General features: G+C 46.3%; 6 protein-coding genes across 6 annotated transcripts; 4 read left to right on the forward strand and 2 right to left on the reverse strand.

The window, feature by feature from the left end:
• Positions 1 to 19,117: 19,117 nt before the first annotated feature.
• ABRAXAS2 (abraxas 2, BRISC complex subunit) lies at positions 19,118 to 38,311 on the reverse strand. The gene is made up of 9 exons (XM_050898740.1): positions 38,237 to 38,311; positions 36,933 to 37,023; positions 33,857 to 33,893; positions 31,202 to 31,268; positions 28,408 to 28,598; positions 27,752 to 27,871; positions 26,999 to 27,083; positions 24,795 to 24,909; positions 19,118 to 19,907 (listed from the first exon to the last, which is right to left on the reverse strand). The coding sequence occupies exons 1-9, from the start codon at positions 38,306 to 38,308 to the stop codon at positions 19,441 to 19,443; spliced, it is 1,245 nt and encodes a 414-aa protein (XP_050754697.1). The 5' UTR covers positions 38,309 to 38,311; the 3' UTR covers positions 19,118 to 19,440.
• Positions 38,312 to 39,437: 1,126 nt separating this feature from the next.
• EEF1AKMT2 (EEF1A lysine methyltransferase 2) lies at positions 39,438 to 48,544 on the forward strand. Its single transcript, XM_050898742.1, has 6 exons — positions 39,438 to 39,448; positions 39,918 to 39,983; positions 40,528 to 40,642; positions 44,601 to 44,708; positions 45,610 to 45,826; positions 46,605 to 48,544. The coding sequence occupies exons 1-6, from the start codon at positions 39,438 to 39,440 to the stop codon at positions 46,730 to 46,732; spliced, it is 645 nt and encodes a 214-aa protein (XP_050754699.1). The 3' UTR covers positions 46,733 to 48,544.
• An 8,447-nt stretch (positions 48,545 to 56,991) lies between these two features.
• On the forward strand, positions 56,992 to 109,596 carry FAM53B (family with sequence similarity 53 member B). The gene is made up of 5 exons (XM_050898738.1): positions 56,992 to 57,006; positions 76,041 to 76,265; positions 79,259 to 79,310; positions 88,283 to 89,007; positions 109,267 to 109,596. Exons 2-5 carry the CDS (start codon positions 76,197 to 76,199, stop codon positions 109,594 to 109,596), a joined length of 1,176 nt encoding a protein of 391 aa, XP_050754695.1. The 5' UTR covers positions 56,992 to 57,006; positions 76,041 to 76,196.
• Positions 109,597 to 115,703: 6,107 nt separating this feature from the next.
• Positions 115,704 to 204,459, reverse strand: LHPP (phospholysine phosphohistidine inorganic pyrophosphate phosphatase). Its single transcript, XM_050898739.1, has 7 exons — positions 204,344 to 204,459; positions 191,197 to 191,384; positions 190,304 to 190,457; positions 185,969 to 186,032; positions 184,679 to 184,771; positions 175,879 to 175,970; positions 115,704 to 116,614 (listed from the first exon to the last, which is right to left on the reverse strand). The coding sequence occupies exons 1-7, from the start codon at positions 204,457 to 204,459 to the stop codon at positions 116,524 to 116,526; spliced, it is 798 nt and encodes a 265-aa protein (XP_050754696.1). The 3' UTR covers positions 115,704 to 116,523.
• A 3,690-nt stretch (positions 204,460 to 208,149) lies between these two features.
• On the forward strand, positions 208,150 to 210,037 carry NKX1-2 (NK1 homeobox 2). The gene is made up of 2 exons (XM_050899082.1): positions 208,150 to 208,381; positions 209,436 to 210,037. The coding sequence occupies exons 1-2, from the start codon at positions 208,150 to 208,152 to the stop codon at positions 210,035 to 210,037; spliced, it is 834 nt and encodes a 277-aa protein (XP_050755039.1).
• Positions 210,038 to 222,549: 12,512 nt separating this feature from the next.
• Positions 222,550 to 237,296, forward strand: OAT (ornithine aminotransferase). The gene is made up of 10 exons (XM_050898807.1): positions 222,550 to 222,606; positions 225,856 to 226,082; positions 227,073 to 227,297; positions 227,425 to 227,520; positions 230,314 to 230,441; positions 232,090 to 232,212; positions 233,813 to 233,941; positions 234,950 to 235,063; positions 235,872 to 236,016; positions 236,903 to 237,296. Exons 2-10 carry the CDS (start codon positions 225,884 to 225,886, stop codon positions 237,061 to 237,063), a joined length of 1,320 nt encoding a protein of 439 aa, XP_050754764.1. The 5' UTR covers positions 222,550 to 222,606; positions 225,856 to 225,883; the 3' UTR covers positions 237,064 to 237,296.
• The last annotated feature ends 50,474 nt before the right edge of the window (positions 237,297 to 287,770 follow it).

Below are 287,770 nucleotides of genomic sequence, written 5' to 3' on the forward strand. Positions count from 1 at the left end.
AAAATTTATGATCAATAGCCAGTTTAGATTCTACAATGAGCTCAACTGAAAATGGGTGGTAGCTGCCTTCACATCCTACGGTAGCGGTAGATGGATGAAGCAATATCCTCCCTAACTTCCCACGTCTTATCAAATGCTGTGCAATCAAGAGATGTTGCCAGTAGCAACGATGAGCGTTTCACCTGTTTGCAGCTCTCTCTCTCCTTTGCTTTCGCTGCTTCCTGGGCCCTGATCCTGCTGCACGTGGCCTATCGCCAAAGGCTCTGCACTTCACGGTCTGTCCTTGCTTTTCTACCAGGCATACGACTGGAGCTCCCTGGAGCTCACGGGGGCTGGTACAGACCTTTACAAGACGCCTGGGCACTGCATTTCATGCTATGCTCATTTGGCATCCCAGTAAAGCCAAGTCCCTGATGTCAGGATAGAATAGAATAGTTGGAAGGGACCTGCAACGATCATCTAGTCCAACTGTCATGGGATGGCATGGATCAGTCCCTTAAAAATGAGGAGCTCCAAGAAGAGACTGAGTGAAGCTGCCCAAGGACTTGGTAGCTCATCCATCCTCCTAGTTATGAAATCAGAAACTGCCAGGTCACATTCTGAAAACAAATGTGCATATATCTTTCATCAGTCATAAGCCAAGCGACATAGGGACCTTACCTTCTCCCAGCTATGGCCAGCAGATGACCTTCAGTCTTCGTGTCTTCAAACAGATCGCGTTCCTTGGCGTTCAAAATACTTATCTACTCACCCCAGTTGGTTTCACCAAGTGAAAAATTTTCTGAAGATTTTATTAAAAAGTAGAAAACAAAATTAAAACTGCAGCTGGGATTTTTAGTGAATAAATGATGTTTATAGTTTTAAACCTTTTTCAAAACTTAAGCTGTTCTGTTTTAAAAAACCCTTATCCATTTTTACCAGTGGATCTTCTCTACGAATACGCTTCGCACTCCTCTAGCCTCCCCCCCCAAGGGAAGACAGCCAAAGCCTTGCTGCAGACAGCAGTTGTCAAGACAGTCTCTGATTTAAATAGGGGCTAGGTCATTTAATGCTTTACAGATGGTAAACAGCACATTACATTTCACCCGGAGATAAGCTGGCAGATGCTGCCGACAGGCCGGCAGCAGCGGGCAGGCTGCCACGTCACGCCGCGGCCCTGCTCGGCTCTGTGCACCCTCCAGAGTCAGCACCCAGCGAGGACCCAACCTGCTCCTCCTCGGGGACCTCTCCCGCGCATCCCGGCTCTCCGTCTTTGCATTATTGATCAACTGCACCGTTCATCTGGCCGGACTGCAGTATAGGCTGTCAACACCAGCTCTTCCTAAACACTGCTTGGTTTTCTTCAAGGTCTTATCTACGCATAGAACATCCTGAAAGACGGAGACTAAAGGGATGATAAATGTGCTGATCTGCTCTTCCAGCACCTGCTGAAAAGTTGTGCTCAACTTTATTCTATTTAGTACTTTTTGGGTTCTCTCGCCTTCCCCTGAAAAACATTTTTTTTTGGTTGTTATTCTGAATCCATTTTCGAAATGACAACTCTGAAAGACTTGAGTCAGTGCCTTTTGTAACTGTAACTAAAAGAAGAGTAGATGAAATATCTGCAGAGAAGTTTGATGGAGCAAAAAGAGCATCAGCACAATAGCAGGTGTCAGTCTGTGAAAGTATTTCTGGAAAAGGGAAAAGCACAGAGCGTTCGTATCAGAGACGTTTTGATTATAATTCCCCCCCACAATGACTGTGCAGTTACACTTAAGAATTATTCAACAGTATTAAAAATGATCATTGCAAAAAAAATAGAAAAAAAGAAAATGTAAGGCAGACCAGCGCCTTCTGTCAGGTCAGGTACTGAGCCACCAGTTATCCACCTCCGTAAGACAATCAAGTTGTATTCATGAAATGCTATATTTAACGAGCCTACGAATGTGGCTGGAGATTGCCACTGTTGGGCATTCACTTTAAAGCATTTATATGCTTTTTTCCAGATGACATGCAAGGGTTCTCCGTCTTTGGGCTCCTCTTTCAGAAACTAAATCCCCTTTTTTGCTTGGCAATGCTCTGCCAAAATGCAGTCTTCTGATTGCTGCTGGTCAGTGCGTCACGGAAAAGGTCCCCCTTTCTTTAGAATAAAATATTTTCAGTTGGAAGGGACCTACAATTATCATCTAGTCCAATCCTCTGCATAGGATTTCTTTTAAAAGTGAAATTTCCTATTTTAAAGGAAAAAGAAAAAGGCGCAATTATGACCTGAAGCCAGTGGAATAAAAATGGGGTTACATATGCAGAGAATACCCTCAAAGATCTGCTCGGTCCATCCCTCCTGAGACAGTCTGATGATGAATGGGACTTCGAGAGCGGCTGCTCTGGTCAGCTCGCAGGACCACCTTTCTCTGATTCCAACCCTGCGTTGCAAAGCCAGACTTTGGATGCTCACTCCGGTACGACTGGAGTCTGTTTCCAATGTGACCTATGCCTGTTGTGAGAGCGACCAAGGTCCGTGAACACAACTCACGCTCACTCCTGCACGCTCCAAAGGTCTCCCATGAAGAACCACGCAAATCGTTTGACTTGCCGTGCCAAACGCCGTAGCTCTGTGCGCCTGCCCCCTCAGCAGGGCTTGCTTCTCCCTCGCTACCCGCTGTCTGAAGGCGATTCCTGCAAAGCCTTTCAGCTCTGCCTGGATGTCTTCAAACCACCCCCGGGTGCTCTTCAAATTTGGGAATACTTCGGAGGAACAGTTTGCGTGGAACAAGCCGCATGAGGTTTGCCCTGTGTCCTGGGTGAGCGAAGCCCAGCTGGTCCAGAGGGTTAGCTCAGATTAGCAGAGCCCATTTGTGCCTGCTTCCCCGCGCTGGAATTGAATCATCACTCAGTGGAGAAAATGAGAAAAGAGCCAGCTGCATCCTGCTCTCCGCCTGGCTCGCAAGCCGTGGCTAACTTAATTTCGCCCAGCCGTGCTCGGAGCCACAGGTCGGCTTCCCGGCTCCAGATCTGCACCTTCACCCCCAGCCCGCACCGGCGTAACCCATCACTGCCGTGCAGGAGATGGGGCTTCCTAGCAGGCTCCGAAGGATGCTACTGCATCTCTGCGTCCCGCACGAGGACCTAAACCTGCAGATGTATGAGGCTGCACGGTCCGTGTTGCTCTGAAAAACTGGGAAGTTTATGTTCCTTTGCCCATTGGATAGGCTTCAAGGCCTCCAAGTGAAGCCGTTTTAGCTGCTCCCCAGCTCTCTCCTGAGTCTTCCAGCCAACGCAGGCTCAAGCTGTGATCCAGGCAGTAGAAAAAGAAAAGAAACCTGAGCATTGATTTAAAAAGTAACGAAAATCAAAAAAACGCCAAAACAACAACAAAAAATATTAGCCATTTCAGGCTTTTTACTAAATCAAGAGAAATAAGTATAAAGAGGATAAATACTCCCTGTGCTCTTTAACAGATGCGTGAAATCTCTCTGAAGTACCTTTGCTACCCCACACAGCTTCATTGAATGCCTTCACTACCCCGTGGGTCCAGTGAAGTCATCTGCAACGCAGTCTCTTCTATTGCCTCCAAAACCATCGAGGAGTTTCTCCTGAACGCTACCAGTCCACCACTGATAATCCTCAGACCTGCCAGAAACTTTGGGCAAGTTATCAAACACCAGAACAAACCTCTCATCTCTTGCTTTGCAGCTAGCAAATGCAACTTCAAAACAGTATTCATAAAGAAAATCAATTTTTCAGTGTCCCTGTTCTCAGCTAGAGCTAAACTGGCACTTTGGACCCGAGCAGATCATTTTAACACTTGAGTCTTTCACTCACATCATATTAAAATCACAACACCCTGCAGCCATAATGTATGCTGTAACCCATTCTGGAGACAGATAAAAAACTAAATGCTATTCTCAGAGATCAGTTCCATCTACAAAAGTTATCCATCAAAGTAATTGCATGGACCCAAAGTCCTACAAATGCATTGCATCATCAGCTGGTGACATGCACAATTCCACCTCCACGCTAGAAACTGGTTTGAATGCAGTTCAGCAGCTCTGACACATCACTCAGTCCAAAAAACCTCCAAATCGTGAGGGTCATGCAACTTGTTGGATGTAAAACTTCACCAAAAAGCAGTCCAAGAGCTGCCAGTGAGTCCTGAATTGGCTTTAAAGCTTATTTGCTACCACAGTCTCATACCCAGGAGCCCTGTCGATACCATCGTAGTGATCCGTAAGTAGAAATAAATGAAAAATCCCCAAACTGTTCCTATTTAGAAAGAAAATTTGTGGCGCTACTTTCAGTGGGATGCTGGAAGAAAAAAGGTGAAGTCCCGTCCGTTTGGAAATTCAGGTTTTGAATGCATTGGTTCACCGGATTATGTTGGTTACCAAACCCAACTGGAGCCTGCAGCTGAAAGGCATGACTGGGGTAGGCTGCTCTTCACGAATTAACTCGCTTTCTCTCTCAAAAACATGCTGGGAACAAACATCCGCTGCCCTGCAACATTTCTTCCCGCTCCATGAGCACGTTGGTCCGCTGTTGTAGTGGAGGCTGGCACGGATTTTGTTTTGGAAAAAGAGATCTTCCTTGAACGTCTACCAGCAGACACGAGGTGCGAGACAGATCAACGTTGGGGTCACCCAAGGCGATGAGCGCCTTATCCCAAGTCCACGTTTAAAGCGTGCAAGTTATTTGCAGCCTCTTGTGGTTGATCTCCAAATATAGGCCCTGATTCAGCGAGACACTCCGGCACGTGCCTCCCCTCAAGTACACAAACTGTCCCATCGCGGCACACAGTGTAAGGCGAAGCTCATGTTTCAGTGTTGGCCTAGAGATGCCAGCCCTGCTTCTGCTCTCCTTTTGGCCAGGGAAAAATCAGGAAGAAAATAAATATGCAGAAGGGGGATGGAACTGACCTGGGATTTTTGCAAGCCTCCCTTGCTCAGGCAGCCTTGGTGGGACGTGTGAGAGCAGAGGGTAAAGCTCCGCTTGCTGCGGTTCCCTGGGAGGGAAGGTCACGTTTGCCAGCGGGATTATTTTCCTCCCATCCCAGACACACACACACCGTTCAATTTGCCATTGCTGCTTCGGATGCGCATACCAGCCCGAGGAGTAACTGGGATAGGACAGCTGATGCTGGGAAGGCAAAACTAAACACAGCCCCACCAGTAAAGATACACTGCATGGATGGCCTGAGGCCATCTCAGACTCAGAAGCGGAGAGCTTCCTTATTTTTTGGAGCATTTTACGCAAATGGCACTCTGGCTTGGAGGAGCAATGGTGGAGAGGCTTGGGTGGAGGAGCTGGGCTCCATCACGGCGGCAGCCCTGACCCCTGCCTCGCTGGGAGCACTGGTTTACCAGACAGGCAAGTTGAGAAAAACATTTCTTACTTTATATCCCAACCACCATTTCCCCTTCTCTGGGGGCGAGTACCCCGCCATAGGGGCATTTCCCCCGGGATGCGGCTGAGTCACTGCCAGGATGGCCCTGGAAAACCAGGGGCCATCCCGGCAGAAGTGCCTGGGGGCCTCCAAGTGCCCTCGGGGAGCTCTTTCAGGGGCTGAATAAGCGTGAGCACATCCTGTTGTTGGTTGTTTTTTTTTTATTACTTTAGTGGAGGTGAGTACTGCTGTGTGCACTCAAAAAGGATTTTTAAAAATCACCTTCTGGCAAACGCACCCATCACCCATCAGCAGGAGCTGGCCGTTCGGAGAACAGGTTTCTTGGAAAATCAGGGTCTGCTCCACTTTCACACAGCTGCTTTCACAAATCCTGCAGGAGGAATTTTAAAGAAAGGGATTTTTTTTTTTTCTTTTAAATGACTGAGTTCTGGTGTTTTAGGCTGACTCTGTAAGTCCATGCCATCAGGAACATCCCACTCCTCCCGAGGTATTGCAACAATCCTCGCTTAAGTCTCCTGCTTCAGTAAAAGGGAAATACCAATATTTGCAATGCACTAAAGCATTGTAGAAAAACAAAACAAAACAAAACCACACCCAAACCCCCCAAACCAACCCTACTCAGGATCCTCACAGCATCCCTGGTAAGCAGGTCAGAGCTGTTAGCAGACGAACGGAAACAAACCGAGATTCAGCCATGCCCTCAGCCTGCCGGGGTGAGCTTGAAATGCAAACTCCTGGCTGTCATTTCTGCGCTTGCAGAAAAAGCAGCGGAGTGCGCATTGGGATGGAGCTTGACTTCGGTCTGCTTCATGATTTATCTCATTTGGAAAGCAGGCACAGGGCTGTCCTGCAAGGAGAAATATGCCTAGCAATACACAGCTGTCACGCAGAAGAGAGCGAGGCATCTTTTAAACCAACAGCAGAGCACTTGCACCGCTGCCCGCCCATGTATGATGGCGTTCAAGCATCCAGGGCCGGGCAGGCAAAAGCGAGGCCAGAGGATGCCAGCAGTGCCATGGTAACAACGGCGGGATGCTCCCTCAGGGCTCGGCATCACCCCTGCCACCGCAGGGAATCGCTGTTTCACGGCTTCGCTCCCCAAACCTGCCTCTTGCTGCTGTGGCAGGAACGTAAGATCGTGGCAAGGCTGTGTGCGGCCAGGAGAGACCCAGGTGGGATGACGGTGCTTGGAAGCAGGAGGTGAGACGCGATTTGCAGGACAGCGTGCACAGGAGATGCTAATCCCACAGTAATAAGCCGTGCCACGCAGCCGGGGCACTGCTCCTGCCCAGCAGTAGCAGCATGGCCAAAGACAGAGTCGATGGCCAAGTCCTCAGCAGACCTGGCATGACCCCTCTCAAGCTTCTACAGGATGGAGGTGGAAGGCTAAATTGCTCTGTGCTCAACGCTGGAAAAGGGGACACTTTTTGCCTTGGAGCCTCTTACGCTAAATATCACACATGCCCCCCCGAGACGTGGCACATGCATTCAGGTTAAGTGCTCAGGAAGAAGTAGTCTGATGCAAGCCCACTGCTGCTGCAAGCAGTGCTCCCTCCTTCCCTCGTTGCACGGGACAGCAAGGCTGTTCATGGGGGGTTTCTTGTGCAGAAAACTGGCTTGAGAACAGCTGTTGGTGGCCTCAGCCAGCCCCACGGTGGGAGAAGGCTCCAAAAACCTCGGTCACCAGGAAGGTATCCCACTGCATCCCCTTGGGCATCTCCCTGGCACCTCCCAGGATTAGGAAGTGTCCTGGTTTCGGCTGGGACAGAGTTAATTTTCTTCTCAGTAGCTGGTACAGTGCTGGGTTTTGGATTTAGTGTGAGAATGATGTTGATAACACGCTGATGGTTTAGTTGTTGCTAAGTAGCGCTTATCTTAAGCCAAGGACTTTTCAGTTCCCCATGCTCTGCCAGCAAGCGGGTGTGCAAGGAGCTGGGAGGGAGCACGGCCGGGGCAGCTGACCCCAACTAGCCAAAGGGGTATTCCATACCATGGAACGTCATGCCCAGTATATAAACTGGGGGGAGTTGGCCGGGAGGGGTGGATCGCTGCTCAGGCATCGGTCAGCGGGCGGTGAGCAATTGCATTGTGCATCACTTGTCTTTTCTTGGGTGTTATTTCCTTTTTTTGGTTATATTCCTTTTCATTACAATTATTATTATTATATTATTATTATTATGAGTTAGTAGTGTATTTTATTTTACTTTAGTTATTAAACTGTTCTTATCTCAACCCACGAGTTTTACTTTTTTTTTTTCCCCCTCCTCCTCCCCACCCCACTAGTTGCTGGCTGGGGTTAAACCACGACAGGAAGCAATTCGCTAAAACTGAAGTTAGAAACACACAGCGTACAAGGACACGGGATTTTCAGAGCTTGCCTGGCTCAGGGCACAGAAGCAGGGCTCCTAGGTTAAAAAGAAAAACCTCTGTCTTTTCAGCTCCCGCACACCGGGTGGATGTCAGCACTGCCAGGCTCCTGGCCAACAGCTCCCCTCTGTCACCTGTGCTGAAAGCAGGAGAAAATCTGCGTGTACAGCCTGGCGCCTGTAGCCGGTCGGCTCATCCTTGAGGAGCAGCAGGGCCGAGAAGCGAAGGTTGCTCTGGGGAGATCTGGGGGACTTCGTTACCCACAGAGCAGCATCTGTCTCCTGCAAAAATAGCAGGCACCCTCCCATTCTCTGCAAGCGTGACAAAACATTTTTAAAAAAAAAAGTTTTGGAGCAGATACAAGTCAGACTGTGCGAGGCTAGAAAAGATTGCAGGAGTGAGAGTTTTCAGAAGAAAGCTAAAAGGAAAGCCCTTCTTGCTGCCACTAAAAGCTCAGGCTGTTGCCATCAGATGCCAGGCATTTCAATTCATGAGCGAGGTGCTTTGGCACCAGCATCCTACTGAGCTCCTGCTTGGTCCACCTCAGTGGTGGATAAAGCCGCGTCTTTATATCCCTGAAGGCTCAGCTGCCGCTCCAACGGCCGCTTCATAAAAGTGCATATACGTGCAAAACACCATAGTCTTAAAGCTGTCTGGTAGAGGTGCACCTGACAGCAGCAAAAACATCACTTTGCAAGCAGCAGTCTCCCTCTGAATTACACACAACATATTACTTTCCATCTGGAAATGCTGCTGGGTTTTGTTACCTAAAATTTAAAATTAAATTGTGAAAGTATTTTAAATGAAAAGGGAAGACTCATGGTTTTGCAGGCGATTCAAAAAACTAGATTGCAAAACTCTTGAGATTTGCTCCTTTCTAAAAGGGAACCAAGGTATCAACGAGTCCTAAAAGACTCGCTCTCTCAAACAAATAAGGAATCAAGCCTAAGAGGAAAAAACCAAACAGATAGGCTTGAATTTAACTCGGCATTAATAAAGCTTCAGAAAGGATTAGGTTAAGCTTGAAAAAGACATTTAGTTTGATTCAGCAGCTTGTTTGGGTTTTCCTTCAAACAGCTCTCTGTTTGCAGTGCCAACAGGCTGGTCCAGCGGGCAGGGCGAGAGCCGGCGGCTCCCAAAAAGCAGCCGGGAAAGAGGCACCGTAGGGCTGCAGGCGGGGCGGGCGCTCGCTTGTACAGGGTGGACGGAGCTCTGTTCCCGTGTGCTTTGGGTTGTGTCACTGACTGTGATGAACATACATGAGCCTGAAACCAAAAGTAATTCTGCATCTTGAAGGAAGCTGCAGTCAGTCGTTGCACAAGTGCGATCGTTCTGGCTTCGTTTGCGTTTACTTAATTAAAACAGCTTCAGAGTGCTGCTGCTCTGCTTCTTCACAGCCACTGTACTCTACTGGGGATAAAATCTTCCCCATTTCCATGGCCTCGTGTTACAACCAAGAGAAGCCCTCATTCTTACTGCTGCGATCCCATTACAGTTTGCATTAGCATCGAAAATGAAAGCCTAACGTGTATTATATGCATTACAATAGAGAGTAAGGGCCTGCCCAATTCAAGGTCTCATAAAGACAGAGAGATTTTAAGCTCTTCAAAGCAAGGACCAGTCAAACAAAACAGGGATGAAGGGACAGCAGAGAAAGTCTCTCGCACATAGAGCAGGGCAGGGGTGGAGGGAGGAAGAGTGCTTGTCCTGCAGATCCATTCGGCATCCCATCCCTCTAACTTCGTACTGCCCTCAAATCAAACCCAACCACGAAATGGAAAAATAAAATCAAAACAGTTGTACTTAATGACAAAGACATGAACAGTAAAACAGAGAAAATAACATTTGAGCCAAGCAGAAAAGCCACGTGCTGTGAAATCATGGTTACGAGGGACTCGATACCGACCCGTTTCTCTTGTTGAGGAGGGACTTCTCAGACGTGATTCCCAAGAGCAAAGGATGAAACAAGCTACGGTGGAGTTTCTAGGACAACTAGATAAAGGGAATCACTTGGATTTCCATGCGATGCTGGGTATTACAAACGTGAATTTCCGCTGATACAGGCTATAACCTGTATCAGCTTAAGCTGAAGATCAAAGCAATCCTACTGCTCTGCCTCCTCCGCCGTGGTTGCTCCGGTGTTACAAAGGGACTTTTGTGCACCGTTGGGTCTGGCACGGGGAGCTCCTGGTGTCTGGAAATCATTGATTCGAAGGGGGCAAGCCCGTCGAAAGCCTGGGGGTTAATTCAACACCGGGTGTTTTTCAAATGACCCTTCTCACAACACTGAAAGCCAAGGCCATTTTTTAAACCTCGCCAAATCAATTGCCTTCCTCGGGAACGTCAGCACAGAAGTAATGACCGAGATAAGTCCCATCCCCTGTCCCCATCGATTGTACACAAAGCATCTGCACGCACCGTAGAAATGATCTCTCACTGCTCGATATTTTTTTAGTGCTTCACCTGCTTTGAATTGCAAGCGCTTTGATAAATGAACTGAGAAGTTCCCTGGCTCCTCTGCTGCATGGGTAAGTAGCTCGGTATGAACTACTAAAATTACAGAGAGATTTTTCACAGCAATGCTCACTGAATCACTGCTAAAGTGTCTATGCCTTCTCCTGCACCGCAGCGCAGGAGAACCCGCTCCTTTATTCTTGCAAACTTATCAGCAATTCCAGCACCAAGGCACGGGTACTTTTTTGGAGATGGACTCAACAGGCAGAGTTTGAATTTGGGGATAAAAGCTTGATTTAAGGATTTTAGTCCAAAATCATCAGCTCAGCAGAATGCAAGCAAACATTTCCCTGCTAGCAACCTGTGGGAGAGCAGTTAAAAACGGGAACAGCAGTGCTAGGCTTCATGCATCCATCATAACGTGCCCGTTTTTATTTCCTAGGCAAAGGCACCGTGGTTGGTCTCGCTGGGCTAAGATCCCTTAAACGTACCGAAGCCAACAACTCCTCTGGATTTGGACAATCAGCAACCACATATAAATGGCAGAGCGAGAGCCGCCCCCCTCCTCAGCCACCTCCACCGAGCGGCCAAGGGATCGACCAGGAGTAGGAGCTGGTGACAAACCCACTGCTAAAATAACAGCCTTAATCCCACCGAAGCGCCTGGATTAGGCATTTATAAGGACAACCGGCACATCCCTCGCCCCACTCTACCGGCGCTTCTCCAACGGGATGAGGAATGCGAGGGCTGTGCAGGTCCAGGAGGTGGGCATCCCGCAGGAGCTCGGTCCTCCAGTCTCTCTGGTCAGACCAGCTCCTCATTTTCTGTTCAGGGATTTATTGCATGGCACTTTGGAATTTGAGGCAGGATCTAGGATTAAAAGAGCCAGAGGTCTTCCTTGCTGAAGTGAGTTGGAGTACTATTGTCCATCCTCTCTCTAAATTCTGATAATCCTCTTTGCATGGAGGAGACAGTTCCCATTTTGCTGCTGTGACACTGTGTTGGTGCAACTGTCTTCTACTTCTATACTGCGTTCTTTGTTAAAATAACTCCCTGTGGTTTCCCTGGGCTCCTTGCATTACCCAGTTGTCCTCGGCAGCCAGGATATTGCATTTCTCCTGCTTTCTGAGAGCGTACGAGGTCCATCACGGATGCAACGTGCAACCGAGCATTTCCAATATTAAAGGGAAATGAGTGACCTGCACAGCGGCGCTTACTGAAACAAAGGCCTGAGGAGTGCAGTGTTATAGACAGGAAAAATTTCTTAAATTCAGGCAACAATTATAGTTCTTACCTAAATGAGAGGTACAGGTGGTTTAGTTGGGAGGTGCGGGCAGGTTCATCACCATCCTGCCGCGTAGGGGTCGGCAAGAGACAACCACCAGCTCCTGCGCCGCAGCAATAACGCAGCTTCTCCACCACGGGCAGACATCAAAACTTCGTCTGATTGCTTGTACGGTGTTTGAGACCCTTATGTGGAAGGGCAATTTTGGAAACTATGCCCCCAGCGCGTTAGGAAGTACAATGCAAGAGACAGACTGTCAGGAGAGACTGTGGGAGGACTCACCCGGCTTTCAATTAGCGGCTCGGGAATCAAGACTCCCACCTTCAGCTCCGCGGCTGATGCACACCAGTACTCATCGCAAGTTCAGCTTTCCATTCTTTCAACTGTTCAGGCTGTATTAAATTTAACATCACTACGTTAAGAGTTATTGTTAGCAAGTGACAGCTAGTTTAATATACTCAAAGTCAGCAAAGCATTAATCTTTCTGCACACCAAAGCCTTGTATTATTTCGCTGGCGTGACAGCCAGCAAATGAATGGTCCAGACCTGCAAGGGCTCAGAGAAACGAAGGGGTGAGAGGTTGGATTGCCAGCTGGAATCTGGTCCAAAAGAAAAGCTTATCATGTCAGTTTACTGCTGGTTGAAGTTGGGGGGTCATGGTCCTGCTCACGCTCCCCTTTCTGGATGTTCAACAAGCAGTTGGGTTTGGGTTCCCATCTTACATTCCCACTTCTCTGAGGTCTCCCCAAGATTGGGCTGCCTTGTCCCTGAACCGCCCATCTCCCATACAGTTCCTAGATGACTCTTTACACTTCTGCTACACTTCCGAAGAAGAATCACAGCAAAACCTTAACAGCGTTCAGTAAATCAGTGTATACAATTTATCCTCTCCATCTTCACCAACTCCTGGGAACTTTTTTTGGGTCCAACTGGTGCTCTAAGCAACCAGAATCCTTTCTCCTCCACACCTGCATAGTCTCACCTTCGCGCTTTGGCAGCCCCTTCAAACTGATAGTAAGGGGGAAAAAAAAAAATATTTCCTAATCTAGCCTTCCAGCCTACTCTAGACAGATCTCCCTGGTAGGTGAGGAAAGATCTCAAAATTATCCACTGCTTGCTTAATCCACAGCATACTTAGGGAAATACATTTGGGCTGGAAGCTTTCTGTCCAAAGATAGTCAATTCGATCATCAAAATTGAATAACTTTATATTCTGTGCAGGAACCTTGCCTTTCAGTTGAGAGGCTATATAGCATCCAAGGGCCACGACAACCACGCTCCGGGATACAGACGACAGTAATAACTAACCTGCCAAAATCCCACGGTAAATGAGAAAATGGTGCTCATAGAAGACAAATCCACAACAGATACTTGTTTTCTAATTCACGGCCAGCACCAAGGCAAAGCTGTGCTCGGGAAGTTACCTGTCTTCATACCTCGAGGTGTCGCAGGCAGAGGACACTGGTTTTGCCTTTCCCTGGTAGTAGATCGGAGTCCGGCAAGAGTCACTCCGGTGTTGGTTTGCCCAGCACCAGGAGAAGATACCACGGCTGCCCAGGGGCAAGTCCAACACCAACATCACCAGTCCCAATGCTTTCACCAGCCATTTATATGGATTTTAACAAAATAAAAGAGTCCTAAAGAAAACCAAACACAACGATAGCTAACACCAAACATCAGAGCTATCCTCAGATCTGACAGATTTACGGAGCAATTGCTTAGGAGATAAACGTACATTTTCTCTAAGCAAGTGTTTGTGCTTCACATGAGTACGAGGCGTCCACACCACCTCACAGCGATGTACCACGTTGGAGGAGTAAATTCAAACCTCTCTACAAGCTTACTTAAGACAAAAACTAGCTGAATAGCAAGCAGTGCCTTCAGTGCTGCCTTTCAACCAGGAACTCTTGCTGCTCCGACTAGAAAGTTACAGCCACAGCATTTGAGTGACACAATTCTGTTTAATGAACTTTTTCCATGAGTCTTGAAAAAGAACATTTTATTTAAGAAGGCTCCATTTATGGCTAAAATTAGCTATTCCTTATTGGTACTACAGACCACCAAGGATCTCTGCTCGCAGCTTCGAGATGGCAGCTATAGCAGCCTCTCGCTCTTCAAAATGTGTTAGAAATCACAAACTGGCACAAAAAAATTGTTGGAACAATCCCTGTGGTGGAAACAGGCCTTCTGAAGGGAAAACCCTTAGCAGTAGTATTTTTCCTCCTTTGGAAAAAAACATTTGCCCAAAGAAAAATGCTGAGCAGGAAAATAACTCTGGTAAAAGTTTAAAAAAAAAAAAAAAAATTGCTTGTAATGGAAGAATTTCAAAACACCTGGATGTTTATTCTGTTACTGACTTGTCTCTTGAGGATTTTCAGATTTTTCCTTCCTAACACCTTCTCCAATAAAGTCAGAGGAAATCAATACACGGTACACAAATCCACACGAGGGAAATGAGCAACTATTCTCTTTGGTAAGAGGTGAATACCGAGAGCCCTGGTGCCGGCAGAGCCACCCAGCACGCCTTGTGCACCGCGGGGCCTCAGGAGAGCTGGAGATAATCAATGCAAAACCCCGCAGCGACCTGCGAGTGCCGCAGAAGCAGCGGCTTTCCCGGCCTCGAGCTCCTTCTGCAGAGCTCGGCAGGCATCCTTTCCCTAATAAGCCTAGAAAAGGCAGTGAGGTATTTTCTTTTCGCTGGACAACGCCTAGGGAAAAGACAAGGAGCTGCAAGTTATCTTGTTTAAAGGTCAGAAAGAGGAAAAAACCTACCTTCCTAGATTTTCACTGGCACACAGCCTACTGCAAGATTTAATCCTGACCCACCCGGATCTGGTATTAGATGCCGAGAGATGCCGATGTGATTGTGACGAGTCCCTTCTTTCACGAAGGTAACTCTTACTGATTCGGCTGACCTGCTTTAATATCCATCTTCATTTGCAGGACTTGCCCCGGGAAGTTGAACCTGAAATTCTCTCAAATAAGGAGAAGGTTGAGCTCCTAATGCACACCTTACCGAGGCTGAAGCAGCTGGAGCTCTTGTAAAGCGAGTTCTCCCAAACCTCTGCTCTCTCTGCCTTGCAAGCCTGCGGAGGGCAGGATTTGCTCCCTTTGGCAGCGTAACGGAGCAGCAGGCTTATCCCCACCGACCGACGGCACAAACTCTTGATCTGCCTTGAGGGTCCCTTGCTCTCCAAGGGGATTGGTAAGTGCTCCTGCCATTCCAGAAAGGCAATCTGTGTTCAGAAGGATTCAGAGGCTTTGGACATCATTAAGGTAAAATTACCATCAGATTTATGGGAAAGAGTAGAAGCTTAGCTTTAAAAAAAAAAAAAAAAAAAAAAAAAGCCCAGAAAGCAATTTAATCTGAAATCGATTGTAAGAGCAGTGAGAGAGCTTGCAGATTTAGCAAGGCAACTGTATACCCCCCCGCTATGGTATGCCTGAAGTATGAGGATTAGCAGCTGCTCCTGGTATGAAGGTGCAAGGACCATCCTTTAGTTCTAGATCTAGGTAGGAAACAAAGGTCTTCATTGAGAGTCTATGAAAAAGCATGGTCATCTTAAAGCACTGGCCTAGACTGGCAGACTTTAGGCACGAGCTACACACCCAACCAGGCTGTTGGGCTGGGCAGGACACACGTACCCATTGCTAGTTTATCATAGGGAAAGGAGTAAAACCAACGCGGCCGAGTCTCCAGGGCTGATCCATCATTTCCCCCGGACTCTCGGCTGCCATTCTCAACTCAGTAAAATCTGAGCGTCGCAGATTTCCTAATCAGTCAAAACAACATCGAGATTTTTCCCCCGTTCTAGCCCCTCTGTCCCCCATGAACAGTGATCAACCCTCCCCAAATTTTGTTTGAAGCCGGTAAGTACAAGAGACAGCCCCCTCTGCTTCCACCACCAGGAATGACACGAGCCGTTCCCAGTGAGGAATCCGCAGGCATGTTTGTTCACAGCACGGGAACCTCTCCTTTTTTCTCCTATTCGCAACTTCAGCTGAGATGCTGCTATGCAACAGAAGGTTATTTACAGGTCAGCAAGAGTAAAGAGTAAGAAAACACAGGAGTCAACAATTTCAAGAAACATTCTTACACTTTGTTAGATGAGGTGTGAAACGCGAAGCAGGTGAGAGCTTTGCGGGAGTCCTCCGAAGGTGACAAATGCAAATTTGAGCAATGCGATGTCAGGGTCACTCTTTTCTAACTGCAGGCTGGGACAGGTCTCCAAGTGTTTAGCAATTTACTAATGAAACCCTGTAATTAAGCTTCTGTTTTCTTCCTAGATCTGTAAGCTATACAAGTGAGCAGTATAAAGGCATATGTACATGCGAATACACACACAAGTGTAAGTCCATATGACAGAGAAATGTGTATGTGAAACCACCATAATTTTGTATGCCAAGAGAAAGCCGGGGGAAGATTCGTCTCAGAGGAAGCCAGAGAGATCAACGCCTTTCAAGCTGATCTACGGACTGCTCGTAGGCAGCCACGGAAGAACCAAGCAAAGCAGGTCTATTATCAAAAAGCTTCAAATAAACCTTGCCGTTGTCTGCAGCACTGAAAAAAGCAAAGTTTTTCGTAAGACCATAAGACCAACAAATCAAAGAGACAGGCAAGCGCTGACCAAGCACAAAGGCATACCCTTTCACGTAAGGCCACCCATAGAAACAGTAAGAAAAGCACCAACTGGCCCAGCAGACGTATTCATTTGCAGAGGTTCACCTGCAACCAAAAATTCCACGACCGTGCACCCTCTACGCCTAGAGGACTTCTCTCCCACAGGAATTATAAGCAGGGGCAGTGGATATGACAGAAGATGCTGCTGTCAATTTGATCTGAAGGAATATCGATTTCTTTAAATGCTGCCTACTGCTATAATCAAAAGGTATTAAGTCTAAATAAAAGGAGCTAAACAACAGACTATGAAGTGTACTGATCTGATACTAGTTACCTTAAGTATGGTCTGAAGCATCCTTCCACTTAACAGGAAATCTAATCAGTCTTCGCTTGCTTATCTGATTTTGCTGCTACACGAAACAGTAACGGCTTCCCTTTAAATTTTAACTCGGTACAGGTCAGAGCCAGTGAAGTGTCCCCGAGCGGTTAGGAGACGCCAGACAAGAACTCAAAACCTGCAGTTATGAATATGCCAAAAATTAAAGATGCTCACACTTCTTTCTGCCAACATGTGCCATTCCATAAGCAAATAGACGACTTGGAGACTCCCACAGTGTCAATCCTAGCTAATTTCAGAAATATTTGGTGATGCTTTCTTTTGTAAGCATATGTGATAGTTCTAACTTATTGAGACTTTCCATATGGTACATTCCTGTTCTAGCTATAAACAATCGGGGGGGGGTGGGGTGTGTGTCAAAGTAAGTCTGGAAATAAAGGAAACAGCAATTCTAAGTTTCTCACAACAGTAAAACAGAAGAAAATATTTCATTGTACCAGAGAAACTATAGGATTTTGAACTAAAAGGCACAGATGCCAGTTTTTAGCAGCTTTTCTTCGATGCTGCCTACCTGCCGGTGAGCGGACATTGCTACCCAGGTCTTGCTGCTGGGCTTTGCGCTCCTGAGAATCACCAAAAGAAACTCTTCATGAGTCAGACGTGGCAACCTGGTACTTCATGGGTATGAAGCTCCGGTTTTCTTTATGATTAAAGCTGCTCCCTATTGCCGTCAGATGGATCACGACCCAATACCATCATTTTTAACAGGACTGTAATGACAACTGCAAAGTCTGTTCACATGTATTTTTACCAGAATATTATCTGAATTTAAAAAAAATTAAATAAAAACACACTCTTTGTTCTTACAAATAAGCAGTTACAGTAAATGAAAGTACCTGCAGATAGGCACTGGCTAGAGGGCATGATTACATACTCGTTCCACCTCCAATCACCTACATGTTGTATGTAAAATGAAGTAGAACTTAAAGACATTTTTTGTTATTAAAAGATTCCAGAACTCAAGTACCTTTGTATCAACATAATCATAAGAATGTGTGGCAGGTATGTAACACGCATGGGACAGTGCGACCCTCTCCCCCTTCTGTCAAATCCCCCTCTTAGTCCTACAAACAGACTAGCTTTAACAAAGCATCAATTTCGAGCTGCGTTTCTGCATTCCGGTGAGTTATTTCACTGACATGGAACCTGACAAATATTAAAATATAAGTTACAGGATTAAATAAGATTTTATTGTCACATTTAACTGCTTTGTCAGAGATGTACATTTTGCAGGTTTCTGTGCGGAATAAAAATAAAAACGGTAGTTGCCATCTTGTCAATTCTGAGTTCGACACAGACACATCGATACCACCTGAACCACAGGCGCTTGCAGATAGCCAGCGATAACACCAGAGCCAGTTCTCTGTTAAATGGATTGCAACACTCGGAGACAAAATGCCTCAAGTTAAGGCTAATGAGAGTAATGTAAAAGAGTTAAAACAGACCACTAGATGTTTAAAGGTGGAAACACTCGCTAGAAGAGTGGCAATATTAACATCTCATTTTTTCCAAAGTCATTTTGCTCAATTTAGTACAGGTAAGGAGAGGCTAATGAACAGACTTTTGCCTACACATACAATACATACTGAAATTTTAGTCTTTTGTAAATCCGATCTATTGAAACTTTTAAGCGACTGCTTTGTTCTTTTGGGTGTAAACCAAAGAAGTGGTTATTCACACCTCAAAGTGATAAATGCTTAAGATAACCTCATCTTAAAATGTGTATTTTCTCATGTACAGATCAGGGATAAAGTCCAATAATACAAACTTCTTAGTGGCACAATTTCACATATTTTGGGCAACGTTAGCATACAAGCGGTATTTAAATAAAAATAAGTGCATCCAAACATGAAATTCTCTAAATATACCACACTTCATTTATCCCAAACGGCAATTTTCTGACAAGAGCTGTAATTCAAATTAAAATAATCATTTACACATTTCACCCAGAGGAAAAGAGGTAATAAACCCAGGGGACTCTCCAAACAATCTTCTCCTACCCTATCCCCTATTTATTACATAAAATAACTCATCTAGAAGCGTAAATCCAATATTCAGATGCAAATAAAATGCAAGAAGCAGTCTCTGATGTTTGTAATTTGCAGACTCCGAAGTCCAATCATGATGGAATTTACTACTTCTGTCAGTCATTTACTCCTGTATGTGCACTTCATATTTATGCTAAAATAACAAATGAGACAATAAATGAGGCTAGTGTGGCATAAAGTCATTGTAAACCCAGCGAAACCAGAACAATTATATTTATGACATTCATTTGGATGATTTACCAGTCATCCCACCCACCCCCCCCCCTTTACAGAAAAAAAGGCAACCATCAGTTTAAGTGATACACACATTCTGCTAGTAAAAAAAGTTGAAACAAACCCCTTCTCTGTTAAAAGAGCATGCCGATAGAAGAAGGTAGACCTCATCTGTTCCAATCAGGCTTCTCAGAATTATCAAAATTTCTTTGCTTGCAAAGGCCAATTTGGCTTACCATAGAAAGCTATTCTGAAGGCGGCTGATATATTTATTCCCTTTCAAAAATTAAAATTCAAGGCATGATAGTGCAAGAGGTAAGTTTTGATTTGAGAACATTATTTGTAGACTAACTGTGCTTAGTTACTACACCCCAATTTATTGTCTTAAAGAAAATACGGCAACAAAAGCTACAAGATCTCTATAAATTTCATTTTGCCTAAATTTACCAGTACATCCATGAACCTCATCAGTATTAGTACAACTTGATTATCCTAATGATTCCATTATAAAACTTGCAAAATGTATCACAAGGTGAATAAACCATCTAGTGCAAGTCTTCTACATTTTCTGTGCACAGTAATCCTGTGTAGTTCATTTCCTCCAGGTTAAATCCCCAAAATCTCTCTGTAACAATTATGAAAAAACAGTGTCATGTGGATTTCCCCCTCCCCCCATCAAATCTGAGAAGTTTGAGTGTTCCTGGAATCACCATCAGGATGTGCTGAAGGTCGTGAATCCCTTGTCTGTGAGTATTCACTGTCAGATGACTCCGTAGGTTCAAGCAAATTTTCATAATCACTGTCTTCTGATTCGTCAACATTGTCACCAACCGCTCTTTGGGAAGATGGCATGGATGCTCCATTACCAGAATACTTCAATCCTGCATTTGTGGAAACATAACTGGAAGAACCTACTGCTTGAGGTCGAGGCATAAAAACATTGCTTTCTAGGAGACCGTGACCAACAGTACTTTCTTGATTGGTTGCATTGAAATCGGAATACGGAGGGGGAGGATCAGAGACATCTGAATCTTCAAGTGTGCAGCCTTCCACAGCAAATCCAGTGTACGACATTCGTGGAACAAACATAGGTTCCAAGTTATCTGTTGGCATTTGCCTGCTTAAAATTGCTTGCTGCATTCCTACAAAAGCAAAGAACACTGGTGTACTTAATGCTTACTTTGCCATATGCTTTACATAACCTAGCTGTAACATACCACGCCCACCCAGCCCTTAGCTGTTCTCTCTTCTTTCTTTCTGGTTGTTATTATTAAATGTTCATCCCTGGCATCGCTTTCAAACTCCAACACTGGATCTTCGCCTCTCAGTCTCCACTACTCATCTTTGGCAATTCTGATTTTTGTATTGATGACTACGTGAGGCACTATCCCTAACCATCATGTCAAATCTTGCTTATTGCTACGTCCTACTCTTTGAGCTTGACAAAGAATATCTACCCTAAATTTAGCAGTGCATCCATGAAACTCATCAGTATTAGCACAGCTTGATTATCCTAGTGATCCCATTTAAAAAACAACGTGTCAGAAAACAAATAAACTAAGTGCAAGTGTGCTACATTTTTATGTGTACAGTCATCCTGTACTGTTCATTTCCTCCAGTTTAAGTCCCCTAAAAACACAGCTACAGGAAGTTTCCATAACCTGTTGCTCTTTCCACCTCATCTTCTTTTTGCATTCCTCTGTTCTTTCTCACATCAAAAAGTAGCTATGCTAGGGCTCATCGTGCCTGCTCCTCTCCACCTATGTCTTATTCAGTACTGAAAGCTTGACTCACTTTTGATCAGACCATAATCAGCTTCTACTGTTGATATTACATCTTAAAATCACACTTCTGTACTTTCTCTTACAGTGCCCCTTGAGCTAGGGGACAACCTCACGAACACCAGCAAAGAAGTTACCTTGTCTTCTTCCCTCAAATTATTATTTTAAAAACTTTCCCTCCCAATGTCTGTGATTAGCCCAGCGTGCGGGCTGCTGAGACCACCGTGTATCATGCTCACCTTCTGCGAGCCAAAACGTCTGTACTCACATGATATCTCATATTTAGATTGCTAACTAGATAGCTGAGCAAGAATCACCTTTTGAACCTGTGTGCCTATATCCCTAGCACAGCGATCCACAATCAGGGCTCTCGCACTAGTGTAACACTGGTAAGGTCTGTTGTTCACTGTAGCTGGAAGAGTCGGACACAATCATTGAAATCTGTTCCCTATGAAAAGCCATACACAATGGGTAAAACCACCACTTCCGTGTTTTGACTTCTAGTTAAGTAATTGTACAGTTCGACAGTTGCTATAAATAAATTTGTCCACTAAGGACAGGGTCTCTTTCCAATCCATGTGGTTTTAACAATCAAACCAAGACCAAAAGCCACAGATATGTCTCGCTTTTAAGCATTTCACAGCGTCTCCGTGTTTCACAATGAATAGACAGTAACATAAGCACTATGAGGATTAAAAAAAAAAAAAGCTGAAGAACTGGTTAAAGAACAATTGCAATGGTTAACAGTCACATTGGAAAGACTCATCAAGATGAATATCCCACAGCTCTGCACCGGAACTATACTCGCATTAACAACCTAAATGATGGAATTTAATCAGCGCATGCTTATTAAAATTACAGATAATACTATGCTAGTAAGTATCATAGCTGCAAGTATAACGGAGTATCAGAACAGGAATTTGAAAGTGATCTTAAATGAGATGACTTGGAAAATAATTTAAGGAAGACATGCACAGGAATAATGAACTGCACAAACTGCAAAATGGGGAACAGTTACATCCTTCTGCACAAATACAGGTTTACCGTTGGTTTATGTAAACCATAAATACCAACATGCATCAAGAGTGCTCAGTTGTTGAGAAACAGGTTAAGTATTATTTCAGTATGTGCTGTAATGGTTAAGACTACAACTGGAATACTATATCTAATTTTGAACACCACAGTTTAAGAAATAGGGAAAAACTGGAGAAACTCTACAAAAGAAAAGGATTCATTAGAGGTCTAGATATCATGACCTAAGAGAAAAGACTGCAATAACTGGGATAATTAGAGAAGACTGAGGAAACAGTTTCGGTCTTCAAATGTACGTAAGAGGCTGCTGTGGAAAGGTAAGCAGAAAGCAGTTTAAATTACAGTAGCATACATTAGACACGAGGAAAAACTTCCTTGCAGGAAGGTTTGTTAAGCACTGGGAGACACTTAAGTTTTCGACTCGTTTCTAACTGGTTATTAAGCTCCAAACATCTGTCAGAATTGACACCGGTATATGTAAAGCTGCCTTGCAGCCAGGTGATAGACAAAATGGTATCAGCTCTACTTACTGTACCACCATACTTCTGGAAAAAGCAAAAAATCAAAGGTGAAGAGTTTCTTTAATCAAGTCAATGAGATATCTCTTCAGTAATAAAACCAGCATATTCCCTCAAGTGGCTACATAACAGAACTCCATTTTTGGTCCACAACACGAGAACTGTGGTGGGAAATTTCCTGGCATCTGGGAAGTGCAAAGCACTCACTACACCCTAGAACATGCTACTACATGTACAAAATCATTTCAGTGATCTGGCAAGTCTCGTCTCAACTGACTTTTATGCTAGAGTGTTAAAGTCATAACCTGTTAACCAAAAATTTGTAAGAATAACAAGCTTTCACATAATGCTACCGCAGGAATTTGAATCAAATGCTCCCTTTTCCTCCAGCTCAGAGGATGATTAACTGGAACACTTAACTCACTAGAGACAAGGAAACTCTCCCGATATTGAGAAAGTGAGAGAACAGAAGGCCAGCTTCAGTATTTAGCTACTCACATCTAAAAATATTGCAGAGATACAAGCTGCATGTTTTCTTGTTTCAGCCCTCTCACATGATTATCTGCTCTGGCATAAATTTTCCGTCCAGCATTTGCATCCCACTGGTAGTATCTAGAGGCTAGCGCCGACTGCTCTTCCCCCTCCTCCCCCATCTTTTGCCATATGGGCTGGGATCAGCTCCAGTCACACTAAATACCCATCCCTATTTCTCGCTAGCTCGCGTAGTAGCAGTTCCCTGGCTGTTTCATCTACAGCCAAGCAGGAAACAGCAGTGACTCATGCCACTTCCATCTTTCAAATGGTCTGTGGCTGATGCTGGCTCTCTACCTTATCTTTCAGGTTCAGAGAAGGAAGAACCTGGGCTGACAGATCAAACTTTGCTCTCAAAGGCTCATGTGATAACATTACATTGCTGCCTGGAGAAAATAAGAATATCCAGTTGTAGCAGCAGAGGGGCCTATTGCACAGTTTAAGCTGTTAACCCATCTAAGCCATCTTTTAGTCTCAGATACAGCTTTAGATAGTAAGATACACAAATAATAAAAAACATCTTGTAGCTAAAATTACAGAACTTGATTATTTGCTTATCATTTCAAAACATGGGAAAAAAGAGGCAGTGTTTGCCAAAATACATAATTTGCTTATGAATTTTTTTTTTTAAATATTACTTCCCATTCGCCTATTCTCTGCTCCTACTCTCTACCTTCAGTCTTCCCTTACACTCACAAATTAAATTAGATCAGCAGCGTCTCCTTGGAAAAGTCCAGGCTCTTCACAAAGCTTATCTACTGCTAAGTAAAAGTCTCCTGAAGCCACATCCAATTTTTAGGAAGGAGGGACTGTGTGGCAACCAGCCAAGTATGCTCACACAGTAGGCCTCACTGATTCACAAAATTATGGAGCAGCGAAAAAAGATGAACATACACCTATTACTGGCTTTCCCTACCAGTCCTAAATACATCCTATGAAAACTTGTACTATTAATACAGAATGCAGAACCAACCCTAATAAAAACATGGATTTTTAATGGGACTTATTTGCACCATGGAAACTTAAACCCAATCAACTCGACACTAATATAGGTCTTCAAAACACAGCAGAAGTATAATTTCTGCATTCAGAGCTTCACTAGAAAGACTGTCATGCTTGTATTGCCTTGAATAAATCAAAGAATTACCTGATTCGGCTTCCCCCCAAAATGAATCCCCCCAACACACTGCAAGAAGGACAATATTTCAGTAGCTTCATGGAATTAAAACTAATACAGATTGAAACTCGTATCAGTGATGATATGGTACTTGAAATAGGTAGGCAAATTCCAACAGTATTCTGCATTTAAATAGCTTCTTCCACTTTCTAGCAGGTACTCCTGAAGATAGGAATGACTTCAAAATGGACTTTTGGGAAGATTTAGTTCAACATTGAAAAGTGGTATTTCAATGCTAATCATGCTCAACACTAAGTCAGCAAATAATGCAAAAAATGCTGACTAAGTTAGGATTCAGTAACTATGAAGTGGAAGAGGATAAAAATGTAGATGGTCTCCTCTAAATCAGTGGTGAAAAACCCGATACATCCACTAAAAGCTACAAGGTCAAAAACCATCTAGACAACACTTCCGATGATCTACATCAATGTTCATCACTTAAGCACCCACTTTCTTTCACCCAGTTTGTCTGGTGTCCAGTAATATAACTGAACTCTAACTTAACTGGTGCTGGGCTTGTATTTGGGGATTGGGTTGGGGAGTGGGAAAGGGAATAAAGATTTCAAAAAACCATTGATAGCTACTGGCCTGTAAACACAGTACCCCGTTTCTATGTAATACTTCAAAAGGAATCTCTCCAGTGTTTAGATTTGCTTTTTCCATTCCTGGCTTTGCTCCACTTTTCCTTTCCTACAACTGATCTTTTCCTGTGTTATTTCCAGAACTGACTTTCTCATTCTTTCTCTACAGCTTTGTCTCTCTCCTATGTTTTAAGTTTGCTAACGTTAGATGACTCCTACAGAAATATCTGCAGTACACATACTTTCACAGTTCAGGTATCATTCAATGTAAATCCATCATATACTCTTCCCAATGTGATTTTTTTTCTTTTGCTATGAGCTGTCAGGAATACAACTCAAAATAATTCCACAAAACGTTCTGTCCTTACAGCATCTACTTCTGAAACAAAAAAATTAAAAGGCAACTTACTTATTTCTTGTTCTTTTTCATTCTTCTTTTGTGCAATTTGCCTTTTTAACTTGTTTACATCAGCTTGAAAAGATTCAACAACACGTTCACTTTTTTCTACATCTATACATACTGCCTAGGAGAAAAACATAACATATGCTAAGATTTTGCAAAAATACATGAAAGACTTTCATGACAAGATTAATAAAGCTACTACCAGACAAGAAGCCATTAAAAGCACAAAACTAAAAGCAGGAATTAACTGTATCAGAGCATAATATCGTTTTCTTTCTGAAGATCGTTTTCTTTAGTGGCTGTTGCCAATTCCCAACTGCTGCACGATAGAAAAAGCATTTCCAAATAATTCATCATTACAGGAAGATTTGTAATAAGATCCAAAGTTAGTTCTTCCTACGTGGTGGAAGAAATTACTTTTTTTTTTTTTTTTTTTAAATACACTGTTGTTAGCATAATAATGATACTATAGTAGCATGATTTTAAAATGTAGCATAAAGGTGCATACTTTTTGTACTAGACCAAATTCGAATTGGGGTATGAAACAGTTGACTCAAGAGACAACTGTCCCAAGCTGATCTCCTCACCGATACCTCTATTAAACAAACAAGACCCATGGATTTTTCAACAAGATTTCCCTATACTGGTTAGGAAATGAATGTGAAATTTTCATCAAAGGATCTAAGTTTAAAGCCAGTTCTGGATAATATTGATTTCTTTTTTAATCTAAACATGTTATACTGGATATTGTTTACTTCTTCAGAAATTAAGCGTTGGTCATTATCATTAAACATGATCAGTTTTGAAGACTACACAACTCCAAAAGCACTGATGAGTCTTAAACAGTAAGTCAACAGCCATTTACTGTTTCTTCTCCAAAAGGTTACTATTAGTGATCTTACCTACAGAGTTGAAAAACATTAACTGTGCTTTCAGTTCTATATCTAATTTTTAGAAGTTTATAAAGTTTAAACCCTCCCCTCCCAACTAATTGGTGAATAATGCAAATACATGTGTCTCGGCTGCTTTACCAGAAAACTTATTTCCAGTCCTGCAACATTCTCTGTGAAACAGTCACTTTAAAGATAAAAGTTCCTCAAGTTAGCTAACACCTAAGTTACTTTTAAGCTCTGTAAACAGTGTACAGCAGCATGATTTACATGGTGAAATACAGCAAAGTCATACTTTTAACAGGTAGGAAGACAACTCCCTGATGATGTTACATTTTCCATTTTTCCAGACGCTAATCCAAACAACAGCAAGAGCACAAAAGGATATATGCGCTCTTGGCAAAAACAGCGTTACAGAATAATACCATTAGCTAATGGGACAGACCTCTGAAAATAAATTTTCATGTCTCCTGAAGCCAGCATGAAAGCTGTCTGCCTTCTCCTTGCGAGTTACCCACCTTACAAGGCATGTTAGAAAGTAGCAACTTCCACCAAGAGATAGTAGTTCTGTGCAAGCAGGGTCAGGGGATGGTTGGAGCAATTACTGCCTTGTTCTCTGCTGTATGTGCCAACTGGCAAAGCTAAGCTGGAGCAGAGACACAAATCCCTCCAGGGCAGATATAAGGGCAAAGCCTGGAAATAAGCTGTGACTACAGCACAATTAGCAGATGTGCGTGCTCCTGAGGCAGCACAGCTACGCTGCTCTTCACATAGGCCAAGCTGTGAATTGACAAGCTTACATTTAGTAGATTTGACACTCAAGGCACTTTCAGATGCTTTGCCACATTTGGAGCAGGATTCACTCATGCTCTACACAAAACATTCACAAGTTTTAACTAACAGATGGAGGTCTTTGCTGCATGCTACATACCAAGAGCCAGGAATCATTTTTAAACTCACACAGGCAAGCCTTTAAACCTGTGCAAATCCCTACAGCCTTCAGCAAGGCTTTTCTTCAACGCATACTCTTAAAAATAGCTAACGTCTCCCAGAAATCTCTAAGCATTAAATCATTCTTACTTGCAAAACAGAAAGAATTGATGATATTCATATCAACCTCTTTTACAGCATCTACTGCAAATGCACACATTAAATAGAAACTGACACGTTTCATTATTAAAGTCAGACTTATTTTCCTACAGTTCATGATAAATTGTTTATGAGCTCTAAAAATCTCCATCTCCTCCAGTCCTGGTTTAACCAAAGGACAAACAAAAGATGCTACATACATATTGACCAATATTAAGTAAAGGAAGTTACCTGTACTTTTTCCTGAAGTGCATTATAAACCTGATATATAGCCCTGATGTCCTTCATCACTCCATCTTTGTCAAAAAAATCAGTACTAAAACAAAAAAAAAGCAGAAATCATTAGTTAGAAAAGACAACACAAGTTTCTAGCTCATGCTGTCTTTGAATTGCTGTTAAGCAGTCTATCACTATATTTCTAAAATGTATTTTATTTTATATTGCTAAAAACGTACCATACTCTCAAGAATCAAAATTTGGACAGCAACATATTCAATACCAAAATTCCTTCTGGAACAATAAAGTCCCATTTGAATGAGATTAAACTTGTGCAAGAAATCTTTAAGCTTGTATAATTTCATTGTTAACAGTCAGAAGAGCTACTTTGCATTTACAGCATCTAATTAAAATTACTTAATAAAAACAACAAGACTTCAACACTTCCAATTCAGAGTTAAAGTTTTAAATCAAGCTTGCACACAGAATTCCTTGGGGGGGTGGTGGAAATCAAGTAAGAAACTTCCAGCCAGAAGGCCCACAGCACCGACCGGCCATACCAACTCTGCTTTTCTGATTAGTGCAGCAAGTCCCCTTTGTTCCTCTCAAAGATTCAATTCTAAGCAGGAAAAAAGTACGCTAGGAACTGACCATTCTCCTCCAGAACTAGTTTCTTCCTGCTTGAAATGCATATTTGTAGTATTCTTTGAAAGTTACAGGATGTAGAGCTCGATGACTGTACTTCATTTGCAAAGGAAAAATCCTTACCCGTGTTCCTTAATAACTTTGGCATAATTCTGAGAAGTATTTGGCACTGAGGAAACTTTGTATTCCTGTTGACTAGTGTTGCCTAGATTAGGAATAGTAAGTGACACCCTTTGATTATACCTGTAAAGAAAGTTTAGAAAGACTTCTTAATTCATATTCAAAAGACTATTTACAACAGCCTTGATATTATCCCACCTCTCTGATGATCACAACTCATCTAATTTTAAAGCTTCTGCATTAGGTTTATTATAAAAGCTGCTAAATATTAGAAGTTGTGTTCAAAATAAACGCATGATCAAAAACTCCCTTGAGATGGACCTACCTCCATACCTCTTAGAACCTTTTAATTGTGCATTCAAACTATCACAGATACAAGAAGGGTGAAGCTACGTGCAGGTCTATTATAAGAAACATGGTACTGCCATCTGATTTCTCTGAAAATATTCTGCTCACCCCAAAAATTCAATTTACAAATTACTTGCACAGAAAAAAAAAAAACAAGCTGTCATCACTAACAATTGTACACCAAGATGTCATTTGACAAACATAAAGCCTTCTTTATGTGTAATTGTACAAACTTCAAAATAGAGTATAAAGAACAGCAATAAGAAGCAGAACAAAAAATGAGGATTGGTTCATACACAGAGATTGCTTACCTTCGGTTTGGTCTAAAAAGCACATATTCTAAAGCATGTGTTGAGTTATTTGCAGTGGAAATGAAGCTGAAGAGAAGGAAGACAAGATCAGGCACTCCAAGAATGTGTGTCAGCTGTTTATGAATGATGTGCTCTCTATATGACATTTGCTGCTGAGTGTTTCTCCTAAATCTGTACCATCCAATAACGTTCTGTAATCAAAGTACATCAGAAAAAACAAAGTATTAACTGAGAGATACAGATTTAGCTTCTGATAAGAAGGTTGCTAAAACTGTGGTATCACGTGAATTAGCCAATAGCTTCATTACAACAAAATCAGACTGAATTACTAGAGGCTTGCACCTATTAAATAACCCGAAACAAGTGACATCCTGTTACAACACGACTATTAATTGCTCAACCTTATTGTGCTACAAACACCTGCGTGTCCTCAGTGAAGATCCCACTTCCAATATACTTCAATTGTTTAATTTCAGCAACAAACCTTGGAGCTTCTTCAAATTATTAGACTTGAGCTGTTTTCAAACACAGCAGATGTGGGTTTTCTTTAGCCTAAATAGTTCAACTGCCTATTCACTTGTATTGATTTGTAAGACACTTCCAGTGCTTCACAAACATATTTGCAAACTCCTGTCTGTTCATGAGACATATGGGACTAATCTGCTGTGTACAACAATAAAATTACCTCATTGTGTATTGAATTGTGAAAGATTCGTATGCACATCAGATAAGACCCATTCTAATTCAATGACTATTTTGAATACAACATGCATTAAACTCCTTTACTTCATGTAAACTAACATTTAATTCAAGGGATTAATGAAAAAGGACACATCACTAACAATTTGGTTTAGGAAGAGTCCCAGGAATAGGCACTATCATGTACTGGTGCATTAAGGCTGCATGTATATACTCAGTGGAATAGAGCAGATTCTACATATTAAACAAGATGACTCCTGTGTTAAATAAAAGAATTGGAAGCATTAACTTTTTATAGTAAACCTGTACAATTACGTAGTCTGAATGTAATAAAATGTGCTTAGTTTGCTAACAAGAGAGAATAGACTGTCTTGGTTCCCAGACAGCCGTATCTCTTTCTTTTTTGACATTATAACAATTAATGTCATTACATCTGTAGTGCTTTAGTCACATGACATTTGCAAGTTTTAATTTCTCCAGTTTTGCCTGCTTTCTCACCACAGATAACGCATTTTGCCAGAGTCTCCCTGCAAGGTAGGTCCTAACAAAATAAAGTTCAACTGAAAACTAGTGGGAGACAAATGTTTTTTAATTCTGTTTTTTGCCTTGTCTCCTGAAGGGGAACTTAATATGCTCTGTAGTGTTCTAGAGTAGAGTTACAGGGTTACAGAATTCAGGATCTGAGACTGGAAACTCACTCCATCATCAGCATAAAGGTGTACATGTCTGTATGTACAAATATACAAACAAAGCACCCATGTACCCAGCATAAATACGTTAGTATGCACAAAGGAGTTTACTCTGAGAGCATTTGCTGGAAGAAACAGACAAGAAAAAAACATTACAACCATCAGTGTTGCAGAAGTTGCACAGATTTAGGACTCGCTTCCCTAAAGATCCCTCCTCTGTGTAAGCCTTGTCTGTAAGCAAAAGTCCACAGTTCAGGTGGGTAAGGTGAACAGAAAGTAAAGACTGCAAATTCAATTAGCAATCGAGCAACTGTCATCACACGCTTTGCGTAATGATGATCAATTCACACAGTAGGCATTCTTACTCAGAGTAGTTAAAGTTACACTTGAGTCACCTGCAGAGGACAGAAATCCCAAAAGCCCAATAGGCCATGCCTTGACAGTTAGCTCTGCTACTAATGAAATGCAACCAGCAGTGCTACAAGCAGCTGGAACGACATTGGTTTGCTGCTGCTTTGTAAAAATAAGTCGAACAAGAAAAAAGGTCTTGTTTTAACCACCCCTACCTCATACTAGCGCTGGCACTAACCAGACCTCGTGAGCCAAATTCATGTACTAGCGATGCTTCCCTGCTAGGTCTAACAAGGTCCACAGTTGCCACAAATTGAACCGTGGAAGTCAGTCATCCGTCTTTTTGCCAGAGCAAGCTGACTGGTGGATTCACTTCACTACATAAGGAACCACACCTTCAGCTCTGCTCTTTGATATATCAGTTCATGAAAACTTCCGAATCAATTATTCGATAATTAGAAAGACAGTGCACTACAAGTATGGAAAGAGATGAAACATTGAAAAAAGGTTTGACTTCTCCAAATAACTACTAAAATTTAATCTTCTTAATACTAGTTGTGCTACTAACAACATATGTGTGATGTAAAGCTATGACAACATCTGACACAACTGATAGAATAGTTTTTCCAGTTTAAAACTGACAGTGCAAAAATTGCAATTAAAGGCTATATGATTACAACTCTTCTAAATGAACTCTTTAGAACAGATTTTCAGATCAGCTACATTTTTGCTGGTTTCAGCAGCAGAGTACACAATCATTAGGCCACATGTTTAGCTCAGAAATTTGAGTGGGCTAATACTAGCCCTTCACTTTTGGAGACCTAAACTTAAATCCTTTGCATTTCTTCAGGGAATTTAGACATTTCCCCTAATTTAACCTAAGTACCACAAATCCACCAACTTCTGTACAGGATAAGCCTTGGGTCAAAACAAACCATCAGATTTGTGAACGAAAATATTTCTTGTAGTTAACTTTTTTTTTGTTTGTTTTTCAAAACTGCTTTCTAATTATAGGCTCTAATGACTAGAACAGGAGGAAAAGATTGAAAACTTACTTTTCTTCGGTCTTTAAGAATTCTGTCCAAACTCTCCTCATTAACCTTGCCTGCATAGTCATAAAAGCTTGAACCAAAAAGGAAGAGAGAAAGGTAGGTACACAGTTTACACACACACATTATACATAAAGTAAATCATTTATACTTTGAGTGTTCTTCAAATAGATGGCATTCTATACATTACAAAGCAACTTCTATAGTTTTACCTTTATCAACATAGGTCAATATTCACACCACCTACTTGGGATATCCAACTCAGGTGCCATATAAAGCACAGTTAGAAGCCTAGGTTTGACCGCACAGCTAATAGACAGAGGCAGTTACTTACAGAGGAAGGTGCAGAGCATTTAAATTAGATGCATAAGACTAACTGGTGCGAAAACTCTAACCACTTTTGAACCACTAGTAATGAAATACAAGATGCCTGTAATTATTAGTTTTAAAATGCTTTCATTGCACACATTAGTTTGATGCCTAGTATTTCACTGGCAGCCCCTACAACAAGGGGTATGTACATAAATGGACTGTGTAATTTTATTTTGACCAGCATTCTGTAAAACCCTGCTTTGATAATAAGAGGCCTACCTGCCAAAGAAAGGAAAGCAGGGCCATTTTACATGCAACTACAAATCAATTTCTTGAGCTCCAGTCCTGCAATTAGACTCACATGATTGGACCCTTGAAGCCAAAACAGTTATAATGAGGTTAGCAAGAATCCAAAGTATCATGGTCTTTCCATATGGACTCTGCTTACAGAACTGAGGCCCAAACCCTGACATGTTGTTATTTTGAGGACACAACAGATTTAAGAATTTATAAATCTATCTACACAGACAGGTTTATAAATTCAAGTAGATCACACTTCATGATAAAAGGAAAAACATTTGAAAATAGATTCCTCCTTGACTTACCTGCCAAGTCCTTAGTCACTTTCAAGAGCTGATATCACTAACACCTAAAGCAGTGCAGGAAAACACTCTGTTTCAGAGGTTTATGATCTCAACTCTTGTGTGGGGGGGTAAAAAAAACACAACAGAAAATCCTGAGCTCAGTACTTGGCTGGTAAATAAGGGTGGAAATAAAATTTGTTCCAAGATGCAAGTTATTGCGAATATTAAGACTACAGCTAATTACTAATTTGAGCTACTACATAATATTTGCCTAATCTTTTCAATTCACGTGCACAATATTTATACATTCTTGTAAGTAGCGGATATCCAATTCTTTCTCTTTCTATGCTTTATAGGAATAATTTTCTTACGGGATGTGCAACTCGTATGTAATGAAACACCATCATTTGAAAACTGCACAGACAGAGAAATCAGTCCTTTTAAAATCCTTGCTTATTATTCAGTTCCCACGTGCTGGTAAAAGCACTGGAACCAAGCCTGTTATACTCAACATCAGCAGTGCCAGCTTACAAGAATACTGAGTGGATAAGTGATAGGCCTCCTCAGACTGGCTACACTTAAGTCAAAAGGATAAGGCAGAACGCCCCCAAATCAGCATCTGCTACAACTAGCAGAACAGAGAAACCAACAGCACGCTCTGGTACTGATAAAAGCTATATGAGCTGTAAGAGTTTCCCCCGTGCTCTGAAATAAATAAATTCATCAGTTTTCTTGTGCAGAAAGCAGGCAGTGAAATACAGACTTCTTCCCCTTCCTCCATCAGCTCAGTCACTAACAACCAATTTCTTGACTGGGGAGAAGCAGTAAACGTGATCAGTTTTGATATGCGCTGCACAAAGCATCACTAGGAATCAGAAAGAGTCTACTAGACACTGGGATATTATCTTGATGTGTAGAGTCTCTAGCATTTAAATCACTGGGTTAAGAGCACCCTCTCTGTAATTATCAGATAGCAAATGATAGACTGCAGCTTTTCTCTCTAATGTAACCAATGTCAATCATAGTATCTGAGGTACCGTGTCTTCTTAATTGGCCGGAAATCTCTAAATAAAGACAAGAGGAGATTAATTGGGAATTCCTTCTAAAAAGAATTTCTAGACAGCAATTTAAAAGCCATCACTGTATAACAAGTGAAGACTATAGAGAAAAGCTACACATAAGTAGATGGAAGCTGCTATATAGAATATATTAGATCTATATTTAATTTAAATTCTGGAGTACAGGAGATCAGAAGGCAAAAATAAATAGTCAGCTGAGTTTCAGAAGAATTAGTTGGTGCAAGTCAGTACAACAAACTAGAAAACAACTTGTTAACCCAGCAAGTTACTAAGGTTAGGGCAGACAAAGTATTCTGTGACCCTCCAGGCCCAAGCAGAGCTTGTGTACAGACTACAATAATTCAAATTGGTTTTGACATTCATCCTAATTATCAGAGTGATATGATTTGATCTGACTGCTATCCTACCTCCACTAACTACACGAGGTGGAAATTCAACACGATAAGAGAAATAAGCCTGTACTAGCTACCTCAGCACCCCTTCTAAGCTAAGGTAAGTGCTACTAAAACTGTAAACTCATACTTTCATTGTCATGGTTTATGCCATTTACATGTATTTCTGTAATATCATCAGATGAGCAAACAATGCAAACATTAGTAGGTACATTTGAAATGCTAATATATTTCAGTGAGCTACCTATTTTCATATTCTGCAGCCAACATAGGAAGAGAACAGAAAATGCTTACCTAAAGAGTTTTGAACAAGGCTCATGGTTATGGATTTCTGCAACAACAAACAAACAAAAAAGAGAGACATATGTCCAGCTGCTCAAGGTAAAGAGAAATTACAGTGGCATATCTTGCATGAACTTTCCACATCGCAGCTACTGAGCAAATAAACGTTTGTGTCAGACCACACACTGCCTTTGATGTCTCAACAACACTTGATGACACAGCACCATATCCGGAAAACTAGCTTCTCTTTCTAATCTGCCATTTTACAGAGGAAAATATTTTAACAATAAACAAGACATACACTTGCTCAGATACACACAGATATATCTGAGCCTCAAATACACACTTCTGATACTATTTTATAGTTGTAACCTCCTCACAAAGGCATTTATGATTTTTTTTTTCTTTTTGATATACCTTTCCACAACAGTTTACTTGGATTCATATACACCATTTATTACAGCAGCAATGAATGGAAAAAAAGGGATGGGGAAGGGAATCACTGAAATGTTATACATTGGAGTATTCAAAGAGGCAAGGCAAATAGAATCTATGATGAGAAAAGGGGTTAAACACCACTCCAAAACGGTTAGCTGCAACTTATAATTCTGTTATATGAAGTATTAAAAAGTCACAGCAGTATTTTTTTTTCATTGAAGAGGTTGTAGTAAATGCTAAGATGCTTATTTAAGTAGCAAAGGTTGTAACATGTCAGTAATCTCAGAGAAGAGCAAGAAAAGAGCAAAAATCCAATCCACATTATCTCTCTAACACCAAGCACGACTTACTTTTTTGTGGTGTTTAGTACTTCTTTAAAGTTCTCCTCCACTCTGACTTTTTACCAAATACAGCTTATCATTTATTCATATTATTATACCTTGATCACATAACTTTTGTCTGCAGCTGTATTTGCTCAGACTGAATAGCACTTATGTAGCAACTATATTTCAAGCTCCTATATTAGAGCCCCACTGGAGCATTTAGCAACAACTTTGTTTAGACTCTTCCTTCCTGGAGGGTGACTCACCACCCGCCGTTCTGAAAGTCACAGGCTGCTCATGACTGCTATCTCAGCAGAGTCAGAATCAGAGCACAATTCCCAAGAACAACAGGCTACACACATTAGCATCTCAGCATATTTAGCCGCTATCAAAACAAGGCCCTGAACATCCACGGCAGGCATACTGCCTGAGAAACCGTACATTTTCACCGGCAAGAACTCCTCACGATGCTGCTGTTAGAGTTACTGACTTCCTTTATTTGGAATTCTTTAAAAGTGTATCAACCCCATATTTTCACACCGGCATACAGGAATCTATGGAAATTATCTGCTAAACAAAGCCAGTAAATGTAATTATTCCAGCTTAGACCAACTCCCTTCAGCAAATACATTGACTCCAACCACTGAGAATACATACTTGATTCTGAGGTTATTATGTTGCTACACAGACCTTGCCTTTTGAGAAACAGGAAGCAACAAGCCTACTGCTCAGAACACATGAAGCAGCCATCATTCTAAATTTAAGTTTTACACATTGACTTATTTTTTACATATATACAGTACATATACTATATATACACATATATACTCAAACACCACCACTAAGCTTTGAGATAGCAGACATGTAAGAACGTTAAAACTCATCTGTGACAACACTGCCACGAAACTGTCAACCTCAGTTCATGAGTTAAACTGGGAGTTCAAGAGTTAATGTCAATCAATAAATATTGAAGTAAAAATCTGGTAAACAAAAAAATTATCCAGAAGATCTCCAGGGGCGGGTAATTTCTCTTTTCAGAAAATAACTGTAACCAAGAACGTGACAAAAGAGTTATCTAAAAAGGGAGTAATTTTTAAAACCACAAACACTTGGTTTATGAAACCACACTGAGGCTGCAGCTGGTGACATTACTGTGTTACACTGCCAACAATAACTAAGATCAGTTACCACTGAATAGTCATGTCTAGTTTTGTCTGAACAGACATAGCTATCAGCTGCCTTCCTTTATACAATACTTTGATGGTGATTATATACACACACAAAAAAATCTATGCCTTTATTTTTTGTAATTTAGCACAATTAATTAACTGTAATTAATTGACACTTCACACAATTTATCACCCACATTTCGTTAGGAATAACCAGAACAGAAAACTACGTAAACCTTCTAGATTCTTCTATATACAACCCTCACTACTTTAAGGTGGCAAGTATCTTGAGATGTAACATAATATAGTACACACTTTCACAGATCATTAGTTCTGCATCAGAATAACATTTGAGAGTCAATCACAAGATGCTTGTGTATAGCTAAGCTTTATGCAGACCCTGCTATGTTATCTGGAATGTGTTATCGGGTTTTTAAAAAAGGCTTAGATGTATTTTAACATCGGGTTACATATACGTAAACAAAAAAGGCGTTTTCTTTCAGGGGTTTCCTATTTTCTATAAACCATAGAGCTGAAAACATGCAACAGCTTCTCACTCGTATAAAAATATCTACTTCAACCAACAACACTTAACAGCAAGATCTTAGATCTTCTTTCGCTTTTCACAACAACAGCTGATCAGCTGCACACTCCTTGTGCTTATCAATAAAATAAATTGTTTGACAAATATTCCTTGGCAAATCTCGCTGTGACAGCTTATGATGTCATCAGCTACCAGCTGCCCATCCAAACCCTCTACTGGAAATTTGCCCCCTTTCAGTATTAGTAAATCAAGCAATGCATTTATTTTATTTTGAGCACATGCTCGTATTTAGGCAGCCATATCAAGCAGGAAACTCCCTGCAGGACCAAAAGCCAAATAAATAATTTCTCCATCGTGAAATGCAGATAAATGTCTTCAATGAATGATCTTTTCTCCACAAAAGAGATACATAAAAACCCCATTATCTAGCAAAGAATTGTTTCCTTTCCTCACATCTCAACCACAAAAGCACAAATACTGTAGCAAACGAGATTCTGAAAGACTGGAATATCTTGTGCTGGTCTCACAAGTGAAGTAATTCTTACTGAATTGTACTGAAAATTGAAAAACTGAACAGTGCTTCTTTCAGAATTTCTCAAAGTTCCATTACTTACCAATCACTTGTAGAAATTCAGTGTTGCTGATCTGTGAATCACTAATGCTAAATGTCTCTTCTTGTCTCACCTCTCCTAGCAGAAATCCTTCCTACAATTTTAAAGGGAAAAAGAAAAGACTAAAAATAGAAAAAAAACACTATATACAGTCATTTATTGTAACTTTCTTAGCATTAAATGGAAGAATTAAAACAAAGATTTAGTCTGAAATACATATCTGAGCTGCAGTAGGTATAACCTGTCCTTAGGTTTACTGAGACTGATTTTCTGATTTACCAACATCCTTTCACAACACTACAGGAACAGGCTGTCCAAAAACAATATTCTACTGAAAGCTTCTGCAGGTAACACACAACTTACACAAGGCAAACACAGATTACGTAAAGGAGCGCTCTGCCTCCACTCCCAGCTACGCAGGCACACGGTGGATGAGGAGGCGGCCTAAGCATGGTGCACCGCACCGCTGCTGCTCTGTTCCTTCAAAGCTAATGGGAAGCGGAGTTTACATCTGCAGAGGCTTTCTCAAATTTACATATGGAGATTAGGCTAGACCTTGAACAATACCGGGGATCATAAAACTCAGAAGGTAACTTAAAGTCATCTTTTATTCTCCGTCCCCACCCAAAATGAGGAAGGAGAATAAGCGGGAATCAGGTGCTTTTGGCATCAGCACTGAAACGGCGGTGCATCGTTTCCCGGTGTAGAGATAAGGGCGCAAGCTCAAACTAGAAGTTTGTCAACAAAACAGAGGGATTTAGAAACACCTCCGTTCTGCACTGTAACCGGGGTTAGTGACCGGTGCTGGAAAGCCAGCGTTACTGCAACGTGCACGCACACTCACGCAGCTTTTACACACGCGTTTTCTGCCTCCAACCGATTTCCTGCGTGTCATGGGAGAGCCCCGCACCGGCGGGGTGCAGCCCCCGGCGCCCCACGTCCAGCCCAGCGATGCCCCAGACGCGCAGGGCGGCCGACGCCCCCGCCAACAGCGGGACCCAGCGGGTCTGCGAGTCCCGTCCCCCCCCCCACCCCGGGACCGGGCGGCACCCCGCGGCCCAGCGGCCCCCGCAGCCACCTCTGCCGGCGAGGGGCACCTCTGTGTCGCCGGCAGAAGCCAAGCGGGGCCGCTACCGCCGGCCGTTACCCCCGGCCGGGGCCCGACCGGCGGCGGCGCGGGCCGGCAACACCGCTACGGCGGCCCAGCCCGGCCGCTGCTCGGGGAGGGAGGCGAGCCCCTCAGCCCGAGAGACGCCCCGCCCTGCCTCGCCTCGCCGCGCCGGGAGGCGGCGGCCCCGGGCACCTACGTGGTCGGCGCTGCTGTTGGCGCTGTAGTAGCAGACGGAACTGAACGTGTAGCCCGAGATGGAAGCCGCCATGATGGAGACCACCGCCGCCGCCGCCGAGCCCACAGGCCACCGCGCGCGCTCGCGGCCCGCCTACTTCCGGCAGCGGCGCGGGGGCTCCTGGGAAGTGTAGTCCCCGTCCCACACCGGGGCCGGGCCGGGTTGCTCCCCCCTGGGAGGGGTACAGGCGCCGGTCAGCGGGCCGAGACCCAGCTCCATGCGGCAGGGAGCGGGCTGGGTGGTTTGGGCCGGGGGCTGCGGCCTCCTGCCAGGCCGGATGGGGTGGGCTGGCGGCTGGGCGCCCTTCACCCGAGCCTGCGGCCTGCCGTGCCCCTGGGCCTGCGAGCGCTGGCGGGAAAGCGGGCTGAGGGGAGCGAGCATCTCCAAGGGACGAGTCCTTCGCAAAACCAGTGAAGTGACGTGAGGCGGCTGGGTGTTCCGTGCAGGTTTTGAAGGGCTGGGCAAGAAGTTGCAGAGGACGCACACGTGGAGCCGTACAGGAGCTGACGGAGCAGCGTTTGTCACTCCCGTTTGTTGGATTTTTCAGTCTGGGCACTCCGTTACGGGATGTTTTACGCTTACTGAGCCCCCAGGGTTCTTCCGTCCTCCTCTTGCTTCGCAAAAGGAAAAAAGGTTTCGGCTCTGATTTTGCGAACGGCGTCCTGTTGACGGCATCCTGCGATGCGCCCAGCCCCGCAGGTGCCCGCTGGTTTCCCTCCAGCACGGGTATTTCCCCGCACGGATCATCCAGCAGCAGCGCCGCACGTGTACACCCCCGTTGCCTGCTTCGAATGCCAGAATTATTACTGGTTTGAAAATAAATTACCGAATGTAGTACTAATATATCTTGCAAAAAGCCTTATGAAAGCAAACGCGTTTGTGAACTTTGAAATTCATAAATAACGAAGAGCATAAATCCTTTTTTTAAAGATTGCAGTGATTTTAAGTGATCCATATGGGCTGCAATGGTGAAAATCTGGTCATTTGGAGCGTTACCGTTCCTTAGGAACAGAACTATAGAACGCTTCGATTTTTTTTTTTTTTTTTTTTTTTGAGGGACTTGACCCCCCCCCCGCCCTCGGGCCCGGCCCCCGCCGAGCAGCGAGCAAGAGTCCTCCAAGCGCCAGAGCGGCGGCCGCGGGCCCTCTCGCAGCTGCGCTCTATGGTGCCGAGGTACTTCCGGGCCGCGGGGGCCGGGCATGGCGGTGGCGGGGGAGCGGCCCGGGCGCCCGGCGGGGCCGGGGCGCGGGGAGGAGCCCTTCAGCCCCTCGGTGCTGGGCACCAGAGAGCAGTGAGTGGCGGCACCGCTGCCGCGGGAGGGCGGGGGGCGGCAGCGGCGGCGGCCTAGGCGGGGTTCCTCCCGGCAGCTCCCCGGTGGTGCTGCCCGGGGAGCGGGAGGCCCGTGCTGTGCCCCAGATACTCCCGTCTGGTAACCCTCAGCCTTCCCTCTCTGGGCATCTCCAGCTCGGTGCCTGGCGGACAACGTGTTCCCGAGCAATTTATCTATCTCGATGATACCGTGGACGTGAAGTGGCACTGCTACATAGATACAGCCTTCTCGCCCTTTCCTCACCTCGCTCTTAAATCTAAATCTTTTCCAATATTAATTGCAATATCCTGTCCTTTCCCCCCCCGACTCTAGCTGGGATGCTGCGTATGAAAGAGAACTGCAAACTTTTCGAGACATCGGAGATGCTGGGGAAATATGGTAAATAAAATAACTCCACCAGAGTGTTTCTGTTATTTCCTTATAAAAACGGACATTGCAAAAACGCAGCCAGCAATTCAGTGGGTTACTGAATAGTTCTGGGTGTTGGCAAAATGAAGGGGAATTTTAATCTTGAAGCCACCAGTTCCTCTCCTGCCCAATTTTGCAATGCAGATTTCTAAGTTGCGCTTGGACAACTGTCATTGCACAGAAAGTGAGCTGGTAGTTGTGGTGTATGTTACTAACAAATGTGCTTTTTATCCCTGAGTTCAGGATTAACTACGCAAGTTGCTGGTGCTGCTGCCTTTTTTTATATATGGAGGGCTTCACCTCCTGGAGTTGGTGTTTCGGTGAATTTTAAGGCCATGTGATTAATTTTAATTTAAACAAAGCAAACATGGAATATGAGCTATGGCAGTTGTTACCTGAGTGCTTCAGTAAGAGACACTTTGCAAAAGCTGGAGAGAGGGAGCGATGAACTAAATTTGCTGTACCTTCTGTACATTTTTGCTGTCTTAATTACCTGAGCCCTTGTCTTTCATAGGTTTGGAGAAGAAAGCATGGTTCGCATAATCAGGTGGCTGGAAAAGCAAAAGGTCCCCCTTGACAGCTCTGTGCTTGACATTGGAACTGGAAACGGTGTTTTACTGATAGAATTGGTTGGTATATTGCAAAGTTTGTGCTTTTGAAACAGGATCAGTGCTCCAAACAGAGTAGTTTAAATACAGTTCTCGCAAGTGACAGTAGTAATCATGGCAAGCTGTAACTTACATGAAAGCCAAAAAGCGAGCAACCTAAATTAAAACTTATATTGTGTTTTTTTTTCCCATCAAGAGGACACTGGTTACTGTGCATCAGGTTTTATATTTTCATTTGGTTTAAGAGTATAAGTGAAGTTAACTTAGAGCTGTTGATACGCCTTAAAGAACATCCTGTCACAAAGACAAGGCATAATTGCAAGTGGCTGCCAGACAGCCTGTGGGCCTTAGGTATGTAACTCCTTGAAGCAGCAGTGCCATTAGGGAGTGCAGACCTAGGAACAGAACATGTATGTTGTTCTACCAAATGAAAATACCTCCTTTTTTTGCTAGACGTGTTCAAACTTCTCGTTTCTTGGTGCTGCCCAGAGCGTCAATACTTCAGATTTGAAAATTTACAGTATTTCTTTAAATCAATCAGCCTGAGTACCCCTTATTTTAACTTCACCTTTCTGTCTCCTACATTTAAAAATGCATTTCTTCCCATTGTTGTGTAAAACACCCCCAGATAAGGAAATTAAGTTGACTAATACACGAAGTACTCTCATGTGCAAAACCAGACCCTTTCTCTGCACTCAGTTCTGATAATAACACTCATTATCAATGTAAAAAGTGGTTAAACCCAAGGTTTTTATGTAACTTAAAAAGTTGTTAACACTTCTTTCCAAGAAGTGTCTGTTTCTGTCAGGGTGGAAACCCCTTACCAGATATGGTCTGAAGTGTTACAATGTTGTTATTATACAGTGGTACAAGATGTTCAGGAGTTCTAGTATTCTTTGCTATTTTTGATTGAATACTTTGGTATAATACTACAGGAGAGTTGATAAAGAAAGGAGCTGTCATACTGTCGCAGTTTCTATCGTTCTACGTTCTCCATTGGCTTCATTAGTTATTGTAGAAATTGAAAGGGCTGGAAGTCAAAGTCAGGTTTGTAATGGAATTTTTTTTAACATGGACTTTGATTTTAGAAGAGTTTAAAGCCTTTATGGGGACTGGCTGCTACACTGCAGCACAGGAGAAGTTGTATCATCAAAAGTAGAAATTGCTCATCTCAGTAAGAGAAATCAGCCTGATAATAATGATTGTTAAATGCAGTGCTAGCTAGCTCTATCATTGTTGAAACATCCAGCAGAAAAATCTTATTTATAAGACTTCAATTTTATACTGGCCCCACTTACAAATCTGAAATTGATTTTCATTCTGTAATGGGAAAATGACAGCCTGTTAGCTTTTAAAAACTATTAAACTCTCTTAAAAGCACCCTCCCCCCTTACATTAAGCACCTCAAAGTACTGTGGTTGCTTTAATAGGAAAGTTTCAGTCCAGTTCCCGTTTGAAAAGCGACTTCAAAAATTACATTGTTTATTGTTGCTAAATAATTCAGGATCTCACTTGCTTAGCTGATGTAAAAGAAATTTTTTTTTGTGTCAGCTGCTAGGCTTTGAAAATCAAGTTAGGATGCTTTTGGAAAGCACATCAGCTACCGTAGGACAGTTCTGCCATTGGCGTTGGACTCGATAACGTGATAGAAATGGCAATACTGAAAAAGGCAGTCAAACTTCAGGCATACAGGTCATTAGAAGCACCTCTCTGAAAGGTAGCTGCTTGAGGGTACATATCGGACCGTCATCAGAACAGCAAGAGGTGCCACAGAGTACAGTTTGTTGGGGAATACTGGGCCCTGGCGTACCATTAACAGTAAGGAATAGTAAATGGGAGTCTCTTAAATGCAGCTAGGTCTAGGTGAGACATTGTCCGTTCCAGCAGGGAATATTGCACAAAAAAGGAGGCAAAATAGCCATCTGAAAAGCAGGTAATAAATAAAGTGAAAACAAGACAGACTGCTGTATCCTATGTAAACTGGCCCCCCTACCCAACTAGAAGGCAAAACATCCAGCACACTGCGAAATGTCTTCTACACGCACACTGCAGGGATCTGCCCATCCGTAAGCTCCAAGAGAAATGCCGCTGGAGGCTTCCTCTCTTCTTTCTGCTTGCTTTGAGAATCTCAGATACTTAAGTGGGACCCTTGCTGTTTTCATATGTGCGGTAGACTGTGGTCCTACCCCTGTTAACTTCAGGAATCTGGTAGGCTGCATTGATGACCTAATTCTTTTGCCTTCCAAAAATTCCAGCTCTTCTAAGGAAATGTTGCTGCCACATAGAGCTCTGACCTCTCTTTTTTTTTTTTTTCCTGAGTATTGTGGGAGCCAACAGTATTGAAAAACTTCTCTGAAGTGAAGGGTATTCACCACCCAAGTGAGGGTGTCTTCCTGGCAGCACCAGGGGCCCAACATGGGGTAGTGCTGATAACATTGCAAACTACCTTCTGCTATTTAATCTGCTTTTTCAAGAAGCAGCAGAAGAGTGCTTATAAATACCACTTTCAGGACAGGAGTCCAGTTGCAGGATGCAGCGCGGTCATGTTTGGTACTTGAGTAAATGATCCCTTCCTGTCCATACGTAGTCAGGCCGTACGGGTTTAGCAGCATTTAATGTTGTTTATCCTTAAACTTTCCTTCTCTGCCCCGGAGACTATAGGAGTGAATGGGAACTCCCTGAAGTGACTCAAGCTCTTCCTTTCCAAACAGAGGAGCTGTTGTGGGAACTACTCTTCCACCCCCAAGTCTTCAGCAGAGGCATCTCAGGAAGCTTGGTTTGCTCTGGGGAGGAACGTGGGCAGAAGCCTGAGCAATACGCTGTTCTTCATCAAATGCAAACAACATGGGCTTTGTGTTTAGCTGAAGTTAGTCCTCGATTAAGAACAGCTGGCTAGTACTGAGCTCACGCGGGCAGAAGGGCTGCTGGAAGGAGGAAGGGCCGTTTTAAAAAGTTCTCGTGGTAGTTTTCCTCGCTGTCGAGGTGTCAGCCTTTGGAACAAGTAGATACGCAGCTGATTGCTTAATGCTAGTTAAAGTCCGTGTATTGTTCAAAACCAAAACAAACCCAAGCCTCCTCGCTCGCTCTGCTGTTACTGCCTGCAGCTGGCCATAAGATCATATCTCTTCCTGTTAGGTTTGGATCTAGCCAGACCAACTGACACACGTGACACCCAGATCTGGTCGCTTCAGCTTCTACCTCAGAGTGAAAATGTGTCACTGACCCCCCCCTCCCACATGCCCAGCTCCAGCTGATGCAAGGTGCCTACCTGCTTTGCAAAAGGGTTGCTAGGATCTCGCTGCCTGAGTTCGCTGAACCGGGTTATCGTTATCTACTCCAAAGTTAGATTAACAGAAAGTCTCTGTGTGCTTTTTTTATGTGGTGCATAACCTGCCTGAAAACTGCTGATACAAAGACCTTGTAGCATGCAAAGAATTGCATTCAAATAGACATTAGCATGAATAATTAGAAAAATGTAAGGTTTTGCAGTGGATTTCTGTCCTAATAAAATGTATTGCATATTTTGGCTCTTACAATTTGGGTTATAAACCAAATAATTGCTCAATCTCAAATGTTATGTAAGTGTCAGAGAGGTTTTCTTCTTATTTTGAAGCATCTGGCATTGGCACATGTTCTCACTGAAAATTCCTGGTTTCTAGGTTACTTTTGGTGCAGATAAGAGAGCCTGTTCCCCTCCAGGGTGTTACTTTTCACAGTTCTGCTCGGTTTTCCACTTGCTGACATAAACCAGCTTTCAGTCAACAGTTCTTTTGATGAGGTATTAGGCAGAATGGAGTTATTTCAGCTCATTCCCCCAGCTATTTAGCTCTTGTAATGGTAACAGGAATAAAAATGAGTAAAAGGGGGTTTTTTTCTGTCATTAAGAGGAAGAGAGATGAGACGGATTATAGATGGGGAATACACTTGTTGGATAAAAAAATTGCTAGCACACTGATTAAGATTCTCTGCTTCTGTCTAGGCAAAGTCTGGCTACGTGAATCTCACTGGGATTGATTACTCTCCTCCTGCAATACAACTTTCAGAAAAAGTAAGAGAGAAAGAAGGGATGTCTAACATTAAATTAAAGGTAAGTTTTGAGAGAAAGTTTATTGAGGAAATAGAAAGCAATTGAACCCAAGATTAAATGATCTAATTGATACTCAGATGTACTCAGTGTACTATATTAATGATGTCTTTTGACATTCATTTGTGAGAGAACTCCAACCAAATAAATCTGTATTTACAAGAAGATTTTTGGTCTTATTTTTTTTCTGTTTGTAACAGTCATTAGGGCTAACAAGATTTCCCTGCTGCTAGCAGGGAGCAGAATAGTAGTTTGCCGTTTGGCAAGTTCTGTATTTTCGCTGCTACATTCTGAATTTCAGATTTGAGACAGAGGATGAAATCCTTACGTGATAGAACCCCTACCAGTAGCTGTGCAGCAGGAAGTTTGAGAGGCCCTGCTGGAGCAGGGGGTAGGACCAGATGACCTCCAGAGGTCCCTTCCAACCTCAGCCATCCTGTGATTCTGTCACTGCCTTTCATTCGGAGCTCGCTCTCTGCTGTGCTGTTTTATCCTCCAGCTCTGTACCTGTATGATGCCTCTGTCCTTGTATGTCAGTTGTAATCTCTTTGTGGCAGGCACTGTCTATTCTTCTGTATTTGTACAGTGCCTAGCACGCAGCACCTAGGAAACCAGGGATCAAAGTACAAATAATGATTCAAAGAATGAACTTCAGGTATGTTAGTTTGAGCTTTAGATGGATGGGTATATACACAAGCTTTACAGCAAATAGATCATAACATAATACGTAGAGAAGAAAGAAGCTGACATGGCATAGTAAGTGTGAAAAGCCTGTGAGTTACCCTTTCCTAAGCACACCTATTGTCAGGTTTGAGGCTTTTTATTTTAAAGTACTGGTTTGCTTTAAAGATTCAAGAGCTCCTGAGTCGAAGATTGTTTTCACAGTTGTAGACTTCTGGTTTAGGTAGAAGACTTCCTGGCTCCATCAGCTGAACTGTCAGGATTTGAGATTTGTATTGACAAGGGGACTTTTGATGCCATAAGCCTTAATCCCGATAACGCAGTGAGAAAGAGGAAGCAGTACGTGAGATCTCTCTGCAGTGTATTGAAACCAGAGGGCTTTTTCCTCATAACGTCTTGCAACTGGACCAAGGAGGAGCTGTTGAATGAGTTCAGAGAAGGTAAGCAGTTGAACAGAACCATAGGCCAAATTATGGTTGTTCAGGGATGCGATGGGTGAATTTTAATGTCTGTGTTAGCATATTGGCTTTCTGAGATCAGGATTAGACAAGGTAAAGCGACTAGTAAATGCTTCAGCCTATCTTCCCTCTGTTTTCCTCAGGGAATTACAGCTTCTGCGTTTGCCAGGGCCAACGTGCCAAGGGAGGACAGGTTTTGTTACGCTTTGGAGGATGAGGATTTCAGTCTAGTTACACTGGGAAAGTGTATACCCGGGTGATACTTTTTCTCTCATGGTCCTTTATTACCAGATCCAATTCACCCATCCGATTGCTTTGAAATCGGAGTAACATTGTTACCCCATGTTTAGGGGGCAAGTCTGTGACTGTGACCTTTTACGTCACCTCCTCGGCGACCTTTCTGATCTACCCAGAAGGGGTTTTTTTACATGCCAGTTAGCTCCTGAATCTCATGCCTGAGGCTTGAAACTCAGTGTGGATCTAAAACAACCGTCCCTTCTGGGGAACTAAAATTATTGGCAAGTTATCATCTTTTCTGCCATTAATTTGTGTGAGTCAGCCAGCTAAGATTTTTATTACGCATGGAAGGGGTTCAGCTGTATAAAGCAGCGGTGCAGTGTAACAATACAGGCCTATAAACTTACAGAGTAACTGACTTGCAAGTTTTCCAGACAATTAAAGAATGGTTTGCAAAGGGTTATCCAAGAGGAGAATAAAATTACTTCCTTCTAATAAAAGCATTTTAATTTCTGTCTGGCAGGATTTGAAATTCTGGAGGAGCTGCCAACACCCAAGTTTTGCTTTGGAGGAAGAATTGGAAACAGTGTAACAGCATTGGTTTTCCAAAGGAAAAAAGTGAGGCCATCCAGCTTGGACAAATTAGATTAGTTGAGAAAAGTCTGAACTTTAAACCTGACAGAAAACCTCAGACACGTGTGTAAATAAATGCTCTTTGAGTACACAGTAAAATGCTATGTATGGAACTCTAAGGAACTATAAAACATTGCCCCAGAAACATTTCAGCTTTGCATAACTTGCCCATAAATTTTGTCCTTGCTACAACCTCAGTTGTTTTAGGGAAGCTGCAAGTTTGTGAGTGAGAGAGAAATAAGGCATTCTAAATACGGACACCAATATAACTGAATGATATTGTGTTTGGAACATAAAGATTATCTGGTATTTAATTTCTGTTTTGGTAATCAGTGACCAATAGAGGTAAAGGTGTTCTGCAAAGCAAAAATCTCATTTCTCTGTTGTGCGGTGTGATAGGGAACAAGCTTTTGCAATGCAAGTGCTGGATCTTTTATTTTGTTTCTTAGGTGAACGTGAATGTAGCTGTTAAGGAGAGAAATGAGTATAAAAGCCATAGCACTTGCGAAAAAGGACCAGTTAGTGCTTTAAATTCAGATTTTCGGAGGTTCTCAGACTCAGCACAGTTCTGTCTCCACTGAAATAGCTCATCTCTTTTCCCACAGAGGGAGTGTTTTTAAGAATCTCACTGACCTGAATGCGTACATGCTTCATCAGTTATTTTCACTGCTCTCATAAATATATAAAGGTGTGATGTTACAGTCTCACTAGCATGTGACATATACCTCCTTCATGATTAATTTGCTATATAGTAATGTCTTAAGAGCCAACAATGACCGTATGTTTTCCAGTGAATTTCTCAGGACAGATTTTAGCTGCATAAATCCAAAAGAATTCAAAGCATAGCTATCCATTCCTTTTTCCTTTTTTTAAAATTTTTTTTAAACTTCTGTGCGTGATCCCTTTGCTTAATTTCTTTGCCTTTATTTCTTCTGTTGTTTTGTATTTTCAGAATACTACTATAGCTTGAAAGGTAGGAAAATGAGATTTCTTTATGCCTTGACAAACACATTTGCAGGTGACAATGAACTTGTTCTTTCAAACATCAAGGAGGCCCTATTAGGCAATCAGGTTTTGTTTCACAGGCAAGGTCATGTTTGCTTATCAGAGAATTGCTTCTCCTAGTTTCCAGGCTCCTCCTAGTTCCCAGGGTTCAGGAGATCTGTAAGGGTCAAGAAATACTTCTAGTCCTTTCCCAGGGTAGGAAATAAGGCTTTATTTGCACAGTGGTGAGTCCTCCCTCTGTGATCCATCTGGTGATGTGTTCAAGGTAGGAATCCTAAATTCTACATCTTTTTGCAAAATGGGATATACTGGTTCCATTGGAAGAATGGTCTGTCAGCAGTGGTGAGAAAGTTTAGTCCCAGTGAATAGCTCTTTGCATATTTGGTCAGGCTTGGGTTCCTAAGTCGAGTGCCAAAAGCACGGTCTTGTTATCATTTGGGTAACTATTGTAGTACGATGTACTGCATCTGCCCAGCGGGCTTCCAGCAGCCAACAGGAATGCTATGAAATGTAAGTGGTAATTCAGACGCAGGACTTTTTTGATCGAGTAGTACAAAGGATTCAAAGTACACTACTGGTAACAACCTCCATAAAAAGACTATGACATTTTTGTAGCCAATTTGGCATCTGGTAGAGTTAATACAAGCAAATTTTAATTGGCAAATACTCTGGCAGGATGTGTTTAGGGCATCTGTTTTATTCCCATCTGTATCTTTTGCTAATGAAGGCATGATATGTATTTAATCATGGAATGAAAATAAATTCGTGGCTGTCATGGATTTTCTTTTAATCAATTAGGAGGAGTTTAACTATAGATTCACACTCCATAAGATACGTAAGGTTCAGGGCAAGTATTGTTTTCTCCTTTTCATAGGATTGATTATTATTAGATTTTGTTCTCTAGGTAATATTTTTATATCATTTGTAAAGCTAAAAATAAGCTTCCTAAAATGGCTACACAGAAATGTTAGCATCAGAAGTCATGTAAGTGTGTCATGCAAGTTGTATGATCAACCACTTTCAATTAGTACTTTTAGCAAGGCATTTGGAAGCAATGATAGTAATTCACTATTTTCTCTTGCTATCATGTTGCTGTTTTTCAAATGTTCTGGACAACTATTGTATTTCTTTTTGTAATTATTTTCTCCCATATGGATAAATTTTCTACTGGGGAGCCTTCTTAGTGGTGGGGAAAGGCTGAGAACCGGTCTCCTCTTCCAGCCTACCTCATTATTTGCCCAAGGTCATGGATTATCAGAGGGCTTCCACTTCAAGCATTTCGCTATCTTGGCTACATATAGGTCCATAGGCAGCAAGCCTTCAGAGACAGCATGTGGTTCCTCTGCTTTACCTTTGGCATTACGAGATCCAGTCATAAGGTGGAGGTGCACAAACTAACGTCACCACTAAAATGTCATCCTGCTGCCAAAAGATGTCATGGGCCTATTGTTAGGAGGCTTCAGTGCTGGTTGTCTGAAGGAGTTTGGGACAGGAATGTGTTTTTCCCATGGACAAGAGTCTGGCCTTTGTCCATAGGCAGTCATCTTCACGTCTCCGTGTTGTTCTGGGGCACAATTCACGTGCCTATCTGCTTCTCAGGTCTATATAAAAGTTTTCTAGTAACGTGCTCAAGAAAGGTGAAAAGAAAGAGCCTGCAGATAGGTGTCTTTACAGGGAGGAAGGGTGGGGAGTGGAAAAATGCAATGGCCCTCACAAGTGGAAAGGTTTTGATTCCTAAATTTGTAGTGGCCCCTCTTTAGTCTCAAACAAGCACACAAGCTATTGCTTGAAAGTAAGGATTTCTGCATCTGATCTGTAGTTTGCAGATTCTTTCACAGGCCCAAGCACTTTCAAGTATCACTGGAGAGTAGAAAAATGCTTGTAAAACATGTTTTAGGAGTTTTATTTTAAGGCAATAATAACCAAAGGCTTACTATTTAAAATCTGCTCTGTTGGAAACCTGGTATTTTATGAATAATGGACTTGAAGTAGCAGCTCTAGTACTGGCTTAAGAAATGGCTTTTTTCTGACTAGTAGGATTTGGAAATGCCATGTCAAAGAATGTCCTTGATTTGGGGCAGTTTGTCTTGCTAGATGGTTCTTCATGAAGGTATGATCTCTAAATATTGACGCTTTTCAGTGAAAAACCTCTTCAAAAAAAGAGGCAGAGGAATAAGCAGAGAGTTAGGAGGAGTCAGTCTTTGCTTGTAGTTTGGGGAGTGCTTTCTGATAGTCCATGAAGGCTGGTATCTTCATGACTACACAGTTGTGTGACTCTTGGTTTCAGCTGCAATGCCAGACTACAGGAGAATAAATGCAGCATTTGAAATACGTTCTACTTCTATTGTTTTGCTATCCAAAGACTGTGTATGTGATTTCACTGTCAAATATGAGGTTTGTGGGTAGTAAAGCTAACATCTTCCATGGATCTCAACAGCAGTTGAGCCCACAGACTTTTCCTGCATTACCAAGTTTAGGTTGGATGATGCTGCAGAGCTGGCATACCTTTCTGGCGCTGGGTATAGTTTTGCATAAAACGTGGGCAGAACAGGAAGGGTTTATGTTCCCTTGTTGATCCACAACATGCCGAAGGATGAAATTCTCTCAGTGCCAGTGGGCTTTGCACCTGGCGTCGTGAGCCAGATGCCAAACTCAATGAGATGCCTGGAAAGACTGGAAAGGGAAGGGAGGTGTTAGCCAGTGTCCTCCAGAGGGATCCAGATCCTTGAAATGAAGTCTCTCCCTTTCCCCCTAAGCAATTAAACCTCAAGATCTGTATGCAAGCTAGATCTCCTCTTCTCAGTCAGGTGTTTTCAGTGGTGGTGTGTGCAACTCCAGTGATAGATGAACTACTGGGAACTGGTAGTTGTGAGCTGGGTTGCGCAGATCACGGTGGCCTCTCTCTCTCTGTACTGACCTTTTCTTCCAGGAAGATGGAGGATGGCTTTTAGTGCGTAAGCCCTAACAAGCAGCACCTCCACCACCATCTGTGTTTGGCGCAGCTCAGACATCCGATACCTGACTCCTGATACCTGCTATTGCCCAGCAAACTGCATTTAGGGATTCTCTTTTTGAGGCATTTACTGGGAGAGGCCATTGTATTTGTTGTGGGGCTTGTCCTACTGAAAGAGCTTGGAGCATTTCACCCTGGATTTTTATGGGGTGTATCAGCGAAGTGAACTGTCAGGATGAAACATCTGAAAGAGGAGACCAAGTAAAATTAATGAAATAAGTATTGATTTGAGATGTCAGATCTAGGGGAGTTTCTACACATGGGACTCTGCTGGAGTGTAGGGTAAATAGGTTCTCAAGACAAAAAACCTTTGCCCTTTCAGCATCACAGTACTTTCTTGAAGTAAATACTTCTATAATCATGTTTATATAAATTAAAAAGTGAGAAATACCAGACATGAAAATCATGACACAACTGAAAGAACACAGAAAATTCAGAGGGAAGGATAATGTTCCCTTACTCCTTGATTTCCCTCTTGGTGACCAACTTGTTATTTATAAGAAAGTATGTTCATTTAACAGTCTGTAAGGAGCAGAAATAGTCAACTGTATTGCTGTCTGTAGGCTGTTTTTTAAATGTTAATTTTTTTGGAAGGCTGAGAAGATACGGAATTAATATTCTGTTCTTGAACTTCGGTATAATTCTGTGGTCTAAAATGAAGAATTTCTGGGAGCTACAATTTTTTTGCAGGACTGTTGGGTTATATCAGAAACACTAACAGAATTGTGGCAGCTGCTCTTCCAGACAGGGCCAGCGATGATGAAGCATGTAATTACAGGCTTTCTATCCTGTCAGGAGAATATTTCTTGAAATCATTATCGAGAGCATCAGGTTGAAATAACTGCATTATGGGCTCACCCTCTCGATTTCAAATCCAGTGTTGCAGCACCATTTCTGAAAACCAGGAATGGCCAGCTGCCTTGATTGTATCATAGGATTTGGGGTATTTGACACCTATAGCGACAGGAGACTCTCAGCTTTTTTTACTTTTTACTTTTCCAAACAATTTTAAAAAGGAGCTTTCAAATGTTTAGGTTTTTAATCCTGCCATTGCTATTTACAGGAGTTATACCTGAGTTAAGAAGTGCATGTCCCACCGCACAGGTCTTGGGTGTGAGTCTCTGGAGAGCAAATAAGGTGTGCAACAAACAGTGCTGTGAGCAGACTGCCCCACACCTTCAGTGCAATAATAAGGTGTTTCAGAGATTGACCATAGGATACTAATATGGAAGCTGTGCCTGCGGTACAGGATTTGCTGTACAGAACCAGAGCACTCTCTGAGGCTGGGCTGACGTCTTCACAACGTTTGCGTTATCCTTGTCTTTAAGCAATGAAAAAAGTTCTCTTCTGAGGGAACACGTCCGTGGCTAGAAATGGAGATGTTCTCTCATATAATTTGCATCCAAATTATTTCAGTTCTGCACAGGTTTCTGGTGCGGGCCGTGATATCTGTGGGCCCGAAGGGTCAAAGGCCTGAATGGGCAAATGAGGTGATGAACCGAAACCGCTCACTCAGAACAACTGGGCTTTGTATCCAGGTGTGCAGGCTGAAGCCATGTGTGCAAGGTAGATAGATACCTGTGAAGCTACGAAGCTGAGCGGACACTGATCTTGGCAGCTTCTTCGGAGTTATTTTTATGTAAGGATGAGTTCTTGAATAGCTTTTTCTGGTACATTAGGCACAGCATGCTTTTCTTCATCGCTGACGCTGGCTTCCATGTATTTCCACGTTCCAGGAATGCCCTGGCAGCACTGTAGCCATTGTAAGGAAAATCTGCGTATATATACTCCGCTATGTCCGTTCTACTGCGTTCCAGGGTGCCTGGTAAAAGACTGCCAAAATTTATGTTATTTCATACCAGACAAAATCTTTAAGTATGGTATTTAGCAACATACAGCAACATTTTCAGCGTTTTGGCACTCGGATTGCTTTCCTAATCTTGGCATGCCGAAAGGTAAAGAACACAACTTGCTACAACAGTAACTGCTTTATTTTATAGGCCCTCTAAGCATTTTAACATATCGAATCGTCTCCTGTAAAATATGCGGAGAGCACATAGCAAATAAACGGGCCAGGGCTTTGCATTGCCGTAAGGAGATCTGTCTTTGCATTCCCATTGCTCGCTGCCTTTCCTGGGGTACGAGGAGAGGAAGGCTGCGTTGCGCAGCGTTCCCTGCCCCTTGGCTGGGTGGGTGGTACGGACACCTACGGAGGGGACGGCTCTATCGTATGCCTTGGCTGGAAGTACGTTGAGCATGACCTAACCCTTGCGGGTAGCAGCTACATTGAGGAACAATTAATGGATACCGAGGGCTTTCAGTGAAAGGGGATGGGGTGTTATAGCCTCAAGACAAAGGAGGAAAAGGAACGCTGGCATGTTTTATTTGACACAAATAAGGGAAAAGCCAACCTGTGGCTTAATTTCCATTTGTTAGGTAACAGTATAGCTTGAAATGAGCCCATTTCTAGGTTACTGGAAATTAAACGGAGTGCTGTCAGGCAAACAAATGATGTAGCTGCAAGGTAGCATATAAATTCTGCATAATCGCAAGTGCATAAGCCCGTGCTGGAGAGCCAGAGCTAATAAACACTAGTGAGGGAACAGAAACGAACCTCAGCACAGTCACTCCAGCGGCCAAGTATTCATGGACAGTGTCACGTGTCAAGCAGAGGTGGGAACAATGTGCATTTATTGAGTAATTTGAAATGTTGATAGGGTTGTGAACTGAAACCTCTCATTAGCAGCCTGGAGACGTGCACCCATGGTGTGATAAGCCTGCATCCAGCCTGAAACACCAACCAAGAAAAGGCAGGCTGAAGGTTCCTCAGTTAGATTTTCTCTAATGCTTCCCCTAAAAAACAAGCTGGTGTTTCAAGCAGAAGGATCTAGGCTCTTTCGCCCCAATTTGCAGTAGTAATTAGCCTCGCTGACTGCTGCCCTACCCTAGGGCACCTGAACTCCACCGGTACTGCATTTCTGCTTATTCAGCATAGGGTGCTGCTTTTGGGCATGTCCACAGCTGCCCTGGTTTTTGTGAATGATGGACAACTAACTCTTGGCTTATCTTAAGCCACTTCAGACGCAAACATGGCTGACAAAGGGATCAGCGCATTCAAGTGAGAGGAGGGTTCGCATATGTATTTCATGGTCTCTTTATTTTATCCATCAACTGTTTCCATTGCACCTAGTCTGGGGCAGCCCGTAGCTCAGCAGTCGTGCCCTCTGCGAAGGCAGGGAGGGAGGCAGCAAGCGAAGCGGGGAGCCGACACACAAAGCTGTTGCATGTGTGCAGCAAATAACCTGTGAAATAAAAGAAGGATTTATAGGTTTGGAGCAAATCCCATCGTATGCCAAATGCAGTAAGAACTACGCTCCTCATTACAACCCTCTCTGCACGGCAAGGCTTCACTTGTTTCGGGTATCAGGTCTCCTTGATTCAGATACTCTCTGACCTAGAACACATTGATCGTATTACAGAGACGTGCTTGTTCCCTGGGTATGAAATATTTGTTAAAAACACTTCTGCTCGCTGTTATTTAGATTCTGTGAATTTCAGGATTTCCCCTGCAACTGGAGTGTGGCTTCCGAAACTGGTCTCCATTTTGTGCTGTTGGAGACCTTTGGTGGAGCCGAGATGTCCTTGGGAGTACGCAGTACCCAGCACAGCTGGGTGGCTGGGACATCAGCCTGCGACTGGGACGCTCTGACTCTCTGCTTGGCCTCGGGCGAGTCCCTTACCTGTGTTCCTTGCCTGGCAGGAGAAGCAGAAGGATAAAACCATAAATAACTGGGATTGCTCAGGTGCTCAGAAGAACAGCGCAGAGTGGTAGGTCACTGTGAAAAGGACGCTTCTGAAATTATTAGCAACCATGGTGCGTATGACTCGAATAACAACCAACTGGAGTAGACAGCGAAGTCTTAGAAAGGCTACACAGAAAGCAGGCTGTAACTGCAGCCAAATCCTATGTGCTGGAAGTGAAGGACATCATTGTGTCTATCCACAGGGCTTAGCACTGTTACATCTCAATGTGTTAATGACTTGGACCCCAGTATAATTTCAGAAGGACCATGGGGATCATTAGCTTTTTTCTTACCAGAGAGTTTCCATCTCCATAAGAAAGGCTCCTAGTCAGTGGGTAGCAAAGGCGCTGACACCCAAGACAAAACCACAAATTACATCAGCTCAGAATTTAACTGACTGAATCTTCTGTCCATGATGACTGAACTCCTATGCCCAGTTCTTTAAAGCTTGAAAATGATTTCCATCTTTTCCCCTTCTGACAAAGATCTTCTGCACTGTCACCAGAGCAGGGACCTATGGCCAGCCTTTACATTTAAACAACGTTACTGAAAATACTATCTGTGGAAAACAGGTTTATGCTTCGGCAACAGGCTTTCACACACGCTGGTAACGCTCCACAGCCAGCTCATCTGTTGGAAAGCACAGAGAATGAGAGGTAGAAAATGCTGGGTTTGGACCAAGCTGCAGAAGCAGACAGAAAGCAACTTTCTGCTTGGTTCTTCGAGACCAAGCCTGCACTGCACAAGGCTGCCACGGGAATGGATTCAATTATGCTGCAAGGTTTATTACTGAAATATTCAGCTGGGAAACCATAAGAAAACATTTTCAAACTTGATTCCTGAAGTTCTGGAAAAGGAGTTTGCAAGTGTTTTATTGCTACCAGTCTCAATATGCGATAAGAAAAGCAAATACTGGATGGAGGAGCTTGATGCAAAAGCCCCTTCACATCATCAAGCCCTTCGTCCTGTTCGTAGCCCACTCATACCGGCCCCTCCTGCCTAATTTTATATGTACTGAGTGCGGAGCCACTTTCGTTGAGATCAGTCCTTGCTACATTGGCGGGAGCTGCTCCCTCGTTAAATTTTCTCCCACTACTTCTGCTTACTTACCTCCTTTCTTCTTTATTACATTAAATACTAACTGATAGTCTTCCTCAATATTTATTTGGTATCTTGGGCCATGCATCAGCGGGGCAGGACAGCCGAAGCACTGCTGCGTTACACAGCGAAAGCCTCCCTTGCCGTTCAGTGCACACATGCCCTTACTCGTTCCTACTTGCCGTCCCCAGCAGTGTGCCCGGCCATCCAGCCGGGTGGATGAAATTTAGCCCCAGATTCATTCCTGATGACATCTGTGTTGTCTGCTTGCATATGTTCAAGATTAATGGTTAGGCTCTGTTTTGTAATGAGTTCTAAATCTTCCTTTTAGCTGTCATGTAGTTTCCTTGTTCACTAATTACGCTCGCTCTCGGAAGAAGCCTACGTGCTGTGTGCAGTTCAGCTTGGACGGATGGAAAATGTTATTGTTAGAGCAGATTGCTTCTAAAGGCCATCTCCCAAGTGAAGCCAAGCAGACGTGTCTTTGAATACTGCCGAGGACCCATGGCCACCTTCAGTCTGCCAGTATTTTGCTGAGCTTGCGTTCTGTCAAATGCCTCTTCCCAAAAGGAATGCTGGAAAAACGGAGGAAAATTAAGGAGTGGGATTTTTTGCCGAAGCCCACCAGCGGGTACAGTGGTGGATGGTGTGTATCTGTGATGTACTAAAACTTCAGGGCTATTTCTTACTGGGGGGGGACCCTTCCATGCGCGTCTGATGGAGTGCAGCCCTCCTCCTCCTCCTCCTCCTCCGGCCGGCCGTGCCACCAGGAGTCACTCTCGGCCTCCGAACGGGGCCGCGGAGCCCCACGCGAGTCTGCAGCCGCTCGCAGGCCGGGCTGCGGGATTGCTTGTGCAGGCGCTAATGCAAAAGGGAGAGAGCAGTGCCTGCCACCCAGCCTCGCATTCCCCAGCACCTCACACCTGATCGCTGCCGGCACTCGCTTTTTTTGGTTATTTTTGGGGGGTTCCCCCCCCCCCCCGCCGCTCTTTCTGGGCGATATTTAACCCTGGGGATGCCCGTTCAGGGCGGCGACCGGGCCTCTTCCCTCCCCCTTACCTCGCACCGACCCCTCCGGTGCGCGGGTCCCCGCCGCTGCCTCCCGCACCGCCGGGGGCGAAGCGGGGGGGACGGGACGGGACACACACATACGGGACGGGACTCCGCCGGGCTCCGCAGGTGCGGGCCGGGCCCTGCCTCCGCCGGCCCCGCTCAGGAAGTGACAAGCGCATTTCCTCCCCCTTCCCTCCCTCCGCCCGCCCGCCCCGCCCGCAGCACGGCGGCGGCGGCGGCGGCGGCGGCGGCGGCAGAGGGAGCGCGGCTCGGAGCGGAGCCCACAGCCGGCCCGGCCGGGCCGCGCCGCCGCCACCACGGTAAGCGCCCGGGCGGGGCCGTGCGTGGAGCGGGGCCGCGCTGCGCTGTCACTCGCGGCGTGTGCGTGCGTGGGGGTCCCGCCGTGCCGTCCCCGAAGGGGGGGTGGGGTGGGGGTGCGGCGGACAAAGGGCGGCGGTGCGCCTTGCCTTGCCCTCCCCTGCCCTGCCCGGGGTACGGCGGGACGGGGCGGCATGGAGCGGATGGGGGGGGCGCGGAGGGCAACGGTGGCCCCCCGGAAGGGTGGCACCACCCCGCACCCCCCCCCACACCCACCCCCCCGCCGGGCGCTGCGCATCCTCGCCCCGCGGGAGCGGCGGGGTTCACCGTCTCCGCCCGGGCGGAGTGGGCTGGGGGCTGCCCGCCTTTGTGCCGCCGGGTCCGCGATCCCCCGGCTCTCGGTCCCGGGGACGCGCAGGTCGCCGTGGGGTGAGCGGTGCCGGGGCTCAGGGCAGCCCGGTGCTGGGCGGTTGGGCCGCGGAGGAGCCGCGTCGAGCGTCCGGAGGGAGCGAGGTGCAGCGGGGCTGTCTGCTGGCATCTGCCCGGAGGGCGGCGTGGGCTCCGTGGGCTGCGTGGGCTGCGGGCGGTGGTGCTGAGCGCTTGCTGCAGGAGAAAAGCGTTTCGGGACGAGCTCACGTCGCCTGCCCGGCGTGCCGGGAGCAAGGTCGCCGCTCCAAAGTTTGGCGTGCGGGGAGCAAGCGTTCCTCTCCTCCTCAGATGACTCTGCCTTTGCCTCTGTAATTTCTTCCTCCAAATGGATCAACACGTGCTTTCCTTTCTCCCGGCCGAGCGTGCTGTTTAACAGGGCTGAAACTTGGATGCCGGCAGGCTCGGTACAAAACTCCCCAGGTTCAGGGTCTGACGAGGGGGGTTGCAGCCCAGGGGAGCAGTGGTCGTGGTCCAGCATCGCTGTAGAGATGCTCTCCAGCCCATCCGAGGCCGTCGCACACGCTTCCCGCCGTGCCCTGCCACGGTTTTCACGCCTGGCACGTGTGAGCTCACGAGGTGGCTCGCGGGGGCGAGGGAGGGGTGCGGGCCTGTGCTGCAGGGCTTTGCCAGCCACCCTGTGCCCCCCGGGGGGTCTCCAGCGCTGGACGCTGCTGTGGCGAGGCACGGCAGCTCCTTGCTGTGGAAGGGGCCCTGGCAGCGGAGTTGTCCTAGAAAGTCTGTAAGTCTTGTTTCTCCGTTCAGTGACGTCAGGTTGTTCAAATTATACGGTACGTGAAGATTTCACGTATAGCTGTACGCGAGGATTTCATGAATAAGGGTTTTATCCTCAATAATTTTAAGATTTAATTTGCTTGACAGAGAGAGCGAGTTTGCAACAGCGCGGTGCCTGTCACTGGGTAGTGCCGCCATCTCTCTCTGTGCCGTGCGGTCTCCACAGATGCTGGTGTACCTTGGCAGCGCATCCCCTCCTTAGGAAATCCTCTGGAGTAAAAAGTAAGCATAATTTGTTACGAAATAGGCTGATAGACCAAACTTCAGTTTGCGATTGAAACCAGATGTGCATATTTTCCTTTTGAATCCTCAAACAATAATAAAAGTCTGTTTTGACAGATTAAAAACTACTTGCAAATTGCAGAGGTAGCAGTGCCTTGCGATAATACTGTAAAAACACGGAGGGCTGTGAGCATCTCTGCCCGCCCCTCGCCAATATCGGGTATCTCCAAGCGCAGGAGGCTGCTGCTGCGTTCCCTCTGATCGCAAAGCGCAGATTCCCTTGGCCTGCCTCTGACGCAGGCAGAAATATTTACCAGGGCTGGGCTGAGGACTGGAAAAAGAAAGAAACCCCAAAACAATGTAGATAATGTTTCTAGAGAAAATATTTGGGGTGGGTCACAAAACAGATTAATTAGGGTGATAGTAAAAAACCTGAATTTCAGAGCGGTTTGCTCTGTCCTTACCTGTCGTGGCTCACTGTAGGTTTGGAGAGAGCTTCTGATTTATTTCTTCATTTTTAAAAGTCCTCCAGAGCCTGAGGATGCTTGTGGTGGTGGATGCGTTATGTTACACCCAGCTCTGGTGCAGCTGGGCTCAGGGGTGCAGGATTAAGGCTGTTCACCCCATGCTGGAGGCACTTCTCTCAGAGAAGGACACAGCCTCCGCGCTTTCAAAAGCGGGGGGAAAAACCCAACCAGAAAAACCCAACCAAAACAACCTGCTGTGGAGTTGTTTCCTTCACTTCAGAGAAGGATGCCCCACCGAGCGCAGCCACACGTGCCAGTGGTTTTGCAGCCGAATCCCTGGATCCGGGCTTTCTCACTTCCAGGTTAAACCCAGAGGAGGGAGGGAAACTTCTGCGACTTCCAACCCTGCACAGGGCCAAGGTGTCCAGGAACCACGTCAGTTATAGAAAGCAGATGGCTTTTGGGAAGAAGATCAGGCTGTCGAATGCAAAACTTTTCATGGAAAATCGGGGCAAATCAATTCAGTAGATAATTGATTTGTGTGAGTGAGGTACAGATTTTTATATATGGAGATCGAGCAGACCGTGGGACAGAGCCAGCACCGATGTAGGCTAATTTTCAGGTAGGGATACCTGCATAAATAAATACATGTACATAAATATGCAAACAGGTAAACATACACCAATATAAATCCCCAAATCCGCTTCGGTTAATTATATGTCATAAATTTTTTTTAGTATCAAAGGCTTGCTTCACTTTCGGCAAAGATAGAGGTAGAACGAGGCATACAACTTTTTGCCTAAACACCTATATTTCTGTGCAGAGCAGGCACGATGGACCATGTCCTGAAGGGGGGTGGAGGGGAACCAGGTTTATCCCATTTGTCCATTTTATTATTACTGGTCGACTTCTGATTTCTCGAGTGACAGCTGCATCCTTTGAGGCTGTTCTTCCTTTTTCTTTCTTTCTTGTAATGTTGTATACGAGTTTCTTTTCTTGATCTTAATCGGGATGGAGGTAACTTGTACTTTCCCTGTAAAATCTCGAGCAGAAAAGAGGACACCCTAGGTCAAAAGGGCTGATTTTGGTTCTGTTCCCTTCCCCCTCCCGTATCACATGGTTTGTAGAATGATTTTGCTGGGAAATAGTCCTAATGAACATTAATCTGTGGCAGAGCAGACTTTGGACCAACAGGCTGGGGCAGGGCGAGGTGCCAGAGATGCTCATAGCTCTTCAGAGAGCTCAGCCCGGAGGGGTCTGGTCTCCTTCCCACGTCCCAGGGGAGGGAGAGGGGAAGCAGAGCCTTTGCATCAGGTCCGCCCTCACCAAAACTAGGGTTGAAATAGTTGAAAATACCTCCAGAAAGACAAGTCCACATTTTATTCCTGTGGCCGTGGGGGGCCAGGCCAGCAGAAGAGCCGGGGAGGTTGCTCCTCAAGCAAGCTCTCTTCTTGGCTGACTTTTTTTTGCTCCTTTCTCTCCCAAAACGAGGAGGAGGAGGAAGAGGAAGCAAGCCTGCTGACTCGGGGAAACAGAACACACACACACACACACACAAAAAAAAAAAGGAGGTCTGACGAGTAGCGGAGGGCTGTGACTATCGGCGGTCTCACGTGCCTGGTCCGATGTGCTGGTGGTGATAGCCATTTCTTGGCAGCCTCCCCTGGCACGCCGTGGTTCGCGTCGCAGGAGTCCCCGCGGGGCTGTACAAAAATATCACCGAAACAACAGCTCCTCCAGCGCGTCTGCTCCCCGGAGAGCTAAATATAAACTAATCGGGCAAAGAGAAGGGAATTTTCCACCATGCTACTCATCTGTGCCTGCGAGCCTGCCGGGTCATTAAGCCTGACGGGCTGCTCCCCCTTGGGGAACCCTCCCTGCCCGAGCCGGCTCCCCGCCGATCCCGGCATGGCATGGCATGAGTGCCACCGCTCTCTTTAGGGATGAAACCTTCCATAAATTCCTCGAAAGCAGTTGGGGCAGCGGCAGACCTGAGCCCTGGCACTCTGGTTCTGCACTCAAGTATCCCTATGAGCAATGGCCATGTTATAATTACGAAAAAGGACTTTTCCAAGGTTACACTACGCGTCGGCAGTCGCAGGCCGGCTGCCTGCGACCCAGCTATTTGCTTAGACCAGCAATGCAGAACGTGGCTCTGGTACAGTGAACTGGAGAGCAGATCCTCAGGCTGTTTTGTTTTTCCAAACTTTTACGAGTTGGCTGCCTTTAGAGAGACAAAAATTCCCAGGCAAGAGCTTATTTTTGAAGCCCTGCGAAGCTGGTGTGAGCTCTGATGGTACAGGCTGTGGGTGCGTGAGCCTTTAGTCATCAACGGGTGAAGCAGGTATTGAAAATTAACAAGTGTCATCACACAATTAACTTACAGCCGGAATTTCTCCTGGCTTTAGGTGGTTGATCCATGAGTTTTGAAGCCTGTGACGTTTGATACGTTAGATATGTAAGATATTGCGTCTTACGCATCTAACATATGCTATGTAAGGTAAATAAGATTTGATATGTTAGAAGGTTCTGTTGAAATGCACCCAAGGAGGAAACTGCGTGAGACTGACCTGGAGGAGCACCGAAGCCTGCGTGAAGCACGGCTGCTCCCGGCGCTGCAGGCTGTGGGTCCCCACGCAGGCAGGTGGGGGGTACCCGTGTGAGCTTGGCTCCGTAATTGCTATATTTCAGTAGTAGTTTAAGGACTGGTTGAGCGAGTGCAAAAAAATCTGTTCTAGTGCATTGAGTTTCTGTACCACCCCCCCAACCCCCCCCCCCAAAAAATGCCCAAGGGAGACTTGGTCATGGTTTTTGCTTTTAGAGGATTAAATATAGCAGCATCATTGGTGTCACTCCTCTGTAGTCCATTTGAAGCATCCCTTGGGCTATATCATTCCCTGTATTTGTGGATCCTGGCCATAGCTTTTGCTTTCAGCAGCCAAAGTTCAGGGCTTGCGCTGTGTGGTAGGTATGGGACCGTAGTAAAGAAGAGTTTTACTTTGTGGCCGTTTTGTGCTTATATATCGTTACGTCTCCTAGGGTTTGTAAAAAATGAAATCTGGCAAACTTCGATCCGGCAGCTGGAAAACCTGCTCTCCCTCTCTCTGCTCAAAACCAGCCCTTGAAAGGAAGGACCAAAAAGCCTTTCGATGGCTGAGGAGAAGCGGGGCTTGGGGGGGGGGTGCAGAATGATGCTGCTGTCAAGGTGCATCAGCAACGTGCTCTGGTCTCAGCTGCCGGTCTGGACTGGGGGCGATTAAGACACGCACCCCTTATCCTGCTCCTAAATCCAAGCTCTCCTCAGGGACAACTTAAAGCACGTTAAGCACTTACTTGCATTTAAGAAATTTCTTTTTTATCCTTTTCCCCATGACGACTCTCGCAGTGACCCAAGACAAGCCTTCGTGCTCCTCTGCCTCAGTTGCCCCAGTTGTACAACCGGCGTCATCGCTATTCTGCACCGCTGGGAAATGTTAGGGAATGAAAACGGTATTAATGAAGACAACTAGTCTTGTCTTTCGTTAGGACAGCCTAGCAGCGCAGTTAGGCCAGGTGGCGGTAGCAATTTCTCGTTTCAAGTGATGTGGGAAAGTCACAATAACTCTGAGGTTTGTATTTGTGTGCTTACCTTAACGTTACTGAAAATAGCCTCCTGGTGTGCTGGGTAATAGTTGTCGATGCTATAAAATTACTTCAAGTGTATATGTTATTAACCCCGTTATCGCATGCTTTTTTTCTCCCAGCCGTTACAAATGAATACTGTATAATATTTTTGAAAGGACAGGTTTTAATACTATTAAATAGATGCCAAAAGCTACAATTGTGTGCCAAAGCTGAAGATCCATTACAATTATGAAGATACGGAAAGCATTAAAAATATCCACATTTGGTTTTGTAGCCTCTCTGTTAATTCAGAAAAAGACTATCTCTTTATTGGACTATCAGTTGTGTTATAATTGAAATACAATGCGATGGATGGTACTTCTCTGAGCGAAAGCATCGTGGTTAATGAAGATTTACAGTTACCGATAGCTTTATTTAGAAACTCTCACCCACATTTTCGGTTGCGCATGGTTTATGTTGTTGGTAGAAGATTACTTTTCCCACAGAGGTTTCGGGTGAAGTGTTAAGTATTTTAAACTTAATTTAAAAAAAAAAAAAAGAATTCCGGCTCTCCAGTGTGACGGATTGCGCTGTTGATGCCCTCCCTGTCTCTTGCGTAGCCCCACGATACACCGCGAAGGAGGCAGGTTAAAAAGGAGCCGTGTTAGAGCTGAAACAAGAGCCCGGTGAGCCTGCGGAGGGGCTGCTTTATCAGCCCTCCCTCCTGGTCCTTGCCCAAGCCATCCTGGGGCCTGCGCTGGGACATGGGGGCTGCTGGGCACGGGGGTGCAGCAGCTCGCTCGAGGCGTAGGGCAGCGAGCCAGGAGAGCCGCGCTCCTGGGGACTGCTCTGTGTATCACCAGTTTTAGTAATTTTCTGTATTAATTCTTGCTGGAGCATGTCTTTTAGAAAAGCCATCCAGTGCAGAGATAAATACGTAGCGAGGATTGAGAACCCACCGCAGTCATTTCTTATGCCGGTAATTTATTGCAATGATTGTTGTCCATGCTGTTCAGGAAAAAAATTGCACTTTGCACTTACTCTGAATCTGCGTAGTTTTGACTTCCCGCAGCGCCGGGCGGTGTTACACTGCCGGTCTGCTCCCTCTGAAGGACCTGCTCAGCATCTCCTTCCCTCTCTGAAGGTGGCCAGGGCATTCCTGAGCAGTTACCAGTCTTGCACTGTACCCGTGTCTTCAAGTCCCTCAGTTACTCCTGGGGTCTTCTCTAGACCTTAATCGGACGTGGCAGAAGGCTCCAGATGCCCGTAGTGGTCATGGAGTGCAGAGCACAGAGGCAATATCATCTCTTCTCCTCCTGGAGATCCCCAATTTATCCAGCCCACGTGCCTTGATAATGCACTGCGTGGTGCAGGAGCCTGGGGATGTGCCCCTGCCTTCGAGGTGAGTGTCTTTTAAGCAATTTATTTTTTTTAAGGCGTATCTTAACATCTCAGTTAAAAACTGTGCTGGTTGCTTCTCTCCATTCTGTATCGTCAAGTTGTTCTTCTCCATATTTAGTGCTCTGCCAGTTTTGAGTCACTTGCACAGCACTGATTTTCCTGTTTCCTTCCCAGTTACTGCCAGAAACATTACATGGCGTAAGGTGAAAGTCTAGTTTTTGTTGAAGCCAGTATTGCAGGTCTGTTTGAGATGTGTCAGTTAAATAGTTATCGATAACTGTCATCCGTTCCTGTGCGCTTTAATGAAGTCTGTTTTACCAGCGCTCCCTTGTACCGGCACAAAGACACCAAGTGAGATGAGAGCTCTTTTCTCGGTGGCATTAATTGTGCTTCCTGACTCTCTGTCCTTGGACTGGAACCTGAGCCTCGCAGGGCTCCTTTTCTCCGGGCCATCACATTTAGCACGCTGGCTTGTGCCTGTGCTCTGGGAGCGTCGGCGGTGATGGCTCAGAAGACTTTTTGGCACGATTTTATAAAAGTTGAAGGTGTAAATTATTTGGAGCTGTTGTTTAAGAAAGATCTATGTTTAGTGCTTGCTGTTTAATATCATCCCAGGTTACTCTTGACAAACGTGACCGTATTGGTTTACTTTCTCCTTAGGATGGTGTTAAAGTGTATATTGACCGTTTCTCCCTTTTCTGCATCGTGACTGATGTTCCTGCTGTTCTTTCTGACTGCGGAGCGATGTTGTCAGTGGGACTTCTTGTTGTCCTTAATGTCTATAGAAAAACCTGTATCTTGTTTTCTAACAGAGCCTGATGTTTAACTTGCAGTCGCATGCATTTTAAGGTGGTGTCATTATTTTAGGGGCTTCGTAATGGTTTACAAATTCTAGGATTCATTAATTCCTTCACTCGTTAGTGTAGCAAGTTGATACGTATTTTTCCATGTGATGAAGGCAGACGTTTTTGCTGCCCTGTTTGTACTGGGCAATCATTCATGTTTGTGCACTGACAAAATAACTGGCAGGATTCCCTTCCCAATAGCAGCCGGCAGCTTTGGAGCCGGGATGGGATGCAGCATTTAGGGCAGTTCTCCTCAGGATGCCGTTTCGGGAGGGGGCTTCATGGTTCACGCCACGGTGGTGCTGGGGCTGACCCCTCTGTCCTTTGGCCTTCCCATTTCCACGGCACAGAGGAGTCTGTTTCTCCTCCTGATTTTTCACCTGTGGGGTGGGAGGAAGAGGGATGTATGGAGAGTATCCAGAGATGGAGACTCTTGGGGTGGAAAATCCGGAATTTTTATTTTTTTTTTTCTTTCCCCTTTACTGCATGTTCACACTGTCATAAATGAGCTCAAGGAAGGCTGGGCAGGACGGTGTTTCTGCCAGCTCAAATAAAAGCAGGGACTGTTTTCATTTCCACTTAGGGTTTGGGGTTTTTTTTCCTCTTTTTTTATTTTTTTCCCTTGTCTCTGAGACAGGCTGCAAAATCTGGGCTTTTATGGGTGCCAGGCTGTAGTGGGGCTCATCCTGCCCCGCTCCAGCCGCGGGGGAATTAGGCAACTCCAGGGGATGAAGCATCCCAACACCGGGAAAATTGTCCTCTGCGGACATTACTTCTCCGGCTGGGCGATCGCCTGGTGGGGTACCTCGCTTTGGGGCTGTACCCCAAGCTTGCTGGGGCTGTACCCCAGGCTTGCAGCAGCGTGGGGGGAAACGTTTCCCTGCCCGGCCCTTGGGGAGCCCCCAGAAGAGCTAAACCTGCAGGAGGTTTGGGCTCTACGTGCTGCTGACACCTCGCAGGAGCTGCGAGTACGTTACAGCAACAGATTCTGTATTATTCCAGCCTCGCAAGCGTCTCCCTGCGATATTAAAAACACCAGCTGAAACCCAAGTCCAAACTCTCAATGAATGACTCTGTGGAAATGCTGTCGGGCGCGTTTCGGTGCTGCTTTGGCTTTGATTTAAATGGGTAAACACGGTGAGTGGGTGTTTGCTTTGACTTCTTCCTCATAGCGAAAGACTTCCTTTGAGGGAAGGTGAAGCCTCCAGTACTGTTCCCCATCACAGCATCAGACCATTCTGCCCGTGGCTTGGCGTTGGCGATGCCTTCGCTGCGTGCCCGGGCCCCGTGCTGCCAGGCTCGCCCAGCAGTAGTGGGAAACCCCTGATTTCCCCAAGTATCAGGGATGCTTTGTGCCCAGGGCTCTGCTCACGGGTATGAATAACCCTCGCAGAGCCTGGTTTCTCCTTCTGGATGCGGCATGATCATCTCAGCCAGCTGGGATGATGCTGCAGGACATCCTTGGCTTTTGAAGGCATCTCCCCCTGCTTGTCCCACACTCTTAAGCTCTGTTCCCCTCAAAGCTTCCCAAAATCACCTCCAGCTTTGGCTGCACCCGGTTTATGTGTCGGAAATAGCCTTGCCATGCAGCGGACGGTTGCTGGAGGAGGCAGGGTGGTTGCAACCTCTCGTCTCCTTGCCCTGCTGAATTAGGAAGAGCCCCCTCTCCTCCTCACACATTCCCCCATCTCCACCAGAGCTATCAAAACCGGCTCCTTGGCACCCCGTGCACGTAGGAACCGTCTTCTGGTAACAGATTGTTGTGTATTTAATGAACCCGAGGAAAACAAGAAATTTGAAGGCTGCAGGGCGATACAAGTTTGCTGTTCAGTCTGCCAAATTCACGCTAATTCAGACAACTCACAGATGTTTGGCTCCTCGTTTGTTAAAGAGATTTATGTAAGATGCAGGGCTCGGAAATTTATTCCCGGCGTGCCGGAGAGACGGAGGTGGCAGCGTGGGCGAAGGTTTCCCAGCCCCGGAGGACTCCTTCCCTCCCTCCGTGGCTGCACCGCTGCCGTACCTTCCTCTTGCCAATGTTGATGGCAACGCATAGACAAACAGCAGGGAAATGTGCCTTTCGGTCGCTAGGAGGATTAATAAAGGCTCTAGGTTCGTCTTTCAGGAGCCGAGGAGCTCTTTGAAAGCTATTTCTCAGCTGAGGAATGAAACCCCAGAGACTGCCCAAGAGCCAAAGTACTTTGGTCTAATGCAAACAGTGATCTCGCAGGGTTTGCAGGTGACGGCGGGCACGTGTGGTACCCTGTGTGGGCACAAAGACAGTCTGCTGAAAGCATTTGAAACTCTTAAAATGTTGCCTGCCTAGTTCAGGCAGATAATTTCAATTTTTGGAAGGTCCTAGTCCTAAGTGATCATTTTGCTGGGCTTCACATGAGGGTTCTGCAATCTTAGGGGATTCATAAAGGGGAAGTGGTAGGAGATGATGTGAAGTCTGGCGATCGATGCATACATCCAGTATTTCCCTGCTTTAAATTCAGATGCTTCTTTAGGGGCCGCCAGCCTCTAGCGATTCTCCAGCTCAGCCTCGAAAAAGGGAGAAATCTGACTTGCAAGCAGTATCCAAATCTGTTCTGAGAGCGATGATGGTGTTCTGGCACTTGGCAAGCTTTCCTCAATTACACTACAAGATGTCCCAGATCTTGCTCGTGCTTGGTCCATGTGGTGGTTTTTTGGTGGTCACTGATGAGTAGAAAGCGTTACAGTTGGCGTTGCAGTGCTGAGCTTGCTTTGCAGCTCCAAGACGTGCTTCTTGCAGAGACCCCAAGAGCTCTGGAGCAAGCAAAGAAGCCCAGGCTGGCCAAGAAACCCCCCCTAACCCTCAGAGCATTATTATCTGGCTCTAAGTAGGTGGACACTGTGTTAGAGGTAGGTATTAAGATGGATTTATGTACTATTTGAAATTGTTTATGCTTGAGAAGTGAGTCTGTAAAAACGGCATGGTGGGGCTGTGTTTACTGTCTCCATCTCAGACATTTCAGGTTGTACATGGGAAAAGAATAAAGGAAGAAACAAGAATTGATTTTTGTGTCTGTTTACTAGAGCAGCACGCTCTGAGCAGTAATTAAAAGTAAACCTGGACTCTGCTGGCTTGTTCAGCATGCCTAGTTGTTGAGATTAAGCAGCCAAAGCAATTCTCAATTCAGCAATTCCTCAGCTTTTGGGAGCATGGCCAACACTCACAGTGTCTCACAGACCATTGCAAATTCTTGTAATAAATCTCACAATTGGGGAAAAAAGAAAAAAAAAAAAAAGCAGAAAGGTGAGATGGTTCCTTGGACCAGCAGGCTGGACTGCTGCTGCCGCTTCAGCTGCTCTTCTCCACAGACAACCCTTGGTCCAATATTTCCAATATTCCTTGGAAATATTACTCAAAATTAGAAGCAGTCCCCTAATGAGCAGATTAGGCAATGATTACAGGTTTGCTCAAAGAGAATGTGCCATTTCTACAGTCGTTGGGACTAAGAGCGTCCTGTAGGATATGTCTATATGGCCCGCATGGTGCCATGCAGAAATATTGGCAGTGTCTGTCCCCAAGCCAGCGTGGCTGCTGGGAGGGCTGCGTCCCTGTGGGGCTCCCCTGGGGCCAGTCCTGCCAGGGGAGGAGGATGCTGGGCTCGTGGGGCTGAGCTCTGCTGTGTGCCGCTCCTGGTGCCGCAGCGGGTCTGGGTTAAGCTGGTCCCGGCGTTGCTCCGTGGCAGAGCACGGATGTGCTGGGGATGCACCGTCAAGCTGGAGCAGCTCGTCAGCCTATGCACGTGGCCAGCCAAGGAGTGATCTCTCTGAAGGTCTGATGCTGGTCCTCCACGAAAATTTATGTGCAGGCTGGATGTGCAACCAAGATATTGAAGACCCCATGTTAGTGCTCCAAATGCGTATGCTCTTCTCTTTAACTACCATGCCTGAGTTTTTGTGCAGCGAGCTGGGTCCTGCGTAGTCACTTCACACGTCTAATTGGCAGCTCTCCACTGGAGACCAGCAGTCTCCTCGTTCGCACCTCTCGCTTGCCGGTTGCTGTTTTGCAATGACTAATTTTGCTCTCTTCTTTTCCTTTTCAGTTGCCAGGGAGGAAAAGGCAAAGTCACTGCCAGCACCATTTTCTTCGAGCTAAGCTGTTGAGACAAAGCACCTCTGTCCCTACCCTGTCCTTTCAGTCCGTTTCCACTGCTCGTGTGTAAGGGAGTCTTTCCCCTGCCACTCCTATTCCCTAAGAGCATGGGGGCAATAAACCTGATGTGTTTTACTCAACTAGATGGTGTGTAATTTTCCTTAATTGCTCTTATTTCTTTTCGGTGAGAGCTTGCCTGGAGACGAGGTCCGACCCAAACACGTAGATCTGTGTGTGAGCTTGGACTTCACGCTCTCCCTAGAGGCTGGGGGTGTTTGGACATGTGGTTTGGGGCTCAGGGTGCTGGGGACCCGCTGCCTTGCGTGACTTCGGTGTCAGGTTGAGGTAGTGCCCAGGCACTTGGAGCCAGGGTTTAGATTGAAATTATAGATTTTTTTTTTTTTTTTTAATTATTATTATTTGCTTAGTAATTAATTTATGGTTGTGGGCAGGACCCCGGTACATCTGTTGTTCCTGGTAGCGAGGGTTAACCTCAGACCTCCGTAAGCCGGCTTGCACGTGGCCATCCGCAGTGGCTGTACATCATATTTTCTGTTCCTAACGCGGCCCCTTGAGAGGGGTGCTGTTGCGGTAAACCTCAGGCTCCTTCTCGCTGTGGAGTTTGTTAGCGTGGCTGTAGAGGTTGGCTCCGTCTGAGCTGTCCTGTGCCGGCAGCTCTGTGGCACGCGCGAGTGCTGGGCTGCGTCGGTGAGAAGCTCCGTTCCTGCGTGAAGCTGTTAGTCGTAAGCAATGAGGTGATGCAGTTCTTGAAGCCGTGCAGACCTACGGAGCAATGCTCTTCTTAAACACAACCTGTTACTACTTTCCCCTTTGCTATGCCGGCCGTTAAAAACGTTGAGTGCAGGCAAGTCTTTTACTTATTAATTAATGCTGAAAGTGTGTCTTTATCTTGTTAGCCCTGGAAAAGTCTAGTCTAGCTGCAAGCAGGAGGCAGAGGAGGACATTTCTTTATTCCTTTTCTTTGGCTGGTAATTTCCGAGTACCTGGAGCACGTGGCGAGCCCAAGTCCTTGCCAGGCAGGAGTTGGGCAGGAGGGGAGTGCTGTGCAGGACGCGTGGTCTCCTGCACCGGAGCCCTTCTCCTACCTTTCGGCAGGACCGTGCTTGCCCTTCCAGGAGCTGGGGAAGATCCTGTGGAGCAGGAGGAGGTGACTGCAGGCTCAGGGCGAGACGGGGCAGTGCTGCAGCCTTTCTGCTCCGAAGGCTGGGCAGCCTGGGGCAGCTCTTTCCTCTTGACAGAGTCCCGGGAGACGATCCTGACGCGGCTGCATCCGTGGAAATTTTGTTCTTTGAGGTCACATGCGCTGACTCATGATCCTGTTTACTCAGGACTAGTCCATGGGGCATTTTCAGAGCGTAAAGACTTCTTCTCAGGCCATGAATGGCATCTTTCACATTTATTGGAAGTTTTTACCCCATAAATAAAATCAATATTCACTGATGATGTGAAAGAGTGCTCAAGCAAGGGGAGCAAGCTGCCCAGAGCTGAGCACCTCTCAGCCCTGCTGCAGAAGGCAAATTATTGCCCAAGTGAGGAAATGAGCCCACACTTAGCTACGTGCGAACGATAGGCTTTAAGGATTTTTCCAAATTCGTAATGCAATAAATCAACAAATTGAAGATGTACCTCTTGGCACTGTCCAAAGCACTGATGGAGAGACAGGCTGTGCAATGAGGAGATTCAATGTAGCCCCAAAGCCCTCCTAAGAAATGGAAGGATTGGGAGGGGGGCATGATTTTTAGTTTGGATAAAAATTGCAAGCTGATGCTCTGTAGAAAGCCTTAAACCTCACAATTTTCAATTGCAGTAACCAGTTTTGGCTGTTTCCCCAAATTCCTTGTAAGTCACCTGTAGTGTTTGGAGGAGGGTTGGCCGGCTGCGGTGTGCCTGGGCTCCGCAGCGGTCTGTCTGCACAGAGAAATCGAGATCTGCGTAGCAGGAGGGGAATTTCTGTTTAATTAGTGAGAGGGGGAGGGCAGTTAAGCCTTAGAAACATGCTCAGAGTTTGGCCTGGAGAGATTAAGTTTGGTTCTTCAGACGTGTGGGTCTAAACTGCGTTAAATAAACTCTGCGATCACGGCGGCTCTTTGCTCAGCCCGTTGTTCTCTGCTCGGAGGAGGCGAGGTTGGTGTTTTCCACTGCCAAGCTGCATTTACTGCTTTTCCTCTTGGAAAGCCATTTATATCAAAATGCTGCGTCAGTCCTCGCTCATATTCGTTGCTCCTTTGGTGGCATTTGCGACTTCTGAACCGGTGTTACTGATCCCTCCTGCCCCGGGATAAACCTTGGGGCAGCGGCTGCCAGAAGATGTGCTGAGCCGGGAGGCTTGGCTTGCTCCAGCCTTGCCTCCCGAAGCACCTTGTGCCTTTGTGTAGCATCAGCGCTGGCTCTCCAGAGCCGTGCAGCCAGAGTTTGCGGTGTGGCGATGGGAATATCTTTTGCTGAGCCAAAGCGTGCTCTCGGTTGCACCGTAGTGTTTTGGAATGACGCTGCTGGTGGTGATGGAGACGAGTCTGCAGCTACGCCAAGGATGAAGGCTGGGCTTGGGTGTTTGTCCTTCCTCCTCTTTCACAGAGTTTGGGAGGGATTTGGAAGTGGCTGGAAATCCTCCGCCCGGAGAGGGACAGGCAGCTCTCGGTTTCATTCAGAAAGTAAAGGTCAGGAATGCTTCGCTTTTCCTCTTGCAGGGGTTTAAGAAAACTTTCTGTGCAGTCAAAAGGGTGCCCGAGTGTTTCTTCAGGCACAGCACAGGGAACGCTGCCGGGGCATGGGGTAGGAAGCGGGGTCCTGCATGGGTCGTGGCTTTTTCACCGAAGGCTTTGAGCAGCATTAAAAAGTCAGCAGGGGCGGGTGATTTATATTCCGAGAGCGATCCCGCTGTGCTGCTTGCAAGGTGTATCGGTATGCAAAATACGGCTAAGGCTCCTTGTTCCTGCGTGCCCTTTCTGCCTGTAAATAGGTTTTATGTCAGTGTGTGTGTCTGGAGATGGATTATTTGAGCTGGATGGGGGTTGAATATTTCCTGTACAGAGGGTGATGGTCCCACAGCAAGTTGAAATCTGTGTGATGCCGGTCCTCAGTCGTCTTCACGAAGAGTACTGCTGGGGGTCAGATGCATGGGTATGCGATATTGGTTACTGTTCAGGCTCCCTCCAGCCGTGGCAGAGCATCCGACAGACGGTTTGCTAAATCCCGAGGTCTTTTCCGTACATTTCAGTGTAGCAGGTGAACGGGGTACGGCTGTGGCTCGGCAGCTGCGTGGTGCTTGGAGTCCGCTGCGGTAGCACCAGCCGTGGTGCGGGGAGTGGGACCTCCCTGCAGGGAAGGGCTCTTTGCCCACAGTGAGCAGCTCTAGAGCCGTACTCCTTGCTGGTACCTTGTAAGGAGCATACTTGTTCACAAGCATTACCTTTCAAGCCTGTGGGTGAAAGTTGGATCATCTGACTTACTCTTTTTGCAGTGTAACTTTTTTCCAAGCCCAACACTCAGTTGCTGCGATACTGTCCAGAAAGCAGCTCTAAGAGAAGCTTCTTTCCACCTCTGCAACTGCAAAGATCACACAGACTTCCACTCGGTCTGTATTTTGAAGCAATACCCGTGGAAAAAGCATGGTTTGCTACAATTTGGGGATTTCCATGCGCTAGTGCTGCTCATGGGTGCTCCATGTAGCTCAGGAGATCGTGTCCATCCCAGCGGCCATGGCCCAAGTCTAAACTTAACCTTGATGGAGCGATGGAGATAGTTCCTTTATCTGATTGCAAATGAGGAAATACATTTCTTAAAATAATTAATCGTCCCCGAAGAGTATCCTTTTATTAGCGTGTGTGTGTGAAAGCCTCCAGTCTATAAATACACAGTAGTTTCCTCCTCAGAGTCAATAGGGAGAACATCTCAGGTCTGCAGAAGCGTTTGTGTCCCACAGCATTTGTTTGCATCGAGAGGACATGATGGGGCAGGACCGTGCTGGGTCACGCCGTGCGTCAGGAGCCCGGTGAAGCAGGATGGGAAGCCAAAGATCACATTTCACTGGAAAGTTTTTCCTTTTTATTGCAGTTTCTCGGTGGGGATGATTTCAAAGCGGTAGTTAAAACAAAAGAGCCCAGACCTAAAAGTATGCCTTGGACCCGACGTTGGGTGGTGTTAACTGCCAGCTTGCCAGCGGTTTGCTGCGTTATCGTTAGGGTTGTGTTAATTGCAGGAGATGCAGTGGAGCAGGGAGAGAAGAGGTGCGAGGTGGTGTGCGCTGCAGCCTGTCCGGCTCGGGCAGGGAGCGTCTGCCTGTACTTGCCGCTGTTCCTGCCTGCTGGCTGCCGCACGCCTGGGTGTGTATAGGAGTCTGCTGCAGCAACATTAACCATTACCTTAGGGAAAGATAATTATTCGTGAAGAAATCATACCCTGTTAATGAGGAGCCGTGCTTAACTGCTTTCATACTGCTCCGAACGCTTGTTTGATCTTTGCTTCCCATGCTGCCGCCGTGCCGGTGATGGCCCCAGCATCTTCCCAAACACAGTGAGTCCGGCCCCGTGGCAAGCATCCCTATCTCTGCATCGGGATCAGAGACAACCGAGATTGTGGCAGATAAAAATATAAACCTTGAGTGTTTTTAGTCCCTGTCCTGTGCTTTAGCCATCTACAGTATGGCACAGGGGAGCAGGAGGGCACCGCCAGCTCTGCTCCGGGGGTTTCCCCAGTGCTGGGGGAAGGCTGGAGCCTCCCAAAGAGCCCCCGGCTCCTCATCCTTGGGAGGGCTTTAAACCTGGCTCAGCTCCCCCGGCTCAGAGGCATGCACTGGGGTCTAAGCACCTCTCGTCCACTGGGCTGCTGTGGGCACGCCGGTCTCTGGGAGGCTGCTGGCCCCACAAGTTTGGCAGGAGAGGATTTTTTTCCTTGGGGAATGGGAGCTGTATTCTGGCAGCTGGCTCAGACATCGGCGAGGGCAGCCGCTGCCACGCTCCCTGTCCTCGGTCTGCGGCTCAGCCATGGTAGCTGGTGGAGCTAAAATTGCAGGGAGAGCACTCACAAGGAGGAAAAGGAGATGAGACGGCAAGGATGGGGTGCTGTGCAGCTGCCAGCGGTGCCATGTTGTGCTGCTGGGGCCCCGTACCGGTGCTGGGGATCTTGCTGTAAAACACTGGAGGCTTCAGCAGCGAGCACGCCACCAGTGTTGCTTATTTTCCCCTGTATTGCTGTTTCCATGTTATTTGGTCCTCACTTCCATGCAACTTTCATTTGTCCCTATCTGTTCCCTGTTACGTGCAGCCCTTTTCAGGGAGCATCCCCTTGCCTCGTGTTTGTTCAGAGCCTGGTGTAAGCAGCCATCCCTCCTGAACGGGACCTCTAGGTTTTGCTGCATACCAATATATTTGACACAAGGACCATCAAAATGCAGAAATGTAAAACTCCCGTGGAGCTTATTAATTACCGTATAGCAACTCTTTCTGCTTGCTCCTGGAAAACAGCTTGATGTCCCCAAGCTGGCCCCAGCACAGGGCTGGGGGGAGCTCCTGAGCATAACCTTGGGGGTCCGTGTGCTGTACAGAGGTGTCTGAGCTGTCTCCAGGATCACCTGCAGCCCCGCGGTGATGGGGACATGTTGCTGGGTTAGTCACCTGGTCCTCCAGCCACCCCATCCTCCCTTATGTCGTGCTCTCCTCGCATGAACCCAGGCTATCTACAGTATAAATATGTGATTTGGGCTCGCAAATGATGTGTCATTTTGATGGTCTGAAATGGTTTGCTTTTCTCTGTGACAGTTTCCATTTGGTCGTTGGGTTGCCCAGCGGTTTATGATGAAGCTACCAGTAAATTGTATATTATAAGCCCACCGATGTCCCATAAGGAGCTGGAGACTGTACCAGGTGCCCTTGGGAACAGTAAATCTTTGGAAAATGTATTGATTCCCAATCCTGGCTTTGCACTCTGGATGAACTTTGTCCTCACAAAATAATAGAAGGTGATTTTTCTTTACCAGCCAGCTGGCCTTCAAATGAGCTACTTACAGTACCATCGCAAGCTCTAATCCAAGTAAACACAGAAAAGATGATTTACGAGCTGGGAAGAGAAGCCATATCAGTTTGTAATGAGGTTTAATACTTAGCGGCATATTCTCAAATATTGTCCTTAAATATTGCAATTGGGTTTTGACTGCATGTTACAAGAGCAGTGTTTTATGCTCTTCAGGTCACGCAAATGGTGGTTTTGGTTGTTTGCGTTAATTGCAAGGCAACAAAATAGCGAAACAGGATTAGAGGAGTGATTTGGGGAAAACACTGGTTTCTATAATCAGATTTGAATTGCAATCTGTCTGCTTTTACATGGGAGTAAGTTTATCGGAGAGGATGCCAGGAGGTGAGGCAGAGCTTATGATCAGGTCTGTGCGGTGCCGTATGAGCCTGGCCTGCCATTTGTTTTTTAATAAGCGCTCCTCATTGTGCAGCCTTTAGCTTTTCCTACCTAAAACTACCTAAGAAATAGGTAAGGATCAAGAGGCATAGTGTGGCCCGTAGGATTTGAGGGCAGGAAGCTCGCTCCTTTCTTGCAGGCAACTCTTTGCCTTGTTTTTTCCCCAAAGGGCTCTTCATGGGTTGGGAATCGGGGAGTAACTGGGGTGGGATAGGGGCATCCAGGGGATTTCACAGCCTTAATGATGCTGGAGCGGCTTTTTCTGCTGGACATCTGCTCCCAGTTGGTCTGGGGGCAAGGGCTTCTGTAAGATCAACCTTGGGGCTTTAACAAGCCCTTCTTTCAAAGCCTCGGTATCTTTGATAGAGGGGATGTGAGTTCCCTTTTTCAAAGGGAGAATTCAGAGGAAACTTGATTTATTTGGTTATTTGTTTGTTTATTTATTTATTTGCCTGAAATACTTCCGTCCCTCCGGATCACCTTGTGTACCTTAGGTGCTTCCAACAGCTCACGCGAGTGCCCGTCCCATGAAACACGTCTGCGCTGATGGGGTACAGAGGAACCCCAACAATATTTAAGAGTCTAAAATAAACACTCCCCTGGCGTAACCGCTGTCAGGGTGTCTTTCGGGCAGCGTTCTCCCCTTGCCCAGTGCACCCACCCTCCATCCCGCCATCCCCCCAGGCAAGTCCCTTAAAGCTGTTACTCTCTCTCCGTGTATGCAGGGAGTTTTCCACGCTGTTCCTACGCATCCCCCGAGGAGCCGGCGGGGCCGAGCGTTTCCCGGGGGAATATGGACTGAAAGAGGAGCTTCACCGGACCATGGCTGCCGGCGCCCTTCGCCTGGACCCTGATGGACTCCAAGGCAGGGCTGCATTACCATGGTGATGATCTTAACCAAAACTCGGGAAAACAAAGGTGCTGACTCCGTAACATGCAGGACTGAGCTGGTAAGCTTTGTGAAATCTTTGTTCAAAACTCTTTTGCTGCCAAGAGCTTTGCTGTAGCTTTATAATAAGGGTTTTTTATGCTGCAGGGCCAGATCTTTAGATGGTTTATAGCACTGATTTCTACCGAGCTGCATTAATATCCAAGGAGCAGGTGATTAGTAAATGATTGGAGTGCTGTGGCTTTTGCATATGTGAATTTCAGTAAGCATGCAATGGAATAAACAGTAGAAAAAATTAAAATGAATGCCGTGAATAACACGGGCAAGAAGTTGCTTCACCGGCAGCGAACAGATGCTCATCATTAATAGGAGGATGAGCAAGCGGGGAGCAAGATTAAGTGGGAGATGGCGAAGGGCAGTGCTGTGGTACTTAACAGTCTCGCTCGCAGCCTGGAGAGATGCAAATCCAACCATGCCGAATGAGCAGGCAACAACAACAAAAAAAAAAAAATCAGGGGCAGCAAACAGACTAAATGATGCTGCGAGGGGCGAGCAAGGCCGTGGGGCTGAGTGTAGCTACGGTAGTGGCAAATGAGGGGCAACACGTTGTCTGGGAGCAGTGTCAGAGCAAGCGAGGGTGGGGAGCAGGGACAGGAGGATGAGGTGCGGGATGATGGAGAGCCGTCTGAGAAAGCCCAGAGCAAGGCTGGTCATGGATGTTTGCTCCCTCTGTCCTCCAGGAGAGATGGTCATAGTCCGAGAAGAAATTAGACCAAAAGGCTGTTCCTTGCAGGGTGCGCTGAGAGCCTCAGATAAGGGTGTGCAGGAACACAGCAGGAAGCATCTGGCAGGATTAGCCATAAATGTGCATTTTGAGCATAAAACGAAATATAAATGCCTAAGTTTGCCGAGGATGATGAACTGTCCAGCCAGGCTTCCCAGGCAGAGAGCGCAGCGTGCCGGGGCGAAGGCAGGCTGCCCTGGCAGCGCGCGGTGGAGGAGAAGGTGAGCAAGCCAGAGGCAGCATTAAATCCTGCCTTAAAAGGGTGAAATTTGGGAAGGAAGGATATTGATATTTTAGCAAAATATCCTTGCTTTAGTGTTGGCTCCTGCCAGGAAGGCAGCATCTCCTGCGGCTGCTCCTCAGGGCGGCGAGGGGGGAGCCTGAGCATCCGACGCCGGCTGTGCCCCAGGAGGTGTGCGGGGCAGGTGGAGGGGAACTTGGTGCAGAGAGGCAGATGAGATGTAGTTCCTTCTACTACTACGGGAAGGGATGGGCACTCGGGCTGTCCGATGGCAGGCAGCGGAGGCGCGGAGCTGTAATGCGAAACTTTGCCCTCGCATGTTTGCCGAGTGCCTCCTGCAGCTCTGGGGCTGGGTCAGTAGTGCAATGATAGTCCTGCTTACACAAGTTGAATTACTGGGTTGTCCGGGCTGTTAAATTGGGGCAGATATTCACAAGAAGACTGATCCACCAAAGAAAGCAAGAGTTTTTCCATTGACTTCACGGGAAAGGCCAAAAAGCAAAACCTAAAGGAAATAAATGTCCGAGCAGCGGGACAGTATCACCTACCAATGCCTGACGGGCTCGTTTGGTTCAGTTCCCAGTTTGGTGTTAAGACGAAACTCTTACAAAATGGTAATTATACTCAGCATGAGACATATGTCATCTAAAAATGTTCCTCCCCCTCCCGCGTTTGCAGGCAGTAGCTGGTCTCTGGGGCTGGCACACAGACGGGCGCTGGCACAACCGCTGCCTTCTCTGGGGCTTGTCCCACTTCCATCGCTGCTCCGCTTTGGCTGCTCTTTGGAGACAGCTGCCTGTCCTCCCTGTCTCCTCATTAATTCTACCTGCCACTTCATAAGGTGGGACTTGACAGAGAGAAATAGCCTGACTTCACCTAGAAAAGTGGCACATGTTCCGAAGAAGGTGACCAACCCTTATTTACCTTCTCCACATCTGCACCCCATCGTTGTTTTCTGCCTCCACATCCCTCTATATTCAATATTTACAATATTCTGTATATGAAGTGGGACCCTTATGTTGGATTGCTCTGTACAGGCAGGTGCCAGCATTTGGTACGTTATTATTATTGTTATGTGAGCAGGCAACGTGTAAAACATGGCTCAGGAGAGAAGATGTGAATGCGGAGGCCTAACGCCAGATAAAAAGCAGCTATGGAAGCGCAGATGAACAGGGAGGTCATGCTGGTGCTTCCCTCAGATGATGTAAAGCCTCGGTCAGATGGGATGGTGTTGCCAGGAAAGACACTTCAGAAGCAGAATATGGATATTTTTGGGGATAATAAAAGAACAATTAGTATGAAAGTGTGTTTTTGCAGACAGAGCTGAAATGGCATATAGCTGCAGATGACATTGATTTATTGTATATGAAACTGTCCATGCCCATTTTTAGAAGTCTGATGATGTCTCTCACGCTGTCAAGAGGAAAATTCTTGGAAAAAAAGAGTGTAAAAAGCAACTGGGATTATTTTGTACCCATATAGTGGCGTTTTTCCCTATTTTAAGTGCAAATCAGCATAATCCAAATGCAGACTCCCCAGAAGTGCTGGGATGAGGGCGCCTTGCCTTAGAAACACACTATATCTTTAAAAAAAATCCCAAATAGCCACTTTGTACCTAGGGAGGCCGTAATGGGCTTAGATGGGGTTCAGATAGCACTGCTGCTGTTTCTTGCCCAATCCAGAATTACTGTTGAATTGCAGCTCCCGGTTTAGTTTCTCTAGTGTTTTGGGTCCTGGGGCTGGGGACCTCGCTGCAGCTATTCCCGTGGGTAAGGACTAGCTGCAGGACCCATGATCTGCAAGCTTGGGCCTCGACACCAGCTCTCTGCAGCATTTAATTAAATTTGATTTTGTTGAGGGAAGATGACTGGGTCTGTCCCCCGGTCCCTGCTGAAACGGGACCGTTACGGGCGCCCGAGACTCTCCTCCCTGCCGGGTGCCGCACGGCTTTGCCGAGGCTGGAGGCAGGGTGGTTTCTGGGCCCCGGTCGAGTCTGCGAGAAGTGAATAGTTTTTCTGGTTGTTTGCAGCACACTCCAAAGATGAGTCAAGGACCTACCCTCTTCTCTTGTGGCGTGATGGGTAAGTAGCAGAAACTTCTGTCTGTATTTACTCCACCTCCGCTCCTGCTTCCTTATAGCGATGGGCAGGAAGATGTCCTGACTAGCTGGATCTCTCCAAAAAATGCTCCCCTGCAGACCCCGGGGTGGGCATCCACCCACCTGCCCCACACAGCGGGGACGGAGGGGCACCCACCCCACCACCTGGTAGTGGTGGCCATCGTGCCCGTGCCACCCTCCTTCCCAGAGGTGGTTGTCCTGCCCTGTTGCCATTGCTGAGTGAATTGCTTATCTCCTTTCCCCTCCACTTTGATATATCTCCTTATTTTTAGAGTAACTCATACAGTTGAGATTACAAGCATTTTGGGTCTGAGATTGTTTTCGTATCCAGCCCATGACCGTGGCTCTTCACTGTTTGCACGATGCAAGTAATAAGTATCAGTATTATCAATAAAATGTTCTGCTGCTTGGCACAAAGTGTTTGGACAGGCCTCAAACAATAAGGAAAAGATCTTATTTTTGCCTTTGACAATAACCACGGTATAGGATGTTTAATAGCTTTTATGTCAGAGCTTGCTATCAATTTTTATGCTGAACAGCCACCAAAATTGATGGGGGATTGGTGCCTTGGCGATGATCTTGAAAAACTGATAGTGCTGGAGGATGTGCTGTTATATTGTGCTCTTTGGTTTTGTTGGGGGGGAGCCAGTCACTAGGCGAAGTCTCTGTCGTGGTTTAACCCCAGTCAGCAACTCAGCACCAGGCAGCCGCTTCCCCCTCCCCCTCCCAGTGGGGTGAGGAGGAGGAAAGGAAAAAAAAAAGTAAAACTCGTGGGTTGAGATAAGAACGGTTTAATAACTAAAGTAAAATATAATACTAACAATAGTAATAATGAAATATAATAATAATAATAGTAATGAAAAGGAATATAACAAAAAAAAAGGAAGGGGGGGGGGGAAGGAAAAAAACCAGTGATGCACAATGCAATTGCTCACCACCCGCTGACCGATGCCCAGTTAGTTCCTGAGCCGTGATCCACGCCTCCCGGCCAACACCCCCCAGTTTATATACTGGGCATGACGTTGTATGGTATGGAATAGCCCTTTGGCTAGTTGGGGTCAGCTACCCTGGCCGTGCTCCCTCCCAGCTCCTTGCACACCCGCTTGCTGGCAGAGCACGGGGAACTGAAAAGTCCTTGGCTTAAGATAAGCGCTACTTAGCAACAACTAAACCATCAGCGTGTTATCAACATCATTCTCACACTAAATCCAAAACACAGCCCTGTACCAGCTACTAAAAAGAAAGTTAACTCTGTCCCAGCCGAAACCAGCACAGTCTCAAAACCCAATTAAAATTGTAGCTCAAGTTTGAGCCAAGCTACTTGCTATGAAAGCCAATGCTTTACAGACAAAGAAGACTGCCCCTTTTTTTTGTGGACACAACTCTCATTAGCGTTAATGGGAGCTGAGCACATGCATTGACAGGAGATATTTCCCAAGCTCTCTGATAACTCCAGTCATTGGCAGGGCGGGGGAAGATGGAAAGCATTTGGATTTTTTCAGATGAAAGTCACAAGCTTCAGAGTCAAGAAGGGGTAGAGACAGCCCGTTCCCTTTCTCTTGCCTGTCAAACATGAGTGAGGAACAAAGAAACCCAATCAGATCGTTTTGTCTTGCGCTGTGGCACTGGCAGGCTCTTCAACATATATGAAGAGTCTACACCTAATTGAAAAGCAGCTTGTCTTTAAGAGCTTTTACAAAGCCTTCTGCGTCTTCGTAGCGGTGCGCTGGTCTTCCTTGGCTGCCAAATTATCCTCTTTCCGAGGAACTGAATGTTACCTCCTTGACCACAGCTTGCCATGTAATGGTCTTTGTCATGCCCAGTCAAGAGGAGCCAGTCTCTCCAGCATGCAAAGGCATCGGTTGGCTTGGGTTTAATTTTAGGCATCTTTCCCGAGCATTCTTCTTGATGTCTCCAAATGTGGACCACCATCACAGACCAATCCAGCATCAAAACTTGCTTGACTTTTTAAATAAGTCCCATGATTATAATGGCACCGAATGCAAAACTGGGGGAATATTTCAGGTCAAAGGGCCAAGTCCCTGTCGGTGTAAAGCACTGAGATAAATAAACACAGTGAAGTTTGGACTGGCAGCGCAGCCAGCGGGAGGCAAAGACTCATAGTCCCATGTACGATGTTGGGGGTTTGGAGGGAAGTGGGCTGAATTTTCTGGGTTTTTAGCCAGAAGAGGCTGAGGGTCTTAGCACAGGGTCTTCCCGATTGCCTTTGGGGGCGAGGACAGCTTTGGGCAGGAAGGCAGCTCACGGCCGGTCCCAGTGGCCATGGGACAGTGGGGCAGAGGGAAGCCCAGCCTCGGCCAGGCTGCCAGGGAGAGCGTCATCCAAACCCTGGAGCTTCCCACAGGCATCGGCTCAGGAGCGTTTATCTCCAGGAAGGAGAAGGAAGAAGTTGGGTCAAAGCCCCAAGGGGTGCGTAATGCACCATGACCAAGAAACCCAGCTGGCCCAAGATGGCAAGGCTGGGGTCCTGCTTACCCGTGGCATAATGTGGGGAAAAAGAGTAAACTGAAGCCCATGCATCTTAGATGTAGATACCTCGTAAGGTACTAAACACCGCAAGAATCTGAAAATCAATTATAGATTGTAATATAACTCAATATATGAGTAAACATTATTAAAGACTTGATATGTCAGATGATGCAATGTTAGATCCACTTCTCAAGGTGACCTAAATAATCTTTTGTTTCTTAGATTTATAAGAAATACTCCTGCCAGTGTATTACTAAAAAGATTGTTTTTTATCTTTATATAGCCCTTTACTGGGAGGAAGATTAAAGGTGAAATGCCTAAAACTATAAATTCAACAATTTCTTTTTTCCCTTCTCCTTGATGGGTCCTTGAAACATCTGGGAGTACAAGAATTGTCCTGTTGTTGGATGGGGTTTTTTCTCCTTTTTTCCCTTTCCTTCCCCTGCAGTCTCCATCGCGTGTCCCCAGTGAAAATAGCAGTCGCTGTGCTAGAGAAAGAAGGTGGCGTGTTAGAAAGTTGGGGCGTTACTTTTGACTTCCTATATTGAAATTTTTCTGTCTTTGGGTGGATGGCAGGAGAAAATTTACAGTATTTTAACAAGGCATTGGTGGCATCGGCTAACCTTTCCCTAGCAGGTGTATAAGCAGCACTCAACGTCTGAATCAGTAGCACCAGAGGCTGCGCTAGTCCCATCTTCTAAAAGAAACTCAGCGGGCGCATGCTGACAGTCGTGGCCTCGTGTTTTCTGTGTAAGCAAGAAATTATCTTCGAGGCAAGCTGCAGGCAGGGTTTTATTGAGGCTGTGACAAGGTGCTTGCGAGTGCAGTCTCCCTGGCTGCAGGATCAGAGTCCTGGCGCGGCGGGCGGTGCATGCGCAGCCCTGCTTGTAAAAGGGAGGAGGAGGATGGGGTTGAGCCCATCGGGGACGGATCCTGCGTACATCCCCTGTGAAATGCTCTTTTAAAAGTAACCATCATTTGCTTTTGCCCTTGGAAAGTACCCCCAGAATTTGTCCTCGTAGAGCGCTGCACCGGAGCAGGGTGATGGATGAAGCGCACAGGTCAGCTCGTCTGTCCTTCAGCACACTCTTCCACCGGTGCGGTTTGGCAACGCCACCGGTCCGAGAGACGAGCTTACCCGGCGGGCTTGCAGCCTTGGGTCTTGTCGTTGCACACCTCTTACTTGGAAGTGGCTTTTCACCCTGCATGGGTGATGGAGGAAAGCCAAGAAGCCAGAAGAAAGGCCAGCCCACGGGGGGTGATGCCCCTCGATGGCATCCCGAAAGCATCTGCCGGGCTCACACGCCTCCTGTTTCTGAACCGGGATTTCCTGGGATTTCAGGGTTTTTTTTGGAAAGGCCATCAGCGTAGAGCAGCATCTTGGTGCATGTTCAAGCACAGTCAACCCGCAAAGAGAAAAAGCCACGCAGGGAAAGCCGGTGAGACATAGCTGGAGCAGGGAGACCTTGCCAGAGGATCGCATTGAAGAGCAGGGCTCATTTCGCCGTCGAGGTGGGGAATTTCCCTCCCGCGTGCAGGCTGTTGGCACGAGGAGCCCGCAGCCCGCCGGTGTGTTTATTCTCCAGCGGTAGGTTTGGGGGCTGTTGTTTTCATTTCCCATTGAAGCGCAGCTCCGCGCATCGTATTTTAATCTTATTTCTGCAATGGGAAGGCTCTATGGCACTGCCATCAGCTAATTACAACCATTAAATTTGTTCCACATTTAGAAATCGTCTCTCAAACATAAACAGGGGGGCAGTGGAAAATGCGGGCTGCCTTTTCCCCCATGCATTGGGACCAGGAGACCGAAATTCGACTTGAGCAACATCTGAAAAAAGGGAATTGGATGCGCATCTGTGTGAAGAGAAATGTTTGGGTTAGGATCCAAACAGAATTTATCTGCCAAAAAGGAGAAGAAAAATTGATTGAAACCCGTAATTGCTTTACAAGTTGCCGTAATAAATTATGTATTAATGTAAATTATTTCACGGGAAAAGAACATAGAGGAAACTTGAGCAGAAGGATCATGCATTATGTATAAAAAGGAACTGTAAAAATATTATAGCAGCACATTTGTGTCGCTGTAGTTAAAGTTGTATCAGCATTTTGGTTTTACACTCTTCTCTGTGGTTATGAACGTGGTCATTAAAATTTACTCTGTGTCACCAGAGGAGCATGGCAGTCGTTTAAAAAGCCTGTGTCAATCCCGAAGCTGCAAGGTGCCTGGCGTGTCCGTGCTCTGCTCCTGCAAAGCCTGGAGCTCAGCATTTGGAAACCTGGCTGTGATGCTCTGCGGATGGATCGTGTTCTCCGTAGGGCTGTGCAAAGCTCTCGGGGATGTTTGGAGGACAACACCCATCTCCTTGATTTTGGGACATGACTTCAGCCCGCGAGTGCCTCGTGCCCTGGACCACTGGGCTTGTTTGATTCGGTGAAGGTTGCACAGGAGAACAGATGGACATCAAGGGTTCATGTTCACTCTTAAAAGTGAATGTCTTGGTTTTGCCCGAAAGGAAATTTAGGAATAGATGGCAGTGCTGATAGTGTTTGAGCATGCTATTGGTGATCCCAGGGCGGGTTGGGCTGTGCTCACATGCCGGTGGCTTCCGGCTTGTCTCTGAAAATAGGAGAGGGAGGAAAACAAACCAGCTGAGGACTGCCCGGCAGCCAGAGCCTGGGACATGCCAGGTCTTGCTGGGGCTTGTTGCCGCTTGCCCAGCCCGGCGAGTCCTACCGGCGCGTGCCGACGAGGCACTAGCCTTGCACGGAGAGCAGATGCTGCAGCTTGCAGTGACGGCTGCTCTTCACCCGCACCCCGAATGCTCCGGCTGTTTGACACCCAACATCTCCCTGGCAGGGCTGCTCTCCCCCACCCCGGGGTCAACGGCTCTGCCACCAAAGTCTCCCGAAGGCCGGGCAGGGTGGTGGGAAGGCATGCAGGCTGGGAGGGGGTGACGTGGGAGCTGGGGCTCAGATCGCTCTTTCCAGGGCTGAATCCGAGCTAACTATGACAGCCTTGCTTTGGAAAGCAGAAATAGTTTGGTTTTGGGTCCCCCCGAGGCTGGACAGCCTGGGAGCTTGCAGCTGTAAGCTGAATTTCTTGATGCTTCATGCGTGGTTTGCAGGAGGGCTCAAGCTCCTGCTGCCGCGGCCAGAGAGGGCAGGACGAGAAATTCAGTCCTCCCCAGGCTGCCGATAACAACCCTCTGTGTCTTGGGAGCTGGAAAGCTGTTTCCCAACCAAAGAGATGCCAGAAAATTCACTTTGTGTTGCCTCACCCTGGAAATACAGATTTGCAGATCAAAACGTCTCGACAGAAATTTGCTGGACATGCTCATTAAGTGACTTGAAGTGTTTATTTTTGCAGTTTTAAGTTAAAATCCAAAAATAAGATGCTATTTCATCCAAGGACACTAACAGCCAAGAAGGACCAGTTTAACCAGGGGAAGAGGCCTTCATGCCACACTTACATCATGCTCTGGTTATAAACGTTCTCCTATCATTTTTCCAATAAGAAAAGGAGAGTTTTCCAGCGAAGCAGCTCACTTGCGAACCGAGGGGTTCTCGTGGTGGGTTTTATCCTGGAACAAATTACTGCCTCGAGGTAAACCAGGCTGAGGTTTGTAATTTAAGAAAATTAATACACGCTTAACTGCAGCAGTATTAATGGCTCCACTGCAATTATTGTTATCAGCGTGCTCAGGATGTGAATCTTAGTCTTAAAAAAATTGAACAGAAAACTGGCTGCTTTTCCTCAATAAGGTTTTCCTGAGTCCTTTAATTACACCCGCAGCCCTTAGACTACCCCATTTTCAATTTGTTTCGGGGCGAACAGTTTTCTGTTTGCGCTGAAAAACCATTTTCTGGGTTATCTGGTAGTTTGGGACCAGGCAGTGATGCTGTGGGGTTTGGAGGGGCCAGGCTGTGCCAGGGTCTCCTCCCTGCCCTGCCGAAAAACCAGCTCCCACGGCGCAAGGGGAAAAGCAAATAACCCCAAGCTGGTGCTGGGGCTAACGGTGCAATTACCGTTTTCTTTGCAAGGTTTGGAAGATTTATAGCTGTTTGTACCGAAGCAGGGGTGAAAGAGGAAGGTGTCCCGTATCCTCCTCACCAAGGCCTTTTGTACGGCGTGGCGTCTCCGGCCGGAGGATCGTGGCAGCTTGCCATGAAAAATCAGCTTCTATTTCTGTTTCTTTTGTCTGCTGACCTGACCCAAGAAGTCTCTCTGCTGGCAGCATAATACAGAGGGAAAATAATAAAGATCTAAACATAGATGTAGTTGTTTAGTGCAGATTTCTCACTTTTCATTGTGTTTATTAAAATAAGGACAGCAACAGTTAAAATGCCATGTGGTTATTGAGGGCAGAGCCAGGCTGTTTGCGGCTGGAGCTGTTACGGCGGCAGCTGGCGGGGAGAAATGGGAAAACTGGTCAAGAGTGGTGTAAGGGGCCCCAAATCTGACCTCCTGACTTGAAACCGAGCCTTGGTCGGAAGCGTTCTGCACCGTTGCATCTTCCCTATCAGGCTGGTACCTACAGCTGCGGGCTGGGTACGGCTTTTAATTCATCCTTCAGTTGCCTGAGTGGAAAAACCCAAAAACCCCTAAAAAATATTGCACGATTTAGATACGATCATATGAAACTTCGCAGCGACAGTTAGCTAGCACGGTTTGCCTCTGTTCGCAGCAGCCAATGACAAAAACAAGCACCAGAGAAGGTCTGTTGGGTGATTACTTTTTTCCATTGCAGCAGCCGATGGGGTTGTCCTACCATGGTTTTCCTGTGGAACATCAGCGGTGTATCTGCAGAGAGCCCCGCTCGCCTGCGCCGCCGAGCCAGACCTTGACGATACTTTGCTTGCTTCTTTTATTGTCAGCGGGACTGTGTGCGGGAGTGAGATCGTCACCCTTAATCCTCTCTTTCGACACGGTCATCCGTGGGATTTCTGAATACAGCTGTAGCCGGGTTTGCAGTCTTCCTACGTGGAGCTGCCCGTAGCCATATACATTTCAGGCCGCGGACTTTGGAGGTGCAGGCTTCTCGGAGCTTTACCTGGGCACCGCAAAACCCATCTGATAAAAGGAGTATCTTTACGCTGACCCCGAAACCATGCAACAGGTCACCACCAGCTTTTGCTGTGCTGCGTTGGAAGACTGTTAATGCAAGCCAAATTTGCGGGAGGAACAAATTCCCGTGTAAACAAGCTGAATGAGAGAGAGAGGGAGAAAATGTTTAAAAAGTGTATTTAAAAAAAAAAAGTGAACCTATTAAGTGATTTGTTCCTTTAAATAAATGCTTCAGCGTTATGTTTGGTACAGAAATGCAAACAATTGGTGGTGCTAGGTACAACTGGGATTTTCAAGGCAACCCAGAAGAGATGCCAAGCCCAGGTTGCCGCAGAAGAGTAGGAGGGTGTGGGTGCCCGGTTTCTGTAGCACCTTCCCGATCCCTGCGGGTAACCAGGCAGGGGGGCACCTAGGCCAGAGCACCCAGGTGGCCCCAGATTTGGGGGAGCGAGGGGAGATGGACGATGAGCCTCACAACAGGGACCTAAGAACAGCATCTTGCAAAGAACTGCTGGAGGTTTATCGTGCATCTATTACAGCATCAGCCATCTTAGAGCTTATTACGTGCACCGACTTTTGTTAGACACAGTATCTTTGGGTCAATTTGGGAGAGATGCTCACAGCCTTAGCGGAGATAATTTGGGAGAGATGCTCACAGCCTTAGCGGAGATAATTTGGGAGAGATGCTCACAGCCTCAGCGGAGATAAGTTGGTTTCATTGGAGCAATGCTGTTTTAGCAGCAGCTGAGAGCAGGACAGCCCGATGGGTGTCGGGACGGCTTTTGGTTTCCCGTAGGCTCTGATGACCTTGCTGGGCTTTCTGTGGTACGACAGGCAGCTCGATGCCTGGGGGGCACTCACCTTGCTGTTAGGACCATCCCAACTGCTATCATCTCACCTCCTTTCTGGTGTTTTGTCCCCCGAGGTCCATCTCGCCCCAGCGGTGCTACAGCTTTGTGCTCTTCACTTCCAGTTTTTGTGAACCTGTCAGGCAATTATTGATTGTGGAGCCCAGGACAAACCGCACGCATCTGAGACATGATTCAGCACAGAGATAAGGCAATGGCCATACTATTTTATATTGCTGAATTTACCTTAGCTAGTGCAATCTGGATATTCAAAGGCATGTTTTTATCTTCTTCTAGCAGTTTTGCTCCTGCTGCGATTATCACTTTGTCTCTCTCTCCATCTACGCTGCAGCAACCGCTCTGCTGGCAGTTCGGAAAACCATATTCCAAGAGTTAATTAATTTGTACTGGAAAACGTCCCACATGCTACTCTTTTTGTTTATGGACGTAGAAAGCGAATCGCAGAATTAATTAACGTTAATGCCTGTGCGTGTGTGTGTTGTTTTTTTTTTTTTCTCCTTTCTGAACCAGAAAATGACAGATGGAGAGATCTCAGCAGGAAATGTCCACTCCAGCTCGAGCAGCCGGGCGCCAGCATCTGGGACTGCTTGTCGGACAAGGGCGAGGAGGGCTCGCGCTGGCCGAGGGAGACGGCCAGCACCTGCTCCGTCACCAACCTGATCAAAGACCTCAGCCTCAGCGACCCCCACGGCAACCCCTCAGCACCCCCCAGCAAGCGCCAGTGCCGCTCGCTCTCATTTTCGGATGAGATGTCAAGCTGCGGGACCTCGTGGAGACCCTTAGGCTCGAAGGTTTGGACCCCGGTCGAGAAACGGCGGTGTTACAGCGGGGGGAGCGTGCAACGCTACTCCAACGGCTTTGCCACCATGCAGAGGAGCTCGAGCTTCAGCCTGCCCTCGCGGTCCAACCCGCTCTCCTGCGAGCATCCCGCCCTCAGCAGCCGGCTGGGATGCCAGCCGAGGAAATCGACCACCGGCAGGCACGGAGGAGACCGGGTGGACATGCAGAGGTCCCTCTCCTGCTCGCACGACCGCTTCTCCTCCTCGGAGTACTGCCCGCCCTCGGCAAGCAGCACGCCCGCCTCCACGCCGGAGCTGGGGCGACGGGCCGGCGGGCTCTCCCGAAGCCGCTCACAGCCCTGTGTCCTGAACGACAAAAAGGTCGGGGTCAAGCGACGGAGACCGGAGGAGGTTCAGGAGCAACGGCCCTCGCTGGATCTCGCCAAGATGACCCAGGTAAGAGGCGGCGGTGCCATCCCTGCGAGGGCCCTGCAGCTGGGGCTCAGCAGCGAGGTGATGCTGTTCTCTGCTTTGCTAAAAATCCTTTAGCGTCCTCCCGAGGCGGGCCTGCGGCACGCAGAGTGACGCGGGCGTTACGGGGAAGCGCATCCTTCTGTCCGAGCAGAAAACCCGTTCCCCTCCAAATGGATTTCTTTAATAAATTCCCGCATTTCTGTTCTGCGCTGATTTTTGCACGCCGGGTCCACCGTGTCGTTGTTTCCTCCTGGCACAGATTTCAAGCAGGAATATGTTAAACCCCACATTTTTGAGTTCAGGAGAGAGGAGCCCCGGGCCTACCGTGGCGAGGTGAAGGCAGCACCCCGAGGCACCTAGCCCTGGCTCCATGAGGAGCCGAATTCATACCGCTACGGGCTTTACTTGCTCTTCGCCTCTGTAATTTTCCACTCTGGAGATGTTATCATGTTTCATTTTCAGTTGCAAACACAGAGCACAACCTCCCTCTTCAATCTGCCGCGCAAAGCCAGATAACAGATCTGAAGTGCGAGTCGGGGAGGATTTTGCTCCTGGGTCCTCTCCCTGCAAGACCGAGTGACTGGACTTTAGCAAGAGCCAAAGCGGGAGGCTGCATCGAAGGACAGCGCGAGCAGCGTTTCCATTTCGCACTCGTAAAATTTCTTTTTCTGCAGCTTTATGAGTCGACGTTTCCCACATCAATAATTTATAGTCGTAAAGTCAGTGACACCACCGGCTCTGTGCGGGATGGAGATAGCGGTGGGTCTGAAAGACCCCAGGGCTGTGGGAGCAGGGGGTTTGCCCTGGCCACCTCCCAGGGTGGGCTGTCACCTTCTGCCGGCCAGGAAAACTTCCCCCGTGGTTTCGGTTCGATGCGGTCGTCTGCTGTGCGGTGCTGCTGCCCTTCATCCCAGAGGCAACCGTGTCGGGAGCATCTCCCCTGATTTTCTTTGTACAGCCGTGGCCAGCAAAGCCTGCCTGGTGCAAGGCCTCCCCTTGTTGTTCGCAGGGAAACTGCTGGCAGCAATTCATCGGGTGGGATGGAGAAACAGCCGTGGGGTTTCTACCCTTGCCGTTCCCCAGTGGGGTGTCATCTGACGCTGTATGTGCGTTTTCCCCTCTTGCAAAAATGCAGTCTTTTACGGCGTTTCATGCTTGGCAGCGCAGCGGGTGTTTGAAGGAGTGCAGTGGTGTTGGAGGAAGAGATTGGCTTCTCCTCCTCCAGAGGAGCTTAGAGGATAAAAAGGGTGAGGGAATCACATATTTGGCTGATTGCAGGGGAAAAACGCGAGGCATTGCTCTCATCTTTTGATAAACCACACCAGCAACGTTTAATATGCTAAGCTTATTTTATTAGCTAATAAACTGGACAGGCAGTAAAAACAACTTACATATGTTATTATATTTTACTAGCCGCAAGTTGGAATAGCACAATTGCCCCCTCCTAATTCTCTCTGTACAAGCAGCCGCTGGTTCCTTCACTTCTATGTGTGGTGCAGGATGTCCCGCAGGACTGTGCAGGAGTTTCCCGGTAAACCAAAGCCTGCAAAAGACCCAAATTGCCTCAAAACCAGTGGCGGGGAGGGTGAGGCTGGCCCTTCGCTGCCTGCCTTCCTGCCGCTGCCTGGAGCCCGCAGGGACGGAGCCCCACGAGCTGCCACCGCGGGGAGGGGATGAAGCCGACTGTCCCCAAATCGACGTCAGACCCGCGGGCAGCAATGCAAAACGATGGCCGCGTCCCCAAAGCTCGCTCAGAAAGCAGCTTCGCCGCTTCTTCCCAGGCGGCTCCTTGCTTTAAAACCAGCACGTTAAAACCGCCTTGGCCACCGCATGCTGACGACCACAGCTTTCCTCAAGTCTCCGTTAATAACCCACCGGCGTGGGAGGAGGTCACGGATGGGCTTTGGAAATGGGTTGACCAGGCAGCAAGAGCGCGGCGCAGAGCAGCCGGGGAAAAGAAGGGGAAGGAGGAAATTTTTTACGATGAGGGTGGTGAAACACTGGAACAGGTTGCCCAGAGTTGTAAATGCCCCATCCCTAGAAACATTCAAGGTCAGGTTGGACGGGGTGTTGAGCGACCTGATCTAGTTGAAGATGTCCCTGCTCATTGCAGGATGGTTGGACTAGATAACCTTTAAAGGTGCCTTCCAACCCAAACCATTCTATGACGTGGCCCCAAGCGCTGGGGCTGGGAAATGGGCTGCTCCTCTTTCTGCATGCCCAGCAGCAGCCGGAATAATCCTCCTCATCCGCATTTCCTCCTCCGATGGCAGTTTCTGGGGCTGTATTTGGAAATGCAAAGCGTAACTTGCAGTTATATTTTGCGTGGGGGTTTGCATACGTACACAGGCATGTGTGCAAAGGTTGACGAGGAGCCGTGCAAAGGGTGATGTTTGCATATCGTGGGGTTTTGTTGCATCTGGGCAACGTGGCGTGGAAACATGATAGCAGCGCGTGTGGTTGCGTGGGTGCGCAGGTAACAAAATCCCACGCCATACCTGCGCACGCAGAGCTGGTTGTGCACGTGTCAGCGAGCACCTTGGTTCGGTTGCCCACTGGAGTGTCTGCTTGCCGTGACCATTGGCTTGGTCTTGCAAGGCTGAACGCGCCCATTGTATCCCCCCGGACAAGCTGCTCAGCACCTCAGGAGGAGGCAGAGGGGATCATCAAGACCTTGCGGGATGAGACCAAAACATTGAAGGAGTTGCAAAGCCTCAGTATGCTGCACGTGTGCCCCAGCTGCATCTGCTGGAGTGCTCACGGCTGAACAAAGGGAAGAGATCAAAGGGACGGGACTATTTTTATTCGCCTGGCTATTCTGAGAGCCTGCGCAATGGTTACAGTCTCCAAGCGGTGGTTGAGCCATGGTAAGATGAGCATTTCGGAAGCTCTGGAAGGGCAGAGCAGAAGTCATCAGCTCTTCTTTGCTCATCGCTTTGTGCTCGGCCAGCTTGCAGGGGCACCAGAGGAAAGCACGGAGGAGCAGGGAGCGATCTTCCCATGGCCGCAGGTGTGGCAGGCTCTGAGGCTTTGATCCCTCATTAAAAGAATTAATGAGTTTATCTTTGCAAATGCCAATGAAGCCTTTTTTTTTTCTTTTTTTCCAAAGGCTCCTTGCGATTTTCTGCTCTTTAATTGCCGGCCTTTGCAAACGAAGGGCATGGAGGCGGTGTGGCGGGTAGGGCAGACCCCCAAACAGATCCCGCTGGTGGGGATGCCACCCCGGCTCAGCACCGAGCGGATGGGGCATTGTGTCCAGCTGATTTTGCTGCCAGTGCTCCGCTTTGCAGACTTTGAGGAATAAAAGGCTTGCACTGGGGCCTGCAAAGCCTCTTTTTGTAGCTGTTTTGCCAGCCTTGCGAGCCCACGGTTGCTCCTTCCCGGCTCCCTTGGTGCCCATTGGGGGTTTAGCACCGGCTGTAGCTCATCTCGAGCCCTTCCAGGTCCATGCTGAGGTGTGTGCGAGGCTTTGCAGGCACGACACGGCTGTGCGCTTGGCTCGGTCCCTTCTCCAAGGAGCTGAACTGCAGGCTGGGATCGCATCCTTCACCTCTTAACCCACCTCTTTGGGTTGGCCTCGGCCCCAGAGAAACATAGAGTCTAAACAAGAGCATCCCCGACGGCTGAGTCCCCACATTGGCTCCTGCGTTGGATGGCTCTCCATCCCACGTCCTGATGGTGGGGACCCTGTCAGGGACGGGGGTGCCCCCAGCACGGGTGGAGGACGCGGCTAAAGGATCTAACAAATCTCAGCATCTGGCTGTCGGACTTCTGCGTTGGGCTTGTGTATTAGGGGCTGATACATGGGTAAAGAAGAACCGACACAAACCCGCCTAAGACCCAGCTTCAGGAGGATGAAGGCGCAGCGAGGCCCGGCAGGTTACCCTCCTCGAGCATCCTTGGGGAGCACAGAAGGCTTGGATCCTGCCTGGAAACTGCTCTGGACCACCGGGAGCTGGGCCACCGGCTCCCACAGACCATGCACTCAGAAGGGGGTCTTGCTTTCTGTCCCTGCAAGGGCTAGACCCTCCCCTCAGCAGCCTTGGGGTGTCATCTCTTCCCCAAATCCTTAACCATTTGCAAGCCATTCTTAAATCCTGCTTGCCGGGTTAATCCAAAGTGAGCTTCAAAATTTTCAGCTGTCAGTGGAAACACGGAAGAGAAGCAGTAAATGGAAACGGGCTGAGAAGCGGGGACAGCACAAAGAAATGCTTGGGGTTACGAAATAGCAAGGATGCTAAAAGCAGCAGTGTGTCACCGGAGCAGATGGTTTTGGTAATCGAATTTTGGGAGAAGGGCTGCGGGCTGTGTGGCAGTAGCTGTTCAGCAGGAGAGAGATGCAGACCCTCCTCTCCATGCAGCACTCTGGGTGCTGCTTGGGGTCTCTGCAGGAGGTCACTGCCTCCGGGAAGGGTGCCTGCAGGTGCTTTTTGTGCTGATGTAGAAGGCTCGCGCGATGGATAGGGAAGGAGGAGAGCGTCCAGGCTCTGGTTTCCACCTTTCACAAGGAAAAGGTCTGATGGGTGGCGCAGTGCCATGGCAGCGGGTGAGGAGCCGCACATGGTGCAGTTCTCGACTCCTTCCTTGGTCCCTCCCCAGCCTTGCATCCCGGCCCCGTGCAGGACAGGGAACACGATGAGGAGACAGTGGGACCTTGAGGCTTGAAGCAGAGCTCATGGCTGGGCTGGATCAGCGTTTTCTAGCATCTCTGTCCTTCAGCTGCTCCCTCAAGGCTCCGGTGAGGCTGTTGGAGGACATGGACAGACACCTTCACCCAGAGACGTGAGACACACACATGTGTTTCCCTTGCGGTAGATGTGCTTGAAATTGCTGGCTTACAACTGCAGAATTAACTTATTTAATTATCTCAGCGGGCCCAACTGAGCGCTTCAGCAGTTAGGCTAAGCCTATCCAATAAGCTTTACAAAACCCAACTGTATCAGATGGCAAATCTGACCAAAATATTTCGCCAGGTGGGATCCTTGGGGCAGCCGCGAGCTGCTGGTCCTGCCCACAGCGTGCTGAAGCCTGGCAGCGGCACCGGCGCTCCCGGCACAGCACCGATCTTTCTTGCCCTCCGAGGATGCTGTGGGGCGAAGCCAGCTTCTCCATTGCATCAGACCAAGGGGGAAAGTTTGTCGACTGGAAAACAATGGGCTTGGCTGGGGAGTCAATGGGAGCTTCCCTTTCCCTCCGGTGGATGCTGAGCCCAGGCACACATTTATAATTTGGATTGCCATGGCTTTGGCATGGGCAGGTGACCCAAGGATGACAAAAATCTAATCACTTGTACATCCGAAAGTAGCTCACTCCATGTTCCTGGAAGACCTTCAGCTTGAGGAATAGTTGTGGGCTGCTGTCCCCCACATCAAAAAATCCCCCAGAGCGAGAAAGCAACGCCTGAGCACCCTGGGTTACTCAGCTGTCCTCAAGCATGAGTTTAGACAAAAATAGTTGTTGGGGTGGTTCATCCTCTGTAAGAACCGATACCATAAAGAAAGGGTCCCGAAGCCCCGTGCTGCGAGGCACGAGCACTGCAGGAACAGGCAGGGATTGCCTGGGTGCACCATCTCCCCCAGTGCCGGTGGCAGCGAGAGCGATGGGCACCCCCTCTCCCATCCCCTCCTCGCCTGCTGGTCCAGGCTGCCGAATGCCCGGCGGTTGCCAGCACAACCAACCAACGCCACCGTCACCAAGGAACTCCGCAACTGGGATCCAGCCCAGGGTGCATCCTGTGGAGCATCCCCCATTTCCAGGAAGGAAACCTAGCCAGGTTTGGGTACCCACGGCAGCAGATGGGTCCCCAAGGCAGGGATGCGCTGCTGGGTTTGGGGCAGCAGGGCTGTAGCAGAGTGGGAAGAAAGCAGAGCCGGGAGCCGTGCAAGGGCCAGGGTTTTCGTAGCTATTCAGTTATGAAAAGCAGAGCTGGCAGGCTGCTCTCTGCGTGGGAGGACTGGCACAGAGGGACGAGCAGGATTAGGCAAGTTACGGTGAGCATTCTTGCTTTTGGTGGGGCGGGCTTTCGGGGCGTGGGGCACGGTCAGAGCCCTCCCCAGGATGGGAACGCCATGAAAACCAACTAATTCCTCATGGGCAGTAGAAGACGGGGGATAAGCGTGCTCAAGAAAACCCTGCAGGTTTGGGTATTCGCCCAGGCTGCTTTTAATGCCTCTCTAGGAACGAGACTGGAAAGTTAGGTGATTTCAGATGAAGAGCTGAAATAATGGCGAGGTGTCCACGTGGCTGCACGTGTCCTCTAGTCTGGCTTTATACGGGGTAACAATGGCTTTTTGTGCAATGGCCTTTGTGATTCAAAGCAAAGGAAAGCCAAAGGGATCAGACTGGGCTTTCCAGTAGACCTCAAAGCATTCACTTTACAGATGGGGAAACTGAGGCACAGGGGCATGCCGTGAGTCCCTGGGAGCTAACAGCAGAGCTGGGGACCCAGCCCGGGGTGCCGGGTGCCGGATCAGCATCCGGCTCTGGCAGTGGATCGGTTAATCTTTTGCTTTTGCTGGTAACCACATGTGTTTGTAGGCCTGAAACCTGGTACCGTAATCAAAATAAAAATAATTTGACCTGAAAGACATGTTTTCTTCATACCAGGAGGGATATTTAGGCCAGGCAGGCGGGGAGGGAGCCACTCCTGGAAGCAATTACATGGCCACATAACTGGGCTAATTAAGAAAGAGACCTAGATGTTAAAAGTTCTGCTGGGAGGGAAAATACTTGGGAAAACATTGCCTTTAGTTCCTCAAAATGCTGGTTTCATCTCTTCTCTCTGCCTTTCCCATAGCTCAGAGAGGGGAGGTGAGCCCATATCACTCTCCTTCCTATTTACTCATACGGCACCAAACCAGAGAGGCTTCAACTTTGGGCAGAAACCAAACCATGAACACGGTTGTCATTGGAATAGCAACAATTTTTAAAAGCCACAGCACCACGAAAATCCTTCTGCTCTTTTTAAATGCACGCCAGCGCTCCGCTTTGTGCCCCTTCACCTTCGAACTGGGCATAAACCCAGTGGGTCGTACTCAAGTGAGTGGGTGACGATGATGTGTCATTTAATTATCCCCAGTGTCCGGAGGCAGGTGAGATGCGAAGAGGCCGGTTTCTATTCTTTGCCCCAAGCAAGGAGGGTTTGGGTACCAGGGGAGCTGCCTGGCGTCTCTGACCACCCTTGTGCCCCTTAAAACAAAGACATCAACCATCCTCTCCATTTCGGCGCAGGGTTTGGGTTTGCTTTCCAAATTCAGCTTTTTTTTCCCCTTTCCACACAGAGCACAAGCCCAAGGAGAACATCCAACCTCTGAAATCCCAGCAGTTGTTCTAACAGCATGTTAATTAATCTCGTGGCAATGTGGTCTCCTTCCTAGGCGCAGTGCTCTCGGTCTCGCAGCTCCAGGGACCGTGTCCATACCAGCAGGATGTGATCTGAAATGGTCAGGATCAGATTTTTCCATGGATTGGGAGGTTCCTCAAAGAGCTGTTTGGTTTTTTTTCTGATGTGGGTGCGCCTAAAAAATATGGGAGACGAGCAATGTTGCAAGGGTGACAGGAGGCGGCTTGGACCCCAGCTGTCCTCCTGGCTGGGCTGATTTCGGCAGGAACGGGTGGTTTCACCCTTCGCAAGGCACTAGAAGAAGCTGGCTGGGTGTATTAGGTGAGAAACATGGATTTTCTAAAAAAAACCAGAGTCTGCCAGAGATGCTGTGTGGTGGAGACACCTGCTTGGTTTTCCTCTCCCATGGTCTGGTGCAATTCTTCTCCAAAGGGCCCCTTGCTGTGTGGTGACCTGGGGACTTGCCACCTCCCACCTCCACATCCGCCGCTTTCCGACATCTCTGTGTCAACATTTCCTGCAGGATTTGGGGTGTTGTGTGCCGAAACGCCTCGCGGCGGTATGAACGCTGGGTTCGGTGGCTTGTCTGAGTCATCTACGGGAAGCCGAGCCATGGGCCAACCCTGTGATGTTGGCGCGTGTGTGCTGGCTGAGCAGATCGGTTTCCTTCACACAGGCTCTGGGGAGCTGCAAAGGAGACATAACATGTCTGCCACACCGACGAGGGCCGCCCCGAGTGAGAATTGGAAATCATCCCCGGCAATGGCAAAACGAGCCCTCGCTATCTCTTGCCCATTCTGTTTCCTGCCTTGTAAAGTTTTGATATGGTTGTTACCGAGAGATTTTAATTTGTGTTAACACATTTCCAAACACAGCTATCCTTTTTACAGATGTTTTAAGTGAATCATTTTTATATATATATAAATTTTATATATATATATATATATATATATATATATTTGTTCAACCCCAGCCATGTTCCCTGCAGCATGCAACCCCAGGCAGGGGTAGCCCTGGCTGGAAATGGAGGATGGTCTTCTAGTGTTTGGAAATACAACTTGCCGTGTAGAGAAAGGCACAAACATCTTTGTGGCATGTAAGCCATAGCACCGCTGGCAATAATTGTCAGACGTGATGAGAGATATTGGCTCCTGCCAGTTGGAAGCGCCCTGCTAGGATCTGTGCACTGGTAAGAAATGAAGACTTGGGGGTGGCACCTGTGCCCCGTTTCTGATGGCTCCACAAGGTTTTGGCTTCTCTGTGAGCCTTCAAAGCATTTGCAGTTTGAAGAGCTGCATCTAGCATAACAAATACTGTACTATTGATGTCTTCTCCTCCTGAGTTTTCTGTAACATGCATTTACTTTGCTGCAAGAGTTGTACCCGTGAACACTGAGGAGTCCCAGACAGCTGGCAAACTACTTCTCCTCCTCCGTGAAGCTCCTTAGTAGAATCATAGAATCATTTAGGTTGGAAAAGACCTTTAAGACCATCAAGTCCAACCGTTAACCTAACAGTGCCAAGTCCACTACTAAACCATGTCCCTAAGCACCACATCTACATGTCTTTTATTATATAGTATGGCATATAGTATATCAGACAGAGAGTAGTAGCTGTAGAACAAATAAGGCAACTAAAATACAACATGCCCTTGCATCTCCCTGGGGTTATGGAGAGCTTCCTGGGGTTATGAATTCACCATAAATAGCTATCTGTCCTGCGGGTGGGCTGTGAAGGATGGATGAGAGGGTACTGGCAGCAGTGGACACCAGCTTAGAAGGTGGTGAGGATGGAGCACTGGATGTGCTTGATAAGGAAGAGTTACAAGAAAAGACTTCGTGCCTGACAGACGCCTGTTACGGGAAGGGTGCTGAGATGTTGGAGCCGGGTACAACGGGACTATTCACGTTGCTCGCTGGCTGCCGTAGACAGACAGCGCCATTCATGGGGTGACTTCACTGTCCTCTGAGGAGCACGTGCCTTCGCAGGATGGAGTCATCTGCACCAGGAATCACAAGAGCATCCTCCTGAAATGCAGATGTGTGGTTCTTATGTTTTGCAGGATTAAAACCAGCTTCAGCCTGGGCTGGAGATCCAGAGGAGTGGGGTGTGTAATGCTCTTGATGATTGGGAGCCAGGCTGTCCCCTGCTTTGTTATCCCCTCCAAACTAAGGAATAATGGCAGTTTACATGAGGATCCATGCACGAAGGAGCCCGTACGCTCCCAAAGCTGAAGTAAACAGCCCACCAGCTTGGAAATGTTTCAGGCTGGTCTTGACTCTGAGTGGGGAGAAGTTTTAAACTGCAGGATGGGAGAAGTGACTTCTCTCCAATCACCCAACTCTTTCCTCAAGGGGTAAAATTCTCTAAATTTCCACGTGAGAAGATTTTCTGTTTAAATTATGGCAGCTTTCAGGCTTGCTGGTGCAGGCAGGAGGTGCGGCACTGATCTCGGTCAGCATCAGCACCCACTCGAGCCGGTGGCAAATATTGCCAAAAGGTAGTGACAGGCGAAAAACTGGAGGTTTTAAATTCCAGACATATCCCAGGAAATAGTTTGCTATTGATGTAACTTCTGAGACAGATTCCAGCTTCCAAGCCCCAGTGTTTTTTAAATAAACACGAATGAGAGCCTGCAAAGGTCAATTTGTGGCTTGGTGGGAAAAAGCCTTCGGTTCAGGATCAAAAGAAAATGACTCAGTTCGGAGGGCGCAGAGGACCTCGGAGGCTGGCTGGTTTTAACTTTGGTCAGACTATTACATATGCCGCCATCGTTATTCATTGCCCCGGTATTTTTTTTATGTAAAAACACAAGTAGTTGAAAAAAATTCAAGTCAATATTGGAAATCAGGTTCATAATGGTGTTTACTCCTGGCATGAACTGTTAATGGGTTTTTTTTCCCTCCCTGTTCCTTCGACAAACAATTCTCCGTATTCGTTGAAGTATAGCAGACCTCGTCTTGGCTGGTGTCCCCAAGGCAGGGTAGAGCAAGTGGCACTCGTTGAGGTTGCCCAGTGGTGCAAGCCCATGTTACTGGTGTCCTCCTGCCTGCGACGCCAGGGAGGATGCTCGTATGCTGCGAGGAGCTTCACCCCTAAGATATTTCTGTTGCTTTCAGAGACGTTTTGCATCAGTTTTTCCCTATGCTGCGCTAAAAATAAAAGCTTTTGTTGGGCATCATAGATTGGCCTGGTCTAAGAGTTTTATCAGGTCCAAGTGCATATACTTTTAATGTACAGAGGGCAATATGTTAAGAGGAATGGATGCTTTTGAAGTTATGGCATTGGACTGGACCTCATATGCATCGGCCCCATTCCTGCCTCCTCTGCAGATGTCCTTCAAGCAGAGTTTTCCTGCCTCAGTTTCCCAAATGGAAAAAGGAAGGCAATGCATTTTTTTCACCTACCCTTGTCTGTAAGCTCCTGAGGCCGTACTGGCTCAGGCGGGACGTAATTTGGGTGCTCCCCACAGCAATAAAACCTTGCTCTTAGGTACTGGGACATATCGCTGCCAGAAGTAGCATGCAAAAAAGATCCGTCTCCCTATAAAAGGCTGATTTGTTGGTGCAGCTCTGGAGTGACCATTTCAGGCAAGGTACTTTGGTATAGCTTGTAGGAGGTGATTTATTGTAGCAGGCTCTATTTTAGTTACCCGACAGAGCTTTTAATAGCAATAACGTGTAATGCAATGACATCCATTGTTTTGATTTTACAGTCGAAATGGTCCCATCTGCCCCAGTTATAAATTTGTGACTCACCAAACACAATGGGCTGAAAATAAATTTAGCCGTGGAAGCAGAAACGGGCCGTGCCCAGGGACGTGGGCGTTTCTGCCATGAAATCACTTTTCCAGCATGGGCCGGGACTTGTGCGCGTGGACGGGCTCCTCCAGCAGCATCCCTTGCTCGGGCGAGGGGGGTCCGAGTGCCGAAGGGCCCCGTGGTACCCGGGGACCGTGCCCTGCCAGCCCCTGCTCCCAGCTCCGTCCCCTGCTCCTGGCTCCATCCCCCCGCGGGGTCCGGGGATGCAGGGTCGGGTGTTGCACCCTTGTTCGCACTCACATGGGAGGACGGGGCTGGAAACACAAACAAAGCTTGGCAGTGTCTGTCCCAACCACACACAAAATCCGATTGTATCCCCAAGACATGCATCTGATTCACCGCGTGCTGTTTAACCCTCTGGTGCCTGGGCTCGTACGCTACGTGGACCTGAAGAACAGCTTTTATAAAGCACAGAGATTCATCCTCGAATGAATGGTCGTGCTCGAAAGTGGCGGCCAAAGGTGGTTGTTCCCACTTTTTTTAAAAAAAACACCCAAACCCCAGCACTCCAGGAGATTTCCAGGCTTGCTGCTCCCTCCCACGGTGCAGGTGGATGCAGCGACGGCAGGATTTGCAGATGGTGGTCGGGTTTTTCCTCCCCTCGAAGGCGCTTCATCGATCACGTCTTCTGCCAGGGGATTTGGGAGGCATTTGAAGGATGGAGCAGGGTGCAGATTTTGGATCTGCGGCTAAGCCCAGCACAGCGGTGGGAACAGCTCCTTTGAGCACCAGGCAACGTGGCCGTGGCCTCCCAGGCAGCCGGTGTTTTTGTAGAAAACATTTTTTCAACACAAAATTTTAGTAGTGATGGTCAGAAGTTACTTGGGAGTCTCTTGCCTTGCAAAACTCTCCCAAAGCATTTCAGAAAGCAGCACTAAATAAACCAGGAGGGCAGTTCAGTTTTCTTTTCAAGAGAAAGATGCTCAGGGTTAGCCTGAAATGGAGACTGCGTCAGAAAAGTGATGTGTGCTTCAAGTCTGCATTTAATTTGCGGGAGGCCACGGTGCTGGGTGCGATGGTGGGTGCAGGTGCCCTAGGAGCAGTTACAGGTACACAACTCCAGATTACCCACTCCCCTCGCATTTTTAATCCAACCCAACTTTAATTTGATGCCTGGGGGAAAGCAGGCTACCATTACCACCTTAAAGTAGTCACTGTGTGCTAAGCCTGCTCTGTGTGTGTTGCGGGAGGCAAGATGCTGGCACAGGGAGCTATTTGGGATTAGGTGCACCTTTGCACCTCCTGCCTCGCATTTGATGTCCCAGGTTTACACACTGCAGTGCCGCCTTTCCGTAAATTCTGTGTTTATGGTCATCCACGATATCATTTTATCCCTTTACTTGCTGGTAGTTTCTTTAATGGTGCTGCTGAAACGATGAGATGCTCCGTACCTGCAGCCATCCCAATTCTTCATCGCTGCGGTCCGTCCTGCTCCGCACCTCCCCGGCGTGGAGGACGCAGGGTCCTGCTGCATTTATGTTATCCCGACGGGGAGTCACCTATTTGTCTCAAGCACTTTTGAGCGTATTTGAATCAAAGTGCTGGTGCAAATAAAGGCTTCATGTCACTGCCAGGGAGGTGGTGTCAATGAGGCGACGCTGTCCCCGTGCTGGTGACAAGATTGATGTGGGACATAATGCCGGGCACCCGCTGGTGCCGCTACATGAATTATACCCGGAGAAATCAGGTGGAAGTGTTCAGCTGGAGCAGGTTTCCACTGACACGGGCTGATTCAGGGAGATTGAGAGAGTTTCACAGAAAGCATTTTATTAAAGGTATTGAATGAGAGAGTTTTTTTGAAGTTTGGTTTTAATTTCTGTAAGGTCTTGCCTCATAATTTAGGGCATGAAGTGAGGCCACAATAGCATAATAGAAATATTACTTCTATGCTGAAAATGATGCAAATAGTATGAAAATGGAATAGGGCTGAGATTCTCAAAAAATATGGTTTAAAAAAAATTAAAAAATTCCATATTAGTGATTTTTCATCCAAATTTGGGACAAGTTGAAATACCAGCGTCTCTGAATTTCCCCAAAGATGAGCCCTCCAAACGCTGAAGTTTTGCAGGCTTTGGGGACGAGCCGGCTTCAGGCTCACCATTGCTCGTGCCAGAACCACTCCGCTTAAATCCGTGGCGTTGCAATAGCATCATCGGGAGAGCAGCCCGGCCCCGATGCCTCTGTCTCCGCGAGGCTCTCAGCAGCTCCAAGCGTGTCAGCCTCAGCGCCCTGCGGTGCTCCAGGGATGCTCTGCCGCAGCCTCTCGGGATGCAGAGGAGAAGCCGGGGAGGCTGCGAAAGGCTGGGCACAGGAGGGCTGGGCAACCTGGAAGTAAATAAATAAATACACAGTAATCGCTCGTGAGGTTGCCTAACGACCTGTCTGAGCAAACAGATTTCTCCAGCTCATAGCGAAGGGTTCGGTGTCTGTTAGGAAAAATATGTGCTCTTGGCAGGAAATGAGGATTTCCTCCAATTATCGTTATGAATGGGAATGGGCCGGGAGGCTGCGCTGGGACCGAGTCCCTACGTGCGGGATGCTGTGGGATGCTGTGCACGGGTCGGATGGTCCAGCCCCGGAGAGCATCACTGCTCTCTGATTCCATGCATAGCTGTGCCTGCTGTATTTCTCCGTGATCTCCGGGATTTGTCTCTCCAGCATCTCCCTGGGGCTCTGTAGCACCAGAGGGATTCCCGTCGGTGAGTCATATAACAGCTTTTTCTTTTGCATTCATGGAAACTCACTGGACATCCTCACTGTCATAGGGGCAGCTACGGAACTCCAAAGACAAGAGCAAAACTGCGAGTGAAACCAAATTAACTCTACAGGCTCCAAAGGCAGTGTTGATACTAATGACTTAAAGCCTTCTTCTTGCTTTTTTTTGGTTTGTTTGTTTAATACTGTGGTGTGAAGCAACTTGGTAGGATAATAGATATTTCTGAGCCTGCTCGTGAAAGCTGTTTTTCACACCAAACAGAATAAAAGCAAAATTATCTGCTAAAGCTGTAGACTTTCAATGCACCGTCTAAGCACTGGTGCCTGTCATTGCAAAATTAGGATTGGGGCTATGTAAATATTATTCTTCATTAGTGGATGAGAAGGGAAGAGCTGGGAAGGCAGACCCTGAAAACAAGGGCAGCATCGTGGTCCCTGCTGGGAGCAGCGCGGGGAGCCATCCCCTCTGTACAGGGGATGCTGCTGCAGGCACGCTCTGCGGCACGTCGGCCTGACGAAGGGTGCAGGGGTGCCTGCAAATTATTCAATGCCTCCATAGATAAAATAAAAAAAAAAATAAAATAGCAGATGGGTTTGAGCTCCCTGACACGGCAACACTGCGTATAACCCAGCTCCGGCTCTGCACCAGGCACACGAGCTCCGTTTGCATTTCACATACCCCATAACTGCCTCCTGTGTTTTCCTTCCTCAGGTATTTCAGTCATTTCTTTCCCGACACTTCATTCATCACTCAGAGGCTCTTTCCGCAGGAGGACGGGGTCGGCATAAGACCCGCGGCCTCTCCCCAATGGCAATGTTGATGTTGGAAGCCGGTGCTGCTGAGCCGCATGCGGCAGCGGTCGCCAGCGGCTGCTCGGGGCGAGACGGCCGCGTCTCCTGCTTTTTGGGGAGGCCAAACAGCAGCGAGCGAGGTGCCGGTGAGACCTGTCTGGGGTATCCGCCAAGCCGGTAACGTGCATGGCCGGCGCACGGCCCCGGCGCCTGTGCTGGAACCCTGGGCCCGTTGGCAAAGCTCCTGAGATGCTCCTCGTGGTTATAGAGAAGAGAATTTGGTTATTGTAGGCTCAGGGCTGCGGGGTGCCTGGTGCAGCTCCTTCCCCATCTCCCTTCCTCCCCTTCCCACTCACCGGGAAACCAGCGTCGGGGACACCAGCCTGGGGATGGAGTTGGAGAAGATTGTGGGTGCCTTAAAAGCAGTGGAGAGTATTGAACCTGAGTGATGTGTGTGTGTGTGCCTGGCCCGAATAACAGCAGCTGCTGTAACGAAGTTCCACAGAGCTTTAAAACCAAAGGAAACCCATTTTCCAGTCTCAAGCACCTGGCCCTCCTCCTTGGCAGCACGGGTGAGCACCTTGCATGACACAAATGCCAGGTAGGACTTTGCCGTGATGCAAACAACCAAAGCGGCAGATAACGACCCAGGCTGAAGGTGTTTTATGGGAGATGTTTGCCTCGGAGAGTGATTTAAACCCGAGCTGGGCAGAGAAGCCCCCAGCAGAGGTGACTTTGCTGGCTGGTGCTGGATGGGGAGGGCTGGCAGAGGCACATCGTCCTCGCATGGAGCAGCACTGCTCGCCGCCCGCTTCCCCCTTTCCTTCTGGCACCGGCTTATTTTCAGCTTTATGAAGTAACTGTAGGCCAGTGTGCTAACGGGAGGTGATAACAGCTTGGTAGGTAGGGCCGGGGGTGCTGACAGCTTGTAGCGTTACACCTTCCCCAGGAAAATTGCGGCGATCGCCTGGTAGGGTGGAAAAAAAAAGCGTTTGCACAAAAGCCGTGATCACCGCGGGGATCACGGTCCTGCTAATATTTATTTTAGTGGATCCACCGTGTTTGCAGGGATGTGTTTCAGGGAAAAGCTCACAGCTGGGTATTTTATGAGGGGAAGAGTTATACGAAGAAATGTTGCTGAGGGATTTCTCCAGCTTGCTTGCTGTCGGGGCTGCCAGCCCCAGCTCACGTCCCCCCACAGGGACACACGCTCAAGAGGAGGAAAAACCTGTGGAAAAGGATGGATGTGGGGGGTGAGTCAGCTCCCGCAGCCTTCCCAGCTTTTAGCCTTGGTCCCCGCACGGTGCAGAGCATCACGAGAACCCTGCGGGAAGGAGACGTAGCCTGAGCTTGGTCACCACCACGCAAGAAGGGCTTTGCTCTGGAGGTCGGCTGGCAGCCCTGCAGCTCGTTCCAAGTGGCCAAGGGTTTCTTATTTGTATTTTTAGATGATTTTTCAGGTGCTTGCTTTAGCAACGTCTCATTTTCTTCCTCTCCCTGAGGGATTGCCCAGCATGCTGGATTGCTGCAGCTTCGGGGAGAGTTGGGGGAAGAAAAACCAGCACCTCAAATGGTCAGAAACGCGTTATTGTGGTTGTGAGTAAAGGTGGTTTGGGTGGAAGGTACGTTACAGATGCTCGCTGGGTGAAGTCAGGATGGCCAGAAGCATCTCCCAAAAGCCACCTGTGTCAGATCCGGGAGGATGTCTGGATTCCCATGGTTTCCTTGAGACCAACAGCATTTGAGATGCCTGATACCCCTTTCGGTCTGGCGCTGAAGGACAAGGTTGTGGAGAGGCTCGGAGGGGCCCAGGGCTGCCTGGCCATGGGGAACAAGCACTACATTGTGCCACCAAAACTACTCTTTGGTCGATATCAATAGGGGACTTGACTGCCCAGTTTTGCCAGCTCAGCACTTCAGCATGTGCTAAATTCACCCAATAAATAAAAAATGAGTAAAAAAACTCCCGATGGGTTGAGAACAGACGCTGCCTTGACGGTGGTGGCTGATCCACCGCCGCTCCACGGCCAGCGCAGGCGATGCTGGCTCGGTTATCACCATCTTGGGGGGACCTGTCCCCAAAATGTTCATCCTGGCACCTTTGCAACGCTGACCCCGGCTGCACGGTGGCCGTCCCCCCTGCCGGGAAGATGAGGCGTGGGATTTCGCGGCAGCCGGTGCCTGTGAAAACTTGCTTTCTGAGCCAAGCACCGGCAAACCTGTGTCAGAGGGAGTGCCTCCGCCTGGCACCCGCACGTGGCCTTCCTCCATGAGCAGCCGCTGCAGTGCTGGAAGCAACGGGACCGTTGGAAGGGTTTTTCCATCCTCTTGCAGGGAAGGTAGAAATATTGCTTGGAATGACCCAACGCTGTACTTGGAAAATGTTGGGTTGCAGCATGTGTGGATTTGAGCAGGGAAAATGAGGCTGTTGGCTTGGTTATGTTGTCAAAGTTCAATAAAATGCAAAATTTCCCTGAAAGTCAACTGCCTTCGTGGCTGTTCTCAGAGGTGCATCCAAGCTTGGCAACACGTTTTGTTTGGATGGGAAGAGTGTGCTGTGGACCTGTTTAGTCACTCTCCAGGTTGCATCCTCCTTCATTCGTCATTACAGGCTTCACCCATCTCCTTCTCTGAAGGACAGTAGAGCATCTTCCATCCTTGCAGGATGCTCTAGCCCACCCGCAGCAGCCCGGCACGCCTGTGCCTGGGTACCAAGCCCAGGGAAGCGCCGGAGCCAGGAGATGAGCTCGATTAGCAGAAGGAGAAAAATTAACGTTCTCAGAAGTGCCAGAGTTTTGTTTGTAGAAGGGATTTGCACTTCTGAGAGGGCTGTTGACTTTCAGGAGACTTAGGCTTTCAAGTGCCTAAATCACTGTTGGAAATATGCTTGCAAATTTTTTTAAGTACTTCTTAGAAAATATTTCTCCCATGTCCTCAGGCCTTCTCCAAGTGCAGTGGTAATTACAAGTTGTCCATTAACCACAATGTGCAGATCTCTGCTTGAAGCTGTTACGCATTCAGCACCTAGAAGACAGACCTTGTGGAGAGGCACGGCTTGTATTTTAAAAATACGAGAAGGATGACGTGGGCACTGGGTGCAGTTGCATTTTTAGAAGACAAAGGCCTGTTTTTTCACATGGGCTTGGGGCTTGTGGGTTTTTGGAAGGTTTCAGAGACTGAAGGCCATGTGAAATGTAGCCCCCACAGCTTGGGCGGTGGCCAACTCCTCCTTGGCCAGCAGGAACTTCTCCTTTCAGATACAGCGGCCTCTCCGTCATCTCCTGCAACGACTCGTTTTACCGTGGTGCGTCATTTAGCGCAGCGCCCAAAGCCTCTCAGCAACGTGTGGTCAGCGGGTACGAATTCAGCACAAGTACCTTTGATTTCTTAAGAAATGATTGGAGTGTGAAGTAGGTGGGGCTTTGACCTGCATCCCTGGGGTGAGTTATTTTGGCGGAGTTACTCCCAGCTTACCGGGATTTGAAAGAAAAAAAACCTCCAGCAAATTTGCATAAATTCCTGGGGAATGTTGGTGGGGATGTTTGGAGCAAGGCTGTGTCTTCAGGCTGCGTGTTTGGTCCTGAATTGTGCCGCAGCAGATGCAGGCAGCAGCCCTGTCGCTCCGTATGGCCAATGCTCTGTTGGGTACCGACGCTCTCCTGGTTACTCCGGCTTCAGTCTGGCCCAGGCTCTTGGAGAGAGGGTGTGATGGAAAAAGCACCAGGGTTTGCCTTCCTCCGGATAAATGAGTGCAAGAGACCCAAAGAGCTCTCCTACACCCTCCTGCTGTCCCCAGGCAACCCAACATCCACGTTAGTTTAATGACATTTGTCTAACCTATATTAATGGGTTCTGGTGATGAGGTTTTACAGCTTTCGGAAATCTTTAGCAGTGCTCCAGGTTCTTTATTGTTGGAAACACAATACATCCTCCTACACGCCCCCGCTTGCTGTCTCCAGCCTAAACCCCACTTTTTCCTAACTGTTCCTTGGAGGTCACCTCGTCTGGACTTACCAACTTATTTCTGCTCCGGACTCTCAAAGAGCTGCCGGCGTCTGTCTTTGCAGATTTAACCCCACCAGATGGCTTATTCCAGAAAATACTGACTGATGCCAGGCGCCAGTGAAGCTTCTGGGGAATCCCACCTGATCCATATTTCCACCGAGACATGAGCTACCCGTAACTTACCACGGAGTGTAGTTTTTCTCCTTTAGAGTAGTTTTTCTTCATCTGCCCATCTCCGACAGCCTATAGACAAAATACAAGCCCTGCACCCATGCTGCGGTCTTCTCATCATGGAGGTTTCAGTTGCCACTAAAAAAAGCCTCCCCTGAGACAGGGATCTTTAAACGCGAGGAATCTCCTAACCCAGGGCCCTGCTTCATTGCAAATGTGCTTCAGGTTTCATACTGCACGTAAATCCCACGTCAGGAAAGGCAAACGTAAGGAGGAGGGGAGTGCTGATACTCGCGTGCTCGTACCTGTTTATCGGTGTGGCTTTTGAGGATTTGGGGGCCATAGATCAGATGAGCATCTTCAGCTAGCGAGGGGGCTGCCTTCCTCCCGGCTATTTATTGGCTTCACGTTCAGGCCCATCGGGTGGGATGTGGCCGGGCCAGGTGTCCGCGAAGCGAGCGTGCCATCGCACCCTCGCTTTGCACGCTGGCTCTTGCGGGAGGCTTGCGCAAGCTGCTGAGGTGCTCCACGGTCTTCTCCTGCTCAGAGCACACGCTCTGCCCCGCAGCCAGCGGGATGGCCATGTTATTTCCATTGGCATTCACTGGTTAGGATTTAGTTTGCTCTTTTAAAAAAGCAACCTGGGTAAAAGGCATGCCCTGTCAGGTAAGCACGCTTGTGGTCAGACGGCGTATCCCCGAGGTTGTGTGTGCTCTGCTGCGAAGGGTTTTGAATGCCTGTGAGCTCCTCATTGTCGGAGTTTGAAACTGTTTTGAAGACGTGACAGTACATAAACTAAATCAAGCTTCTGGCCAAGGCAACCAGCCATGGAGCCTCTTCATTAGAGAGACGAGGGACAGAGAACTGACCTCGCATGGTCTTTAATAAGGGAGGACAGCCATGAGCCATCACAGCAGAGGGTTTAGCAGTGCACGAGTTCCAGCTACATAAAGAAGGGACTGAAGTTTCTCTTAGCCAGTTTAATAAATGGGGTTGTTGGAAACATTCATTTATTTTTGGCGAACAGCTCTGTATTGCCTTACACGTGCGACTGGGAGATGCGTGGGGTGGAGATGGTGATGGGACTGATCCAGACCAGGGTGGAGGTGTTTTTGATGCCATCGCCCGTTGCAGGAGCAGGAGAGGCGCAGGACCTGCCATGGATGGGGAGGTGGGGGTTTGCAGTGGCTGCCCGGCTCCGGGGACCAGGCGGCTGCAAGCTGAGTGTTCCTGCTGATCTGCTTGCTTTCCGCTGGGGGGGAGGGCTCGCAGGTTTGGGGGTCGGGGGGACTCTCGGCTCATCTGGTGTGACTTCTAGCCCAGCACAGCTTCAGGATTCCCTCCGGTCCCTGTCCCCACGCCTCTCTCAGCTGCCTCTTTCCCCTTGCCTTTGCAGAACCGCCAGACTTTCAACAGCCTTACCTGCCTTAGCGCCGCGGCCGAGGACGGCTCCCAGCGGCTCCCCGGCCCCCAGCCATGGACCACGGCCCCCCGCTCCCCGGAGGTGATGCCGGGCAGGACCCCCGCCTGCACCCCGGTACCGGAGCCGTCGCGCTCGCAGGCCTACGAGCGCCGGGCCAGCAGGGACGACCTCTCCTGCGAGGAGGAGGAGGAGGGCGGCGGGAAGGAGGAGGACGGGGCGGTGTGGCGGAGCGGCGGGACGGGCGCCGAGAGCCTCTTCCAGCTGGACGGCGAGATAGATATCGAGCAGATAGAAAACAACTGAGGAGGGAGCGGGTCCTCTCGCCCCGGGGTCGGGGGGCTGCCAGCAGAGCCGTGGAGGGCTCCCCGCTGCCAGCGCCGGGTTTGCGGGGTCCTGCCACCGCTCTCCTCCTGCCAGCCGGAGGGGACGGAAGCAGCTTTGCCAAAATCTCATCAGGTATTTAGAGCAATTTGTGTGCGCGCGTGTGTAAGTCTTGAAATTCTTTGTAACTACTGTAGTCCGAGATCAGCTAGTCGGAGGAAACTGCCTGCTCGACTGGGGGAACCGGGCACAGGGATCGCCGAAAACTCGCATTTAGCGAGTAAATGGCTTTTGCCACCATAGGGTTGCAGCTGAGGGGGCTGGCCGCGCTCCCCCAGGTCCTACCTGCGCTTGTTCAGAAAAGGATGCACAAGGAGAAACCACCACCCACGGGACTGGAAAAAGTGGGGGAAAACCAGAATATTGAGATTTGCAAAGCAAGCGCTGGCTGGTGGCTGTAGGGGTGGCTGCGGCTTCTCTTCTCCTGCTGCATCCCGCATGGCCCCGGCACCCGCCTCGCTCCCCATGTCCCTGGCAGTGCCGTGAGAAGGAAATCACAAGCGAAGTGTTTTGCTTAAATTTAATAATGGTAAGAGCTGGATTTTTACTGCTTTTTTTTTTTCATTTTCCTTTTCCTGATGAGGAATTAAAGGGACCCCTGGCCCGCACAGCTCCAATGCCGGTGGCATCCGCAGCAGTGCTTGGCAGGCACTGCCTGAGGATGCTCAAATGCCTTTCTTCCTTATTTTTTTTCTTCTCAGTCCCCTCTCTCAAACCCATCGGGGAAGAAGCCCCGATCAGGCTCGGTGCCACCCTCGCTTGGGTTCCCGACACCCAGTTTTGAGCAGGGCTGGGCTGTTTACCCATTTACCAGCGGCTGTGCCCTCTTTGCTACCCGAGGCATGGCTGCCACCCTCTTTTTTGGGCTCTGTCTTACTGTGAAGGGGCTGCGCGCCCGAGGCACGCCGCGGGGTTACTTGACAAAGTCAGCTGGCGAAAGGCTGAAAATCCAGGTAGCAGCACTGAAAGCTTTTCCTCTTCCTGTGCCTTTTTTAAGCACAGATAAAGTGGTGACCATTATGTTTGTACGATATGAATTCTCTTTGGTAAAAATAAGCTGTCCACTTGCTAACAGGTTTAGAAGGACACGTGTATTTTTTTTCCTCCCTCTTTTTTTTTTTTTTTTTTTTTTGTTTGTTTGTTTAAAGCTCTAGGAAAGCTGTACAAGTGGCTTCCAGCATCTTCTGCAGGTTCCCTCAAGCTCAGGTTTATTTCCTGAGCTCTGCAAAAGCGAGAAAGGCAAAAAAGTCATTGATACCAACAGCAACTGAAGATGTGACATTTTTAACGGGGTGTGGCACCCCCGTTGGCAAAGCTTTAGGAGTCCGTAACTCAGAAAGGGCTGAGAGCCGCTGGTACAGGTTTTATTCATCATTTCTGGTTATGTTAGTGCACTTTTTTCTGCGGTGGTTTGGGATACGTGTTGTGTCTCCCATCACAGTGGAACCCATCAGCTGTTATATAGCTTTATCCCTGTCCTGGCACCGCAGAAGTTTTGCTCGCAGCAGCGGCCACGTCCGCTCCTCCCTCCAGGCCGGGTGCTGGCAGGCAGGGCCAGCCCTAAATATTTGGGGAGGGGACAACAGGGATGTCTTTTCATTTTGGGGAACCCTCCAGCTCTTTTAAAGTGTCGCTTGACGCATCGTTTAAAAGAAAATACATCCTGGCTTCATTTTTAGCCCTCCCGTAGCGGAAGGCGCTGCCTGTCTCAGACGTTTTGGGAGGGTCCAGCCACGCCAGCGTTTCCCCAGGCTGCTGCCGCCCCTCCGGTCCGTGCCCCCGCAGCGGCACAGCCACAGCACGGTTCTCGGCTTTGAGTCTTCCTGATGCTCGATAGCCCCCCACCACCGATGCATTCCCGGTCTCGGGGCGCACAGCTCCCGCCGGCCACGGGCACCTCCTCAGCTGCCGACTCCCGACTGACCGAAAAAGGGCAAATTCACCCAAATCCATGTCCGGCTGCTGCCGCAGAGCTCCGGGTGGGCTCTCGCATGTGCATCACCGGGGCTGTAATTCCTAAGGGCTTCTGTTTTCTTTCCAAGGGCTGCTACCGGTGCCATGCTAACCCCCCCCGGTAGGAAGGTGACCCATGGACCACTACCCAGCTGTACTCGACGTAGCCGTAGCATTCAGTTTACATACAGCACAACCCGTTTGCCTTACTAAAGACGCTTCTCCAATGAGTCATGGCCTTATACTGGGCACGTTAGCGTAGGCACAGACTACAGTTAGCGACGGTTTTGAGGCCACGGTGGTGTTCCGTTGGGTATTTCGTTGTTGGGTTTGTATGATTTCATGTACTTATTCTCAGTTTAAGAAAGCCTTACTTTTTCAAATTTTTTTTTTTTCCTCTCTCTCTCTGTAGAGGTAAAACATTTGTGGATTTATATATATATAAATATATATATAAATAATTAAAAATATTAAATATAATATAGTATGTGCCTCAGATTCAGGGGACATCCTGTTGATTGTAAAGTCAGAAGTGGCGTTGCTCCCCGGCATCAGGAGATCCATACCCTACGCCCTCAGCGACCGCAGCGGGAGAGCAGGGCATCCCCTGGGGAGTCCCGCTCTTGGTTTGTAAAGGACTTCACCTATTACACAGATGCTTTGGTAACCCCCCCGGCAAATTCCTGCCGGCTGCCAGAATGTGATATTAAAGTAATATGCAGACAAGGGATGTTATTCCTTGCTAGGTAGCTAAAACAGGCTCATGATTGTGAAGAGACTCGGTGGCTTGTCCAAGGCGTGACCCAGTCTGGCCAGCAGCCGTTTCAGGATGACAGCAAGCTGTGTCAGCAGCAATAAGGGTTCATCATCCTGAACAAAAATGGATTTTAATAGGAAAAGTCTTAGCACGCACACGGGGAGTTTGCTGCGCGTTTGCAGATGCAGCTCTTTGAGCCTGTTCTATGAAAGATTACATTAAAAAAAAAAACAAAACAAAAAGAAGTATTTGTAAAATAGATTGTAATTTTTCCACGTTATAGCATAGCCTATTTGGCCAATAAAGTTGTGTTTCAAGTGCATTGTTTAAAAGCTCCTGGCTGAACAGGCTAACAGACTTACGTAGGATGTTATAGGATTGTAGCAGTGCTTCACAGCATTTATGGGTTCGATGTTCAAGAAATCAAAAGAAGAGGATGGCCAAAAAAAAAAAAAAAAAAAAAAGAAGAAAAAAAAAAAAAGCCTTCTGAAGCTATGACCTGTAGTAGCCAAGTCTCGCTGGCAATTGCACAAGCGCAGCGGGATGTGCGTGTCCCCAGGGAGGGGCTGCCCGAGGTGCCCCCGCCGGTGCAGGCTGCCCTCTCCCCGGGTGGGCGAGGAGGCTGCCCGCTCGTATCCCCTCCATGACTTGATTGCACTAGAGCAGCTCAGTCTCAGGAAATTGCTTGTTACTTTTACTGTGTAAATAAAGCTTCCTGGTTCAATAACCCTCCCCGACCGCCGTCTCGCCTCTCTGTACGGTCCCCGTGGCCGGGAGCTGCTGTGGGGTGGGGGGCGTGGGGGACACCGCTGCCCCTCGGGGACGTGGGGGGACACCGCTGCCCCTCGGGGACGTTAACAGCCGGGTTGTGGCACCGGTTGGAGTTTGATGGGGCAGAGCTGGGTGCGGGTGCAGGAGCCCGACGTGCCTCTCCTCTCCCGGAGGGGGTCTGGCTGCACCTCCTTAGCATCTCCGTGGGTGATGGGTCCCAAAAATGGGTGTGGGTTGGGAAAGCCCCTGACTGGGACCCTCCATTGGGGTGTCCGTGTTAGAAATAAGGGAGTCCCAGCCTTGGGTTGCACCAGAAAACGGGCATTTTGTGACGTTCGTGTGCAAGCAGACGTGATGCATCCCCCCCCGCGGTGGGGGGACGTCTCCCATGGCCCCCCCAGCCTGACACTGGCTGTTATTTAGCTGGAACGCAGCCCAAGAGGTAACAGCGAAATGCAAATCAACATTTAAGTGCCAAGTAGCACCTTATGCTTTGTGTTTAAGGACAGAGGTAATGTCCCACCCCTTAAAATAAAATCTAAACTCAAGCAAGGCAAGAGCCCACAGCAGGGCAAGGGCACACAAGGGTGTTAAATAAATTCTTGGGGAAATAGGGCGATATCTCCCTACAGCCTTTGTAAACCAGAAAGGAAAACTGCTGCGTTTCCTTGAGCGAGCAAACAGTTTAAAAAGTTTCATGACAGATGGCAGGATGTTTATCTGCCTAAACTTAATCAGATTGAAGTGATAGGCTTAGTATACTAGAACAAAAAGGAAGAATTACAGGATAAAAAAGAAGTTCTCAGTGATCCGTCACAGCCCTGTTTGACCAGGGCTTGCGGCATCCTTCGTGTGTGCGCGGATGCACACAGTGCTGTACACTTTGGCTGAACCGCTACCCAGAGGATAAAAGGATACAAAAACAGACCAAAAAATTGCACTAAGGTCATCTTCCCAGATGTGGTTTATTTTATTATAATTTAATTCCTAGCCCGCTTTCCCCTGCTGTCCCCAAGGGGTGCCGCGCAGCTCAGCAGCCAGCTGGTAGCTCTGAAAAACAAGGGTTTCCAAGGCTCGCAGGCTGCTCCAGGAACACGGAGCATCACTTCGGTGTCCTTCAGTGACCGCGGTCGTCTTCAGCTGCTGGGACTGCTGGAAACGTAGCCAAAATTATCATTTACCTCCCGCTTGCAAATGCAGAAAGCAGTAGCTGAATGCAGTGGCCAGAGCACGCTGCCTGAGCCTATGTATATATAAATATATGTAACACATACATAATTGCATACCTTTCCATGGTCCCACGGGAGGTCTGAAGCAGGTTAAAGGCCAGACGGTGTCGTTCCACCGCAGTCTAAAGCACAAAGTCTTGCCCAAAACCCAAGGGGGCGCAGACCTGCTGACACGCTGGTTAAAAGGGGACTTTCGCCTATAAAAGGGTGACCCTTGCAAACGCTGGCAAGCGTCGGTGAAGGTGGGCAGCCCCTGCTTCCCCTGGGGCAGAAGATGTGATGGAGCAACCCCCCGATCTCTAATTCTGCTCCCTGGTTTGAGCTCCTATCCCTGTCGCGCTCTTGCCATGTGCAGCGTGGCCAGGCGTTAACCATGCACGCTGCAATAGCTGCGCTGTAAAACTGTCGAGTGAGAGAAACTACAGACCCCGGGATCTGCTGGAGTACTGCCATGCCCAGCGGCAGGGAGCAGCGCATTTTAGCAATGCTTATTCCGATTAGAAAAAAAGACAAATCTCATGCCCGTCCCTGCTCAGTGGAGCATCACTTGGCAGCCCTGCACACGCTGAGCGCTCCCTGGCAGCAGGACGGGGCTGAGCTGGGGCCAAACCGATGCGGCGGGTGCTCAGCAGGCAAGCGGTGCTGGCGCAGGATCAGTCCCAGGGGATGTTCAGCGAGCAGACCGGGTTCGTCCCATTCAGGTAGCTACAGCCATCAGGGAGTGGTGTGGTTTTGGTATCCAGGAGAATTGGAGGCAAGTCTAGCAATGACTACTGAGAAGGAAAGAAAGGGCTGAACATTTCTGCATAATATTTATAAAGCAGAATTTATAGTCGTGGCAAGAGGACTGATGGAGCTGGTGCTTTACAGAGACTGGTTCCCAGTCAGGACTGGAAACTTAAAGCCAGGAGTGCCAGCACCAGCTGGAGCCAAGCTGCCCGCGCTGGCCTTCATGGCAGAGCCAAGCACGCCTGCCGTGCCGTGCCGTGCCGTGCCGTGCCGTGCCGTGCCGTGCAGCTCCCCACCGAAGCACCCACCGGCGGGTGAGCTGGAGCTGTGCGGGGCTCAACGCCGACAGCGCCCGGGTGCGGGCGAGCCCCGGCTGCAGGGCCGGGATTTTAACAAGAAGGGGTAGGAAACCCACGTCCCCCCTCCAGCCACGTCTGCCTGCAAGACCCCCCACGGAGAGAAGGAAAAGCCCATCGGTCCCACGGCCCTCACCAGCTTATTCCAGTCAGGGAAAAGCATTTCAGATCCTCTAAGCATCCCTGCCAGCGCTGATGTGACTGAACACAACGACAAATAGGCCAGATCTGCAGGACGAGGTTTATTCCCGACAGGATGGCGCAGTTATTCTGTAATATATTGCAGCGTTGCTGCATTCCTGTGCCCTAACCCGGGGCGGTGCCGGACAGGGGCTAACCGTGGCAGAAACATGGTTACCGGCTTGCCAAGGGCGCAGGGGCTGTCCCCCTCCCCAGGGTTTTTGTGCCACCCATAGCGAGAGGCACACATGGGACCCCGCAGAGTGGGGCCGGGCCGGCGCACCCCAGCTCAGGGCTTGGTGGCCTCCATCACCCCTCAAGGACATCCCCCATCCCATCTCAGGCACCCCAAAAGGCACAGAAAGGGTGATTTAAACAGCAAAGTTTGTCCGTGAAGGGGTGTCGGGTCCCCTGTTTCCCACCCGGGCACCACCAGGCTCTATCCCCCATGTGAGCAAAGAGTTAAAGGGGGTACAGCCCCCCCCCAGCATCAGCTGGAGGAGGCAGAAGCCCCTCACCACCCTCAGGGCTCCCCTCGGGCAGACAAGGCTCAGCCCCGGCCAGGGAAGAGCCTGGCATTTTTGGGAGAGCTGATTTCGCCTGTGCTGGCAGGGCCACAGCACCAAGGGGAAGACATTCAAGAGGTGCCGGAGGACGGGAGGTTTGGTGTTCCCTTTGATGAGGTCAGCAGATCATTTTAGTACCGTTACGTGAAATATTGAGGAACGTAGGCGTTCACCACCCCGGGCAAGGCTAGGTCTGGGTCCGTTAACGTCAGATGGAGGTGGGAGAGGACGAAGCGGCCTCGTGCTCGGAGGGGCTGCATGTGAGGCCTCGTCCCCGTTCCTTCCGATCGCCCACGGCGCCGTCGGTTTTACAGCTGCTGGAGGATAATGTCAACCGCTTCGGCGAGGTTGTTCACGTACGCGTCAGGCTTCACGTCGGGGTGGTTTTCATCGCAAGGCCTGCAAAGGAGACAGAAGGGCATGGCTGAGCAAGGACGGGCTCCCAGCCAGGTCCCACGTCATCGGCCGTCCTGCCGCCGCTGCGCTCGCAGAGCCCAGGGCAGCGCCGAGGTGGCCCCAGATGGAGCACCCTCGGGTGAGCCTGGGTTTCACATTCCTCCCTCTTCTGGTTTTTTTCCCCTTTTCCCTCTTCTCTCCCTACCTCCCCCATACCCAGGTCTTTCCTGCATGCTACGGTAGATCCCATGGCCTTGTGCAACTGGGCTGGGCAAAACTTTGCAAAGCCTTGTACGGAAGACAATCTACATATCATTAACTAATCCAAATTAATGCAGTGCATTTTACATGGCACTTCGTCATTCAGGTAATAGCAGTATCAGACAGGGATCGCTGGGAGGACACTTCACTGCAAGCCTAGGATCCTACGAAACTGTGCAAATAATTATTGTCGCATGGTTTTTCTTTGGAAATAGGTAAAGAAAAGAAGAACTCACTTCCGACCTAGAGACGTGAAAGGTCTGTACATAGCTTCAGTGAATGGGAAGGCTCTATCAGGGGTTAATTTTGCAGGACCACCATCTTGCAAATCTAACAGTGGTGGTTTCAGACGCTACCATGAAAAAGGTCAGACTCACTCTCCACCGCAAGTCACCAACCCAAAGCAGAGTGGCATCAAGCCATTTTTCCCAATGATTTAACTAGAGGTACTGGCCTAACGATGCACAATCTTATTTTAGTGATGCAGCAGCATTGCTGGTGGGGAGGGGGGCAAATGGGGGAAGCAGAAATTTTCCAAACCTCGTGGTGCTGTTATGGCTCTTTGGCTGAGAAACCCAACAGCTGCTGAAGAGAAAACATGTCTTGTATATGTGTAATGGCTTTCTTTTGGGGAAGAGATGAGAGCCCTAATGTCCACCTCCCATCTCTCTCGCTCCCTGTAAAGGGCAAATCTTTATTTAGCACAGGCCGTTTTCTCAGTGGGGAAGATGCATTTCCCATCGGATGCATGAGAGGCAGAGAGATTATTATTATTTATGACGTGCAGAATTTGGTGAGCACTTGTCTGTACAAGTACCAAATTATTTCTTCAGTTCCAGCACTGAAGCTCCCCAGGGCTATTTCCTTTCTGCTCATTTTTCAGCCGTGCTCTTCACGTCCGAGTTCACGAGCTCCTCGCAAAGGCACGGCCTCTTTCGGGAGCCCATGCTGCTCGAGATCTTACTTGCTGCAAAGTTACAGTATGCAACTAGAAAAAATAAAAGACACTGATATTCAGCTTTCCTTGTATCACCTGCAAAGCCGTGTCCGGCACAAGGACGATGGCTCTGTGAAATGGATTCTACGTTGGTGCTGGCTGTCATAAAAGCATCTTATTTAAAAGGTGGAAGGTTATTCCATGGGTCTTTATTTAATTATCCAAGTTCTATTTTGTTACAGGGCTAGGGTGCAATAAGAACAGTACTTATGATGGTTTTTAAGTTTTCCTCAACTGAAGAAGAATTTAGATTGCTGAAGGTAAAGCAAGTTATAATATACAATGGAGAAAAACCTTCAAATATAAAGCAAGTAAAAATCCAGTATGTATCCATCCCTTAGGTGGTGATTATTGCTCACCCCCTGATTTAACCAAGCAGTTTTTATAAATACAGAAATACCTTTGGGGGTGTGGGGTAAAATACTAATTTCTTGGCAATAATCCTTAATTTGAGTGGAGACCTAAAAAAAGTAATGAACAAAATTTCTTTCCATTTTACACCCTGAAAAATGCTTCTTTCCTAGCTTATACATTAGGAGAAAATTTTAAGAACTGCTTGAAATGAACACTTCTGCAAGAAATTTTCAATTACACAGCACTCTTTGATCTATTAAAAGGATTTTGTGATTGATATCTGTGCTGACTATACAAAAATCCACCTGTAACTCAGCTGCTAAACGTCAGTCATCAAGGAAATGCCACTTGATATGTGCTGTGGAAGAGGTGTGTGTGTATATATATATATACACACAGAAAGTAAAGCAAAGTAGGAAATAAGGTATTTTTACCCATTTGTCACCAGCCACCAACTCCTGGCTCCAGCGAGGTTCATGTTAAAACCCACCTTAGCTCCCGGGGAGCTACGAGTTCACCCCCACGTGTTGCCCAACCGCCCCACGGGACCGCTGGGGTGGACATGGGCTTCATTTTTATCTTCTGCTGCACACCTACGATTCACCCAAGCCCAATTATTTCTCTTCTGCTTTGCAGTCCGATACCCTGCAGGGTTACAGCTGGGAACCCTAAAATACTCTTCTGCTACCCATGCTGCAGACAGACCGCCTCGCTCACAACGCAAGGGTTTCAATAGTTTTAATAATACTTTACCGGCGTTCTGCAGAAGAAAACGAGAGGAATATGCAGCCTTTACACAGCAGATGTCTGCCCTTAGAGCAGAGGGGGTGCAGCAGAGCCCAGCGGTTCAGCAGGTGCCTGCCCTGCCTGGCCCGGCTCCAGCCGGGACCCCGCTTTGCTCCCATGGTGGGGACCAGCCCCGTGACACCGGGCTGTCCCCACATCGGCCATCCCTACCCCTGGGCTGGAAAGTGTACTTCATTTCAGCCCGTGGCGCATTTTGGAGTTATACTTTTGAGTATATATATGGCATATGTCTTAGATTACCTATACGCTCATCGCTGCTAAGTGGGGGGGAAATGCAATAACTAAAATTGCCTGAATTCTGTAGGAATGCAGAGAACTGGAATAAAACACGCTCCCCTGCTCTCTTGCCTTCTCCTAGGGCCGTGCCGAGGAGCTTTTCTTTTTCAGTGCCACCCCAAGAGCTGTTTCATGTGACTTCTTCCTTTGTCTCGCAGAACGCTTTGTAACTCACACAACTGCACACAAATAGCCAAGCGATGGTTTTTTCCCCCCTCTAGCTCAGTATTGCTCTTTTAGGCGTCTTCGAAAGGAAACTCCAAGCAATAATCCCCCAACACTAATGCCAAGAAGCAACACCCCAGCAAAACAATTCAGGAGCCCAAGTCTGGGTGCCAGAAGTGAGGCAGAAGAGCGAGCTCTGCCATAAAACCTCCAGGCAAACCCAAGATGCAGGAGGATGAGCACTTCTTCTGCTGTCCGAAGGGAGCAAAGACCGTGGCTCTATGCCAGCCTCTGCCCCAGGGGATTCGGGCTGTTTCCCAGGAGAAACCCCCAGTTACTGAGAGTTTTAAGATACCCTTCAGTGGAGCACTGCTCTGGAGCTCAGCCCCGATGTCCTGGGCATTGCTTTGGTGCGTCAGAGCCTCCCTGGACAGGGCCACTGGATGCAGGTGGAAACTTCAGCCAAGAGCAGATCTTGCTCTCACGATTTCAGCTTGGCTTCTCTTCCAGTGACAATGACCCTTTTTGCATTGCACGATGGCAGACATCACACCAGCAGGTCACAAAACGGACAGCGGAGGTTACTTCTTAGTACTTTTCTCTTTCGTATTGCAGAAATAAATAAAAAAAATCTAAAAATATCTTTAATTTGCTAGGTCAGTTGAAGAATAAACTTGGATTGAGCTAACTTTAACATAAGCTCCTTCCGATTTTTTTTTTTCATATGGGACTCTGGTTGCAGAAAAGAACATAAATCAAAATGACAGAAAATTATATTCTGTAGCTGAATATTGAGCTGTCAGCAGTCTTGGCCGGTGCACAAACTCGCTTGTGAAAAATCAACTACAGCCTTGGGAAACACTCTCTTCAGAGAAGCAGGAGTCCTTGGAGCGGCTGAGCACCACAGCCCGGATGCGTATACAAGGAATATTTTCCAGCCCAAGTTGGCCATGACAGCTGTGAAATGTGGCACTTCATTTCTGCATTGCCTCTTGGTGGCCACCTTGCCGATATATGAAGTGGTCAGGGAAAGAAGTGGCTTAGCACAGGGATCCTCTGAAATCCAGGGTGGTCCTTCTTGGTCCCTACAGGGACACACGATCTGTGCCTGCCCTTCTGCGCACAGGGCAATGTTAGGAGAATATGTTCTTCAAAAGAAAAAGCCACCCAAAATGATCTGTATATTACAACACATTAAAGATATGAAGTATCTTTAGCACGATGCAACATGGACAGAGGTCTTGAGACTCGGTAGTTACTCACGTCCATCACATCATCCTCAGGAGATGACTAAACATCCTCCTCTCCCAGGGACCATTTATCACTGTCAGTGCTACAGAAGCTGAGCAGCTATCTCTAGCCCCATGTGCTCTGAGCCAGATCCTCCGCCCATATTAAACTGGTTAGTTCAGATCAATGCTTCAGTCTGAGACATCAAGGAAGCAGCAGGGTGCTGCAGAAAACTGGCTCTGCAATTTTAACTCTTCACTCGGTCACTTGGTAAGAGAAGCTCCAGCACAGTATCAGGGCTACTGACTAGCAGAAAGCGATGGTTTCCTCCTGGTGAAGCATAAAACCAAATCCTAGATCATAAGCGGCAGTGAAAAATCAACTTCTGCAAGAATAAGAAGGTTCACTTACTGTCTGGGTCAGATTTCCACTTGGATAGGTCTGTTCTGACAAGCTAAATTCCCTACCTACACTCAGCTATCAGGAATGGTCTTGAATTGCCCTGACCTGCTATGTAACTTTCTGCGATGGTTCACCCAGATGCAGCTGAATATCTGTGAGGGATGAAGGGATCTACGCTGGTTTGCATAGTCCTTTGCAGGAACTACTAGGAGTCTTTAAAGTGAATGAAGCAAATACATGCAGAAGAGAGCACTGCTAGGGACAGCGTAAAAAGATGCCCTGAAAAACACAGACTTTGAGTTAACCCTTTTCTTTCCCATACCAGTTGGGATTCCGGGTTTGGTCTGTGGGTCGAGGCAGGCATCGGATGCTGCTGGCAGCCGGCTCTGAATGGCAATCTCATGGGGGACCATTTCTGCAAAGGGAATTGGAGCTGCAGAACGCCTGCAAAGCAAAGCACGTGGCTGGGTGCCGGAGGTGTCCTGCCGAGCTGGGAGCCAACTGTCCCTCCGGGAGCAAGGAGGGGGTGTCTGAGCACCAAACCCTCACGTCATGCTGTCCTAGGAAGCTTCACGTACTGGTTGGAATGACTTTCTCAGCGCCTTGCTTGCGCTCATTTCCAACAAAACATATGGAGAACAAAAAGGAAACAGCTGGATTACTGCATGGACAAAATATTTAGCAGATAAAAGTCTAAGTGGAGGTAGCCCACATAGATAGTCGTGGCCACAGGGATGGAAACAGCCCCAGAATCCAGATGAACCTGAGACCTGCCGAAACTTGACTTCAGAGAACAAGAGCAGATGGGCATTGATCAACACATGATTAGCATCACAGGTTAAAATTAGCTTTTACATAGTTCTTTAAAAATAGGTGCGGGTAGGAAAAACACCACGCAGGGCCAAAGCAAGGCACCAAAGTTAATTTGAAAAAGACAAATGATCTCACATTCCAGCGTACAGAGCTGCAGTCATTTGGCAAACCTGATCTGTAACGCTGTGTGTCCCACGATCGCTGACCTTTCCAGCAGCACAGCTTTCTGTGAGACAGCAAACCCCATCCCACCAACTCTCCCTCTGTTTGTACAAGGGATCTCTCTGTGTCACCACACAGACTTCCCACTATCTCCCCAATTAGACAGCATATACTCCTGGTGCATAAAATTAGATAAAAAAGCTTGAAATCATTTCTCCTGACAGCGTATTCTTCGGGGGCTCTTACCATGGCTGTAAAATATGTGAGACAGAGTTTAACAAGATTTTCTTTACAAGGAATGTAAACAGACACTGTAACCTTTGCTAGTTTCTTTGGACGGATGCAATAATTTTACTCGGTGCCACAAGTGAAACTCTTTTTTGTGAAATGTGCAATTTAATCAGTTTGGCACTGAAAACCCAAATAAATCACAGTGACTGACAGCACACTGACGGGCAGCTGATGAATGGCTGTAGAGCATGTTTCCTGACGTTACGATGAGAGACAAACCTGCACCAAAGCCACTAAACGCACCCAGTGTTGGAGCAGGTCCCAGAACTTCAGGGAACCTCCTACCTGGACCCCATATCTCATGTTACGGACAGATCTCCCTGGAATAGGAAGAGAGGCTTTTGTGGTTAAAGCACTAGATTTTGGAGAGGTGCTGTGATGGCATGCGTGACCCAGGGCAGAAGGTTTGTCCTCACGAAGCAGCTAGCACCTTCCTTTGCTTTGCTACCATCATTTGGGAAGATGCTTTTGCTCGGCGAGGGGGGCACCATGAACAGAAACTCCTAACCACAAGCCATGCAGCCGAAGATGCCTTCTACGTTGCCGCAGAAGTCGGTGGCCTCTAGAGACAACCTTGCCATGTCATCTCCTCCTGGCCAACACGCTTGCAAGAGCTCCAGGAAATCAAACCCATGTTAGAGACTTCCAGCAACCTCCACTGCTCTTCTCCTGCCTCCCAGAACTGTGCACACAGCTAATTGTGTTTAATTGCAACTCATTTAAATTCAAGCATCCACAAACAGGTAGAAATTAACAGCCAAATTGTTTGCTAACACCTGAAGGAAGTCTGTGGGCTTGCCTCTTAATCATTCCCGTTTATGTTAAACTGCTACAGATTTAACTGAGCAGAATAAACCGGCTTAGGTACAACACTTCTCCAGGCAATACACCTCAACATACAGGAAAATACTGAGATTGAGGGGATAGGGAGTTATCTTCCTGCATAAATTACCTAAAAAAACCCAAACAATCTTGGCAAATGCTAGCAAACATTCCCTAGATCTTTGTTTTTCTGCATTTCAAGGCACTTCCTGGGGTGAACGCTTGTACTTTTCAAATGTACATGTGCTAAAAATTTAATTTGGAGTGTTGTGGTAATTTGTTTGTTTCTAATCAGCTGGCTGCATGGCGATGCTCTAACTAATGAGCTCAGAGACACAATTCCAGAAATAACTGCTTAGAATAGGATGCTGAGAGACCTGGTAGGGCTAAAATAGGGGCACGGGGGAGCACTTGGTGTCCCTGCTGCAGTTCGCTCCACCAGGTCTTCCACCAGGTCTTCTACCAAGTCTTTTTAAACTGGCACTCGCAGCGCCGAGATCTGACGCAGGACATCACATCAAGGAGCAAGGAGGAGATCAGAAATGGTGATCGTAACTGCAGGTTCAGGGAGAGCAAGTGGGGCTTCATCAAAATAAAGAAGTAAAAGGAGTGCAGGTGACCAGGACAGATCACAAACTGGAGGCTGGCAGTGGCAAACTTCCGTGGATATTACATGCAAAGCTTGGGAGAGGATCAACACAAATACTTCCAATACTCCTCTTCACAGGCACGACCTTTACTCACGCCGGTTCTAAGTTATCCCTTGAATAATCCCAATTCCTGCCATTTCTGCAGGATACACCGCCCCAACCGGCCGCTGAACATACAACGCTGAGGAAGCGGATGACGCAGGCAGCTGTTTTCCTCCACCCATCCCTATTTATTTTCTCTCTCAGGAAATACAGCACATGTGAACATGCCAGATTAAGAGCTCTGGAGATTAAAAGTCCTGAAAGTCTTTGTACGGGCTGTGGATAGGACATATACAGATTCATCTTAAGTAAGAAAGGCATGAAGAAATGCAGGACAGCGATGGGGAGACGTGATGCCAAGTGCTGCCGTTGAGACAGAGGGTACTGTTGGCTAAATGCTCTCATGTGATTACACCGGAGCATGAGATTTTATTAGAACTGACTTCTTTCCACCACCTCCAAAATCCCTCATGCAAAAATGCACTGGAAAGTCAAGCTGGTTTGAACAAATATTTAAACAAGCAGAGCACTGGTGTCCAGGCATCTGGGCAGCAATTTTCCTTGTCAAAACTGCAGAGCTCTCTTGTCTTGTAAAGCAAAAGCAGTTCAGCAGGGGCCAGGCGTTAAAAGCGTGCGTACCAGCATTACAGCGGAGGAGAGGGAGCCACACACACGCCTGTTCTGGTTTTGGACTGGTTCCCAGCCTGCTTGTCCCTGAACACATGTGGCCTGGGGACAGCTGGTGTTGCAGGGAGAGCTGGAACCTGGTGGCCATCAGGATGGTGAGACACTCAACCGGCCCCTTCTGCCACACAGGGCTCTGGTCCCTTCTTCTCTGCCCATGCTGAAGGCATCGAGTGGGCTCTGAGCCGGGACCTACTGCAGTCCCATCCAACCCTGAATACAAAGGTTAAGCCATTGTGGCTCAAAAGCCAGTCTTGCTCCGTGCCTGGGATGATGGATACTTGATCGAACTCCTCAGAGAAGACTCAGGTGGAAGGGGGTTACTGCATTCGTGACTGCCATCCTCAGCCTCATGGAAACCATTTTAATTCATCTGTGAGGGCGTGTATTGGTAATATTTGTGCAACATACTCTGTTAGGCTAACTGAAACAGGTAGAGGAAACAGATAAACTTCTGAGAACAAAAAATGCTTCTGCCTCCACAGAGGTGCACGTACACCCCTTGGTCACCTAGGTTTCGCCCGTCACGCTGGCGCAGACCCATTTCACCCAGCATTGTCTGTCCAAAAGCAAGATGCTGTGCCCAGGCTGGTCACCTGAACCTCTTCGGGAGCCTCCTCCTCAGGACAGACAGGTCCCTCCGAGGGGAAAGGGAAGCGCATTCATTCCATGTTCATCCCATCTTCTTAGATAACAAGTCTGGATAGGAAATATCCTCTGGAAGAGATGATTTTTTTTCCTACTGACTCTATTTAAAACAGATGACGAGCTCATACCGCAGAACCCATTCTTCGACAGCCAGGTTTAGGTGTAAAGAATCTGGCCTAACTTTTAGATAAAGTTTCGATAAAGTTAACCGAGATAAATCCTACCTCCCTACCTCTTGCATTCCTGCAGTCTGCGAGCACATGGTAGAAACGAACCGTATACGCCAGGCGTGTTTGTGTAAGCGCAACGGCCCCCAGGTTGGATGGGGGTGGACAGGGGGATCAGAAGCTTTGCACTGTACATATGGATGCACCTCGTGCTGCAATGGAAGTACAGCGCAGCTGTTTTCCATAAAAGCAAGTCTCCTCTCCCCCTCAAAAGTTAAACGCACATTCGCTGTTCGCTGAGAAAATCTGAGAGCTGCCCCTGCTTTGCCAAACTATCCAGTCTAACAGGGTGTTTGCAAGCACCGTGAGACTCAGCTCTGCCTGCTTGAATTAATTATTGATGACCTGCGTGGCTTTGCCAAATGACCTTACTCAATTCAGTAGAAAATAATTTTAAACGCCCTTGAGAAAGAATCTGGACATAAATATTTTCTTTGTGCATATATATAAACAGATGTGCAACTTAAATGCAACTGATGCATTAGCTGTTAATGGGACTTAGTATTACATGAGTGGGAAAGATTAATTTCAAGGGCTGAATTTGAAGCTCAGTGGTGCTCAGGCATCTTACTCTGTTAGGCACTTTTAAAGACCTTAACCTAAGAGCATATTTCATTGCTTTCCTTTAATACATTGCTTACAAAATCCATATGAAACGTGTAAATGAATGCTGGCTTCTGCATTTGCAAAGCATTGCATGGAGATTTAAGTCGCAGAACTCTGATAGATCCTGATACTAGCAACAAAGGACTTCTGCAATTATAAAATAAAGAAGTCTTAATTTAAGATTTCAAATGCTGTTTGGAGAAGTTTAATTTAAAAAGTATTAGGCCAAATTTGCACTGATAACATAACCCTCTAAACAAGACACTCAAAGACACAGCATTAAAAGACTCTCACCAAACAAGAATTTGAGCTACCCTAAGGAGAATAATATTTGTCTTCAGATGGTGCTTGCTAAATCAGTCTTAATTTTAAATGAGAATGAAACTATGAGATATCTCTGCCACTCCCAGGAAACCCAAGCAGACAGACACGCATGCAGCCAGCTCGCCTTCCAAAGGGCAGGAACAGCCAATTCATGCACGTGTTGGGAACCAGTACCTCCCTGCTCCGAAACCTTTCTCATGTGAGAAGCCAAAAAAGCACCTACATTGGAAAATTAAGGTACGCTTTACATCTTTGGCTGCAAAGTTGCTCAGCCTGGACAAAACAATGGTCACGCAGCAACCCATGCACAACACCTCTCCACGGGGTCTCTGTCTGACTTCCTCCTCCTCCCAAACCAGATGATAGGAATATTAGATCCAACCTCACCACACTCAAGGATGTCAGGAACCCACCTGTTTCTAAACATGCTCATGCTATTAACTGATATAACGAAAGGGAATACATACTTGGACTAACCGGCAAGCATTCAGCCTAAGCTTTCAGTCAGTGCATTATTTATGCCTTCTGAAAGGGCCCACAGCCACCTGAGCACGCAGAGCCCACCCAAATAACTCGAGCGTGCTCCTCAGAAACGTCTGCCCCTTCTAAAGCAGAAACTTTGCTACAGTTATTCCAAATTATGGCTCATTTGCTTAAGCCACTCTGTAAACGAGATCTTCATAATCTTCTCTTTGGAAGTTTGCATGCTGTGAATGTCTGCCTACCTTCGCTTCCGTGACCACACTGCCAAGGAGATGAGACTTCATTTGCCTAGGAAATATTTTTACCAGTATCTGAACACCTATAGATGTATCCATACAGCACCATTTGCATTAAAGGCAATGAGCTTTTGGACAAGGGAGTATCCTTTTCTATCTGCATGGTGCCTATAGCAATGCAGCCTTCGCTTGGTGATATTGAACTTCTACTACAATATAATTTTCTTCTTTTAAATAACACATTATTTCCATGGATTATTCTGAACTCTTTCCAGCCTCTGCCAGTGGCTGTTACAAAAGCAGAGATTGCATGAGCAAGGAAGACAGCTCCGTGCACGTCACCCAGACAGCAGCTCCTTCTGGTCCTCTGGCATATGACTCCCCAAAGGTGGCAGCCCACAGAGCTATTTATTTTTCAGAGCCTGCGTCAGCTGCCCGAAGTGACAGAGCTGATCAGCAGCTTTGCTTTTTGCTTTGTTTCAGCGATGAGAAAACCAGGCCCGCCTGGCAGCTGAGCAAGTAATGAACTAAGCCTTGTGCCGTGTGCCTGCAGCCTCTGGGCTACTGTATGGGGCCGTTGGGGAGCGAGCTCCTAAATCCAACAGAAAACAATACAGTCCTGTATAGACCAGCAATAGGAAGTCCACACTGGATCCCTTTTCTTTTTTAATTGGCAATGGAGATCTTAGGCTAGGCTACCTCCCTCCAGAGAAATGCAGGATGTCCTCTGCTGATTACGTTCACAAAGATGGGAAGCTGTTCAAAGAATGATGAAATGCTGCATTTATGGACCGTGCTTCGTCCAAGTATCTCAAGCTCTTTGGAAGCGTAGCAGGAAATGTGCAGCACCGCTGCTCTGGAAACATGCTTACTGCAGCCGCGCAGGGAGGCAGCAGGGACGGCCGCAGCGCCTTCCTTCTCCTCCTGGCTCTCTTCCACCTGGTCCTCGCATCGGTCCTCGCATCAGGCAGGACACGGGAGGGAGCGCCAGGCTGAGGAAAGCTAGCTAGTACATTTTTCAAGGTGTCAAACCACATCTACGTTTATGCTTAAGAATGGATTACGGAAAGTATGCTAAACTAACATTGTTAGTGTAAGGATTAAATTCCCAGCGCTCCTGGCGCTCAGCCTCTGCTTGGACCAGGAGAATAGTCCAAGGTTTATACCCACTTCCTTCCACCTTTGAGTTACAGCTCCTAGGATGAAGGTTGCTGGTGTGTCCGACTTGCTGTGTGCTATACAGCACACACTTTCTGCAGACTCAGCATGAACCCCTGGCTCCGCTGAAATCTCCCAAGAGTTTTGTCAAATACCTAGTCCCAGTCAAGTCAACAGGGATTTTGCTCTACATTGTCAAACGCATAATCCCAAATTTGAAACAACTGCCTGATGAATACTTGGGTTTGAGCAGTAAAGCATTTGGGACGCTTGATTTCAGCTCGGGGTGTTGCAGTCCGTAAGCTCTGCACAGGTAAGGTCTGCGTCCTGTGCTGAACTTGCACAGCCTCCAGCACCATCTGCTCCACTGGTCCCCGGCCGCCACTTTCATAAATATAAGGGCTAATAAAAACTGTGGCCACCTCCAAATCGCTTCTTTAAATTAGGTTGTGTGGGACTGACTAGATACTTCCCATGGCAGTTTATTGCTGGCTTATTCACACGTGCAAACCACAGCCTGAGACCACAAAATCATCAGGACTCTGACATTACTAGTTTTGTACCGTACCTAGCACGCTCAGAACAGTGGCACCAGGCACCACCGCTGCCATCAGTTTATTTTCAGATCCTGTCACATTCATCCTTATAAGGCTAAGATGGTTTCTGAGTCAGTTCTTCACGAGCTCCAAGACCTAGAAGCCAACGATCAGGCTGTGCAAGGCGCCCAGAAGAGCTGTGAATGAAAGGGGGGGCCCAGGGGGAATGACACCTCCACCTCCAGCGCAACGCACGATGCACGATTTTTCCATTGCAGGTATTTGACCTCTCCCAAGGGAAAACTGAAAGAGTCTGCAAGTCATGGGAGAGCACAGAACTGCATTTCTAATGATGGCCTCAAAGCAGCAGACTTACAGTTTTAAAACAGAAGAGGAGAAAACCCAAATAAACAAGAATAGTGGCATGGAGACTGCTTTACCTTCTTGGCATCTGTAGTATTTGCTTTTATCTGAGCACTTCTGTTGAGACTAGTTTCCTCCCTTTGCATCAGCTTCACGTGAAGAGTAATCCTTTAGAGAATAAAAGGGCCATAATACTGGTTTTAGCTGTGGACCAGCTGCTTCTGTAACCCAATCTGGCTTAAAATGAAGTTTATTTACATAGCATGCTTGACACCTTTGAGAAGATCTACCACTTAAAATATTTCAAAGGATCACTTTGTACTGGAGGTGGAACAGCCAAGAAGACTGTATTCTCTGCACATATTGCTAAATTCTTGCAAGGCATCTTAGGGTGGAGATATTTGCCTATGAAGTTAAGAACAACCCAACAAACCCAATCCCTTTCAAATTGCATTCAAGACAGCACCGAGCAATCTGTGGAGGGCTAACCAATCCTTTCTGCTGTTTTTTCCCAGTCTGCAACGAAGCAGTAGCTTGAAATGTAGGCTTGGTGTGTGTGCGCTATGTGGATATATCAGTGTAACAAAGAAATTTTTGAAACAAACCACTCAAGCCCTTGTGTGGAAAGGACTTTACTAGATCATAAAGAGAGAGACTTCATCTTCATTAAGTAAAACATTAAAGGAAATGTTCTAACTTACAGCACTATACATTAATGCTCAGCAGCGTAAGGGGTTTAATTGCCTGTTGCTTTCCCACCATAAATTACTACCTGCAGCTAATGGAAAATCTTCCTCCAGACCTGTTTACGCACCTCACTCCCATTTCATACATTCACACTGGATGGAAACAGCAGGGCAGCCTGGAGTTGTCCAAAGTCCATACCAAGGGGGATGTCTTGGGAAAGCAATGAACATTTAAGCATATCGCACGTGTTCGGCGTAAGCTGTTCAAGTAGCTGACTACATATGCAATACTCTGCAGGTTTTATGACTGCATATATCTGAATTTAATAATTAGCCAGTACAGGTTAAAGATGTCCTGTAGTGACCTAATGCAACAGTGCGCCAGGACATATCCATTAACCCTCCTTGTTTGCAGCTGAACAATATCCACATCCAAATACATCCACAAAATTTTTCACTCCCAAACACACGGCGTTTCCTCCAACCTTCAAACCCCACCTGTGTCTCCCTTCTACATCCTCTTGCACTTTATAACGTTGCTTAAAAAAAATGCCCAAGAAGACGTGTGTGTGCCCCCAGAATAGCTACAACCTGGTGCCTGCGGGGAGGCACTGGTGGGAGCATGCTTTCCTCCACGTCCCCTCGAAGTCCGAGCTCTGACTCGTAACAAAGTCCAGCGGCCAGCTTTGCTGCTCTGTAAAGTCAGGTGTGAAATCCTCTTACGGGTCACAAGAGCGGGTAAATCCCGAGGAAGAGTGCTAACTCCAACCCAGGCTGAAGAATCTCAGCGTGAAGAAAAAGCACTGAAAAAACGTTACCTAGGCGTCCTTCTGCTGCAAAACCTAACAAAATATTGATTCAGCTTCCAAAGAGGAGGCTAAAACCCGCAGGCTGTGCAAATCCTAAAACCCACAGGGCTGGCAGCTGCCACCCGCATGACCCTTCACTTCAGTTATGCTTCAAGAAGTCGTTTTCCAGCCTTGCCTTATGGAGATCTACAACACTGAGGTAAAACCAAAGTAAAAACATCTATATCTTAAAATAGCTCTCTGAAGTCACCAGGAGGATAAGCTGAGTTTTCTCCAACATTTAGGAGGTCTCTCAGCTACTTTGGGTATTCTGGCGTAGGAATATTTTCCTGTGCTCTGCATCTGCCTTCATTCTTTTGCTACCAAACCCTCTTTTTTATACTTCTACTTTTTGCCCAATTTAACATCACTAAAACCAACTCTAGGCTGATGCGGACTTCAGGCTTCCACAAGTACGTTGCTTTTAGTGTGGAGATGATATTCGCTTGACACTTCTCCCTTGGGCAGTACTGGGTTGCCATTCCTGGGTGCCCCATGGTTGTGTATTTATTTGCCACATGCCTGTACTCAGAGCCCTGGATTTTTAGATAACGTGCTTTTGATATGGACTCTGATATGATTTGGTTGGTAGTTACCTATACTTGATTATTCATTAATATTAAGTAAGATCAGAGAAGCTCCTGAGGCACCGTGGACAAGGATACTGGGGCAGGCGCCTGCTGTTTCCCACCTGATGGGACCCACGGGAAGTAACAGCCGCGAGGTGCAGAGAGGTTATTTACAGGAGAAAAATTTGAGTGGATGGCAACCAGGTTAGGATGAGCCAGCCTTAAAATCTTACACACCAAACAAGCAAACAAAAAAAAACCAAAGGAAAAAACAGGCACGTGGATTGGGAGAGCAGCTGTCTCTGGTGTGCCCCTGGTCTTAACTCTAGTTATAAACAATGATGTGGGACATTCTGCAAAATTAAAATTACAAAACATAACTACGGATAATTGCTAGAGGCAATCCGCAAACTCTGACTTTGAACGGCATCTGTCTGAGTCCTGGCTTCCTAACTCTGCAAGTCACTTGTCCAGCCTTTAGAAGTAAAATGATGTGTTAGTAATGCTCCAGCCAGGTTTGCTGGAAGACTTTTATCTTCTGCCTAGGACTAAGCACTTCGGAAAAGCTTTCCATCCAGCCTGTGACTACTTACAGTTTCTGAAGCTAACTCTGCCTACATCACCGTAATCTGATTTTAACTCATTAGCCTCTATGGCTAATGGTAGCTTGTATCCTATGGCAGTCTTTCACATGTCAGCATACTGACTCCAGACAAAGACTTTTTGTGCTTTTGCAGCTAACGCAGCGAAATACCGCTCAGAGAATACTGAAGCTCTGGAAATTTCAAGAAACCAGATAATATGAAAAAGGGCCTGAAAAATGTTTAATTAACATTTACACAGAGTAAACTGGGGTTCTCAGGTAATTATCATCAGATCATAGTAAATACTATGGTGAAATCATGCTCTACTGAAAATTATTTGCTGATGAAGACAAGCCTTAAGTCAATGCTAAACCATGCTGCCATTCACACACACGCTTTTAGTAACAGCTGTTTCCTCCCCAAGAAAGGGCACTGCCTTCTTTGAGGGGGGGAAAAAAAATCAATAGAGTGATCTCTCCATTGCCGTGTAGCTAAAGCAACCCAGCTCATTTGTTCGCCAAGCCTGGTAGGCTTCCAGAAGACAACACAGGGGAAACCCACCCACGTGATAAGCCCTAAAGAGGCTGTAAAACGCAAGCACAGCTGCGAGCTGGAACCGGCGCTGAGCCAGCCCCGAGCCCAACCTCCAGCAGCGCCGCTGCCGGGGTCCCTCGGAGGGGGGCTGAGCCCCGCAGGGCTGCCGGCACGTGGGTACCCGACCCCAGCCCCTCAGCAGCCCACCCGCACCCACAGCCTGCGGGGACTGTGCTGAGCAGGGACCATCTCACTGTCCTGAAGGCTGTCCTCCATATGGCTGCTGTATCTAGACTGTCAGCGTGATTAAAAACAGGTAGAAAAATGAACGTTTGGTACCTTCCGAAGGTAAATTCAATAGCTCCTGCCAAAAACAGCCAATACATGTAACAGAGACTTTCTCTTTTCAGTTGACTATAATCTCTTGAGACATTTATACTAACTATCCAGTAGCTATTACCATGCATTACTTCACAGGAGGAATAAAACACTATTTAAGCTGGCCCACAGACATTCGTAGACTGCTCATGCCCTGGCATACTGGCAGAGGCAGGCTTCAGAGGCTGGCAACAACAACTTCACGTGGGATAATGGGGCAGGTTGCTTGAAGGAGGAATCAAAATTACCCATTGGAGAGTTGCAAGGCGACATTTGGACCCGAGTTTCACTACTCTGAATCTGGGAGATGTGATTTAGATACAAACCCCAAACAACAAGCCAGAATCCCAACCACTTTCCCAAAGGATTAATTAAGGCATCCTCCTCCCAGCCCCCATTCAGAAAATCTGGCTGGAAACTAAGTAACAGCAACTGTTTACCCCATTAAAGCTATGCAGTAAGAAACGACAGCCTCCTAGTGCTTCCCACAAATTCGGGCAAGATAAACATCTTTGTTATAAAGCATGAGCCTCTCCAGTTTTATTGACAGAGACTGAAAGTGTCAGAGAATGGGAGCTGCTGAATCCAGTCTCTGATTAGCAATTAAACACTTCGAGAGGGGCAAGCCTCTGGGCAGCAATGCCCTCCCCATTGATTCATAGAAAACCTTCTCACATAAATTAGCCATCCCCGTGATTTTAATGCTTGGGTATGCCCTTGACAAAGGAGCCCTCACAGGGCTCTGCGCAGCCATCGGCTCCAGCCTCGCCTGCTTGGAAATCTGGTGGGGGTCCAGAGGGCTGTAGATAGATCTGTGCCCCCCTTGTTCCGCGCGTGCCCTCCCCTGGGGACAAACCCTCGGGGTGTCCCGCGCAGCCCCAGAGGTCCGGGGAGCCTCCTGGATGCCACGCTGCTTTGGGTTCCGTCCCTTCGGCTTGAACTCGCTTACACAAATAGCAAACGCGTCCTGTTTTTGCAAGCACGGGAGACATGCGGGGCCCGTGCGTGGACGCCTTGGAGCTCCCCGGCTTCCTTGTGTGCCACGGGCTGGGGTCCAGCCTCACGCACCCCCGGGGAGCGACACCCAAGTCAGCCGGCAATGCTGTGATTTATGCTGGCGGATGGAGGCGAGATCAGAATCGGGTATTTTCTACATGAGAGGTATTACATAAAACCAAAGGGCTATTCACGTCACCGGCCCATCTCCCTAATTAAAAGCTGCAAGACTCCAAGCTCGGTCTGAGCAAGCGATCAATCCTCCCGACACAATGTGCCCGCAGAGACGTTTGCAGAACACGTCTGACGCTGCCGAGGGCTTTGTTTCCCCCGCACCTCCTTCCCCGAGCATAAAAAGCTGCAATTGAAAAGTCCTGGTCCTCGGAGGGAGCGCTGGTTTTTATCAGATGGTAACGATGAGTACATCATGAAATCATTTAATAGTTCTCATTAAATGCATTGCTGGAGAGCAGGCCTGATTTATGAACGGTATGCTGTGGGTATAAATAAGCTGCACTTTGCTTGTAACACAGCTGGTCAAGAAAATTAATGTTTTGTTTGCCATAACCTTTGTACTCGCCCTTCCTCTGCTACTATGGCAAAGCTCAAGGCGTGTAACTTGATCGTTCTCGTGAAGAGGACACATGTCCGAATGCCTCGCATGGGCTCAACCCAACAGCGGAGGGGCAGGCTCCCCACACGCAGCCCTCTGCTCCAGCTTTCCCAAAGCCGCTGCCCTTACACGTGGATATACCTCCCTATTTCCAAACAAAACCCCAAGGTGCTTATAAGCAGACTTGCCTCTTCTGCATTTGTGCTGGAAGTGCTGCTGGAACAGCGTATCCTGGTAAGTTCAGGTCCAAGAAATACTGATATATTTAGCCCTGCTGCGTAACTTTCCATCTTTAAAAGCCCAGTATTCCTTTTTCTTTTGTGCCCAGGGAATAGGACAAAAGCCACTCAAACCAGATGAACGTCCATCTTCAGAAGAGAGGAAATACGAGGCCATTGCGACACAGGGCAGTGGCCAGAGACACTTTTTAACGCTTATATTAACCATGGCACCTAATCCTAAGCAAACACTTCATCAGTTGCATAATGTTTTTTTCAAAAGACCTTTTAGTCCCAGCAGAAGGTATACACTGTGAATGTGATAGAGCACAGGGAAAATTGCACTTTCAGGGTAGACAGATGTTGAGGCGGCTTAGGAGAGAGTCAATTTAAACAAGGACAGAGAGAAGGGCTTTGCAATCATATGGTTCACATCTGGAATTTACAGGCATGATAATTTTATAACCCTCTCCTTACGGTTTTGAAGCAATGCAATATTCTCCTTCACTTTCCAGCCTAAGCGATGTTTCATCGCTGCTGCAGGGACAGGGCTGCAAGAAACATCCTCGTGTGTCTGACAACTTTATGCGACCCCAAGACTGCACACCGTGTTGTAAAAAAGGTAGCAGGAAGCTTGCAGAGCCAGTGAGGTGCATACGGGCACTTGTATTTCACGGGTATTAAAACATGAAGTCTTAAAATCAAAGAGGAAGACCCAGTTTCAGTTTACTTCTGCTCACAGCAAGTCCCTTTATATCTCATTCAGAGACCCTTCTGGTTGCTTTTATGGTATATATGAGCCTTTCTTCACAAAAGCCACTTTCTAGTGACTTTATATATTTCTTTTCTGGTTGAAACCAAGAAACCTCTTACTCAACCAACCATTTTTCATGTGTACATAATAAATGAGGCTGTAAAATCACTGCAAGGAGAGATTCTCAGGCAGGAGGCCTCAAAGCACTGAGACAGCCGAGAACAAAACAATGTGAAAATCACCTCCAACCATAGCAGGAAATGTGGAAAAGATTAATCTCTTTTAAGAATGATATTTTTACATTTCCACAGACATAGCCCCAGCATGGTCACAGCTGTGTGCGTATTCCAGGCACTAACTTTGTGCGTGGACTCACAATCTGCCTAAAACCAAACCTTAGCTATCATCAAGCTCAGTTGAGCCACATATTTGGAATCTAAACCCAAAGAAATCAAGAGCATTTCCTTGGGAGGCAACACAGATTTTGGCAACTGCTGTTGAGTTTTAAACATTTGAAAGTAATTGCTAATGCACAAAGAAACTGGAATTGAGAATTTTCCCCAGGTTGGAGAGCAGTATTGGTCTCCACTCCAACAGCTATTGAAAAGTCAGTCTCAGTCTAACATGCCCTGCACAGATGTCAGCACCATCCCCAGAACACAGATACACACAGACACATATATGCATTAGCATTTATGTTACTCATTTTGAATGTCTGTTTCTCTGTAGATGAAGAAAATTCTTATTCAGTTATCTTCCTTTCAAATGATACATGAAGCAGGAAGACAACTTATCTCAATAGGAAAAATTTATTGGACTAATTTATAGGGTGTATTTATTCACAAGACAAATTTTTGCTAGGCCTGGTGATGGATTAAGATGAACGTGACCTAAAGACTCTGGCTCTTCTCTCCTACTAGTTCCTGTCTCGATAATTAAGAGGGATTTAATTATTTCTTGGAATTTAGTTATGCAAAAATATATCACTTTTGCAGAGGTCATTAACTCCAGGGTTTCCACTGAGCCACAGTGACTTCATGGTTGATCTTGAGTTGATGCAGCTCCAAATCTAATTTTTCCTGGTATGAACCTGTGTTTCATTTTATTGCTATTTGGGTTTATGAGAGAGGTCGGGAAGGAACGCAGGACATGGAGAACCTGCTCTTGCCTCTGACGTTGGCCTGGTGCGTGACCTCAGGTACGTGCCTTTCCGTGTATTGGTTTCCCCAGCTGAAACTTCATTACGAAAAAGCCCGATATAAGAGAGTGAGTTGTTTCCAGTCCCTTCAAGATTAAGTGGGGATAAGATTCAGAGTGATGGAAGAATCTGTGGCCAAGCCCTAAAGCAGGAGCCGGAGGATGGATCAGTCACAAACTGTTTGGGACGATGCTCTGGCCAGCTGGGAGTCATAAAGGGGTTTTGGCACCAACTTCAAGCCCATCAGAGCTTCACCTTCTACATCGCAGGCCCTCATCTGTAAACCAGAAACAGCGGGATATCTGTCTTTCCATTCCCTCTCCCCAATACAGATCTTGTGTTCTTCAAGCACAGACTGTGTCTTATCTAAACTATTAAACTCAGTTTTGGTAGGAACCTGGAGGAATTACCGAAAGGCAATGAAGTAATCCTGCAAGCGACAAGACCAGCACTAAGAGGAAGAAGAGTGAGAGAGCAGGAGGGAGAAGTTGTTTGCGAATCAGCACTGAGCCCTTTCGGGCTGGAGTAGTCGTCTGCGGGGCACGCAGTGTGGGCACAGCAATTTCAGTGATAAATATGTCCATAAAGTATGGGCCAAATTCTGGTCCCTACCAGCCGTGAGCGGCTTCCTTTGACTTGAGCAGGAACCTGTCCCACACGGCTGAGAGCCGGATTTGTCTCTCTATGTGTAATGTCTTGTATGTAAACAAAAGAGGGAGGAAGAGACCTCTTAGATAATCATCACAGAAATGATCTTGGCCTTTCTAACGCTGATGCCAAGAATATAACTGATTAAAAACCCTAGAGCTGATCTCTGCCTCATGATTGGATTTCTGCCAGCATAAATTTGGAAATCCGGGTTGTTTGCTTGTGTGCTAGGATGGCCCCTGCACAAAGTTTCTACTAAATGTATACAAGAAAGCAATGGCCCTGCTTTCCTTCCAGTGCATCAAGTCCTGGGTCTGCAAAGCCATATCCCACACACTAACTGCACGGCTCCGTGTAGCCGTCATGGCAGCCCCATGACAGACACTGGAACCAAAACCCAAAGACTTGTGTTTGGCACCCACGTTTAATGATATCTTTGTGACCTTGCACAAACCAATTAGTCTATATTGCAATTTCAACACGTATAAAGCAGAGCAAAAATACCCAGCCTTCAACCACCGGAGACCTGGGCATGAAAAGCAGTGCGCTGACGAAAGCATGCTCTGAGTATCATCTAAGCATACTTCAAGTCCCCTATTCCCACCTAGACATCATTTGCACGTACTCTCAAGGCTCCAACATGCTTTAGAGATGTCTGAAGCATCAGGATTATGATCACACAAACCGCTCTCCTTCCTTCTGGTTCACCTACTCCTGTGCAAACCCCTGGACCAGCAACAAATGGGTTAGTTCCCCCTGGACAGGGGGATGGGAGCAGCTACTCCTGAGAGCAAGTACTTAGAGTCATTGCCCCCAAGGAACTGAGCTGCTGCCAGGAATTAAAGGTAGCCAGCCGTTCCTTGCTTACTGTAAATATTTTGCAGCCAGTAATTACAGCCTATTTCAGTCCTCCACCCTGGAAAAAGCTCGCTGTTCCTAAGGCAGGGGCAATGAAACTGTTAGTGACTGCTTCTTCCAACACCTCCAGCTTCCCTTTGGAGTCCTTCTGGAGATCCCCTTCCTCCAGCCTCCAAAGGACCATGACCAACGGTTTCACAGTCCCTGAGGGAGCTGGTGGCTTTGGCTGACAAGAGATGGTCCAACCCATCCTCGAACAGGCCAAGCCTCTTCTTGCCCAAACAAGTGAATCACGACAAGCAGCTGCCTCATAAAGAGTTAAAATGAAGAGTTCTGCTAACACTTAAGTGTTACAAATCTTTTCAGTTAAAATAAATTATTCAGGAGATGTCATCCTCCCATCAGCACCATCTGAGCTACATTTTTAATAGTTCTGCGTGCTGAACACGTTCTGTCATATCAGTGATACCAAGGCTGCGAGACGAAGAAGGGGGAAACGCAAGCAGACTACGGAACATGAAAGACTGAGCTGCTTTCTCTTAATGGCCATGAAACACGTGCTGTCCAAGGCCGAGGAGAGACCAGTGATGTCGATTACGTTGCAGAGGAGTAAAACACACAGAAATAACGCACTGACTTCAGGAATCGCAGGAGCCTCTTTATTTTCCCTCAAAAACACTATCCTGTCCAACGAATAATTCACCCACCACCTTCCACTGTCTTACGTCTCATTTACTGTGAATGAACCCACACTGTGACTCCACCAGATTTTTCCAGACCTAAGCTGGAATCAGGATCTACCCTCAAGGTTGCACGGATATATAACTAAACAATGAAGAGTCTTCTGCTCCATGTCTCTACGAATAATAATAAAAGAAGGGAGCATTTCTCTTTGCCCCAGATGTTAAATAATCTCCTACCTGCCCACTGACCCATGTATTCATTTATTTGTCCAAATCACATACCACATGCAGAAGACAAATGTAACCAAACACATTTACAAGCAACTAGAAGGAAGCAGATCTGAGCATAACATAGAGGAGAATCTTGCATCAGTTCAGTGCCTGCGATGCCCAAATTGCCCACGTGCCTACAGCATGGACAATGACTATGATGATACTCCAGGACATGATGATGAAAGTCTTGCTTGCACTTCTAAATACACTGTCTACTTTGACAGACATGCAATACAGGGGATGAGACTGCTCCATCCCATGGCTTAAATTGTCTTTCATGGTCAAACCTCCCTCCCCTCTCAGTGTGGGTGGAGAACAAGAGTAAAGGATCCCTGATGGAGACAACTTGTGATCTTTCCTTCTGACTCTGCAGAGCTCCTACACACCCCAGTCATTTCCACCTGGCCAAACCCTCCTCCCTCCCATCCCTGTTTCTGTCCCAGAACATGGAGGAGAGGAAGAGGACCAGCTTTCCCACAGGGAAGCTGTTTGGGGCAAGGTAACCCCAAGAGAAGGGCCTCTTGTCCTATCAGTCAGGGGAGATGGGCTGTTGTGGAGTGATACCAGATTTCCACGCTTCTTGCTTCTGAGTAGGAAAACAATTTTGCCCCTAGTGTTTTCTGCCTGCAGCTTGACCTGGTTCAGGTTTTAACTGAGTGAGAAGGAGACACAATGAGTAACTGCAAGGCTCTTTGCAACCTGAGAGGGAATGAAAGGACAGAAAAGGGATCAGGATATGGGAGATCCTCAGCCTCCTCCAGCAGCATCGACGTCAGACTTACAAAGGGGTACATCAAAACTCAACTTCTGAGGAGCAAACACCACCTATGTCTTCTCCCATCTCACAAATGGGAAGAGCAGCTGACACAAGGGTAGCGGCAGCTCAGTAGGTCTGTTTTGCTCTTAGGCATAACTTGATAAGGTTAATTGAGTGTGTTTTGCTAACTGGTGGTTCTCCTAAGACTAAGAAGTAAGAGATGGCTGTTCAGGCCAACAAGGCAGCATATGGAGGATGGAAGAAAGGACCAAGATCTGGCAGGGGTTATGGAAAAAACACAGACTCTTGTTCATCGCTCAGAGGTAAAGATGAGCACGAGGCGTGAAAGCACTCTGGATGCCCACAAACACTCCCACTATTCACCCTGGCATCTCCTCAGGACTTGCAAGAATTCTGCAAAGCAAAAAAATGCTGCGGTCAGTTACGAGTGGGCTCAATGACTGAATAGCTAGCAAAGAGAACCCGTACATGCCCAGGCTGGAATGAAGAAAATTCAAACACAAATATGCTAAAGTATCGCTTGCAGAAGTCAAGTCCGCTGGGGAGCGGCAGAATGAATGTTTGCCAACACAGTGATTTCTGGGAGTTAAACATGTGCCCAAAGGAGAACCGAGTGACGCCACCAACCCCAGGGAGTGCAGCGAGGGCACCAAAGCCTGAATGTACAATTGAGCTACAAGCTCAGAGATGACAACGCTCTCTACCATCTAAAAAAGAGAATAGCAGCACCCTGCAATAAAGCCAGAACTCCATCACTTTTTCCATGTTGATTTCTGCCTGCTTCCTCAGCTGTACAATAGCTTAACTCCACTCACCTATGGCAGAGAGGTTTCATCTGCCACAGCTTTGTATCTCATAGACTTGGACACAAGAAGGAGGAGCTGGCCCTGTGGTCAGCGACAGCACACTTTGTAAAGGATGATCAGCATCCTGGAGAGATGCCGTCCAACAGCAATCAATCATCCGGACCGGAGCGCAGAGGATACAAGTGTAGGCTGAAAGTCAGCTATTGTGTGGATGCACCTACAGGGGAACATTTGGTGGAATACGGGTAACGAGGAAAACAGGAAGCCTGAGCTTGTTTGCCCAAGGACAGGGATTATAATAGTGCCTAGCTTTATAGCATACAATGGATGTTCCTGCAAGACTGTCACGTGCCACGAGGAGGAACATCTGGAGAAATATCTTTCTTTGGAGACCTGGGAGAGTGAGGAACCCTAATCCCGTCAAGTGTGAGGTGAGCGAAGCACCAGGATGGAGAAGCAGAGCAAGGGTGAGGATGGGAGGGAGCGGGGAGAGCCAGCTGCCGGTTTTGGCAGTGGTGCTGCCCGAGGTATTGGGGAGGTCACTTCCCTTCCGTGCCTCCCACTCACCCTGAGGAAAAATAGTTTGTTATCTGACATTCAAGAAATAAACACTGATCTTTTCCAGAAGTCCTGAGTGGTGGATCAGTACCGAGATCTACCATGAAGATTTAATTCTGTGCAGGACCTGGTATTGGTTATGGTTATGATACTTCCAACAGCAGCAGTTGGGCTCTTTTAAATGAAATTTTTGCCCAGGATCAAACTAAGCCCCTGCAGTACTGATCTCCTCGGGGAAAGCACATTTCTGGGTGCCCTCCAGAAAGCTGCTCCTTTGCCTTCTCATATTACTGCCCATCCACTCCAGCAGTCCCACTCCTTCCCTGGGAGGCTGAAGACGGTTCTAGGTATTTCCAGACCTGATCTGTGTTAACTCGGGCACTGGAGGAAAAAAGAAACCTGACCACAGCGCAGCAGCCAGAGGTCCAAAAATGCAGTGACCTTGTGAATATTGAAGGCAGGCCCAACCCAGAGCAATTTGTTTTGTTTGGAGACACCCTGGCAGTGGCTGCATTAAGAATGCATGGCCTCTAATGCGGAACATGTGTTTGGTGAGAATAATAAAGCACCTGAGCAGGAAAGTCGGGCCCGTTGAGCCTCCTTCCCTCTCTCGGCAGCCTCCAAATTGCTTTCTGGTTTATGACCTTGAAGGTGAGAGCACGATCAAACAGGTGGGCTAGGAGGTGGGGGGCTTTTATCTGTCCCCAGAAAGCACACATCAAAAATAAAAAGGACGGGTGGGAAAATGACCGACAGCGATGCAAGCAGCAGGATTCGGAAACATCAGCAAAGCCAGGACCAGGTCCAAGCTGGTGCCCGCTCCGGCCGAGCCCTGTTTTTGACTTAAACCCCTAAAATCAGTCGCTGCTAACCCCCTGGGTACTCTCTCAGGGCAGCTTTTTTGGATTATATGAAACACTCTGATCCACTACAAGCATCCCATGTGATGGCTGCAGCGGCGGCTGGGAATGGGGGCCACCGAGGGTTCCCCAGCGGAGAGGGGTCCCTGTGCTCTGCCCAGGGACACCCAGACCTGGATGACTGCTCTGCAATCCCAGGAGATTGTGGGGTAAAGCCAGCCTGGCTATACCTCCCTCCTACCCCTGCCTGGGGAGCTAACCCCGCGCAAAGCCCTTCTGCTGGGGAGCAGGAAAAGCGATGCTCCGGTTCAGGTGCCTGCCCAGCGTGTGAGGCTACCGACGTGGGAAGGGTTAAGGTAACCGCAGTCATAGGCTTGTTTACCCAGCGCATTAGAGAGGGATAGTTTGCTGTGAACACGCTGATCAATATCTCCCAGCTGCCAGTTTAATCAGGATTAAGTGAGCAGCTATTAATTTTGCTCTTTTCCAACAACATTTAGCCACCGTGTGAAAACATTTCCTCTATCACAAACAAATCAACCTCGATATCATCTATCCAGACATTTTAAAGAGACTTAAAAAAAGAAAACCCCAAACCAAAACACTAACAAGAAGGGCCAAGACCAATAATCTGGCTTTAATTAGAAGTTTTCCAGTGAGCAGCTCACAGGAGAAGGACGAAGCAGCGATGGGGGTGTTTGCTCAGAGCCGAGGCGCGCTTGCCTGGCACACAGACCTGGGTGTCGAGACAAAGGCTGGATGGACACCTGCAAAGCTACCTTTGAAGTCTTCAGGCATGCAAACACAGCACCGTGCAGGAGCGGGGAGCTGTAACCAGGTCCCCACCGCCCCTTCCCAGCCCACGGGGGCTCCAAGGCCAATGTCAGAGCAGTGCCCAAGAGCAAAGACACCTCCCCGGTCTGCAGGGATGTGGCCAGACGCAGAGGTGTCACCATGGCAGGAGAGGTTTGACTCCTCAGGCATGCTGTTTTACTGCTAACGAGGCAAATCCTGCAGCCCTCGAGCGTCCACCCCTCCCAGCAAATTTCAAGAAATATTTTAACGTGCCGACTGGCGCAGTTTGCGGCTCACCCACAGGCACTGAATATTTATATACGTGCAAACTGCTTCACTTCTGAAACGCATCCACCTTTGGCGAGGGGTGGCAGGCAGCCACCCGGCACAGCGTGCAGCTACGCATACAAACACGCTGAAGTAATTCAGTTTGGACTACGCCGGAGCTCTTTGGGATTGAACTCCCCAGGCTAGAGATGACAGATGCTTGCAGATCCACGAACAAACAACCACAGCACAACAGCTCTGAAGAGCCAGCTTCTGCTGTTTTGTCCTCTTTGCCCTAAAAGTCTCTTATTCTCATCCATAGGGTGACTCATGGAGGAAGAGGACACGTCCTAGGAAGAAGGAAAGCAAGACACACAGAAGCCCAGCTCTGAGCTTTGTAAAAGCCCTTTCTCTCGGCTATTCTGCCCATCGCAAAGGCACCAAAAGTTCTCCAAAGAAAGGACGACAGACGGGGCTGGACTTTCTTTCCAAGCTTCCTCTGAAATCACACTTGGCAGAGCTGTCCCAGCCTGTTGAAAGAGCATGGGAACGTGCGTGGCAAGAGCTGCTCTCAGGTTGGAGCTCTCCGGGTTTTTCTAAGCCATCTGGGCTCTGATTTAGCTTGCAGAATAAAGCCCCATAAGTCCCAAATGAAAAGTCAGCTCCCAACCCAAGGGTTCAGCTTGGGGTCGATGGCACAGGAGCGGCTGAAGAACTCGCTCGTTAAATCCTCCCGGTTAACGGCAGCGGGGAAAGGCCTTCGCCACCGCAAAGGAAAACTCACTCGATCCTTGCCCGCTCCCCAGACCCCCCGACTCCACTGCCTCATCTAGCTGGAAAATTTCTGCTACTATTTCCCATCTGCTGGAAAAGGATCGAGAGACCCAGTGCAGGCAGAGCTCAGGCAGCTGATGAGTTTCCCAGCGCTGGGTTATACAACCATTCTTCTAGCCAGCAGAGCAAGGCCGTGTTTGAAATGCTGGTGCCCTCCTTCCAACCCTGAACCTGAAGTCCCACCTGGATTAAGTTTCCCACCACCACACCCAAGTGAAAACCACCATGCCCACCACCATGCCCAAGTGGCAATGGTGAGCAGCCTTAAACCAAACGACCCCGGTGCAAACACCATCTGCTGAAAATCCCTCATCCTTTATGTAGCTCCAAAGCTTCGTGAGATGCATGGACATCTCTCTTTCTCCACATGGACCTGGAGAGGTCCTTGAAGAAGGGAAAAATTTTGACCACGACTCGCCAGCTGGTGTGAATTCTGTCCTCTCGGTTATGCTACGTAAGCCACAAAGACATGGCCATAGGGTGGGGGAGCATGTCATGCTCGGTGACGAGCCTTTTCAGAGGAAACCTCAAAAGTCTTTCAGCACAGAGCTCTGCTTCCTTCCACTCCAGTCTGCACAAACCATCTATGAATCGCAAAGTGACATCCGGCTCTGATTAATAGATGTGTGGCACTGGGCCTCCACCCTCCCCACTTATGTCAGGAACTACGTTGATATAAATTGAACTGAAGAGCTATTGTTCAAATCGGGCCAAATTAAGCCACATTTAGGCCAGAAGAGCACTGATTCGAGGGAGGCTGCCATGTAGCAGAGCTGGTTCAGACAGCACTGAAGGCCAAGCCAACTCCACCGTGGAGGGCTAAAAGCTTTCGGTGCCAGGTAGGATTGTGGATAAAATTATGCTCTCCCAAGACTGGATATAACCCAGGTGACAGCCATTACCAGCACTGCCTCTGGGAATGTTAAAAAAAGACTTTGCACTCTTTCTTTAAAGATCTTAGAGAGTTTCACAAACATTAGGGAACTAAATCTCTTGACACTCCCAGGGTGCAATATAAACCGGCTGGGGTATCCACTGAGGCAAGTTTCAAAGTCCCAACAACTCTTTCATTTGTTTTACTGAAAGGGAAACTGAGGCCCCGAGGGAGTCAAGCCAACATTTCCTAATTTGAATGCCTGATGTTAGGCAACTCATCCGCATGAAGAAATCATTTACAATTTTTACAGTTTTTTTAATCAGATTAAAGTATTACAAGGTTGATCCCCTTCCAGACAGCTTGGTTGGCTGCATTATGTTTCAACACTTGGATTTTTCCCACAAAAAACACCACCAGTATATTGCAGAAACCCGACCATACGCCTGCATGTGCTTACACACACAGAGCCTTGAAAATGGCAACACCAAATAAGTATTTCCCACAAAAACAAAAATTCCCTTTGAATCATTAAAGCTGTTATGTAAAATATATACTTACTACTGCATAATTAAAAAAGCCTCTGCAACTTTAATGCATATTGCCCTTGATCATGTGGAAGCAAGGAAGAACAAAATCATTAGGAGCTAAATTATTCTAGTAGCCTATTATCATAGTGTAATCTTATTAAAGAAAATTCATGCTGCTATAGCCTCTTATCTTCTCCACTTACAGAAGAGCCATGTGGTGTATTTCTGAGTGCACAGAGATAATAAAATTATAGTGAATTATGCAGCCCGCATATGGAAAAAGGAGCATAATTCTGTCCCTTCGAGGAGTGATGCTGATTTTTCTCAGGGAGGCGAAACCAGCACTACCCAGTTACTAAGCATAAAGGGACTATTCATTATTATCTGCAGACAAGCAATTTTGGAGAAGATCTAGGGGCTGCCAGTGCAAAAAGGCACAGCTTGCTGCCACAGCTCGGCCAACAGCCAGTGCCGCTCGCTGGCTTCAATGCTTCCATCACGTTGCTCGGTGTGGGTGTCCGTACCTGCCCACCCAACAACATGCGGAGCCCTGAGCCACCAACTCGGCGGCACCGCCGCTGCGTCCCCCGATACAGCAACACAGGCTGGCACTCGTGCTGTTCTCCCTCTGCTGATCCCTTCCCTGTGCGGCCGGTCCGAAGCCGATGAAATGTTTTGGTGCATCACTCAGAGAGCTGCCTCTCTGTGAACATCCCTGCAACGGATCCCGCTTGGCTGACGGCACTAATTGAGTTCAGAGCCGTTGTGAACTCATGCTAATTGGCAGGGAGGATAGTGTCCACTGCTCCGGCTTCCCCATGGCTCAGCGTCTAGCCATGGCTGTCTCTGTGAGCTTTGGCTGTGCTACGCCAGGATGCTGCACCGAAGCAAGGCATGGAAATCCCACCTGGGTCGGGGTAATGATGAGGGCAAAGGATGCCACAAGAGCCCAGGCACAACAGAAGGCCAAAGCAAGCTGTCAGCAGATGAGGGGCAGGAGCAGATCTGGCCCTACAGCTTCACTTTCCACCAAAAAACCACTGTGCACATCTGGCCAGAGCTGACCACGCCATCATGGTCTGGACCAGCCCACCGCGATGCTCGTACAGCCCCGTCCAGCTCAGCCAGTTGTTTGGGGAAAGGACGGGCCACACCGTGAAGCCCTCTGGGTTTTGGTGTCTTTGGGCCAGCTGCTGTCTTTCCTAACCAACCTCTACGAATGGAGTTTCATCACCTGCTGTGAAGGACAGGCACACAATTAAAAGTTTTCTGTAAATGTTAATTACAGTGGACTTACTTAGCTAATGACCAATTGATCTTTTGATTGTATTAAGTTTATAAGTGTAATGAACTTAACTGAAGTATGGATTACGATCTTGTTCTAATTAAAACAAAAATGTGTAACATGTACTAGCCATCAGAAAGAGTTTTAATGGCTGTTTGGGGTCAAATTGTTGAAAATATTAATGTGTTGTCTAAAGCCTGCAGCACTTAATTAGATTCTTCATCCAAGTGGAATTCATGTTACTTCAAATGATGCATCCAGACAAGATTTTCTTGTGCCCTCAGAAATAGCCGGAATATAGATCTGGACCATTACTTCCATGCTACCCCTCCTCTGCCCTCCAGTTATAAATCCGGACTTCCTCAGTCCCCTCCGATCCAGCGGCTCAGGGAAGAGATGAGGAAAGCTCGTATTTCTGAACCCCTTGGTGCAAATGCATTTGCATATCACTGCAGTAAGAGCTGCACCATTTTCCACCCTGCTCTTAGGCACAAAGTGTAGAGCGGGGAGGTCATCATTATCTTGCAACAGATTGACAGAGAGCAAACAACATATATTGCTACCAGCAGCCATGGGGAAAAGGTGTTTAGCATTCGTACATCAGTAGTGGCCAAGCAATGCTCTGATCACAAAAGTAGAGCAGAGCTCAAGAGACCACAGGGTTGAAATGCCAGGAGTCCTGGAGGTCAAGACTGAGAGGGGAAGGGCTTGCATCTCTTGTCTGCGCTGTGTTACAGCTCCGCCTCTCGCCTTTGCAGCCCTAGGAGGAACTGACCTACTTTAATCCAACTTTTTAATGCCAAACGAAGAGAGGATTGGAAACAGGACATTCTCCCTGGAAAGTGCTGGACTTAATTTCTTCCACTCCTTTGGCAGCACCTGTTTCTGCACTTCTTGAAGACAAAACACACAGCCCTCTCCTTTTTTCTGGATGCTGCCTGAGGCAGGAGAAAGCCATTTGCTGTAGGTGATGTCTCCACCCAGCTCCTACCAGAAGCGACACGTTTGCAAAGTCAAAAAGTCACTGCTCCTGAGGCCTCTCCAACCACCAAAAAAATATTCTAAAATAACTGTGATCACTTTCCTCCCAGCTGTGACCTTCACCTGTCTTCAGTAACCCTTCCTGCAAGAGCTTTGTTTCTAAACCACCAGGAGATGCTTGGAAGGGCACAGGTGAAATGCAAACTTACCTCCGAAGGGAAGCAAGGTCCCAAAACCACAGGTCAGACTCGGACAGTTAAAGCACCGACAGGCTAGTGCATCATTTATTTAAATTCGGTGCCAGGGCTTGCTTTTGGAGAAACAGCCCAGCTGGTGTCATTGCTCCAGGTGCCCCCAGCATCGTCAGGCCAGACATGCTGCTGGACACCCAGCCGCTCGCTCCAGCAGAAGCGCGCTGGGCTGGAGAGCAGCTGGTGGAAGGAATCCGCTCTCTAACATGGCTTCCCCCGGACGGACAGACAGACGGAGCTGCGGGGAGAATTGGAAATGTGCAGTTCCCTTCTGCTCTCCTGGCCGTGAGGAGCGCTGGAGAGGCTCTGTAAGAGCAGCAGTTGCTCAAAGGCAGGGCTGGGGAGGAAAACGTGTGAGCTCAGGAAGAGCTTGTGGTTATGAGTCAAGGTGTCACAAAGCAGCATGTGAGGTAACACTTAGACCAGTCTGAACTAAAGGCTTCCTGCCATCAAAATATCTCATTTGGGTCACACTTGAAGCGAACCGTGCTCAGCACAGCCACGCAGCAACACCTCGCCTCCAACACACGACAGAGATGTGCGACTTGTTGCAACAAGTCTGATGGTGCAAACCCTTCTGGTCTTGGTGCCACAGCACCTACAACACCACACCTACAACCGTGCCCATACATCTTCCCCCAGGCTGTGATATAGAAGCTTGTTAGTATTTTTATGATGGCTCTGGTCACCTCTCTCAACCCAAATCACTGCCTGAATGGGGAGTTTGGGATCAGCAGAGCCCTTCTCAATCCCCTCCGGCCACCACGCTGCTGAGCCCTGCCACGGCAGTGTCACGACATCTTTGAGTTTTTCAGTTCCAAGATAATCTCATTTTAGACAGCCTTAACTGGCCATGTTAACCCAGTTAGTAACTGGTGTTTATCCAGTATATTGAGTCCTCGATTGTGCACACCTGGGTGTGCCCTGCATTAATAGAGGGAGGAGACTTTACACTAGAGTAGCCATGTCTAAACGACTAAACACCCTGCAAATTCATTGTGAAATAAAGACAAGGTTAAGGAGAAGATGATTCAATCTAATTCAAGGACAAAGACAAGACTTCACAACAACAATGGTCCAAAACAGAAGTGCCCAGCATCTGTTAGGAAGAACAGACAAAAAATCCAGCTGCTCCATCAGAGAGGCACTGGTCCGTAACACGCCATGCAGAGGTCCCCTCCACGCCAGCGCTTCGACTTTGAAATGCAATCGCCAGGAGCAGAGGGAGAGGCATGGTGGGGAGAAAGCTGTCAACGGGATGCACATCTGGGGACAGGCTGGGAACACCATCGCCGCAGGGATGGGAGGAAGGCTGTGAGTGAGGGTACAAAGCAGTGACCGCTCTGCCTTGCCGTGGAGGAAACAAACACACCGAAAACTTCAAGTGAGGGAAAGCTGCTGGGAGTTTCCTCTCAGTATCCAGCACGGCTGCCACCGAAATCGGCCAAACGCCAGCAAGGCAGCCCCAAAGCCAGAGGCTGTGTTGAGAGGCTGTACTCAGGCATGTGTGCACCCATCCAAGGCAACCCCACTCCAGCATCGCCCCTGTGACCACCGGGGCACCTGCAAACAACCACATGCAGGCAACAAGAAAGGAAACGTTGGCTTAACAATGGAGCTACCTCCAACACCTCCCTTTGCTGGGCTCATTTGCTTCTGAGATGTAAAAGAAGAAGCCTCAAATGCATGTGAGTCCATATTTCTGTGTATACAAATATTGCCAAATAACTCTGGCCAGAAGTAGGAAAGGTAGCACGCACACAATCGCAGGAGCACGCTGCAGCTAAACAACCTGAATAGAAGTGATACGATTTACTGAGAAAACTAAGCTATTGGATGTTCCTCCAAAAGCCGCAGATTTTGCTCCTGAGGTTTCTGTGCAATAAATCCCATTAGTGATAGGATTTACATGTTGAGATGAGGAGAGGTAAAGTGGGGTTAAGAAAAAGATAACACAGATGCTACTTTACCAGCCCCAGCTAATTTTAATGCAATTCTGGTTTTAGATAAAGAGCCTTCCATCGTTTTTTGTACGAGAACAGTAATGCGGGCTATTCAAAGGGCAATAATACACTCTCGTGGCTAAAGCCGCCCACTTTTTGAACATGCATCCTCAAGGAGCACAGCAGGGAGCGGGGACGTGCGTTCAACAGCTCTGCTACCAGACTCAATCTCTCCCCTGAGACCTTTCTCAGCTCCAGCTTTGGGGCAGACAATAGGACAAAATGATTTTGAGTGAAGCCCTTACTTGCTCATTGCATTTTGTACCATCAATGGATTATACTGAGAACCAAGCAGGAGCAGACAAATTTATTCTGTATTACGGCTATTTCAGGGAGTTATGGTGAACACTGAACCCCACACAGATTCAGTAAGGGACAAGATTAAGGCTTTGTTAAAGCTGAGCAAATGCTTAAGAGCTTCACTGAAAACAGATGAGCTGAAAAATATCTTAAAGTGTTTACCAAAACTGCAGCAACCATGGATGGCTGTTTTCACAGCCCCATAAACCAGATATTAAAAAAACAGGAAAAGAAAAACAAAACAAAGAAAAGGAAACCCACTTTAGCTGAGATATAAACTGAACCTGGGCACATGTACCTCCCCCAAAAAGCAACTACAGACCTTGCACAGGCTAAAACGAGCTCCTCTTTCCCAAGAGTGGCAAGTATCTGTGAAACAGGAATGGGAGTTGATGTTTCTTTTATTAAAATGATGAAATTAAATGTTATTTTTTAAAAGTTTATATAAAGCTAAGCGAGCAGGATAATCCCAGCCCCTTACAACAAACCTCTTTTATAATGCATGCAAGAAGGGAGGTGTAACCTCTCCGAGCACAGCTCTGATGTAGCTCTGTCCTCACACGTCCTTGTGCTCTCGACGCCCTGTCACAAACCGCCTGGCTCTGAAGCATCGCCTGCCCCTCACTGCACTTCCCTGGCACAATTACGGAGGAAATTTTTGTGTAAATCTCTGCAAAATCTGAAACGCAAATGAGGTTGCTCGAATTAGGTTGTAAAGCAGCACCCTCTCAGGGCCCAGCGCTCCAGCCAGGTAATGTGCTGCCTTCACTGAAACAAGTAGGTGAATTTTCCAGAATTCCCCGAAACCAATGGCCAAACCTATGAGAGGTGAGCCCTGTCAGTCCATGGGACAGCAGCTGAATCTTTTTGTGAGCCAAATAACAGACTCCCTTGCTGCCCTTACATAGCCTCAGCACAAAACCAAGCCCTTCTGGCCTTTCTGTTCATATATATATGAACGGTGTGGAAACTAGACAAAGATAACTCAAAATGGAGCTGCTGTTGGACGGCTTCCCTGTGGCTTTTGCAGAGCACAGGCTCCTTTTAGCTTTTCCCATCAGACAGACTTTGCCCCGTGCTTGCGACAAGGCTTCCCCTCCAGCGATGGAGAGGATCCCCCTCTCCCTGCCCCCAGCCAGCCCCCAGCCTCTGAAAACCAGAATGCAGGATTTTGTTGCATGACTATAAATGGTGAATTGCATAGGCCAGGAAGGATTATTTATTTATTCGTTCATTCCTCAGCGCATGCAAAGCCAAATTCTGCCGGTCTCCTGGGACCGCATGCGAGAGCTAAGGGCTGCAGACTGGTCACGGGGTGAAGTTCCCAGGTATTGTCGAGTGGGTCATTTTATTGTGCAAATAAACCTTCCTGAAGCTACAAATGAGGAATACATTTGGGAGAGAGGGTTTACCATTGCACAGCAGCATTCTGAAAGCATGCCCACCTGTCCCTTCTCAACAAAAAATACTAATAGTGAGACTTCAGGTGCCTGCTAAATCTTTATGCATCATGTTATAAAGTGTCATCCAGAGAGGTCCTTCTTATCTCCCATTTCAAGCACTCTTCTCAGCTTTTCAGCTCTTGTAACCAAGGATAACACCTGAATGGTCCCAGGCACTCTGATCTGTTCTTGGAAAGCATCAGGTTGGTTTTCTTTCAATTTCATTCCTCTGCTCCCCCTTCTTCCCATAATGCCTGTTCCTCAAGCTCTGCTCACCTCATTCCGAGGGAACAGGATAACTGGTAACGAAGTGACTGGCACCCTTCATCATTTTTCCCTGGGAAGGAAACTCCTCCCCGCCCCTGCAGCACTCCGTGACACTGGGCAGCACTGTGGTACCATCACACCTGGAGAACACGGTCCAGCTTCGCCCTTGTGAAAGGGGTTTAGTCACTGGCGTTGGCAGATTTGCACCCACTTACATCCTGGGCTAAGTTTGTGCTTTAAAGTCATGTGCTAAATTTATAATGATTCCCTCCCTCACCCCTCTGCAGCCTGGATGTTTAAAGAGGAGCATCGCTGGACTGCTCATCCCGGAGGATGCTGTTTGCTTCCCACCAAGACAGAGGCCAGGGGCACATCTGGAGGCTCCCAGGTGGTCCTGGCCCTGGTGGGCATCAGCCTGACAGCCCCTTGCAGCCTCAAAGGTCCCCCAAGGCACCAGCACCCACTGAAAGGTGCCACCAGCGCAAGACCATTTCTAGCAGTGCAATGTGACCACGCCACAGGAGCACCCCCTGGCCTGGCTAAGCTTTCTGTTTGCCATCTCGAAGCCCTCAGGAAGGCTTAATCCTGTTTTCAGATCTAATCCATTAAATAAATGCATTATCCCTACGCAGATTTGCTTTTCTTCTGAGCTCCAGGAAAGTTCTGTGTCAAGTCCCTCTGTTGTTACACAAGATTTTTGCAGCGGCCTTGCTCTGAGCACAGATCCTGGCAAAGAACTGCCTGGGACAGACAAGCCCTCTGTCCTCCAGCATGCCTGCACGTAGGCTTGGCAATTCTCCCCAGGAAACACACCAAAAAATGACATTTTATGCTTCTCCTGAACTGCAAGACCATGTTCTCCAAGCCCTGAATGGTGCAGGAGACACTACGAGCTGCCGCCGCGCAGCAGCCTGCTCTCCTGCACAGCCACCAGACCCTCTCGAGGATTTGTAGCACCACCACTTGACTTTCTGTCCTGGAGTGCCTTGTTATCTCCCCAGAGTGAGAAACTCGAACAGCACTCATGGCTATGCAATAGCCTACTCTTTACCCACGGCCTGATCAAAATGAAAAGGGAAGACAGTCCACAGAGAGTCTTTTTCTATTTTCTCAAAGCAGAAGTCTCCAGGACCCTTGCAAACTAAGGAGTAACCCCAGTCCCTTGTCTGCTGTGCTTCCAGCTCAGGTTCAGCCCTGACTGCAAACGCCCAGTTAGGCCAGGAACCGGCAAGAGTTCGGCAACAGGCAACAGCATCCTCAGCTTCACACCCATTAATGCTAGAGCAGGTCACGTTGTGGCGTGAGCGTGATGCCAGCCCCACTGGGCTGAGGGGTACGGCCCCACTCGGGGTGCAAGGGCACCGGCGCTGCGCCTGGGGCACGGGAGATGCAGGCAGAGGCGGCAAGCCCCCTGCCCACCGCCTTTTCTGGGTGCTGAACCCCCGTGCTATAACTCTCCCTGCTCTCCTTGCATCTTTCTTGGGAGAGTCAACCAAACGTCTGCACCCTTCCCTGGCAGGCAATGCCTGCCTTTAGCCAAACCGCTATTCTCACCTGGTAACCCATTAAGTATTTTTTTGCCTTCACCTTGGTCCAGTTTCAAATCAGTTGTCAAAATACTGAAGGTTCGGTTCCAGTTCAAGGACAGAAGCTCCAAAGCCCTGGCACCGCTTTCTGGAGCGAGCTCTGGACCGTTCTGCTGTTGGTCCAAGACAAGGTCCTGCATGAAGCTGTGCGCTCCGCTCTCCAGCAGCCCGCCAGCACTCCCGCTCGCAAGGGTTTTTAATAACCTGAGAAAACTGAAATAACACAGAGATGGAGTGATTCTGCACTCAGCAGGATGACAATCCAACGCTTCTTAAATAAAAGTCCTCAAGTTAGAAAAGCATCCTGCAATTTCACAGACTTTTACAGCACGACCTCCAGCCACAGAGCACCACTGTGCACCCCAAGAGCTGTATGTTCACGGCCGCCAGCGCTGCCTGCCGTGCTGCCAGGACAGCCGAGCTGCTGGTCGGCCAGGGACTGCCTCCCTTAAATGTCACACAACGGGCCAAATCCTGCCTGCCGCTGGCTGAAGCCAAGGTTACCTTGAGCAGGTGAGGACTGAAGAGTTAGGCTCAAGGTATATATGGTACCTATGGCCTAGCAAAGAAGGGAAGGCAATTTTTTTTTTTTCTTTGAGCTTACAAATAGAGCAGAAGACAAACCCAGCAGGAAGAAATTCCAGCTCTTTCCTTTTAATTGAAAATAGATCCATAAAATCCTGCTAAGTCTATTGGCTAATGCAAGCACTGGGAGGCAGCTTAAATACACTTCCCAAGGGCAGGGTATGTTACGATCATTGCATTTAAAAGTCACTGGGGTCTAAGTTTAAAAACTACACATATTTTCCCTCCTCCCAAACTTCACCGTGTGCCCACCCGCTCCTCCTGACCTCCTTCTGCTAATGTAGGGAACTTGATTTTGTAAATGCTCCCAAAGAGAACAGAAATAATGGTGAGTCAGTGACCAAATTTTCAAATGTGATGTGTCAACTCTGGCGCAGTGGACTCTGCCGGTGTGCTAAACCTGCTGGTCGCGGGAATTCCTACAGGTGGGAGTCGAGAAGAGGGATTTCTTCACATCCAGTAGATCAATGACCTCCAACAACTATCAGGTCTATTCATGGTTTATAAAGAAAGAAAGAAAAAGAAGATGAAATGCCTTTAATCTTCCTACTACACAGGGCACTGCGTATACAAAAATTATGTATACGTATAAAAAGTAAACTAAATTCAGACATCAAAAACTGCACCTGAAGGTCTATGATGACTTTTCATCAATGCATTTTCAATGCATTTTTCAGGTGAGATTACGGCTGAATGGTCGAACGCAAACGAAAGGCAGGGAGCAGCAGTCACCCAGTCCCCACTGCCGGGTGGAAAACCGGGCCCCACATTGGCATATAACATGGGTCACGTCACTCAACACTGAAGCAAAAGAAAAGCAACGTGCAGTTGTTTTGGGTTTTTTTTAAGGTTCAGCTGCTTTAAGGAGCTTGCTTTTTTTAAGGAATGTCTGCTCCAGCACTGTTGGGAAATGGGACTGCGGGGAAAGAGCCCTCCCCAGCCAGAGATGGGGAGCTGGGTCAGGCAGAGGAACTCGCTGTCTTTGATGCCATCTACTGGAAAGGTGGCTCCAGGACCTGGGACCTGCTGCTCTGCTGGAGACCAAGAAATTACGGCTTTCTCCGATGGGGAGTTGGACGCTGCAAGTGGGATGCAGGCTCGGAAAGGCTGCACTGCCGCAGTGATGCTCTGCAGGATCCACAGATGCAGTGGGACGTCCAACAGCGCAGCTGAGGTTTTCAGAAACATCGTGTGCTGGTCCTCCAAGCCCGTGGATGTCCAGAAAAAACCAGGCAGGAAGGCAGAGCCCAAGGAATGAGCACCGCCATGGGAAAGGAGGGCAAGGAAGAGGGAGTCCCTGGCTGTAAGGTTCAATCTACAGGAGATTATGGCCCTCCTAGGAGGGGAGAGGAGGGACAGAGCAGCCATTTAAGGGAGGAAGGCCTTCCTTCACTTCCAGCTACAGCCCAGTGCGGGGTACTAGTCTCTGAAATCAGACAAAGCTGGGCTGTTGCCCGTAAATGCCAAGAGAAGCGAGATTTGGACGGTATGTCTGAAATCCCTGGGATTTTCCCATGAGGATGGACCAAACTTCATCAAGTCACTCCACAGCACCGACTAGGTTTTCCTCCCCACCCATGTGCTTTTCAGTGCACCAGACAGGCTTATTACAGGAAAAGCAAGGCTCATGTATCTGCTTGTTTCACATTTCAATTTTTCTTGTGTCAATGCTGACACTGTTTCCCCACTAACACGCTGGTCAGATGCCACACTCTGCAACAGCCCCGGCACTGTCTGCAGTACCCAAATTGCTGGAGGATGCTTTATGCAAACACTCTGCAAGACAGAGAAACAACACTGGGGTGCTTTTTTGAGTCCTAGCTATTTTAGGAAGGTGTTAAATACCATATTTAATCTCCTGGAGGGATTATTCGGGGGTTTTTGTGCCTTTTCTTTAAGAATCCCAGCAGATAAGACCAAGACTGGCCCAGGGTTGTTTTTTTTCTGTCCTAGTAATTACATTTTGCAGATAGGAAATCCCTGCCAAGTGTCCCAACTGCATGGCATGTGCTGGCTCTGGATGTGGAGCCAGCATTGACTTGGAAAGCAGGCACAGCAATCTCAGTATAAAGGACACTTCTCCCACACTGTCGTCTGAAACGAGCTTGACAACATAGCGACAGCCACGTGGCTTTCTGGAGACAGTGGCCTGTCTTCTCCGTAAGAGTCTGGCCGCTCTAGGGAGTATGTACCCTGCCCCGAGTCCTCCTGCAGTTTTACAGTCACATCGTGCTGTGCCTTTGGAAAGGTCCTCTTTCCTCTTGCTGTACAAAAGATCCAGAAAATAAAGAGAGGAAAAGAATTAGCTACTCAGGGGAAGCAGGAAAAGTGACGGCAAACAATATGCGGTCGGTATGCAAACTGCAAACTCAGAACAGCTAAACCGAGAGAATAAACTTTTCTTGAATCTCCTGTAATTACACAAAACTTCCCTGTTATTTGTAAGGACAGCAGGCCGAGCAAGACAGAGGAGAAGCCTAAGCTGCCAGCAGATCTTCATATTTCCATGTTGCCGGTATCTCCAGTCCAATAAATACACAGTCCAACCAGCTGGCCCGTGCATTACCGTGCCAATAGGTTGGGTAGCCCACCAGGACCCCCAGCACGTTCATGCTCCTGCCCAGTCCCAGGCTTCGGCAGGGACCCGCAGCGAGCAGGGCTGCAGAACAGCCCCGTCACATGCAACTGCCTCTTCTTGCCTCCCAGCACAGAACGAAGCATAAGAAAAAAGCAAGGCAGACAAATAAAGAAACAAATAAATAAAGACAGGAATCTGGGGCAAAGAGACAGAGAAGGAAAAAAAATGAGGAAAATGAAAGGATGAGCAAAGACTGAATGCAGTAAGAGGAAGGGCTGACTGAGGGAAAAAAAGGCAGATTTGGTTTATTCTGTTCACGAGGCCACACATATCTTTGTTTAACAGGTTATGCTGCCTTCAGCATTCCCTGGGCGTCTGCCACAGAGATCTGGGCTGACTCTCCATACAAACAAATGGGATTGATTAAGTTCTATCGCACTCTCAAGGATTTCTATAGGCATATGTCCTATACATTTGCAATGCAGAGATCTGGCCCAATTCCCCGCAGAGTAATTGCTATAGAAAACTGTTGTTTTACTGCCTAGTCAATCTTCTAGGAGTTTCCTATAAAGATAGCAGCTCCTGGATTTACTTGGCAATCAGCCACTTCCCGGATGATGGCCACCTGGGATCAAGTTAGTTTGCTAACCGGCCGAGACAGCGCTGAATACGGATGCAGTTTGTGCTTGATCCAGCCCCAGCCAAATACCGTATCGCAGCCCTCACATCCAGTACAGAAACACTCAGGCAAGACAGTAACATTCTCTGTTGCTTTTCGTTTCTTGCCACCTCCTGCCATTTTAGTGGCTGGTCCCATCAACGCCGCCTGCCAGGCTGCCTTGGAGGAGAAGAGGAACGGCCGGTAATGAAATTAGAAAGCATTGAAAAGGTCAGGCAGAAGTAAGAAGGACGCTGCCAATTACTCTCATATGTAAGTCGTTTCATGTCTCCACTGTTTGCAGTGCCCTTGCAGAGGGCTGCGAGATGGGGTTTCTCTCCAGCCACTCTCACAGGACCGTGGACTTTTCCATTCAGAAAACACGGGTGCACTTGAGCTGGAACAAGCATCGCAGCTTTTCTGTATGTTTTTCCTTGAGCACTGCTCTCTTGGATAAAACCCACCTGGCCGTGTGCGTGGGTTTTGCTGGGAGCATAGTGGGACCCTGGAGTACAGGCTGGGCTGGTCCAGCACTCTGCTTTCAGCCCCAGATCCCTCTCCACCTACAGAGCCCAGTGATGGTTTGGTTTGCTTTTCCCCCAAACCTCTCCCTACACCTTTCCCTCAAGCTTGCAACACAGCCTCATTCCTCAGATAAAGTCAGGAGGGCCAACACAGCCGTCACCGAGGCGCTGGGGGTTACAGCATCCTGCTCAGAAGTGCCTGGCTTTTCCTGGGAAGGGATGCCTGCGAGATGTCCCCACACCATCCGAAGGGGACTGCGCGGGAACGGCTCAGCCATCAGCAGCAAGGAGGTCCCTGTTCAGCAACTTCAACCTGCACAGCAGATGATCTGGGAAGGAGAGCAGAAGAAGTGCATGCGTGGGCACAATGCCAGCGTCAGAGGGGGGACTGAGGGAAGTTTTCAATTACCCTGGTTTGCCCAGAGTCACCCAGAGATGATTTCTGCCCCCCAGGACAAGGGCGTACAATGTCGGGCACTGCCTACAAGCAGGCAGGCAGCAGCGTGCCGGTGTCACGAGGCAGCTGGAGCTGCTGGCACTGGCGACGTGCTTGTGTGCACCCTTACCGAACCTGGCGGGAGGAGCACCCACGCTGGGGCCAGGACAGAGATCGCCATCTAGATCCCTCAACAACCAGGATTTGGGCTGCTCACGAACCCCCCTCCTTGAGCCTCCCAATGCAGAGTCACCCTGCATGACAGCGCAGTGACCCACGGCCAGGCAGGGACAGTCGCTGGGATGACACCAGGGACCTGAGCTGCAGGAACTGGGAGCTGCAAAGCTGTTTATCCATTCCCATCAGATCCAGTCGCTCCTTTCGATCCAGGAAGCATCTGTCTGGATGAAACTACGCTCTGCATTATTATTCAGCGTGGGTAAGTTTTAAACGTTTATATGGCAAACTCCACTGCTTCCTCTTAATTGTCTTTTTTGGTAACAGGCTGTGCTCTGGCAGGGACAAAGCCCTTGAGAATGGCCATATTAGTACACAAGTGTGTGGGAGGAGGGTGCCAGAAGAAGCAATTTTGAGCTAAATAATACACACTGCAGCTGGAACGAGGGTCCAAGGCTCTGACGGAAGGCAAGGAGGTTACTCCATCCCCCGCTCTGCAACCATCCTATTTAACATCTCCTGTAACACGCTTTCCAAAACTTTCTAAGAGCCTCTTAGAGCAACTTCTGAGAAACCCTGTGTTTACACGACATGAAAACACTCTCCCAAGACATGGTGTGGAGAATATTGCCGCAGCTTTTTTTGTAGCTGAAAGCGATCCCAGGACGGGATTTCAAGAACGCCTCTGCCTCTTGTGACTGGGGTGTGCAATGTTTTAAAAGTAATAAAAAAGCCAGGAAGAAAGCGATACATGTGGGAGTTGCAAGACCTTTTTCAGCTCTTCAGGAGTGACGGGAAAGGCTCCCAGCGGCTTCAGCCGGAGAGGGACCAGACCTGCACATGGCTCTCCAGCCCAACGAGGCTGCCATGTACAGATGGCACGCTCGCTCGTCCACGGCTGCACCGGAGCTGCTGCACAGCTGGCAGCACGAGCCAGAAGCCGCTCCTAAACCTGCCTCCCGCTGCCAGATACACCACTTGTATAATTTTTGCCCATGCTGCAGCAGGAAACCGGTGAGATACGAAGACCTTAGGAAGTCGCTTTGATTTCCTAACACTTGGAGCGGCTATTGGCTCTCATGTTCAACAACCTGCCTACAAAAGGGTTGAATGTGGAGCAGAGCTGGTGCTAAGGGTACTAGCTCTGTTCTGGACCGGTGGTGGGGGCTACATTTGGTGTTGCTGTCCCACCATTTTCCCAAGCACACGCAAAGATTCCTTCCTTTGTTTTGCTCAGCCCAACTGTTTGGCATCTCCCAGGCTAAAAAGCACTGATGTTCCCTAATAAACCATCAATCCCACACCATTCAACACCTTACCCAAACTCTTCAGGACTTGCATGTATGCAAAAATGTGAGTCAGCCATGAAGGTGAGGGGCAGGCAGGGATGGCAGCACAGGAGCTGGGAGCACAGGACTGTAAAGATACTGCTTCAACAACCAGGGCACTGAGGCTTTGTGATACACCCCCAAACACACGTTCAAACCTCTCTTCCCCTCCTGCCTCCCCAGTTACCCGACCTGTCTGGAGCTTGTGGCCTTCCTGGTGACAATGCAGCAGTACCGGTGACAATGCACCCCTCCTGCGTGTTCAAAGAGGAAAGCGTAGCACACGAGAGCTGCCACGCCAGTTCAGACAGGCAGCTTGATCTAATTGTGCATTCTGCTTTCAACAGCGGCCAGTTTCTGACAGTGGTTTAGGAAAATGTAGGAGATTTTATATTAGAATTTGTGCCCTGAAGGAAAATTGCCTTTTGAATTTTATTAGTGAGAATTTGGCTTGTGTCTTGAAGCACAAAGGCTTACAGTGCTACCGAACTCTTTGGACTAAAACCCTGACTCGGAAGGAGTCAAAGGAAATTTTCCTTCTGTCTTCTTTGGACCATTATTTTCATCTTTCAGGGTTTGTTGTTTGGGGTTTTGTGTGTGCTCATAACAACACTAAAATCCCACAGTGCTTTAGAGTTGAACAGGAAATCAAGGCTATGCGTTTCAACTCCTGCAAGGCATGCTGGACTGGAAAAGACGTTTACTTTCGTGGTAAGAAAAGAGTAAATATTCAGCCAAAAGGCAGCACAGCTCATAAACCCACAAACGCAGACAGACCTAGCAATTACGAACTTGCTACAAAAAGACCAGCAACAATTATTAAACCCCAGTCCAGGCATTTTCCTCTAATATTAAATGATGGCAGCAAAAGGGCTTCCAGGCCCATAGCTCTGTTCCTTTGCCTGCCTTCATTTTCACAAATTCTGGATAACCTCTATTTTTTAACAAAGCCTGTATTATCCCAAAGGGATTTTCCTTCTTGTGCTGCTATTCCTGCTTCTAGCAGAGGTTTTCAGTTTCGATAAGGCTCTAGGATGGACAGGTGATATCCACGGCTTGTCATAGGGAAACTGCAGTCAGCTCTCCAATTCGAACATGCACTTGCTACTATGACCTTCCCTGCACGGGGAATTTCTGAATACATATTGCCTCTCCTTACATGCAGGGAAAAAAACACAGATATGCTGGAAAGAGAAAAACTAGGCAGCTCCTGAAGAGGGGACGGAAGGAGCTTTGCTCCCTTCCCAACAGCATCGACAGCTAAAGTTGCCTACGAAGGCCAGGTACTTCTCGCCTGCAAAGCAAGTGGAAGAAGAGTGTTTTGACTGACTCTGGCTGATTTTTGGCCTGTGCCTCCCTGCTCTCCCATCTGCATTCCCGGTTCCCACGGCCTCCGAGCGGTGACAGTGAAAACCAGAGCAGCCCACGGGCCACGCAGATGAACTCCTAAGTATTTAGATTACTAAACTGTACCTCCATAAATCTAGCCGATCCTCTGCCGCAGAAAAGGGTCCGGGGTGTTAAATAAATAGACAGTAAATTTCAGAGGATTTGGTAAAATTAGGATTGTCATTACTTTTCCATTCCAAGAAGACTAATCTTGGTTATAATTATCCCAGCTACATCCAGTCTTTTCAATAGCTTGTACGCTGATAAATGAAGCGTTCACTCTCACAAATGCCTCTCCTTCCCCTGATGTATGCAATGTGTTCCAGATGGATGGAGAAACCATTTTTTTCTTTTACACTTGCTAAGCTATTTCCAGGCACCCAGTGGGCCAGAGCACCAGCAGGTGTAAATCAGCAGAGCTCTGTCGATTTACTCCACTCCTTATAGCAGGAGAGAATCTGGCCCCTCTATTTCTAAACTTGAAATAACGTATTGCACATAGGTGATCTTCCCTGAGCAATGTTCCATAAATGAGCGCGGTAAGAAAAAACCCCACCAGACAAACACAAAAGACGGTAATTGCACAAATCACTTTGGGCAGGCAATGCAGCGTGCCTGCCAGCTCCTGGAAAAAGCCACTTTAATTAGGCTGATTTAAATGCAGACAGGTTTTTTTTTTCCTTTCAGCTGAGGTCTTTGTACCTGCTTTGTACGAACAGGAGTTGGCCTCAGAGTCCTCAGCCAAAACTTGTCCTTTTGCTCCACTAACGGGAGCCAGGACAGAGGGAAGAGCAACCTCAGCAGAGCCTGTGTGAGCCAGCCCAAAGGAGACCAGCACCTCCGACACCTGATGAAAGGAGACAGAGATGCTTTTGAGATGAAAAAAGTCAGTGTCACCTTGCGGAGGAGCGTATTCTCCCTCTGCCCAGCCATGCCGTTCCTCCCTGATGTCCAGGATTTCCTCTGGGCACTGTGATTTTCTGAGCGCCTGCCCGGGGCCAGCTGGGAGCCCATCTGCAGCAGGGCTGAGCCCACACGGATGCCCCCGCGGCGGCCGCGAGCGGCGTTTCCAACATGTTTACATGTAATGCTCAAGTACTTTCAAATTAAGCATGCGAGCTGTTGACCCTGTGGCCAGCGTTAGTTTTAACCTCTGTGCCTCTTGTCCCTGCGTGCACAGTTAAGGCAGGATCTCAAAGCTCCGCTCCGGAAAGGAATGCATTAATGCTTGTATTTAACTGCCGGAAAGACACAGTAGAAAAACCCACACGGAAACCAGTGACTGGTGAGGGGAAAAAGTTGCTCTGTAAGTTCCAGCACATTCGAGGCTGTGTCTGCTCTGTGCAATGGGGAGACGAGGATTCGGCATGGGGAAGGGGATGTGAGCCTTTCATTAAGGACTCAGAGCGAATGCACAACACGGTTGAATTCGTGCTGCAACAGTCTTTTAGCACGTAGTATTTTTATCTGAATGTCATTTCACAACCTGTGCTACGTGCAGCAGTGCTGGTCATCACCGAGTGTCTGCCAGCGCCTCTGGCCGCTGTCTCACAGCCCCTGAGCCCGCTCCCTCTTCCCTAGTAAGTCCTCTGCACCCATCTCCAGCTCTGTGTGTGAAACTACAGGATGACTATCTAGGGACGTGTTTTCAAAGAGACGCAGCTTTAAAAGCTTATGTGCATAAAAATACAGCTTTGTACAAAACTACTGTATCATGAAGCTCAGGGATTGTTGAGAGCAGGGTGATCAGTCATGCCAAAAACTGCAGGAAGGGACTTTTCAAAGCAAAAGTCCATTTGCTTTGGTAAAAGCCAACTCCCCACCTCTCTACATAGTTTAAAGATGACAAGGAAGTCGAGTGTTTGCTAGAACATCTCAACCAGCAAGGAAAAATAAAGAGCTCTGTCTGCAAGAATAAAAGCCAGCTCTTCTAGTGTGTGCCTTGCTTTCATTTATGTCAGCTCCATTAATGCTGTGTGAAACGACGGGTCTGTAATGGAGCAGCTGACCTACAGCGGGACTGGCATTCACTGCTGGCGTAAAGGAGATTTATTCCAGCTGTTTAGGTTTAGGTCTCTGCCTTTCACGTGGTTACTCCAGTTAGGCTGTACTTAATAAAAAGTACCAGGGATCAAAAGCTAAGAAGTTTCACAGTCTACTTGCAAATAGAGGTTCGTCCCTCAGTCACAGGGGCTTCAAGCTTTCACATAAAAAATGGGTAAAACATGGAAAAACTGTCCAAGTTTGGCCCACTCTCTCTGGGCCATATACTTAACCCTAGTATGGGAAGTCAATTCCTGACCCTGCCTGGGCTATCATCTGCCTTCCATGGGCTCAATCAATGCCAGTGAAACACCTTTGCAACCGCAGCCTGGTCATTTCCCAGCCGACAAGCAGAAATATCCTCATGCTTAGTCAGACATATCCTACCCAAAGGCTGATGAAGTGAAAAGCAGCTCGTCTGCGCCTGTTGCTGTGGCAGATGTCTATAAACCGGCTTGTCTGTAGGAAGAGTTTCACTGCTGTGATGATCTAAGAGCGTGAAAACCCCAAGAAGGGCTGGCATGCCTGAACACTTTTCTCAGTCTCTACCCAAATCAATTGGTTTCATATTAGATTAGACATTGATACGGTAAAACTCTTCCCCTGTTTTCGTTATCGTTGTTGGTTAAAAATGCCCAGCAGTATGCATGAAATCAGCTCTTGACATAGTGTTTACGTAGCAACAGCAGTTTTTTCAGCTTCATTTGGGACTCAGAGACCAAACACTACCCACGGTTGTGCTTTAGGCATCTTTGCTACAACAGCATTATAAATATGTAATGAGAATTTAAAAGGCAGAAGGAAAATAGATAATGGAGACACCCCGTCTAAACATCACACTTAGCTCTCACCATCTGAAAAGAGCTACGAATTCCAGTGTGCACTCATCAACACTGAGGTAAAGGTGGATGAGCACAGGAGCCGCCTGGCAGCATCCAGAGGGAAAAAGATGTCAAGTTTCAGAGGAAAACTGCCTACCGCATTTTTTACACGCTATCATTTCTAAAGAAGACAAAGAAGCTTAGGGCAGAAATATGAGGAACTGGGTTCAAGCAGTTTGGATTTAGAACAACAATAGCAAGGTCATCCATGCTACTTGAGCACAGATTTCGATCAAATCCCTGAAGGTTAGCCTGGGCAAAGCTGCTTTCAAATATCAGAGAGCTGAAACCAAGGGAGGTCATTCAGTACCTGGCCATCTCGGATGCTTCTATGGCCACCGTGAGCAGTATCCACGCACTTGCAAGTCTACATCATGCAGACTCAAACCACAATCGTGACTAGTATCACCAGATATCACTGTGTGGGCTGATGGTCAGAACTTTGACTGTAGCTCAATACCTTTTAGCACACCTAAAAGGAAACAAAACTGTCATATTTATGGGACAGGCTCTGCTTGAATGGGACCTTTTTGGCTCCTATCATCTCCCCTCAAGTTATACAAAGACAACACTCCCTAAACCCTTTTCCGATATGCGGCTCCGATTCTTCTCCATCTTCAGGTCTTTTCTTCCCCATTCCCTCCTTCCCCTGATTCACGGCCACGGCGAACGTGCCACCTGATTATCCATTGACACATGCGTTTAGCACTCCTGTGCAGAAAGCAACAAATCTGGAAGCTTTTCCAACTTCCCCTCCAGATGATGTCACCTTGGGTGGGCGCCAGGCTGGGTTACGAGTGAAAATCCTTCACTTCAGGGTCAGACATCCTCCTATTTTTAGGCCTGATTTCAGTGTCATGCAGCCAACAGCCGAGCTGAACAGTTCACGTTATTCAACTGCAAACGCCTGCCGGGGTCTGAACAAAGCTTGGCTTTGTGGCAGGTGAAGGGGCTCTGCAGCACAGGAGCCCCTTTTAAAGGCAGGCAGCAGCTGCTTTGCTCGGCACGGTGCTCCGGCAGTTCACGCCAAGATGAAAACCACTTCAAGCTCCCTCCCACCCTCCACAAACTGCAACTGTAAATCCAAAACCAGGGTCTGAATTTGATCTGGCACTGCGGAGCAGTGCTGGCTGCATCCTGCCTCACGTAGCTCTCTGGAAATTTGCACTGTGAGAAACCCGTCTCCTCCAGTACAAACTGGGAACTGGCAGGGTCCCAGGGGATGGGGAGGGGGACAGGGAAGAAGGGCCCTGCGGCCGCAGCGTGCAAAGCACAGGCTATTGTGCAGACCACAGCCTCTGAGCTAACATGCACCCACCCAGCTCTGCTAACTCCATCACTCGGCCATGCCCCCCCACTCCTCCCCCAATTCTCATTAGTGGCAAAATAACTCTTTGCATTAATTTCCCTACTTGCAACACACTGATCAGCCAATGCTTATGTTGTGCTTTGGTCATTTAAGCAACTGATGTGTTGCTGCGGGTAGAGCTGGTCCCCACCAAGCCCAGCCTGGGCAGGGGCAGAGGAAGCTTCCCCAGAGCACGTCCAGCCACCCGCACCCCAGCGAGCTGTCCTTACACGCAATGCAGAGCAACAGATGCTTCTGGCACATGATCCGCCTGACCTGCTCGAGGATGAGATGACTTAGACCTACAGGTGCCCAGCTCTCTCTGCAAAGGCAACCCGGGGGACCAGCTCGGGTGTTTGCTTTGTTGCTGTCAGAAACGGGGCAGGATGACTCACAGCCCTTCTTTCTGCAGGAATGCAGCCACCGTCTGCAGCACCACAGCGACATGCATTGCGGGGCTAAGCTTCCCACCTAGGGACAGACTCTGAAACTGCTTACGTGTAGACTGACAGTGGTTACAATGGGTTGGGAGTGAGTGCAAGCTGGAAGGGCAAACCTGACACCCTGTCCTCCCTGTACACCTCAGGGGGCATTCAGAGCGTGACTGGGAACGGAAAAGCAACCGGAGCTGTGAAATAAAAGCATACACTGGCATAAGTAACATGCAAGAAACATGGCACAGATCACCCTCCAAAATAACTGGAGTGAGTCCCTGAAGGTGCCACAGACATTATATTCACACGGGAATGGGCCTACGGACCGGGAGCAGCATTTAGCAGAGTATTAGATCCAGCTGATCATGTGGGGCCACTTTACACTCAGTCAGAGTAGAGTTAAGAAGAAAAGGAAAAAGCTTTTGAGATGAGCTGCAGGTCAATATGAAGAGCGACAGCGCATGCAGCGGCTGCAGCCGGCGGCCAGCCGGAGCTCCCCAGCCCTGCTCCCCACGGCCCCAAAACCCACCACCGTTTTTAGGGAGGCTGATGGCTCAAGTTTAAAGACTCGACACAGGATGCAGACCCCATGCAACAGCACCGGCCCCGCGTGCTGAACGAGCTCATCTTTCGGCAACCTGTGAGCGTGCAGGGCTGAGGTGTAACCGTATACGCTGTTGACAATGACTGAAAACCACAGACAAGTAAGAATCGTAATCGTTTCAGGGCAAAGTGTGAACATGAGTCACGTCCCAGTGCCAGCTGCAAGCTGTCTTCATCCCCAGCGAAGAGGACTGCCCAGCGCTGGCGGCGGCGGGGGGGAGCACTGCTCTTCACCCAAACCCCTTTTCTCACATTACACTCTCACTCCTGCCACAGTACATGAGCACTCACGTATGGAGCCATCAGAGTTTCCCAGTGTTTGCAGAAGACCTAAAGCTGGCACTGCCGGGTGCTTTATTTTTAACACCGGGCGAGTCACATCATGCCTCCCGAAGGGGATGAAAACCAGCCACCAGCCCAAGCCCAGCAGAAGCAGCTGGAGGGGCAGCAGTCTCCATGTCTTGCGGCTGCTCCCTCAGCCTGAGCAGGCTGGCAGCCCCCCTCCCATGCATCTCAACAAACACCCATCTCCGTCACCTCTGCGGCTGCTGGAAAAGCCACATGCCTGCAGGAGGGCCCCCAGCACAGCTCTGGGACCAGCCACGATGGCTGGTGGTCCTCTGAGCGCACCCCACCTCTGAGCACATGGCTCCCCCTACAACCGCATGGCCGTGTGCCCGAGCAGACTGAGATACAAACACAGGGCCCTGCTCTGCATCTCAAGAGCAGAAAGGATGCCGGGGACTCGGCAGCCACTCTGGGTTTGTTGGTTAAACCCACTCTTAAGAGGAAAAAATGAATGTCACTAGATAAGCCTGCAGGTGACCCTCCAGCATCCGCGGGCCACACAGCACAGCATTAAAGCACGATACTCAGTTGTTTTGTGCTTGCAGGGTGACAGCACAAGGTATTGCTCCAGCACCACGGCTCCTGAGCATGTTTACAATGCGAGCAAGAGCCCAAGCCAGAAGATTAAATTTCAGATACTAAACCATTTGCTCCGAGGGAGTTACATCAGCAGCTGACTTGGCCTGCCTCTCTCTTGTTTGCTTCTCTCTCCCTTTGAAAACAACGCTCTGCTTTGGTTTTATCAATCAGAGCAGTTTCCACTTCTGCCACGCTCCCCGTGCTGCTCGCTGAGAGGACTCTACGCACCAAGCGAGCTGGGATGACATTTAACTACGGGAAAAAATATGCAGAGAAGAGGAACCTGTGTTTTAAAAAAAGGAAATCTCTAGTGAAACCACAATTGTGCAGCTGTCCCAGCTCTGCCATTTCTGCAGCTCATTTCAACACGCTCATTAGCATTTTTACGGAAATAAAGTAGTTAGCGATTGGTATGGTATTCATCATCACTGTCAAATGTTGAACAAGTTAATACAGCTCAGCATTCTGCAAGTGACAAGTGTTGAGAAACACTGCTGCGCTGGGCCGGCTCCCAGGACTGCTTCGCTGTGGAATTTTTCTACTGCAGCCTTACGCTGGTGCTAAGAAAAGGCCCCAAAAGACAAAAATAAGTGAGGACCTGCTCCCTGTCCCATCTCGTAGACTGCGCCGCTCGGGCTCGTACCAGAGAGGGAGGCTGGGGGTCTAGCAGGAGCTAGAGGTGGGCCTGTCCTACCAAGAGCCTGTGGGTCCCCTTGGACAGGCAGCTCGGGGGAGGCCAGGGGTGTCTGCAGTGACAGCGGGTGCTGTGCAGGAGATGAACACACTCTGTGGAAACCTTGGAAAGTCCCGAAGCTGCCTCCTTTCAGGCAGTCCTGCCACCACCATCTCAGCTCATGAATTATGTATCTGTGGGGAGGAGAGAAACACAAACGTGTTGGACACGCAGCTGCCAAGGGCTCTGGTGTTACTCACACAGATGCATGAGTGTACACGGCCGTGTCAGGTGGAGGATGGCTGCCAGCCCAGGCTGGAAGAGCATGTACTACCAAGACATCGAGGCACCAGAGCAAAAGAGAATGAAAGTGAAATGGCCATTAGCTTTGGATGCTTTTCAGAGAGAGTCTGGAAGTGGTTTAGTCCCATACACCAAGCCCACCTGAGCCATGTGCCCCCCCAGGTCCCACCGCCTCTTGCCTCTAGTAGCAGATACTGGTACCACCTCCTCCTCTTTCAGCCCTTTATCAACTTCAGAAGAGGAGAAATGAAAACCTTCAAGGCAGCTGTCTCTGCGACTGCATGTGTTGTGTGGATGTGAAGCAAGAGGGGAAGCAAAACTGCAGCACAGGCTGATGTGGTCACTACCATCTTGATTTGCAAAATGCAAATTGTTTCCTTTTATATGTGTTCGAGATGTGACAGTTGATTAGAGTAGGACTGCTAAGGAAAAGTCAGTTGTTAGACAGGTAGAGAGCAGAACTGTCAAGACTGCTGAGTAGTATTACTTTTCCTCACTGACCTGATACATTCCTCCCTTACTTATCCTTGCCCCTGCTCTCATCACAGGCTGATCTCTTTTCTGATATTCAGACTAATTTTTTCAGAACAGCACATGAGCATACATACAGCACCTAGCATGGCTACGTCCTCAGCACACTCCGCTTCTTCGAGGTTTATTATGGTACCAACGAATAAATTAACCTGCTAATGAAAAAACCCCAGAACTCCCATTTCTCTTTTAGACTGAAGATAACTAAATTTACACATTAGCTACAACGTAGCAGAACTCTCTATTCCCCCTCGCTCCTTTCAGGTGTGTTTTAGCTCAGGTACAATCTGCATTTAGAATAGAACAGAATAGAACAGAATAGTTCAGTTGAAAGGGACCTACAACAATCATCTACTCCAACTGGTACTTCTAATATCAAATAGTAACTTTACTGGAAAGTAAACACTTGGCTATGTTCAGTTAAGGAAACAGAAATACTCAAGACACACAAAAGATGATTCTTTAGAGTCAGAGGGTAAAACCTTCTGCTTCCCAAGTTCACCACTTCTAGTTCAACAATAACATATTTCCAATGCAATTCGTTATTTTGCATTGCAATTGGCTATACCCTACGCTGAAAAGTGGATGGTTGCATGTCCTGGTTTCGGCTGGGACAGAGTTAATTTTCTTCTTAGTAGCTGGTACAGTGCTGGGTTTTGGATTTAGTGTGAGAATGATGTTGATAACACACTGATATTTTAGTTGTTGCTAAGTAGCGCTTATCCTAAGTCAAGGATTTTTCAGTTTCCACTGCCAGCAAGCAGGTGTGCAAGGAGCTGGGAGGGAGCACGGCCGGGGCAGCTGACCTGAACTAGCTAAAGGGGTATTCCATACCATGGAACGTCATGCCCAGTATATAAACTGGGGGGAGTTGGCCAGGAGGGGCGGATCGCTGCTCAGGCATCGGTCAGCGGGTGGTGAGCAACTGCATTGTGCATCACTGGGTTTTTTTCCTCCCCCCCCACCCTTCTTTTTTTGTTATATTCCTTTTCATTACTATTATTATTATATTGCATTATTATTGTTAGTATTATATTTTACTTTAGTTATTAAACCATTCTTATCTCAACCCACAAGTTCTACCTTCTTTCCCGATTCTCCTCCCCATCCCACTGGGAGCAGGGGGGGGAGTGAGGGAGCAGCTGCGTGGTGCTTAGCTGCTGGCTGGGGTTAAACCACAACATTGCATTATAACACCATACTACAGCAGCAAGAACTTAAACCTTCTCATAGGCCACTCATTCCTAAAGCACCAGATACTAAAACTGTAATTTCTGTGTCTGGACGCTTGAATGTACTGGGAAAATTTAAGGCTGTCATCAGATGAGTATGCATATGCTAAGGCACTGCAGTATTTACTCTGCACTTCCTCTGCAAAGCTGCTTCAAAGATTACGGTAACCAAATCGTGGTCAAGAAATTGATAAACACATGTGAAGATCCTCATGTGGACAGAGCAAACTGTCATTCGAATGTGCAATAAATGGTGAATAAGACTATGCCTTAGGATTGACTGCAATCAGCTATCACGCTAAAATGAAAACTGACTTGCTGACAGTAGGTTTTAATAAACATTGCTTAAGACATTAACACGAATTATAATACAACTTTTTACAGTGTAAATATGGGTTGGAAGTCTTTCCATTTAATACTTGAAACAGGCTTAATTATCAGGAGTGTGAGGCCATCAAAATGCCTCTGGTTCTGTTTCAGCACAAAGGGAGTGCCTCTGCCTGTTCGTTCTCATTACGCACTTCTGGTATGCTCCATCAAGACCCAGGAGATGTGAACAAACTAATAAAATTGTTCATCTTGGCTGTGGTTAGTAACGCAGTGAGCAAGAAAGCGAGGGTGGAGGGATGCTGCTTCTCTGCAGAGCAGTAAGATGTGACTATTTCTTTGCAAAAGGTGTCATGAGCTTTCATTTACTAATAAAGTGACAGCTGTGAATTTATCTATGGGTGGAAATCTTTTTTTTTAAGAATCATTTTATAACTTCATTTAGGAGGTTATTATAATGACCCACCCTGTTTTTCTCAATCCTTAATCAGTTGATGACGGCAGCCTAAAAGACTTTTCCTCTGTCACAACTTTTGTCTTGATGATGTCTGGATTTTTCTTCTGGCAAGCTGATTTCCTATAAATCTGTACAAATTCTGTATGTTTTCTTCAATCAGATAAGAGGAACAGATCACAAGCCACTTTATTAAGAAAGTCGGGATAATTATTCTCAGAGGATAATTATAAAGTGGGGAAACTGAAGAACGGCAACATGAAGTAACTTGACCCAGTTCTCCTGGAGAACAGTGGCAGAGCTGGAGAGAGATGATAGCTCTCACGGGCCTCGATCCTTTTATCCTCCATCCCTGGGGTATCCTTTATGTCCGTAACGAGGCAGCTCAGGAATGTTGCATTATCAGCCATGGCCGTGAGATAAATCCCTAACCAAACGAAGAAAACCTCACGTGGGCACTAAGAGGGGATGAACCCGTACTGCCAGACTCTGAAACCATTTCAGAGCCCACAGGCGAGCAGGGGCAGTGGGTACCACCGCCATGAATACCGCTGCACGCCAGCGATGGAAAGTTCTTTCCTTACAAATCAAGACCTGTAAATAACAACAAGGAGAAAGGGGTAAGTAATTCTTCCACCCTGCCAAGAACCACCTGCAATTTGATGCACTGACGCACCTGAAAGCTGTTTCCGATTTTACAGGGAAACAGTTGGAAAAGCCTCAAAGTAATTCTTCTCTGCTCTAACTGGCACGCTACAAAGAGGAACGAGGATATTACACAGCGTTGCAGAATCAATAGTTATTGTGGAAATTATTGGTTTGACGTCAAGGCCAATTAGCTGCAAGTGGAATTAGCACATACCCTGTGCGGGAAGACAAGTACATGTTCTTCCCTAGACGGGAAAGATGTTGGCTATGAAGGGCCTCCATGCAGGTGAGCACAGAAACTTCGCAATTAGCATCAGATTTCCTGATGCTGAAAAACCTAACACCAGCTTCTTCTCTCAGCACACAAGAGTCTGCAGCAACGACCTGATCTGTCCTGTAGATGGGACAAACTGAGAGTGGACAAATCTGCAGACCAGACTGACCCTTTGCATTTGGATTTTACACCTAAGAAAGGCTGTATCTGGCCAACCCGACGACTCACCCCATGTCAGAGAACCATGCTGGCTGAGGTCAACTCAAAACACCATCATATCCCTACGCCTTCCCACTATTGCCCGGACTTGCGCCAACAGAAATTTTATTCCATGTTGCAGCTAGGATTTACTGCATTTCATGGACTAATCTATGCTATGTCTGGTTTGGCTACTGAGAAACAGCTCAACACTTGAGATTAAGTTCTGCTGGAGGATTAAGTGCTTTAGAGAAGATAAGTATAGATGGAGGAGTGAGGAACATGCAAAGTTTGTCATACTAAAGGAAATCAGCTGCACAAATTTTATTAAACTTTAAAGATCCAGAAGAAGCAAGACAAAGGAGCTAACTTTCAGGACCTCCATGCAAGGTGGTGCAAAACTGAATATTTTTGCAGCAGCTTAATCCACACTTTGAATCTCACCCTGGGAGCAGCCAACACTGAAGACAACCTTGCAGAGGCCAGGAGGGTGAAAGCCCAGGGAGGGAGGCAGCCCCGGGGCTACGCCACGTCTCCATGCATACCCCTTCTGCTTCTCCTCTGGACCTCGACTCGCCTGCCAAGCCAACCACCCCCACCCTGCATTCACCAAACCAGTTCCTCAGTTCAGTGGGGAGCTGGCACCCGTCACCACCGTCACTGAGCAACACGGCACAAACACCACCACCACGGAGAAAGGCTCCTGCGACACCGCAGGCTGAAGTCAGCTTCCTGTACCCGGCTGGAAGCTGCCCATCCCACGGAAGACCTGTCCACCCCTATCTACTGCTGAAATCTCTGCAGCAGCAGCTCAACCGATTCTTTCCATAAAAGGCTTTCAGGGCCAAAGGGGACTTTTTCTTCTGGCTTTTTAAAGCAAGATGCACCGAGTTGCTTTGCAGCCTGCGATCTGCATGTGATCGCTGAAGTCCCTTTGAAATACAATAAACAGTACAGTAAACATTGGCTCACGTGTCGTCTTTTGTGCTACGGTGCGTAACCCTTGGTGGCACTTGGTGGGCAGCAGACCTCAAAAATGTTTGTGTAAACCGCATCGACCCCTGAAATAAGGAGAGCTGCCCTGATGCAGACTTGTGCACCGGAGGTGACAATGTCTTCCAGTCAGGGACAGCATTTAGGTGAGGATGGCAGGGTACAACAGGATCCCTTGGACCTACAGAACGACATGCAAAATGCCTTCACTGGGATAACTTGTGCAAATAATGTCACTCCCACATATCCAGCAGTATGCTGTGAAAAGCACCTGCAACAGTTCCTTGGGATAGTTCCTCTGTTATTTTTTATTTTATTCTCGAATCAGCTCTGCTTCCGTTTTGCTGAAGTGAGGCACCATTGTTGTGGTGGAAATGGAAAAAACTAGTCACGGCTGTAGAAACACAGAGACAACTCAACTGGGGCGATCACCCGTGTCCCGAGCTGCAAGACTCTCATAACTGAAATCTGTGGGAATCCCACCGCACCAACACTCAGCAGCTACAGTAAAACCCTGACGCCTTTGTGCTTTACACTTTTGCAAAAACAGCCTTAGAGCCTGGGGAGGTTCCGAAGCTGTGGCTAATACTGAAGTGAATGTACTAACGCTGCCATCCAGAGGTACTTGGGTGTAGCACACAGCTCTGTGTCACCAAGGAGTACCACGCAAGTGAGAGGACCTATGCATAATCTTATATATCAGACTTTAAACTGAACCCACCATAAAATAATTACATTTTCTGTTATTTTTTATTTGTCTTGCCCATCAGCTTTCATTCACTTGTTTTTTTCCATCTCTTTCAATACTCACTGTGTGTTTTGATTTTCCATGCATACTAAATCAGTCATTCTTAAAAATATATACAACTCTGACCTCTCTTAGCAAACAAGAGCTATTTCATTTTACTCACAATTGCTAACAACAGGACTGGCACCACAAGCTCAACTTAGAGAGACACTCATCTGTATTTCACTGCCATACAATAGTACATGATTTGAGATAACAGCAACCACACATTGAAACAGGAAACGTAACAGTGGAAAACAATCTTTTTTCCCCATCTAGAACAGCTGATGACTCCCTTTCAGCTGTGAAATCATGACTCAAACTTGATACAAGAAAATGTTTTTCCAGCATATGATTATACATGTTCATATGTGTGTGTGTGCGTGTATATACAGTTTATGTCAGTTGCCTGAACAGTTCGGATGCAGCATCACCTGCGGCATATTTTATGATGGGCAAAGTATGTCACAGGAGATATTTGTTCAGTAGCAAAGCTCTAACTTACCTCTGTGTGCAGAGATACCTCCTTCACTGACACCCATATCTGTGTGACATTAAGATGTGGATTCACAAAGTGATCCCGTTAATATCATAGTAAAATCAACCGTTGAATCCTTATTTTCTCGTTTAGGAAATTAATGGGATTACACAGATTACAGACAAATAATTCCAACGGCACAAACTCTATACTTACTTTTTTAATCTTTGGGATTTTTTGAGCTGTATTCAGATAGATAACTGATTTTGAGATGTACTATCTTAAAGATGCAAAAATACACAAAATACAAGACACTTGTATCTGGGTTTTTTTTCCTCAGAAATCATCACTTACTGGTCCATTAGAATTAAGATACTGGGTATTATTTTATTACCTTACACAAACTAAAAGGAAAATTGAGAAACAGATTGACTTGAAAACTAACAAAATAACTTTTCAGATAGCCTATGGCAAGCACCATTCTTACTTGCTGCATCCCTCCCAAAACCAGTATCCTTCTTTTACAGTCTCAGTATTTGAAAATCAAGAAAAACTGTGAAAATATAAATTCTGTCAAATGACAGATGGTGTCGCTGAACCATGCCTACTACAAAGAGGCATGGTTATGGTTAAGAGGAGATGGTTAAGAAGAGATTTTGAGTGTTATGGAATCCAAACATTAAATGTAGGGACCGATGTCTGCACTGCGTTTGGAGAGTCACCTTGAGCTGACCTCAAACCTAACCTCGTCTGAGCATCAGATGATGGCTTCATTTTCCACCAGTCAACCCTGGACCATGCCCTGTTTATAAGTGCACTCAGGTCTCCTATCAGCAGCTGCAGGGAGGTAGCTCTTGGGTCAATGAAAGCACAGGATCATGAGGATACCTGCATGGAGAAGGGCTTGAGGGGTCATTTGAAAGAGATGAGTGAGCCTGCAGAAGCCTACACTCCGGTAAGACAAAAAATGGAGAAACTGCTCTCGCATTTCAGACATCTCAGTGCTGAATACATGTCTGGAGGAAATAGCAGACATATGGAGTCCTTCATAAAGCTGTGAGATATGACCCACAGAGATCACTGAGTCGACAGTCTAATTTTATAATCTTAACCCTGCTAGAAGTTTTAGACACGTCTTATATCAAGCGTACAACACTTTCACGCAGCAGCAAAAAAAAATAAGCAAAACCCAAGAAACACACCAGTTCTATGCACTGTGATGAAAAAATTCTAGCAGTAATTTAACAGAAAATATTTCTTTAACAGATCAAAGACAGTATGTCTTCCCCCTCCCGCCACTTTCATACACACAGTGTTTTCCCATATTGCATTTTGCAAATGAAAATGTCATCATCCACCCAAGCCTAACCGCTGCACAAGGAGGTGTTTGTTCAGACAACAAATGCAAGTGTACATTGATGGCAAATTCGTGCCACCAACAGGAAAAAATCTGGAAAAGGCATGGAAAAAATCTGGTCTTGCACATTCGTTTTGAATGTGTACCAGGTTCCAAACCATAACTCCTCTTCTTTCAGAAATTAATGCGTCATATGAAAATTAGAGTGCAGCATCATTTGGCAGAAAGGTAAATACAAAAATCATTACCTACGGTTATCTCCCCTCTTTCCATGATTGCCCCCAGGGAGCGGAGGGTGTGCACTGACCTGTACTTCCCTGTCCGCACTTGCAGAGCTCTCATACCGCACCGCTGGGCACCTCCTACATCATTCACAATATCATCTCCAATCATGATGGCCTGTCAAAGCAATGAAATACAGAAAAACTGGCGTCAAGTGAATTTTATTTCTGCCATACGTCACACTCCTTTGACATAACAAACAGCTTGATTTGATGTTTAATACTGCCATCAGACAAATTAAACAAGATAATATTGTCATCGTATTGATTAAAAGTCATCCTACCTTGAATGTAATTCATGCTATAGCTCCTTGAGCAATGTACTAGTGCAGTACACATCTGTACAATTTGTAATCAATCACAAAAATCAAAGTGATTTGGCACAGTTCAAAGAAAATGTTGAATTTTATGAAGCTAGTCCTATTCTGTTCCTAATGATGCATTTATGTTATGCTCCAAGCAGTTTAAATTAAGTTTAACTTTTTAAACATTTCCTTAAAATTGGTATTCTAAAAGCCAGTCAAAAGCTTAAGCTTGTGATCACTGAGATGTGTAACTTCGCAGAGCTTGATCCCAACCCATGCTCAGGTTGATACAGAAATTTGGAAAATCACTGTAAAATCTGATTTATTTATTTTGCACAATGTGATACGATACGTACAGGCTTAGCATGGTTTGCGTTACAGTCAGCTTAAGTCTATGCAAATACTAATAAACTCAATTGAGCAGATTACCAAAAAAATGTAACCGAGAAAAGACCTTCTGGTTGTGCTAAGATTTGTCTGAGTGTCTGATGAAAACACGTGGCATGCACGCTCACTTCAAGAGTTCCTATCTTTGTTAAAGATCTTCGTTGAATTGAAGCATATCAACCAAGGGGTCTTTCTCATTAACAACTGCATCTTCAAAATTTCAAGTGCTTATTATCATCCTGCATTAAAAATTATTACATTTATTTCATTCTTCAAATTTAAAAATGGTTGGGGGGGGCTCATTTTATAGTTTCAACAAAAACCAGCACATACACAAAACAGTAATCTTCAATTAATAAGCAAAAAATCAGCTTTCAACCTTCCAAAGACATTCTGGATTACTCTGAAGAGAACGGAGGCAGCACACAAAACTGGGGAAACACACCAGCTTTGAAAATATGTAATCATCTAGTTTATCTATCCGGTTTTAAAGTGTGCTTTTGCACCTTCTTTATCAAAGTTGAATTTTATCTAAAATACATTAATTAGTTGCATCTTTAGCCACTTGATCTTCATCTTGTTGACGTAGCCTCCTGCTTCATAAACGTAACTGCCAGGCTTTTACAACGATGGCACCCTGCAACTCTAGAAATTCCTGCCTGAATTCCCGCGCCTTCCAAGTACTTTTGATTATTTTCATACCTGCACATCAGATACACAGAGTCACCATGCAAAGTGTTTCTTTTCTTATTAAAGAAATTGCCCTTATATTTTGTGTGGTTTAAGCTTTTTCTAGGGTCTGTCATGACGGGTCCTTGTCCCACGTATGGGGCTTGGGAGGTTAAAAGGCATGTTTGCAAGGGGACCAGGTTTGCCTTAGATGGCGGCTGGGTTACTGAGAGCAGCACCAAGGGGGACACCGCTGGGCACGCACAGAAAGCCAACCCAGCAGTTTTCCATCTGTGGAGAACTGATAAATAGGCCCTTGTCAGAGAGGTCATGGGAATGAGGCGCACACGGCAGAAGCAGGGATCGGCTTCTCCAGAAGCAGCGATCTACAGGAATGCTGAGTCTTTTCATACAGCTGGCTGCAGCTTTAAGGTCAAAAACATATAGAAAGTCTGCGTTGCAGGCGCCATTCCAGTTACCAGTTCTGCCTAATATAAAATCCTCTTCCTCCTTTGCCTTCACATGGAAGCACCTCTTTTTTACACAGCATGCAACCATACAAGAGCCAGTTCATCTTCTGTGTCACCCTCACTTCAGTTCCCACTCTGTAAGCAGTCTGCTGGGCAGGACTAAATCATACATATTGAAGAAGTCTAAAAATACTAAAGCTCCAGAGCTATTTTTATTAATCATCTAATTACAACAGAATCTTCTCCCACTTACTACACAGCATGTAAAGGAAATCTCAGGATATACCTAAAGCCGCAGCTGAACAGAAGATTTTCTGAGAGCATTCATAAACCAAACTGAGCTACGAACACGTATATCTGGAACAGCTTCCGTGATAAAAACTAAATCCTCTTTTGAGTAACGCATCAGGTGCGGTGTGCAAGATTACATATAGTAGTTACCAGCCCAGTCTATCTTCCATGTTGTTTTTTAATACTGTTCATGTGAGGGATGATCATCTTCCCTCAGGTGAGGGACGTAACAGGATGCCCTCTCAAGTCAAGGCTCATTTGTCAGGTACCACGTTGCAGTAGTTTATTTTGAAACAGTTTATATATGTCCACCCTTGCTTCATTCTGCCTAGAAGAGTCACCGCTGTGGCTAGGCTTTGAGAGCTCCTTTAAGGAGCAGAGAGACATAAGGACTTGTGACAAAGGGGTCAGAGCTAGGGAAAACAGGCCCATAGGGAAAGAGCAGGAGCAGGCTTTGGGACAGGTAGGTCTGCCTTTCCAGCTCTCTGCTCACAAACCGCTTCAAAGCCACCAGACGATGGAGGTCTTTTCCATCCTTTCATTATTGGACCATTTTCCTTATCCACTCTGCTCATGGAAACGCATGTGTTCCTAATAAGATGCCTTCCCCTGGAGATAGTTCACCTTTCCTTACCACTCCTCCAAACAAGCAATTCAGCATGAGATGAGGAGAAAATGATGGGTTATTTTAAGTAATTAGTAAATAAAGAATGTATACACAGATAAGGAAAACAGAATAATCCCACTGTTACATGCGGAGCTGCAAAGACCGCTTTGGCAACACCGCTCGCAGCCAACCACCATCACCAATTTCCCCCCAAGCTGCTTTGAGATATTTAATCATTCTCAACCACTGGCTTTAATAGTTTCTAATCCCCTCTTCTTATAAAATTCCTTCCAACACCTCCCTGAGGGGGACAGGGAACAACTGCGGGGGGGACCCCCGAGAGTCCGCAGGGGGGACCCCAGAAGCAGACCTGCCCTCTGCCACCCGCACACCCTTGCTCAGCCTGAACCCAGACGTTCAGGATGAGGTTTCTGAAGTAAAGCCAATTTCAGTCCTGGGTTCTCAAAACCCTAAAAATGAATTTCCTCTGAAAACGGCAAAGGGCAGAGCGAGGCAGCCCACCGAGCACTCGCTTGCTCGCCGGGGCTGTATTTTACCCCGTCCAGGCAAGTTTTCCCGCAAGACGCCCGGCAGCTCTGCAAGTGCAGCTGCAGATGAGCAGCGATGCCTGTCCAGGCCAGCTTGTGGCATACGCATACAAAAATGTACTCCAGCCCTCGGGGATTTCACAGATTTACTATCGGTGAAGGGCAATAATCACTAAAGGAGGAGCAATTACTCCCAAATCATTTAGGATTTAAAAAATCATTGGCAAGAAGATAGAGGTCAAAAGGTGCACTGTCAAGGGAAATAAAAAAACTCTACCTGTCAAACCTGGGTTTAACTTCCTCTCTGACTGCAATATGGTAAGAAGAGAGAAAGATATAAAACTGAAAGGTCACATACCCACTGAAAGCAAGAATTAAAAGATCCCCGTTCGTGTTCACATTTTACACAGGGATCACACCATTAATCTGTTCAATTATTCTGCGGAAGTTACTTTTTTTTAGATCGGCTAAAAATTTACTAAAAAGACGGGCAAAAATGCAGTGAGCCAGTCTCTCTGGTTTTTAGACAAATCGTCAAGGAATTAAGATGGGTGTAATTTGTATTTTCCTAACACATATAGCTGGTGAGAGATGGTGCGTGTGGTTGTACACATGCAGTAAATAAAGCACACGTGTGCCAAAGCTGAGTGAAGCCACTGCTCTTGACGAGTCCCCATCAAACTCAACCCAAATCGGCAGTGATAACGGAGGAGATGAACATGACCTCCAGGAATTTGGGGGTGGGAAGGCACAATATAATCCCCACTGGACAAACGTCTGTGGCACAGAGATCACCATCACGGTCAGCAATCTTACTGGTGTCGTCTGGGCTACAGACCCAGAGCTGAATGGAGGTGGGGACTGACTCCTCTTACCCACAGAAGCAGCCAACACTAATAAGCCTTCAGAGATGCTATTAGGGTGGTGAATGGGAACCTTAGGTATTTTTTGTCTGCAAACAGAGTTTTAGTATTTACTAAAATCACAGAAAAATGTCTGATCAGAAAAGGAGTCAGAGAGTCAGAAAATGAATGAAGCAGAGAGATAAAAATATTCTGTATTACCCAGCTATGCTCATGTTGCAGTGTTTACTAGGCCAAGCTCAGGTTCGGTACTTCGGAGGCTGAAGTCTACAGAGGTTGCAAACGGAGAGATGCACAGAAGGAAGTGTGCTAACTTCAACAGAATATTTAACACAGTGAATGCTTCTAGAGTCAAACATATTTATGCCTAAACAGATTTTTGCTATAGGCTTAATAACCTTAATCAAGCTAAATGTGCCAGGGACATAAGGAAATTAAGCTTATACACAAAATCTTGATTAAGGTATTAAACCCCGTTGCACAAGAAATACGATGCATTTACTTGTCTCCCTATTCTCCTTGGCCCAACCGGTAATCTCCCAGGCTTCAGGATCCCATATTACCGTTAATTAGGTTTCTGTCTTGGAACTATTATGTGTGCAAACATCAAACACGCAAAGCGCATTGCATGCGGCCTCTGATCTGGGAGAAAGTGTGCAACAAGGCAGGTGAAACAAAGAAATACATTAAACCTCCAGGGCAGATTTCCAAAGGCTGCAGGGCCAGCCAGGTTTCAATAAGCTTTCAGCAGGACTCGAAGCTTGAAACTTCACTCGGCCACTTAACTCTTCTTTTGGAGATGGAAAATCTTCCCCTGTCGTGGCCGGTGAGCAGGGAGGGGATGCCGGCACGGCGGCAGGTCCTCCGTGCCACTCTCGGGGTGACCTCCCTCTGCTCTCACGCACCACTAACTCCCACCTGAGACTTGCAGGTGGCAGAAATGGGAATTGGTTAACTACCAGTAGTTTATGCACTCCAGTATGACCTGCCATAACTCCCATTAAAGCAGGACAATTTGCTACAGAGAGAACTTTTTATGATTATATAAAACTACCGGAACCTTAACATTATTTAGGTTTTATTGTAAAGCTGTAAAAATCATCCACTGTTACAGCTGCCTTAAAACATATGAATTAGGCATTTCAGTAACCTTTAAGATGTGTTATTCTTTGTCGTATTACTGAATCATAAGATAGGTCTGGTTACCTCTAAGAGGTTTAAATTTCCAATCTATTAAAGTAATACCGGCAATCTGTTATTTCTAGGCCATTGAGGAAAGGTTAAAATGAAAATTGGACTTTGGGGAGTTCCTCCTATTCTAAGTGCGGGTTGAAAACATCTCAGCAGCAGAAGGCAAAGTCAGGGTCTCGGTAAGAAGCAGTTATCAAGGGAAACGACTGGTGATAACTTTATTGATTAAAGCAGCTTGAGAAATTTAAGATTTGCCACTGTCTAGAATTACTGTGGTGAGATAGCTTTATTAAAAAGGTATTTTTCATTAAAAGTCAGGTGAAAGAAAATTGTAATATGTTTTCAAAAGCTCAGCTCGTCTAAAATGGTTTAATGACGGTATGGATTAAATGCATTCCACAGGTGGAATAAATTACTGGCAAACATTTTATAGAAGTAAAGGCAAGCAAAACCAGTCCTTGTCATGCCATTACAAATGCAGAGAAGTATAGCTCATTCAGGAGACAGATTAAAACGTAACACAGTGCATTACTAAGGAACTCATTGAACTGCATATACTGAGCTTTTATTATTATGTATGACAAACTAAAACAACCTACAAATCCTTCTCAAAAGAACATTAATGTTGCAAGGTCAAGCACTCAAAAGGTAGGAAAATATGTCAGAATTAAGGTAGTTTGCTCTGCTGTAATTTGTTTCTCCTATGCATGTGCATCATGACCCAGGTTTTAACTCCAGCAGCATGGACTATTTTTTCCGTAGTCATCATAGAATCACAGAATGGTTTGGGTTGGAAGGGACCTTAAAGATCATCTAGTTCCAACCCCCCTGCCATGGGCAGAGACACCTTCCACTAGACCAGGTTGCTCAAAGCCCCATCCAACCTGGCCTAGTCAAAGCACGGAGTGACTGGTGCCATTATACAGTGGTGTCTAGTGCGCTCCTCCTTGGTTAGACACATACTCCCTTCATCTCGAATCTCTCTGAATACAAAAAATTACACCTACAGACTAGACATATGACTACAACAAACTGATGGCATTTAACACTAGAAACTATACGGAAAAAAATGTGTGTCAAAATATAAAGTTAGTCACTAGTAGCACTATGAACATCTGGCAAATAGCAGAGAGTGAATAAATAGTAGTCTCTGCTGGGGACTATTACTGCTTTTCTGTACCCATAACAAATCCTCCTGAAGTCGATGGGAACCACTCACCAAGGCTCACCCTATGGGACCATTTTTGCCAGCTTGGTGATGCATTGTATAAAATTTTGTTCCCTGGAGCAAAGTTTTTGAGACAGGAGTTCTGGTGCCCTGTCGCATCCCTGTAATGATACTCTCCCTTGGTGGCAGGGGCTGACGCGGTCTCAGCACACTGCGAGCTAGGCAAAACAGCGTCTGAGGACAACCGCACCATCCTGCCTATGGAAAAGGGCAAGCAATGCCACTACACAGGGCCACAAGGATAAAAAAACCCAAAAAACCCTCTTCCCTCCAGCTCCTGTGCACCGATAGTTTCTGACATAAGTGGAAAGGAAACACAAACCTTCATGCATCTGATTTAGACAAACAGTATCCAAGGGCTGAGCTCTGTGGGTTTTTTTTTTTCCTTTGTTCTTTTTTCCAGCTACTTTTTCTTCAAATGCCACTTTGTGTCTCAAATGGGTTTTTTTGTTTGTTGGTTGGATGAATGGATTGAATAATTGCCGTGGCTGTACCCGGGATATTATGTTCAGGGTGAGCTATCTTGTTACTGGGAAGATATTGACAAACTGAAGGGAGTACAGAAAAGAGCACCGCAGCGGGTTAGGGTGCAGAGGGACTGAATCACAAGAGAAGCTGCTGAGAGCTAAACACACAGTTTTAGTAAGAGACAACGACTGTAATGATAACAAGTCTGGAGGTAACTGGAGGGAGAAAATATGCAGGAAGGCAAGCAGTTATTTTGGTTGTTACCTGGAGTAAAACTAGAAATAAGGAGATGCAGTTGAAAAGGGAAGTATCCCGATGAATCTCAGAAAAAGCTGCCTGCCCACGAGACCTACTCGGCTGTGAACGCTGTCCCTGGGGTACTTACAAAAGCCCAGTTGTTTGGCTCACTGAAAACTACTCTGGACAAAACATTAATAAACATGGAGCAGGGAACACTCCTGCACAGGGAAGGAGATGGATTAGGTGGCCTACTAGGTCTTTTCCATCTCCCCACTCTATAATAAGTAAAACGCAAGCACATACTGAATTACAGGGCCATAATTTCATCTCCAGGCTCTAGGGACCTACAAGCCACCCAAACTTCACTCCTGTTGTTTATAATGTCACCAAAACCCCCTGATGGAATTATTACGTTGTAATTCACTGCTGTCTGTGAGTCATCTCATACTCATCCTTATGTCCTGTGTGACATAACAACAAATCAATAAAGAGGATCTGGGCACAACTACAGAGAGGGGAAAAAATGGGCTGTACTAAGTAAGCAGGGAGCATCACACATTCAGTGTGTTTCTGGAAAGCGTGATGAATCCAATAACACGGGAGGAGGTTTTGGGTCAGTCAGTGCTTCTCGTTCACCTAAATTAGAAAAAAAAATAATTCTGCCTTTCCTTTTTACTGAAAAAAGGTAGTCAGTGTGACACCAAAGGAAATAAATAACATCTTGGCTGCAATTCCACCATTCTGCAGTCTCCAATTACCAAGTGGACTACCAGGCATTGGGGCACCTCTCATCTTGTGAGGCACAACATCTTCCACAATTCCTTGGGAAACCTAACTTCTATTCTTTTGTATTGTTTTCTTTAGCCTCCAAGTAAAGGAATTCCACCACAGAAGTGCATGTTCTTTTGAACTATATGGTTTGGGAGGAAGGCGAATAAGAAAGCACAACACAAAAGTACAAGTAGAAGGAGAAACCACAGTAGAGAATGGAGGGATGGAAGACACTAAATTGGGTAGAGGTATCGAGGGCACAAGTCAGAGCAAAGTGAGACAGACCCAGGGAATGAAAAGGGAAATAGCAGGCAGTCAAAAAGAACCCTCAAAAAAAGCAGAGAAAATAACACCATGCCTTTCAGGAGGGCAGGAAGTACGAACACAGCAGAAGAAATTCTACAGGTCCCCAGCTGCTAGCATTTACCCTCTTGGCTGTCAGTTCTCTTTTGTCTACTTCACGTTATTTGACAGAATACGCAAACATGGGGTTTTTTCCCCTCTGAAGCATTTTTTCAACAATTTTTCTTTTCCTTTTTCTTTTTTTTTTTTTTTTTTTGCGTAATTCATAGGAAGATCCTGAATATAAATATTTCTCTGCACCATGTACAACACACTGGGTTCGGAAAAAAGTATTTGTATATCCACCCAAAGTTTACCATGTCCTCCTGGCCACATTGCCTTCAACTACTTCTATAACTTTCCGTGAAAGACAGCAAACCAGAAAAAATGCATCAGTGGGCATAACTATATGGCACAGCCAGTGGTCACGGCATTAGAAACCTTACCTGCTGCGGTGGAACTCCCATTTCTGCTAAGGCTGACTCAAAAAACATTTTTGCTGGTTTTCCCACTACCTCAGCTTGAACATCACAAGCATACTGGAAAAAAAGAAGAGAGAGAGAGACACAAAAAACGCTGATCAGAAAAGGATTTGTTCAACTCCATAACTCCAGCCAATTGTATAAAAAGTATGTAATTATTGATTTTTGCCCTTAAATAACACAATGGATTAGCGGGTGAAGGTGAATATCAGAGAATTTGGATAACAGAAGTGTTTAATATTCTCTGGCAGGAGAGAAAGTCCTCCTGAAACATCTCAAGTTACAAACCTGTTACGCTCTCCATCATGGCAGCAGTCTTCAGACTCAGTTCCAGTATTGCCCACTTTTGTAAGAGCATCACTCTCAAAGAAATAGCAAATATCCTTCATATGAAATGACGAAAAGTACTGGAGGGCCTTAAGAGATGTAGAGGATTTCTTCAACCATCTGGCATATTTTTAATGGTTCAAGTGACCAGCCCGAGCTGAAAAGCTTTATTCTCCCACAACTAAATATGAGTAGTGTGCTGAAAAATTTGAATAAATAAGGTCTTTCTAGCTTGTTCCTCGGCAACTAGAAGCCTGAACTTATTTTGGGAGGCAAAAGCTCTCCCCAAAACTCACACGGATCCAAATGAATGTGCTGCAAGCACACATTATATCCCCTATCTTCTGCGCTTGTATACTCCCCTACTTTGCTTTACTCTCTGCATTCACTCTGTATTTATTTTTTAATCTCTCTGCAAGCCTATAAAAGGGAGCATAATGATTCTCTCCTTCTCTCACCCTTAGGTTGGCTTATCTATTGGGTTCCAGTCCTGCACAGACTTAATCAGGCTTAAAAACAGGATTGCACTTAAGTATCTTGCTGAATAAAGGCCTTTTGCTGTAAACTGTTAAGGGCAAGGGCTGTGTTAACAACGCTACACCAAACATAAAATGGACCTTCAGTTTTTCTCGGGTATCTTGCAGACAATATTCTATGTTTTTCTTTTCTGACTCCTTCTTTCAAGGGCCTCACTTCCAATAAAGGTACCACAATGGTAAAAGCTCACATTTTAAATAAAATTTAAAAAATGAACGAAGCCAGAAAACAAATGAATCCACTCGTCTTTAGAATGCAGCAAATGAGTTTCAATCTGTGGAAACTTCCTCCACCAAGGTGAGTAATTACAGAAGATGACCCATATTTATACCAGTTACTCTTTTAACAAGGTGCACAGAGCGAGTAAGCATAATGCAAGCTATAAAATACCTCTAATGCCTTCATATATGCTCCAACATCAAGTTTCAGACCATCGGTTTCTTTATAGTAGCGTCTGGAAATGAAAGTGATAAAGTTCAAATGAAATGGCAGTTAAATACAAAGAAACCACATTTTATTATTTCTGTGCCTATATAGATGTCCATATGGCTGCAACAAAAAGTCAAGTCATCATAAACTCTGGAGTCTTAATTTAACACCAGGAATTAAGTAAAGGACAGGCTCAGTACTGTGCAATGCTGGGGAAAAGATCTCAGACCGGATGCCCATCTGGCATCTGGGACACAACTCCCCTGGTTCAAAGGGATTTCAACTAGCTTCTATCAAGGATGAACGTGGCCTGTATTTTATTGCACAGAGTACTAGCTGCTCGCAAAAGACAGCAGTTACATTGTTCTTCCTTTAATCAGCGATGGAGACCCCTTGGCAGATACAAGATGAGGGCTGGCACCAACCAGCAGCTCTAACACCTTCTTCAGTATATCCGAAGGGGACCCCAAACAGTTGACCATCATTGTTTGTCACCAGCCTCCCACATGAGGAAAGCCAGGGCACTGTTTATCAGGACTAAGAAAGCCCTCCAAGCTAAATTTTGTTCCTTCTAAAAATGTTCTTATTGCCACGAAGCTCATAAAATTAGTTAGTATCTTTACGGCGTTTTTCTGGAATAGCAATTCACATTAACACAGGTCTCCCAAGCTCTCCTGATCAGAGCAAAGACAGGTTTCTATATGACAGGAAAAAAAGGTAGGATGAGCAGTCAGTTAAGATTTTATGCCTTATCCTTCTGCCATTTTCGATTATTCAGCACAGCCTCCCTTTAAAATGACCACTTGACCTTTGCTAGAACAGCCATTAACCTTCTACAGTCTAGCGTAAACAGCTTAATTTTCTGACAGTGGCATGACAGAAGAAATTACAAAGCCAATTCCCACTCTCAGCCCAAAACAGATGCTAAATGTAAATCACTCCATTTTCAGGAGGAGGGCATTCTGCTTCAGTGACTCTGACACTTTTTGTTTTCTATGGAATGAACTAAAACTTCAACCAAAACCAAGCTACTTGCCCAAGGTAGGCACCTTGTTAAGGTCCACCCAATTACACTGATTCTGCACACTAAAAACAAAGCTGGCTTGTGGCTGGTTTTTGTATATGGCCCTTTGCATCAGCGAGGCTTCTCTAGTTAGGTGAACAATTCACTCAATTTATAATCTCCCTTCTTTGAGTAAGAGAACTTACCTACCAGGGTAACTCATTCAGAACTCATGTTCACATTACCTAAATGATCAATCATTAAAAAAAATATGCTCATGGTGAAAAATGAGCTCAGAATATCCAAAAATCTGTATTGTTAAATGAAAAATAACATTTCAAAAAAATAACAGCGGGTCTGTTTTAGAGCCATCTACATCAATGAATGACCATATAAATAAATACTTTTATATGCACAGGGTACAAAGGCATTTTCGCATTGATCACGTTGCACATCTTAAACAAAGGTTGATTCTATATTTCATTTTGAAAGATGGTATTACATAACACAAAACTTGGTTATTTTATGTACATTAGCCATTCTGCTGGTGGCTTAACATTTTCTCCTTATCCTTCTAACTGAGAAACAGTAAGGATTTTTCGCCCGTGTTGTAAGATCAGAGCGTGAGTGTCAGGTAAGGCAACACAATGGATTTAACTGCTCCTTCCCGCTGATAAGTTCTACCCAGCTGGATCAATAACCCACAAACTAAGAAGGGTTTTCAAACCCATTACGGTCTATTGAACCACTGAAAAAAGTTGTCACTACAGTTTCCTCAAACTAAACATGCATTAGTCTTTTTTAAGCCCATACATCACACAACAGATAAGAATAACTCCTTCAAGGCCGTTGGGATTTGTCATTATTCAGCGCTGGCACTAACACCCTCCTGTTTAAAATCTCAGAATACTTCTAACTGAATTGTTTTTAGGAAAACATTCAAATTCCTTGACTGGATTTTTCCTGCATGTGAAAGCAGGAGGTCAAAATTTACCTTTAATGTTCAGAGAATAATTAAAAATGTCTTTTGATATTCAAACTATCAAAACAATTGAGCTGTCATTTCAAAAGCACGGTTGTGTTTGCAGGTCTTCGCCATACACACCAGCCCAGCCATTTCTCAGTATATCCTCGGGCTATCCCCCTAGGTCTTCTTGGCCACCACACTTTACTCACAGCTAGAGGAACATCTACGCCCATCTCCAGCATAGTTTGGGTGGAGTTTGTGCATTGCAGCTACTTTCATAAATTGGCAGGGTTTCTATAATAGCAAATAAAAACTCTCCTGGCTTCTTATTCCTCGTGTATGGCGATTCTCAAGCCACCAGCATGAAAGTGCTCCCTTATGTATGACATTTTCATACATATGAATCAACCTGCAGAGATGCTAATGCCAACTTTCAGAGACGGCATCTTTAAGTACCACTCAAATAGCAAGGAGTCATTTACGTCACACAGGCCACGAGCCACATCCAGTATCACATCTCAGCCACTACAAATGTGGGCAGGATTCAAACCTGGAAGAAGAAACCTGGCTGACTGTTGGCTGAAATAGAGAATTTTTGGATCCTCCTCACCATTAGTAATTTCAGGATGCTGGAAGATCAAACTGCATCACAAATCTACACCAACAGCCCTTTATCCAAGCATGGCCTGTTGGATATTTTTGTTTTGGGTTTCTTTCACTCTTAAAAATCATTTATTTTCCGTTGTCCTGGTTTCAGCTGGGATAGAGTTAATTTTCTTCCTAGTACCTGGTATAGTGTTATGTTTTGGATTTAGCATGAGAATAATGTTGATAACACACTGATGTTTTTAGTTGTAGCTAAGTAGTGTTTATACTAAGTCAAGGATTTTTCAGCTTCTCATGCCCAGCCAGCAAGAAGGCTGGAGGGGCACAAGAAGCTGGGAGGGGACACAGCCAGGGGAGCTGACCCAAACTGGCCAAAGGAATATTCCATACCATCTGATGTCATGCCCAGTATATAAACTGGAGGGAGTTGGCCGGGATGGTTGGATCAAACTTGGGAACAAGTTTGGGAACAAACTGGGCATCGGTTGGCGAGTGGTGAGCAACTGCACTGTGCATCATTTGTTTTGTATATTCTAATTCTTTTATTATTATTATTATTATTATTGTCACTTTATTATTATTATTATCATTATTATTATTTTCTTCCTTTCTGTCCTATTAAACTGTCTTTATCTCAGCCCACGAGGTTTACTTTTTCCGATTGTCTCCCCCATCCCACCGGACAGGGGCAGTGAGCGAGCGGCTGCATGGTGCTTAGTTGCCGGCTGGGGTTAAACCACGACATCAGTTCAGACAGGAACACATGGCTACAGGCAGCAGTTAAACCAACAATTCTCATCTCTGAGATCTTGCAGGGGCAAAGACAAAAAGACAAGCAATGCCTATAATCCTACTGGCCTCTCGCAATACTCATTCACTTGGGGGTTGCACACATCAAAATCCAAACTCTCCATCATTTCTATGGGTTTTTTAAGAGGCTCTCAGACTGGCTCTTAAAGCAACAAAAGTCCTTTTCTTAGTGGCTTACAAAACTACAGCTATTTAACCCTCCCACCACCACCTGCAAACATGTGGATCGTTTCATTGAGGTCTAGCTCACTCTTGAACGCTGACTTTGAAGAGTCGGAGGCTGGCATTTGCTGTGCTTATACACCAGGGCGTCTCCACATTCTCTAAAAGCTGCTACAATTCCTCCTCAGAAGAGCAGCTGTATCTCTTACCCTCTAGCAGTCGATGAAACACATCCACACAACTGCTTACTCTGCACTGTCTACAGAAAAAAGACCACCGACAGCTGAAATTCAAGATGCCTCATCCAGTGCTGTAGCACCACAGAGACCCTACTGATGAGTATTTTCAAAGTCAACTAGAGGATTCGGCATGGCAAGTTCAGTGACTTCCAGTGCCCTTTGCAATCCTGCATCAGCACAGGGCTCATCTGTGGCTCATGGGGAGCACCCATACCACCTTCTTTTAGAGACCTATTTCAGTGTAATCACCTCAGTTTTCCCTTCCACTCTTGGAAAGACTACAAGTCAGTCACAGAGGACAGGAGGCCAAGTTAGGTGACTGAATTACCCATCGAGGACTCTTCGTGGACAGATACCTGAGCAGATCAGCCTCCCAGTCCAGACACATTAACTGCTTAAAAGTTGGTATTGTGAATGCCCACACCGATATCCGGCCTCCATTAAGTACAAAGATGCTGGGGGAAATTAAAAAATGCAGAGACTTGAGGAAGAAACAGTGCTTAACTCACCCTCTTCCAAGGGAGATCAAAACAGGCTTCTCCATCCCAATCAGAACTCGGAAAGCTTCATTAAGGTTTGCATAGGTGAAGTTTTCTGCTGCATCTCCAATAACCACACAGTTTGGGTTTGCTTTATCAATCTCAGCAAATTCAGGGACAAGATCTATAGAAGGAAGAAAAAAAAAAAATCCACAAATCCCTTACCATTTCAGATCCCATTGGAACTGATGGTTTTCCCCCAGATTTGTGTTTCCCTTCATTCATTACACAACACATTAAAAAAAATAACAAATCCAAGTCTGAATCAAGTGTTCTTCAGACCTCTCTATTCCTGACTGGATCCTGCTATTCATCTGTCCTACAACAAAGAGCAAAATAAACCATTTCCTACCCTTGCCTTAGCTCCCGCCACCCACATCGCAGTGGCTCATTATACCCAAGCACCTAGACCTGAGGCAAACTCCTGGGCAGCTGAATCAAAATGTATAACAGCGAGGGCAGGATCCACCTCCTTTCTCCATACCCACATTCTACAGAAGAAAACGCTTTGAACTTAAAACCTCTGTCATGATAACAAAGACAACGTAATGTCCTGCACAAGACCTCACCTATCTCCTAGTCTCTGTGGTTAAGCTGCAGACTCCTTTGTACACTTGCTGACCCCCAGCACAACTCTGTGCCTTCACCGTACCACTGCCATAATGGAGATCTCGCTCAGGCCAGACCGGTGAGGTTTATTACACAGTCTCATGACTAAGGAAAAAGCTTTTCCCTGTAGGAAAACAACAGCTGGGAGCTCTTCCCCGCACAAGCTATGGGAATTCACTGCTTTATCGCAAATGCCCACATCTCTCTGGGCTGTCCCCCTACGTGTCCCAGCATCTGCTGCGGCGTTGTCCCACCATTGTGCACAAGCAAGTGCGGCCTCAAGTTGCGCTCCTTCAAAATGCGGCAGGCTGCTGGTGCTGGGGCAGTGACCTCGGCCACAGAGATGTCAAAGCCCATGCCCTGGAGCTTCTTCACGAACTCCTCCCGCGTCGCTTGGGTTTCATTAGTGCAGAACCGCAGCTTCAGACCAGATGCTTTGATCCTGTTGAGTAAAAGTGACAGAGGGGTTAACCAGACATAGTAAAGGAGCTAAGAGTATCAGCTTTGCTGTCCCACCCCCAACTTGGATAATTACAATAAAAATGCAAAGATGATATTCCAGAACAGGAGCAGGATCCCTTACTGTGACCAAGACACACCTAAAATACTGATTCTGGGCACTACAGCTGCAGTTTTCATGTGCAGACCCCTGCCATAGCATGTAACTGCTCTTCTGGAGCAGAGAGCTAAGCTGAACATGGCAGCACAGGTGATGCCCACCATCCCCAGGACACCACAGTCTGTCAGGCACACACTCCCTCCACACATCAAAAAACTCCAATCCAGTTCCTTTCCTTTAAACTGGTCCATGGCTGCAGACACACATGACCTGAAGGCACTGCACAGCCATGAGTACAGCAGCTGGTGTGATACCACTGGCTATTAGCATTTTAACTTGGATTTTCACCTTTCCACTTATTGATCACCTGCTGCAGTGATCCGCTGGAGGTAACAGCAAGGCTTTGCACTTCTGCAGACTCCAGGTAAGAGGCCAGCTAGCTGCAATGATGCTTATATCAACACTGGGGTGGCTTCAGTTACATTTCTCATTTAATCTCTCATAAAACACCTGTGCTGTCACTTGGTGGGTAATCCTGAAAAATAAGGTACTTCAACTGATTCATTAATAAATGTTTACAGGTAAATGGCTTCTCAAGGGAAGAAAACATGGCCCCAAGTGCCCAGAGCCAAGGACATGGTTCCTGTGGATCGGTACTTGGCAATCTCATGCAAGTCCTCTGCCTCTAAGTGGCTTTGTTTCCCGACCCAAGCTGTGGTGACCGACTGGGGATGTCATGAAAAGGCCTCTTCTCCCAGGATGAGCTTCAGCTATTTGGGGAACCAACATATTTCAAAGTGGCCATGGAAAATCAGAAGCATTGAAAATGTATCACAATTTTTTTTTTAAATATTTGCCAAAGGGACTGTCACTCAGCTCCTCAAATACATTAAAATGCCTCCTTTTCGTCACTTTTAGTGTGAATTTGTGCATAATTATCTTTGAGGACCTGAGCTCATACAGGTTCAGATACCTAGGTAAGTTTGGGGCTAGGCTTACAAATTCTAATTAAAATATTATTACTTTTCTTCGTGTTAGGATGAAAAAGGACTCTTCTATTAGGAAAGCCCCTGCATTGATTCTCAAGACAACAAAACACGCTGGGTTCCTTTTCTAGGGAAGATGATCCCAATCGGTTGGTGCAAACACCAAAACCATCTCAAGGTAACACATCTGATGACGAACTTTCCATCAAAGGATTCTTAGAAATCCGGTCCTGACCCAGAGAGCCGCTTCCGCTTGTTAAAACTGCACGCCAGTGTCTTCTTCAATAACGCTGGTGATTCATTTCTCTCTTATTATTTGTCTTTCCTAATCATAGGTATGTGAATTATCAATTACACTTAGTGGTTAATTGCCCTTCATAAAGATAGCTTTTCTATTTTAAATTAGGCAGTTAATATATTGTAACTAATAGCATCCACTTGTACATTATAAATATATCTTCATTGATTGGAGCAGTGAATGTGAGATTCACTCACAAGTTAATGAAGCAATTGAGTGAAGTGCAGGGTGTACCCAGGGAATAATTATTGTTAATGAATTATGATGTGACCTTCTCAGAACAATGAACAATTGGTGTGACAGTGGGATGACAGTATTCCACATCTGTTATTCGAAACACGTTTTCAGCTGTAGTTAAAAAGCAAAGCAGTGTAATTTGGATACATAACAAACTTTAATAGTGTGTGCCATGGTTAAAAAAAATCTTATTCTAAACGCAAAGCCTATCTGCACACTCTTAGGAAAAAAAATCCCATGATTCACAACTGCCTGGAAGCAGACATTTGTTGAATAAGAATCTATTTTTTCTCTTCCTAAAGGTCAACGAAATGAATCCAGGAACAACACTAACTGCCGACTCGCACAGACAAACAAGCACCCTCATGGGTCAGCTTGGTGAAAGCAAAGACTCAGTTTTCCTGTACTACAAATTTAACTTCCTTCTCAGAATTTTAGGTGAAAAACAGAGTTACACTTCTGAAAGGCTTGACCAAAGCGGAAGCAGTCTGGACACATCCTGTACTGCTTCATGCCTTCGTGGCCACCAGCAATTACCACCTCAACAAACGAGCTCAGTAAATGCTTAGGATCAGGTGAGGTCTACAAAGAGTTAGGCCAAGCTGGTCAGAAAATGGAAGTCCTCTGGTGAAACATGAAAAGGACTCTCAAAAATACCCTGGAATACTAAACAAAAGAAAAATCATCAAGAACTCCAGAGAAGACTTATTTCTACAAAAATACCTTTTCAATGTATTTACCTGTTCTACAAAAGCCACGTTTTCCTTCAAAGTTACCGTCCCTAAAAAGACCCTCTGCTAGCTCTCCGCCAAATCCTTGTACAGTACAGTCACACTCACCAGTACATGCATGATGACACACACACCGGGACGAATCCATCCCTCAGTGCTCAGCGCAGGGACTGTGAGCAGAGCCTGCAGGCCAGCACGCATCAGCAAACAACTGTTAACTCAGAGCTTAAATAATTAGGGAGAGCTTTTAACAACAGCTCTACATGGGGGAAATCCTGGCTCTGCTCATGTCTACAGCAAAACTCTCCTTCAGTTTTCACGGTCAGGTTTTGCACCAGGAGAAACTAAAAGAGACAGCTTGAAGGCCTCTGTCTCACAGAGGCGGGATGCTTTGCACAGCGAGTCTGTACTGCACTGGGGGCACTGCTGCTAAGCTGGCCAGCTTAATGGGAAACCTTGAGCTACTGAGCTGACCCAGCCACCAGTGTTCACATTTTAAGAAGCACGTGCAGAGCAAGTTACTCCAATTTCTAGTGCTCGTGAGCGTGGGGATGTTAGGAGAAGAATAAAGAACAAAATTTGTAATGTGATGCCTTATAAGATAAAGAGCAAGGGATTAGATACCTGCAAGTACAGAAGAATGAGGCAACAGCAGATGAAATACACAACACACATTTTATCAAGATCTCCAGCGTATTACAGATTTATCAGCATCTATATTACAGAAGCGCAGGCACACCCAGGAAACCCAGTCAATCAGGGCTTCAGCTGACTTCCACACATCGTGGCCCTGATAAAGATCCCACTCAAACTCCAGAAGCACCAGAAATCAATCCTGATTAGAGCACAAGCCGAGCACATGGAGAGGCAGCACTGTGCTCCACGCTGCAGTGACTCTGCATGGTCCGGGTAGCTGCGGACATCCCAAGGCTGACTCTCACTCCCCGTTCGGGGCCATCAACAGGCTCACCGTCAGACAAATCTGCTCCGTTTCCAGCACGACTGCTCACACCACTCCTAATGCCCACGAGCAGGAAGGGGGGAACTTGAACTTCACCTGCATGAGGGGAGCTAGGTGTGAAGGGAGAGCAGTTTCTGACCTTTCGGGGTGTCACAAATGGCTAACTCGGCTAAAAGCATCTCTGCAGCAAAAGAAACTTGTCGGAGCCCCTCTCAGAGGGGACAGCAGAATGTGCAGGGCAGCAGGGAGCAGACAAAAAGTCGAACTGCACCCCTCCAGCTGCGCACCGCACAGGCTCTGCTGCCAGTGCTGGCTGTGCTGGCAGAGCAGGCACCGGCTGCCTGGGGAGCTGCCACGGCACACAGGCGCTGAAGCAAAGGAACAAGTCACAGAAGGAACTTCCAAGCCTAAAATTATAAGCGGACAGATGAGCACTGAACTAACACACCAACAGGTGGGTAAGGAGACTTTTTCTAAGCCTTACCAGAGGAGGCATTTAAACCCACTCCAGACTGAAACAACTGCTCCGTTGCCCAAACAATCCCTAAATCTAGAACCAGGGCAACCACCTGGCTCCGGGCATGCAGTGAGCACACATATAGGGGAGAGATGGAAATGAGGTTTTTAATTTCAGCCCTGAGTTGCCCCTCACGCTACGCCAGCTCTTTGAACTGACCTTTACCTCGTTCTGCCGGAGCAGGACACGACGCTGAGTGACAACGTCCCACAATGCAATTACCGTGCGTCAGATGAGCCGGTCCCTTACAAATCACCTCGAACTTTACACATCTGCTGGCTGTCAGCATCTGCCAGGTTCACTCACCCGAAAATAATGAAAAAACTCTCATTATTGTTCCATAACAGGTAAAGTGTTAGGACAATTATTAGACATCCTGACTGACCTTGTGCAGACTTAACCAACTGCCCTTGCCAACCTTTACGGGCAGCCTTTGGGCATATAAAACACAAAACCTGTTCTTTCAGATGATGTAAAGGTTGCGACACCAGTAGGAAAAGAAATGGCCCCAGAATCTAGGCTGGAAGCCATCACTCCTTCTTAAATTCACATTGTCCTGCACGTGGCAGAAGCAACTGAGGACACGCTATAAGGCTAACCTCAGACTTCCCATCTTTGACCACTCTCTTTTGCAGCGAAGGTTTTTCCTAACACGGGAGCAGAAGGAGAGTCCTGCCCACAGCCGGCAGGTCCTGTGCAGATGGGCAGGGGGACAGAAAGCAAAACCCTGGAAGAGGCAACAAGCCTGAGCTTGGCGACTGTCCAACACCAACTTCAAAGGGGTTTGGAAGAGTGCTGGTCATGAGAATTCCAGACCTGGCTTTTTATCCTGCTTTTGGTTTCTCAGAGCATTGGTTTGTTTTTTTTTTTAATTTCAAAGAAAAGAAAGCATGCTAAGCACTTATGCTGTTGGACTCTTGCATCAGTGGACGAATACCAGTGTGCTTCAGCGTGAACTTGTCAGCACTCCAATACCATCTCTGAAACACGGGGAAATAACAGCACCGGAGAGTTATTTACCTGCAACCAAACAATAAAGTAAAACCAGGACTTGTGCAGCAATGCCGTCCTCCTACCTGGGCAGGGCTAACGTTTGCTTATTGCCCTCTGCAAGGGCCAGGGTGCTGGTGCTACAGGTAAAACATCTCCTGTCAAGAGGAGATGAAACTGAACCAAGAAGAAACTGAGCATAATGGTCAAAAGTAGAAATGACTTGCCTAGTTTCAAGGTCAATACAGAAGAAAGAGTTTGAAAAGAGCAGAAATTTATACCACTTCTTTAGCCTGCCTGGCTGATGGAGAATCACAGCGCATGATGTGGTTTTAGCCAGCATCTAAAGAACACACTCAAAATGACGAATTAAAATGGGTTTCACAACAAGAGATCAGTACTAGTCCTCAACAGTCTGCATAACGATAGATAAAATCTCATCCAGACCACAAAATGGTGAGTGATCAGGACAAAGGGAGGTATCAAAATCTTCTGTGCCTGCAGACACTGCTGACTAGCAGGCAGTGGGATGTTTTTCCATTGCCCACGAAAGCCTCCCCAGCTGGCCCCGCCACTGCTGGGGAGTAATTCACCTAGCAAGTCACACACTGCTCTGCACAGAAGGCAAAAACCCTCTTCTAGCCCCTGCGATGAACAGGTTACTTCTTGAAGTGTCAGACTATGTTACATTTACGCATTAATGCAAATCCTGGGCCTGATCTTGCAGGCTTTTCCCAGGAGAACCTCCCGCTGCCGGAGCAGCACACACACCTGAGAAGAGGATGGAAAAGGGTTTTCCGGCTCAGTGCTGGCTGAAAGTGATAACCCCTTCTGGGGTCCCGTTGTGGAAATGCCTGTGTGGGAGGAGTACGTTCGCTCTACTTTATGTGCTCTCTGCTTAAAACATGTTTTTGTGGCTATAATGTATTATACTTTCTCTGCGAATCTGCATTCATGCTATTTCAGTGGCTATTTCAGCGGCAAGCGTTTTTCATCTTTAATTTCAGCTTCTGAAATAACACCAAGCAAAATCATTATTTCAGAAGTCTGAAGGAGGCCAGCCATAAAAGCCTTTGTCCATCCTTAGTTCATTTGGCCAGTTTTTACAGCATAAGCCTCTCCCAATTCCACAGAAACACTGAACTTCCCGGTGTTTTGCTCGGCGGGTGCAATGAGATCAGAGGACTGTGGATGAAACGCCACGCACGCTCCTGTGACACAGCGACCTTGGCTTGCTTTCTGGTTGTTCCTTCTCTATCCCAGTGTCCAAACCTTTCAGTTCCTCTGATTTCTGCCATCCTCACAGTATGTCCAAACTGCTTAAATCTTGCTGTCGCATCTCTGATGCCACTTTTGTCCCCTGATCTCCTGGTGTTCCCATTCACTGATGTCCTGTCATTGGGCCTGAGTACAGCCGAGCTCATTAAAGCTCCCGTTCTCTGGTGGTCCAGCTTTCTGCTCCATATAGCAAGGCTGGCCTGACAAATCCTTATGTACACCACTTTTTGGCCCCACTCCCCCTTGCATTCTTGTGTCTGAAACTTGTCTCTACATCTGCTATCTCACGAGCACAATTTCCTCTCCAGACCCATATGGCTCACCTCTCTCTATATATAGAAGTGGATAATTTGGAGGGAATCCAAAGGAGGGATTGCAAAAGGGATTAAAAAATAGGAGGGCATTACCTTTGAACAGGAATGAAGGCAGATTAATAGGCACATATGAAGGAGCCACAAGAAAAGAGGCCAATGTTATTTAAGGGTGGGCAACGGTGAAATATGAAAGGGTACTGTTATAAAACTCAAGACTCTGGAAACACCACTCTGAGACTGTTTGACAGCAAAAACTGAAAAATCACTAAATTGTAGTTCAAAGTAAACTTCAAAAACCTACCAACGCCTTTATTTAGGTATTTCAATCATCCAGAATTTTTCAGAGGTAGAAATAAATACTGGAAGTTGTACATCAAAACAAACACAAAGTCCGTCCTGTCCTGAATTCTCTACAAAGGCTGCCTCTCTCCGACCACCGAATACAGCTGGATACTAGAATTACTGAACAAATGACCTGATACCATAAATCATATTCCACCTGCCTGAACAGAAGGGTAGAAAACAGATCTGTCTACAGATTTGTAGACAACAACATGCCACAACAGTGAAATCTAGAATGAAGTATTTAATAAAAATAATACATGCTTTTGAAGTGAATCTGCAGAAAGGAAGGGCAAAGCAGAATATAAGAAAAATCTTTCTGCTCCATTACATTCAGTAACAAGATGCATTTAATCGCTGCAGATTACCAAATTAGCTTAAAGTATTACACCTAGCAGTCCCAGACTTCAACCACACTGCAGGAACTGAATCAGGGCTTCCCACCTCATCTTGTAGTGGCTGGCTGATTGTTATATCGCAGCAACACAATACTGAGCACAATTCAAACATATGGGTGTATTTCGTAACAAAAGTAAACTCTGGTAGACTTTAAATACTTGGTAACTCCCCATTTGGAGCTGTCAAGAAAAAAATCTGAACTTTGGGGATTCAGTTCGCATGACCAGCTCTGGAATATATTTATTTGCATTAAGCAAAACATTTTTATGGACAATATAATGAATCATACTCCAATAGCTTTCATTCTGTGCTAAAAGCAGTTGGGGTTTTTTGCCTCTGAAGCTACTAATTATTCCATTAAAATTTCAGTCAAAACCAAGTTATCTTTGTCACGGTCAAATTCTTACTTTGTATACAATCAGCACCTGTTTGTAAACAATGAATTCTATTTCTCAGAAAAAGAAAGTAAATTGCCAAAAGGTTTCACTTAGCCTATTTTATAGAGAAAGAATTCACTCTCACATGCTCTGCTTACCTACTTTAGAAAGTACCATACTATTTCATTGCAATAGCTCCAAGACCAAGCTGCTTTCCAACACACTTAGTGCGATTTTAATCTGGAAGCAATCGGCAACTAATTCCAGCACATCACTTGCAAAGACAGCATGGAATCTGAATGGCGATACTGCTGAGGATATGCGAAGAATCAGGCTCAATTCTAAGATTCCAGACTGAGTTCACCAGACATGAAAGATGGGGAAAAAAGATTACTACCGCAGCGGTAAACTGAAACAAGTCTCAAGTTCTAAAGCCCAGAACGAGGTAGAGTGCTGCTCATCCACTTCAGGGATTAATCAGTACTTATACAAGGTAGTGGATGAACAAGTACCGTTAGGTAGTAGGTATCACTGTTGTATCTTCTATTATTCTTTATTGGCAAATATTTGTATGGCACATAATCGTGCTGATGGACAGTAAGTAGCTCAAGACCCTAAAGGTTAATGATGTTTAAATTCCAGAAGTGTAAGCACTTACTCATGCAATTTGTGTAGACAGCACTTGGAGTACCCATAACTTCAGGGACACAGATCTTTTTTTAAAAAAAAAAAAAAAAAACCAAACATTGCTGATTAGGAAAGCAAATATGGGTTACGAAGGTCCACTGCTCTCAGAAAACTGAGGCCATAGCTAATTTTACAGACTAGAGCGGAGCTGTGACAACTCTCTACCCACTGAGGATCAATTCCTGGATCTCCTTCTGGCTCTGCCAGTGAACAACTACATGACAATACAGAACTGCTTCATCTTTTTGTGTCTCTGCTGCTTCAGAAAGGGCAGGTGACACCTACCCTTCTTTGGGATCCATGGACAGAAAGTGCAAAGAGAGTTAAGTGCAAAGACAAATGAACGGATATTTACACAAGAGTTTGCATAGTTTATTTGAAAGTCTCTTTCTAGGAGGAACAACTCTTTGCTATCGCATGTCCTGAAAGCAGAGCAAGCCTTGAAACTTTGAACATCTGCACAGACTGAGCTAAGCCATGCTTCGGTTATCTTCTGTGACAACAAAGATTTCCTACTCCTTGTTGCACACACACTTTCAGATGGCTCTTTGTAAACTCACAACTGTCCCACCCGAACCCCCGCACGCTGAATTGCTTTACGGTTCCAGTTCCGCTTGTTCTCCTCGCAATCTTCGCCTTGTTAGACTCTCCAGGTATTTTATTTTAACACGACTGTCCAGCTGCTCCCCAGCCTCCCTGCTCCCCAGATTTCCGTTGCTCTTTTAAAGGACTCTGTAGAAAGTTGTGCTAACAGATGCACTATACTGGCCAAACAACAGGATGTTGTAAATGTCCAACTACTGTGTGCTTTTCATATGGATATGCTAATGGGCACACTATCAGCACACAGCTGTAAATGCAAATAACAGAGCACAGGCTGAGCGTCTTTTATGGATGTTTAACCACCTTCTGTCTTGTCAGAGACCAGCTCCCTGCTATTTGTAAGATAAAAAGCGAATAGCTCACCTCATGTCAATGCTGTGTAAATCAATTAGGACAATAACAGCACAGTACAGAGGCACTGTTAAGGCTGGCTCCAGAAGAGGCCTTTAAGTCACCGATGGGCTTTCTGATCTTGTCCATGGGCTTTCTGATCTGCTCCACAGTGTCTGCCAGTTAACCACACACACTCGGAAGAGATGTGTTTTATTTAACTGTTATAAGGATTTTTTTAAAACAACAAACATATGCCACAGTAACTAAACAATCAAGAAACGTTACGGGTTAAAAGTTTTCAAGGGCCAAATTTTCTTATCAAGCTGCTTCTGGATTTTCTAGTCATCCACCACTCCAATATCCCCACCTGAAGTTAACAGTAACAGTCCCCGGTGGATTTAATGACATTCCTGGCACCCTGGCTTCTGGGTTAAACCAGGGGTGCCCTTAAGCACATGGGTGCCTGTCTGCCATAGTCTGGCCAAGTACCAAGAAGGATCTGGATTCACCTTATCATTACTTGAGCGCAGAAGGAGGTCTGCTCGGTACAACAAATACTTCTGTGGTTCATCCTTTTGGCCTCTGATTCACCAATTCCCTTTCAGTGCATACTGAATCCTAAGATATTTCACAGGTAAAATTTATCAGAGACACAGGTACATTAGCAATAAATAAAGCATTCCCAATTGTAACACTTCATGTTTCATCACAAGTTATACCAACTTGGATAGTGACTACTGATGCTTTCCTCGGGAGCATCTCTACGGCACTGGCAAGTGTGTAACTGAATGTCATCTTGGTCAGGATGTTTCAGTGTCCATCAGCTTCTTTGGTCATTTTTCTGCTCCATCTGACTGTACTGCTAGCTAAAAACAAACAAAAGAGAACCACTGCCCTGCAGCCATCCTAAATATAAAATGGGCCACATTCTGCTGGCTGAAATTACATTGCTACTCTCTCAAATACTAACTCAAATAACTGCATAGCAGAATTTGGCTGAAAACAAGAAAAATAATGCAGCAAATATAGTTTTAAGGAGTTGAAGTGGCTTCAGTCATATGAAACCAACCGCAAATGAAAATGTTTACTTATGATTTTTACTGGCGTGTACTATATGTTGTTACATGAAGTTAATTGCTTTAATGGTGTGGGAGATGACGTAGCAAGACAATCTGAAGAGAACAGGTCAGCTGTCGTATTATGAGAGTCCGCAGCTGTAGTATGAATTATCAAAATGATATTTAAGACTCCTATGGATATATACGCACTAAAAGATCTTAGACATCTCATTTAGCAAAAGATCATATCAATTTGTATTAAAGTTCCTAGCTATCTGCAATTATGACTTTTTAATTGATACAAAAATGAATTAATTTAAAAAAGAGCCGCTTCTAGCTTTAATCCATCTGCTTGAAACCACCGAGCTGTACTATGACGCAGACACAAATATTAATGACCAACTGGCAATAGGGTAATGAGTCAATAAAGATTTTAAATGGTGTGAGCTAGAACAATTACCAACCTAATAGGCAGATAAATAAGGCTACTTGACTTTAGCCAAGGAAAATGATTATTCTTAACTGCTTAGACTGAATGACCTGAACAAAATGTTTGTTTTGATTCCAGCTGTCCCGTGCTACGCACTGCACAAACTCGGCATACGCGATGGTCCCAGCAGAAAGTGCCAATCGGCAAGAAATGAGAGGAGGGTGGTAAGACACGTTCTCCTGGAAGATGGAGAGCAGGAGAAGACTCTCCTTCACCGACGGACCGGCTGGCACAGGCATCAGCCTCAGCGGGAAGCAATATTACCAGAAGGATTTGAGCGAGACAAGAAGGAAAGCCAGGGAAGTTTAATCCTGGCAGAGGCTGCCCCAGCAGCGCCTGCCCCTTTGCAGCGCGCAAACAGGCTGCTCTACACACCCAGGGGAAAACAAATGCTTTCCTTTTGCTACAAAGCTCTCCTCTTAGGGTCTCTCTTGAATCCTGAGCCTGTAGCATAGCTACGGAAAGGCAGGAAAACAGAAACCACGCCGAAATATTGCGTAAAGGAGACATGGAGGAACGGGAACAGAAGTCATACGCGATCCCTTGGAAAACCCACGTGCCACAGGATTTCAATACGAAGTCTTTATAAAAGCAACTTTTCCCTCTGCCCAATTTCACCGAATTCCTTTGGAGTATGGCTCTCCCGCCGGCCGTCCCAGCACCCGCAGCTCCCCCCAGCCGCCTGGGGCCAGCTGAGCACCACAAATGGGCCAAGAGCCTCAATAAGCCTTAAACTTGCTTCAAACGCTGCTTTCTGACAGCGCTGGAAACTCTGATCCTGTAGACGAAAACAGAAGATTCATCTGATGACACTTTATGTGCCCGCTACATGTATTTCAAGAAATATGAACAAAGATATAATTAAAAAAAAAAAAAAAAAGCAGCAAAGACTTCTTTTATTACCAGTACATTTGGATCTTCTCCAGTTCTGCCTTTTCCATGGCGGTTCCATCAACATGTGGACACATATTTAACTAAACTCACATGATTAATTTTAGTGATTTCAGTATTTCTTCCTGCATATTTCCCTGCTTGATAAAGCACTCGCCACAAGTGTGTCTGTGCTAGGTGGCCCCAGAGGACAGAAGCCACAGAGGTGCTCACCAAGCAAGCTGTCAACGCTTCACACTGGCTCAGTATTTCAACATTTAAAACATTTCACGTGGGGTACACGTAGCAGCACTCGCCACGTGAAACGGATCTGGATTTTCTGCAGCGGGTTAGTGGAACATCACGTGGAGCCAAAAGGCTCTTCCAGAAACCCATGACCTCCTCCAGTGTGGCAGACCCACGAATCAATACCTGTCTTTAAACAAAGATGGCCCTACAGCCATTGCTCTCCCCCAGCCCCATCCTGCTCCTCTGGTCAAGCAGGGCCGATACAGACACACTGGCAAGTCAACCTAGTTAATTAAAGTTAGTTAAATAAATGAAATCGCTGTCTATTTAGCAGCGGTTACTTAGCTTGTGTTAACTGGATTGCATAAACCCAGCTAAAAGGCAAGGAGTTCACTACCCGTGGGCACTGGCACGTAACTTGCCATGACAATACTTTGCTTTTGAGTCACTTATAAGCTGGGCAATCATTAACTGCAGCACTGAAATTCTTCATTTCTGCTGGGTTGCAAGTTCTCTGCAAGAAGTCTCAGCTAATTTGACAGCAAAGCTAATCAATTTACAGAAGCACCATGCCAGTGCGGGCAATATTTTTAAAATGATTACCGGGGGAACGTGTCAGACCTCTTAAATGTTGCCCATTCCTGCTACACGTGCAGCAACGACAGTAAATACAAAATCAAGCGGGATGTGATCTGCCCGCATGCTGCAGGCTCCTTTCCCCACCAGCCCGGGGACAGCAGATCCGCAAACTCAGCGGACTCCCTCACAGCTTAAATAAGCCTAAAAAACACCAAGGCGAACCAAAATGTTCAGGTTTGCTGTCCTGTCCCACCCAACTTTACACAGCACACCGGGGGGCTGCACACTCGGGGGTGGTTTTAAACCCCGATCCTCGCTCGCCTTTGGGTGTAGCTCCAAAGCCCAGGGCCAGGCCCACACAGCATGTTTTAGGGTGCCAAGCCCGCACCGCCATGTTCTGGGGTGCTCCCCCCATCCCCCGGCCCCGGGCAGCCCCTCACGCCGCCGGCCCCGCCTCGGCCTCGGCCTCCTCCTCCTCCACCGCGGGGGGGGGGGGAGCCCGGGCCGGGCCAGACCGTGCTCCGCCGAGCCCCTGGCACCCACCTGCTCACCGCCTCCACCGAGCCGGCGATGGGCACCCCGCCATCGCCGCCGCTGTCGTAGAGGACCCCGCTGACGTCCAGCAGCAGCCCCCGCACTGCCCGCGCCCAGGCCGCCATTTCCCACCCGCCCCGCCCCGCCGAGCCGCGGGCGCTGCTGGGAAATGTAGTCCGGGGGGGGGGGGGAGAGACACCGGTGTTAACGCTGTGCAGCCTTGCGCAATTCCTTCCGCTCCCCCGCACCGCCTCTCATTTAATTTATTAATTTTTTTGTTTTGTTTTAAACACCTGAGGCGGGTGGCCGCACGGACCAGGTTTGGTTTTGCCAGGCGATCCCAGCGCGGCAAGTGCCCGGTGTCTCCATCCATCCATCCATCCAGCCAGCCGCCAAAACGACCGCTCCTCTCCACAGGTACAGCCCGCAGCGTCTGCATCTGGGCTGCCCGCTGCCAGCAGCCCAGGGAACGGGCCCCCAAACAGCATCGGCAATAAAAAAGCAGCCCAGCGAGTCAGCGAGTGCCAGGGCTCGTTCCCTGTTTCACGATAAACTCCCTCAGACATCGCGTCCCTCAGAAAAAACTTCCATCCTCTGAAGTACGCATGCCACCTGAGTCAGATGCTGTCAAAAGTAAAGGCAACATACATGTTGCCTTAGAAATTTAAACTGCTTTTGTCATTTCGGGAAGGGCTCCAGACCCTCAGCGATACCTTCGCAAGAGCACCCCGGCTCTTGATTCGGGTCAGACTTTTCCAAAGCGACGAGAAGCTCGGCATGCTTCCATCCTGCAGTTTTCCCTCGGGAGCGCGGTGGGACGGCCGCCGGTGCGAGGGCGGAATCCCGCACCGCTCCCGCAGCCGCGGCAGGGCTCGGGTTTGCCGTGCATCCCGTACCGCAGCCCGTACCGCCCCGGGTGCCTCTGCGGGTCTGTAGGAACTGAAGTAGGACAGGATTTGGCCCATGGACCAAGGCGCTGATCCACACAGCAGCAGAGGCCTGACAAGACCCATGTCAGCTCAGCCAAAACGCTGACGGGGCTGTGCCCTGCCTCGATGGTATCTTCTCATACGTGCCCAGCGCTTCATATAGCCAACCGAGAAAAAACCACTGGCTCATCATATAAAGAATTGAACCGATCCCCTCTGTTTTACAGTCACGGATAAGATTTTATCCACTGTGTTTCAGCTTTACAGGCAATATTGTTTTCTCCCTCGATAAAGTCCAAATACTTTCTTATTGCTAATACTATCGATAGTGTGCCACAACTCCCAGAACATATAAGGAGCTGCACTGGAATTATAGTCCACTTTGTTTTAAGAAAAGCAGAGGAGCCTTGGCAGCATTGATTTGCATCACTGTTTCTGGAATAGCCTCTGGCTTCTCCTTAAAGATAATATCTAAACTCTGAAATTCATTAAATAGACCCAGAAATGGATCAGGTTATTTAAAACAACATCACTAATGGCGCAATATCTCAGCTGTCTCCACCGATAGTGAACATTGTCTTGGATAGTGTTATCAGTCCAGGACACCCGCTATGAATATTGATCCGCAGCTTGTTACAGCCATCACTTGACTTGCCGTCAGGACAGGTCAGGGTTGAAACCCACCTAGCATCAAAGCAATTTAAAGACAGCACTCGGGCTGAATTTTAATGCTTGAGCTGGGAAACGGACCAACTTCAAACAGACTGCTAAAACTAATCCATGAACGTGTGCTTTTTTGTGTGTGCCTTTCTACACACATGTACGTTTGTAGGTCGGTGTGCATGCACATGTTAAACCGATGATATTTGAAGATGGCTGCTAGCTCACAAATTAATCTCAATGCTACAATTTACCTTCTCAGCTCCTGCAGACACAACAACTCAAACAGAAGCATTTGTAGTCTCACATATATCAGATTAGATTTTTTTTTCTTTCAAACATAAAAAATCTCTGGCACCGCCAAGGCTTGCGAGCATTCTTAAAATAGTGAGCCATGCACTTATTCACCATATGACAATATCTATGATTTCTCCACATAGTTTGAAACTAATGTTGTGTCACAAAAAGAATCTTGTTTCAAAAACATTAATAGGGTCTGCACTAAGACTTCATATCCTTTTTCTTTATTTGATCTCACTTTTGAAGCAAGCTGTCCAGCACCTGCAACTGCTCCTCTCCCCTTCCTTCTCCTTCTTCTGCGCCTCAAGGAACTTCAAATACATAAGGAATACTTAACTAGCACACAGCAGTGTTTTCCAGTTCACCACCACCTTCATTTTCACGCAGGGTGCATCCCCAAAACTAAGCTTTATCCATCTGTAGCTTTAGTGTGTGAACTCCTCAGGACAGAGCTCTCTTCTCTTCTACACGTGTGTGGTCCCCCATCCCAGAAGCCAGTGCCAAATGTGCTCTTGGATGCTGCCACCACATAATTAACAATAACAATTACTTGTAATCACATCACCCTGCACATCTTCATCTCATCTTCTTGCTCTCCCATTATCTTAAGGCCTATGCCTTTGCAATGGCAAAAAGAAAGCCCAGTTCTGCTGAGGCTGACACACCTGTAAAGAGGAGGAGGGCTGTGGTCTGCACCTTTTCCTAGGAATAAAAGCAGGCAGAGTAGCAGATTCCCACCGAGGGCTGCCTTCCCTGGCCTCCTCCAGCTGAAGGGTGCCCCTTCCTTCATCTACACCTCAGCCTGATTCATGGCACCAACAAACACAGGAACGCTAAGGAGAGGGAAAAGCATCCCCCTGAACAAGACACAGACATTGCTAGCACAATGTAGACACAGAAATACATTGCTAGCAAGTTTTTAATAAGCACGGCTGGCTAGAAGTGGTCATGGTCATGGGACCAGTGCGGGGTGGAGAGGCTTGACCCGCTGTTGCCGATGCTGTCCCAGTTATAGGTATGATCAGACAACGAGGTGTTTCCACTCAAGGCAAGGAGGGTTAGTCAGGGGGCTGCTCAGTGGGGCAGCTACTCCCCCAGCGCAGGCATGCCTCAGTTTCCCTGCCTATTAACTGGGAATGGCACGAACGCCACCGGGTGAGTTGCAGGAGTAAGGGCCAGCCCTTGGCCCAGAGTCTGAACCAGACTGACCCCGAGCTGACCCAAAATGAAAAGCTGCTCATTTCTCCCTGCGGACCACACAGTAGTTTCACATCTGAAACAGCGGCCGCTGGCAGAGGGAGAGCTTCAAGCCTGGAGCCTGCTCTGCGCGGAGCCGTCCCTCCTCTCTGGGTCCCTCTGAGACACGAGGTTCACCCCGCTGGACCGCCACCGACCCAGGGGATCTGCAGGTGGGTCAGCGGGGGGGACAGGGGCAGCTGGGGGCTCTCCGGACCCCGGGGGACAGCAGCTGCCGGCAGGCTGCCATGTGCAGTCGCATCCCTGCACTGGCGGAGGACCCGGGTCTGGGTCGCCCCCGACCCACCTCGCTGCGCAATCCATCTCCATCCCCTCTATCCGCCCCCCCCCCCAACCCGGGGAAGGTAACGGGAAAGCCCCATCGCCGGGAGGTTGGGATGGAAGGAGACGCCCGCTGCGCCCCCGCGGAGCCAGCGCGGCGGGCGGCGGGGAGGGGGGGGCGCGGGGGCGGCGTGCCAATGGCTGCGCTGCCCCCTCCTCTGCCCCCACCCCGCCGCCGGCCCCTCCGCCCTCCCCGCCCGACCCTCCTCCCCGCCGCTCACTCCCCGCCGCCAGCGCCGAGGCTGTGCGGTTCGGGAGGCGGCCCCGCTCCGCGGCCGGCGCAGCCCTCCGCCGGCTCCGCGCTGGGAGCCAGCAGGTCTCCGGGAAGCGCGGAGGGTGGGGGGGGTAATGCCGGAATGCCCGGACCGCGGGGCCAAGGCGGCCCCCATCCATCATAAAATCTCCTTCTCCATCTTAGACATCCTGGATCCCCAGAAATTCAGCAGGAGACGCGAACCGGCCGCGGGGAGCTGGGGCAGCGCCCCCCGCTCGGGCGAGCGGGAGAAAAGTTTGGGAAGAGTTGAAGTAGGAAAGGACGCTGCTGCTCCCGGCAGCGGGAGGAATAAACTAGAGGCACATGGTAGGAACGCGCTCGAGTTTCTCCGGCCGGCGCTGGCGGGGCGAGCAGGTGGAGGCACCGGCAGACGGGGACCCCCGGCCCCCCGAGCCCGGCGGGGTGCGCTCCCCGTGCGGGGCTCCCGCAGGAAGATGTAACGGGCAGCGCGGGGGAAAGGGGGGGGGGGGGGAGCTGGGGGTGGGGGGGCTGGAGCTGTATTTTAAGTCTCGATGATGCAAAGGGAAAAGTTCTCGGTGTCCCGTCCCCCGGCGTGCGGAGCATCCTCCGCCGCCCGAGCAGGACGGGGCATCCCCGGCCGTGCCGCCGCCCCATCCCGGCCCCAGGCACGGCCCCAGGCGGGCCGCGGCTTTTGCCAGGGCACCGCACGGGGTATTTTTGCCCCAGCACGGCGGCCCCCGGGCGCCCCTTTCCCCGGGGCGGGAGGGCTCGGCTGCTCCGGCCCCCCGGCTGGCCCTGACCGGCAGCGGGACGGCCGGCTGGGTAATTGCTCAGCCCGTCCCCACCGGAGGATGCCTTAGCTCCCGTTGATCGATATCCTATTACCGACTCCCGCCTATCTCCTGCCCGCAGCTTGCAGGTGCCCACTTCAAACCTCCTTCCCCCGGCCTGATCCTAATATTGTTCGATTAAAACTTACCTTTAATAGATGACATCTATCGATCTGGCCCTCGCAAATCTGAAACTGCATTAGCGCGGGGATGGGGAGGGAGGGGGGAGGGGATTTATTTCGCTTCAGAAGGGGACTTTAATAACTTCTTTTTTAATTGGTAAGAAATCCATATCGACGCCTTCCCCCCTCCCCGCCGCAGATGCGATGGCACAGCGGGGAGCGCGGAGGGCGGGTTTTTTTTTTTTTTCTCCCCTTTATTTCATTTTAACGATTGCGCTTATTTTATCACGCTTGGGGCGGGGGGGGGGCGCGGTGATGGAGCAGAAGAGCCGGGTTCGGAGGGACGGCAAGCGGCTCGGCGCCGGGTGAGGGGCGGGCGGAGGGTGCGCGGCCGCCCCCCCCCCCCCCCGCCGCGTCCCCCTGACGAGCGCCGCCATCTCCCCTTAGATGCGCACTCCCCGGCGGAGAGCGGCGCCGAGGCAGCGGGGCAGGAGCGCGACGAGGAGGGCCCGACCGGGGCCGGGGCCGGGGCCGGGGCCGGGGCCGGGATCCAGCTCGCCGCCCGCCCGCCCGCTCCGGAGGAGCCGGGCTCGCCGCGGGGCGCCAGGCGGCGGCGGGCCGAGGCGGGGTGCGGCAAACCGCGGCGGGCACGGACGGCCTTCACCTACGAGCAGCTGGTGGCCCTGGAGAACAAGTTCCGGGCCACGCGGTACCTGTCGGTCTGCGAGCGCCTCAGCCTGGCGCTCTCCCTCAGCCTCACCGAGACGCAGGTGAAGATCTGGTTCCAGAACCGACGCACCAAATGGAAGAAGCAGCACCCGGGCGCCGACGGGGCGGCCCCCGCCGCATCTCCCGCCGCGGCGGCGGCGGCGGGCGGTGGCAGCCCCAGCCCGCCGGGCCCCGGCGCTCTGCCCTTCCAGACTTTCCCTTCCTACGCCGCCGCCAACGTCCTCGTCCCGCCGGCCGCTCCTTTCCCGCTGGGCGGCGGCCCCTTCGCGCCCTTCCTCGGCCCCGCGTACCTCGGCCCCTTCTACGCCCCGCACCTCTGAGGTGGGCAGAGCCGCCGGGAGCCGGGCGGAGGGGCGGCGGGCCGCTCCCGGCCGGCGGGGCCGAGCCCCCGTGCCCGCCCGGGAGCCAGACACGGTCCTCGGCCCTTCTGTCCAAGCGGGGCGCGACGTCTTTGCTTCTGGTGGTTGCACGGCCATTTGAAGTGTGAGAAAGTTGATTTTTTTTCTTAGGCGTCGCAGCAGCATGTTTAAGGTACATACTTTGACAAAGAGAAAAAAAAAACCACTGTAACCACTGGATTTTATTAGCACATTTGAGATGTAATTATAGGCGTTGGAAATGGGAAAAGCAACCCTCTTTACACATGCCTGACACTAATTCCCTCCACATTCTTCTCCAAGTTCATTTTTAAAACGCTCCTCGTTGCCGTTTGGCTTGCCAGCACATGTCTCAAACCTCGAGAGCTCGGGAGCTGTGGCACTCGTTACTACTGCTGTTATCCTGATGCTGATGCAGGTGGCCGTTTCAAACCCCAGGGATGCTCGCTGGTGAAGACATCCCCAGGCTCTGAATTTGCTCGTGGGACTCGGTTGTGCCCTGTTTGACCCACGTTTTATTATCGTTTCTGACTTCTGACCTGAAAACGGCAAGCCGTGTACTTGGTACCCTACCTGGAAGAGAGTTTTTGTCGGAGAAGGCGTAGGAAGCTGCAGCGACGAGTAGAAAATCTGCCCCGTCAGTGGGAAAGTATTCAATTGCTGCTAATGTACACGGCCTCTCGGCCTTTCTTTTCACTTCATTCCCAGTGACTTCAAAGGTTTTGGATGAGATGTCTAAAGATCATTCTTTTTGCAGAGAACAGTTGTTCTTGTAATAACACAGCATTAGGGCCAAATGAGGCAGAAAAGAAAACATAAATCGGGGAAAATGATTACATTATTCATTTCTTAAAAATGGGGCATTTGTGGTAGAAAATAAGTAAAACGCAGAATTTCCAGCATGCCGAGACCTATTTTCCATAAGAGAGAAACACATGCTTTTTCTTTTTTGCTTTTTGGAGCATTTGTTAGAAAGGAAAATCACATTTCATCTTCATCGTTACAAGCACCGGAATGAAAAGGAATTTTAGCTGGGGGCTTATCCGTCCCTGAACGGATGGGAAGTAATTGGTTTAAAAAAATCTGTCTCGTGCAGTTTTACGAATTATTACAACACGCTGTTCAAGACTGTATCCTCTCGGTCTCTTACGATGCTTTAAAGTACACATTGGCTCTCCAACCAAAAAACTTAGCTCAAAAATCCTATCTAGCTCTTCTTGTGTTTGTCTAAATAAAAAGGTTTTTTAAATTATTCTGTGTTTAACTGGTTTTAATTGTACTCGGACGAAGCCGCGTTTGCTTCGTGGACTGCTTCCCCACTGGGTGTGGATCTTGACAGTGCCCCGTGTCGCCTGTTGGCGACTGCGGGTGGTACCCCATCTCCTCCGGGCCAGCTGCGAAGAGGGGCTTTGCGGGACACCCCTCTCTTGCAGAAATGGCCCTCCCGACTTCCAGCTTTGCAGGGAGCAGAGGTGGGAAACCCGCAAGGCCAGGCTCGGGGAACGGATGCTGCCTGCGCCCTGCCAGGCCGGCGGGCAGGCCAACTGACATCGCCTGCAGTTGTCTTGCCACACCGGAGAGGAGGTATTCGGTGTCTTCTCAATTATTTGCACAGCTGTTAACAAAGAGGTTCGCCTCAGGTGATGGGTTTGGAAGTCATAACTACTGTATGAATGTATTTACTTGCAGGTTAATTAAAGTAACTTTTTAACTCTTGATTTGACTTAAGTTAGAGTTACAAAAGACGGGGTCATGACAACCGCTCAGCGTACATCCAGAGCTGCCTTGTTTTCTGGCCACTGAATCAGCAGTCCCAGGTGTCTGAGCCGTCAGGATGCAATGCTGCTAACAAACCGGCCGTCCATTTCTGGCTGCCTGTAGTAATTAAGAGCTTGAGCCCCACAGGAAGAGAAAGCTGTTCTAGCAGGCTCGTCTGGTCCGTTTTCCCTGCCTCGAGTTAGGACTAACCGGACCTAAATCCTCTTGACTATTTGTGGCCTCCTACTTGTGATTGTCATCACTGTGCATGCAAAAAACGGTTCTTGATTTCATTTGGCTGTCACTCTAAGACATTCCCAGAGCATGAAATGGTTGGTCACCTGCAGTGCACTGAAATCTCTGGTGGAAAAAAAGACTTGCGCCCTGTCATTTGTCATATGATTAGTTCTTTTCCTTAAGAAGTGTAAATCGCAGCAAAAACCAGGGAACGTTGCAAATCAAAATAATGCAAATAGTATAAATTGTCTCCTCCTTTGAGATGTGGTTTTGCTGTTCATAAACCTTTTCAAGGCTCTGTGGTTTGCCAGCAGTTTTGCCTTTGGCTAAACTCCGTTAGCATTATAGGAAATCTGAATACTTGATTCCTATGCAAGAACTGCCAGCCCCTTTTTTCCACCACTCCGTTTAGTCACTTCTATAGCCCAGATTCACAAAATTGCTTTGCATTTAATTCCACAGAAGATATCGGTCACGGTTCCCACTTTGCATGACTTGCACCTCCGCGCAGCATCGGAAGGGTGATGCATAGCAATGGGACTGCAGATTTTGCGGCACTGATCCCAGGCCACCAAAGCTTTTCTGGCTAAATGCTTCCAAGCCCTTTGGACAGACCCTTCCCCTCCTGCTTTGTCGAGGGGGCTGCTGCTCGGGTGGGTGATCTCTCTGGCTTCTAGTTAGGGATGGGGTGACTGGCCACTTATTACAGCTGTAATTCAAAGCAGTCCTGGAAATAGCAATTGCCATCAATCACCGCGTTGTCCAGATTATGCTATTCGCACTGGTAACACTTTTGGAAATGCCCCACTGAGTATCCATTATCTCTAACAATTCTGAATACAGATTTGTGCAATATTTTCAAGCATAGACAAAAATTGACTTTACTCACAGCTGAATATAGATGTTAAAGGGAATCACAAGTAAGTCCCATGTGTAAAAAGCAAAAAATGCATCTATATTAAATTAAAAGAGTTTTGAATTCAGATGCTCTGGGGAGAACAGGAGAGTTAGTAGCCTCCCTCATTCCCACCATATCGTCCGTAATAACAGTGTCTGCAGTGAGCAGGCATCAACAGCTGGGTTTCTGACTGCCCAAACTACTGGCAACTTCTGGGTCATGCAACCCTAGGTAGAGCTTTGCTCATGTACTCTCTTCGTTTCTATTCCAGAACGTAACGTGGCAGCTAGGGCACTGGGCCTGAAATTTCACCTCCCGCAATGACAAGTACTGGGTGCGTCATAGGACAGCAAGAAAGCATGGGCTATGCTTCAGCTGTAGAAAGGGAAAGCTCTTGACTCATACAGTGTTCATCTCTGGACAAAAAACTTAATTCTTGTTTCGTACCTTCTCTCTGCACAGGCAATATTAGCAGTGCAAGAACCACAAAAGCACTTCGGAAATCAACTTCATTTAACCTGATAATGAAAGAAGTACATGGGGGAACACCATGACATCACAGTTAGGGAAATGTTAGAAATGTCAATTTAACTAGACTTTCAGATCTGTATTTAAGAAAAAAACCAAAACAACTCATACAGTTGCATTTGCAAAGTCTGAAGAATACACTGAGGAACAAAAGATACAATATATTTATTGAAGTGTCAGTGACCAAGCATTTTTCATGAAGAAAACCAATATGGTTTGTTGTGTAATACGTGACTGGAAGATTAAACTAAAGTCTATTTCCTTCCTAGTGATCTCTCTCTCACTCTCATTATTATTTGCTAGAACATCTGTAATAAGCTATGTGCTATGAACACACAGGTTCCTGAGCTGAGGATAGAAGCCCCTGGTTTCCAGCAGTGGATTTTTCCTGAGATCAAGTAGGACCACGTAGAGAGAGTCAGGGATGACCCAAGACAAGGAGCAGGCAGAGAGCGAGCTGAGAGGCTGCCTACTGCTCCCTGCTTCTGGCAGAACAGTTCCTTCAGAAGAGACATGACCCCTGATTTTTGTTGTCACTGTGGAACATCTAAGTCCCACCTCCTGATGGCAGCATGGGTTGTATTTATGTTGAGAGGTACGTAGCAATGTCTTCTGGCAGATGTCCTCTTGGCCATCCAAAGATACACCTGTGTTGTGTGGAATGGCTGATGCACAGGAGATGCAAACATGGAGGTTTGCTGCGGCTATTCCCTTTATCAACTGCCTAGCGGGCTCCAGATAGCTGTCGCTGGACTGAACTAACTCCTTGCTCTTACTACTGAAGGTGTTGACTAGGAGGATCTGCAGTAGGAAACGTACCAAACATTTCAGAATTAGTTACTGCGGGCTGGATTCCAGCCAGCAGTTTTTCTCTAGGATATGTGTGAAACGGGTGGAGTCCCTTTTAAAGATGTGGATATCTAATCCTATGTCATTTTCTGTGACACATAGTACAACAACAGGTATGTGCAAACCTAGCCTTAGTATACTCAGTCCAACAGCTAGCCCCTTTTTATTGTTTACCTCATTTCATAAAACACCGTAGATACCTCCTTTGGCAATCTGCCAGTTCTATACCAGGTTCAGAAAAGCAATGAAAGTCAAGGTACCCATGTGTTTATCAAAGGCCTCACAAAATATAACAGCTGATCTACTAAATGCTTCATCAGCCCACTAAGTGGTCAGGTGACTCAGGAATGATTGAGCAGCATTGCTTTGGTCCCATATACTGGTTACAAATGAGATCAAAGTCTGATTTTCAGTAGCTTTACAACTCACAGGCAGACTAGACATCTAGCAAAACATTTGGTGGGTGAGATCCTCCTGAAGAAAAACTGATAATAGGGTTCTTGCATCACTAGACCTGAACACATTTTTTGTTTTCCAGTATGACCCTCTATCAGCTGAAGTCACCTTGAACAGATCTTTACAGCACTTTCTTGACACGGAAAACTCATGTTCTGGGCCCTATTTCTGGTAGTGTACTCAGTAAAAGTTTCTGGGAAGATAATGATGCAACTCATTTACAAGCTTCATGTTACAGGTTTGCTTTAGCCTCTTAGTTGGCATCTTTGCCGTTTTATTCACAGGAGCAGTTTTGTGGTTGCTGTGATTCATGTAGCCTGTGGCAACATTACCTTTGCTTACTACTGTAGCACAAATATTAAACTCCATTTCTCTTAGATTTTCCCCTTCAAACACTGAAGAGTTCCCAAGCTAGCTTCTTTCTCAAGTTGATCATCTAATTTTCTACGTTCTGGGTAATGCCACATGAAAAATGTAATTAAAAACGTGGCATTCCATGGGGCTTAAGCACGTTGTAACACTGCAGAGGGATTTCAGTAGTATTCAAACTTCATGCTTTTCCACCGAGCTGCCTCTGACATACTGAAAATACTTTCAGAGATACCAGATCTATGTACAAGTTCAATACAAATAAAAGATTTTACTCCTTTCTACACATGCTGATTTGTTACAGTAGCTTTGATCATGGAAGTTATTTTACTGCTATTGTTTAAAGAAAGAAGCCTTAAACATTCATTTTTTAAAAAAGGAGAGAATACACAGAGATACATAGACTTTGCAAAATGGGAACCTTAAAAGATGTCAGGTTTTGTTTCTGTGGATCTTTAAGAACCTGACATAACAAATTGAGTCTGCTGAGTTGAAACCTTGTCCTCTCAGGTTAGGTCAGTTCTATGATGATGTCCCAACATCCAATACCTGTGCTGACACCTCTTGTTTAGTGTTTGTGGGTAGCCATTAGACTGACAGCTTTTCTTATCATTCAGTCCCTTCCATTGAATTACACTGAAAGTCACAGGTATCAGTGAATTCAAGAAATGCTGCATTTCACTGAAATTGCTACAGAAGAGCATGAGTTTGAAGAAATGATAAACGAGCCGCAGAGAGCAAAGAACAGATTAAATGCTTTACTAGTTTATTCGTCCCTTCTAAGGAACAGCCATATGATATTTTAAGAATAGGTAGTTTCTGTCAAGACCTTTCTGCTTTCTGAAGATCTTACTTCCTTTTGGCAATATGCTCTCCCTATTTCTGATATCTCAAGTTGTGTGATTTTTGAAAACAATTATTATGAAAGAAACTGTTTTAAAACAATGGACTTTAAAGCAAAGTCTTTTGTCCTAACATGTATCAAGAAAGCCTGTAATTTTCTGAATTATCTGGTATTCTAGAAAATCTCAGGCTCGTTTAAAGTCCTGAATGGCGAAGTTCAGGAATTGACAGCGTGTCATCCTGAGGTAATGACAAGTGGCAGATGATGCAACAGGTTACCTCGCTCATCTTTCACTGCAATGATGCCAAGTTAAAGTCTGACTTGGTCAAGGCATTATGTAAGTTCTTCAGTTTCAGACTACAGTAGCCCTGAGCAGATGAGTGCTCACCATTTAGCACGATTAGCAATCTTTTTTGCAGCAATGTCAAACACTTGAACAGCAGGGCTGGCGGGGATGTGCCGTGGTAGAATTTTGAGAAGAGTTTCCCAGCTCCTGAGATAAATTGTATCCAGATGTTCAGTGCTCAATCCTGAGATTAACCAAATTGACAAGATATTTATTCTTATTACACAGTTAGATGTATTTATGTTCATTTTCTGTGTGCTCTCATGACAGTTATAGCTGCCATCTGGGTCAGATTTTGCAAGTCTGGAGAGCAGGTAAAGTAGTTGTCTTTTCCAGAAATCACTGTCCTGATAAAATCCAAGAATGAAGAATGGAAGTTAGGAGGCAGAAGGTCTGCAGGATCCAAATCAAAATACATTTGTACAAGGAAGAAGCAAGCTCACATATGAGGCACTTGAAAGCCTGAAATTTGAACTGACTTAGTCTTACTCCGATTTTCTTTGGATTTTATTTTACCATTTCTGATTTTTATGCTAGAAAATGCCATTTATCAGGGTCCTGTGGATTCTCAGACTCCTGCCCACTTTCTGCTCTCATGGATCTCACACTTGAATCGTGTTGCTGCTGGAATTGCAGGTACACTATTGCCAGAGTTGCACGTCAGAATTAGAGAAAAATCTAAAACTAGTCACTAGTGAGCCGAAGATATACACCTCTTTTAATGTGTCTTGGTACATCTGAAAGTTGTTTTTCCTAAACTCTCCCCAGTTTGTGTCTTCTTGGTAGCGTGATGCCAAAGGAATGTGATGCTCACCAGAAATGTATGTAGAAAGGCTCTTTCATTTAATTAAGTGCAAGTTCAAGAAGTAGAAGAGCTTATAATTTACCTTTAAATCTGGGCTTCACATACGAATAGAATGTCTCATCTTATTTGTGGAAGGCTCTGGACGTAGGCATCGGTAAGCTGCAAAGGAAAATAACTGAATGTAAGTTCAAACATTGGAAACAATGCCTAACAGAAGACAGTAACTTAAACTATTTTGACTCTATAATTCAGTTGTCCATGCTGTCATCTAACAAACAGAATGTCATTGAAATCTTTGTAAAATAAGCCAACACACAAATCGGGGAGGACAAGTATTAGCTATAGCTCAAAGTTTATATTGCAATAGGAATATCAGCTCTAAGGGTTGTTCGTGGTGCTTTAAGCTGGGTTAACTAACATTCATCCAATAAAACAGCACTATTTTGAGGGGGTCGTGCTATGCTTTGCCAAACTATCTTGAAAGGTATGAGCTAAAAAAGAAATCTCTAACTGAACTTGAGAGGCAGATAGGCTTTGCATGCATTACAATTTGTTGCTCCTATGTTCTGACACACTGCACTGTAAAATATTCTAGCTGGGCTGCAGGAAAGACTAAAGTTTCTTGTCCTGCAAGAAATGTCTTAATGTAGAATTCTGCTGTCAGTAAACAACCAGAATAATACAAACATGGGCCATGGAAAGCCATTTTTCTATATAAGGCACTATCAAAAATCGGCATGAACTTCAACTCGCATTGATGAAAATGAAAAATTGAAATGTACAAGTAGAAAATTCTTGAAATCACCCATCTATCCATTGGTATCTTATCACCATAGTAATAAAGCACCTTCATCGTCTTCTTGGGTCTTTTCCAGACATATGTTTTCAAATAGGAGACATCTGCCACAGAAAAGTCTTACCCCTGTGCAGGTCTGGTATTACACCAGAAGCTTTCTAACAGTGGGCAAACCAAGAAATGTTACACGGCCTGTGTCCCCACGTTCACATGTACACGTGTTACAAGAGTCACCTCACTGCGTACTGTTATCTTGTCAATCCTTGTTCAGGTGACACAAACATCTGCAAGGCTGGCCTGGAAAGTACGTGACACTATCACACTCTTCTCAGAAAGCTGTTGGGTATGAAGTACCGGCACAGCTGTCAGACTGGGACTGTAGGTTGAGTTCTCCAGGGCAATATGCTAACTGCTAGGTTTGCCTTAAAATCTGCCTTTGGCTCAGAGAAGCGTAATTTTTTTTGCTGAGTGGCAGCACAGTTTCAACAAGAGGAGAAAGGGTGAAGACTACCCTTATGGCTTTCCTGGAGATGGGAAGAGGGATGGGACTGTCTTTCTGCTAGCACTGTAGACTTGTGTTGGTTTTAGCTAATCATGAACTTGCACCTTGAGCCTCATGACTTGGATGAACTCCATATCCAACCTGCTGACTGGTCTGAGTCTCGCTCTGAGGTGAGGAACTCTTCCTCTGAGCTGAGTAAGAAACTACCATGCCACCGAAGAATTGAACACTGGTGCCACATGCCTAAACATCAGCTATTGAGGCACTTTGGACACTTACTGCAGCAGACCTAAGACAGTGTTAAAATCAAAAGGGTCCTGCAACCCTGCCACTACACGAGTGCCTTCAGCAGCTCCCATGAGCAGCACGTTAGTCCCTGGCGCACCCTGAGCTTGTGCAGCCGAACTGACTTAGGAGGCCAAGACTGTAATTCCCTTGTATTGGCCCTACCTCTAAATAACCACAATAATGGGGATGCAATTCCTCAGTCTCTTCACATGCCTAATTCCCGACGACTTCAATGAGCATTTCTGCCAGAGACAGAGCTGCAGAATTACTCCTAACAACTGGCATGACTTAACTTGTTCCTTCTTATAACTCCGTGGTTTACTTACATGTCAAATTGTATTTTCTGGATAAGCAGAATAATATAATAACCCTCTTTCCTCAAGTAGGTCAAGATTTTCTTCTTTTCTGCAGGGCAAATTACTGTAAAATGTGAACATTTCATGTCTTCTGTTTTTCATATTTTGGTTACTGTCATGTGGAGTCTTTTAGGTATCTACAGGTAACTAAATAGTACACATTAAGCTTCTGCTTTCCTTTTTTAAATCATAGGAAGTACTACATCTAGCTGAGAGCAACTGCTTCAAGATCTATGGTAATAGCTGCCACTATGCACAATGTGAACAATTTAAAATTCCAACTTGATAGCATTTAAAGAAAAGTGGATATTTTCTGTGTCTTGATTATAAGTGCCAAAAACAAAGGAGGAAAGAAAGTGAGCCACAACAGGACTACACTGATCCTGTATAAAACTGATCGAGCTTACAGTAAGTAGGGGTTTGAAGTCACTCTCTCTCGAGTGCTGAATAACTAGATTCCAGTTGAAAGTTATTTCATACTCATAATTTTTAAATCTCAGAAACAGTCCATACCAGCTTTAAAAAATACATTTACATGTAGTATCTACACATTCCATATTATGTCTGTATTTGAGCACATAAACCTTTTTTTCTTCTTCTTTCAGGCCTTGCAGAATCCAAAAGAAAGCAAGCCCTTTCTTGCTTGAGGGTTATTTGTTTGTTTGTTTGTGAAACTCTGCATTTCAGACACGAATCTGCAGTGTTTACTTGGGTACATGATCGTTGTTTTCCTGGGAGTGAGGCTGGATGCCTGGCTTCTGAAATCACCTCTCAGGGCAGTATGCCTCTAGCTCCACGTGGCAGAGCCTGAACCCAAGATTCAGCACTTCAGCAATTGATCTTGGTTGCCTTTAGTTTGCATTCCTTAACTTTTTCAGATGTGTATTTTCCTCATATGATATGTGCTATTTAATCCTTTGGACAAGTTCTATCCTTCCTACATTTTTCTGCTTCCTCTGAAAAATGCATGGCTGGATGAATCTAAAACAATTGGAAGTGTCCTTGAGAAAAACCAGCATTTAAAGGCAGGTAAAAGGCTGCTCTTGAGTTGAGTCTATGAAAGATGAAAAGAATGTAGCTCCCAGTATCTTATTTTTGTGGCTAAATAGGTAAAAGGCATCATTAGCATGACTTCAGCAAACAGATAAGCTATCTACCACGCTAATGAAATACCAAAGTAAAAAAACAAACAGGCGGCTTAAACCTGCACTTCTTACCCAGGAAAATCCCATCAATCTCACGGATTGCAAATCCTGGCCCGTGTCCAATCAGCCTATTTAAGACACGAGTATATGACAAACAAAATTATGCATTTTTTTCCTTACACCAGAGATGAACTGGGACCAAGTACAATACTCAAAACAGGTGGGTCATTGCTTATTTTCAGCCTTAAAATTTTAGGCGTTTCACAAAAAAAAAAAAATCATACCTTTAACTAGAAATAAAGGGGTTTCAATAGCCCCTAGATAATAACTGCTTCTGGACTTAAGAAACTTGGCACAGTACAACCTTGTATTCGTTCAACAGACAACTGTGAAATGTGTTTTGCAATTTAGCACCTAAGGCACAACTTTTTGGTGCTTTATGCATTCAACTTTGGCAGCAGATGTAGGGCACTATTCGTTGGCAGAATTAGGCTAGTAAGAGACAGAAATATATTAACAAATTGAGCCTAACTGTATGTGTATTTATAATGAGCACAGTATCATCTGTTCTAGTCCCAGCGCTCGCTGCATCAAGCTGACTGCACACTGGGAAAATTTTCTCCGAGGGCATTCTCCAAACACATATGCGATGCTGCTCCCTGACATCCCAGGTTTGAGCAATTTGGTTAGAAGATATGACAAGATTCAGGAATATTTTCAAACATAGGGCTGCTTTAGCGCCAGGAAGATATGCAAATTCTCTGTACTGTCAACCTAGGACACCATGTTTTCTTTGTGGAAAAAACCACACTCTTTTCCAGCATTGATAAACTTGTCAGGACAATTTATGAACAAAAGGCAAGAGGCACCCAGAAGTCATCGCTGCTAAGACTGAGTTTTTGGGGGTTTTTTTTTCCCCGCCTAGCGAGGTGGGTAAGAGAAAAAGTGAAATATTCTCAGTGTTTTTCTTTTGGATTAAAACCAGTATGTATTTATCAAACATACCTCACAGTTCCCTGTAAATGTCCAGATTTTCTGGTTACAAAATGCTCTCCAAGTGTAATTTAGCCTGGGGAAAGGTCAGGGTTGTGCTGGCTAGTTACAGCCTGCCCCTGCTCACCTGCTGGCTCCCAGCTGAAGGCTCTGCGTAACAGCATGCCGAGCCCTCCTGCAGTGGACCGACCTCCCTGCACACCTCCCTTCCTCCAAAGGTAGCAGGCTGTGAAGACCAGGGCTCCGTCAATACCACCCTACCGGCAGAGACCAGCAGCCTGTTCCTGGCATGGTACCACCAAGGAGCTGTGGAGGAAGCTGGTGCATTCTACACGTAGGCAGCAAACACTTGGCACAGGAGCTACGTAAGGAATTAATTAGCAAACATAGTGAATCCCTATTATTTTTTGTAAGCTGCAGACTATCAAGTATAAAAAGATAAGGAATAAGCTCACACACAGCTCTTGTGAAGAGAAAGAACAAGACTGGCTTCTACTATCCTCACAGTAGCACTTCTACTAAAATACCAGGGGAGTAAGAACCTGCAGATGCCACTACCCGCGCAGGCAGGCCACAGGATGGCGAGCACCAGCCAGCAGTTACCACAAACACCCTACAAACCTTTCATTTCCACGAATTTCTTCCCAGTGCCTACCAAAATTTTTCCGTGCTCGCCCTCTTCTACAGCAACTTCCCAGACGGAGGCAAGCACGGCCAAGGGCCGACTGGCACTACGGAGGAGCCGGCTGGGCGGTGACACGCGGCGGGAGGGCGCTCGGCTCTGCCCGCAGAGCCAGCAGCACCGGGGGCTTCATCCTGCCCCGGTGGGGGGGTTTCTGTGGCTGCAAAAATTGCCCCTGAGGCCTAATTCGGCAGGGGAGAGCGGAGCCCGCCAAGGCCGGGGTGCTCCCGCCCTGAGGGAAGGGGTGAGGCGGCGAGAGGCACAGGACCCGCGGGCGGCGGCTCTGACGGAAGAGAGCCAACGGCCGCCTGGGCGGGACCTTGGCGCGGGGGGTGTGCCGGCGTCCCATTCTGATTGGCTGAGCGCGGGGCGTACTCGCCAATCGGGAGCGGCTCGACCAATGGGAGGCGGCCGCGGGCGGGGGGGGGGGGGGCCGGTGCCGCCGCGCGGGGAGTCGGGGGGCGCGGGGGCGGAGGCGGCCAATCTGAGGCGGTAGCCAATCGGCGGCGGCGGCGGCGGCGGCGGCTGGACGTCAGCCGGGCAGGGGCGTGGCGTGCCGCGGAGCGAGAAGCGGTGACAGTTGCCGCAGGCTGCCTCCGCCTCTTCGCCGCGGGCTCCGGGCCGAGAAGCAGCAGCAGCAGCGGCGGCGGCGGCAGGCAGGTACAGTGAGGCGGGGGCGGCCCGGACCGGCCCGGACCGGCCGGCGGGAGCGATTCGTGCTTCTCGCGGGGTCGCCTTGCCCCGGGTTACGGCCCGCGGCGGGACAGCGGCTGTGCGGGTGAGGCCGGCTGTACCGGGGAGGCCGGCTGTGCGGGCAGGGCCGCAGCAGGCCCCGTCGTCAAGGCAACGGGAGGGGTCGGACTGCCCCACGGCGGCTGCCTCCCGGGGCAGGGCGCCGCGGCGGGGATGCGGGCGCCTGCCCGTAGAGAGGGCCAGGCCCGCTGCGGGGCCGGGCTGCCGCCTGCCCGCCCCCCCCCCCCCCCCCCCCCAGGCGCTGTTGCTGTGCGGGGAGCCGGGGGTGTGACAGCCTGTCCCCGGGGGGTGGGCAGGCCAAGCCGCCAGAGAGTCACCTTTCTCCTCGGTGCCTGTTGTCAGCCCTCCTCCCGTCCATGATGCCATCTTTGCCTTTGCAGTGGCCTTGGCCTCGGCCGGGGGATGGCGAGAGAGTTCTGGTATTTCACCGCTGGGTTTCTTGCTCTTTCTTGTCTGCCGGTCTAGGTCCTGAGCTGTTTGTGATGTGGTGCTAGTCTGAAAAGGTAGTTTGGCATGTCCAGACTGATATACCTACTGCTATAGCTTGTCCTTTTGAACGTTCACCCCCTTTGTATTCAGCTGGTAAAGGCTGCAGCGTGGCATGGATTCTTCTATGCTGTATCAACATGAATCTGAGTGTTTTTCATGTATTTCATAATATATGCCATTTACCTTGGGGTATATTTCAGTGTATGTCAGGGATTGGGTACATACAACCATTCAATTTACCTGTGAGGTCTGCAGGCACGGTGCTCTTGTCTGGATATTCTTGCTCAACAGTTGAGAAAAATAGTTCAAGTGTGTTTTACAGCTGTGCTCTGAGTAGCTTTTCTGTTCTGATGCAAGACCTTTTCCACTTGGTGAAATACCCTGGCTTCTGATTCCGGTACTGCATGCTGCAGGGCATGATCATATTTCTCACTTCCTCACAGTTGATAGTAAGTTGGGGGGGAGGGTTGTTGTTGGGGTTTTTTGTTGGTTGGTTGGTTGGTTTTTTTCCCCCTTACTGTGCCCCTCCTCTTTCCTGAAATTTCTTTTCATCTTGTCTTGCTTATCATCAAAACCAAAATTTTCTTCACCTTTTAACTCTAGATGCATCCATAATTCTCAGCTTCACTCAGCCCTGCTCCATGTAATCTCCCACACCTTGGCTAAAATGATGTGGCCTCACTAGCACTGTTTACAGGGCATTTGTCCTCATGGAGGGGAAAGCCCTTTTAAAAATTTCTGATTAATATTTTCCAACCTGAAAGAAGTAAAAGAAGAACCTCAGATTGGTGGCCTGTAATTTTTCATGCAGAAAGGTAGCTCTCTGATACAGGGCAGATGAGAGTTTCATTTCTTTACAGCTTTTGTTTCAGGAATGTCTGGAAAATCTCCAAAAATGTAGAAGCTTGTGATAGAATTAGCTGCTCTGCCATGGAGGTGTGCCAGGGGCCAGGATGTCACAGACCAATTAAATTTTAGGAGTTAAGCCAGTTGTAATTTTAGAGTGGCGCAGCTAAGCTGAGTTTCTGTCAAAAATTTTTCTTGCACAGAGAAGTATTTGTCTTTTTTTATTTGCAAGATCTTTGAATAACGGTCTTGAAAAGTATTAACACAAATGGCTAACATTTAATGGCATTAATGATAGCCGGTAAAATGCCCAGACCTGTGAAGGTGCCGTTCATCTCTTGCTGGAATGGAGACTATTGACTCTTCCTAAAGACTTGGATTTTGGTAGCTGACTTTGGTAGATGCAGAATATAGTCTTTTGGCTTTGCTTAGAAGTGAGGAGCAGCAATGTACTATCCGAGGAGTCCGCTGAAAGAAACACCTCTCTGTTTAAGGTGACACATCCAGTGTGCAGACCTTTTCCAAAATAAATTTAGAATAAATCCGTGACTTAATATTTCTGTCTCCGCAAGCAGCCTGAAATAACAACGCCCTTGTGTAAACTGTCCCTGCATTCTCCCGCTGATGTTTAATAAGTATGTTTTGGTTAAGTTTTACAGTATGCTTTTGTTGTTAGGTAGTGCAGCAGTGTCCAGGCTACTTAGCTCTTCAGTTTGCTGTGCAGTACGTTACAAAGGAGGCTGCATTTGATAATCAGAGTACTTGTCATTGGAATCTGCGATCTTCCTTTTGGGCTAATACCTTTTGCCAGTTTATATGTGCGATGTTCTGCAAGACTAGAAACTTGAGCTTTGAGAACTCTTGGTCTTGCTAAAGCGATCATTGTTTCCTTGGTGGCTCTCTGCTGTTCCCAGTACTTGGTGCTGTGAGGACAGCTTGCTTGAACAGCTTTTAAAATGCCAACTCAGTTTCCCTTCTCTGGGGCATATCTTCATGTTGACTGAGGTGGAGGCACAGGGAGGAAATGCAAGTGCATTTGCCTCATGGAATTCTACTCTCAGATTATCCTTAGATGTTAACAGTACAAGGTTATGTATTCAGGGAAAATCACTGAGTTTTACTAAGAAAATACAGGGTGCTATAATGCTCGTTAATATTTGACATACTATTACTTTCCATCTATTTTTTCATGGTCTTAAAATGCTACTAACAGTGAGTGTTTTATGTGTAGGTGGCAACATTTTAAAATCAAGAATGCAATTTACATAGAAAGTCACAAATTTTGCTTCTTAAAGCTGACCTCAGTTAAAACTAATCAATCCTTTATCAAATTTGATAATATTATCAGCTAAACTTTATACGAGTCAGTTGCTTCTTTCCAGTATTATATTATTTACTTTCTGATTTTGGGACAAGATTTGTCATGTGGAAATCTTTGTTAGACGAAAGGCATTTCAATAGCACAAGAAGTCTGATAAACTTAGCTTTCTTATTGTAGTTTATATTAATAAATCTAGTCACAATTTAAGGCACAATGAAAAAGGAACACTTATAGGAAAAATTATGTGACTAGTTAATAGACTTGGTGAGTCACACATTTTAGTTTTCTTTCTGTTACTGTGAGTGTACATTAAAATAGAAAAAAATACTTACTTGAAGTTAGTACTGCGTTCATTTGTACTTCATATAAGCTTTCTTGATTGAATTGCAAAAGAGTTGAGAAACCTGTAATCCGGGCAGTAAAAACACTTCAATCGCGTCATACATTTCTTCTGAAGTATTCTTAATGCTACTTATTAACTTTTTTTTTTCCCTCCCCAGACCTATAACAGCATACCTGAAATCAATAATGTTTTCCAAGCTAACCCGCTCTCAGAGCATTGCTGTTCTCTGTCGAGGTGTTCACGCTTCACTGAGTTCTGCTACCTCAGTTGCTACTAAAAAAACCATCCAAGGACCTCCATCCTCTGATTTCATATTTGAACGTGAGGCTAAATATGGTGCCCACAATTATCACCCACTACCTGTTGCTCTGGAAAGAGGAAAAGGTATTTTATTTAGGTTTCCCTGGGTGGTGTAGGTGGGATGTGTATGTGTAGATGGGATGGGATCATGGCGTAATGATTTTGCCCTAATCAGTTTCTGAACCTTTGGGGTTTTTGGGGGTGTGGGGTGGGTGGGATTGAGACAATTGATGAAATAAAGACAGCTAATTGCTGGTTAGAGAACTGGATCATTATGCATAAGGCCACCTGATAAAATTGTAGTCTCTCTAAAATGATTTATCTAAATAGAGGTCTAAGTTCTGATAATCTTCATAATTCAGAATAACTCAGCAAGAAATTTCAAGCAATTTTGTTCTGTTACCTTGTGCAGAGAGGTTTAATGTTAATGTGAACATGAAAAGGTGCATTGGAACCCTATTTAAGTCCTTGTGTATGGTTCCTGTATTATTGCTTAATTTAAATTTACTCTGGTCTTTAATTATGTTTAAGGGACTTCTATGCTCTGCAGGTTAAATTCTATAAGTTTATATTGAAATGCTATCAGTGTAGTGATCCAATAGTTTTTCTTTATCGGTACACATTTTGACAGCTCAGAGCTGTCAGTCTCTTAAGTTTTGAGACTATTTGGGTTCTGTTGGTTTTGTTCTTTCTTTTATGACCTCCAGTTCTTATTAATTCTCTTACAAAAGTATTCTCCTCTATCTACTTTTTAGGACCCAAAACAGGGACTTGGAGGGGAAGTAATATTCTGATATTACTTACTAACTTAGTGGAATGGCAGCTTTATATGGGAAATGCTTCTTTTCTTGATTCCTCATTGGGCGTTTATTTGTACTGTACTAGTTTGTTGTTCATGCTCTCCTTGTCAACGGATTATTTTCTAGGTAGAGGGCCTTTCAGGTATGTCCTCAGGGATAGTGAGAATACCATTTATATTTGACCAGGTTGTGTTGTAGCTCTTAGCTTATACCATTTAGTATTATCTCATGTCTTCTTTTATTTAGTGTATTGACCATACCTTTGTTTTCCTAGGTGTTTATGTGTGGGATGTTGAAGGTAGAAAGTATTTTGACTTTCTGAGTGCTTACAGTGCTGTTAATCAAGGCCACTGTCACCCAAAGATCGTGAATGCTATGAAAGCTCAGTCTGAAAAACTGACCCTTACATCCAGAGCATTCTACAATGATGTACTTGGTGAATATGAGGAGTTTGTCACCAAAATGTTTAATTATAACAAAGTTCTTCCAATGAACACAGGTAAAAAAATAATTTTATTTCCATTTTATTTCTTGTCTGTGAGATTCAACGGTTTTGTAACGTTTGGTACTGCATCAATGGCCTGTCTCATGTACAAGTGTGATAATGGTACTGCTTTATGTTTTAGGAGTGGAAGCTGGAGAAACTGCCTGTAAATTGGCTCGGAAGTGGGCATACACTGTGAAAGGAATTCCAAAATACAAAGCAAAAATTATTTTTGCAGGTATGTGAAGTGCGTGTTACGAGTTGAGGTATTGAGGAGGAAGAGAGCTCTAGGCACTGGAGGTAGCACTCTTTTTTCTCCTATAGCTGTAATGATTACTTTGCAGTATTCTTAATGTTTCAGTTTTTTGCACTGAAGCAAGTCTGTTGAAGGTCTCTAACCTTTGACGTTTTAATAATGTAAGCTAAGATCTGAACCTATTAACAGGTTATGCTGTACTCGCATATCTGCAGTTGGTAATTCTGATAAAAAACTACTGTTGTGGCTAGAACAGTCTTTGCAGGACCTTAAGGTTCTCTAAGTGTGAAGTTCAGTCTTAAATATATTCTATTGAGAAAGTATTCTGTGTATGCTTCTGGCTACTTTATTTTAACCTTAAATAGTTTAAGAAACGCATGTGATCTTAACAGAGGTGATTGTAAAAGCAAGAGATAAGAATATAATTCCTATGACAAATCAATTCCAGATCCTCTCCCTTGTGGAGGTGTATGCATCAAGAGGCAATGAGGATAGTTGTGCTTTGTCAGGAGCTGCTGGTAATGTCTGTTTTTGCAAGGGAAATGCAACAATGAACTTAAATCCAGGAAGGAAACCATAGTTAATATGGTAGTTTATAAAGCTTTATAAAGAGCAATTTAATACATAAAGTGGACCTTATTTGTACTACTTAACCTTTTTAGTTGTCAAAAATTGATGAGTGGCTGCCTGAAGTCACAGGGAAAGTGCATTCAGTCCTCCATGCTCTTTTAACCGCTGCTTGGGTGTTAAAGTATCTTTTTATTCCTGACTGGCTGATTTTTATATACCTTTCTCTGGATTTCATTCCTCAAATTGCTGCCACCCCTCTCATAGATTCCATGTTTGGGTTAAGCCTGCTTCCCTCTTAGGCTTTCCCTACCAGTGGTTTTCTTCTGCATTCTTAAGGTCTTCCAGAAGTTGGCATTAACCCAGTAAAGCCATATTGTAGTCTTGATCATACAAGGAAGGTAAAAGCAATATTGCTAGAGTAAATATGGAGCCCTGCAACCTCCTCATTATATACGTGGTATGCTTCCTCCATTCATCTGTCTGCTCTGCTTCGCTCTGTAACAGGGAGAAGTTACCTGCCCCTGAAGAGGCTGTTGTGCTTTGCTAAAAAAAAGTTTTTATGTCTGATTCAAAAAACTTACATTTGGTATTCTTTGGTTATAGGTGAAGTATTTTTGTCAATTCTAATGTTGTTCAATGGTTCTGTATTTTATAAAACCTTCCAGAATAAAGGTTACTACTTAAATATTGACTTGTGTTTTTTCAGTTGCTACAGCTGCAAATACTATTTTTGACTTTTGGTACATATAGTAGCTGAACCATAAACTGTCATTAGACAGCATTTATAAATTGAAATTCATAGTTGAATATTGCATTACGGTTTCTAGGACCGATTAGATTTTTTTAATTTTTTTTTCTTCTGGGAATTCTTTGAACAAGTATATTTCTCCCTCCTTCTCTTCCATGTATATTTTATTTTGCACTTCAGTCAATTAACTTCTAGTAAGTGCTTTCTCATCTTGATAAACTGGATATGCTCTCCATTTTTATGATCCCATCCCCTTAACCACAATATATAATTATGTGCCAAGTAGTTGGAAAAAAAAAATAGTAATCCTTCTCTTGTCAGAAGCCGGCGTTTTGGCAGAAAAAAGCTCTCTTGGGTAGCTAGGGTCAGAACAAAAAATAGCTTTAAACATCAGTCCAGAGAATTTGAGGTAGATTCCGTGCTTGACAGCGAGCCAATACGGAGACTGGAGTGCTAAGGTGGAGACAGCCTGCCATCAGCAGATAGACTGCTCTGCTTCATGTAGTTCGGTCTTCAGGGCTTTGTTTCAGGATACGGAGGATTGCACTAACCTAACCTTGAGGTGATAAGCATGTGACTCCGCAAAGCGTGGCAGGGATTGTTCTGCTAGGAGACATTGCTATGGTGAATAGTGTAATGCTATTTACATTGGCGATTAGAAAGAAGGGATGCCTAGAGCTGGCTATGTCAGTAATAATTGAATTCAGGATTTCCTGCAGATTGAGAGCATCCTCTGCCCCTAGGTTCACAGTTACACAAAGAAATTGGTGGGGGAAAGAAAGAGAAGGCTTGTAATGCTGTGAAGGTGTTGAACCTTTAATCTTCCTTAGTCTTATTAAACACCTTATGTTGATTTAACAGAAATATTAAAATGAATATATCATAGTCTTGGCGATAGTTGGTTCCTAGACATTTTAACTGATGTTTCTGTATGAAATAGTGCAATGTCACAATATTTTTGTAAATATGAATGGCTTCTCCTGGAACTTTGAAATGCACAGAAATGTATTTTTTGATTTAGGTTTACTGGCAGCTTTATTTTTAGGACCTAAATTCTGGGTGGTGTTTACTTTTTTCTGCATTTAATGAGTAGTGTGTATGTAAAAGCTGCACATCTTCCTTAGAAAGATGTTATCTTTCTGAGTTATTCTGAATTTTTCAGACTACTAAAAAAGCTTATGGAAATTATTTTGTATACTTGCCAGGTCTTATAGTATAATTTTCTTTTGGTTTTGATACATGCTTTTGATATAGCAACATCATGTATTCATAGCATCAATGTAAAATGCTAACAATTAGCAGAAGGATGCTAATATGCTAATGTTAGACAACTCTTAAAATGCATTACCAAATGGAAAGCACGATGTCCTATAAACTGTTCTGGCTCTTAGTTTTGTAACAATCTCCAATCTCCCTCTTTTTTTTTTTTCTTTTTTTTTCTCTTTTTTTTTTTTTAGCTGGCAACTTCTGGGGCAGAACCATGTCTGCTATCTCTAGTTCTACTGACCCATCCAGCTATGATGGATTTGGACCCTTTATGCCAGGTTTTGAATTGATCCCATACAATGACCTACCAGCTCTTGAGGTATTTGACAATTTTTGTTTTCTTGTAAGAAATCATTTTACAGTGTTTCTTTGGTAAATAGCAAGGCAGGAAAATCAGAAGTTTATCCTTTGTAACATGTGCTTTGACATTAAGATATATGTATCTAGACATATATAAGAACTATATATGTTATAATTACGTATAGGAAATGTGTGTAAATTCTGCTTTGGTTTTGATTTTCAGTTTTGCTTTAGGAAGTAAAAGGAAAACAACACAATCTGTTTCATTTCCCACATCACTAAGATGTTCAAGGTACAAATGTAGAACGGCAGATAAACCGTAAGGGAATTCAGATCATTGACATCTGAAGTCCTGACATTCCAAAGTCAGGACTTGGATTCTGAAACTAGTATCTTTACCTACTTTTCTCAGAAATGCTGTGCATTCTTCAATGGCCAGATGACTAGAATTCACTGCAGTCGCAAACAAAGTCTTTCTAGTTTCACAGCACCCTTAAAACCATGCTAGGCTGGTGTTTCACTTAAGCTACTGAAACACTAGTGATTCTGCATTTCCTTGGGTTTTCTGAGATGCATCCTGTCAAGCTGTTGGGGAGGGTTGACCTTGATTAGTCTAAGATTTCCCACCCTCATAATGTGGGCTTAGGTATTAAAGGGTAGATGGTGCCTGATGGCAGCCATAGAGTGCTGGACTTGGGACCTGGGAGGCAAGAGGGTTCCAGCCAAACACAGATAGTCCTGAAGCACTAGGAACGTTAGCATTGCCACTTTTCCATCATCTGGGTACATCGTCTCCACGAGTGAGAAGTTGGTTAGTCCTCTGCGCCTCTTGGGTCTGCTTAGTACAAGTGGAGAGTACACGGCTTTGGAGATTGGAGGGTTTCTGGGACAGAGACGCTTGCCTCCTAGGAGTTTGGTTAGGGGAAACAAAGGTCTCTCAGTGTATTATAGTTGCAGCGTGGAAAAGCTTGCTCGGATTTGAATCTACATAAGGCTGCCCATTGTGAAAGTCCTGTAAGTATTTAGTGGCTTTCAGCCAACTTGATCGAGGCTTTGAATGTGGTCTGGAGACCTGAAACGTAGATCCACATCCATCAGACTGATAACTGAATTCGTTCTGTTTATGGGGCAATACTGAGAAAAGCTGTAGTAAATTCATGCTGGGAATCATTACATCTCTTGAGTCTTGTGGGCTTCTAAACCTTTTAGAACTTGATGGTGCAAGAATGTAGCTGTGGACTTTGCTTTAAGGTGACAAAATTGCTCTGGAGAGGCTCCATTCTTTTTTGTTGGAGGTGTACTGGGGAAGCGTTGAGCAATTGTTTGTCTTGTATGGGGTAATGCAAACCTGAGTGTATTTCTGAGGTAATTTATGAACTGATCCGATAATCTGTTTGTCTAGGTTTGCAATTTTTAAGGTTTGTAATTTCCCAAGCAAGCACACCAGCTGATTTTTCGAGGCAAATAGTGACATAGGCTTCTGTGTTGGAACTGAAATGGCACTCAGGGATAACTGCCTGACGTGAATACTATTATCGTCATTTGAGGTAGAACACCAGGGCTAGAGCTCGGTTCTGCTATATGTGTTGATCTCTATATTTTCTAAATTTGACCTGAGTAAAAGTTTTTTCTTTTTGTCTTTCCTATCCGTATGTCCATTTTCACAGCGGGCTCTTCAAGATCCCAACGTAGCAGCTTTCATGGTTGAACCAATTCAAGGTGAAGCAGGTGTGGTTGTTCCTGACAAAGGTTATCTCACAGGAGTGCGGGACCTCTGCACAAAACACAATGTAAGGAATTCGCTATAACAAGGTGGCTTAAACATTACACACTGTATTTACTGGCATATCTTGTAAGGTCACCCTCATATGCAAGGTATAGGACTTCACACGCTATTTAATAATTTCCTTTTCTTTCAGTTGACTAGGGGAAGGATACTTCTTGTATTTCCTGGCAATACCTTACCAGGAATTACTTCTTAGCAGTGTACACTTTTCACGGTTTCTTACTGCTGTCGCTGATTTAAGTTTCTAATGAATGTTCTTGAAACTGCATTTATTTTACATTAATTTAACTTCTAATCTCTTTTTCACATTATAAGTTTCTTGGGCCAGAAGGCAATTACTGCAGTGGTTCTACCATGGCTATCAAGGGAGCTTGTTGCTGGAGTGCATAAGTGCTACCAAGAGTTAGTAACAGTAATGGGTCACAGAACAAAACACTAAAGAAAATGGTCATATGCTTATGAATGTTCTTTTAAGATCTCTGAAGAGCAGAGGTCTTATAGTTTTGTTCTTTTGCTCAGCATTTTCTCAGGTTCTGTTTCATACCACATTCCTGACTCCTATTCTGGATATTATGTCCTACCTGAATTCTACTAAGAAATGTTTGGTTTTGAAAATGGAGCATTAGATCCATAACTTCTATTCTGTGCTAGTGAAGACACACTGAATTAGATTTGCATTCAGTGTCTGTGGAAGGGTGGGAAGATGTGTTTATATATATTCCGTGTCCTTCAGTTGTCTTTGAGTACCACTAATTCTCACAAGCAGGCTGCCATGCCACCTTATTCCAGGACCAATTTGGTCAGCCTCTCCCACAGGCCTAGGCCACATCCTTCGTAAGTGTAAGGAAAACAACAAAAAAAAGTCTGCTGATTTACAGCTTTGTGTTCCTTTGGTGTTGCCTGTCTGATTTAAAAATCAGTGGTCTCTGTTCCAATAGAATTCTGATTCGTAATTTGCAAGTGCTGCCCATAAATCCTTCTATACCTTCAGAGGAAGGTATTGACATATAATTAATAAAGTTGTCTTCATTATTGCTATGATACTTGCCTCTCAGAAAAAATAAGAGCTACTTTACAAATAGTAGTACCTGACAATAGTACAGCTTAGGAGAACAAGATCAAAAACTTGGATTTAGGTTCTCAGAGTTATTTAGACACTTAGACATCAGACTACAAAACCTGCAGAGTTGCTAAAATGGCATTTTTCAGAAGCTTCCAAAGGTCAGTGTACGAATGATGCACTGGGAGTAAAGATAGACGAATCCTAACTTTTTGGAAATCCCACTCATTGTTATATTGCAAATAGATTTTGGTTGGAAAACCCTATGTGCAGTATGCCTTACGTAGAAAAGAATATGCTAAAGATGTCAGAGAGAGAGGACAGTACGTTCACTTGTTAGTATTTTGACATTTCATAGAATATGTAAGTCTCCAGGAGGTTTAGAGGAGGTAAGGAAGTACCTTCATGTACTTAGTGTAATGCAGCTGGAAGGTCTTTCGCTTACTGGGTGCAATTGTGCTGTGTTGTTTGAATTGAGTTAGGAATGGGAGCGAAAGTCATTCTCTGTTACGTGTGCATTTTTCTTCTTTTTGTCTCTATAAAGGTTCTATTTATTGCTGATGAAGTACAGACTGGTTTAGCCAGAACAGGGAAAATGCTAGCTGTTGACCATGAAAATGTGAGACCTGATCTAGTTCTTCTTGGAAAGGCCCTTTCTGGTGGCTTATATCCTGTGAGTAACAAAGAAAGATCCATTTGTTGAATAATGATTTTTAAGTAGTTAACATTGAAAGTCTACTAGTTGGGAGGCAAACAAATCTGATGTTTGTTGTGCTTGGAAATTGGTGTTTACAAGATTAACTATGATTTATGACGCAGTAGTCCAACCTGTGAGAGACACATAAGAAAATAATAGAACACATAAGAAAATAATAGAACACATAAGAAAATAATAGAATACATAATGTTACATTTATAGCTGAAATGGCTGTATAGTATCCTGAACTTTCTGTGTTGATACCGTCCTCTTAGGCTAGTGATTTTTAGGTGTTTTGGCCCTTGTCAATTAATTGAATAGATTTGGTATATCTGTTTTCTTCAGTTTGATATTTTCCTATCAGGAAAATAAGTGTCCAGTGGTCAGCCTTCCATTCTGGAATTACTGGTTAGTCTTTTGTACTCTCTCTGGAGAGTAGTTTATCACAGTCTTGCTGTGATTAATTTCTAGATGAATTCTGTAAAGGGGAAAAAAAAAAATACTAATGTATGTTAAAACATATATTATAAAGCTATTTCGGAACAACTGGCATTATTTCACTTGTTTGGCATGCCCACATGACTGATTTTATCCTCTTTGGAGTGACTTAAATCCCTGCTGATTAGGCTGGAAGTTACAGCCTGCCTTGAGCTATTTTTGGCCGATTGAAGCTATTTCTGAGTTGTTAAACAGATTATTGAAGCTTAAACTCTTGAAATAATATTCAGTTTGGAGAAATGCCCCTCAACTGTAGTTGGATGGTTTATGTTACCAGTATAGCTAAGTGTATTTAAGGGGATTAAGCTGTTCCATGATTTTCAGATACGCTCTCCTCTATACAGAGCTGGGAATGTAAATGTAATTTATCACCATAGGCTGAAAATTATCCTTTCCTGAGCCCTGAGGAAAAGTTTGCTTCAGAGATATTTAAGTTTACTGTTCTAAATATATATGTAAATGAATTGGCTGACCTTCCCATTTTAGGTCTCAGCAGTACTATGTGATGATGAAGTTATGCTGACCATTAAGCCTGGTGAACATGGATCTACATATGGAGGAAACCCATTAGCTTGCCGTGTTGCAATGGCAGCACTGGAGGTTTGTGTGTTGTAAGAGATTTGGATTCCAAAGAAAAAAGGGTGTCATGCTGACATGATCTTTGCTTAAATAAATGATGTTATTTGTTATGCTACGAGTAGAAATCTAGCTTTAAGTAAGAATGGAAAATTGATAGTGGTTAACTGTTTGCGTAGATCACAAAACAAATTCTAAAGTCTTTACTGGAAATGTGTCCTAATTTCTGTGTTCTTATGGTCTTAATGTCTTAAACGACAAAATAAAATTTATCATCTAGGGGAAGTTTCAAGGCACTTCTGTAAATTCAGTAAAATAATTTCACTGATTTCATGAAGACGTTTTTAAATTGGCTTATTTTAGTATACCATATTGCAGAGGCTGCTGCTTTGTGAGCTTGATAACACATATATGCTACTGGAGCTCAAACAGAAGCTAGTAAAATGTCTTGTCCAGAGTCCATATTTTAATTATTCTGTGACTGCATAATTGACTACATGTAATGCAAGTCACCTAGAAAGCCTCATCATTACCCAATATGTGGACCTAGACAGATTAAGAGTCTTCAGAGGTTTACTGTTTACTTGTGAATAACGGCAAATGAAAAGCAGTTAATTTAGAAAAAAATTCAAAGAGATTAATGTTTCTTGTAAACATGAATGAGTAAAGGCTTAATACTAATCTGCTTGGATGTGCAGCCTCTGCAGTGACACTTTGGATGCAACAGCTTTTGTATCTCAGCAATTGTAATGTCATTAGTCATCCATTTCAGCATGGTACATAAAACAAATGCAATGGCCTTCAGTTGACTGTAGATCTCACTTCCCTTTAGGTAATTGAAGAGGAAGACTTGGCTAAAAATGCAGAAATAATGGGTAACATACTAAGGAACGAGCTCATGAAGACACCATCTGATATTGTAACTTCTGTAAGAGGAAAAGGACTGTTAAATGCAATTGTAATTCGGGAAACCAAAGGTAAGGAAATATAATCAACCGCACAATCATAGCGTGAAAAGATATTTTTAATTTAAATTGAAAGTATCTTAATGGAGTACGGAGGATGGCCTATAGGCGTCATGTTTGGGTTCAGATCTTGGCTATAGTACTGTAGTACCTACAGAAAACTTATTCAAGTGACTGTGTGCTATTAAAAATAGGGGTTTTTTTACTAAGTAAGTCTGAAGAAAACTGGCCACATCTGCAAAGCTAGTTTCTGTCAGATTATGGAAGGATTGGCCGAGGATGTTTGTTCCAGGATAGTTAGAAGAGTACAATGAATACAGGAGGGTACAAGGAAGGAAAAAGCTAATGACTAAGAAGAAGTTTCTAGGGATTAACGCCCTGAATTATATCAGAAAACGGCTTAAAAGCCAGAGCAGACAATTATTTTTGTCATGAGTACGCTAAGTGACAAAGCGCTGCAGGGAGGTGGTGTAATGTCCTAAGACACGCACGTGATGCGCTGAAATCCAGGCATAAATGTAACCTTGTCTGAAGTCCTATCCAGATGTTCTCTTAGCTCCCCTTTGCATGGGTCACTTTTTTAAATTTAAATTTATTGCTACATCTAGACAAGCACTCAGCTGTGAAGGAGCAAAACTTGGTGTGCTGGAGGCAAACTTACGAGCCTCTTCAGACAAATTGCAGTTTTGCAGCAGTCTTGCATGTTCCCTGCAAATTCTGGGGAGTTGCTCAGATGCTCAGAAGTGACCGCTTCATTTGTGAGAAGGAAAGCACTTCATCTTTTCACTGCTAGATGGCAAACAGTTTACAATCTGGCCCCACATACCATGTGCTGCAATTGTGCCACTTTTTCTGCTGTAGCGTAAGTGTCGTCTTTTTCTTTTTCCTTTAATTGTAGACTATGATGCCTGGAAGGTGTGTTTGCGGCTTCGTGATAACGGACTTCTTGCCAAACCTACGCATGGTGATATCATTCGGCTGGCACCACCGCTTGTGATTAAGGAGGATGAAATCAGAGAGTGCATCGAAATAATTCATAAGACCATTCTGTCTTTCTGAACACATGGCTTCTAAAGTATATCTGCTGACTGACCCAAGGTGGTGTGTTGAAATATGTGCATTGAAGGCCTGCTCTTGAAGCAAGCATCTCTCATTCCTTTTATCTAAGAGGACTTGACTCTTAAAATGTAGCTATGTCTTTAAATTATAATGGCTCTGAAGAAAATAAAGAGTGATTTAAAAAAGTTTCCAACCCTGAAATACTTGGAAATAAAGTGGTGAGGTTCTGTTCATCTAGTTGTGTACCTACTGAACAGTTAAGTCAGAATGTTTGAGGGGAGATATCTGTAGAAATCTGTTTAATTGTTGAAAGTCTTGGCCAAAGTTTAAAGTGTAATTTATATATATTTTAGTAAGGGTGGTCTTGCACTCTCATATCACTCTCCAAAACATCACATTTGGCATTTTTGCCCCTTGGTGAGATGTCTGTAGGGTGGAAGCGCTTGTCATTATGGATGAATTTCTGTTTCTCATTTGTAGCTAGAAAAAAGTTCTAATGCTGAAGGTTTGACAAACTGGGTGTTATACTGGTGAACTTGAGAAGCATTGAGCTGTGTTCTGTATGTACAATATTTTGCTTGTATGACAAGAGATGCTGTTTTCAAGCCTGGTCTCAATGTTTGGCTTTGCAATCTTGTAAAATAGATCTGACCATACAGATCTGTTTTTACTGTTATAAAACTTTCTATAATCTGGATGTTTATATTAAAACATGCCTTGCATTAAAAAAAAATGTTAATGTGCAACTAAAATGCACAGTGTATTCAAAAAGAGCAAGCCCCACAGAAACTTGCAGTTGCCTGTCCAGAGCCCCAGCAAGTGTTGCCTTTGTAGCCTATGTATTTCTATCAATCTCTATATGGAAGCTTCTGCTCTGTTTTTTTACAGGGTGAGTGCTTTTGCACTTTCGTGCCTTAGGACGCTGCCAATGTAGTATTCTGTGTGCAGTTGTGAAGTTGGCTGCTATTCTTGCACTAGTTTTTTTTTTTCATATTTCTTAACTGAGCTGGTTTTGGCTGGGACTAAACCCTGATTAATCACTGTTAATGCAAAATGTTCCCTTTGCCAGGCATAGGGGTTAAATGCAGTCAGATGTTTGTAATTGGAAGTGGTAAAGAATCCCGTGGTATTTTTTAAAGGCGACTTAGTTTACAGAAATGAACCAGTCTGCTGGTTAGGGTCACAGAACCGTTTACCTTGCCTTGTTTTGGGTGAGGCAAAATGAATAGTTATCTGCTGTGGGTGAAATAAGACTGATTTCAATTTGGAAAGGCCTCATTGTTGCAAGGGGTAATGTGTCACTGTGACTGTTAGTCTTAGGAATAAGAAAAAAATGCAGAAAGGTGTTGCCTAGGAAGTTTGGCATTTCTGAAAGCTGTGCTTCTGTAATCTGATTGGAAAGGAGTGAAATAACTGAAAGAAACTGCAATGTAAACAGCATTTGCTGAAGTCCTTTCAGAGACCAAAAGGTAAACCCCCAAAAATCCTTAGCGGCCAAAAAGTTTACTTTTGTAGAGTAATAGGGCTGGCAAGAACCAAGGGCATTATTAGATCTGTTCCTGTGCCCAAGGTACAGATACGTCATTGTTTGCCTCATTGCTTGGACGGGCAGTAGGGCAGAAGACTCCAGTCTTTGTTTCAGTGCTTCCCTGTCCTTACTGTTAGCGAGTCTCCTACCCTATTCTCCATCTGTCTCTCTTGCTGCCCATTTATAGTGTCCGTCAGGCCACAGAGAACAGGTTATTTTCCTTCTATGCAACAGCCTTTTACATACCTGAAGTTTGTTATCGTTCCTGTTTCAGTCATTGCTCCTTCTCTTGTTAAAATTCTCATTCTTTCCTGAGAAGGAACGTTTTCTAGAGCCCTTGCTGTTCTCCTCCTGTGATTCACTGCTCTGTCTGTGCCCTCACTAATGCCGAGCAGAGCTAGACTAGTTCACGTGGCTTGTATGCTGTACTGTAGTTTATGCCCCAGTATTGTGGTTTGGGTTTTCCTGCAGTAGCATATTTTTATCTCTCAGCCTGTGTTCCCAGACTCCCTTCTGTGCAAGAACGGCTTTGCAAGAACGGCTTTGAAGCTGTTTCCCCCCTTTTTTTAATTTGTGTAATAAGAAAGAATTACATGCATGTAAAATTCTGTGGTCTGGTCTACTGACTTTCCTCCTCTATTACCGAGAATATTTCTCTGGCTTCTGGTGATCAATTTGAGCTCTAATCTTGTCCAGCCCACTTTCTGGTTGCAGATTTACTAGGCCAAGACTGCTCAGAACTTGAGAAATTTTTCTCTTTCTGCAGCAGACCATTGCTGACTGATCTCTGGGCTTTTTATTCATCTTATGGTTGCTTCATGAATCCAATTTCTTTGCAAGCTTATGAAAATCAAGGTATGCATAGCCTTTCTGAAGACAAGTCAAAAACTGTCATCCTAAATTGCCCTTATTTAATGACGGGGTAATTGAGGAGTCTTCTGTTTTAACCTGAAAGTTCTCTGACTTGAACTTGAAAGTTCTCTGACTTGCTCTCAACCCTGCATTGTTCCCATAGCCACAGCTACCCACGTGAGGAAGGGAGGTGCATAGTACCTGCCTAAGCAGCTCAGAAATTCAGGAACAGGATTGAGGATGGCAAAGTCCCCAGAGCTCACAGGCATGTTCGGAGCCTAAATACATGTTTCAGGTGGCCGGGGCCCTTGCAAGGTACAGTGGCAAGTGGTTCTCACCTTTTGCATTGACAGGGTGGTGGCTGGGATGTGCCTCCAGGAGGTGGCTCTGAATGAGAGAGTCCCGTGTCCTACACGAGTGCATTTGTCACTGTCGGTCCTCGGGGTGGGACAAACTCTGCTCGTGCTTGTCAAACAACACTGCTGTGTGCAAACCAGTGAAAACCTAATGGGGCGGGAAGCACAGCAAGGACAAGGGTGTATGACTGCAGCCTAGGAGCTAAAGCAGACAAGGGTTTTTTTGAATGTTTGGTTTAATTACAGTTCAATGCCAGAGCAAGTACAGAATTACATAGGTTATTTTGAGAGTGAAGACAGGAACCCAGGACTTCTCTTCCCAGACACTGAGCCTGTCACCAGTTAACCTCTGCTTCAACAATAAAAAAAATCTCGGCAGTTGTCAGTGAGGTAGCAGGAAGAGCTGGAACGGCCAAAGGAAATGTCAAAGCTCCTCCTCTTCTAGTGTGCAAGGTGGCAAAATTATAGGCTATCAGAAAGATCATCTGCCTTTGATATGTTGTGTCTGTTTTGAGAAAGGGGGGGCAAAAGAAGGGTTTGCTTTATCATGGAAAGCAAGTCTGTGTTCTAGCAAGCATAAACTGGGATTTGGCCAGTTTCCAGTGGCACTGCTTAAACCTCTCAAACTCAAATATAGCTAGGTGTAGAACGTGCTCATAAATCAGTCTCTGGCTTTGTTGTCTGGGATCTTAATTAGCCTTAGAAATTCTCTTCAGGGCTTTTATTACCAAAAAAATGTAGACAACTAAAATGCCCTTACCCGCTTAGTGCCAGAAATTGAGTGCTTTCGGGTTTGTACTTGTTCCACTTATTGCTCAAGTGTATATAGCTCAGCCAAATGCTGGTCCTGAGCAAAGTTTAATTTGAAGGAGGCCAAACTGAAAATAATTTACAAATTAGTGTAATATATACACTGAAATGTGCAAAGAAAATATATAAGACATTTCATAAAATATTATGAGTTTGTTTTTCGCATCATAACTTTATAGGAGGTGAAGAAGTGCGAAAAGCAAGCTCAGAGAATGCCCTTTCTGTACCTTCCCAGTATTTCTCAAGTGCTTTGCTTACTTTGTATTTGTTAGAGATGGGAGTGTGGAAACGGCATTTCTTTGGTGATGCTTTTTGCTGGTATAATTGAGATTTATTTTTAAAATGGTACTTGAAAGACATCTGTATTGCCTATCCAGAGGGTTTAGGTTTCTTTAACAAGAGTTATGCAGCAATAAAATTTTCTAAAGGTATATGTATCTACAAAATGTTGCTTTAAGCATTTGGTTGTAAAGGCTTAATCTGTCTCCATCGTGTTGCCTGCACATATTTTTGTGAAGTAGCTTCTGATGTTTCTTTGCATCAGGTATATGAAATGCTTTTCTAAATGAATAGTGACTCTGCGTTCAGTGCCGTGCAAACACAGGGAGGTAATCTAAGCACCCAAGAGCCAAACCAGGATTCCTCAGGCACCCAGGGCAGCCCTTGGCTTCACTGGAAGCTTTGTTTGCAGAAATAATGCCCAATTCTGCCGGACACCTGTGCACTCTGGCAAGAGAAGCGTGCGTGGTTTTTGGCATGAAATCATGGAATATATATACTGGCATTAAAAAAAAAAATATTACTCTGTTTATGGATAAATGTAAACCAAGATTTAAAGGCACCATGTGAAACCCTGAAAGGCAAGAGCAACATAGTGAACAGTGGGGAGATAGGAAAACATGTAATGCAGGTTTTCCTTTTTTTTTTTTTTTCTTTTCCTGCTGGCAATCTTAGGAACCATGCTTATGGCATTGTCCTTTATCTGGGCTTCTTTTCAGCTGCAAAAACATGAATTTATGTCATCAAACAGTATTTTCTAATGTTAAAAATTACCAAAATAGATTACTTGCTTAATAGGACCCAAATGCTTATCGGTCATGACCTGGTAAAGAGCTGCACATCTTGAACCTCTTAGAAGTTTCCATGATGAAGCAATCTCTGTTTTGTTTTTGTCTTTTAACAGCGATGTTAGTGGATTAGTTAAGTAGAAAAACAGGCCTTAGTTGTGTCTTTTTTGGTTTTTTTTAATTTTTTTTTAGCTGCAGCTGCTTCTTGTTGCCTTCTCATCTTTTCCATGGTTCTGGCAGTAGATGGAGCCAGAAGCTCAGCTTTAAGCTAAGAGCTTACTGCTGGGTGTAGAGTTTTTGGAGTTTGTCACTCCTGGGGGCTTGCTTTTGGTCTTCACTAATACAAAAATGTGACACAAACTTCAGTCTCATCTCTGGGCGCTATCTCAACGCGTAACTTGAGCTGTGCGCTCTTGTGGCTAATCATCTTGTGTGAGGGGGATTGTAAAAAGAATTCCTATCTCTCTTGTGTGGCAAACGCCCAGTAATTCATAGCTGGCAGCGTATGACTGATAGGGATGTAGGGACAGCTGAGAAGAGGAAAAAAAAAGGCTTTCCTTCTCACAACACTGAAGTAGAGCAAATCAGAAGGTGGAGGTTAGAGACAAAATTTTAAATATTTCTTTCAACTGGGGAACTGCTTTCCCTGGGCCTCCCTGTGGTGCTTCAATCCAGAGTGAGAGGCTTAACCAGTTGGAGTTGCTGTATTTGTACAGTAAAAAGAGGTGTTTTGCTGAACGTTCACTTGGCCCTCAGCAGGAAAAGCAGACAAGAAAAAAATAGTACCGGCACTATTAAGGAATTAAAAATCCCTAGTACTACCCTGGTGGAAAGCTCACAAAACTACTGTGTTGACCATCACTTGGAAGGGGTCTTGGCATCTGCACCAAACGCCTGAGAGTGGCCACTTTTCGTACTGCTTCATCTGTAAAACGTGGGGGAGCTGGAGGGAGCTATCTGAGCCCCAGGCGGTCAGATTGCTCAGGGGGTCAAGGAAGAGCTGCTGACTTGGGCCACTGGTTAAAATGCTCCTTTGTTTTTACTTTCCAGTGCAAGTTATTGTGCTTTTATTTTCATCCTTGAGGCAGCCTGTTCTCACCCCGCAGCCCAGCGTGCTGCATGCTGACGTGGCACAGATAAGAGGTGACCGTAATGAATCCTGTTCAGTTGTTGTTTCCCTCCTTGATGCTCTCTGTCCGTCTGCTCAGGCTTGTTTGCAGAAATCCGAGCAGAGACTGTGCTGTCTGGAAAATCCCCGGGCTGTTATCAGCGCTAGTCCAAATAAATAAGAGTAGAAAGCAACTCCTACTCATTCCTGTATAAAATCCTATTAATCTGCTATGATTTAGGCTGCATAGAAAGCCCCTCAAGAATATTGACCCTTTGCACAATGTGTAAACCAAACAAAGGCCTGGACCTTGGATGAACTCCCAGCCCTTTCTCGGGGTCCGACGCATGGGAGACCTAATCCTCAAGCTAATACAGTCATTTGGACTAGCTGTGAAATGAGAAAGGGGAAAAGCTGGCCCAATTATGCACCTCAACTTGAAATAACAGAAGGAATCCTACGTAAAAGGGGGTAACTTACCCTCTAAACACTCAGTTCCCTGTCTGCCATAGTTATTTCCAGCAGGCACTGAGGCTGTCCTGCCTTAGATGAGTTGTGCCGGAGCATAGTTTTAGATAAGAAATAAAACCGTGGCTCAAACAGACTGTCCAGGTAGGACTGGCAGCGGTGTATCATTCCCACCGGCACTCCTTGTTTGCTGGCCAACGCCTGGTCAATATGTATTAAGGTATTTGGCAGTTAGGGTTGTGCTGAAGGAGCTATCATCAGCCTCACAAGGATGCTGTGGGAGTTTCCTCGACATTCAGAAATCGTCTTGAGACTGTTGAGTGAGAAGATGCACAGGAGTGCTTCCCTTATCACTGCTACTGCCTGCACCTATAGGTCTCTCTGTTGTGGCAAGAGCATCTATTTTCCAGTATTCCTCTATAGTTTTTCATCTTTTACCCTTAACAACAATCAGGCATCATTAAATATGAATTACTTGGTATTTTGGAAGCATTTTTGAATAATGTGTGAATAGCACAGCTTCTGCAAAAAGGACCTTCACTCATTTCCACCCTGATGGAGGCAGGACAGCTGAGGAAATCACAAAACATATGAAAGCTTCGGCTATTATCCTGCGCTCCAGCAAACCACACCTTCTGCCACCGGTTACGTGGTAGCTCCTACCTACTCTGATGATAAATGCTCATCTTTTTGAATAACAAGGATAGGGTGAGTCCCACAGGGACCGGCTGGTTCTGTCATCACAGGTGGGAGCAGGAGGAACTGTATAGATGCAGGAAAAAAAGCCATTTTACGTCCTGTATTTCGGTAGTTTAACACACAAACCTTGGTCAGGACTAACCATCTAGCAGAAAATTACTAGTTGTATTGCATTACAGATGCATAACTGCATACAGACTGTCCTCGTGGTGGGTGGGTGAAGCCTTGTTGGAGCGGATGGTTGTGAGAAGCATCCTTTATTTGAGGTTATGTTGTTCACATGGACGGGAAGCCACTGGAGGAGTACCCAGCTCTGTTCCTATTTTCTCTTCAGAAAAACCCCCAAAGACTCTGAATTTTGGCTGCTCACTGGCCTAAGGAGTGGGACGGTGTTAGCCATTCAATGGTCAGTTCCTCTCGGGGACTCCGTAGCAGTTAATGCTTCGCTAGCTACTCTGGTGAGGAAGGGGGTGATGGACAGCCCCAGGTCACTGCTGGGGAGCTGGTGCCCAAGGAACTGCAGTGAACGGCGGACCGTCACCCAGCTCCATGCAGGATAGGTCCCACAGCCCTGCTGCTGAGCACAGCACCTTCCCCCTTTATGGGACAAGGATAATGTACGTGCTTGCTTTCTGCCGCCACATTTGACTGACTACAGGCTCTTGAGACATCAGTGAGCATCTCTGAAGGTGCCCTGTGCCTGGCATGACAGGATGGTGGTTTCTCCTCTGGCATCTAAGCAATACCATCGTGTGAGTAATCCCCATGTAAATGATGCCGATACACGTGCAGGGTTGCAAACTTGCATTGTACGAAGCAGAATATTATAAAGGGAAAAGAAAGAAGGACAGGGAAAATGATGCTCTTGTACGAAAAGCATTACACGGCTTTGTGTCCCTGCACCAGGCTGACTGTCCCTGGGGGAGGCTGTGCGTGCTCATGGACCACAGCCACGTCGTTGGGACATTTTGTATTGTCTAGACTGCAATAAATGTCAGGCAGCTGGAGTACAAACACAGAGCCATGGCCTTGCTGATACACTCCTTGATCTCTCCCTCTCTCATCTGCAGGAACAGTTCCTTCACATCAAGGTTAAAGGCAGTGTGAGAAAGGGACTGGTATTTGCATGCGGTACGGGCTCTGAGCAAAAGAGCTCGGGTTTGAGCTCCCAGCTCTGAAGTTAACCTTCAAGAGCACAAAAATGAAAACAAGATTAAAGCCAAATTGGGCAGGCGTTCCTGTGCAGCCACTGCATTTGTAGCAGACGATACCTGCATCATTAAAGACATTAGGTGGGTGCAGAGTGGCCTCTCCAAGTGGAGCTGCTTCTTGCCAGCGAAGTAGCTAACGGAAGAATATGATTTTGAAAGGCGCTGGTCTTTGTGGCACTGTGGAGATGAACTGGGATCAAGTAAAGGGGCTTTCTAAGCTCTGATACCACTACTTACGTCCACAGGCGTGAGCCACAGGGATGCACAGCTCGTCATTAGGCAACCTGGATGAACTTCATCCCTGGGAGGGAGGGCCCGTTGTGCACCCGTGGGTGCTTTCAGCTTTGTGGTGTTTTTATTTTGTGGGCAAGGAATCCAGTCGTCAGATTTTTCCGGGAGAGTCTGAAGATGTTCCTGATGGTCCTCCAAACACATGCTCGCTGCAGCCCGGACCCCTCACGGCGAGGGGGAGGCACCGTGGTGGGGGGCCGGGGAGCGCAGGGTGCCCAGAGGCGGATGGGGATGGCTTTTTCCAAGCTGAAAGTCAACAGTTTGTAATTCACATGACATGAGTTTGAGCAGTTTTCGTTTAATCTAGTCCTCTGCCCACACTATTCTTCTGCAGGCTAGTGGGGGGTCACATGCTACACCAATAATAAGTAAATTAAAATCAAAAAGAATGGCTGACAGCCATGGTGGTGCCTGGGACCTGCTTCCCCATGCGGCACAACTTTCCTTGTCTCATTACGGCTGGGACAGCTGTGCCCATGCAACCGTGCTGGCGTTTCTTTGTGACTAGAGCAACTGAGATCTCAATCCAGAAATGAAGGTAAAATTACTGAACAGAGGGGGAACAAAGTCTGGGGTGAAAAACAGCACTTTCAGAGAAGTACTGGTGCCTGCCTTGCCTCGTGAGAGAGTCCTGAGGGTCTCCCTTCTCTTGGCAGAGCTAAAATTTTGGATCTTTGGAGAATGTGCTTTCGCAATTTAAGAGAAACCTGGAACATGATCAATATTTATCTAAAGAACAAAAAAATAATGAGGATGTGAAAATGTGAAATAGCTCAGTGGGAGGAAGCACAGCTAGCTGAGTTTGCACAAGAGCGATGAAGAAGCTTTGCAAGAACAGAAACAAAGTGCTGGCAGTGGCAGCAGGTCACAGAGCTCCTTTCAGCCATGCTTTCCAGGCTAGTGCTCTCTCCCCAAATCTGGGAAGCCTCAAAAAATGCTCCTCCTCTGCCCAAGGGGCTCTGGGCCATCATCTCCCACTTCATCCTTTTCATGCCTCGATCCCTTGCTCTTATCACCCAGGCCTTGGAGCACACTAAATTCTCCTCTTAAAGATTTAGCACATGCCCCCTCACTCTTCGCTTGAGGCTAAACAATCCAGATGTTGAACGGTTTCCGCCAATGTTGTGTCTTCAAGCCTGCTCAGCGCTTCTGTTGCTCTCTGTGGTGCTCTCTCCCCTTGCTGTGCTCCCAAAACTGGCTGCAGCCTTCAAATGAAGATTTTCCAGGGCTGACATGGAGCAGCAGCACACCTTCAAGAAGGCTATTCTCCTTATTTAGATATCTAAGCAGGATATTTTCTTTCTTTTTTTTTGAACATTTTTTTACAACAGCACGACTCGCGTCTCGCTGGTAACGTATGATAACAGCCCATGGCTGGTTTGCCATTGTCTGTCAATGCAATCAATCATTCCTGCCCAAGTGTCACACTTGGCACTTGTCCCTGCTGCCATGCCTTTCTCCCGTTTGTCAAGATCTTGCTGAATTTTATCCCTGACAGTCTTCTACCAGCTGCCCGTCCTGGCTCTGTCAAGCTTAGCCTGCTCTGGGGGGCCATGACAGCACTGACCCAAACCAGGTCCAGGACAGACCTTTGCTAAATGCTTCACCCCATTTTGCCAGGGAGCCGTTGGTAGCTGCCAACAGATTTATTTGCACCCGATCCTACCGCAGTTTCACGCAGACCTCGTTTTCAGAGCTTAGTTTTGAGAGCAGCAGCAAGAGCCTTCCTAATGTGAGGATACACGATGACTGCTGCTTTTCCCTCGTTCACAAATACCATCAATCTGCTGTAGAAGGGACTAAAACTGATTTACATGATGTTTTCCTGATGAGTCCATCATGCCTGCTAATCATAACCTTGTGTGAGCGGGTGAGTTTTGTCAGAGTATCCCATGCAGGGTCGAGGGGAGAAGTGTCATGGTGGATTTGGATAGGCAATATTAAAATAATAGCGAAGCAGCCAGAAACTCGACAATTAAGTTCAATCCATCTTGTGGATGGGAAGCTTTGAAATTAAGGAGGGAGATTAGTCACTGAGAAAGAATGAAGGCTACTAATAGAATATGATCCCTACTCATTACCAAGCTCCAAGCAGACAGTTAACAAGAACACATCACACCAACGTGGGTAACCACTGGCCCACGGGCTTGTATCCCCCAGCCTCCATCTTACAGTTATCTCTGCAAGACGGTAATTCAAACAGCTGTTGGCAAAGGCATATCTCAGAAAATTAAAGCATGCTTTAATATTAAGCAGTGGCAGAGGATGTTGTAGGCGGAGTGGGCTGCCAGATCCCTGCTAGATCCCTGCAGCTGCTGGGGCTCTTTAGCCTGCCCAGGTTGCATTACAATACAGATTTTTTTTTTCTGGCTGAGCTTACCAAGATCACCTCACTACTGCCTCTGCAGCATCTTCTCCTCCTCCTCCTCAGGTCCCTAATCTCTGTGTTGTCTGCAAGCTTGATTAGGGACAAGCTTTCCGCTTTCTTCCTGCTCATCGATAAAAATTTAAAGCGGCGTAAGACTGAGTTAAAGCTGATTGGAAGGGACCTGCTGCTCGCAGGTTTCTACAATAAAAGCATTTGCTCAATTAGCTGACCATTCCCAAACCTAATTTCCATGCTGTATCACACATTGCATCGCACTGTTCCTGCCGGTGGATGCAGCTGCTGTCATCCTGCCTTTATGTGAAATTCTGGCTCACCAGCTGCATTTGGGCTGCTTCAGCCTAAAAGTGGGCCCCTTTTTGAAGACTGCTGTGGGAGCAGCAGGTTCAGCTTGTGCCTTCGTGGCTCCTGCCTGTGGCTGCCTGTGCGGGCAGAGCACTGGTCTGCAGAAAAAGGCGTTGAGAAACTTCTCGGGGGCTATGATGCCCTGTTCCTCCTCCACTCCTCTTTGCATCCCCTGGCAGAGGATGAGTGGAGAATGGGGAGCATGACTCTGCCCATGGGCACCCCAGCGCTCCTGGGATAACACAAGTAAAGGGGTATTTATCAAGGCTTAAGATACAGGCTCAAAAGAAAATATAATATTCAAAAGCAACATAAAATGCAGTCTAGGCTAGATTTACTTAGACACTTTCCTGCATGTTTTTTGAGGCTATGTGATGTCTAATTTTTTTGTATGATAATTTAACCCTCTGTTAGGCATCCTGGCTCTCTGAATGAGTGTCTTGTCCTCCCACACCAGATATCTGGGCCTGGCCCCCATCCGAAATGCCCATGGCATCAGTAGATCATACTCAGCAGCTGACTCCAGCTGCTATTTGCAGCCCTTCCCCCTGCCCGACCGCCTCTCCCCACTTCGCACCTTCTTAGCAAGGAGCTATTTTAGGATCAGCTGCTTTGTCTCGGCTCACACAACCAGCCTTTAACCTCTGGTTGGGGTTTGTAGCCCTGTTCACCGAAAGCCCTTGCTGCCTCTCTGACTGTTACAGCCTCCCAAAGCCTCCTCTAGCTGGACGCCACTTGAGGCTTTTTTGGATGTGTTATTAGAAAGTTGCCTAATGCATGAAATTAGGTGTTGTCCTGAATAGTTTGAGGTCAACCCCATCCCCTGAACGCGGCATGTTCCCGCTGCTCCAAGCCCCGAGCCAAGAGGTCTCCACCACCACCTCCAGCAGGACTAAGGTTGCTCATTAGCGACTACTCTAATAAATAAGTGCTGCTGCCACCGGCTCCTCTTCCCGGGAGAATCTCTGGCTCGTGGGAGGATGGCATATTCACATACATTAATCAAACTTCTCCTGATCCATCTTTGATCATCCACATGCTTTCATATAGGGGACACCTGGCCCCAAACCCAGGGTAACCCAGCAGGTTCAGCTCTCGGGCACCCATTGAATTAAGCAAAGGCTGTTCCACAAACACTGGCGTGACACCCAGAGGAGTGGAAGCCAGACCTTAGAAGTGAAACACGGGCTGCCCCAGGGCTTATCACGCTTTTCCACTTCCTTCAGAGACCTGCCATTTGCAGTTTTTACGGTCAGATGAGGCGCAGGCTTGTTCTTGTATTCATGAAACAAACAGAAAATGTGGCAAGCAATTCCCAAGATGCTAAAATGTGGCACGTGCTTATGAAAATAACAGAAGCTGATAAGAAGTAGAAGCAGTGCACACAGGTGGTGGCTACTGAAGGGTGCATGGTAAGGTGCTGGTAAGTGATCTTGCTAATTATTTATATCAGACAACAACTTTCTTAAGGCGAGCTGAATTTGGAGACTTTTCAGATAAGGCAAACATCTGAAGAGCTCCCATACTCTTCGACGTCAACTCTAGCCTTAATTCTTGAGTACTTTGGCTTTTACCACAGCTTTAATGCAATTTTATGTTGGGGACAGTATACACGTGGAGCACGCTGCCGTCTTCCCAGTAGTCCCAGAAGACCCGAAGGCAGCGGCTGCGTTCCCTCTATGGGGAGCCAGGACATGCTGGGGAGCTGCACCCGTGTCCCCACAGGGCACCCATGCCCTGGCCAAAGTTTTTGTTTCAAGTAAGAAATGAGATTTAGTCATGTGAAGGGGTAATACCATCATACACACCTCTGACGCGAGAGAAATATGGCTGGAAACCCACAAACAGCTTTTTTTTCCCATTCCCCACCCCACTGTGAGAGTGTCCTTTCATGTAGAACTAGGAAGATCCAAACCTTGTGTTTCGTGCAATGCCCATACTGTGGGGATAAGCTTCCTTTCTTTGCTGTATAATCTCATTTTTTCCTCAAAGCCTGAATTCCTGACCTGTTTACTGGTGCTGACCTATTTACTGGTCTGCTGAAAGAAGGGGCTGCCCATGCAGAGAAGCTGATTTACGTGTCACCTTGCAATCATGCCTTCACAGCTCTGGCAGCGCAGATGTGACTAGGATTTTTCTAGCACAAACCTATAAAAACGTGTTTTGAGTATGTCTGACACAGTTCCATGGGTGGAAAAAAGAAATACTGAGGTCTAACAAGCAGTTGGCAGGAATTGTTTTAAAATCTGCATTCCTTAGAGAGCCCATCATCAGCACGGAGGATGTAATGGGTATGATTAAATAGTTAAGTAAGTCAAGTCATATGTAAAAGCAATAGGAACAGTGATCTTTCATGTTATGTCTGATTACATCATTCCTTTCAATGACATTCAGTGTGATTCCCAATATTTTCCTTTAGGAAATATAGAACATAAATTAATGCAACATACATTTTGCTATGTAGCAAACAGCAACAGTAAATTTTGTAAGGAGATTTGAAAATTTGGAGTGAACGTTCTGCTGTGCACTTGTATTTATTCTTTCCCCGGGATGTTTTTTCTTCCCAAAACTCTTCCTGTGCCTTATTCATTATATTCTTTAAGCCTCACTTAAATGAAAATTTCATTCATTATAATTTCGTCACCTTTAATTTCTAAAAGGTCTGTCTAATTATACCCATAAATACCTCAGGAGGGGAACTGTAATCAAACATCATTCATTTAGTGTCCACACATACTGAAAGCCGCTCTCTGAAACAATGACTCATCTCATTCTACATGCCAAAACACATGCCTTGCATTTTTAATACCTGAAGTATTTTTTTACTTACAAAAGCTTGGCTTCTAAAACTTCATCAGATAACATTCATGTTTAACAACTGTGTTCAGATCACATAAATCAGCGCACACACTGCCTCGATTTGGGAAGGAGCGGTCCTCAGGGCTTCCAGCTCCCCTTCCTTATCTCACTCACCATTCCCATTTCTGCATCAGAATAAAAGCCATCCTCGCTGATGGCCCGCTCCATCATCCGCTTTTACAGATCTTCTTATTTACTGTTTTATCTGCAGGGCATCTCAGCCATGCTTGAGGACATCTGGGAAGTTTTGGGTGTGTTTCCCATGTCTGGGTGGCTTCCAGGGGATTGCTTTTAAAGATGAATTGACGGCAGGTTTTGGTCTGGAAGCAGCAGGGACAGTGCAGTTCTGCTTGGGAAATCCCAAAATACCAAGTGAACGTGCCTGGTGTTGCATTTCCTACCTTCGACCCGGCAATGCCGGGTTTTCTCAGCAGGCGAGGGGAACATGTTTCTGTATGTTTTCTGTTCCACTCGGCACACTTTCCTTCGAAGTTCGTGGAAGGCACGGGGTGAAGGAATATTCCAGGCTTGTTCGTTAGCTTAGGAAATTAATCTGTTTGATGCTGCCTGACGACATTTCATTAAGCAATAAACTGCTGGACCCTGTTTTGCTGAGCCAAGTAGAGGAAATAAGAAGCAGTACATTAGACTGACTCTTACCCTATTGCTTGATACTGTCCCCGACTCAAAGTTCTGTTCTTTTAAATCAGATTTATTCCAAATATCATTAAAATTATTGGCCTTATACAAAGTTTAACCCAGCACAAGGCTAAAGGTTTTGAAACAAACCTTTTTCTTAAGCGTAGGAAAAATGTGGCCTTTAATGTAGACTGATAAAACCCAACAGACCTTTTTTTCTGAGCTAGAGGTGTGTGTAAATCACAGAGGTGGGACAGGATGGCAAGGAGGATTTTATGGTTTCTTGGGGCTGTATAGAAAGCTTTGCTTTTTGCCCAGATTTGTCTGGCCCCAGCTGGTTTGTATTACCTCCAGTGATTTGCAAGGACTATTTATTTCTGTTACTTGTAAACCATTTTTTTCCCATGCAAATCCTGCCTCAAAATGACCTTTTCCCAGATATATACAGATTACTCAGCCCAGCATCCTCTCAGGCCGAGGATGCGCTGTGACTGCACCCTCTGTTACGGTTTCCCCGGTGTCCCAGCTCTCCTGTGTGTTGGTTTCCTTCGCTGGGGGGCCCTTCTGATACAAATTAATTATCTAAAGTGGCGGTGGGTGTTTAAAAAATGACCAAATGAGCCGCAAAACCCACGGCTACCTGACGCTGAATGCTGCTCTTCCTAGATATCATGGCATAGTTTTCCATATATTTCCCATTCCCCATTGAGAGTGTTTTGCTGCCCAGCTGCTTCCCCCATCCCCAGGTTGCAGGGGACCACCAAGGTGGGGTGTCACCGGTGTGGTCCACGCAGCCACGGGACCACCGCCACCCTCAGCCTCCAACTAGCCCCAGCCTTTGCGGTAACAGCAACGGTGAGCGGCCTCGCTGCTGGCTTGTGCCGCTGCGCGTGGGTATTGTATAAAAAGGGACAATTCGGTGTGACACAGCCGAGCGAAACCCCCCGTCGCTGTGTCTGCCTGGTGCGCTCGTCTCACCGGCAGCTCCAGCACGTGATGGATCGCTGTCGGCACAGCAAGAGCGGGACTCAATTAAAACTGGTTATTTGAACGTCAGTCTTTAAAATGTGTCACCAGTTGTAGTATTCTTCCTCACCTCTCTGCACTGAACGCCTGGAGGAGGTATTGGTGATGATGAGCATCACGCCTGTTTTAACAAATCCTAGAGGAAGCCTGGAAAACCACCGACAACCAGTTTGGCAAGCTGGCACAAGTCATCCTCCTACAAGCGGCTGGTACTCTGGTGTTGTCAGGGTTTGGTACGTCCTATTTTCCCTGCTACACCTGTATATTCTGGAATGATGCTTTTGTAAAAGGACCTGTTATGGGTATTGACCCACTGTGCCCCACGGTCTGCTTGGCACTCTCCCACAGACTGCTCTAACCCGGGAGTTTCTCTGAAGAAATCCCCCCGCTGCAGTTACCTTGGCCAAAGGCTCGCTCCATCCTCCTTCCCAGAGGAGACCAGCTGGACTACCCCAGCAGCCCCAGTCCCAGCTAACCAGCCGTGCCTCTCCCTACCATTAAATTAGCATACATAACTCAATAAATGGCACACATTAATAACATTCCTGATGAATGCCCGGGCTTGCAGGTTTTGACTCAACACAGCTTCGCGGCCGTGCGACTGCTTTCTCACGAGGTGCCTGGGAGCAGTTGGTATTTACAGACCTACAGGGCAAATAAGAAGAGATTGATGTGTTCATGTCAACCCTGCCCCCACCGAAGACAGGCAGCAAATTATATTGAAGCAACAGTGAAGCAATCTGAAGATAATGTGTCTAGTGATAAATTAATTGCAATTTAAAGTTGGTTGGTTTTCCTTTACAAATCCCAAAGAAAGCAAGAAGCACTATATAAAGCAGATGGTATCTTGTCAGTCAAGGAAACAGAATGAACAAAGCTCGCAGGGATTCAGACCTGTGTGAAGGAAAACCTCTGCTGCGGCGTGGAGGTGAATGATGGATACTGAGACAATCATTAAAAACTGGTGAACTTTTTATTGCCTGTTATGTCTGTATCTTTGTCTCCAGGGACCCGTCCTTCTCCCCACTGGTTTTGCGGAAACCATGCAGAGTTTCGTTTCTTTGGCGATGGGCAAGAGTTTTCAGTGGATAAATGCACTTTTACACTCATTCCCAATTTATCACCCAGTCTGCATATTATCTGAGTGCTCAGACACTGCAGTGTCTTAGAGCCAGTCTGTTTTGCTTTTTCTAAAATATGTCCACAGCACCCAAACAACGCACCCCACGTGTCGGTGCTTGTGTGCAGCGGTACACAACCTGCTCCCTGGCTGAGGGATTTCTCACCGTGATCATCATCTCCCGCCTGAGAAAGAGGAAAGGCTTGTCACAGCAGGCTCATCATGTGGCTCTCCAAATTGCACTGCAAGGAGTCAGCTTTCCTTCAAAGCTCAAAGCCATGAATCACGGTGAGCCCGTCATCCAGCAGATCCAGCAGAAGCTCAGATACACATAATTAAGGCACTCGTAATATCAGGGGGCAGGTTCTCCCTCTTGTATAACACTAGAGCAGTGCTTAATGTTGCAGTGATAAAGCATACCCTATTGCTTCTGCTCTCACTTAAAATAGCTGACTTGTGGGGCATCTCTCTAAGAGCAACCTTTCGTTTCCCATTAGGTGTTTTCAATCTGTTAAACTAGAACTTTATTACATTCAGGGACTTTTGGATGGTCCTATTTTGCTTTCTGCAGAAACTTAAAGAGGGAGAAAAATGTGGGGGTTTTTTTAAGGTCCCTGTATTTTTCTGCCATATCAAATGAAATGCCCTTGTAAAAATTGATTTTAAGGTGCTTTCAGACAACACCCAAGCATTTTAAGAGTCATGTATAACTCTAGTTAGCTGCAGTTTTCAGACTGTGTATGGATCTCTTGGCCTGGGAAAGTCCACTATGCAATAACAGCAGATGTTGATGGGGTTATCGTTGCTAGACCTGCACTGCAGAGCTGCCTTCTTTCTGCTATGAAAAGGGTCAAATGAACAAGGAAAAACATCTCTGAAGAAAGTTTTGCAGTGAAGATTTGAATAGCCTCGGTAACAGAAGTTTTGCAGTTACTTTCCATTTCGCAGCTGCAGGGCACGAGGGGCACAGAGAGTAAGACTGCCGATGTTGGGAAGGTTTCAGGGCTGTATCTTTACCCTGAAGATGTCTGTCCCTTGAACCATCACTGCGATGCAGCAGCCGATTGGGGGGGTCCCACCATAAACGAAATGGCACCAGGGTGGCCTCACAAACACTTTTTAAGATGTGGGGACACAGACTGAAAAACGTGCAGTCACAGCAAGAATCGATTCATCCTTTCCCTTCCCCATTAAAATCCTCACCTGTAGATGATGACCTTGACAGCTGGCAGGAAGATGGAGATAACTGTGCCAAGTTTTCATCCTGAGACCCCCACTGGAAGACCCAGACCCTCGCGCATCCAGCGAAGGGGTCAGTTGGTGCTGCTCACTCTCCTGTGCCTATTGAGAAGCTCAGACATTCTTGGTGGGGTGCAAAGACACTGGTTTCAGGAAAAACTCCTTTTGATCCATCACACAATTCAAGGCATGCCCTTTTTAAAAATAAGGCTAGCTGAAAAGAGTCTGAAAACCAAGTGTATGAATCCTGTGTTTTACTCCTTCCTGCTCTTTTTTTCCCTCTTGCTTCCATCTCTCTGTTTGGGGCTTGCTGCTCTATTTCCCCCCTCCTAAGCCTTTATTACCTTTATTCATTTTAATTAAGTTCTCCCTCAGATTCAGAAGCTTAATAAGGTTTAAAGAAAGGAAGTGAGCTGGCCCAGCAGGCTGGCTTTCCCCAGCTTAGCATTTCACGGTCGCAGTTACCCTCCGGCGTCTCCTGGTCTGAGTCCCTGGAGCTGCTTCTGCTCTCAGGGTATGGAGGAGGACAGGAGCTGGAAGGCTGCAGCGGGCCAGCAAGGGGATGCTTTGCTTCCAGAGTCATTGGCACTGACCAGCTACGGGGTACGACCATGTGGGGTGACCACCTCACGTTTTTTGAAGGGTAAACTGCCCTGCTCCCATCCCCACTGGATGGCACAGCCCTGACAAAGCTGGTTGCGGGGGCTCCTGCCAGGCGTGTCCCGGGGACACCCACTCATGAGTCCCTCCAAATGAACAACGTTGCTGGCTCTGAGTCCCCACGGTGACACTGGGCGACAGGGAATGGGCTGGGGGTGGATGATGCCGCGGCCACCTTCCCTTCCAGGGCTGGGTTCCCCCATGACAGCCTCCCTACTCGCTGCACAGGGTATGGTTGCTGCCTCAGACACCAAAGAGTTAATCCCCAGCTGAGCTGGTACAGGTAGCAGATTCCTGCGGCAGGAAGGCAGACCTTCAGGCTGCTCTTTAATAGAGGTGAACACTTTTTAACTCCTGGATGGTGGTGATTCACCATGCAGCTCTCCAGTGCTGTCATTAAACTTCCTTTGCTAAGTGCTCTGCAAATGCCGCTCCTTGTTTACCCTGCAAACACACACGTTACTACCCAAACAGCCCTCGGTCATGTACATCATCTCTGCATCTTATTACACAGTTAGCATCTTGTTAGACATAAATATACTATTCCAGAGCTCGTTACTGTTCAACCAACAAATGAAAACATTTACAAAGTAAAATACTCGGCAATCTAGTATTGCTGGCAGTACTTTTCCACACTCTTATAATTAGACAGGTCCTAACCGAACTATGTGTAGGAGTCTGGCTAGGTCTGGAAAGAATAGGGTTATTCTCTAGATACCCTTTTGCTGCACTGCTCTAAACGGGCACTGAGTATTTTTGTTGTTTACAGCGATTGCTTATTCTTACTGCATGCTTAGATTTCATCCACACCAGCCTACCTCCTGCTCGGTGTTTCCCCTCTGCATTACCTTTATTAGTAACCTGACTTCAGAAGAAGTTTCTGGAGAAGCCGTAGAAGTTGGAGTGTAATCGGCTCGAAGTTGCCTAATGGGACATCTCACTGCAAGTATTTGGTATTTGGGGAGTGCTGTGCTCTCAATGTCCCAGCAGAAAGATGCTGCTGCTGCTTTTTTCTATATCACACTTGTGGCCCGTGATCCTCAGCTGATGGACACTGCCTAAAGATCCATTTTGGAACAAAGTCAGTAGATGATACTTGGATCACAGAGCCTGCCCAAAAACCTGGAGACGGACTGGAGAGTTGGGAAAGGGCAAGAGAACCTGGACCAAGGTAACCAGAACCACTGATGCATGCAGGCACCGTTAATGTACATGATATACCCAGAGGACCAATACCACTTTCTGTGATCTTGGCAGTTATCCACAAGTCATATTTTTCATGCTTAAGAATTGTCTTTGAAATGCCACTTGTGTCCTGGACACAGTAGCTACTCTTGCCTTTCATGTTTTTTTCTTCCTATGTATTTATCTTGGCCATTGCAAGGAAAAATCCCTCCCCCTGTGCAGCCTCATTTCCCCTGCGCTCCCCCTCTTAGCCCGCATCAGCACGTAACACAGCAGTACTTGTAAAATCCTCACCACGGCTATACGATACGCTCACATGGCACGGACCACGCTGTGTAAACTCACCGTGGGGGTCACATCCCTACGTTAACGATCCTTTTCTATTTGAATTCAGGAGCAAGAGTCATTAGGGGACGGTGATTTTGCCATGGGATAATCTGGAGTGTTTTCCTGACAACAACGAAAGGAAAATTTCTGCTGGAACACAGGGGGAATAAAACTTGCAAGGGGCTTCGCAGAGAAATAACACATTTTCAGTTCCTTTGTGCACCTCAAAGGACTGCTCATGCTGCCAGCCCAAATGTGCGCAGTCTCTCACATCGAAGCAGGGCTGGACACAAAGATGCCAAAGTTCAGGGCACATTTTAATATGCTGGAGGTATGGACCAGGATATGAAATTGGTATCCCCAGGGAAGAAGGAGAAAACAGGAGGCTGCATGAGGGGTATAAATGCTTGGTCCTTGAGAGGCAGGCTGATGCAGGGGGGTCTCCACAAATGTCCGAGGATTCAGCTTCAGACTAGAGCTAGAGGCTGGATATTAATGGCAGTTAGATGAATGTAACCAAGTTTGAGTGCAAGGTGGAAAACTATGAACAACCAGCAAACCAGCCTGAAAAAAACCCCAAGATATTGGCATAAAGTATTTCAAGTGAAGCAACTTTCCTCCCCCTGCCACGTACAAGGAAGAAATGGAAGAAAACCCAAAATCTTCACCCCTAGTCCCTGCATTTTGCACACCGGCTTGCCAGAGCATCGCGCGGTGCTGGCGGATTGATGCGCTGGCGACAAGCTGCTGTGGCATAATCCATAGGTGCTGCCACGTACCCGGGATCCCTCGCTGTCGTGCCGAAGCGAGCCCTGATTTGCGGCTCATCAGGCAGCAGCGGCTCAGGAGGCTGCGCTTTAATGAGCAAAGGGGCAGAGGGGAAAAAAAATAATTTTGCCTCCTGGTTTTCTGCCCTGGGTTCCCCTCTCAGAGACGGCTCCCATCGCCGATTGCTCTGCTCCTGCAGCGAGGCTTTGCCCTCTGCGAATAAAGAGGACAAACCCAGCCTAGAGGTTTTGTGGTGCATCTGATAAAAACCCTCCTCGGCTCGTTTTTTGTTACTGGCCGCAACAAGCAGTTGCATTATTGCATATTACAGCCTCCCAGTAGCTGGAACACAACAAGTTTTATAGCCGGCGTTTTACTCCTGATGGTTCAGCTTATGATGTAGAATTGGATTTGAACGTCAGCTCTGGTTTTACGAGCGTGCGTTGGGTTAAATGCAGTGAACTTACACCGCGCACCTGACAGCGAGGCAGGAACAGGCATTTATAAGCAGTGATGTTATCAGGAATAGCAAAGTTGGCCGGAGAAACACATTTGACCTTGCAAGTCCTGAGTTTTAGTACTGGAAACCATAAACATTACTGCTTCGATTAAGAAACACAACTGCACCGAATGACCGGTCCGTCCAGTCCTAGGGGCTCGGGTTTTATTGCTTGCTGGTGATAAAAGACCATAAATATTATTTTTCTCTTAAATACTTACAGGACTTTCTTTACATAGTACATTACAAATCTTAATGCCCTCACCCTCAGCCTATCCCTAAGGATAGGGGACGGGGAGTGCTACTATCATTTTACAAATAGGTTACGAAGGCACAGAGGAGCTGAACTGCCTTGCTTCATGTCAGACATAAAGTCTGCTCCAGTGTAAGGAGACTTGGCTTTGATTTGCAAGCCCCAGCCCTCTGCACTAAGCAGGGCACAGTATTTCCTTGTTCTTCTAGCTTCTGAAAGGGCCACTGAGGGTTTGGATAAGAGCCCTTTTTAACAAATGGGAAAAAAAGAGAAAAAAGAATGAACACTTTGGCCTATCAAGTGTCATTTGCTGAAACTGAGCGCTGGATTGTGAATCTTCCAGATCAGAGGTTGGCTCTGTTACGTGTTTGTATGTTGTTTAACACAGCGGATAATTAGTCCCAGTTGGGATACTTTGGATGTACAAATTATGCAAATACATTTACTACAAATAATAAAAACAGTTAAAAAAATGGGCAAAACCCTCCTGCTGTCTAAAACAGTTTTTCGTTAGAGCCTCAGCATTTTCAGTTAAAATTCAAACAATTCATTCAATATAGCAGCCTTCGCTTTCAGGTTCCCTAATCGTCTCTTCTGAGGAAGTAATAAAAAACATTTTTCCAATCATTTTCATTTTAGTTTTTCTAGATAAAAGAGGGCTTATTCCCAGCCTTGATCTATCAATTGTTGCTCGATCTCTTCAAAAACCACTCTCATTCTGCTCAGGGCTGGCGCATAATCAGGCTGTGAACAGAAACACTGCTCATGGGCGACGACGCCAGTTAAAAATGAGCAGTCAAGAAAAGATGGGGTTTAAAAAATACTTGGTTTGGTCTTTGCTCCCAGTGACCTTCCAGATGATAGGAACAGTTTTAGACCAGTGACACGTAATTTTTGAAATCCCATATGAAAATAGCTGTGAAAATAGTTGGATTAGAAAAGTGTTAACCAGTCTGATGTTGGAAGATAAGAGGTTGGGATTCACAGTCCGAGATGTATGTGAATCACCCCAGCTCTACTGGCTCAGCAGCTCAGTGTCACGTAGCTTCTCAACTCCTTTTCATTCTTCTAATTATTTAATGTTTGGCCCCAAACTAATGGCAATAGCAATTCTTACTTGTGTGGCCCCTATACCTCTCAAAGTCTTGAAAGGAAAATCAATGATAAATTAATTCTCTGAGATCTGTCCCTATCAGCAGTAGAGTTTCATTGCTGTATAACACATTTTCCAGAGTTAAATAGAGAGGAGAACTGCAATTTGCAATGTCAGACGTTAACGCTCCTCAAATGTTCTTGTTTCGCAGAGGCGCATACAGATGAGGCCCCCAAACCCGTAAGAGCAGATACATCTGGGCTGCAGAGTCAGGTTGCTTGGTGACCTTGCAGACTTCGGCACCGGGGTGAGTGCTAAACATGTTTCATAGCTGAAGGGAAGACATGTTACCAGAAAATCATGATTTTTCTGAAAAAAGCCACACTTATTTCCACAGGTTTTATCATCTTTATTTACCAATCTGCTTCAAAAGACTGACCCAAAAGCATTTTTTTCCTGTCAACTCCAGGCATGAGACAACAGGTTCATGGTTAAGATGATAACACAGCCTTCAACTGCTAATACATAACAATTCATAATACCCTTTCTTTGTGCGTGATCCTTCCCAAACTCGCCTGTGGAGGCATTCAGAGTCATTCAGCTGGTTATTTTAATGAGAAAACCCTTCAAAACACTAATGTGTTTGACTTCAATTTTAAAGAGTCAAGACCACACTTAATGCTTTATGGGTGGGTTGAGGGGATGATGCTGAGCACCGCTGAATTAATGAAGCACTCTTCCTACCCAGACCTCTGCTTTTTGAAATCACTTTTGGCCTCGCTGGTTTTACCAAACCATTTGGAATAAACAGGATAATTAACACAGCATAAAACTAATTTCCTTAAGATTTCTAGGAAACGTGCAGCCTGCTAAAAAGCAGGTGAGACTGGCAAAGCTGTCCTATACTTGGAGCTGTATTTCTCTAGCTCGACTGAAAAAGAAATTTCAAGAGTAACAATTGTGAGACTGACAAATAACATTTTATCAGGAATATTGTTTTTTGTTATTACGGGACATTGTGTTTTACACAGTGTGGTTTACTCAATGACATTGGGTGCTGTCACACCACTGTCCTCAGTAATATTGGTGTGGCTTCACAGAACTCTTCCTTTAGCTGAATGCGTGATGCTCATTTCCATGAAAGCTTTCATGAATGGGTATTTTATTAGGAACTGTTGAAGAATATCCACACTAAGCCAGTACCAAATTTCTAATGGAAAATGTTCCTATCAGAACCCAGGCCACTTAGAAAGGATGCAGTAAACTGCTTGCTGGATAAAAAAGAACTATAAAGTAATATAAAGCAAGAAACAACAACAAAGGACAGCTTGTTTTTGAAAAAATACTGAAGAATGTCACAGAAATTTCTTGATGAACAAATTCAGTCAGTTCCCAGATCATTCAAGAACAACGTGACATATTTCATACTGCAAACTTCTCACAAGTTTATTTATAATTTCCCATCTACATTTTCTCCAGGGCCTCATATTTCCATTTTGTCAGGACAGCTAATGATAGCAGCCACTGCCAAACCTTTAACATCAAACTGACACAGATGCAAATAAGACACATAAATCTCACGACTCTTCACATCAGGGGGCAAAAATGTGAACATAGCTGGTCTTTAAAAACAGCAGAGCTACTACTGACCTGCACAGTCCTTGGGACCCCTTGTACCACTTACTCATCATGAGATGGAGCTCTCCTAACCCATCCCGGCGAGAGAGGAGGGTGCATGTGCATGGGATGGAGAAGCCGAGGTCTCCTCCCCTGGCTGAAAGTGGCCGGGGGTGGCACACATACCCCACGTGTACGCGTGCCCCGTCCCCAAGGCAGCGCCCAGGTTCGGTCCTGGTGTACCCACAAAAGACAGTGAGGTCTTCACTTGCCATCCACTTCCCCTGGGAGCTTCCCAGCAAAACCTCCTGGACTCCAAGGCCAGGTTGGATGAGGCTTTGAGCAACCTGGTCTAGTGGAAGGTGTCCCTGCCCATGGCAGGGGGGTTGGAACTAGATGATCTTTAAGGTCCCTTCCGACCCAAACCATTCTATGATTCTGTGATTCTCTGGCTTTCCCAACTTGCCCTACCAAATATCGCTGCCAAAACCAAGGGGGTTTGCTCTGCGGGCAGCAAGACTACATTTACCAACATTGCGGAGAAGCCTTGAGCCTCTTCCAGCCAGAGAGATCTGAAGCCATTAGATCCTCCCACCAAAAGCTTTATTTGGAGCCATGAAGCTCTCTGCTATCGGCAACCTCAGTTTCTACTTGCTTTGAACTATGATTGGCACAGAGCAAATTTAACTGCCGTGGAAATCAGACTCTTATTCCTAGTCCCTCATATACAGAGCTTATAAGGAGGCTATTGTTGTCACCTAAACAGAAGCACAGGTAACATTAAAGTCACTTTTGAAGCCAGCTCTGCTTTCTCCACACATGGCGCAATGATGTTATTTTCAATCTAAAAGACTTCTATTACCCTTCAGGGAAAACAGTAATAAGAAAAACAGCAAAAGTCAAATCTTTTAGGGAAGACGAGCGTTAGGATTTGTGTCCGCTCCCTGACAGCCTCCGTTGAAATGAATGCAAAGCGGCTGCCAGGCACGCTGGGGAATGAGGGGATGCCTTTGAGATTTAAGAGTGCAACGTACCAAAATAAAGGCATTACAGTTCCATAGTTCATGCACCACAAATCTCTTTAAGTGTAATTACACAGCAATCTGTAGGAATCGGTAAATATCCTGCTGCCACATGTTATTTATTAGTGAAATCTACAAAATTGCAGAATAATTAAAGGATAAGCTACATGATATTTGTGCCCAGTGACTCAATAAAATCACTTTCACAGCTGTTTTGACATACCGTTCACTTTAGTTACAAAGAAATTGTTATGCTGAAACAGCTGTGAAACTGCTTTTAATGTTGCCTGGCTTTACAGCGATTCATAACAGGGACACTAATAGAAATCCTATTTATCCGAATTTTCCTGTGTGTTGAATAAGCTGCAGAGGATAACATTTTAGGAGTACATTCACGGGACTCTGTGCAGTGAAAGCACTTGCTGCTTGAAATTCCATAGTTCTCCCTGACACTTCTCTATAGGGAAAAGAAAAGTCTGTAAAGGTCTTTTAGGCCAGAGAATATTCCCCATTATATAAACAGAAGCCACTTACCTAACACTTAAAGAAGTGCAAACCTGTGCATGAGGAGTGTAGTTCATGTCAGATTTAGTTACCTCTGTATCAGACTGCAGAAATTATGCTGAAAGCAGTTGCCTTCCACCAGAACAAAACTGGCAACAGAACTGGGCTGGTGGATGCTGGCTGGCAGGAATTGTCCCACAAGCTTCTGCTTGCTGCGTCTTGCTGACTTTTTCTTATTTTAACTGGAATTTTTCAGCTTTTCCAAAAGTGATGACACCTTTCAGTACATTTATGAGACATTTGGTTTTTTTCCTCGTGGTCTCTTGAACTTGCTCTGCACATCTCAAGGAAAGAGTCGTCCTGTCTTTAGCTGGGTGGGGTGGATTGCTCTCTGGGTGCTCCTGTTTTTCTCCATCAACTCTTAGAGTAGGTACGTGGCGTTAAATTAACTAAAGCTAGATGAGATGAATCCTATGCTATGTGGGATATGGAGTACACATGCACATGCTCAAGGTTTTTTCTAATGTTTAGGTTATCACAACTCACTTTGTATGCCTAGCTAGCAGGAATGCAATCAATTAAAAACTATAGGCTCATCGAACTGATATAAAGTACTAGGCATAAGACTGAAAGAGCAATGAGAGCTGCTTACCTCACATTAGCCATTACGGCTCAGGGGACACCAAATACTCCTGCTCTATTCTCTGCTGTCGATAGCCAACAGCCCCCAGTCCCCTGCGTTGTCCTAGAGCATCACCTTCCACAAACCCAGGGGAAGAGAAGCCACGCGCACTGGAGCTTTAGCCGCTAATGCAATTGTAGCTGTAAAAATCTCTACAGCTGCAGGATATAGTGCAAAGTGAGATCCCTGTATCAGCTTCAGTAAAACCAAGCCCTTTTACTGTCTTGTCGGTGATGCTGGAGACACAGCCCTGCTTTGCTGTTCCTTTTCCAGCCCCCTGCCCGCTCCAGCGGTGTTCTCACACTCCTGCTTTGCATGCTTTCCCAACTGGTCGGTCCTTGCTGCGGTCTGGACACTGAGTTTTTGGGGACACGAAGCAAAGCTGAGTTGGATGGGAAGTTTTGGGGCTGGTGTGGTTCCAAGAGTGCACAGGACTAAGCCATAGCGTCACTAATAATACTAGTGCTCTGAGCCATGAAAATGCTGTCCCTTAATAAGAAACACTGGGAAAAGAAGGCAGAAGTTGTCAAGAGGAGCACTCATATGATCAGAAGTTTAAAAATGGAATAAGGAGATGCTTTGATTTTTCCTTCTTGTATGAATACACTGTATAATTCAGGGCTAGGCCCTCTCCTGGGATAACCTGGCACATTGCCACTGATTTCTACAGTTTCTAATTGCACGATGACATACCGAGTTTTCCACTGCATGCCCTTTCCTCTTTTTGCGTGATGGATGGTGCTTGCCCATAAGCCGAGTTGTTCAGTATTCGTGTTGAGCCCTACTCCTCTGCCTTACTCACCGTACACCCGTAAGCTCCGTGTTTAATAGGGCAGCGCTCCACAGAGCCCCCTCGCTTCGTCACACATGTGGAACGGGGGAAGAACAGAAACCCCGCAACTGGGTAATTAAAGAATGTATTTAATGGGTACGCCGAGCCCCTCAGTGCTGTGGAGTGATGTTAACTTTGATTCTTTTGGACTCAAGATTATGCATTTCCTTCGACAGCTTTAATTCATTTTTAATAGTCTTCTGCACAGGGTTTCCTAATAAAAGTGAAGCAGAGCCAAAAAGTTCCATTTCTGAAAACTATTCACTAGATATTGTCTGTTCTGCAAAGGTTTGCATTCAGGAAGACTGGGGGATGCTGAATTTCCCAATCCCTTGCAATAAGGCATCATCCAGGCTCACCATCATGTTTCCTTTTGGGAAGAGATCTGGCAAGAAGAGCACAGGGAAAGCAAGGCTTCAGGGCTGGCATGGCATTTTTAAGGGAGAGCCTCCGAAATGATTTGTTGGATGTTGCACAGAGTATAAATGAATCCGTTTAAGTTTAGATTGCAAAGGGAGCCTTTTAAAGAAAACTGGGGTGAAAAATCTAGCTGTGTAGAAAGCGTTGTGATACTCAGACTGCTCGGGATTTTGCGTCTGCATATTTATCAGAAGGCACGTTTGCCCAGCCAGCAATGATCAATAAACCATTACCTTTTGAAAACGAGCAGAGAGCATGTAGCAGCCTTTGTGGTGACGCAGGAACATGATTTCTGTCTAAGAAAAATCAAATTCTGTTTCCTGGTTACAACAGTTAGTGATGGTCAACCTGGGCTTGAGCTGTTTGTGAGGCACAGGAGCTGTAAGAGTTTCATTCATACAAATCATCACCACTTCTGGTAGGTATGATTCATACAAACGGATGTTTTAAGGGAGATTGTTATGCAGTGTTTCAGAACAATAAAGCCGAACACTCTGACGGCAATCTAAGCAATATGCCTGTGCTGTGCATCTCAGCTAAGGGCTTCAAGTACCTTGAGAAGTGATTTCAAGATTAAACATTATTCATCTGCAATAACTGTCTTTTAAAATATAAGTGTTAGAGGCAACAACAATCAATGCTTATTCACCATTGCCATCACTACCCTTAAGAAGGACTAGCCTGTAATTTCAGTGCACAAGAATATTCCTGACATCTCTCCCCCTTCTCAGGCTCTTACAAAAATGCCCTGAATTGTGACAAAATCAGGCTGGTTATGTGTATCCTTTCCCTGGAACTTCCCCAGCATCGCAGCTAGTTTCAGTGCTGAAATCTGCTGAAAACTTTGTGAGTTGAAGTGCCTACAGTTAGGGATTTGTAAGTCAAAACTATAAAGATATAAAAAACCTCCATTTGTGATGTAGCATAGACATTTCTCTGCTTTTCTTTCAGCTAAGTATGTTGTACAAGCTGGTTTCTGAGGATAAACATAATTGTGTATGGAAATAATGGAAAATGTATTTAGGCCATGTGCTATTTCTGTTGCTTAGTTTAATGATTTTTAAATATGTCACATTGTGAAAAGCTGCATTTCCTTTTTTAATTGTATTTTACCAGCTAGACCCATTGCTTCTGGCACAGATACGAGTGTTACACAAAAAATGCCATGAAAGATCAGGAGGAATCACAGTCAGGGGCTTCTAGACATCCATTAACCAAATATCACACTGGCAAGAAGTAATTTTTTTTTCTTTCCTAACTGGAATAAAGAAAATCTAGTACAACACCGACTGGAGGGATGATAAGCCTGGATGGGGCAAACTGGGCTGGCCAGACTCAATATATTGGGGCGCTCATTCATTTGATTTTAACTTTGAATTGGATGAGAGACTTTCATTTGCAGAGCTAGTTTCTTTGTGTGAGAATAAGTGAGATGCTGCTCGGATACAGATTTTCCCCTTACGCCCTCTCAAATCCTTCTCAAAGACTTAGATACAAGCATTGTCCCTCAGTTATATAAGCAAGTGTCCCTCAGTTCATCAAGCACAGAGGTATATTACCCATACCATTGCCACCATTAAGATGGACTGCAAGAGAAAGGCATAAAATAAGATTTTGACAGCAAGGGAGACAATGAGATGAAAAAGAAAGTCTGATTTTCTCCAGAACATGTAGATTACTTTCTAAATCCTAACTTGTGGCTACTTCTGGGGAACGCAAACCAGATAGCACAAAGGAAGAAAAATAAGTTAGTTAGTTAGAGGCATAGCCAGGTAAGTTTGGTTACTGTTGAACCGAGTACATCAGCTGAGTACCAATGCCACTTGTACAGATGCCTTGCTCCCTAAATGCTGCGTGCCTCCACCCCTTTCCGTGTAGACCTCCGGTTAGAGGTGGGGGGCTGTAACTCGGCACTTGGGGCCCCTGTCATTTGCACCTATAGCACCTTCAAAGTCATCACAGTACAGCCGTTTGATTACGGACATTGCACTATTTTTCTTCATTCTTTTATCAGTGAGGCCGGCATAAATTAGAGCAATTTTCACCGAGCCACAGAGTGAAGAGGCTGCTGCAAGGGACTGCAGATGTGCAGCTGGAGAGCTGGATGGGGCCAGTGATGCTAAGTGAATCTCAGCAGGGATACGTCCCTGCATCCCCTTAGCGCTCAGTGGGTGTACTTTGAGTGGGAGAAATTCGGATATATGCTCAACATGGACCCATTATTATTATTATTATTATTATTACTACTATTATTAATTATTTAGCTTGCTGAGCATGGATGCATAAATCTGTAACGGTATTGTGAGCACATGGAATGATACACAACAATTGCCTAAAAAAGGTTGTTCTGAAACACCATCCTTTCGAGGATATACTTGTACCTCTTACCTTTCATCCATTCCTATCCAAACTGATTAGATATACAATTGCTTAGCTGAAGGATGCATACATACCGTTAGGTATTAATAGTGAAATAGCAGAAGAGATTCCAGAATAAGCCAGAAATAGCCGTCTCCTGCCAGTGGGATGTGGGTTAACATGCCGTTTGCAAAGCTAGCCCATGACTGACACAGTCAATCACACCTGACCTTCACGATCAATCCTGGCCACGACACCATTGCGGACAGACAGTGGCCACGACATGTGCAACACTAATTGGCTTCAGGAGAGTTTTGAGCTGAGATTTACACTGAAAATCCCTCTAAATGCTGAAATTTGCTGAGATTGTGAGCAACAAAGTTATGAATGATTCTGAACGTCAGCCACCTTTGAAGGGAGAGATTAAATAAGGTTTTCATTTTGGTAAATATGAACTTCCTAGGAATCTAACCAAATGAAAGCCTGTTTTATTTTCAAAACATTTACTTCAGCGGACAACTTGTTGCCATTGACAGCTGAATTTCAGCGATTACAGGAACTCCTTTGCTTGCCGCGAATGCAGGCGCCGGTAACGGCACTGCCGTGTACTCCCGCAAGCGCAGCGTGCAACCAGGAATAAGGGTGACAATGTCTGTCCCAGGGACTGCTCAATTCTCCGTGTGCTAATGCTTCGTCATGAAAATTTTGGTGATTCAGGCAAATCTCACCTTGTCTTCGGCATGGTAAAGAAGCGGTGCAATATGCTCCGAAGCGCAGCTGTGGGGGCTGAACAGTGTACGCACAAGTTTGTGGGCTGTAATGAGGAACAGAAGAAGAGTTTCTGTTGCTCCAGACAGGGATACGATAAAGCCTTCCCCAAGGCCATACAGGAAGGAACATCTCTGATTCCTGCTGGGACCACACAGGGTCACAGCTCATCATCTCAGCAAGGCGGATAACTTGCTCGCTGCTTTGAGGAGCACATCTTGAGGGACATTAAGGGCTAAAGCTTCTGAGCACTGAAGCAGACTGAAGCCCTTCAAGGCTGCTAAGAACTAATATTGAAGCTGCAAATCTAAAAGTATAAAAGCTTAATTTCCTACTGTGCAAGAGCAGGGAAAGCCACGCTGTATGCTCTACTTCTGCTTGAACCTTACCATCCTGCATTATAGCAATGTCTTCTCCAGAAAGCCTGTTGCTCTAAATGTGACAAACGGTGTTGGCACTACTCCTTTGGGCTGATGTTTGTAACGTACTGATGATGATAGTCTATATTACTTTTTTGGTAGCCTTTACTATCTGTCTGAAGGTCTTTGTGGCAGAGGCTCCCAAGGAGTAGAGAGCAGGCAATAGCTCTGAGTACACAGTGCCAGACTTTAGAAAGCCCAGTCTTATTTAGGTCCTTAATGGGAGAAGCATTCATTTGCAAAGACGCTTTTGAAGTTCTTGCCCAGGTTTTTATGTGAGTAAACACGATATAGGTCAGATACAAGCAGGTGCACTCCTGACCTGAATGAGTCAGTAGCAATATACCCACCTACTTCCATGATGTCAGTCTGTGTAGGATCATTTTTAGTGGGAAGATAATACAGGCTATTGTCTGGTTCTGTAACTTGGCAAAATGGGAATGCTTTCAGTTTTAGTAAAAATCCTTGATGTCAATACCACGAGGGGAAAAGAAAGTCATGGTCTCACTCACATTTTGGTGAAAAGCTCATATCTTGCATCATCAAGTGACATATTTCCTATCCTATCCTTTCAGATTCATCGCTTTGGAATCCTTTTAGGGTGCCGGCTGATGTGATGATATAGGTTCAGCTCATTTCCTACATGTCCCCAGAATAAATGTCCAAGAAAATGGAATTTAATAGATCAAGGAAAGATTAATGTAGCAGTAAATGGGCAGAGGCAGAGGAATGTCTTAGCAAGCTGCTGTTCTCTGATCTTGCCTCTCTCATCAATACTTTTCCATCTACTGTGCTGAGAGGGAAATCACTTCTAATACCCTGAGGTCACTGAAACCACACATCAAATCTGTAATCCCTGAGCTGGCAGCACGGCAAATGATTTCTCTATTGGTCTTTATATCTGTAATTGCCACTGAACAGAATCTTTATATGTTTCTCACTCTAAATTATGTGACTGATGACATGGATGGTCTCTGTACAAAGATGAAACCGATGGTTTCTGATCGTGTGAAGCCGATGAACAGTGCTATCTGTTGGCTTTTAAGTCTTTCAAAAACAATTTCTTGCCAGATGGTCTTCTGAGATTGTATAATCTTCTCCTGTACAGTTGAGGTAACATTGACATTGTAGCATAAACCTTAATTTCCAAGGTATTGTAACCCGTAGCCACATAATGTGGGGAAAAAAAAAATCAGTTTCCCTCTTGTTGTAGTAATAGAACAGAAAAGATTGCAATGCTGAACAGTTGTGCAGGTTTGTAAAACTACTGATTTGTGGAGTATACATGGCTTAGGGTATAATTAGCAAGATACTGAGTTTTTTATTAATTTAGGTCCTCAGTTCACTCATCCTCTGGCTTTATCCTGGCCAAAGAACTCTGATGTCTAACGGCTGCTCATTCATTTCTTTCAGGTCACGCAGACTCAGAGGGGACAAGCAGGCACATCCCATCACCCAATGGCCATCAGAAAGGGACTTGGCCATCACGCCTACATGAGCAAGGGCCTTCCAGGCTGGTGTGGCACTTTGCAGTGATATGACTGGGGAGGAATATGAGCATCCAAAGCCTGTTCTCGGCCTGCTCTTGGGCTAATCTGACTTTCCTGGCCCAGCTTTGTGTGCTTTATTAGATGTATTCTGCATGAGTTCCTGTATGAATCACGGTTTTAGCTGCTATCATTAAATACACCAATTATACAGCTGTGGGGCTTTAAACTGGAGGTGGGAGTGAGAGTATTTAGCAACACAACTCAAGGTGCATATTTTTTGAATGAGTCTCCTTCGCCTTCTGAGGTTGTCTGAACACTAGTGTCCCCTCATTGCCGTCTTCCTTCTTCGGGAAGACATGATTCAATGCTCTCCTAAAAAGACTTAGGTCAAGTCATGATGAGCAAAGTTTGAGATGAATCAGGTAGTGCTTATTGGGTGTATTACCTTATTCTCCTCCATCTGTGCACCCTCCCAACAAGGAGCAGGAGTTCCTCGGTCATTTTGTAACTCTCCATCTTGCTGCAATGCCGGCAGGACCATCAATGCGTCACCTGTGAAATGGGTTTGTTGGTGTTTATGGAAATAGCCAGCAAAGGGATTTTTCCCCTATTGACTGTGCATTTCGGCTTGGTAGCCCTACACTGGACTCCCATGCTGCTGGTGTCATAAGTACAGCCACTTTTTAGCTGCTGGTAGCAGAGGAACAGAAATGTCCATTTTAATCACAAATTAGTGGGAAATTACTTTTCCTGAGTGCACTCTGCAGTGCTGAGCTCAGCAGCAGCAGGACAGCTTTCCTTTACGGGTAAAAAATGCCAATGTTTGAACTGCTTCGCAGGTAGCAGAACTTTAATGTTATTGAAAGACTTTTTTTCATTTTCTTTCTTTACAACATTGTCTGCAAGTATTTTGCAAATAGATGTGAAAGCAAGGGGCTGGATTCTCAACTGGTTGAGCTGTCACAGTTGACTCAATAGAGATACGTTGATTTATAGCAGCTGAGAATCTGGTTTTATACAAAATTTATTAAAAACATAAAACCCCCAAAAATCACTGAGTCTGATCCTACTAATCCTTAATTGTTTCAGTGAACGAGAACAGTGGTTTCTTGCCAACAGCTTTATATGTCTCTCCTGTCTAACATGTGTTGCACAATTTTGTGAACAGCTCTGCCTTTAAATTATCTTTCACTGAGGATCAGTCTATTGTATCCCCTGGTAAACAGAACAAACCAAATTAATACATTTCCTACGAGACAACACTCTAAATGTTTTAGAGAAAAAGTGATTCGGGGTGGAAGGCACGTATTTTTCCAAAGGAGACAATCACCAGTACAGAGCAGCACTGAGCTAACAGAAAATATGGTTGCTTTTAGAGCAAATACCGTATGTCATAAAGCCATGGGGAAACACTCAGCTGTCTCATAAATGTGTCCGTGGATGAACTTGGAGAATTTACCCAGAACTCTCCTACCATAAGGAGAAAAGCCATTTCAGGGAAATTTTGCATCTTGAACTCAAGTGGAAATTGCACAAGGAAGTATTAATTCTTGGAAAAATGTTCAAAGCAGTTGAAAGGTGAGAAAGGAAAACAGCATATGGGGACGAAGTAACTTCATTAATTTAAACATGTAACAGGAACAGAGGTAGCTCCACAGTCAACGGCACAACTGACAGAGCAACCAGCCAGGAAGCCAGATGCTGTGGCAATAGAAAATATCTTCCACCACTTGGCATTTGACTCCTGTAATTGCCAAGGACAATGGAAAAAATTCGCATGTGGGAAGTAACACCACAGGATCCAGAAAGCAATTGCATACGAAGAGCGTTGGGTTTAAAAAAAAGCACAACTGCTCTTTTTCGGAAAGGAGCGCGCCAAAGGAAAAAGGCAGAGGAGCTTTTGTGCGGGGGAAGTTACATGCAAATGTTAGCTCATGTAATTCCTAGCTGGGGCGATGTGTTTGGGTGCTTAGGTAGCAATCCCAGTGCAAGGTTTGACATGGACGGGGTTGCAATGATATATAACGGGTTGCCACAACCAGTGGGCACCCGTGTATGGTGGCACCCAGGAGGCATGACGCGGGGAACAAAGACCAGTCGGAGGCAATTGTTATTTTTTTCGAGGAATGAAAACACAGCATTTCCTAGAAGCGTCCCACTTTTCTGTTCTGTGCACATGCAGACACCCAAGGCTTGCTTTTACAGGGGAAGGCGGGGGATATCAGACAGGAAAGCTCTGCCGTTAAAAGCACAGCAGAGTTTAAACAGTGAATTGGGCTACATCTGTGTAAACTAACTCTTTATCTTAATCTACAGAGAGATTCACATGTGTACTTTAGCTGCCATGAGAAGGTCAAGCATGAATCCCTTGTTATCTAAGATAAGACTATAATTAGCTCTTTTGAAAAGGTATATATTCCCAAAGAAAGGGTGGTCTGAGGTTTGGAAGAGCCTATTTTCTGAAGATGCAGGAGAGCCTTTTTTATGCACTCACATATGCTCCTATCTGCTCGCACTTTTTAAATAAGAGAGGAAGCCAACCCAAAACTTTAATGGCTTTTCCTGTGCAAAAGGAAAGCTCGTTTGAAGCGAAAGATGGGGATTTGCAGTGATTCTGTTACCTCTGCGAGTAAGAGCCTGGGAGGTTCCCGGTGGATAGCTGAGCCCGGTGCAGGACACACGCTGTGTCCGTCTGTCTGGCAGCAGCACCTGAGCTCTGTGTGTGGATGGAGCCCTACGGGCAGCCTCCCCGACCAGCATCACTCATGGCAGCTCGGTCCAGGAGGACCAAGAGACGACTCATCTAAAAAAAAATCCTGCTAGCTGTTTGCGTCTGAATTTAAAGACTTCCTTGATTAAATCAGAGCTTTGCTGTAGGATACATACTGCCGTGACTCAGTAGAGGATTTTGCTGTCATAAATTATAAAACCTTAGGACTGTTCTCATTGTTTTTATAATCACACTCGGGTCACACATTTTTAATTACTAGCCTGCATTAATGCAAAAATGGCTAAATCTGTTCTTTCAGTCCCCAAAGGGACAAAAAGCCTGGCAAGGAGACTTTATACTGGCAAGTCCCCTGCTCCTACTGGGAAAACTGTAGCAGGACAGCATGTGCAAAGCACCTGCCGTGGCCTGGGATCGAATCCAGTGTGGATTGCCTACGGCGTCCAGCTTTGCAACACGCCAGCACTGTGGGGCTGGCTATCTAAGGACTATAAAAAGATCATACGCTTCTCTCCCATGAACAAATACAAACCAAAGGCAGAAAAGAGAAGATGTGTCCAACGGGATCAAACAGCCTATGAATCCTCTCAGCCCAGGGCCTCGTCCCTGCGTGACTCTCAGACAGGTTTTGGTGATCAAAGCGCACTGGTTTTTTGTGGCTAGAAGAGAGATGGATCCTTGGAGTTTCCTCCTCCAGCTGGAGAGTGGGAGAAGGAGGATGGGAACCACTGGGATGGGAAATGCTCCGGGACCACAGTGCCCATTGCAGCAGGGGTCCTCTGAGCCCAGGGAAAGTTGTTTCATTCACGGGGATCCTGCGTTTATTCAGCTGTAAAACTTGACAGTGTTTGCTGGAAACCCAGAATTATGAAGGCACCCACAGGTAGGAAAAAGGAAGAAACGAGGGACACAGATCTATTATTGATATTTTTCCACAGTTGATCTATGTCCACAAAAATGGCCGGAAACCAGCTGGGGATGTAAACTGGAGAGGTTTGGCGTCTTGTTTGCATGGGATATTTCCTGCCTTTTGCTGTGCTTTCCCACCCTGAAAGACTGTTTTTGGCACAGACAACACTAAAACATGTACTAAAAAGTTAGCATTAGGTACACCGCCTTTTAATCTCCCTCCTTTTTTTTCCCCATATAAGGGGATCCGTATAAATGCATTTAGGAAAATAACATTCTCTCTCATTCATTTTATGAAATATTTACCTGGATTAACAGAATTGCTTCTAGAAATGAAACTCCTACACAGAGCGCTGTCTTGCAGAGGCAGTCGGCAGGTCTACAAGCCCGGGGCTCTGTGGCTTCTCCTGCAGGTCCATCCTAGGTCTCCGCCTGGGAAGTGCCTCCAGCGAGGAGCAGCTCATGGGCTCCGGACCTCAGTTCATCTGCTCTGCAATTCCCTGACAGAAAGAGAGCTACAAAGGTGATATCAAGCAAGAAGAGCAGCAGTACCAACACATCTCTGAAGTGTTTCTCTCCCACCTTCTAGCAGTAAACATACACTAATCTGAGATTCAAAGCACTAACTGACGATTTTGCTTGAAGCTTCATTTTTTTTCCTAAGAATAACGTAATATTCTGTAAATTACTAGTCACTGGAGACTTTTATGATCATTTCAAAGTACTTAAGCCTGCACTACCTGACATAGTTACTTAGATATCTTCCTTGTGACTAAGCTAGTGCCAAGACAAGCTTAAAGACTTATCCAGTGCAATTAAAACTCAAAATTCACAGTGACAGGCCCATTAAAAATTCTGTTCACTCCTCACAATTTCAAACAAGCAGCAGCTTGACATGTGTGTAGCCTGTTTTCCGAGCAGGTTTTCAGAGGAGAGAAAGATGACCTCTATAAATGTCAATGCAAATAGGACGTGCATTTCCAGTGATGCCCTCCTGGAAGCCCGTTAGTCCAGCGGCAGCAAAATGCCTGGTGTGAGTAAGTAGCTCTCTTGCTGGGTGTAGGAGAAGGGCATGAAGCTGGATGTAAAGGGCCAGGAGGACCCCAGGTTTGTCCCCGGATCCTTTCCAATGTGGAATTGGAGCAGAAGAATCGCAGGGGCCCAGAGGAGTGAAAGAGAAGGTGGTTGTGTCCTTGGCAGAGTTACACACAGATTTACTGAGCCGTAGGCTGGAAAAAAACAACTAGTGCCTCTAGAAGGAAGAGTATAAGAGACAAACTACGCTGGAGCTGAATAATAGAGTGGGTGGACCGAAGGTTAGCGTCACCAGCACCCTGACAAATGTCACCGCTCCGTTCCTGTGCAGCTGTTTCCTCGCTCGCACGCGAGCTGTCGCCCAGCGGACGCGGGAGCGACGATCCAGCTGCAAACGCCGACCGGGTTTGCATTTCCTCTTTTTATAACAGGCTGAAAGGCACAGAGCGTTTCTGCTCCCTAATGCAGTACCTGTCCATGACTTCACTTGGTACATCAAGGAAGAAAAATGGTGTTTGTAGTCCCTCAGGACAGGAAAGTGAGGGTTTAAATCATTTTGCTTCTTTTAACTCCTCTGATTTCTCCAGCGCAGATGAAAGAAAACAACGCATCAAATATTAATATGATAAAGATTTCGAATTGTGCTTGCACTCCATGTGCTCCTGAAATTATGTGACACTTTCCTCTCGGCCACCGGTGTCCGGATGTTTCCAGAACAGCCGTAGCCTATACAGACCATGTGGGATTTATTCTGACAGGAGTAGTCTCACTGAACCCAGAACATCTTTCTTATGAGGATGCCAGGAAGCATGTTAATAGCACTACCTGTGTTGTATAAATATGTACTGCAACAGAGAAGTTAGCTATTTCCAAACAAACATTTTTTCCCTGCATCTGTGACAACACCTAGCGCTTGGAAACGTTAAACTTGTACTGGGAATTGGACAATCTCTGGAGACATGAAAAATAAGACTTTTGAAGCATGTTTCTCAGCAATTCAAGGGTATGCCAAAATGAAGGTGAGCATAAGCTCGTTTCAGAAAGTATAAGGTGCTGCTGAGGAGGAAAAGCATGGAAGGAGAAAAGAGTGAGAGGAGAAAAGCTGGTCGCAAGGAAAAGGGGAGGTTTGCTGAGGAGGGCAGTAGCTGCTGGACGTGAGCTGTCTCATTTGTGCCACGATTTGTGCCGCTGCGTGAGGGCTGTGAGAAACCAGCCGCAGGTCACACCAGGACATCTTCTGCTAAGCGCTGGGGCTGCCCGTGTGCTGCAAATAAATCAGCACGACCCGCTAGAAAATATTTGCCCAGTTTGTCATACAAGAAGAAAACCTTTAAGTTAATGACTATGAGATCCTGGTAACAATGGAGGTATGCAACATATAATGAGTTCATGCTTTTAGGACTACTTTTAAGATTTATGGTGTGTACTGAATTCATTTCATCACTGCAGAGATTACGTTAATGTGGTTTTCTACTACATTTAGCTCAGAAGCTGTGGTCGCGACTGATCGAGTATGCAGACTGTTAACCAGGAAAGATGTAAGAAAACACAGACATCCAGAAAAAATTTTCGCGTTGAAAGGGGCAGAGCACTCTGTTAGGTATCAGAGGACTCAGTAATTTTACAGAAACATGATCGCCCTTTGAGAGGAATTTGGAAATCCTCATAAAAAGGAAAGAGTGGAAAAGAAGAGGAAATAAAAGAAGGAAAAAGCAGCGTGTGCCCCTGTGCTGTGCAGGAAGCCCATCTTCTGCGCCTGCGAACGGCCTCAGATAAATCACCTGCATTTCCTGCACAGACTCTGGCCAGCTGTGGAAGGAACATAAATAAGTTGTTCTCCACCAGCGTCCTTTGGAACAAATTAGTCATTTCCACTTGAAAGAACATGAACGAAATGGGAAAACAAATGAAAACAAGGTTGTGGGGCCAGAGCTGGTTGCCTGTGGGACTGTGTGGTCTCTTCTCAGCCATGAAGAAGGGACATGCATGGTCCACCTCCTGCAGCTCCTCGAGGCGGAGGGGACAGCCCTCCCGGTGTCCCCGTTACATGCCAGCCACTGCATGCAAGGAGCTCCTTCGTGCTGCCGAACCTCCTCAGCTCCTGCAGGACAGATGGACAGAAACAGCTATTTCTGACTGAGGTTCCTTCTATGCACGCTAATCAACGTATTGGAGCATACAATTGAAAAGGAGCCGTGGATCAGAGGACTTGTGTGGCTAATTACCCCATGGGCACACATCCCTCCACACAACTCAAAACCTCAATTGCTGCTGAATTTTCCTCAGCTCATCATGGTTCTGAGCTCCTCCAAAGTAAGGAAAATTGGTGGTTCACTGCCACAGAGTTCTCTGTTTTCCGTCATCATCAGCTGGCAATAAATTTTTCTGACAACCTAGGAAGCCAGCCCTCCACCCTCCTGAATATCTATTGGCTAAAGTGAAAGAAGCATAATATTTTATTCTTGGGATGGTGCTCTCGACCTCAGTGCTTGGCCATTGTAAAAAGCACTTGGAATTTATGAGAAAAGGCAAACAGCCTTGTAGTAGCCTGTGTCACTGATGGCAATGGGAACTTCTGATGCTGAACTTTAGGTGTGGAATATACACCAGACTACTGTTTAATATATAGAAACACATCCCCACGCTACTGAATTTGAAGCTGTGGCCAGTGCAAAAATATATGTTCCTCTATCAAGCTTGAAAATCTTTTCAGCATCTACTCATTTTTAACATGTTTACCATAAACAAGCTGGCAAAGTCTTCTGCTCCAACTTCGAAGCAGATAGGGCAGATAGGTTGGGGGCAAGATGGAGATAAAAACGCTGGTTGTCAAATATATAAATAAAGCAGCCTGGAGTATTAGATGGTTGGCAGCACATGGAAGGAGCTATCAGCCCCAAGCACACTGGCCACAGGGTGAGCTTGAAAACTGAGCAGAATTTCAGTTTTTGGATCATTTGTGCAAACTTTCCCTGTTGGGAGGGATGTCTGAGAAAAATACAGTATGGTTACAAGAGAAAGCTTATTTTATTTTGCCACCTGATTTACAAGCAATTTGGTTGACTTCAAAAGAATCAATGAAAGTCGTTAGAAGAAAAATAGCACTTGGAGTTCAGGAACATGGATCTAGTTTTCCAGGGTGATGGTGGAATAGAGACAATCCTGACCACCTGCAAAGAAACACTGGAACTAGACATAGTGAGAGTCACAAAGTAGGACTAATTAGAAGCAGAGACACTGCAGATTTTTGATACATGCTTGCACAAATGATGCTGACTGCTTTGTCTTTGGTTTTGATTCCAGTCATGTTTGGAGGAGCTTTCACATTGTGTTTGACAGAGGTCATGAGCCATAATCTAAACCGAACCATAAAATATAACCAAACCACTGAATCACTTATGCCCTTGTCAGATTATTTCCTCTTTATGGAGATGTTCTGCAAAAGCAAGGCAGAGCCTTAGTTCAAGCTACCTGTTGAAGAGGCCTGTTTTTAGCAAAAGCAGAAGGTACGATAATGACAAACACTAAACTCTTCTGTCACTAATGTCAGTGAAAGTAATGCAGTTTATTAAATGGGTCATGGAGAATGCTGTGGGTCCAGGGGCTTTATGCAGATATTGGAGTGGAAACTATTGCAGAAAGATCATACTAATAATTTCTGGCTTAGGAAGCAAATAACATCCCAATTAGAGAATCTAATTAGTGAGGATCTTTACATAATTAAATTAATGTCCTGATTGTGGTAAAATGTCACATTACCATTTAATTGACATTCATATTTACTAATAAAACAAGTGTTAACGAGTGATGCATTACATTTTCAGGATACTTTCAGAAAAAAGTAGTACACCGTGTAGGAATTTGCTTTTTCGTCATCACCTACTGCTCTCCCTGGGTAGGGCACACAATGACACGTTTGAATACCCACATCCTTTTCCTGAGAGCAATTTTTTTGATCTTTGACATTACACAAGTCATTAAGCGCTCTCCGTACAGCTGAGCTATTCCAGCATATCACAATACCCAGCTATCTCTTGTGCAGCAGTGCAATTTTTATATAGTCTTTTAGAAGTAGTTGGAGAAAAGGAGAGTATATGGTTAATGAGAGTTGTATGTTGTTGCTGTAAAGTTACTTAAATGCCCTCTTACCTCTCTGGTTTTTTTATATCAGGAGTTTCACTGATGATGAGTGTGGAGGAGAAATATTTTCATCATTTCAGTAACTTCTAAGTAATGTGCTCCTATTGTATGGTGAGATTAAACCCTAGAGTGAATGAAAACTAAACAAGCATTTCTAAATCCACCTGAAGGGAGTGGGAAAAAGACTCTGAAGTTACAGTAAATGTAATCCCTGCTTTGATATTCATATGTTTCACCACTGGGTGTTTTTCCTGTGCACCTATTTCAACATTCAGATAAGTAACAGGGATGATTGTAGGCATCTCTGCGGACCTACCTTCTTTCTGGGACAGAAAAGCTTAACTACTTTCTTTCTCGTCTAATTCTATAGCACAATGCATGACAACTATGAGGTCCCAGCTATAGGGCCAGAGGCTAAAGGTACAGTTGCATCTCTCCGGCCTCCCTCCTGATAACAGGAAGAAAGGCAGGAGATTATGCAAAGAGTCTCACTGAGTCAAAATCTGATTTCAGCTTCGCAGGAAAAAGGTCCCAGTTCTGAACATTCATGATAGGCATATACTTAATCCAGGAACCTGGGCTTAGATTTAACATGGGGCTTGTTTTATGCTGAATCAAATCTATTATCAATTTTATTTATTTATTTTCTTAATATGCAGCTTCTGCATCACAGCTTTGAGGGACAGATACTTAAGTACTTTAAAAAGGAAAACAGTTTATTATACCCATTTTAATGCACAGAGTGACAATTTTTAAGGTCACCTGCTAGGTCAGGAACAGACTTTTGGGGAGGATCCAGCTCTCCCGTGTTTGGGGCTGGTGTGCGTGCAGGTGTTGGGCCACACTGGTGGCCACACAGAGGATGTGGTTTACAAATCTGATGGGCAAAGCACGTGACAAATGTAGAAACTTTTATTTTCCTGGTTTTTCTTCTACCTTGGGCTACCCTTAAAAGGAATTCTGATTAAGAATAGTAGAAGTCACTCATCTAGTTAAAACCATTCTCTTCTTTCAGTGCCTAGGCATCCCTCGAGAAAAATATCTAAACTGGCCTGTGATTTTATTGCTGGGCCTATGCAAAAAAGACGGCTTCTGAGAAACATGGGAATTGCTAACTGAAGGATAAAAATGCTGATATAAATGAAATCTGTAAAGGAGTAACCCTATAACCTAATTCAGGGACTTCTAGTAAACTGAATTTAGCAGAAACCTTACAGAGCATGGACAACACACTTCAGTGAAACTCCACAAGCCTCGGCACTTCGGTGACAAAACTTTAGTGGTGACGTTGCTCCTGGCTAGTTGGGGACATGCGTTAGGGTAACGTTACTGTTAATAAGCAATGGACTTTGGGAAGATGGAGGGGGACTGATTCTGCCCACCTCTGCCCAGCGGTGTAGTGTTGCCTGGTGTGCATTTCCCAGTGCCTTCTCCACTTTATGCCTTTAGTGAATACTTTTCCATCACTTCTCTTAAGAAACCACTAGGAAACACCTAAAGCACTCACTGTCAGGAAATTCCCCTTGATATTCAGCCTTAACATTTCTCTCTGAAATCTCGTCTCATTATTTTTATTTATAACCTCTTGAAACACCTTGAATAATTCTTTTCCATCCTTTCTATTTTCAGATACAGGCAGAGAGACATTCGTATTCTTCTCAGCATTCACCCAGCCAGGCTATTCAGAAGTTTCCTTTAAACTTCCTTCAAAAGTGCCTGCTTCTGCAAGTCCTGTCTCCTTTGGTCTTTAGCGGGGTTTCAGAGGAGGAGGAAAGTCTGGGGGAGAAGCTGTGCAGTAAAAAGAGAGTACAGACAGTGTGTCTGTTTGGGGAAAGGGGGAGAAGTAGAGGAAGGCAGCCGGCAAGAACTAGTCTGCTATTTCTCTAATAAAAGATTCTGGTGTTGGAAAGGAGTTTCTTGGTTCTGTAGTGCTCTTGTGACACCCCAGCACGAGCAGAACGGTTGCTGCAGGAGCTTCATGCTCTCAGCTCCTACTTGCTGGTGGGGACACTTTTTGACCCTGCTAAGCCACAGCATCTGCACCCACTCCCCAGCACATACTTTATCCAGTGCGAGATGGTATTTCCTTACTGGCAGCTGCTTTTATCTGCTTCTTACAAATGGACCTTCCAAAAGCTCATTTAAGAAGAGGCAGTGGAAAAGCGAAGGTTTCAGCCAAATGGTGGTTGGCTTTTGTGGCTGAACAAAGGAGTCGGCCAGGTTTTTGTTGTTTGAATGTCCTTGTCTGAGTTCACAACTTGTAAACTCATTTCCCTCTTCCAAACTAATTCTTCCTGCAGGGGATCACACTCAAAAGCTTTTGTTAGGGCTGCTGGGGGAGTGGGGAGGCTGAGATACCACAGAGGTATCTAAGTGCCTAATTGCCACCAATTTCAACAGGAGCTGCCCTAAATATACCTTGGAGGATACATATCAAAGACAGATACGCTTAAGCTGGCTTCAGCAGCTGAGACACAGAGTGGAGGAGGACTGCAAGGTTGGTTGCAATAACTTCTGAATCCTAGAAAGGAAAAAGTCTGTGCAAGGGGCATTTGCTACAGCAGTTACGTTATCCACTGATGTAGAAAGGCCTTGCATATCTTAACACATGCCCAGCGTGCTCAGCTTCCTCGGAAAGAATTTGCTCTTGGCCTTTGCTCTCAGCCCGTATTGTTTCAGCCTTCACAACACACCGGCTAGATTTTCAAAGTGCTTTGAATTTGTTTCTCCTGTCACAGTGGTATGAAAATAGCAATGCATTCCAGTGATCTTGCAGCATTTAGCAAGCAGTGTCACTACAGCTTGTTTCTTGAATTTCCCACATAGGATGCCAGGCAGTTTTTGAGCCCATATGTTATGACTATAAGGTAGAAGCTCATGAACTAGCGTTGTTCTCTTCTAGGTACAGCAAAACCAGAGAGTAGGTGAGAGAGAGGAGCAGAACAAATATAGTGTTGGTTAACACATATACATAGGTAGGACATGCCAATGTTAGCTGAGCTGCTCTGATGGCTCTGCAGATCCTTCAAGGTACCTTGAAGGGGAGGAGATGTTTGCATGACAGCTCCTTTCCATACTGCAATGGGAGACGTTGTACCAAGTGGCATGTTCTTAAAAAAAAACCACTCTCAAATGTAAATCAGTTATGGCAAGTACCTGACATTCAGGGCATATATCTATAATTACCCCAGAGTGATAACATAAAATAACTTCCACCACTGATAATGCATCTGTACTTCAAATGGCCCAGAAGGCATCACCACGCTGAGAAACTGGTGCTTGCTGCTTTGTTAGGAGCTACTCCTACTTCAAATTCAAAGTTAAAACACCTATTTGGAAGCAAATGGAATAGTGGGGATATTTTAAAATGTCTGGCTGCCATCCACCTTCTAGTAAGAATGCTGAACAACTGAAAATGCAGTTACCTAATCTGACTTGGGCTAGCATGTAATTAATTAGCCTAATAACGTCAGTCTACCTCCATTTCTAATATAGAGTAAACCACATCTACACAAAAATTATTTCACATCCCACTTGCCCTCACTGAGCCTTGAGTAACGTTAGAGTTGGCTGAATTTTCAAAATAATCTTCCAACTTGTATTTGGTAAACACCTGAGAAAAATAGCAATGTTCCACTTAAAACCAGTTTCCCTCTTCTTTCTATTTCAGTGAACGCTCCAATTTGCTGAAGTGTCTCCTTGTTCCTAATTTGCATGTCTAGGGGGGAAAGCATGGCCATGGAGGTAATCCTCAGTTAATTTTTTATTTATGAATTTATTTTTACAGACCACGTAAAAGAGGCTGGAGCTTCCCCATCTCCTGCGTGTTTCTGTCCTTTACAATCCTTCTGCTCTGAACTGTCCTTAATCCATAAGAGGGGATGCCCTCGCCCGCAGGTCCTCAGTAATGCCTGGTGGGATTTGCCGCAGCATTTTGTGGCTGCCCTGCTTTGGAAAGGAGGGTTTTCTGTTCGCCCATCACGGAGGAGGTTCCGCCCTTTGTTGGCCTTTATGCCTCACTGTGTGAACTCAGGCGGCCCTGAGACTTTCATGACTTTGCTTATTTTATTAATTACAGCTGCCAGTGTCATAAAAAAGCTAAAATAAAATGCAGCAAAAAAGAGAAAAAACATTGGAGGGCACGTTTGGGAGGCTCTTCTCCTGCGGGGCCACCTCGCGCGGCTCCGGCTGCTCTCCGTGCCTAATGCCTGGCAAAGACCATGGCTGCTATGGAGAGATGCAACAGGACATAAAGTTGCTAAAGGACATGGGCAGCCAAAACGGAGCAAAAAAGGGGGAAAACACATTTTTTGGAGCCACTTGTTTACATGAACTCCCTCCCAATGATCAATATTTGAACCCTGTAGAGTTATTTGTTTGCTCCTTGTAACGCAATGTTGTTGGCGCCTGCCTCCTTGTGAAATGGCTGCCAGTGCCAGGGGCTGGTGGGTGTGAGGGGGCTGCACCCCTAATCGCTGAACCTCATGCCAAGGCCATTTATACCGGCACAAATCATCAGCACTCGCCCTGCCGGAGTGTCTAGATACTGATCCTTCAGGAGCTGAAACGCAAGATGAGTCTGGTTGACTTGACCGGGAGAAGGACATGTCATGAATTAAGTGATAAACTCTTTGCAGCAAACAGCATGAGTGTAGGAACCAGCATACGCAGCATAGTCTGGGTAAAAAGAAACTAAAAAAAAATAGTTTTCAATCAGAGGAAGAAGAGTTCCTTCCCATCTTTTATTTTTCCAGTAATTATGTGCAATTTCTTAGATGCCAGCCAAGAAAGGGTGGCAGAATCAGCTCCTTAAATAAATATGCTCACCTTGCCCACTGCTAAAATTTAGAAAAATATGTGGAGCTTAAATAAATGTGTTTGCTGAACTAGCCTGACATTTGCTCTGCAAGTTCCCGAGGAAGGTGCTGTTTTACCTGGTTTTTGTTGCTGTAATTCAGTCAGGGTTCTTCTGTATTTGATGAAAATGATTTTTACAAGCTGGTCTTTACTGAGCTCGTCCAAGAAAAAAATAACGAAAAAGCTGCCACCGTATATCAAATCCAAAATATTTCTCCCAGCTCTAGTTCCTAACATTTTTTGTCAGTCGTATCTAGAATGAAAAGTGCTCTTTTTTATGCACGTGAATTTGAAACAATTTTCCTAAGGAATTCTTGGAACCCTCCCACATACCCTTTATTATTATATTTTTTTTTTTACTTTTTTTGGTTCGGTGCAATTGTCAGAATGTGTTTTAATATATTGAATACTTTCAGAAGAACAAAAATAAATGGGCTGGGCTTGGCCGACTAAGCGCGGTTAAATCCAGAGAGCTGCTTTTGAGATAACTTGGACTTTTATGAGTGGGAGTGGGATTACTCAAATGGGATAAAATATCATTAGTGCCTGGCTAAAATACCTGCTGAAGGATTTTTGTCTTAAGATAGTCAGTTTAGGGAAACAACAGAGCAAAGGATCATATTTTACGACTGACTACAATTTGGCCCAGCCCTGTCTATGGGAGCCAGCCTGCAAATACCTTTCATGAACAGGCAGTTTTGCAGACGATTATGTTCCAGCGGGACTCCTTGTGCTAACGACTTTCCAAGATGACTAAAGTATCCTCACCTACCCCTATGAAATATAAATCAAAAAATCAGCCCTTCCAGTGGCTGGGGAACAACAAGAGAGGCTAAAACGCGAAATGATTTGTAAGGCACTGAAAACACACTGAAAATATATCCAGCTTTCAGTTAAGAAAATGTAGGGTTTTTGTAAGAGGCAGAGAATGTAATAGCCCCTTTTCCCATGGGGAGAAAAAAACCCATTTTAGAGAGTTTTCTGCTGGTCTTTTCAAATCAGTCGAGTTTCTCTGGGAGATGGGAATTCCTGGCAGGGACAAGGCCTTTGATTCTTCACCTCCCTGGAAACTGAGCTGATGTTTTTTTTTTTTTTTTTCCTACGGTGCAGCCTGTTCCTGCTTTGTTGACCTGGATATTCATCCTTATTTAGAGAAGTTATGTCTTAGGCTGGAAAAAGAAAAATATGGGCTTTCACTCATCTTTCGTCAGGCTAAAATGAAAGACAAAACCCAAGAAGACCTTTGGGTTTCCAGAGAATTACAGGCATTTCTGATGTGTTAAAATTATTAAAAATTCCAAGTCTGGCAACCAGAGTTAAGCAAGTTCAGTCGATGTGTATTTCCTTTGGTCTTTTAAAAGCCTTCTCCTCCCTTGTGCTTTTTTATGATGGTGACAGAATAAATCAGAAAACTACAATAGAAAAGGACCCTTTTTCTCTTTCTCTCTCAGTATTTTGCCTTTGAAACTCCTCAGCGCCTTCGAAGGGAGCAGTGCAGCATGCGACAGTCTGCAGCGAAAGCACTTACATAGCAAAGCACTCATCGCCCCTGTTATGAAGGATAATGCAGTAATGGGAATAGCAGGAGGAGGTACGGTTTTACGGTGTCCTCCTTCTCCTAAGGGCGTTTCCAGTTTCATTTGTACCTCTACCACCAAGCCATGGGAAGGCAGTTAAACCTCCTCAGCCTGGAGTGTTTTCATGGTAGGAGCAAGGCCAGGAAGAGGGGAAACAAACAGCAGGATGGGATAAAACACCCTCCAAGTATTTCACTTGCTTGCTTTTCCTCTCCATTCCTGGCTGCAAATTCACCACTGCCTGTAACAGGCTGTCCTCGCCCCGTCCCGGACCCCCTCAGCAGCCCTGCCATTGCAAGGGCGATCGCACCAGCCAAGCCCCTGCCTCTGTGTGCCGCAAATTTCAGATTTGTGTCTGAAATTTAGATTATTTGCCCCTTCAGTTAGTTAGTTTCAACTAATGCCACTGACATCCCTCCTCTGCAGCGTTGTGCAGCGCTGGTGACCGGTCCTGCTGGTAAATGTGTGGTCCCTGCAAGGTGACCGACCAGCATCCTAGCATGGTGCCTTTTTGGCACGGTAAATTCATGAAAAACACTGAACTCAGCATTACAGAGAAGTGTGGAAGGGGAAAAGGAGGACTTTGACAACTGATCAGGAAATGAGTATTGATTAAAGAAGTCCCTCTTATTAATCACACACCATGGGTATGTACTCTGAGGCAGGTTGGGGTAATATTTAGCAACACCCCATCTTTTTTGTTTGCCAGCGACTGCGTGCTCTCAGCATTTTTTTAAAGAGCAGCCAAAGGAGGGTGGAAGTGAGTGAGCAAACGGCAGCTCTCCTTCCTGGAGCCCATGCTGGAGGGACAACGTGCTGCCATTCGGCATGGCGACACCTGAAATCCTGCTCAAAAATCTGTCAAAAGATAAAGACATCATACAGAAGACATGATCTTATCCTTAATTCTTACAGAGTGTGTGGATTCAAGAAAACTGAGAAGAAATGTGATCCGGGACAGTTAGGTGCTTGCAGTCAGCATCTGTCTGGTGATTGCATCACTTCCAATACTGAGCATTAAAATATTAAATGGACCGTATGTTTCAATCAAACTCTGAATTGATTCAATTCCTGGTCAGGGACTAGTAAAGCCTTGATCATTACAGAAGCTGAAACTGCAGCAAAGCAATTGACCGGCATCCCTTGGGAGCACTGACATACGCCGTGGTCAGAAGAAGCCTCAGCAGACAGACCAAAAATGTCAAAATGTCAAAAGTGGATCTGGTGAGGAGCTGAAACGGTAGTCGGGATGGAGGGGCAGGGTGGGTTAAAGCAACCAAGAATGAAGCAGGCCTTTGACAAGCTACTGAACTGGCAGAGAGGAGCTGCTGTATCTCAGACTGCAGGCATGGACTGGGAGGAAGCTTGAAGGGAGATCCTGGATGCAGAGGCGACATGCGCAGAGCATCCTTCCCTGCCCGCACGTTGGCTCAGGAGCACTCTCGGCGCTGGGCACTGCAAGGTGCCACTGAAGCAGAGGCTCAGAAATCATCTCAGTCTCAGAAAAGAGGCTTGGGCACAGGTTTGCAGATACACATGTGGAGGACAGAAAACCAGTGCTGTAAATTTGGGAAGTTGTAAGAAAATAAGGGAAATGCCAGCTACTGTGAGAAATGGACAAGAGCAATGTTGATACTAAAAGGTGAAGTGCTGCAAGAGAAGAAGTGTTAATTACATGCATGGCAATGTATATATTAACCTTTGGCTACGTTGAAAGATATTTCAGCAACAGGCATACATTCCTGCACAGATTATAAAAAGTCTGCACCATGCTCTTATCACTCTGGCCTTGGATACACGTGGTAAAAATGCGAACGCCTGACAGTTGCCTCCTGTTTGATGGGACAGCCTGTGTCATTGCTTTAAAACACAACTGTCACAAAATGATGGCACAACAGACTGTATCTTGCACCGCAAGGAGGGCAGTCGGTGCTCCTGACCAAGCCAGCCCTGAGCAGAACATGCTGTCGGCAGTATCGCAATACGATGCATTAGTCACGTGCTGCTGTTAATAATGCATTTGCTACATTAACTTATCACTGCTGCATCTCTCATATGTATCACAATAAATTAGTCAAATCCTGGCCTGCTTGCACAAGGCAGGGGCCCACTGCTGATGAAAGATAATTTCCCCGAGTGAGAATTTGAGGATTAACTCTCGATTACTTTATGCCTGGCATTAACAACATTACAAGATTGATATCGATTTCAGATCCAACAACTTCTTTTTTATTAGGAGAGCAGGGTTGGAAAGAATAGATCACTGGGGAGTGAGGTCCATTGAGGCACAGGGATGCTTCATATGTGGGTAAAGATCTTTTAAAAGGTTAGTGTCGTACCACCCCTTAATTCCCACCAAACAGGAATGACATACTTTACACTGCCTGCATTAGCATTTCACTCAGTACTGCCTGCCTGGATTTTTGTTTTAATTCTGACAAAGTGCATGGCATTGCAACTGAACTCCCCAACAGCACAGGGATAAAAAAAAAAAATCAATCATGTTTTTGACACTTGAGAAGGAAGGTGTTTAACATACAGAAGATCCATCACACACCGC

This window comes from Gymnogyps californianus, chromosome 6 (genome assembly GCF_018139145.2).
Source record: "Gymnogyps californianus isolate 813 chromosome 6, ASM1813914v2, whole genome shotgun sequence".
Lineage (NCBI taxonomy): Eukaryota > Metazoa > Chordata > Aves > Accipitriformes > Cathartidae > Gymnogyps > Gymnogyps californianus.

Coding starts and splice junctions, on each gene's coding strand:
- OAT (XM_050898807.1), top strand. CDS start 225,884: ATGTTTTCCAAGCTAACCCGCTCTCAGAGCATTGCTGTTCTCTGTCGA. Junction 230,442..232,089: donor ATGACCTACCAGCTCTTGAG/GTATTTGACAAT, acceptor CCATTTTCACAG/CGGGCTCTTCAAGATCCCAA. Junction 235,064..235,871: donor TTGCAATGGCAGCACTGGAG/GTTTGTGTGTTG, acceptor ACTTCCCTTTAG/GTAATTGAAGAGGAAGACTT.
- LHPP (XM_050898739.1), bottom strand. CDS start 204,459: ATGGCGGCCTGGGCGCGGGCAGTGCGGGGGCTGCTGCTGGACGTCAGC. Junction 184,772..185,968: donor CATATATGAAGGCATTAGAG/GTATTTTATAGC, acceptor CTTTTTTTCCAG/TATGCTTGTGATGTTCAAGC. Junction 175,971..184,678: donor TGGGAGTTCCACCGCAGCAG/GTAAGGTTTCTA, acceptor TTGCTTTGACAG/GCCATCATGATTGGAGATGA.
- EEF1AKMT2 (XM_050898742.1), top strand. Junction 44,709..45,609: donor TGTCTAACATTAAATTAAAG/GTAAGTTTTGAG, acceptor CTTCTGGTTTAG/GTAGAAGACTTCCTGGCTCC. Junction 45,827..46,604: donor GTTGAATGAGTTCAGAGAAG/GTAAGCAGTTGA, acceptor TCTGTCTGGCAG/GATTTGAAATTCTGGAGGAG.
- ABRAXAS2 (XM_050898740.1), bottom strand. CDS start 38,308: ATGGCGGCTTCCATCTCGGGCTACACGTTCAGTTCCGTCTGCTACTAC. Junction 33,894..36,932: donor TGAATTTCTACAAGTGATTG/GTAAGTAATGGA, acceptor TTGTTGTTGCAG/AAATCCATAACCATGAGCCT. Junction 28,599..31,201: donor TTCTTAAAGACCGAAGAAAA/GTAAGTTTTCAA, acceptor CTTTGATTACAG/AACGTTATTGGATGGTACAG.
- FAM53B (XM_050898738.1), top strand. CDS start 76,197: ATGGTGATGATCTTAACCAAAACTCGGGAAAACAAAGGTGCTGACTCC. Junction 76,266..79,258: donor TAACATGCAGGACTGAGCTG/GTAAGCTTTGTG, acceptor GGTTGTTTGCAG/CACACTCCAAAGATGAGTCA. Junction 89,008..109,266: donor ATCTCGCCAAGATGACCCAG/GTAAGAGGCGGC, acceptor TTGCCTTTGCAG/AACCGCCAGACTTTCAACAG.
- NKX1-2 (XM_050899082.1), top strand. CDS start 208,150: ATGCCGGAATGCCCGGACCGCGGGGCCAAGGCGGCCCCCATCCATCAT. Junction 208,382..209,435: donor GAATAAACTAGAGGCACATG/GTAGGAACGCGC, acceptor ATCTCCCCTTAG/ATGCGCACTCCCCGGCGGAG.